This window comes from Oncorhynchus mykiss, chromosome 6 (assembly GCF_013265735.2).
Source record: "Oncorhynchus mykiss isolate Arlee chromosome 6, USDA_OmykA_1.1, whole genome shotgun sequence".
In the NCBI taxonomy this organism is placed as follows: domain Eukaryota; kingdom Metazoa; phylum Chordata; class Actinopteri; order Salmoniformes; family Salmonidae; genus Oncorhynchus; species Oncorhynchus mykiss.
The window spans coordinates 50,520,336-50,769,325 of NC_048570.1; the positions used below are offsets into that span (position 1 = coordinate 50,520,336).

The 248,990-nt window shown below is 42.2% G+C and overlaps 6 protein-coding genes and 3 long non-coding RNA genes across 16 annotated transcripts; 6 read left to right on the plus strand and 3 right to left on the minus strand.

The window, feature by feature from the left end:
- Positions 1–9,726: 9,726 nt before the first annotated feature.
- LOC110525036 lies at positions 9,727–14,998 on the plus strand. Its single transcript, XR_002473702.2, has 3 exons — positions 9,727–10,028; positions 10,197–10,481; positions 12,749–14,998. It is a non-coding gene; the product is annotated as an uncharacterized LOC110525036 (long non-coding RNA).
- Positions 14,999–21,357: 6,359 nt separating this feature from the next.
- Positions 21,358–109,923, plus strand: LOC110526111 (zinc finger MIZ domain-containing protein 2). Of its 3 annotated transcripts, none has more exons than XM_036980389.1 (19): positions 21,358–21,382; positions 68,538–68,642; positions 73,404–73,518; positions 73,789–73,982; positions 74,646–74,826; positions 75,364–75,588; positions 76,053–76,262; positions 76,446–76,544; positions 76,796–76,970; positions 78,907–79,048; positions 79,495–79,705; positions 79,924–80,029; positions 82,146–82,303; positions 82,619–82,686; positions 82,803–82,871; positions 83,165–83,409; positions 102,333–102,499; positions 104,258–104,464; positions 109,065–109,923. In XM_036980389.1, the coding sequence occupies exons 2-19, from the start codon at positions 68,593–68,595 to the stop codon at positions 109,170–109,172; spliced, it is 2,730 nt and encodes a 909-aa protein (XP_036836284.1). In that variant the 5' UTR covers positions 21,358–21,382; positions 68,538–68,592; the 3' UTR covers positions 109,173–109,923. The 3 variants fall into 3 exon arrangements, with proteins under 3 accessions (XP_036836284.1, XP_021462414.1, XP_036836285.1); XM_021606739.2 differs by lacking the exon at positions 21,358–21,382 and adding an exon at positions 28,174–28,775; XM_036980390.1 differs by lacking the exon at positions 21,358–21,382 and adding an exon at positions 54,313–54,419.
- Positions 109,924–116,776: 6,853 nt separating this feature from the next.
- On the minus strand, positions 116,777–147,769 carry LOC110526116 (dickkopf-related protein 4). 2 transcript variants are annotated; one of them, XR_005052153.1, is made up of 5 exons: positions 147,665–147,769; positions 139,592–139,709; positions 119,557–119,676; positions 117,288–117,369; positions 116,777–117,177 (listed from the first exon to the last, which is right to left on the minus strand). XR_005052153.1 is itself a non-coding variant. In XM_021606748.2 (4 exons), exons 1-4 carry the CDS (start codon positions 119,901–119,903, stop codon positions 116,930–116,932), a joined length of 561 nt encoding a protein of 186 aa, XP_021462423.2. In that variant the 5' UTR covers positions 119,904–120,115; the 3' UTR covers positions 116,777–116,929. The 2 variants fall into 2 exon arrangements, 1 of the variants encoding a protein (XP_021462423.2); XM_021606748.2 differs by lacking the exons at positions 139,592–139,709; positions 147,665–147,769 and adding an exon at positions 119,793–120,115.
- LOC118964908 lies at positions 143,671–150,462 on the plus strand. Its single transcript, XR_005052155.1, has 7 exons — positions 143,671–145,656; positions 146,489–146,657; positions 147,037–148,024; positions 149,188–149,221; positions 149,679–149,739; positions 149,954–150,049; positions 150,145–150,462. It is a non-coding gene; the product is annotated as an uncharacterized LOC118964908 (long non-coding RNA).
- A 19,104-nt stretch (positions 150,463–169,566) lies between these two features.
- On the minus strand, positions 169,567–173,653 carry LOC110526114. Its single transcript, XM_021606745.2, has 4 exons — positions 173,125–173,653; positions 172,889–173,008; positions 170,626–170,707; positions 169,567–170,515 (listed from the first exon to the last, which is right to left on the minus strand). Exons 1-4 carry the CDS (start codon positions 173,233–173,235, stop codon positions 170,361–170,363), a joined length of 468 nt encoding a protein of 155 aa, XP_021462420.2. The 5' UTR covers positions 173,236–173,653; the 3' UTR covers positions 169,567–170,360.
- Positions 173,654–176,828: 3,175 nt separating this feature from the next.
- LOC110526115 (dickkopf-related protein 4) lies at positions 176,829–222,353 on the minus strand. Of its 2 annotated transcripts, none has more exons than XM_036980392.1 (4): positions 222,186–222,353; positions 221,929–222,048; positions 178,821–178,902; positions 176,829–178,710 (listed from the first exon to the last, which is right to left on the minus strand). In XM_036980392.1, exons 1-4 carry the CDS (start codon positions 222,318–222,320, stop codon positions 178,493–178,495), a joined length of 555 nt encoding a protein of 184 aa, XP_036836287.1. In that variant the 5' UTR covers positions 222,321–222,353; the 3' UTR covers positions 176,829–178,492. The 2 variants fall into 2 exon arrangements, with proteins under 2 accessions (XP_036836287.1, XP_036836286.1); XM_036980391.1 differs by lacking the exons at positions 176,829–178,710; positions 178,821–178,902 and adding exons at positions 217,960–219,157; positions 219,268–219,349.
- LOC110526117 lies at positions 191,051–198,811 on the plus strand. The gene is made up of 7 exons (XR_005052154.1): positions 191,051–193,993; positions 194,916–195,084; positions 195,464–196,457; positions 197,620–197,653; positions 198,111–198,171; positions 198,386–198,481; positions 198,577–198,811. It is a non-coding gene; the product is annotated as an uncharacterized LOC110526117 (long non-coding RNA).
- LOC118964907 (zinc finger MIZ domain-containing protein 2-like) lies at positions 198,873–222,785 on the plus strand. Of its 2 annotated transcripts, none has more exons than XM_036980393.1 (3): positions 198,873–200,334; positions 200,580–200,753; positions 214,370–214,566. In XM_036980393.1, the coding sequence occupies exons 1-3, from the start codon at positions 200,256–200,258 to the stop codon at positions 214,441–214,443; spliced, it is 327 nt and encodes a 108-aa protein (XP_036836288.1). In that variant the 5' UTR covers positions 198,873–200,255; the 3' UTR covers positions 214,444–214,566. The 2 variants fall into 2 exon arrangements, with proteins under 2 accessions (XP_036836288.1, XP_036836289.1); XM_036980394.1 differs by lacking the exon at positions 214,370–214,566 and adding an exon at positions 221,922–222,785 and having other exon boundaries at positions 198,952–200,334.
- A 4,160-nt stretch (positions 222,786–226,945) lies between these two features.
- On the plus strand, positions 226,946–240,734 carry LOC110526112 (chromaffin granule amine transporter). Of its 3 annotated transcripts, XM_021606743.2 has the most exons (16): positions 226,947–229,471; positions 230,646–230,806; positions 231,185–231,521; positions 231,666–231,724; positions 231,909–231,992; positions 232,121–232,213; positions 232,495–232,584; positions 233,063–233,106; positions 233,522–233,582; positions 233,797–233,892; positions 233,986–234,064; positions 238,033–238,084; positions 238,171–238,234; positions 238,322–238,441; positions 238,600–238,733; positions 239,228–239,544. In XM_021606743.2, the coding sequence occupies exons 2-16, from the start codon at positions 230,680–230,682 to the stop codon at positions 239,333–239,335; spliced, it is 1,548 nt and encodes a 515-aa protein (XP_021462418.2). In that variant the 5' UTR covers positions 226,947–229,471; positions 230,646–230,679; the 3' UTR covers positions 239,336–239,544. The 3 variants fall into 3 exon arrangements, with proteins under 3 accessions (XP_036836292.1, XP_021462418.2, XP_036836291.1); XM_036980396.1 differs by having other exon boundaries at positions 226,947–230,806; positions 239,228–240,734; XM_036980397.1 differs by lacking the exon at positions 231,909–231,992 and having other exon boundaries at positions 226,946–230,806.
- Positions 240,735–248,990: the final 8,256 nt, after the last annotated feature.

Genomic DNA, 248,990 nt, shown 5'->3' on the forward strand with positions numbered 1-248,990 from the left:
GAATTTCCAAAATCCTGGAGAAAAAAAAACATATACAAAACTATATATACATATTATATTACCGTCTTTGTATCTCGAAATCATTGTAATTGGTTAACCATAAAAATTAGCCAGATAGTGCCCTTAGATCATGGGAAAAGGCGGCACTTGACTGTTGCACTTGAATCATTCCCAAGATGAATGGCTAGGCCTGCTACACCATATTGACGAAAAACTGATTCCATGGGATCGAATGGTGGGCTTTTGCACAGATGCTCCATCTATGGCGGGACGGCGAGCAGGCCTCTGCACTCTAGTTATGAATGTGCCATAAGGACGCATTATATGATACACGTAGCGCAACTGGCAGCAAAAGAACTGAGCACAGAACTCTGAGATATGCTGCAGTAGGCAACTTCGATTGTTCACTACATCAAACCACATCCACTGAGCGCACGCCTGTTGGCAAAACTATGTGGAGAAATGGGATCAGAGCATGACAATGTTCTATTTTACACCGAGGTTGGGTGGTTATTGAGGGGGAGTGTTGTCATTAGCATTGAGAGAGGAACTGTTGTCATTCACAGTGGATATTTTTTTTAAGACTTTGTTGACTTTCTGTGTAAGAAAATGTGTCTCCTTGCCTATGTAATTTGGTAAACTGAATGAACCGAACACAAGCATGCAGGGGAAATACAAAAACATTATTTAGATGAGGAGTGAATCAGTAGATTCAGATCAGAGGAAAGAATTCTTAGTGGAGAGTCTTTCCAAAGCAAACCATGCCCCCTTCCCTGGGCTGTGCACAGAAAACAGCTGTTATTGTCCCACATGAGTGGTGACTGCTCATCTACAACGCCTGGAAGAGCACTTTCCCAGCTAGCAATGAGGAATCGGCCCAGAAGCGGCCCTCTTTAGGGGGGCCGGAACTGATTGAATCTGTCCGGAATCGGGTGTCAGACTCGGCCTGGAATCAAAATGAATGACTGCCCAGAATCGGCCCAAATACATCAGGCTGTTTCCGTCTACCGGAATTCAGCCGACATTTCCGGCATCTTACCAGAATCTCCCCAGAAGCGGCCCGATGCATATTCTAGAAAATGTAATTAAAATGACCCGATTTAGTAATTTTAAATATTAATATTATACATTTTCTACATACAAATTATACCCCTCAACAAAAAAACATTTTGTGTGGGAGGAAACTGGGAACTCGGAACTGGGAACTCGGAAATCTCAGACTTCTGACTTCGGTGCATTCAAGAAAACTGGAAACTCAGGGGGAAAAAACAAGCTCCGACTGGGATTCTTTTTTTGAATGGTGATCCAACTCAGAATTCCAACTCGGGAACTCGGGCCTCTTTCTAGAATTCCCCCCAAATTTCCCAACTGAAGATCACTGATTTAATGATTTGACCTCGTATTCTTCAGAGTTCCCAGTTGTCTTGAAAGTACCATAGAACTCATGGAATACAACTATATGCACATGCAACATCCTAGAAGAATACCTGCTTCAGTCTCCTTTCCAACAGACACAGCAATAAATTCAATAATATACAGTGCCTTGCGAAAGTATTCGGCCCCCTTGAACTTTGCGACCTTTTGCCACATTTCAGGCTTCATACATAAAGATATAAAACTGTATTTTTTTGTGAAGAATCAACAACAAGTGGGACACAATCATGAAGTGGAACGACATTTATTGGATATTTCAAACTTTTTTAACAAATCAAAAACTGAAAAATTGGGCGTGCAAAATTATTCAGCCCCCTTAAGTTAATACTCTGTAGCGCCACCTTTTGCCTCGATTACAGCTGTAAGTCGCTTGGGGTATGTCTCTATCAGTTTTGCACATCGAGAGACTGAATTTTTTTCCCATTCCTCCTTGCAAAACAGCTCGAGCTCAGTGAGGTTGGATGGAGAGCATTTGTGAACAGCAGTTTTCAGTTCTTTCCACAGATTCTCGATTGGATTCAGGTCTGGACTTGGCCATTCTAACACCTGGATATGTTTATTTTTGAACCATTCCATTGTAGATTTTGCTTTATGTTTTGGATCATTGTCTTGTTGGAAGACAAATCTCCGTCCCAGTCTCAGGTCTTTTGCAGACTCCATCAGGTTTTCTTCCAGAATGGTCCTGTATTTGGCTCCATCTATCTTCCCATCAATTTGAACCATCTTCCCTGTCCCTGCTGAAGAAAAGCAGGCCCAAACCATGATGCTGCCACCACCATGTTTGACAGTGGGGATGGTGTGTTCAGGGTGATGAGCTGTGTTGCTTTTACGGCAAACATAACGTTTTGCATTGTTGCCAAAAAGTTCAATTTTGGTTTCATCTGACCAGAGCACCTTCTTCCACATGTTTGGTGTGTCTCCCAGGTGGCTTGTGGCAAACTTTAAACGACACTTTTTATGGATATCTTTAAGAAATGGCTTTCTTCTTGCCACTCTTCCATAAAGGCCAGATTTGTGCAATATACGACTGATTGTTGTCCTATGGACAGAGTCTCCCACCTCAGCTGTAGATCTCTGCAGTTCATCCAGAGTGATCATGGGCCTCTTGGCTGCATCTCTGATCAGTCTTCTCCTTGTATGAGCTGAAAGTTTAGAGGGACGGCCAGGTCTTGGTAGATTTGCAGTGGTCTGATACTCCTTCCATTTCAATATTATCGCTTGCACAGTGCTCCTTGGGATGTTTAAAGCTTGGGAAATCTTTTTGTATCCAAATCCGACTTTAAACTTCTTCACAACAGTATCTCGGACCTGCCTGGTGTGTTCCTTGTTCTTCATGATGCTCTCTGCGCTTTTGACGGACCTCTGAGACTATCACAGTGCAGGTGCATTTATACGGAGACTTGATTACACACAGGTGGATTGTATTTATCATCATTAGTCATTTAGGTCAACATTGGATCATTCATAGATCCTCACTGAACTTCTGGAGAGAGTTTGCTGCACTGAAAGTAAAGGGGCTGAATAATTTTGCACGCCCAATTTTTCAGTTTTTGATTTGTTAAAAAAGTTTGAAATATCCAATAAATGTCGTTCCACTTCATGATTGTGTCCCACTTGTTGTTGATTCTTCACAAAAAAATACAGTTTTATATCTTTATGTTTGAAGCCTGAAATGTGGCAAAAGGTCGCAAAGTTCAAGGGGGCCGAATACTTTCGCAAGGCACTGTATGCAGTATATATTTTTAAAAGCTGCATTAGACAGGATTACCTACACATACTGACCAGCTAAAATAGACAGAAGTGTGCTATATGGCAAACCAACCCGAACTCATCTCTCGTCATATCCAGCCTACTCATTAACGCAGGTCAATCATGGAAGGTTGCTGTTTTTTCTATGGCTAAACCAACTAGGCTCACGATTGAACAATTTTAATCATATTTACAGATGTCATACAAGTTTGCTATTAAGGCACATGAAAGTTTACATGTTCCAGAAGGTATATCTGCCAAAAAACGTATTTAGAATAAAATAAAATAAAAGTTTACGTCTAATTGGCTCTCCTGTGAAGTAGTGCATCGCGACATACGCCTAGTTTCCTGAAACGAGTCACATATGCTAAGCACTTTTTGTCTGCTTTTCTTTCACTCTGCAGTCCAACTCATCCCAAACCACCTCAATTGGGTTGAGGTCGGGTGATTGTGGAGGACAGGTCATCTACTGCAGCACTCCATCACTCTCCTTCTTGGTCAAACAGCCCTTCCACAGCCTAGAGGTGTGTTAGGTCATTGTCCTGTTGAAAAAAAAAATATTGTCCCAGATGGGATGGCGTATCACTGCAGAATGATGCGGTAGCCATGCTGATTAAGTGTGCCTTGAATTCTAAATAAATCACTGACAGTGTCACCAGCAAAGTTTCTTTGTAGCAATTCCAAATAAAAAAAAATCAAATCAAATCAAATTGTATTGGTCCCATACACATATTTAGCAGATGTTATTGCGGGTGTAGCGTAATGCTTGTAAATTCGACCATGAAAGCCTGATTCATGCAGTCTCCTCTGAACAGTTGATGTTGAGATGTGTCTGTTACTTGAACTCTGTGAAGCATTTATTTGGGCTGCAATTTCTGAGGCTGGTAACTCTAATGAACTTATCCTCTGCAGCAGAGGTAACTCTGAGTCTTCCTTTCCTGTGGCAGTCCTCATGAGAGCCAGTATCATCATAGCGCTTGATGGTTTTTGCGACTGCACTTGAAGAAACTTTCAAAGTTCTTGAAATTTTCTGGATTGACTGACCTTCATGTCTTAAAGTAGTGATGGACTGTCATTTCTCTTTGCTTATTTGAGCTGTTCTTGCCAAAATATGGACTTGGTATTTTACCAAATAGGGCTATCTTCTGTATGTCAACCCTACCTTGTCGCAACACAACTGATTGGCTCAAACGCAATAAGAAGGAAAAAAAATCCCACAATTAACTTTTAACAAGGCACACCTGTTAATTGAAACACATTCAATGTGACTAACTCATGAAGATGGTTGAGAGAATACAGAGTGTGCAAAGCTGTCATCAAGGCAAAGGGTGGCTACTTTGAAGAATCTCAAATATAAAATATATTTTGATTAACACTTTTTTGGTTACTACATGATTCCACATGTGTTATTTCATAGTTTTGATGTCTTCACTATTATTTTACAATGTAGAAAATAGTAAAAATAAAGAAAAACCCTTGAATGAGTAGGTGTGTCCAAACTGGTATTGTATATATTTTTTGCTAAACATGTGGGGCTCAAAACAGGTGAACAGACCCACCCTGAATGACGGGTCGCCACTGTATGTAATGCTTTCAAAACAAAAAATAATTTATAAAACTGCATATCTAAAGCTCTGGATTGTCCTAGGAGTTAGGTTAAACCGTAGGCATGTTCTCTGCTATCCACTTTATGTTTTAGTTATTCATTTGGGTATAGGGGAGAGTCTGTCACATCCTGACCTTAGTTCCTTTTTTTTTATGTCTCTATTTTCATTTGGTCAGTGCGTGAGTTGGGGTGGGCATTCTATGTTTTCTATTTCTATGTGTTTGTTCTCTGATTGAGAACCATACTTAGGCAGCCTGTTTTTCCACTATGGGTTGTGGGTAGTTGTTTTCTGTCTCTCTACCAGACAGGACTGTTTCTGGTGTGCTTTTGTTTACGTTGTGTTTCAGTGGTCAGTGGTCAGTTATTGAATAAATTTAACATGGACACTTACCACGCTCTTCTCCTTCCACCAACGAAAACCATTACAGAGTCACTTGTTTTTTTTCAAGCGTTTAGGGAGGGTTGGCTAAAAATATATTTGACTGGCCATACATTTTAATTTCAGAGAGATCTGATTTTCTCCAGATATCCCTCATTATAAATATCTGTGCTCCCCGTACTGTACCATCTTTTGGCATCCTATTTAGCTTGGCTAGCATGCCTAAGCATGCTGCAGAGTTGTCTGACGAAGTCATTTGACTAGTTCTTCAAAGTAGATAAGGCGCAATGGACTATGGTCATTGTAGTTAATTACCAAGTTTCTGCATTATACATAACTATAAAACATTGGCGAGCATCCACACTAGAGGAAAGCTTATCGTTCAACAGTAGCCTACACCTGTCAATCAACTAATCAAAGCGTCCTGCTGCACGCCAATAGGCCTATTATTAAGGTGGTAACACAGACCATTCAGTTCTTCAGGGTGTGTTCATTGTCATAGTGACAACTGCAAATCATACATACTTGGGAAATGATGTAAATATATCACTAGCCACTTTAAACAATGCTACCTTATATAATGTTACTTACCCTACATTATTCATCTCATATGCATACGTATATACTGTACTCTATATCATCGACTGCATCCTTATGTAATACATGTATCACTAGCCACTTTAACTATGCCACTTTGTTTACATACTCACCTCATGTATATACTGTACTCGATACCATCTACTGTATCCTGCCTATGCTGCTCTGTACCATAACTCATTCATATATCCTTATGTACATATTCTTATCCCCTTACACTGTGTATAAGACAGTAGTTTTGGAATTGTTAGTTAGATTACTTGTTGGTTATTACTGCATTGTCGGAACTAGAAGCACAAGCATTTCGCTACACTCGCATTAACATCTGCTAACCATGTGTATGTGACAAATAAAATTTGATTTGATTTCAATATAGGCTACATGTAGCCTAATCATAAATATAATATAGAAACTTGTATTTAAATGAAATGTCGATAGGCTATTCAACAACAAACGCTGTTTAGCCTGCACATCTTTTACATAATGTCATTGCTTGCCTCCTTGCTCAAGTGGCTTGCAAGTTATTTCCATTTTTCTAATAGATGTCAATTAGTTTGGATATTTTTTTCCACTGTGCTCATCACTGTCTGTCCTGTGCAACCATTTAATACATCAGTGCAACAATGCTATCGTCACTGGCAGCCAGTGATGCACTCTCTCCGTAACTTTCCCTGGCAGTTAATTTGGCTTAAAGGCCTATTTTACATTCAGCAATTAGTAAGAGCAAACCTATTAGGCCTCTTGTAAAAAATGTATCTCCTATAGATTTTGTAGCCTATAGTTTTTCCTGTGATTTCAGGAAAACAAGCTAAATATTAGGCCACTCATTAGCTAAATATTACAGGCTATAAATATTTACCTGATAAAGTACAAGAAAAAAAGTTTGAATATGAAACGACAGATCTGTGCATTCCTCTGCTCTGCAGCAGTTGGGCACGCAAAGATCCGCTATTTTTTTTTAAATGTATTATTACGATCACTGTTAGCTGTGACGATTGCAGCAGCTACTCTTCCTTGGGTCCAAACAAAACATGAAACATTACATAATTAATAGACAAGAACAGATTAAGGACAGAACTACATATATGTAAAATGTCACACATAGCTGGTGGGGTAAGTGTGTGTGTACTGTGACTATGGAAACAATTTTGAATTTAACACATTTGCTTCTTATATTAAAACAAAAAGTGCTGCAGTCAGTCACCTTTACTTTTTGCCAAGAGAGACTGACATGCATAGTACTGATATTAGCCCTCTGATTCAGTGAAGAGCAAGACAATAACCGCTCAAACATCCTTTTTGAATGCTGAAATAATTGCATAAAATAAAATTGTATTTGTCATATGCGCCTAATACAACTGTAGACTTTACCATGAAATGCTTGCTTATGAGCCATTCTCTACAATGCAGTTTAAAATAAGAATAGAAAATAAAATAGTAACACGAGGAATAAAATAAAATACACAAGAATGGAGCCTTACACAGGGAGTAGCTACCATCCGATGCCTGATTATTCAACCATTTAGATCAGTTATTGGTCTATTCTCGAGAGTTTACAAGGTCCAGAAATGTACATTAGCAGGCTACTCATATCATATCGTAATTTGATCACACCATAGCACGCGCTCTCTCTCTCCTCACAGCCAGGGGCGTATTCATTACGGAAACCATTTACCGTTCCCAACCAACCGGAAGCAAACAGAACAAAACGATAGTTTATATTGGACAAATTCAGGTAGGTCCCGCCCCATTTGCTTCCGTTTAAGAAATGTTTTGCAGAAGAGTCGGCGTAATGAATACCACCCAGTTCTTTTGGTTTCTGTATTTTATACTGCATTTAGACGAGGGACGCAAAAACCGTCATATCAGTCAGCATAGTGGATGGAACAAGAAAGCAAAAGTATTTTGACAGCAAAAGCAAGCCAGCACGATGGTATACGTTGCTATGGTGACCACATGACTACTGCGTTCAGATGCCACGAAGTAAACGATAAAACCGAATTTCGTTGTTTTCAGTGAGAGAACGACGGCAAATTACATTCAGCGCTACAAATAGCGCCAAGTTAAAATATTTCAAATGTGGCCGTATGCTGTAGCAATGTTTTCTACTCGATGTTGTTTTACACTATTTGTTTACTGAAATCACCATTAGTAACCTTCCGCACACCTCTCACTGGCTTGCATTTGCCTCACTGTGACGGTTTTTGCGTCCCACGTCTAACGCAGCATAAGGCAAATGCAACAAATGCTAATATCTTATTAACTATGGTGCCCAGTCTCCTCTACCGTGGCAGCTGACGGCTTTAGAAATATACCTAAAGTTTCCGACTATGAATTCAGAGTTGGATGAACGTTCAAAATGTTTTTCACAGTCGGAGTTCGTTTGTTTCTCGAGTTCTCAGTTGTCTTGAACGCTCGGAACTCAGAGATTTCAGAGTTCCCAGTTGTTCTGAATGCAGCATTTCTGCTAGCTCCCTACATCATCACCACAAACACTATTTTATTCACCAGATACACGCCATGTTCTGGATACGCCAAGCACAAAGAGGGACTGATCGAACAGCCAGCCAATATAAAGTAAAAAGCGCAATGTCCACCCAGCCGGGCTAAGCGAGGAGAATAAGAGAGAGCGAGAGAAAACGGGTCTACACATATAGTCAAATTCAGTATGTAAATTCCCAAATGCTGACATTTCATCGATAACAAATTACACTCGGGCTCCGGAGTGGCTCAGTGGTCTAAGGCACTGCATCTGAGTGCTAGAGATGTCATTACGGACCCGGTTTGAGTCCCATAGGAGGTGCACAATTGGCCCAACGTTGTTAGGGGTTGGCTGGGGTAGCCCATCATTGTAAATAAGAATTTGTTCTTAACTGACTTGCCTAGAAAAATTCATTTAAAAAAATGAGCCTCCCCTGGATTAATATTTTAAAATATTAAACCTTCCCCCTAAGTGACATTTTAAAACCATGGCTGGCCCCCATTTTCCTCTGGGTAATAATTGCTTACATTTCGTAAATGCCTCCTCCAAGCCTAGCTATCTGGCCACTGTAGCTATTATAATTAAATCACAATGGATTTGTTTCCATGAAGCAGCTGCCTGTAGCTAGTTGCTGAGCGTTGTCCGGGTTAGGAAGGGTTTGGCCGGTAGGTATATCCTGGTCTCATCGTGCACTAGCGACTCCTGTGGCGGGCCGGGCGCAGTGCACGCTGACCAGGTCACTAGGTGTATGGTGTTTCCTCCGACACATTGGTACGGCTGGCTTCCGGGTTGGATGCGTGCTGTGTTAAGAAGCAGTGCGGCTTGGTTGGGTTGTGTTTTCGAAGGACGCATGGCTCTCGACCTTCGTCTCTCCCGAGCCCGTACGGGAGTTGTAGCGATGAGACAAGACAGTAACTACTAATAATTGGATACCACGAAATTGGGGAGAAAAGGGGGGAAAAAACAACATGTTTTTGCAACAACAACTGAAGGTCTAAAACTTCAGACAGGCTGGCTGGCTAGCTATAATTTCAATGCTACCTAGCCTTAGCTGCGCTAGCTCGCGAATCGCATGAAAACATTTGCAAAGCTCATTTGTCCTAGGACAACCCTGTAAAAACTTTGCTAATATCTACAACATATCAGCTTTCCAATAGCACAGATATTACTTTTGAATACCCTTTGAAATATTAATATTTCATCTAAGCCTATAATGTAGAAATTAACAACTTCAGACATAAACCAGGAACGTTAACGTTAGGACTATGGCACTGTTTGAACAGGAATCGCAGTCCCATCCATGGTCTCTATTTTCAAAAACTGTCGTCTTGCAAAATGGAAACCATGCAGAGGAGCCTTGAGTGGACTAGGGGGAGGCTGATAAATGTTGGGTGTGGTTGGGTTTATGGTTGTTTTCATTTTTTCACTCTTTGCTCTCCTGCTGCCCATTCTATTCGTTCTTTTTATGTCTTGGCTTTAAAATCCAATATTATAAAAATGTTAATTGGCCACAATTGGTGACAGTTACTATAATGTAAAAGTGTTTTTGGAATGAGAGGGGTGGGCTGTGTCACAATACATTAAGTACCCTAAACACAGTGTATTATTCTTACAGCCAGTTCCAGTTACTGGGCTTCTCGGACTTGGAGAGGAGCTAGAGGTGCACCTTGTTATGCCATCACTCAAGAGCAACTGAGGTTTCTGATGTCCTGTGCTTTCAGTGTGTCTCAGATGGCAGATATTCTACATGTGTCCTGATCGACAGTCAAACGTTGTCTAAGGTTAGTTGTGCTTGGGAGTAACTGTCACAAACTACAGACTTTAGATGCATGGTTTCCAGTTTCTTACCAATCAAACAATTTAGAATGACTACAATCAAGACAGGACTTTAAAATGACTATGATGTTATTTATTACCTCATCCCTGTCCATTGTTACTTTGTTTCCCAGACACTTCAATCTGTCACATGCACCATTATATTCTGACATGTCAGACTTGGCTCTGGATGAAAAGATTAAGGACTGGTGGCTGGGAACGACAAACGTGGAGCGGAGGCTGTTCGATCACAATTAAGAGCTCTAGGTGCAGAGTCGCAGAGTGAGGGACAGCATGCTCCGTGTTAACCCGAGGGTGGCTGCCCTTAGAGCCATGTCGCAGAGGCTGCATAGAAGGTCATACCGTGTTGCTGTACCAAACTCGTTATGGCACCTTGATGGAAACCACAAACTAATAAGGTAGATATATCTTTGTGATAGACACAATTATCTATATCACTGGTGAGAAGTTGTACATTGTAACATCTCAAATTGTTCATCAACAACTTGTTCATCAACAACTAACAGTTCAGTAAGCAATGGCCCTTGATACCATATGTCACTCATGTGGATAATAATTGTTTTATTGTGTTTCTGCTACTTCTGTGATTGATAGAATATCTGCATCATGAAATTAACAAACATGCTTATATTGAGGACATACGGAGGCAAAAACAGTTGGAGCAAAGTATTTGTGCCTAAGTGTGAACAACAGGAGAGTCTGTCCTCTTGGCTCATCAATATAAACGTGGTTATTTTTCCTAATTGAAGTAAATATTGTAATCACACATCTTACGCTGCAGGAAACAGTCTAGAACAAACCCTTGTTGTAGCCTTTAAAAGGCTAACGGAAGTACTTATAGTTGTGATCCGCGGTAGACTGTTCATTAATATTGTTCCACATTTTGGATGTTAATGTAATATCTGGTCTGCTGCTTTGTTACAGTGCCTTGCGAAAGTATTCGGCCCCCTTGAACTTTGCGACCTTTTGCCACATTTCAGGCTTCAAACATAAAGATATAAAACTGTATTTTTTTGTGAAGAATCAACAACAAGTGGGACACAATCATGAAGTGGAACGACATTTATTGGATATTTCAAACTTTTTTAACAAATCAAAAACTGAAAAATTGGGCGTGCAAAATTATTCAGCCCCCTTAAGTTAATACTTTGTATCGCCACCTTTTGCTGCGATTACAGCTGTAAGTCGCTTGGGGTATTTCTCTATCAGTTTTGCACATCGAGAGACTGAATTTTTTTCCCATTCCTCCTTGCAAAACAGCTCGAGCTCAGTGAGGTTGGATGGAGAGCATTTGTGAACAGCAGTTTTCAGTTCTTTGCACAGATTCTCGATTGGATTCAGGTCTGGACTTTGACTTGGCCATTCTAACACCTGGATATGTTTATTTTTGAACCATTCCATTGTAGATTTTGCTTTATGTTTTGGATCATTGTCTTGTTGGAAGACAAATCTCCGTCCCAGTCTCAGGTCTTTTGCAGACTCCATCAGGTTTTCTTCCAGAATGGTCCTGTATTTGGCTCCATCCATATTCCCATCAATTTTAACCATCTTCCCTGTCCCTGCTGAAGAAAAGCAGGCCCAAACCATGATGCTGCCACCACCATGTTTGACAGTGGGGATGGTGTGTTCAGGGTGATGAGCTGTGTTGCTTTTACGCCAAACATAACGTTTTGCATTGTTGCCAAAAAGTTCAATTTTGGTTTCATCTGACCAGAGCACCTTCTTCCACATGCTTGGTGTGTCTCCCAGGTGGCTTGTGGCAAACTTTAAACAACACTTTTTATGGATATCTTTAAGAAATGGCTTTCTTCTTGCCACTCTTGCATAAAGGCCAGATTTGTGCAATATACGACTGATTGTTGTCCTATGGACAGAGTCTCCCACCTCAGCTGTAGATCTCTGCAGTTCATCCAGAGTGATCATGGGCCTCTTGGCTGCATCTCTGATCAGTCTTCTCCTTGTATGAGCTGAAAGTTTAGAGGGACGGCCAGGTCTTGGTAGATTTGCAGTGGTCTGATACTCCTTCCATTTCAATATTATCGCTTGCACAGTGCTCCTTGGGATGTTTAAAGCTTGGGAAATCTTTTTGTATCCAAATCCGGCTTTAAACTTCTTCACAACAGTATCTCGGACCTGCCTGGTGTGTTCCTTGTTCTTCATGATGCTCTCTGCGCTTTTAACGGACCTCTGAGACTATCACAGTGCAGGTGCATTTATACGGAGACTTGATTACACACAGGTGGATTGTATTTATCATCATTAGTCATTTAGGTCAACATTGAATCATTCAGAGATCCTCACTGAACTTCTGGAGAGAGTTTGCTGCACTGAAAGTAAAGGGGCTGAATAATTTTGCACGCCCAATTTTTCAGTTTTTGATTTGTTAAAAAAGTTTGAAATATCCAATAAATGTCGTTCCACTTCATGATTGTGTCCCACTTGTTGTTGATTCTTCACAAAAAAATACAGTTTTATATCTTTATGTTTGAAGCCTGAAATGTGGCAAAAGGTCGCAAAGTTCAAGGGGGCCGAATACTTTCGCAAGGCACTGTATATACTGGAGGAACCTGATGCAGCATTTAAGCGGTAAAGGAGGATGGTGATGTTTGTACATTTAATGTGTCTTCAGCTTTTGTATCAACCAGTGCTGTATTTTCTGATTTAGGTGGAGGATAGTCATACATGGTGGCATTGATGGGTACAGCCGTCTCGTTGTTTCTCCGTGCCTTCAGCAACAATCGCAGCAGTAGAGTAATGGATTGCTTCATGAATGCTGTCTCCAGATATGGCGTTCCCTCCAGAGTTAGGACGGACCATAGAGGAGAAAACAACACTGTCTGCTTGTTGAATGTAATACATAGGGAAAATATATATATATTTTTTAAATAGAGCTACATGCATCCTTAAAATGTCTTCTTGACCTACACATTGATTACATTCTATAGTGAAGGATGCATGCGGCTACATTTTCTGTAAATCATTTTTAGAACGCAATCACATTATGTTTGACAGCTTTATTGCTTTCTACATGTTTTTGAAATGTATAAGCCTTTAAATGACATTTAACAGACTACTTCTACAAACAAGGCTACACTTGTGGCAGCACCTATTCCTGTGCCCCCCCCCATCGTCTGCACCACTTCTTGTGGCCCCCTCCACCTAAACCACTTCCTGTGGCCTCCCCTCCACCATTCCCTGAGGCTTATTGTCCACCTTCACCACACTCTTCTGTTGATGTTGAGGACAATGAGTAAGTCCTCCCTGTAAATAATTAAATGTCTTGTTATTACAGATGAAATGTGGGAAGTATCTGAGCTTTGCTATTCTGAATGTCTTTTTTTGTTGTGTTGACCTCCAAACACTGCTGAAGTTAATGAGATGCCAACCAAGTTAACGTGATGATTGACAACATTTATGATTGTGCCATGAGAGGCTTTAAGAGAGCCCGCTTTAGTCCAGAGGCAAAAATAGACATGGTTTTTAGGGATGCTGACAGAAAAGGGGCAGCTGAGGGTGGTCCCTCAAGACAGGGTGATCCTCTCCTGCTGCTAATGAGTGCCATCCATTCCTCTGCAATATTTGAGGGACCTGATTAGCAAAAATGCCTTTTTTTGTAACTCTCAAGGTGAGTTACACTTTAACACCAACAAAGACACATTTGTTTATGGCAATATATATGACTTGAGTAAGACATTTGATTTTTGTATTTAATGTGTCCTTTATTTGCTGTTTGTCTTCTGTGTGATAGCACTCTATGATGGTGTATACAAGCAGGTGGGCCGCTTGATTGCTGTCTGTCTGGTACATGGGGGTGTAGAGTCACATTTTTTTTTCAGAGGCTATACAGGCAAGTGTGTGGCCAACAACCTCCTGTGCCAGAACTGAAAGAAATTGCGGAATATGACTTCAGAGAGAAGTTGGAGAAGGTAAGTAGTTTATACTGTGAATGTTATTTATGTTACTGTTAATTTGCACTAAGTTTGAAAAAAAAAATGGTATTGGTTCATGAATACCTTTCCACATGGATTTGGTTTCCTTTTGTTGGCAGTCAATCTTTTTTAAGGGTAGTGATAATCAGTTTATTGTTTTGCTAATTTGTCCCAAAACACAGATCAATAAACAATCTAAAATCCAGTTAGCATAAACTGTTGATGAGGCAACGGAAGCGGTCATGTTGGATCCAGTGCAATACATTCGTACATTGGAGAGGGATGCCCTGGTGGAGTCAACCACAAAGTTTTACATAGAAAGTAGGATACGGGATGCTCTTGAGCAGTGAGTTTCCATATGTCTAATTAATCTCAAGTTTAGTTAAATACTTCAGGGCAAATTCATTGACTTTTTTTTACTTTATAGATTCAAAGAGGGTCTGATGTGTCTAGGTCTCCTGCCTTAAATGAATAGACACTCAAGCCTCTTCATCTACGCTGAGAAACCTCTTTTGGCCAAAGACATAGCTTCTCTCTTCAAAGCAGAGCGCTCCCCACCTGGCACCAGTCAAAGAGCAATAGAGAAACAAGTCAAATGTTTCTGGAAGGACTGGCTTCTGGAGGTGGAAGGTTAGATGCAAAACCATGATCATTGAAGTAACACGGCCCACATCAATAAAATATCACCTCATCACGCATTTTATAGCCTTATTCTTCCATGGGCCCCCTAAGAATTTAATAGATCAATTAAATCCCAAACTACTTTCACTTAGAGTATTGTGTTCTCCAATAAGTGTTACTTATGAACCTTAATGTCCCCCCCCTTCCCTTTTTTCAGGGGGGAACACATACCCTTTAACCATGGGGAAGGTTTTCATTTTCACTTGGTGGGCTTCAGCATTCCTAGGCTGGTATTGCCAGTGGAGCCACAGCTACAGTTCTCTCTGCTACTGCACGGCAATCATTACCGTAGCGCCAAGTCTAGGTCCAAGAGGCTTCTAAACAGATTCTATCCCCAAGCCATAAGACTACTGAACATCTAATCAAATGGCTACCCAGACTATTTGCTGCTACTCTATCTATGCATAGTCACTTTAATATCTCTACCTACATGTATATATTAACTCGACTAACTGGTGCCCCCGCACATTCTCTGTACCGGTATCCCCTGTATATAGCCTCGCTATTGTTATTTTACTGATGCTCTTTAATTATGTACTTTTCTTTTCTGTAGTTTTTTAAAACTGCATTGTTGGTTAAGGGCGTGTAAGTAAGCATTTCACTGTAACACTTGTTGTGTTCGGCGCATGTGATAAATACGATTTGATTTAAAGATAATTAATTTAAGGGGAATTATCCAAAATGTTTATTGCGTGACTACCTAGCAAGTCAGGAATACTGCAGCCAATGTTAATTGATGTGTCACAAAATAATTGATATTATGAAAGTTTCTGACAGGATTGTCCATCAGCAAAAAAAAGTTGTGTAGTGAAAGTTTAAAAAAACATTACAACCTTCCAGAATCAATTGGACACAGTAATACATAATGCAGCTTTAATATTTAAAAAATGTATGATTTCTTAGAGTAGGTAAACTGAGCAATATGCAAAGTAGTTAAGTCATGTATGTCAAGGGACTATGTTACAATATGTGCAATGTTACCATAAATAAATCTTACAGTTAATATGGACATTTCATTTACATGTGTTATGGAAATAAAAACAGACACTGTATTTGGTACATAGGTCGTGGTGCAGCAAGTTTGAGGGTAGTGGAGAAGCACAAGTGGGACTTTGAGTGAAGTAACTGAGGGCAGAAAAGGATATCAGGGTGCCCAGGAACTTGAAGCTGCTGATCATCTCCATGTCAATGTACAGTAGATGGGAGAATGGTCAAGTATCACCATCTACTTTGTTTTGCTTACGCTAAGACTGTTGTCCTATCACCATTATGTCAGGTCCCACAGCTCCTTCATTTACTCATGATCACTGGTGATCAGGTGTACCATGGTAGTGTCGGGTCCATTCTGGAGATACACATTCTTGTGATAATGTAAAAAATCTAATTTGTTACTACAGGATTTACACCCAGAGCCCTGAGTCTGCTAACCAGTGTGTGGGTCAGGATGGCGCTGAAAGCAGAGCTATAAAAGAAAATGCACTCTGACATATGTAAAAATGTAAATTGACATTTGTTGGAACAATAGGCAAACTGGAGTTGTTCCAGTTAAATTTTTGCTACTATGTGCTACACGATATCTATTGTTACAGTTTTTGTAAATCGATATTGACTGGGCTGCAGTGGAGATGGTAAGAAGCTTCGATATCATTGGGACCTAACTTCTAATGTCCTTTCCTGGTACACCCACACAGACACTGCAGTCAAAAATGCCAACCAGCGGCTCTCAGTCCTACGGTGGCTGAAGACGTTTTGCCTTACGTTAAACATTAACAAGTGTCACAACTTCTGCCGAAGTCGTTGCCTCTCCTTGTTCGGGCGGTGCTCGGCGGTTGACGTCACCGGTCTTCTAGCCATCATTGATCCATTTTTCATTTTCCATTGGTTTTGTCTTGTCTTCCCACACACCTGTTTTCAATCCCATTCATTACCTGTTGTGTATTTAACCCTCTGTTTCCCCTCATGTCTTTGTCAGAGATTGTTTATTGTCAGTGTTGTGTTTATTGTATAGGTGCGCGACGGGTCCTCGTACCCCATGTTTGTTTATATTAATTTCTTATTAGTGTTATAGAGCATCTTATGTGGACATTCATTAAAAGACTCCATTTTAGACTCCGTTTGACTCTCCTGCGCCTGACTTCCCTGCCACCGATACACACGACTCTGACAACAAGAGTGTCGGATTGAAGTGTCTGAAAAAATTTAAACAGAACCATAAGAGCAGATTACTTTTTATTGTCATCTTTACTGGCAGTTTTAAAATGTCTAATTGTAGTCACTTTCAATTGATGAATTGACTCCAAGAACCATAGATTGTTTGTAGTTCATAACATTAACACAACTGACAAATGTTGATTGACTGTAAATTGGGATACATGTTTTAATAACATTGGATATTTGATTGGGCTTAATGTTGCATACCTTGTTTTGTGCATGCCAACCAGGTGAGAATAACCAGAATGAATTGATACTTGAAGAATCAGGTCTTCAAGGCTGATAAAGCAGCCTTGCCCACTCCAAGCTCCTCTTCATGGTTCCCTTCTGCAAGACACAATTGTGTGAAAATAAAGCAGAAGGAATAGGAACCATATTCCTTTGAAGCAGTACTGGGTATATGCCTGAAGTTATTTTACCCTAATAAGCTTCTATGGAATATAAATAATCAAGTGAACGTGCACATTAAAGTCTACTCTGTTCAAAAGCTGACATGTAGATCTTAGCAAGGGTTTTACAAGGTTGTCACTAGCCAAATTTGCTTTATGTGAGCTTTACAGTGTCTTTATGCTAATCGTGAGCTAGCGTGACTACCATTGAAATGTCAGGCTGAAGAAGTTGCCTACCTTTAGCTGTTGTTTTGCTTAAATGCAAGGTTTTGGGCTAAAAACGTAACTCAAAAACATGTCCTGCTTCAGTACTAGCCAATAAGTCACATTTAGGTAGCTTGTCTTCCTTTAGTCAATGATAAAGCTAAATAAAGACAATACTCCAAAAATCGAGAACTACCAGGATGTTGAGCATCTCCGTTTTCTAATCTATGTATGCCTGGCCCTGCATTCAAGCAACAATCTTGCTAGTATGTAATTTGCCTTGGTTGTATTAACATAGTCCAATGTGTTTCCGTGGCCGTTATAGTTTACATGTTTTTTTTTCAGCAGGGCTTTTAATAAAACACAAGATGGCACCGTTCACTGCGGCTAGCAGTATGACCGGGCAGTTTGAGGCTAACTATATGATATAATATGGCCGGGGTTCGAGACTACCGACATTAGCTAAATTAGCTAGCAAATATCTGATTTAGTTTATACCAAGCACTGCTGATCCTGGTGCTGGATTAATGTTTGCTGAATTTTATAGCTAGTGATGAGAAACAGATCCTTCCACTGTAAACTTGCAGATAAACTCTATGATTCAGTAACAACAATTTTAAAAGACAAAACTGTTACCTTGTAAAGGTTCATACTCTGCTTGCAATGCAGTGGAAAAGGAAGTTCCTTCAACTGTGAAATCTGGTTGAAAGGAGGAGCTAGGGAAATTGGCTAGTCAAATTAGCATATTAAAGAATGAGTTAAATTAGTTTGTGTAGGTGTATATTTAGCAGCTGTAGGCGTTAATTTGATGTGTGCAGGACTGCTTGCAGCCGTTTAGCACGTTGGACTGTCTGCAAGCACATTTGCATGGCTTATTTGATGCCTGCACTTGTTTACTTTCACACGTAGAATTAAAAAGATTGCATATTGACGACGTGCTTTAAGATCCAAACGGAGCGTGAATCTACACCTTTTTCTCCCTGAGTATTCATGTAGCGGTTGTCGTCTGGGGAAGGAGAGGAGGACCAAGGTGCAGCGTGGTAAGTGTTCATATTATTTAATTAAAAATGCAACACTAGACAAAACAACCAACAAGACAAACAAACAGTCCTGAAAGGTGAAACAAAAACACTAAACAGGAAGCAACCACCCACAAAACACAATGGAAAACAGGCTACCTAAATATGGTTCTCAATCAGGGACAACGATTGACAGCTGCCTCTGATTGAGAACCATACCAGGCCAAACACAGAAATAGAAAATCATAGACAAACTAACATAGACAACCCACCCAACTCACGCCCTGACCATACTAAAACAAAAGACAAAACAAAGGAACTAAGGTCAGAACATGACAGTACCCCCCCCTCCAAAGGTGCGGACTCCGGCCGCAAAACCTGAACCTATAGGGGAGGGTCTGGGTCGGTGTCTGTCCGCGGTGGCGGCTCTGGCGCGGGACTTGGACCCCATTCCACCATAGTCTTTCTCCGCCTCCTTAACCGCCTCCGTGGCCTCTTAAGAGCGACGACCCTCGCCTGCCGACCTCAGACTGGGGACCCTAGCCACGGGTCCCGAATGGACGGGAGATTCCGGCAGCGCCGGAGTGAAGGACGACTCCGGCAGCGCCTGACAGGCGGGAGACTCCGGCAGCGCCAGACAGGCGGGAGTGGTGGGCAATTCCGGCATCGCCCACGTGACAAGCTGCTCTGGCAGCTCCTGGCTGACTGATGGCTCTGGCAGCTCCTGGCTGACTGACGGCTTTGGCAGCTCCTGGCTGACTGACGGCTCTGGCAGCTCCTTAGCGGATCTGGCGGCTCAGGACAGACGGGAGACTCTGGCGGCTCAGGACAGACGGGAGACTCTGGCGGCTCAGGACAGACGGGAGACTCTGGCGGCTCAGGACAGACGGGAGACTCTGGCGGCTCAGGACAGACGGGAGACTCTGGCGGCTCAGGACAGACGGGAGACTCTGGCGGCTCAGGACAGACGGGAGACTCTGGCGGCTCAGGACAGACGGGAGATTCTGGCGGCTCAGGACAGACGGGAGACTCTGGCGGCCCAGGACAGACGGGAGACTCTGGCGGCCCAGGACAGACGGGAGACTCTGGCGGTCCAGGACAGACGGGAGACTCTGGCGGCCCAGGACAGACGGGAGACTCTGCCGGCCCAGGACAGACGGGAGACTCTGGCGGCCCAGGACAGACGGGAGACTCTGGCGGCCCAGGACAGACGGGAGACTCTGGCGGCCCAGGACAAACGGGAGACTCTGGCGGCCCAGGACAGACGGGAGACTCTGGCGGCCCAGGACAGATGGGAGACTCTGGCGGCTCAGGACAGACGGGAGACTCTGGCAGCGCTGGGCAGGAGGAAGGCTCTGGCAGCGCTGGACAGGCGGGAGCACCTGTAGGGAGAAGACGGAGAGACAGCCTGGTGCGGGGGGCTGCCACCGGAGGGCTGGTGCGTGGAGGTGGCACCGGATAGACCGGACCGTGAAGGCACACTGGAGCTCTCGAGCACCAACCTTACCTGGTTGAATGCTCCCCGTAGCCAGGCCAGTGCGGCGAGGTGGAATAGCCCGCACTGGGCTGTGCTGGCGAACCGGGGACACCATGCGTAAGGCTGGTGCCATGTACACCGGCCCGAGGAGACGCACTGGCGACCAGATGCGCTGAGCCGGCTTCATGGCACCTGGCTCAATGCCCACTCTTGCCCGGCCGATACGAGGCGCTGCAATGTACCGCACCGGGCTATGCACACGCACCGGGGACACGTGTGCCTCACGGCATAACACGGTGCCTGCTCGGTCCCTCTCACTCTCCGGTAAGCACGGGGAGTTGGCTCAGGTCTCCTACCTGACTTAGCCACACACCCCGTGTGCCTCCACCCCAATACATTTTTGGGGCTGCCTCTCAGGCTTCCTTGCCAGCCGTGTTCCCTCGAAGCGCTGGCTCCCATTACCTGCTACCTCCACTCTCCTGGCTGCCTCCACCTGTTCCCATGGGAGGCGATCCCTTCCAGCCAGGATCTCCTCCCATGTGTAGCAACCCTTGCCGTCCAAAACGTCCTCCCATGTCCAGGAGTCCTGAGATCGCTGCTGCCCGATACCACGCTGCTTGGTCCTTTTTTGGTGGGTGGTTCTGTAACGGTTGTCATCTGGGGAAGGAGAGGAGGACCAATGTGCAGCGTGGTAAGTGTTCATATTATTTAATTAAATATGCAACACTAGACAAAACAACAAACACGACAAACAAACAGTCCTGAAAGGTGAAATAAAAACACTAAACAGGAAACAACCACCCATAAAACACAATGGAAAACAGGCTACCTAAATATGGTTCTCGATCAGGGACAACGATTACAGCTGCCTCTGATTGAGAACCATACCAGGCCAAACACAGAAATAGAAAATCATAGACAAACTAACATAGACAACCCACCCAACTCACGCCCTGACCATACTAAAACAAAAGAAAAAACAAAGGAACTAAGGTCAGAACGTGACAATTCATTACACTTGCAGTCTCGAGATAGAAGGTGGGGGGGATCTCGGCAGGCAAGAAGATGGCCTCGCAGGCAAGAAGATGCCCCCCTCCCCCTCTAATTTCCTTTGTGGCCAGAGTCAAATACTTTCTACATAGCAAACTTCACGTCAGGATAGGCAACCGAAATTAATAATTAATGTGTGTTATATTAAAAAGAGGGAGTAAAATGTAGGCAAACAATAAACATTTCAGAACAACTACTAGTCGAATAAGACATGGGAGAGATGACGAATTTTGGCAAAGAGATGTATTTATAGACTAATACACTTGAAACGAAAAGGGGGAGGGGGGTTCGGCACAACACCTGATCACTGGTTGCTTCTGGAAAAAGAGATCAAAGGTGGTGAGTGTAACCGGTGTGAAATGCTAGCTAGTAAGCAGTGCGTGCTAGTAGCGCTTCAATCGTGATTTCACTCGCTCTGAGACCTTGAAGTAGTTTCCCTGGCTCTGCAATGGCTGTGGCTTTTGCGGAGCGATGGGTAACAATGCTTCGAGGGTGACTGTCGTCGATGTGTGCAGAGGTTAGAGGCCTCTGGAATACTTGTCTCCTTACTGCTCATTGTCTGTGCAACATGAGACAGCGGATGGATTATAATCACTTTGACATATCCTTCACATTTAGTGGTGCTATCACACTGGCCAGCTAATTAAACTATTTGGGTGATGAACGGTGTACACTGCAATAGTGTTGCAAATATAGAGTAATCTAGGGCAATGGTTTCGATTATTTACGTTAACATATTATGGTTACCAAACTATAATTTCTACAGCCTTGAAAGGCAGGCATCAACATGGCCGAACGAGAGGCTGCCAGTGATTTGCTTGATATGGGTACAAACCTTTTTTCTATGAATCCAAATCGAGTGAGAACAATTTTTCTACGCTTGAGAACTTTCTTTTATACTTGTGAGAACTTTTTGTATGACTACAAATCGCTTTCTATGCGTGATAACGTTTTTTATACAGTGAGAATTTTTTTCTAAGAGTGAGAATTTTTTTGTATTTTTCTTGTAGTCAAATCCCTGCCAAAAGTCAGGTGATCTAAGCGCTTCCAAATATGGCATATCTCTCCTATGTGCAAACCTTTATGGCAGTCATTTTACTTAAGGCCCTTGGAAATTACCTGCATATCTGCAGTTATAAAACAATTCTAATGCAATATATTGATTTACAAATACAAATCATAAGGTGTTTGTTTGTGGATAGTGAATTGCAATTGTGGATAGCGATTTACATTTGTGGAAAATGATTTACGTTTGTGGGTTGGCGATTTACATTTGTGAATACATTTTTGCATGATATTGATCCAATAGCCGACACTCTGGCAGGCTAACGTTTTGACAATCCAACCGGTGTGTCTGAGCCTTAAGAATTAGCAGAGAGGATATTTTCCCTTATTGTAAGATAAGACCAGGGATGCTATCAGTCTCCAGTGTAAGATAATAGCGATTCAGAACATGTACTGGTCAGTTGGTCAGATTCAGCTTCTGGTGAGGTTACCAATATGTTCTACAGAGAAAACCTAACTGTTATGTGTTGACTGGCAGATATGTTCAGGATAGGTGTTGGCCATACATGCAGCTCCTTATTGCTTGCTAGTGAGCAGGTTTTTCAACCCCAGATTTCATTTATGACAACCCCGCTATGTCCCCTGAGACTCCAGCGTGGTGCCTGTCTGTGCCCCTCCACAACGGGTGGTCATCACCTCTGGTGAGAGGAACAACAGCTTGTTTTAAATGAGAAAGGCTCCCTCATTGTGTCAGATGGCTCTTCCCCAGGGCAAAGTCCTCTGCTCTTTGGCACGTCACATGGTTTAAGCCTGTCCCCGCACACGATCATCATTGGCTGAAGCCGGGTGCTCAATCTATATTATCTTGTATGCCACATCTCACCTCCATTGGCTCAAAAAACTCATTGCCATACCAATGCCATATAATAAAACCCGTTGCTCCAACCTTGACCCAGCTCCAACAATATCGTACCACCCATAATAATAGAAACCGACAGCCATGCCTATAATGTAGTTGACGCATTGTGGGATTGATTATATTTAGGTATATATTTAAGTATTGCCTTTGAAATACATATTATTATAAATCATAATAATGTACTTAGAATAACGTTAACATACCTCACATCACTATATGACTATAACTGAGGTCTTGTAGTGTTTTAATCCCATAGCTATGTGTGTCATTATAATCATATTTACACTAACATACTCCTGGGGGGGACTCACAGCAGGATGCAGCCCTCTCTGTGGACTTTCCCCCGCCCTCCTCCACCCTCCACTATCCTGGGACAAAGGTTGCATTCAAAATGACACCCTATTCCCCACATAGCGCACTACTTTTGACCAGGTTCTATAGGGCTCTAGTCAAAAGTAGTGCACTATGTAGGGTATCGGGTGCCATTTGGGACGTAGACCAACTGTTATTGACAGTCAGCAACTTTAAAGAAATGTTCCTGTTCTGGACAGAAAAGCAAAGTCACTCGATGGAATGCAGAGTGAATCCAAGAGGTTAAAAAGAATCCCATGCACACTCACACACGTAAAGTAATGACATTTCACAGTACAATAGTGTGTGGTAATTGGATTTAGTTTTCAAGTCCTCCTAAGGGGCATGTCATGTTTTGTCGTATCTCTATTAGGTGGAAGAAAACAGTGCATTCTTGGCATTTCTGTGGGATCTTATTGTTAGCTACCATGGGACATACAGTACTTAATCTGGGCATGCATGATCAAATTATAATAGCTTGCAAGTATTATCTGACTAATATACACACATTGATATCATAATATTCACTTATTAGGTGGAAGAATACAGTGCATTCTTGGCATTTCTGTGGGATCTTATTGTTAGAGACCATGGGACATACAGTACTTAATCTGGGCATGCATGATCAAATTACAATAGTTTGCAAGTATTGTCTGACTAATTTACACACATTGATATCATAATATTCAATAAGATCCCATTTTCATTCCAGGCTTGGTGCATCTTTTGCGAGAACATCCTTTGGGATTACTGGATTGGCTTCTTTGTTACCCTCTGCAGCAATGGGTGAAATTGTTGCACCATAGCACAGCATGGCCCATATCTTAGTCACACAGCATACATTCAATAGCAGTGTATCTCTGACCATTTAACAGGATACCAAACACACTCTGTGAGTGTGTGTGCCTGTTGTTCTGACAGTGGTAAATGACTGCAGCAGGTTGGGGTTGAGGCTGTGCGGCAGGATGAATTAGGTGGGAGGGAGGGGGGGGCACTTGGAAGGAACAGGGAGAATATGCCAAAAAAATGTAAGCTTCTGTTTCCAGGGCAACAAGGATCTGCAGATCACAGTTCTGTAGGCTCGTCACTTGGGCAGACAGAACCCAGAAATATGTCTAGTAGTGCACCACTAACATGAAACGGCATTCAGGTTTCACTCCGCTCTAGGAACAATTACGACAGGATCACTCCGTTTTGGAGCTTTGGTCCTTTATACACGGTATTCCTTTCATTATCATCATTATGTACAAGTCATATTTTATCAGTAGACTCCAATTGAACTAAGATGGCCTTCATCTGTGGAAAATAGACTGCATGTACTGAATGATGCCACAAAAAATATCAGGAATGTAAAGGCTGGACCTTCAATTAGGTAAGCATTTAACTCGGAAAAACATAATGTGGACAGATTAGTTTCCTAGAGACATATTTGGTCTATTGGAGCAAGGTGTCCATTTAGGTTTATTTATTTTGAAATAATGATGTTTTCCTAAACATGTATTTTTCGTACTCTGGGTGATCATCTATAAGCCATCCTCTTGAGCTTCTTGTATCCAGTGTGATCAGCTGACCGGTTTTCCCGGTGTGAGAGAGAGGGAACATGCTGAATAGATGCCCTCATGCACTTTGGCTAAGGAATGCTACACTTGGCACTAAACCGTGAGGGCTCATCAAGGCCAGATCAATTGTTAATCTCTCTTCAGCCTATCCCCAAGGCTCAGCACAGCTACGGGTTAATTCTCATGGTATGCTGTGACAGTCACAGGCAAGGAGACCTAGAAGCCCTCGAGGGGAGAACTACAAAAAGGTTACATTCCACAGACTGGAATATGGGTCTACTTGTTGTTATCAATTGTAAAAGACTACAAGTTGTCCCAAAAATGTTTGCATAACTTCCCACATTTAGTTTCTTTAATCTTTTAACAGTGTTAGAATTAGCTGCAAACAGATCCATTCTAATGTAATTAACATTTTCATAGTCATAAGCAATTGATAAGGACCTTATTATGTATTGTTTCTTTAAGACTCCCTTTCAAGAAAACTATTGTTTGGCAGCATATTATTATGAACTTATCTCCATGTGCCGGTATGTTCCTCTAAAAACAGAAAAAAACTATTTCCATACGCTCACTTGCATGCTGATTCATGATGAGAAGAGCACCACATTATTACCTCACGGGCTTACATTGTTTACAGTGGTAGCAGTGAATCATACAGTAATTACACCTAGTGTTGCTCCAGACTTTGCTGAAATAATGAGTCCTCCAAATCTCAAGAGGGACTACTGTAAACATAGGGATTTACAGAGCAGGACAACACATATTTCTCAGTCATATAGACCTTGAATGAACGTATGGGGATAGCAGCTATGACAAAACAAATCCTATACTATGACTAATAATGTGCAAAATATCTCTATGCAGAGGGACTCCTGTGGTCTGCTTTAGATCCTTTTTTGTAAATAGACTGATAAGCAGACAACTTGCTGTCAGCTCATGTCAACAGGAGTCATTGCAACATGTGTTCTGGGTACATCACATGTATACTACAGTACAAAAACAGGGTATGACACAATAATCTAAAGTTGGAAGAGGTTGATTCTCTTTGACCGACTACCACTTATATTTCAGCCCATATGGCAAATACAGTGGGGAAAAAAGTATTTAGTCAGCCACAAATTGTGCAAGTTCTCCCACTTGTTATCAGTATAAAAGACACCTGTCCACAACCTCAAACAGTCACACTCCAAACTCCACTATGGCCAAGACCAAAGAGCTGTCAAAGGACACCAGAAACAAAATTGTAGACCTGCACCACACTGGGAAGACTGAATCTGCAATAGGTAAGCAGCTTGGTTTGAAGAAATCAACTGTGGGAGCAATTATTAGGAAATGGAAGACACACAAGACCACTGATAATCTCCCTCGATCTGGGGCTCCACGCAAGATCTCACCCCATGGGGTCAAAATGATCAAAAAAATCCCAGAACCACACGGGTGACCTGGTGAATGACCTGCAGAGAGCTGGGACCAAAGTAACAAAGCCTACAATCAGTAACACACTACGCTGCCAGGGACTCAAATCCTGCAGTGCCAGACGTGTCCCTCTGCTTAATCCAGTACATGTCCAGGCCCGTCTGAAGTTTGCTAGAGAGCATTTGGATGATCCAGAAGAAGATTGGGAGAATGTCATATGGTCAGATGAAACCAAAATATAACTTTTTGGTAAAAACTCAACTCGTCATGTTTGGAGGACAAAGAATGCTGAGTTGCATCCAAAGAACACCATACCTACTGTGAAGCATGGGAGTGGAAACATCATGCTTTGGGGCTGTTTTTCTGCAAAGGCACCAGGACGACTGATCCATGTAAAGGAAAGAATGAATGGGGCCATGTATCGTGAGATTTTGAGTGAAAACCTCCTTCCATCAGCAAGGGCATTGAAGATTAAACGTGGCTGGGTCTTTCAGCATGACAATGATCCCAAACACACCGCCCGGGCAATGAAGGAGTGGCTTCGTAAGAAGCATTTCAAGGTCCTGGAGTGGCCTAGCCAGTCTTCAGATCTCAACCCCATAGAAAATCTTTGGAGGGAGTTTAAAGTCCGTGTTGCCCAGCAACAGCCCCAAAACATCACTGCTCTAGAGGAGATCTGCATGGAGGAATGGGCCAAAATACCAGCAACAGTGTGTGAAAACCTTGTGAAGACTTACAGAAAACGTTTGATCTCTGTCATTGCCAAAGGGTATATAACAAAGTATTGAGATAAACTTTTGTTATTGACCAAATACTTATTTTCCACCATAATTTGCAAATAAATTAATAAAAAATCCTACAATGTGATTTTCTCTTCTCATTTTGTCTGTCATAGTTGAAGTGGTGAAAATTACAGGCCTCTCTCATCTTTTTAAGTGGGAGAACTTGCACAATTGGTGGCTGACTAAATACTTTTTTTACAGTTCTAAAATAATTAATTGACTGCTCTCCATTTCCATCTGTAAAATTACAATTCAGGTAGACAACTATTATTTTGTGAATTATTATTAATGAATTAGATCATGTATTATTGTTATTAATATTGTTATACATACTTAGCAATTACAACTAGTCTGATTATTTAGGCTGTAATACACACAGCCTGAAACTAATGCCTGCAAAATCTTGTAAATGTTCCTTACAAGCAAGAATATTGAATACAATTACATTTAAACTTATTATACCGGTTTGTCCTTCATCTGCTCGAAATTTAAGACAAAGTATGTTGAGGAAAGTATTATTTACCTGACTTCTCAGTCAGTTTTGCACCTAGGTAAAATTATTTTTATATTGGATATCCAGTTTTGTCTCATGAATAGATATTGAACCAAGGATGCCATGATAATTGTATATTCTGAAACAGGGGAGGATGGGGAACAATCAACACGTTTTCTTTGGTGAATTTTTAATTATCTAAAATGTTTTATTCGGATTTCAATTTTCAGAAAAATCTAAAATTCCCACAAAAACAGTGTTGATTGTTCTTCATTCAGACTATACAATTTTCATTGTTATGGCATGCTTGGTTCAATAGCTATTGATGATAGAACTGAATATCCAACATTAAACTAAAATATGTTTTAAAAATCAGAAAAAACAATACTTTCCTATGGATATTTTGTCCAAAAAAAATCGAGCTGTTGAAGCAACAGAGTTTAAATGTAATTTCATTATACATTCTGGCTTGTAAAATTACATTGTTTACATTTACACGATTTTGGAAGCATTCGTTTCAGGCTTTATATACAAATGAATTACCTGTGTACTACAGCCTGATTAATCAGACTACATTACAGTGTGGTCATAGAAGTCCTTGATCTCATGCATAAATTACACCAGCCCATTGTGCAACAGAAGGAAGCAGCTTGTTAGCTAGCTAGCTGGCTGAACTGTGGTGGCTAGAATTCGCACTGTAACGTTAGTGGAGAACAGAGCCAAGGAAAGTGCAGCCCTTCAATACAGCAGGCAAGCAGACCAGGCTGCCCTCAGTTATCAGGCCAGTTAGCGACATTATTGAGAGGGTAGGGCAGGGTTATCCATCAAAGCAGAACGCTTGGGTGACGGACAACGCTACACTGTTTTGAAATTAATTGAATTAAAGCTGTACTTTATTGAAATAGCACTGATGGTGCCGAGCGCTGGAGAAGGGTAGCTAGTTAACGTTAGCTGGTTAAGTAACGTTAGCCTAAACAAGTTTCCTAGGTAGACGAGCCTGGACAACCTTTCGACATTTAACGTTAGTTAGCTACAGTAGCAACTTGTCCTAAAAGCTAACGTTAGATAGCTGGCTACGTTATTTTGTCAGTACAATTTATCTTAATGAAACCGAGTCCCAATCATCCAGAAAACGGGTTTGCGCATTACTGCCGCGGAGCTCAGACTGCAGCCACGCAGACCAACCCCGGCCAGTTGAAGTTGCAAGGTAAGTCAGCACCAGCAGCCACTTCACTCCATTGTCACTTAAAGCTAACGTTGGCTAGCATGTAGCTAAACAGCGAGCAGGCTAAACCATCATCTAACTAGTTAGCTATAAAACCTATAGCTAGTGGTAGCACTGTACTACCACATCATTGACTTTTGCCAACTAACGAGCTACATTTTGGTACAAGATATTTGTTACATCAGAGTTGTTTACTAACTAGCAGGGCACAGAGCTAGCTAGTTAGCTTGTTAGCCACAAATGGCCCAAGCCATTATTCGCATGTTAGTCAATCGTCTCGTCATAGATTTAGGAAAGTAACGTTAACGTAAGTAGGCTACGTAGTTACGATTTTGTCTTGGAATTGAACTACTGTCTCGTAAAATATCCAAATTCGTCTCAAGGTTTAGCTAACGTTTGCTGGCTAGCAACCATTTCGTAAACAGTCACACTGACAGTTGCCTTTATTTATACCGCATTCAAAATGTCTTCAATTAATATTTTTTCCAATCATTGTGGTTTAAATATAACGTAACTGTACCACTACAATATGAATACGATAACGACAGTAGTGTTTGTTTACGAATGGGGGGCGACATTGGTCAGCTTTGCTAACGTTAGCGAATTTTTGTTGTCTTCATCGTACGTTCAAATGAGAAGTAGCTAAGAATGTGCAGTTCGCGCACGATTCGTTTTTTTTTTGTCATGATTCCGAGTGACTCGGTTCATTTTTGTCGTTCGTTTGACCTGCTGGAGACGTATTCTCGAACATCAACTGTCTATTTGCATGTTTAGAACGGATCAGTGATCGCATGGTGCAACAATGAATGCAATTAATTTATTGAATGGTGTGATGGACACCGCTTTGTAGAACCAAAACATACACACAGCCTCTGGTCAACGAACTCGAGAACGAATCGTTTGGGTGCTGCAGTTCGCGAACGATAGGCTATTGTGCGAATCACTCACGGCAGTCAAGCAATGCATTCCGCCAAGTGTCGTTCACAATCTAGTCCGGTTGCGGCCACCACAAATGCACCTCGTTTCAACTGTATCAAAAAAAGATCTAATTTGTTTGCCTAGCAAACAACAAATGTAGATTGTTTAAAGCACACTTACAAGTCTGTCACAGATGACAGCTCCAATAAGCCCCTTATGGTGAAGGACATGTGAACGAGAGGCTTGTAGAATTATGACTCTTGACTTTTCAGTGGCATCAGTTCATCTAAACCTAGGGTGTAGAAATACACCCACCAGTTGAAGCTCATTTACTGTACTTCCACACACATTTTTAACTCTAAAATGCTATTTGGAGAACTGCAAAAAAATAAAATGTTCCTCCCAATACATTATCACCACTATATTAGGTTTAAAGGTCTGTGGAATGGTGTGTACAATGTACTACTCAACCTCGTCATACATAGGCTAAATTAGTCAATGTAGCCTACTTGTGGAACAGCGCAACATGAAGTAGATGTATATTACACACTATCAAATACCGACATCAATATGAAAGTAACCTGAGCATAAAACAGCTGACTGCGAATTCAAACTATGCCAGATAAACCCTACACATGCATTGAAATAAAAGGCATACGTCAAAGGAATTACTTAGGCCTACAATCGACCAAGGACGCATAAAGACAAACAAACTCGACCAAGGAATTAAGAAAAATCTACACATTAAGGCCGCACCTGTGATTCAGCACCACTAAATGGAAAGTGCCTTGATACAGGTAGGCATAGTGGAGCACTGTGGGGTGTGGCTGAATAGACAGCGTCTCTGTCTAGTAGCCAGCTAGAATTAGGTTATGCAGTTTGTGGGCAGTTAGACATTTTCTGGGCACAGTTGAATAGCCCACAATGCTTATTTGAACATCATAACTGGCACTCAGATTTTTTTAAATTGTAAATTGTCACTCATATGACAGGTTGCAGACTCCCTGCTATAGGCTATATATTTAATTAAATACAATTTTATTGGTCACCTACACCATATTTAGCGGATGTAGCGAATTGATTGTGTTCCTAGCTCTAAAAGTGAAATAATATCTAACAATACACACATCTCAAAGTAAAATATTTTAAGAAATATATAATTATTAGGATGATCAATGTCGGAGTGGCATTGACTAGAATACAGTATTTTACTCATTTCATATGTATGCAGTATGTTAACATTATTAAAGTGACCAGTGATTCCATGTCTATGTACATAGGGCAGCAGCCTCTAAGGTGCAGGGTTGAGTAACCGGGTGGTATCCAGCTAGTGATAGTGACTAATTTTAGGGCAGGGTACTGGGTTGAGGCCGACTAGTGGCTATTTAACAGTCTTATGTCCTTGCGATAGAAGCTCTGTTTCAGTCTCTCTGTCCCAGCTTTGATGCATCTGTACTGACCGTGACTTCTGGATGATAGCGGGGTGAACAGGCTGTGACTCGGGTGGTTGATGACTTTGATGATCTTTATGGCCTTCCAGTGAAATTGGGTGTTGTAAGTGTCCTGGAGGGTGGACAGTGTGCCCCTGTAATGCGTTGGGGAGACCACCCTCTGGAGAGCCCTGCTGTTGTGGGCGGTGCAGTTGCCATACCAGGTTGTGATGCTCTCAATGGTGCATCTGTAAAAGTTTGTGAGTGTCTTAGGGGCCAAGCTGAATTTCTTCAGCCACCTGAGGTTGAAGAGGTGCTATTGCGCTGCCTACACCACACTGTCTGTGTGGGTGGACCATTTCAGATTGCCAGTGCCAAGGAACTTGAAGCTTTTCAGCTTCTCAACTGCGGACCCATCGATGTGGATGGGGGCATGCTCCCTCTGCTGTCTCCTGAAGTCCATGATCAGCTTCTTCATTTTGTTGACGGTGAGGCACCACTCTGCCAGGGCCTTCACCTCCTCCCTGTAGGCTGTCTCGTCATTGTTGGTAATAAGGCCTACTATTGTTGTGTCGTCTGCAAACTTGATGATCGAGTTGGAGTTGTGCGTGGCCACCCAGTCATGGGTGAACAGGGAGTACAGGAGGGGACTGAGCATACACGCATATGAGGCCCCTGGTGTTGAGGATCAGTGCAGTAGAGGTGTTGTTGGGGTTGGCCTGTCAGGAAGTCCACGACCCAGTTGCACAGGTTAGGGTTCAGACCAAGGGCCTGGGCTAGGAGGGTACTATGGTGTTGAAGGCTGAGTTGTAGTCAATGAACAGCGATCTTACATAGGTATTCCTCTTGTCCAGATGCAGTGATTGCATCGTCTGTGGATCTATTGGGGTGGTATGCAAATTGAAGTGGGTCTAGGGCGTCAGGTAAGGTGGTGGTGATATGACCCTTAACCAGCCTCTCAAAGCACTTCATAATGACATGAGTGAATACTACAGGGCGATAGTCATTTAGTTCAGTTACCTTTGCTTTCTTGGGTATAGGAACAATGGTGGACATGTTGGAGCAAGTGAGGACAGCAGACTTACCCACGTCGGCCACGGAGAACGAGCACCCCCACAGTCCTCGGGAGCGGGCTGCATCGGTGGCACTGTGTTATCTTTAAGGAGGGTGAAGAAGGTGTTTAGCTTGTCCGGGAGCAAAGCGTTGGTTTCCGCGACGTGGCTTGTTTTCCCTTTCTAATCTGTAATTGTCTGGAGTCCCACCTTGCTGTGGTTAAATGCACTGGTTCACACTTTCAGTTTTGTGCGAATGCTGCCATCTATCTGTGGTTTTGAGTTTGGGAAGGTTTTAATAGTCACAATGGTAACATTCCCTATACACTTCCTGTTGAACTCAGTCACCGTGTCAGTGTATACCTCAATGTTATTCTCAGACGCAACCTGGAACATATTCCAGTTCGCGTGATCAAAACAATCTTGAAGCGTGGATTCGGATAGGCCAGACCAGGGTTGAATAGACCTTAGCACGGGTACTCCCTGTTTGAATTTCTGCCTATAGGAAGGGAGGAGCAGAATGGAAACAAAGGATCCAATTTGGGAAAGTGTATTTTTTTATTTATTTTACCTTTATTTAACTAGGCAAGTCAGTTAAGAACAAATTCTTATTTTCAATGATGGCCTATGAACAGTGGGTTAACTGCCTTGTTCATGGGCGGAACTACAGATTTTTACCTTGTCAGCTCAGGGATTCAATCTTGCAACCTTTCGGTTACTAGTCCAACGCTCTAACCACTAGGCTACCTGCTACCTATTCATGGTTGCCAAGGGAAGCCAGACTTCCCGGAAAAAAACACCAAATACTTTATTCTTTAGCCTCTGTGTTTCATAAATTTTTCCAATTCGCAAGAGGCTGAATGTATTTCACCGGAGAAAGCATCCGAGCGAACGGAACAGTGCCCCTCTGTCTCACTATGTGTAGCGTATCTGTCTGATGCTGTCCAGTCAGAAAGAGTATGACATTGTTGCAGCCCGTAGCATTGAATGCAAGGGAAACCAGCAACGGTGTCGCCTCCCTGGCTTCAGACCAATCATATCACAAGCCAAATGACATTATTTCCAGAAAAAAAAGTGAATTGTTGTCCTACAGTGGCTGGCTAGCTAGCTAAAATCGTCCCTTTCCTAAATTAGACATGGATTGTGATTTGGACTTGTGGTTTGACTTATTTCTCCGTACTATCCACTGATTATAATGCCAATTCTGATCCAACCATACATTTCATACATTTTGCCCCTGACCTGAGAGCATGGAAGTTCAACATGTAGCTAGAGGTAGTATACTAATGTTAACTAGCTGCCGTGGCGTATCGTTGCCCATGAAAGGAAGTTAGGCTAGCCAGCAAGTATTTCAGCCAGGTAGCCTAGGACAACAAAAACTAAAAGTGTGTACTGTATGACAGAGTCATAGACCGTTTAGCCAACATGAAAGAGGAGGATGGCATTTGCGTTTCTCTACATAGGGTGAGTCAACATGTTTTTTTTCCACTTGCGCGCACACACATTACCACCGTATTGGACAGCCACATCATATTTAGCCAACATTGATTGGACAAAATGTTGGTATTTTTTAGTTACCACCGTATTAGACTAAGCATAGGTGATTCGATGATATTGAAATGGTGCTGGAATAGTGGCGGCAGCTCCTGTTTTCTTTGCGACCATTTATTTTTTATTTTTACCTTTAAGTGAGTTAAGAACAAATTCTTATTTTCAATGACTGCCTCGAAACAGTGGGTTAACTGCCTGTTCAGGGGCAGAACGACGAACGACAGATTTGTACCTTGTCAGCTTGGGGATTTGAACTTGCAACCTTTCGGTTACTAGTCCAACGCTCCAACCACTAGGCTACCCTGCCGCCCCATGCTGAAGATCATGTCACTGTTAGTTAATACAATTGTGTTTTGTGGACTTCACAGGACAGATGTTGTTCTCCGGTGTTGTAATGAAACAAATGTGTGGTTGAATTTATTCTGACACTGTGTCTTCTCATTGTCTCAGCCTTAGGCCTATATACCATGGTCGCAAGGTATATGAACTAACAGATTATAGAGAAAACGACACAATTATCACAACACACGGGTTACAATTACAGGTCGACCGATTATGATTTTTCAATGCCGATACCGATTAATCGGACGATTAAAAAAAAATATATATATATTTTCCCCCATATGTTTGTAATAATGACAATTACAAAAATGCTGAATGAACAATGAACGCTTTTATTTTAACTTAATAAAATCTATTTAGTCTCAAATAAATAATGAAACATGTTCAATTTGGTTTAAATAATGAAAACACAGTGTTGGAGAAGAAAGTAAAAGTGCATTATGTGCCGTGTACAAAAGCTAACGTTTTAAGTTCCTTGCTCAGAACATTAGAACATATGAAAGCTGGAGTTCAATATTCCCAGTTAAGAAGTTTTAGGTTGTAGTTATTATAGGAATTATAACACGTCGACTATTTCTATCTATACCATTTGTATTTCATATACCTTTGACTTATAGGCACTTCAGTATTGCCAGCCTAATCTCGGGAGTTGATAGGCTTGAAGTCATAAACAATGCTGTGCATCAAACATTGCTAAGAGCTACTCGCAAACGCAGTAAAGTGCTGTTTGAATGAATGATTACGAGCCTGCTGCTGCCTACCACTCAGTCAGACTGCTCTATGAAATATAAAATGATGACTTAATTATAATAAACACACAGAAATATGAGCCATTGGTCATTATATGGTAAAATACGGAAACTATAATTTAGGAAACAAAATGTTTTTTCATTCAGTGAAATACGGAACCATTACGTATTTTGTAGAACGGGTGCTGTTACATTGCACAACCTTCAATGTTATGTCATAATTATGTAAAATTCTGGCAAATTAATTACGGCCTTTGTTAGGAAGAAACACAGTTCGCATCGAGCCAGGCAACCCAATCTGTTGCATATACCCTGACCCTGCTTGCACTGAACGCAAGAGAACTGACACAATTTCCCTAGTTAATATTGCCTGCTAACATGCATTTCTTTTAACTAAATGTGCAGGTTTAAAAAAATATACTTCTGTGTATTGATTTTAAGAAAGGCATTGATGTTTATGATTAGGTAAATTTGTGGAACGAATGTGCTTTTTTTTTCGCAAATTACACTTTTGTTAAATCACCCGTTTGGCAAAGTTTAATTAGGCTGGGATTCGATGATAAATTAACAGGCACCGCATTGATTATATGCAACGCAGGACAAGCTAGTTAACGTAGCAATATCATCAACCATGTGTAGTTAACTAGTGATTATGTGAAGATTGATTGGTTTTTTTATAAGATAAGTTTAATTCTAGCTAGCAACTTACCATGGCTCATTGCAGCCACAAGGTCCTTTTGACGCTGGTCAGTCTGCCACACAGTTTCCTCATGGATTACAATATAATTGGTGTCCAAAAAGGCCGATTACCTACTATGGAAACTTGAAATCGAACCTAATTAATCGGCCATGCCGATTAATCAGTCGACCTCTAGCTGTAATATGGCAAATCATTCTGGATTGGCTTCCCCGGTGATTTTATCCATGTACCACTGCTGTGTTCAGTACAAAAACTCTTTGGCATGTTGCAGATAGAAATGCCAGGAATATAACTGACACGATTCCTTAGAATCAGGGGCATGTTTATTATACATAATACATTTCTGTCTGAACGTTGGCAAATGTTGTCTCTCCTCCTGCTGGACTTGGCCCTGGTAATCGCTTGTCCCTACCTATGTGAAGCTAGCCACAATAATGATTATCCACTATCCTCAATGGTTTTACTCATGTGCATGTGTCTTTCAAGTTTTATGTGTGCTTGTTTTTAAAATGGTAAAATTAATAAACTAAACTACTATGTGTATTGAACATTGGGAGCTAGTGTGGCTAATTTCAGTGGTTTCAGAGTCCTGCAGTAAGAGCAGATACGCTAATATTTGTGAAAACTCTACATGGCTGTGTTCTGTGGATGTCACTGAGCAGTCCGATACCCAATTTCATTGGTGCACAATAGAGGTCGACCGATTATGATTTTTCAACGGCGATACCGATTTATTGCAGGACCAAAAAAAAGCCGATACTGATTAATTGGCAGAATTTTTTTTTAAATTTGTAATAATGACAATACTGAATGAACAATTATTTTAATACAATACATCAATAAAATCAATTTAGTCACAAATAAATAATGAAACATGTTTAAATAATGCAAAAACAAAGTGTTGGAGAAGAAAGTAAAAGTGCAATATGTGCCATGTAAAAAAGCTAACTTTTATGTTCCTTGCTCTGAACATGAGAACATATGGAAGCTGGTGGCTCCTTTTAACACGAGTCTTCAATATTCCCAGGTAAGAACTTTTAGGTTGTAGTTATTATAGGAATTATAGGACTATTTCTCTCTATACCATTTGTATTTCATTAACCTTTGACTATTGTATGTTCTTATAGGCACTTATGCCAGTGTAACAGTATTGCTTCCGTCCCTCTCCTCGCTCCTCCCTGGGCTCAAACCAGGAACACAATGACAACAGCCACCCTCGAAGCAGCGTTACCCATCGCTCCACAAAAGCCGCGGCCCTTGCTGAGCAAGGGGAACAACCACTCCAAGTCTCAGAGCGAGTGATGTTAGAAACGCTATTAGTGCGCACCCCGCTAACTAGCTAGCCATTTCACATCGGTTACACTAGCCTAATCTCGGGAGTTGATAGGCTTGAAGTCATAAACAGCTCCTGGCAAACGCACAAAAGTGCTGTTTGAATGAATGCTTACGAGCCTGCTGGTGCCTACCATCGCTCAGTCAGACTGCTCTATCAAATCATAGACTTAGTTATAACATGATAACACACAGAAATACGAGCCTTAGGTCATTAATATGGTTGAATCCGGAAACTATCATCTCGAAAACAAGACGTTTATTCTTTCAGTGAAATACAGAACCATTCTGTATTTTATCTAACGGGTGGCATCCGTAACTCTAAATATTCCTGTTATGTTGCACAACCTTCAATGTTCAATGTTATGTCATAATTACGTAAAATGTGGACCATGATAATTCCTTAGTAATGTGGACCGAGGAACTTGAAGCTCTCGACCCACTCCACTACAGCCCCGTCGATGTAGATAGGGGTGTGCTCGGCCCTCTGTTTCCTGTAGTCCACAATCCGCTCCTTTTGTCTTGCTGAGGGAGAGGTTGTTGTCTTGGCACCACATTGCCAGGTCACTGACCTCCTCCCTATAGGATGTCTCATTGTCGGTGATCAGGCCAACCACGTGTCATCAGCCAACTTAATGATGTTGGAGACGTGTGCAGCCATGCAGTCGTGGGTGAACAGGGAGTACTAGGCACGCACCCCTGAGGGGCCCACGTGTTGAGGGTCTGCTTGGTGGATGTGTTGTTGCCTACCCTCGCCACCTGGGGGTGGCCCGTCAGGAAGTCCAGGATCCAGTTGCAGAGGGAGGTGTTCAGTCCCAGGGTTCTGAGCTTAGTGATGAGCTTGGAGGGCAATATGGTGCTGAGCTATGGCCAATGAACAGGGATCTTGTGTAGATGTTTCTCTTGTCCAGGTGGGAAAATGCAGTGTGGGGTGCAATTGAGATTGTGCCAACTGTGAAGTGTGAAATGTCAGTGAAGACACTTGGCAGCTGGTCAGCGCATGCTCTGAGTACGCATCTGGTTAATCCGTCTGGCCCCACGGCCTTGTGAATGTTAACCTGTTTGATGGTCTTACTCACATCAGCTACAGAATGCAAGTTCACACAGTCACCCGGAACAGCTGTTGCTCTCAAGCCCTGACACATCTGACAAGCGTCAGAGCCAGCGTAGTAAGATTCAATCTTAATTCTGCATTGACTTTTGACTGTTTGATGGCTCGTCAGATGTCGTAGCGGATTTCAATGAGCGTGGCTCCCGCTACCTTGAAAGCTGCAGCTCTAGCCTTTAGCTCAGTGTGGATGGTGCCTGTAATTTATGGCTTCTGGTTGGGATTGTTCTCGATGCACTTATTAATGAAGCCGGTGACTGATGTGGTGAACTTGTCAATATTATCGGATGAATCCCAGAACATATTCCAGTCTGTTCTAGCAAAACAGTCCTTTAGCTTAGCATAATCATCAGACTACTTCCGTATTGAGTGTGTCACTGGTACTGCCTGTTTGAGTTTTTACTTGTGAGTGAACTTTAGTCATAATAAGGGTTACATGGAGAAAATCTGACCTCTCTGAAATGAAAATCGATGGCGCCCCTTCAGGAAAATATATACACTACATAACCAAATATATGTGAACACCTGCTTGTCGAACATCTCTTCCCCCCCCTCCCCCTTTGCAGCTCTAACAGCCTCCACTCTTCTGGTAAGGCTTTCCACTAGATGTTGGAACATTGCTGCGTGGACTTGCTTCCATTCAGCCACAAGCATTAGTGAGGTCAGGCTCCGATGTTGGACAATTAGTCCTGGGTTATAGTCGGCGTTCCAATTCATCCCAAATGTGTTCAATGGGGTTGAGGTCAGGGCTCTGTGCAGGCCAGTCAAGTTCTTCCACACCGATCTCGATAAACCATTTCTGTACAGACCTCAATTTGTGCACAGGGGGCATTGTCATGATGAAACATCAAAGGGCCTTCCCCAAACTGTTGCCACAATGTTGGAAGCACAGAATTGTCTAGAATGTCATTGTATATTGTAGCGTTAAGATTTAACTAAGGGGCCTTGCCCAAACCATGAAAAACAGCCCTGGACCATTATTCATCCTCCACCAAATTTGACAGTTGGCACTATGCATTGGGGCAGGTAGCGTTCTCCTGGTATCTGCTAAACCCAGATTAGTCCGTCTGACTGCTAGATGGTGAAGAGTGATTCATCACTCCAGCGAACGCGTTTCCACTGATCCACTGTTTCCACTGATTACGCTTGTGTGCAGCTGCTCGGCCATGGAAACTCATTTCATGAAGCTCCCGACGAACAGTTATTCTGCCGTTGTTGCTTTGAGGCAGTTTGGAACTCGGTAGTGAGTTGCAACCGAGGACAGATTTTTATGTGCTTACACGCTTCAGCACTCGGCGGTCCAGTTCTGTGAGCTTGTGTGGCCTACCACTTTGTGGCTGAGCTGTTGTTGCTCCTAGACATTTCCACTTTACAATAACAGCACTTACAGTTGACAGGGGCACCTCTAGCAAGGCAGAAATTTGATGAACTGACTAGTTGGAAAGGTGGCATCCTATGACGGTGCCAGGTTGAAAGTCACTGAGCTCTTCAGTAAGGCCATTCTACTGCCAATGTTTGTCTATGGAGATTGCATGGCGGTGTTCAAATCCATTCAAATCCATTCATTTGAAGGGGTGTCCACATACTCTTGGTCGTGTAGTGTATACTAGGCGCACTTCATCTCACATGCCCAACTAGAAGAGGACAGGTAGGCTACTGAAGTTGACGCAGCGTATTTTGAGTGTGTGTGAATAATACAATCAAGATCAAATCACATTTATTTATGAAGCCCTTGTTACATCAGCTGATATCTCAAAAGTGCTGTACAACAAGCAACGCAGGTGTAGAAGCACGGTGGCTAGGAAAAACTCCCTAGAAAGGCCAGAACCTAGGAAGAAACCTAGAGAGGAACCAGGCTACGATGGGTGGCCAGTCCTCTTCTGGCTGTGCCAGGTGGAGATTATAACAGAACATGGCCAAGATGTTCAAATGTTCATAGATGACCAGCAGGGTCAAGTAGTAATAATAATAATAATCAGTGGTTGTACAGGGTGCACCTCAGGAGTAAATGTCAGTTGGCTTTTCATAGCCGATCATTCAGAGTATCTCTACCACTCCTGCTGTCTCTAGAGAGTTGAAAACAGCAGGTCTGGGACAGGTAGCACGTCCGGTGAACAGGTCAGGGATCCATAGCCGGAGGCAGAATAGTTGAAACTGGAGCAGCAGCACGGCCAGGTGGACTGGGGACAGCAAGGAGTCATCAGGCCAGGTAGTCCTGAGGCATGGTCCTAGGGCTCAGGTCCTCTGAGAGAGAGAAAGAGAGAGCGAGAGAGAGAGAATTGGAGAGAGCATACTTAAATTCACACAGGGCACCGGATAAGACCGGGGAAATACTCCAGATATAACAGACTGACTCTAGGCCCCCGGCACATCAGCATGAATACTGGAGGCTGAGACAGGAGGGTTCGGGAGACACTGTGGACCCATCCGACGATACCCCCGGACAGGGCCAAACAGGCAGGATATAACCCCACACACTTTGCCAAAGCACAGCCCCCACACCACTAGAGGGATATCTTCAACCAACAATTTACCATCCTGAGACCAGGCCCAGTATAGCACACAAAGATCTCCGCCACGGCACAACCCAAGGGGGGGCGCCAACCCAGACAGGAAGATCACGTCAGTGACTCAACCCACTCAAGTGATGCACCGCTCCTAGGGACGGCATGGAAGAGCACCAGTAAGCCAGTGTCTCAGCCCCTGTAATAGGGTTAGAGGCAGAGAATCCCAGTGGAAAGAGGGGAACCGGCCAGGCAGAGACGGCAAGGGCGGTTCGCTGCTCCAGTGCCTTTCCGTTCACCTTCACACTCCTGGGCCAGACTACACTCAATCATAGGACCTACTGAAGAGATGAGTCTTCAATAAAGACTTAAATGTTGAGACCGAGTCTTCGTCTCTCACATGGGTAGACCGAGATGTGCTTTTAATACAATAGGTAGGCTAACGCATACAAATTAGAAAGAAAACGTTTCCAAATAATCTGCAGGACTACAAAAATATTTTCATCCCAGTCTGACCGCCCTCTCCCGCCCGCAAAACGAAAAATGTAGACCGTGCCGCAATTATCTGTCGGGACCTGTGGGAATGCAGCCCCCCAGATCGACACTTTTTGTCCTTTGTTCTTCACTCTCTGTCGACGTCCCCCTTCATCTCTATCATATAATTCAATAAGATTAATCAGTTTTGCACAGCTTTCCACGGTCTTTTGAATCACTTTTGTTTGTGTACAGTCGTGGCCGAACGTTTTGAGAATGACACAAATATTAATTTGTTCTCTGTTTCAGTGTCTTTAGATATTTTTGTCAGATGTTACTATGGAATACCGAAGTATAATTACAAGCATTTCATAAGTGTCAAAGGCTTTTATTGACAATTTAAATGAAGTTGATGCAAAGAGTCAATATTTGCAGTGTTGACCCTTCTTTTTCAAGAGCACTGCAATCCGCCCTGGCAGGCTGTCAATTAACTTCTGGGCCACATCCTGACTGATGGCAGCCCATTCTTGCACAATCCATGCTTGGAGTTTGTCAGAATTTGTGGGTTTTTGGTTGTCCACTCGCCTCTTGAGGATTGACCACAAGTTCTCAATGTGATTAAGGTCTGGGGAGTTTCCTGGCCATGGACCCAAAATATAAATGTTTTGTTCCCCGAGCCACTTAGTTATCACTTTTGCCTTATGGCAAGGTGCTCCATCATGCTGGAAAAGGCATTGTTCGTCACCAAACTGTTCCTGGATGGTTGGGAGGAGTTGCTCTCGGAGGATGTGTTGGTACCATTCTTTATTCATGGCTGTGTTCTTAGGCAAAATTGTGAGTGAGCCCACTCCCTTGGCTAAGAAGCAACCCCACAGATGAATGGTCTCAGAATTATTTACTGTTGGCATGACACAGGACTGATGGTAGCGCTCACTTTGTCTTCTTTTTTCCGGATGCCCTAAACAATCGGAAAGGGGATTCATCAGAGAAAATGACTTTACCCCAGTCCTCAGCAGTCCAATCCCTTTACCTTTTGCAGAATATCAGTCTGTCCATGGTGTTTTACCAGGAGAGAAATGTCTTCTTTGCTGCCCTTCTTGACACCAGGCCATCCTCCAAAAGTCTTCGCCTCACTGTGCGTGCAGATGCACTCACACCTGCCTGCTGCCATTCCTGAGCAAGCTCTGTACTGGTGGTGCCCCGATCCTGCAGCTAAATCAACTTTAGGAGATGATCCTGGCGCTTGCTGAACTTTCTTGGGTGCTCTAAAGCCTTCTTCACAACAATTCAACCGCTGTCCTTGAAGTTCTTGATGATCTGATAATTGGTTGATTTAGGTGCAATCTTACTGGCATTAGTATCCTTGCCTGTGAAGCCCTTTTTGTGAAAAGCAATGATGACGGCACATGTTTCCTTGCAGGTAACCATAGTTGACAGAGGAAGAACAATGATTCCAAGCACCACCCTCCTTTTGAAGCTTCCAGTCTGTTATTCAAACTCAATCAGCATGACAGAGTGATCTCCAGCCTTGTCCTCGTCAACACTCACACCTGTGTTAATGAGAGAATCACTGACATGTCAGCTGGTCCTTTTGGGACAGGGCTGAAATGCAGTGGAAATGTTTTTTTGGGATTCAGTTAATTTGCATGGTAAAGAGGGACTTTGCAATTAATTGTAATTCACTTGATCACTCTTCATAACATTCTGGAGTATATGCAAATTGCCATCATACAAACAGAGGCAGCAGACTTGGTTAAAAATGTATATTTGTGTCATTCTCAACATTTGGCCACGACTGTACATCTATGTTCAGAAACATTGGTGGTGGTGAGTGACTGAGGACTTAACTAAAAATAAAGCTTGTAAGCAGCAGTTGATATGACTGATCTGCGGGTTGGGAATTGGGAGGGTTCTCTGCCTATGTGTGCAGTGTGTGTATTAAAATGGGTAGTGGGTTTGAGGTTTCTCCTAAGTTTCCCCTAGGAACTACAAGTGTTTTCCAGCTGCCTTGTTGACAAAGAATCATGACCAAGCGAAGGAGTAGCTACATTTTATACTATTACTATGAACACACTCGCTCACGTGGGTGTCTGATACACCAATGTTGTGATTTGAACTTTGTATCAAGTCCCAGTCCAAGACCTTCCTGTGGGTGGGAAACATTTGCACTTAAGGCGTCTGCAAATACCTCCCTCAGAGCATGTGTGCAGCTACAGGTTCGATGACATAAATTCCAGTTGGCCTGCAATGGAGTGGATGGTCCATCAGGACTGATTAACAGACACTGAAGAGAGCCACCTCTATTGATGGGTCTGTACCTCCCAAGTCATAACACACAAAGGCTGTTAACAGTATTAACTCTGAAGTGATGCATGTTCCCATGTCTCACTAGAGAAGTGTCTTTGTATGTATTCTGAATGAGGAACCGCTCGCTTTGTTGCCGAGCCCCCCCCCCCCCCCCTCCCCACACACACACACACTTTGACAAGGTCCCGTGCAGCAGGCAGCCAGTGTCTGTGTGTGCAGCCGACTCCCAATGAGTTGCTCCTGTCGGTGCCGATCAGTCAGCAGTCAAGCTGTTTTTTTACTTCGAAGTAGGAAGGGGCCAGTGACTGTGTGCAAGGGGAGTCACGGTGCAGCAGGGAAGAGAAAGAGGGCAGGGCCGGCACAGCACAACCACTCTCTGCCCAAGTTTATACAGAGAGGAATATGTGCACTTTGGAATGGATTAAAAGTGAACACACCTGTGATGACTGGGCATACCAGTTCAAATACACCCAACTGTAAACTAATGAGAACAGTTTTTTTTTAATTCATTTATATGAAGGTCTAATATTTTCTTTGGGTGGGGGGGGGGCAGGCAATGGCAAAGTCTTGCTGCCTTGTCATCCAATTACGTGTTGTTGGCATTCCCATATGGCTTTATGATTCTGATGACTTACTTGAGTAATGAGTTGTAACTAATGCTTCTGGGGTGAAGGTGGTTGTTGTTGTTAACTTGCCCATCTTTAAATAAATTCCCATAAGTACTGCATGTTCTGCTGACATCACTCAACCTTTGACCTGGTATTTGGGGGTGCTGGGGGACATTTTATCTCTCCAGCTAACTCATTTCCTTGTTAAACATCTCATGTGATGTAGAAACAATTGCATGCTTATCATTGTGACATTCTGCCATACACCTATATTTTTACCTCAAAGAATTAATTTGTTTAAAAATAATGTTTTAGCCTAAGCTTTATGCATGTGAGTTTGGTTTATCGGTATGTACATTTTAGTTTTGTTGTCAAAGTAGTGCGCTGGTTGTTTGCTAGATGCCAGCCTCTACCTCTTCTCTACCTGTGAAGGTGGCCTGTAATGACAGTGTCTTCAAGAGCTCACTACCAGGCAGCCAGCCAGATACAGTACTAGTTAGTGAGAACGAGAGGAGGGGGGGGGGGGGTCTTTTTATGTATGCTGCACCAGTAATTTTGTTGATTCTGTAGTTTGTGTAAAAGCATCTGCACTCCCCTGGTCCCTTAGCTGGGTAGAGTGAGTCAGTCAGCCTTGCAGATGTGCTCAGCATAGTGTATGCGCCCCAAATGGAACCCTATACCCTAAATAATACACTCCTTTTGACCAGAGCCCACTAGAGTGCCATTTGGGATTGGCCCACAGTCGGAGCCAGAGCCAACATTTTCACATTCACTCACACTCATTTGGAGAGAGAGGGGGAGGCCGGCGGCGAAAACCAATTGCCCCTGTTGATTATGGGAGATTCCAGTGTTATGGACTTTACATTTGCACACAAAATCACAACTTTCATGTCTCACAGAATGGACAAACAAAATATAAATACAAATTTTGATGTGTGTGTCTATAGTAGTGTTTACCCCAAAAAGCAGACCTTTTAAAATATTACCATGTTGGAGAAATAAAGCATGCAAGACGAGTTATGGATGCTACATGAAATTGGATTTTTGAGAGACAACATATTATTAAAAGTCTCAGTTTGTAAGTCTTAGGTCAACATTGTTAGCCATTTCAAAGGAAAGTCTTTGCTGAATAGAGAGGAAAAAACTACAGTTATGGATGTTTATAAAAAAAAAACTAGGCAAGTCAGTTAAGACATAAAATAAACAGCAACTATAGTGACTTCTCTTGCACTGAGATGCAGTGCCTTAGACCGCTGCGCCACTCGAGAGCCTGAGTCTGAAATAGACATTCAAATCTTAAATGGGCAATCAGCAGTTACTACATCCATTTTTGGACTTATAAATTTATGAAATGTATCCATTGATTCTTAAAGAATATACAGTGCATTCGGAAAGTATTCAGAACCCTTGAATTTTTACAAATGTTGTTACTTACTGCCTTAATTGATTAAATAAAAAAAAATCCTCATCTACACACAATACCCCATAATGATGAATCAAAAACAGGTTTTAAGACATTTTTGCAGCGATTTACAGCATTGAGTCTTCTTGGGTATGACACTACATGCTTGGCACACCCAAATTGGGGAGTTTCTCCCATTCTCTGCAGATCCTCTCAAGCTCTGTCAGGTTGGATAAGAAGTGTCAGGTTAGATAAGAAGTGTCAGTGTACAGCTATTTTCAGGTCTCCAGAGATTTTAGATCGGGTTCAAGTCCGGGCTCTGACTGGGCCACTCAAGTACATTCAGAGACTCCTGCGTTGTCTTGGCTGTGTGCTTAGGGTCGTTGTCCTGTTGGAAGGTGAACCTTTGCCCCAGTCTGAGGTCCTGAGCACTCTAGAGTAGGTTTTCATCAAGGATCTCTCTGTACTTGGCTATGTTTATCTTACCCTCGATCTTGACTAGTCTCCCAGTCCCTGCCGCTGAAAAATATCCCCACAGCATGATGCTGCCACCACCATGCTTCACCGAAGGGAGTGTGCTATGTTTCTTACAGACGTGACGCTTGGCATTCAGGCCAAAGAGTTCAATCTTGGTTTCATCAGACTAGAGAATCTTGTTTCACATGGTAAGAGTCCTTTTAGGTGCAACAGGTCCCAGATGTGCTCAATGGGATTGAGATCAGGGCTCTTTGCTGGCCATGGCAGAACACATACATTTGTGTCTTGCAGGAAATCTCGCACAGAACAAGCAGTATGGCTGGTGGCATTGTCATGCTGGAGGGTCATGTCAGGATGAGCCTGCAGGAAGGGTCCCACATGAGGGAGGAGGATGTCTTTCTTCCCTGTAACGCACAGAGTTGAGATTACCTGCAATGACAACAAGCTCAGTCCGATGATGCTGTGACACATCCGCCTAATTGGTGGAGTGCTGCAGAGATGATTGTCCTTCTGGAAGGTTCTCCCATCTCCAGAGGAACTCTGGAGCTCTGTCAAAGTGCCCATTGGGTTCTTGGTCACCTCCCTGACTAAGATATTCTCCACCGATTTCTCAGTTTGGCCGGGCGGCCAGCTCTAAGAAGAGCCTTGGTGGTTCCAAACTTCTTCCATTTAAAAATGGAGGCCACTGTGTTCTTGGGGACCTTCAATGCTGCAGAAATGTTTGTGTACCCTTCCCCAGTTCTGTGCCTCGACACAATCCTGTCTCGGAGTGCTATGGACAATTCTTTCAACCTCATGGATTGGTTTTTGCTCTGACATGCACTTTCAACTGTGTGTGTCTATATGTATAGATATATAGATTAGAGGTCGACCGATTTAATCGGAATGGCCAATTTTTTTTTTTAATTAGGGCCTATTTCAGGTTTTCATAACAATCGGAAATCGGTATTTTTGCCTGTTTTTATTTAAAAAAATAATTTTTATACCTTTTTTATTTAACTAGGCAAGTCAGTTAAGAACACATTCTTATTTTCAATGACGACCTAGGAAATGTGGGTTAACTGCCTCGTTCAGGGGCAGAACGACAGATTTTCACCTTGTCAGCTTGGGGGATCCAATATTGCAACCTTACAGTTAACTAGTCCAATGCAATAATGACCTGCCTCTCTCTCGTTGCACTCCATAAGGAGACTGCCTGTTAAGCGAATGCAGTAAGCCAAGGTAAGTTGCTAGCTAGCATTAAACTAATCTTATAAAAAACAATCAATCATAATCACTAGTTAACTACACATGGTTGATGATATTACTAGTAGAGGTCGACCGATTATGATTTTTCAACGCCGATATTGATTATTGGACGACCAAAAAAAGCCGATACCGATTAATTTTTTATACTTTATTATTTATTTATTTATTTATTTGTAATAATGACAATTACAACAATACTGAATGAACACTTATTTTAACTTAATAATAATGAAACATGTTCAATTTGGTTTAAATAATGCAAAAACAAAGTGTTGGAGATGAAAGTAAAAGTGCAATATGTGCCATGTAAAAAAGCTAACGTTTACGTTCCTTGCTCAGAACATGAGCAATTGAAGCATGAGTCTTCAATATTCCCAGGTAATACGTTTTAGGTTGTAGGACTATTTCTCTCCATACCATTTGTATTTCATATACCTTTGACTATTGGATGTTCTTATAGGCACTTTAGTATTGCCAGTGTAACAGTATAGCTTCCGTCCCTCTCCTCGCACCTACCTGGGCTCAAACCAGGAACACATCGACAACAGCCACCCTCGAAGCAGCGTTACCCATGCAGAGCAAGGGGAATAACTACTCCAAGTCTCAGAGCGAGTGACTTTTGAAACGCTATTAGTGCGCACCTCGCTAACTAGCTAGCCATTTCACATCGGTTACACCAGCCTAATCTCGGGAGTTGATGGGCTTGAAGTCATAAACAGCGCAATGCTTGAAGCACAGCAAAGAGCTGCTGGCAAATGCAGGAAAGTGCTGTTTGAATGATTGCTTACGAGCCTGCTGGTGCCTACCATCGCTCAGTCAGACTGCTCTATCAAATCATAGACTTAATTATAACATGATAACACACACAAATACGAGCGTTAGGTCATTAATATTGTTGAATCCAGAAACTATCATCTCGAAAACAAGAAGTTTATTCTTTCAGTGAAATACGGAACCGTTCCGTATTTTATCTAACGGGTGGCATCCATAAGTCTAAATATTCCTGTTATGTTGCACAACCTTCAATGTTATGTCATAATTAGGTACATTTCTGGCAAATTAGGCAGCCCAAACTGTTGCATATACCCTGACTCTGCGTGCAATGAACGCAAGAGAAGTTACACAATTTCACCTGGTTAATATTGCCTGCTAACCTGGATTTCTTTTAGCTAAATTTTACCTGCCTTTTAGCAGGTTTAAATATATATACTTCTGTGTATTGATTTTAAGAAAGGCATTAATGTTTATGGTTAGGTACACATTGGAGCAAGGACAGTCCTTTTTCGCGAATACACACCGTATCGATTATATGCAACGCAGGACACGCTAGATAAACTAGTAATATCATCAACCATGTGTAGTTAACTAGTGATTATGATTGATTGATTGTTTTTTATAAGATAAGTTTAATGCTAGCTAGCAACTTACCTTGGCTTACTGCATTTGCTTAACAGGCGGGCTCCTCGTGGAGTGCAAAGAGAGGCAGGTGGTTAGAGCGATGGGCAAGTTAACTGTAAGGTTGCAAGATTAAATCCCGAGCTGACAAGGTAAAAATCTGTCGTTCTGCCCCTGAACAAGGCAGTTAACCCACCGTTCCTAGGCCGTCATTGAACGTAAGAATGTGTTCTTAACTGACTTGCCTAGTTAAATAAAGATTAAATAAAGGTGTACAAAAATAAATTGGCCAAATACTGATTTTGTTATGAAAATTAATCAGCCATTCCGATTAATTGGTCGACCTCTAATACAGACACTCATCACCATGCATGCATGCATACACCCACCCACCCTGTATGCTGCTGCCATACGGTTTACTATTATTATTATTATTATGAGCATAATACACGAGTTTACAAACATTATGTACACCTGCTCTTTGCATGACAGACTGACAAGGTGAATCCAGGTGAAAGAAGTTTTGATCAGTCAGGTAAATAAAAGTGCTGAAAAGATGTAGGCTCACTATTTAAAAAGGTGATGGAAAACAAGCTATAGGATGAGTGTTAGCGCAGGTACAGCCAACTAGCACTAGCTAGGTGTCAAATGTCAATATAATATCGGTGCAAAATAATATTGAGACGTAACTTTCTAGATAATTTTTTTTTTCTTCCCCCCCACCCCCCCATCACTAATAGACATGGGCATACGTGTATAAAAAATGTCAACCATAACTAAGAGGGTCTTCATACTTACTAGACTTGGAGGTAGCGCACGACTTTCGCTCGACAGTTGCCCCTATCTAAGCAGGGCAGTGTAAACAGAATTGTCTCGTTGAGCCAACACTCTTACAGTAACATTTTTAATAGCAGAGCAAAGTTTTTGAAACAGCTGAAATTTAGGCCTACAGATATTTTTCCTTGTTTTTGAGACTTGTTTTATAGATTATTTTATTTTTTTCCCCTGAAATTCTATTAACCACATGTTACATTCTGAAATCGTTGCCGTAGATTTAACTCTCAACAGAGTTTTTCTTTTCTTTTTTTATGTATTGTTTTGGCTTGACCAACAAAGTCCAGGCAAGAAGCAACTCCCCAGGGAATTGTCAACGTTTTCAGTTGCAATTTTCCTTGACCTTTTATATAATGACTTCCATGATATTGATCAAATGAAGCCTGGTTTGTTCTAAGATACCTTTAATACGCTAGTGTAAGCCTAAGAGCTACTATCTATGGGTTAGCTAAACATCAACATGCAGCTAACAGCCAACACGTTGTGAGGAGGATGCAGAAATTTATTTTGTTTAGCTAGCTTGCTAGCTAATGTTACCTAGCTGTGTAGCCTAAATTGTGACACATCGCCCCAGATCATGACGGAACCTCCAACTCCAAATTGATCTCACTCCAGAGTACAGGCCTCGGTGTAAAGCTCATTCCTTTGACAATAAACGCGAATCTGACCATCACCCCTGGTGAGACCAAACCCGCGACTTGTCAGTGAAGAGCACTTTTTGCCAGTTCTGTCTGGTCAAGCGACGGTGAGTTTGTGCCCATAGGTGACGTTGTTGCCGGTGATGTCTGGTGAGGACCTGCCTTACAACAGGCCTACAAGCCCTCTGTCCAGCCTCTCTCAGCCTATTGTGGACAGTCTGAGCACTGATGGAGGGATTGTGTTTTCCTGGTGTAACTCTGGCAGTTGTTGTTGCCATCCTGTACCTGTCCCGCAGGTGTGATGATCGGATATACCTATCCTGTGCAGGTGTTGTTACACGTGGTCTGTCACTGCGAGGACGATCAGCTGTCCGTCTTGTCTCCCTGTAGCGCTGACTTAGGCGTCCCACAGTACGAACATTGCAATTTATTGCCCTGACCACATCTGCAGTCCTCTCATGCCTGCTTGCCTAAGGCATGTTCACACAGATGAGCAGGGACCCTGGGCATCTTCTTTTGGTTTTTCAGAGTCCGTAGAAAGGCCTCTTTAGTGTCCTAAGTTTTCATAACTGTGACCTTAATTGCCTAACGTCTGTAAGCTGTTAATGTCTTAACCTTTCTAGCAACCCCTCGACAACATTCCGCTGAAAAGGCAGAAAGCGAAATTCAAAAAATATTTTTTAGAAATATGTAGCTTTCACACATTGTCCAATACAGCAAATGAAAGATAAACATCTTGTTAATCTACCCATTGTGTCCGATTTAAAAAAAAAAAAAAATGCTTTACAGCTAAAGCACAACATATGTTAGGTCATAGCCAAGTTGAAAAAACACAGCCATTTTCCCAGCCAAAGATAGGAGTCACAAAAAGCAGAAATATAGATCAAATGAATCACTATCCTTTGATCTTCATCAGATGACACTCATAGGACATCATGTTACACAATACATGTATGTTTTGTTCGATAATGTGCATATTTATATCTAAAAATCTGTTTACATTGGAGCCTTATGTGCAGTAATGTTTTGATTCCAAAACATCCGGTGATTTTGTAGAAATACTCATAATAAACATTGATAAAAGATACAAGTGTTATTCACATAATGAAAGACTTCTCCTTAATGCAACCGCTGTGTCAGATTTCAAAAAAACTTCACGGAAAAAGCATAATCTGAGAACGGCGCTCAGAGCCCAAAACAGCCAGAGGAATATCCGCCATTTTGGAATCAACAAAGTTAGAAACAACACCATAAATATTCACTTACCTTTGATCTTCATCAGAATGCACTCCCAGTAATCCCAGTTTGACAATAAATTACTGATTTGTTCCATAAAGTCCATCATTTATGTCCAAATAGCCACTTGTTGTTAGCGTGTTCAACCCAGTAATCCATCTTCATGAGGCGCGAGCATTTCGTCCAGACAAACTCAAAGTTCCGCTACAGTCCTTTAGAAACATGTCAAACGATGTATGGAATCAATCGTTAGGATGTTTTTAACATAATACATCAATGTTCCAAACGGAGAATTACCTTATCTTCAGAAAAGCATTGGAACTAGAGGTAACTCTGTCGGGGGCGCAAGTCATGAAACCGAGGCTCTCTGCCAGACCACTGACTCAGAGGTCTCATGAGCCCCTCCTTTATAGTAGAATCCTCAAACCAGTTTCTAAAGATGGTTGACATCTAGTGGAAGCCCTAGGAAGTGCAACCTAATTCATATCTCAATGTGTATTCGGTAGGCCAAGCTTTGAAAAACGACAAACCTCAGATGTCACACTTCCTGGTTAGATTTTCTCAGGTTTTCGCCTGCCATATGAGTTCTATAATACTCACAGACATCATTCAAACAGTTTTAGTAACTTCAGTGTATTCTATCCAATACTAATAATAATATGCATATATTAGCATCTGGGACAGAGTAGGAGGCAGTTCACTCTGGGCACGCTATTCATCCAAAAGTGAAAATGCTGCCCCCTATCCCAAAAAGGTTAACGACCGTTCCACAGGTGCATGTTCATTAATTGTTTATGATTCATTGATCAAGCATGGGAAACAGTGTTTAAACCCTTTACAATGAAGATAAATGAAGTTATTTGGATTTTTTAAGAATTATCTTTGAAAGACAGGGTCCTGAAAAAGGGACGCTTCTTTTTTGCTGAGTTTATATTCAGTGTGCGGGCCAATATTGAGGCTATGATTAAGAAGTTGTAGTTATTTTCTGTCTGTATTAACAAGGACAACACACAGGTCTTTCCATCATTGTATGATCTTTTGTGTGCAAATTAACTCAAGCTTACGGACAATGTCAAATGTGATAGTGAAGCACCTGAGTGAGTTGGGTATGCAAACAACTGGATTCGTTATCCCTTTCATTCCCTGCCTCCAGTCCACTTACCAATATCTGAACAGGAGAGCCTCATTGAAATTGCAACAAGCGGTTCTGTGAAAATTGAATTTTATCAGAAACCACTGCCAGATTTTTTGATTGGGCTGTGCTCAGAGTGTTAAGACACTGATGCCCTTTGCAACCACGCACCTATGTGAGAGTGGATTCTTGGCCCTCACTAGCATGAAAACTAAATACAGGCACAGACTGTGTGTGGGAAATTATTTAAGACTGAGTCTCTCCAATACAACCCAACATTTCAGAGTTATGTGCATCCTTTCAAGCACACCCTTCTCATTAACCTGTGGTGAGTTCACCATTTTCGATGAACAAATAAGGTTTTATATGTAAGATGGTTAAATAAAGAGCAAAATTATTGATTATTATTATTTGCGTCCTGGTCTTATAAGTGCTCCTTGTCACTTTCCACGAGCTGGGTTGTGACGACAACTCACACTCATTCTTATGTTTAATAAATGTATTGTATAGTTTGTGTGTGGCAGGTTTACAATGATGGCAAAAAAACTACATTTGAGAGCGCGCTGACCCTGGTGCTAGAGGGGGTATGCAGCTGGAGGTTGAACGTTTGAAGGTGTACGGGACTATAAAAAGTTTGGGAATCACTGATCTAAAGGATGTTGTTAGCTAGCAGGAGTTAGCTGTGTATTGTCAGCTAATTTAATGTGTACGGACAAGAAAATGAAACCATTTCATCGTATTCGCATACTTGTGAATTGTTGCATTACTCAGGAGTGTAATATGGTTTGGTTGCATTAATCTATACGGTAATATTTTTTTAGATAAAGTTTCTCGGATTGTTACATAGTTGGTTCTTAGTGGCTACTGTGAAATTTATGGTCAATTTGAGCTTTGGACCAAGAATGTCACGTTGCCAGTCACAATGAAATGAAAGGTAAGGATGTAATGTGAATTGAAATCTCTTTCGCCACTCTGCTCCTCAGACTCCCCTTCATCTCTTGTCGTGGGAATTCTAAGCAGTATACGTGTCACCTATGTCTCTAAACAAATAAGGGTGGCATTGAGGTTAACTTAAATGCAGTTATTTTGACTGTTGCGTCTTGTTGCCTTGATTTGGTTCAGTGACAAACGGTTTGAGCAATTGTAGAGGGAAAAGGGCGGTTAGGCTTATCACATCAAGAGATTCTTTCAGGGTTATTTTAATGCTGCTGCTATGTTCACCTCAAGTGAATTAATTTTCAAAGTCTGAGACGGTGTTCTCTGAAGGGTTGCCAACTAAGGCAAGATTTTGCAATGGAAACTGTTTTGCAACTGAAATGAGCCTTCCTTATTGGACAAGTTCGGGTTTCGTCCCATTTGCTTCTGTCTGTGGTTCCAAATAATTGACTTGACCTTACCTGTTCTTCAGGAGATGGAATAATGTCTGCAGTAAGGGCATCGGGGGAGGGGAGCTCAAAATCCTGTTTCTGTGAGGGATCCATTGCTATTGTCCCTCTGGGGACCTTTCACCCCTGCTATTCAAATAGGCTGAAACAGTTTTTTGGTTTCAGTCCCTTCTCTAGCTTGTTCCAGTAGAGGCAGCTAGAGGTGGTGCATTTTTGGAAACCCAGGTGGTTCTGAGACTGCATTCTGTGTTGCCTCCTAACTGTCATCACCGTGTCTGATATTTCTGGGATTTCTTTCTCTAGCTGCACTCGAGTTTCCCAGATTAGTGGTTGAGGCTGGGGAATGCTCAATGAAACTTTATCAGATGCCATCACTATGATGATTCCTTACAATTCTATGTCTACGTGCTAAGCAAGTATGTCTGTGTGCGCAACCGGGTCTCCACGATTGAGTGAGCACATCTGCGTTGGATTTTGGGGAGTGTAAAAGTGTGTTGTCTGACACTGTAGTGATGTTCAGGAATGTCTAATCTTGGGCCGGCCCCCCTCTGTTCACTCAGCTCCCTCCTTCCCAGCACTCTTCGCAAACCATTCCTCAAAGGGCCCGTGTTGGGGGAGGGGCCCCACACTGACCAGTTAGTTGACTTCATGCTCTGTCCATTTGGTGTTGGTGAATGGCTTGAGCAGTGGTGGGGGGATAAGCACTAATGTCCTGTTTGCTGGAGCTCTTGAGCTTGATGGGCAAGTGTTGCAACTAGGTGCTTTCGGAAAGGTAGCAACCGCCTCTCAAGCTTGTGTGAAGAGGTAAGCCTTGCTCTCTGTGCTGTTGTCCTTCTAGCTACTCATACTGGAATGGGTCTTCTGATTCCTTTCACTGTAGAGCACATCACGTCGGCGCTAGGCTAAATTAATGGGGCTGCGTCTGGCTGTTCCACCCATGTCTTTGTGTTTCAGGAGACAGCCACACAGGATGGACTGTCCGAGGTTGGCTGGATAATAAGGATGTTGTTGAATACGTTGCCTTGACTTGAGATTGTGGGTTGCATTGACAGATGTCATCTAGCTAACCAGAAGACATTGGACACCAGGCCTGTATTCATGAAGTGCTGATTTAGGGTCAGTTTTTTTTTTTTTTTTTTTAGATTATAATGAATGGATATGGGGACCTGATCATAGATCAGCATTCCAACTATGAGACGCTTGGTACATATGTGCTCAAAGCTATTCCGAGCTTTTCAACAGTTGTGCCTTTGACTGGAGCTGGAGGTTCAGGTGAACTGGCCCTTGAAGTGGTGCTGTAGAGAGGATGACACCGCAGGGAGGGCACCTTTACAATGGAATGAATGCAGGAGGAAGTGATTGAGTTTGTTTTGGAGGTGCAACCACTAGAATAAAGCTCTGTCTTGTCCTCACCCCCCCCCCCCCCCCACCCCAAGAATGTTTATTTGGGAACCAATAGGTCTTCAGTGGCAGGGCCCATGGTCATAAAGCATCTAAGTACGAGTGCTGATCTAGGGAATGCTTTGCTGATAATCCTGTGAATCCCAGGGTGTTGGAATAAGAAGTGGGCCCAAAGGTTTATATGAGTGTGTGTGTGTGTGTGTGTGTGTGTGTGTGTGTACAGTGAGTGTGTGTGTGTACAGTGAGTGTGTGTGTACAGTGAGTGTGTGTGTTTACAGTTCTGTGCCGGTCCCTAATACTGGGGGGGTTGGAGCAGGGCTGTGTGTGACCTGGATCTGTGTGGGGTAGAGCATCTGAGTGTGTTTCAGGGCAGCTAAGTGGAGAGTGTGTGTGTGTGGGGTAGTCAGTCATTCACAGTGTGCGTGTCAGGAATATTGATCTGAGACATCACACGGTTAGTGTATCTGACACATTTTCCCACGTGGAATCCTCCACCGTTCACTCAGCTACGTGTGTATGTGTGTGTAATGCAGCCAGATCCTCCGAGTCATATAACCAGTACCTCGCTCCATCAGACCAGATGCCATGACGATCAGTTGAGGAGAATGTAATTTGTCTTGATTGGCGTCTACATTAACTTGCCGTCGGTCCTCAGCCAAACTCTGAGAGGATTAAAGGACCATGTGTTAATGCTGTGTGCGCAGCGACCCACCGCACTCTGTCTGCCGCGCTACACAATAACAGTTCTCATCTTAGCAGCAATGCTCCCATACAGTCCTTCTCATTTAGATCAAACCTCCGCTTTGTCTTGCATCTGAAAAGGTATGCGTAAACTTCGGCACAGTATATTTGTTAAGGGCATTTCCACGGAAACGGAATTACACCGAGACTACATTTTTTTCACTTTAGAATGTATGCAAAACAAAAAAGATTGATTTCAAAGTTTAACAAACCATACAACTCTATGCACAATGACTACTGGAAAAATGTACACATAAAATGTAAAACATTTACTGGAACAAAACTGTGCAGATTAAAAATGTGTTTGTTAAAAACTTTGTTTCTACACAGTTCTTCCTGTAAATGTGTTTTTGCAAAGTTTCCTGGGGGAATTGTTAAAAGTAGTCCTTGTGCATAGAGTTATGTGGTTTATTAAACTTAGAAATCAATGGTTTTTGTTTGGTATACATTTTAAAGCGAAATATCTGACTGGGCAATATCAAATGAATGCTCCAACAATCTCTTTCCCTCTTCAGCTCTCCAGTTATTGCTCTCTCCTCCCCTCCCTCTACCTTTGCCGGCCCACTCTCCCTGCAATTTTCCCTTATTATCCTAGTAGGCGTCCTTCTCTCTCTCATACTCCGCTGCCCCCCCTCCCCTCACCCCCCTCTTTCCACATGTATTTTTCAAGCTGGAGGCTGTCTGACCTAAATCTAGCAAGCAGGCAGTGACAGGAATTAAGGGTGGTGCGGTGGGGAGGGAGGGACACAAAGGGGTGGAGGGAGGGAGGGACAAAAGGCAATGATTCCAACAAATTAGCATGCCAGTTAATGGTGCTCATCCTGGCTGTGTGGTATGGCCCAGAGTGAGGGGATGGGGGATAGTGAGGGGTTGGCGGGGGGATGACAACCCTTTGTACAAAGGCCCCTCAAGGGAAATTAAACTCCTCATTCTGAAACATCTTCACCCGTGCTACTGCTCGGCTCTTGTACTCTGCTGCATGTGTGCCATTTGTCCACGGAGAGCAAGAGACATTCACACTGTTTCCACTCTCAATATCACATTTTTTCAAATCCTGCTGCTATTTTTAGTCCTAAACTCTTCTCAACTGTGAGGAATCTGTGGCGTGTAGCAGTAGCCACAGAGGCTGTGATATTGTCCAAAAGCAACAACACAAGCACTGCATGGCATCATGCTGTTGCACAGGACACAGGTGCACAACCTCCTCACGTGTTGCCTGCCTAACAATTAGTTCTGATGTCTGATGCCTGAGCATACCACTTCACTGCGCTCTGAAGCAGGATTAAGGCGTCAGCATGCTTTGGTTTGAACTCGGCTGGGCAAAGCGAACGAGTGCACTCGCATACTCCCTTAACTGACTTGCCTAGTTAAATAAAATAAAAAACAAGACGTTTGCTTAAAAATTTGAAAATTGGCAATATTACCCCAGGACAGTAGAGGGCGATAAACTGGTAATAAGCCATCTACGGCCAAACAAGGAAGAGATAAAATCAAGGACTGATAAAATTGCATACACAGAGAGACCCGGGAATTGCCCGGAACCTACTAGATTTGCAATGCTCCAACTCTCTCTCCCCCTCCCGCTCGCCAGTTATTGCTCTCTCCTCCCATACATCTCTACTTTTGCCAGCCCACTCTCCCTGCAATTTTCCTTATTATCCTTGTAGGTGTCCTTAACTCTCTCATACTCTGCTGCCTCCTCCTCCCTCCTCCTTTGATTTTTTTGTCAGCTAGCGCTAGCTGTTGTTAGCAAACAACAGCCCTGACTAAAATAGAAAATAGAAAAACATAGCTCATCCTCTGAAGACGTTATGTTGCTTATTTACTTCTGTACCTCCGGCCAAGCAATGCTCGAAGTTGTAATTTGCCATGTTGAATCCACACTGAGTTACGGGGCTGAATCGGGAAGAAGAATAAACTTGCGTCACCCCTACAGTTGCCCAGTCACCGATGAAGGGGCTTAGACTTTGGCTCCCGAACATAGGTTTTCCTACCAAAAGTGCACACGAACAGCCGAAAAAACTCCTGCCAAAGACAAAACTGTCACGAAATGTAGTCATAATATATGTTCAAACGGTTTCAGTTGGGAACCATGCCGAGGCCTTTAGACCATACTTCTTTGATACTTACGTTTGGCCTGCATGGGGAAAATTACGTTTGCTTGAATTGGGATTTGGGTAAGATTTTAAAATCCTTTTGTGTCAGGCTACACACACAGTGCACCCTGTACAGTTGCCACCAGGCAGGATGGGGCCATGGACTCATGCTGCTTACGCCAAATCCTGAGTCAGCCATCAGCATGATGCAACAGGAACCCCTCAATTGTCCAGTGTTGGTGATTGCGTGCCCACTGGAGCTGCTGCTTATTGTTTTCAGCTGATAGGAGTGGAACCAGGTTTGGTCGTCTGCTGCAATAGCCCATCCGTGACAAGGACCGACGAGTTGTGCGTTTCGAGATGCCATTCTGCACACCACTGTTGTATTGCTCCGTTATTTACCTGTTTGTGGCCCGCCTGTTAGCTTGTACGATTTTTGCCATTCTCTTTCGACTGCATATTTTTGTTTGCTGGACAATTCTCTGTAAACCCTAGACACTGTCGTGCATTAAAAGCCCAGGAAGCCATTTCTGAGATACTGGAACCGGCTTACCTGGCACCGATGATCATACCACGCTCAAAGTCGCTTAGGTCACAGTTTTTGTCCATTTGAATGTTCAATCGAACAGTAACTGACTGCCTCGATGCCTGTCTTCCTGCTTTATATTGCAAGCTACGGCCATATGACTCACTCTGTAGGAACAAACCATTTTTGTGAACCTAATAAACTGTCCACTGAGTGTATGTGTATGTACAGTACCAGTCAAATGTTTGGACATCTACTCATTCAAGTTTACATTTTTTTTTTTTTTTTTTTTACTATTTTCTACAGTGTAGAATAATTGTGAAGACATCAAAATGATGAAAAAACACATGGAATCATGTCGTAACCAAAAAAGTGTTAAACAAATCAGAATATATTTTAGATTCTTCATAGTAGCCACTCTTTGCCTTGATGACAGCTTTGCACACTCTTGGCATTCTCTCAACCAATTTCATGAGGAATGCTTTTCCAACATACTTGGAGTTCCCACATATGCTGAGCACTTGTTGGCTGCTTTTCCTTCACTCTGCGGTCCAACTCATCCCAAACCATCTCAGTTGGTTTGAGGTCGGGTGATTGTGGAGGCCAGGTCATCTGATGCAGCACTCCATCACTCTCCTTCTTGGTTAAATAGCATTTATACAGCCTGGAGGTGTGTTGGGTCATTGTCCTGTTGAAAAACAAATTATATCTCATTAAGCGTAAACCAGATGGAATGGCGTATCGCTGCAGAATGCTGTGGTAGCCATGCTGGTTAAGTGTGCCTTGAAATCAAAATAAATCACTGACCGTGTCAACAGCAAAGCACCATCACACCACCTCATCCATGCTTCACGGTGGGGACCACACACGTGGAGATCATCAGTTCACCTACTCTGCATCTCACAAAGACATGACTGTTGGAACCAAAAATCTCAAATTTGGACTCATCAGACCAAAGGACAGATTTCCACTGCTCTAATGTCCAATTCTTCTCTGCAAATCTTCTCAAGCTCTGTCAGGTTGGATGGGGAGCGTCACTGCACAGCTTTTTTCAGGTCTCTCCAGAGATGTTCTATCAGGTTCAAGTCCGGGTTCTGGCTGGGCCACGCAAGAACATTACGAGACTTGTTCCAAAGCCACTCCTGCGTAGTCTTGGCTGTGTGTTTTTGGTGTTGTGTTTTAGTGTTGTCCTGTTGGAAGGTGAACCTTCGACCACAGATGGAGGTCCTGAGCGCTCTGGAGCAGGTTTCCATCAAGGATCTCTCTATACTTCGCTCATCTTTGTCTCGATCCTGACTAGTCTCCCAGTCCCTGCCGCTGAAAAACATCCCCACAGCATGATGCTGCCACCACCATGCTTCACCGTAGAGATGGTGCCAGGTTTCCTTCAGACGTGACGCTTGGCATTCAGGTTCATTTGTGGTTTCATCTGGTCAGAGTCCTTTCAGGTGCTTTTTGGCAAACTCCAAGGGGGCTGTCATGTGCATTTTAATGAGGCTTCCGTCTGCCTACTCTACCATAAAAGGCCTGATTGGTGGAGTGCTGCAGAGATGGTTGTCCTTCTGGAAGGTTCTCCCATCTCCACAGAGAAACTCTGTAGCTCTGTCAGCGACAATCGGGTTCTTGGTCATCTCCCTGACCAAGGGCTTCTCCCCCTATTGCTTAGTTTGGCCAGGGGGCCATCTCTAGGAAGAGTCTTGTTGGTTCCTAACTTCTTCCATTTTTAGAATGATGGAGGCCACTATGTTCTTGGGGACCTTCAATACTGCAGAAATGTTTTGGTACCCTTCCCCAGACCTGTGGACAATTGTGTGATCATGCTCTCCGTAACTGATGTGAGCAAGACCTTTAAAAAAGCTGCGGGGCCAGACGGATTACCAGGACGTGTACTCAAAGCATGCGCGGACCAACTGGCAAGTGTCTTCACAGACATTTTCAACCTCTCTCTGGCCGAGTCTATAATACTTACGTTTCAAATAGACCACCATAGTCCCTGTGCCCAAGATAGCGAAGGTAACCTGCCTAAATGATTACTGCCCCGTAGCACTCACATCGGTAGCCATGAAGTGCTTTGAAAGGCTGATCATGACTCACATCAACACCATCATGCCAGAAACCCTAGACCCACTCCAATTCACATACCGCCCCAACTGATCCAAAGATCTCAATCGCACTCCACCCTTTCCCACCTGGACAAAAGGATCACCTATGTGAGAATGCTGTTCATTGACTACAGCTCGGCGATCAACACCGTAGTGCGCACACAGCTCATCACTAAGGACCCTGGGACTAAACACCTCCCTCTACAACTGGATCCTGAACTTCCTGACTGGCTGTTAGTTTAAATAATAATTATAAACTTTAGTTTATTTAGTCAATATTTTTATTAACTCTAGTTCTTGAACTGCATTGTTGGTTTAAGGACTTGTAAGTAAGCATTTCACAGTAAGGTAATAATAAAGTATATTCACCTCCACTGTGGTACTCTGTACGGCCCCATGCAGCTGGTTGGTGGCTGTACAAAAGACCTCAGAGTGGAGCATCATACTACTGAGATGAACTTGATTAACCAAGTTGATTTCACCTGTTGAGTCTCCTCTCAATGCCACACTCTTGCCACTAATTATCAGGACTGCCCTGGCTTATTCACACCTTTTTTAAAAATTTGTTTAGTTTGTATTTAAATTCTGTCAAGCCATTCCTCAGTTTCTTTCCAGTTGTGTTAAGAGTATCCTCTCGACTAAATGTAAACACGGAGTGTACAAAACATTAGGAACACCTTCCTAATATTGCATTGCACCCCCTTTTGCCCTCAGATCAGCCTCAATTTGTCGGGGCATGGACTACAAGGTGTCAAGTGTTCCACAGGGATGCTGGCCCATGTTGACTCCAAAGTTGCCACAGTTGTGTCAAGTAGGCTAGAGGTCCTTTGGGTGGTTGACCATTCTTGATCCACACAAGAATGGAGTGTGAAAAGCCCAGTAGCGTTGCATTGTTAACACACTCAAAACGGTGCGTCGGGCACCTACTACCATACCCCGGGAAAAGCACTTAAATATTTTGTCTTGCCCATTCACCCTCTGAATGGCACACACACAATCCATGGCTCAAGGCTTAAACATCCTTTAACCGGTCTCCTCCCCTTCATCGACACTGATTTTTTTGAAGCGAATTTAACAAGTGACATCAATAAGGGATCATAGTGTTCACCTGGTCAGTCTGTCATGGAAAGATAAATGTTTTGTGTGTTCAGAAAGTATTTACACACCTTGACTTTTTCCATATTTTGTTGTGTTACAGCATGAATTTTAAAATGGATTAAATTGAGATTTTGTGTCACTGGCCTACACAATGCCTCATAATGTCAGTGGAATGATGTTATTTAAATGTTTACAAATGATTTACACATGAAACTTAAATGACATTTCAGCATTTTCAATCCCTTTGTTATGGCCAACCTAAATAAGTTAAGGAGTAAAAATGTGGTTAACAAGTCACATAATAAGCTGCATGGACTCACTCTGTGTGCAATAATAGGGTTTAACATGATTTTTGAATGACTACTATCGTGACGTTGTATTGGTTAACATGGCGACTGCTATCCTTGAATTGATTAATGGTTTATAATTACGTGATAAAATGAATCAGGCAATTATTAAGACATTAACCTGGGGTACAATGGGAAAGTTTGCTTTTATTGAGTTTCTATTTCCCAAATTCAAAGAACATCAGAATATTGATTTTTACAACAGTCACTAATTAATCAATTTCCCCTGCAGTCTCATTCTGAACGTTGCATAATCCGTGAATCTGCACAAACCTGAGTCCCACCAATGAGTTACTAGCTAGTTAAAATGATAATATAAGATACTCGTACACAAAAACAGTCTAGGCTATTGATTAGTACAACGGGCCAACACACTATGACACGTTTTACCCAAAATGGGGGTTCAAGAGAGAAAGAAAGTACACGAGAGAAATATACATTTTGGGTGCATTTGTAAGCTATGCTTATTTTAACCCTAACCTAGCCCGAACTGCCGCTCTTATGGGTCAGAATATAATGATGTCATTTCGTGTTGAAGGTCTCCGATGGGGGTCTCTGCGTGAACAATTTCGGCTTCTCGGATGACGCACTTCTCTGGTGTAACTCTCTGGTTGTCCTCGCCATGTCAGTGTCCTTTGTCTTAGTGGTCCATTTCCTCTCCCTTGTTCTGAAAGGGGTCTTCTGAGGACAGCCAGCCCTGTAACCCAGGGCTCACAGCGTTGGAACGAAAGCAGTGTAGATACACGATTCGATGGAGAGTGGTGACCGGGTGGTCCTGCTTGAATTCACCCTCTTAGACGCAAGTACTCATCCGTAGCATGGATAGAAGAAGGTTCCTTTATCTTCAACCTCGTGTTGCGTTTTGGGTTTGTTGACTATTCAGACCTTAGCTGCAGCTCGGGTCACTTAGTCTGATATGCTAATTCTTAACTCAGATGTCATGCCTTTGGCGCAATTCTCTGGGCGTACCAAGTTACGAGGCAAGGTCTGTATTTTTACTCAGATCCAATTTAGACAACTAACTTCACATTTCATCTTTACCAAAACATTCTCTTTGAATTGGACATTTTCCACCCAACGTACAATGTATAAACATCAAGCATATACTAGGAAAACTCTTAAAGTTACAATGTTTTGTTATAACGTTGTCCTTTAACTTTTAATAACATAACAAAAATGACATTAATTTTCATATTCCATCTATCGTCATTACCACCCTTGTGACTGACGAAACCCTTTGTCACAAAGTCCATTTATCGCATGTTAATGTTCTGAGGCCGGTTCTCCATAATGGGGGAAAAGGGGGGGAAAGGAATTTTGTCTGCTGCCTTAGATTTACAATGGGTGGGAGGTAACACAAGCCCCCCCATCTTCATACCCCTCGATCTCTTCTCCTCTGGTGGGTGTGAGAGATCTCTCTGTTGGATTGTGGTCCCCGGTAACCTGACCTGAGCAGGCCGGTCATAACACTACCTTATCTTTGTACCCCACACATTGTCTGTAAGGTCCCTCAGTCGAGCAGTGAATTTCAAACGTAGATTCAGCTACATAGGCACGGTATACGTAACAACAACAACAACAACAACAACAACAACATTACATTCAGTACCACGCAGTCTCACTTCCTGGCTGATCATAAATTCAGTGGAGAACCGGTTCTTCAACAACTAGGACCATCCCAAACCTCTCTCCCGTTTCCCTAAGGAAGTTTTGGTTTGGCCTGATGTTATTATGATGTACATCATGACAATGGACATCACGACTTTGTTCATGTACCACATTCTCTCTCCATCTGACCTGCCCGAGGCTGAACTAGTGACCATCTGTCCTGCTACAGTGCCTTCAGAAAGTATTCATACCCCTTCATTTATGACACATTTTTGTTACAGCCTGAATTCAAAATGGGTCAAATATTTGTTTTCTCTCACCCATCTACGCACAATACCCCATAAATATAATGTGAAATCATGTTTTTACAAATGTTTGCAAATGTATTGGAAATGTACATAAGTATTCTACATCTGTTGAAGCACCGTTGGCAGCGATTACAGCTGTGAGTCTTTCTGGGTAAGTCTCCAAGTGCTTTCCTCACCCGGATTGTTCAACATTTTCCCATTATTCTTTAACAAAAATCTTCAAGCTCTGTCAAATTTGGTTGTTGATCATCGCTAAACAACAATTTTCAGGTCTTGCAATAGATTTTCAAGCAGATTTAAATCAAAAATGTAACTAGGCTACTCAGGAGCATTCACTGTCGTCTTGGTAAGCAACTCCAAGCAACTCCAGTGTAGATTTAGCCTTGTGTTTTAGGTTATTGTTTCTGGTGTAAGGCAGACTGAGCTAGGTTTTCTTCTATGATTTTGCCTAATAATATTACTGAGTACCACTTGCCATATTTCAAGCATAGGGATGGCTGCATCATGTTATGGGTATGCTTGTAATCATTATGGACTGGGGAGTTTTTCCAGCATGAAAGAGATTCGAGCCGGTTGACCACTAATGTTGTATTGGATTTGCCCCAAACATAACACGTTTGTATTCAGGACAAAAAAAGTATTGCTTTGCCACATTTTTTGCAGTATTACTTTTGTGCCTTGTTGCAAACAGGATGCATGTTTTGGAATATTTGTATTCTGTAGAGGCTTCCTTCTTTTCACTCTGTCAATTAGGTTAGTATTGTGGAGTAACTACAATGTTGTTGATCCATCCTCAGGAGAAAACTATCATTAAACTCTAACTGTTTTTAAGTCACCATTGGCCTAATGGTGAAATCCCTGAGCAGGTTCCTTCCTCTCCGGCAGCTGAGTTAGGAAGGACTCCTGTATCTTTGTGGTGACTGGATGTGTTGATACACCATACAAAGTGTAATTAATAACTTCACCATGCTCAAAAGGATATTCAATGTCTGCTTTTTACATTTTAGTTTTTTATCCACAAATACAGTGGCAAGAAAATATGTGAACCCTTTGGAATTACCTGAATTTCTGCATAAATTGGTCATAAAATTTGATCTGATCTTCATCTAAGTCACAACAATAGACAAACACAGTCTGCTTAAACTAATAATACAAGCAATTATACGTTTTTATGTCTTTATTGAACACACTGTGTAAAAATTCACAGTGTCGGGTGGAAAAGTATGTGAACACTTGGCAGCAATAAACTCAATGTTTTCTGTAGTTGTGGATCAGACCTGCACAATGGTCAGGAGGAATTTTGGACCATTCATCTTTACAAAACTGTTTCAGTTCAGCAATATTCTTAGGATGTCTGGTGTGAACAGCTCTTGAGTTCATGCCACAGCATTTTAAATCAGGTTGAGGTCAGGACTTTTACTGGGCCACTCCAGAAGGCTTATTTTTGTCTGTTGTTGATTTTACTTCTGTGTTTTGGGTTGTTGTCATGTTGTATCACCCAACAACTTCTGTTGAGCTTCAATTGGTGGACAGATAATCAAGACATTTTGCAGGAGAATGTAAGGCTAACTTGGGAATTCATTTTTCCGTCAATTTGTTTTTCTTTATGTAAGTAGGCAAGTCAGTTAAGAACAAATTCTTATTTTCAATGACGGCCTAGGAACAGTGGGTTAACTGCCTGTTCAGGGGCAGAACGGCAGATTTCTACCTTGTCAGCTCGGGGGTTTGAATTGGCAACCTTCTGGTTACTAGTCCAACACTCTAACCACTAGGCTACCCTGTCGTCAAAGATAGCAAGCTGTCCAGGCCCTGAAACAGCAAAGCAGCCCCAAACCATGATGTTCCATCCACCATACTTTACAGTTGGGATGAGGTTTTGATGTTGGTATGCTGTGTCTTTTTTCCCTCCACACATAGTCAAATCAAATTTATTTATATAGCCCTTCTTATATCGGCTGATGTCTCAGTACTGTACAGAAACCCAGCCTAAAACCCCAAACGGCAAGCAATGCAGGTGTAGAGGAAAAACTCGGTGGCTAGGAAAAACTCCCTAGAAAGGCCAAAATCTAGAAAGAAACCTAGAGAGGAACCAGGCTATGAGGGGTGGCCAGTCCTCTTCTGGCTCTGCCAGGTGGAGATTATAACAGAACATGGCCAAGATGTTCAAATGTTTATAAATGGTCAAATAATAATAATCACAGTAGTTGTCAAGGGTGTAGCAAGTCAGCACCTCAGGAGTAAATGTCAGTTGGCTTTTCATAGCCGATCATTGAGAGTATCTCTACCGCTCCTGCTGTCTCTAGAGAGTTTAAAACCGCAGGTCTGGGACAGGTAGCACGCCCGGTGAACAGGTCAGGGTTCCATAGCCGCAGGCAGAACAGTTGAAACTGGAGCATCAGCACGGCCAGGTGGACTGGGGACAGCAAGGAGTCATCATGCCAGGTAGTCCTGAGCCATGGTCCTAGGGCTCAGGTCCTCCGAGAGAGAGAAAGAAAGAGGGAGCATACTTAAATTCACACAAGACACTGGATATGACAGGAGAAGTACTCCAGATATAACAGACTGACCCTAGCCCCCCGACACACAAACTACTTCAGCATAAATACTGGAGGCTGAGACGAGGGGTCAGGAGACACTGTGGCCCCATCCGATGATACCCCCGGACAGGGCCAAACAGAGAGGATATAACCCCACCCACTTCTCCAAAGCACAGCCCCCACACCACTAGAGGGATAACTTCAACCACCAACTTACCATCCTGAGACAAGGCCGAGTATAGCAAACAAAGATCTCCCCCACGGCATAACCCACATAGTGTTGTGTGTTCCTTCCAAACAACTCAACTGTTTCATCTGTCCACAGAATATTTTGCCAGAAGCGCTGTGGAACATCCAGGTGCTCTTTTGCGAATTTCAGTCGTGCAGCAATGTTTTTTTTGGACAGCAGTGGCTTCTGTGGTGTCCTCCCATGCACACCATTCTTGTTTAGTGTTTTACGTATCGTAGACCCGTCAACAAATGTTAACATGTTCCAGAATTCTGTAAGTCTTTAGCTGACACTCTAGGATTTTTCTTAACCTCAATGAGCATTCTGTACTGTGCTCTTGCAGTCATCTTTGCAGGACGGCCTCTCCTAGGGAGAGTAGCAACAGGGCTGAACTTTCTCCATTTATAGACAATTTGTCTTACCATAGACTGATGAACATCAAGGCTTTTAGATATACTTTTGTAACCCTTTCTAGGTTTATGCAAGTCAACAATTCTTAATCAAATCAAATTGTATTAGTCACATGCGCCGAATACAACAGATATAGATAGACCTTGCAGTGAAATGCTTACTTACGAGCCCTTAACCAACAATGCAGTTTCAAAGAAATATGGATAAGAATAAGAGAGAAAAGTAACAAGTAATTAAAGAGCAGCATTAAAATAACAGTAGCGAGACTATATAGGAGGTACCGATTAGAGTCAATGTGTGGGGCCACCGGTTAGTTGAGGTAGCATGTACATGTAGGTAGATTCATTAAAGTGACTATGCATAGATGACAGAGTAGCAGTGGTGTAAAGAGAGGGGAGGGGGGCAATGCAAATAGTCTGGGTAGCCATTTGGCTAGATGTTCAGGAGTCTTATGGCTTCAGGGTAGAAGCTGTTTAGAAGCCTCTTGGACCTAGACTTGGTGCTCCGGTACCACTTGCCGTGTGGTAGCAGAGAGAACAGTCTATTACTAGGTTGGCTGGAGTCTTTGACAATTTTTAGGGCCTTCCTCAGATGCCGCCTGGAATAGAGGTCCTAGATGGCAGGACGCTTGGCCCCAGTGATGTACTGGGCCGTTCGTGCTACCCTTTGTGGTGCCTTGCGGGCGGAGGCCAGGCAGTGATGCAACCAGTGCTCTCTGGTGCAGCTGTAGAACCTTTTGAGCATCTGAGGACCCATGCCCATAATCTTAGGTCTTCTGAGATCTCTTTTGTTAGAGGCATGGTTCACATCTGGCAATGCTTCATGTGAATAGCAAACTCTACATTTTGTGAGATTTTTATAGGGCAGGGCAAATCTAACGAAAAAATCTCATTTTGTTTCATTGATTGGACTTCAAGTTAGCTGACTCCAATTTAGCTTTTGGAAAACTCATTAGTTTAGGGGTTCACATACTTTTTCCAACTTACACTGAATATTTAAATTATATATTCAATATAGACAAGAAAAATACAATACTTGGTGTGTTATTAGTTTAAGCACACTGTTTGTCTATTGTTGTGACTAAGATGAAGATCAGATAAATGTATGACTAATTTATGCAGAAATCCAGGTAATTCCAAAGGGTTCACATACTTTTTCTTTCCACTGTAGGTTGCCCTTTTTGCAAGGCATTCTAAAACATCCCTGGTCATTGTGGTTAAATCTGTGTTTGACAGTCACTGCTCTACTGAGTGATCTTACAGATAGTTGTATGTGTGGGGTACAGAGATGAGGAACTCTTTCAAAAATCATGTTAAACAATGTTATTGCACACAGTGAGTCCATGCACTGCCAATCATTGTTTCGGTAGTTTCTCCTCTTATAATTATAGACTTTCTGAATATGCAAATGATAGGAACATTGCAGAAACATTTGTCATGTCTATTCTCCAACGTGGTACAGTAGACTGCTATCTTAATAGTTGGCCTCATGTCTAAACACGTGTTCTTTTGCTTTCAGGCTGTCTGCTGGTTGAGGAGTTGTGGGGCTCCCTGCTGATCCCAACGTCCTTCCGATGAACCCCATGAACTCCATGAAACCTGGCCTGCCTCCTAATCCACACAGGTGTGTACCAACTACCCACCCAGCCAGACAGCTAGCCCCCATCTCTCCTCCCTCTCCATTCGATAAGGATGATTCTAAGCTTTGTGGTTTTGTAGATGAGAAGAATGGCTGTTACTTTCAGGGTCTGTATTCACATGTCTCAGAGGAGGAGTGCTGATCTAGGATCAGGTCCCCCCCCCCCCCCCCCCCCCCCCCCCTTTATTCATTATGATTTAAAACACAAAACTGATTCTTGGTCATACTCTGAGATGCTTTGTGAATATGGGCCCAGAAATGCATCCTTTCTGTGAATTTCTGTCGAGGAGGCAAGGGAGAGTCGAGATGAACTGACCGATAAAGTGAGCTTCTTTTGAGGATGGCTGGTTAAACGTGGGAGTTCAGAAAAGAGTGTGACAGTAAAGTTTTTATTTTAATGAGAAAGTACACCCACACAAGGCAAAAATGTCACCACCTCTCACTCCAACGTACCTTACTCAACACAGTTTTGTGCTGATATAACCCTCACTTTAGTCTGGTTTGCTTGGATAGAGGCCAGGGTCTAGCCTACCAACATCACCTACTATGACCTCAAAAAAGAGCTCAGACTCCAAGTGGACGCGTCGAAGTTTGGACTAGGTGCAGTGCTACTTCAAATCTCTGACTGTGACATGAACTACGCTCAAATGGAAAAGGGGCTGTACGTCATTCTGTTCGGGTGTAAGCGTTTCCATCAGTACGTATATGGATGCCAAGTCATTGTGAAATCTGACCACAAACCGCTAGCCACAGCCCCGCCAAGGCTACAGAGAATGAGCCTTCAACTACAAAAATACGCATTCACATTCACTCACCGTCCAGGCAAAGACATCCCTGTCACAGACACACACTCCCATGTTTCTTACCTACAAGGACAGCAGCCTCAGTGAAGGCATGGACATGCAAGTGCACACTGTGTACAGCAACTTACCAGTTAGTGACACAAAACTGGAGGAGAGCTGAGCAGAAACAGAAAAGGACAACTCATACAGCTGAGGAAAGTCACGCAGGATGGATGGCCCAGGGAGAGGAGAAAATCCCCTCTGAGTGTCTGAGTTCTGGAACCATCGTGATGAACTATCACAGATGAACGGAATAATTTTCAAAGGAGAGAAAATCATCATTCCTACCATTCTCAGAAGAGATTTTGACAAAGATCCATGCTGAACACATGGGCATGGAAAAGTGCAAACAGAGCACGGAACATTTTGTTTTGGCACGGAATGTGCAAACAGAGGACATTGTTAGTAAATGCCCCACATGTCTTGAACGATGCCCCTCAAACACCAGAGCCTATGTTACCTCGCTGTATCCCAGACCAACCCTGGCAGGTCGTGGCAACCAATCTGTTCACCTGGAACAACGAGGACTACATCTTAACAGTGGACTACTACAGCAGATACTTCAAACTCGACAAGCTTCACAGCACCACATCTGCAGCTGTGATACACAAGCTGAAAGCAATCCTTGCCAGGCATGGCATTGTAGAGACTTTAATATCTGACAATGGCCCCTATTACAAATAAAATGAGTTTGAATCCTTCACAAAAGCATGGGAGTTCACACATGTCACCCACAAGCCCACATTACCCTCAAATGAATGGCCTTGCTGAAAAATCTGTGCAGATTGCTAAATCACTCATGGACAAAGCTAAAGCAGATGATAGACCCCTACCTCAGTCTCCTTGAATACCTCAACACTCCAGTTGACAACTTCAAATCACCAGCCCAGTTGTTGATGAGCCGCAGACTTTGCTCAAACATTCCCAGCACTAACCAGCAGCTGCAACCTGAGGTCGTCAGCTAGCTACAAAGAAGAAATGCATGAAAAACGTGCACAGAGACAACTACGACAGGTCAGCGAGACCACTGCCACCACTGAACGACGGAGAGTCAGTTAGAATCCAGGAGCATGGCCACTGGAAGCCAGCAGTCGTCATCCAGCCAGCTGACACTGAACATTCACATCACATCCGCACTGCAGAAAGAGCAGTGTACCGTTCAAACTACAGAGCATGTATTCAAAAGAAACTCTTAAAATATGTTGTACATTTTTTATTTTAAAAGAAGGGGGGGGGGGGGGTGTAATATTCATGTTTGTAAACATACTGAATTGTAATTGGATGCATTTTACCGCCGTTTTATACTGCCCTATGACTGGTTAAGACCACCCAGGCGGTGAGGTCATATTCGGTTGATCATGGTAGGAGACACGCGAACATGCCAGGTATAGCTTGCTAATTAAGAGCTATGTTTAGAAATATCCTGTCGTACTGCATTTTATTTTGTACAAAGCGTGCAAAACAAGACGTGCCTTTTGGATTCTGGAAAAAAATTGAAGTTGATATGAAAACCAAAAGAGCAAGAGCGATGGAAATACGTTTGACAAAATTATGTAATTAGTCCTGTCTATACAGAAATAAATGAAATCATTAAAAATACTTCACCAGAAAGCATAACTTAGTCACAGAGGAACAATGATCATTAGTAACAAAAAATGTCATATTTTGCTTTGTGTTGTTTCAAATCAGAAGCTCTCGTAGGCTTATGCCTATTTGGGAAACCCTCAATTTGATCAGCGCGTGGCAATAGGCCTAGCTGTCAGTGAAAAGCATAACAAATGTGTGTGAAGATAATGTCTTGAGTATAATTAAACATTTTGAGACGAGAAGAAGCGGAGTGGTGTGGTGAAGGCCAGTCTCTACAGAATGGCCCATCGGTCTCCCGCCAATTCTTGCACATTCATTGTGTGAAATGTTTGCCCTTTTTTATTTTATTTGATCAATTCCCTATTACATATGTCACCAGTAGTAAATGTACCGTTAATCCTTGTCATTTGGTTACATTAATTTCTGTAAATGCATGCATTAACTACTGTCATTTACCGATCTCATTCTTGGAGTGGAGAGGTCTTGGAGTGCGGAGTTCACAACCTGCTACACTTGTGAGAAACAAGTTTTTTTTTGTTTTTTAATTTTTTTTATTTCATAACCATAATTTACCAGATTTGGCGTTTTTCTTTCATTCATTTTTGTTTGGAGTGCTCAATGTGAACAATGAGCATGTGTCTGGTTTCTCTCTCCTAAGGGAGCGTGCGCGCCTGAGCATGCATAGAAGTACCTGGCCTGCTGCGTAGAAATGTAGGAAAGTGTTGTTTTTTATATCCATTGCGAATGATAATATATTAAAACTATAGTTTTTCACTGTAAGCTATTTGAAAAATATTTCCAACAATCTCCCTCGATAGTCACCAATCCTCGGCGTGAAAGAGCAATGGAACTTATTGGCCTAGTTCCATGCGCTCATTTCTTTATGCGCCAATGGATCAAGGTGTATCATCAATATGTTGGTGACTTCGCATTAGTTGACTTTTAGATCTTTATCATTTTAATTTAGATTTTTATTATTGACCATGTGACAATGATTTTGAGAAACGACAACGTTATTATTGCAATTAAATTGTTCCATTAAAACGCGCATATGAAAATCATAACTGGCACGGAAAACGGAAGAAATGGCAGGATAAATTGTAAGCTCCTCCAAACTTGAAACTCACGCGCCCGCCTATAAAGTCTTTATAAAATAATTGCCTCCACGTTTTAATGGTCGGGTTTTGCCTATAGGCTACTTTGAATGAAGGTAAGACATGCCTCATTTAAATTAAATAAAACATTCAGCTTTCAAACAATAATGTTTTTAAAATGCATACTGCCTCCAGCTCACATTGTAAAGTGGTGGATGACTCGATGATTGCCTATTGCCTGCACTTGAATTGTGAATGGGGGTGCGCTTCAATAGCCTGTTGGAGAAATAAATACATTTTAAAAAGGTAGCTTTTTTTTAAACTGATCACCAAAACTGTGTATAACACATGCATTTAGAATTGTTGCACAATGAATGGGCTTATAAAAGCATGTTTACTCCAGCAGCAACCAGCTGATGAGCTCTGCATGCTGTGCGTGTGTGACAGTTGTGTTGGATAAATAAGATACATGATGACTAATGAAAATACACACAGGACAATTTAATTCCACTAAATGATGCAAATTAACCTATAGACTGATGAGCATGATGGTCAAATGTATTTCCACCGACTGGTATTTCCATCAATGAATATAAGCATTATTTTGCAATGAGATTGATTTTTTTGTATATTTTTTTTAATCTCCTAGTCATTTTGGCCAACAACAGTTTTATTTATGGACTTGTCATTTTTTTTATAGGCCAAAATAACAGAAACCATGCTGTGCATGTGTGGCCACTGTGCCAGACTCAACAAGATGTGCGCTGCAAGGCTGATTATGGAAAGCAAACAGGAATAACTAGAGCAGTCCTGTTTTATCCAGTATGAGTCACACACGTAACTTCTCTCTTGGCACTGCTACTTTTACCCGTATCTAGGTGACGGCTTTGTCTCCATGGAGACATGGTGCAGTGTCGTGTGATAATGTGATTGACATGCACAGGCAAATCCACTGAGTAAAGCACAGGCGGCACACATGCCCAGCACAGATTTTTAAATATGCACAGGCTATAGCAAAGCCAGAATCTTCAGGCATGCATGTTGCTTACATGTATAAATGCATGTCCATATTTTTCTCCTGACTCAGCAAAGCGCCAACATCCGCTCAAAGCTCCACGGACTTATCCGCCTTAACCCATAGTTGAGGTCCCCGAAGGGCCACAGAGGAAGTGTTGGCCACGACCCAATTCTCCAGTCAGTAATCTCTCTATCCTCCTCCTCAGTGACGGCTCCTACCCTTATGACCCTGTGTCCTGGCAGCAAGGCAGCAATCAGCCGGCAGGCTCCCTGTCTGTGGTAACCACAGTGTGGGGGGTAACCAATCCTTCACCCAGCCAGGTATGGATAGACCCGTGACCTCACGAAAGCAACCATTAAGGTTGTGTCCCAAATGGCACCCTATTCCCTATGTAGTGCACTACTTTTGACCAGGACCCATTTGGGACGTTACATACAGCTGCAATATAATGTCACCCTCCATTCCCTTCCGCCATAGGCGATACATTAACATTCCAAAGTACAAGAATCATTGCGGTGAATCATATTAGAACTAGGTTGATAGTGATTCACCTCGTAAACACTCCTGTTTGTTTCTCCTCCCCCTCTTAGGTCCTGGGTGGGAACCCGATGGGTCCAGGTGGGAACTCTGGCGGGGGCAACATGATGCCCGGCCACAGCCCTGGGATGGGACAGCAGTTTATGGGTCAACAGGGCTACCCGGAGCCCAACAAAGGCTACATGCAGCAGGGCATGTACGGCAGGGGCAATGGGGGATACCCCACCGGGCCTGGGTACGTGGGCAGGTAAGCGACAGACAGACCGACCGATATAGCCCAGGCCATGTGTTTTTATCTCCGCTCATTCATGTGGAATTACCTCGAGGAGAAGGATAGGAGAGATTTGGAGGCAAAGATTAAGGGAGTCAACATCTCCCACACACATACCCGTGTTGGCAATATGCCTCTGCCCACTCCAGTATGTGAAGGCTGGATAGTGTCAGAGCTCCTCGTCCATCTTCTTGGCTGCAACCGTTTCCTTTTAGTGAGACCTGTCTCTGACTCACCCATTAACAGCAGTTTCCTTTTGCCATCCCCTCTCATACCATTGTGGATTCAGTCGACTAGTAGGCTATTTAATCCTGAGTGGTGCACTGCAAAACTAAATCGATTTATATTCAGGGTGACACTCTTCTCAATACACCATTCATTTTTGAATAGCTGGACCTGTTCCCTCCGAGCACAAGGGACAAGTGTCCAAACCAAAACAGAATGAATTAGCTACCAGACATACATGTTGTATAGTAGTCCTCCTGTAGTCTTTGTATAGTAGCCAAGAGTATGATGGTTTCTGGTAATACGGAACAGTTACTGTTTTACTGGGGGAACATGTACCTGTGTGTGAAATACTGGAGTCACACTATTTCCAGGTTGGTTTATTTTGAAACAACCATTTCTCTGTCCCCTCAGTTACCCCAATAACGGAGGGGGGTCTATGGGCATGCCCCCTCACGGCATCCGCCCTCAAACCGACTTCACCCAGGCGGCGGCGGCGGCGGTGGCTGCAGCGGCTGCCACAGCAACAGCCACAGCCACGGCAACGGTTGCTGCTATCCAGGAGAAGCAGAACCAGGAGATGAACTACGGCCAGGTAAGGAAGGAGGTAGGGAGGGCAATGTAGTACATGCTCTAGAGTGAATTTTTCCATAGGTACAGATCTAGGATCAGCTTGCCTTCCCCCAAATCCTAACCGTAACCATTACAGGGGAAAATGCTAAACTGACCCAAGATCAGAGTCTAGGGACAACTTAATCCTACTCTGTAGTGCATACTCTCTGCTATAGTATTACTATTGTCTCGGATGACCACAAGCCAGGGGTTGCGACACAAACACCTTATGGGAGTTGCCTGTCAGACTCCTGTATTGTGCAGAAACATCCAACCAAAATGGTGGCCTCTGTTGGTCTGAGTGGATACTGCACCCCCTGCTGGCTATAGGAGTGTGTGGCTTATGTCATGTTTAATTAACAGAGGGAAGTTCTTCGACTTTGCAACACTGCTCAATATGGACCTTATTTATACGTTATTATAACCATGTAAACCAGTGAAAACAGAACATCAAAGTGACTTCTGTTTCCTTTATCTCACCCGCCATAACATGCCCACACTAACCTAGAGGACTTTTCAGATGGGTGGCGGTGCGGGCTACAACACACAGTTCATGCAACACCCGGGCCCCCGAGGTCCCCCTGGCATGTCCCCGGCAGGGATGGGTCCCGCTCGTCCCCCGTCCATGGGGCCCATGTACGGTGCCCCTCAAGGTCAGAGGATGCCCCAGCACCCAGGCTACCCCGGGGCTCAGCATGGACCACCCAGGCCACAGCAGGGACTCAAACGCCCATACAATGCTGAGGTGAGTCTCTCCCGGCGAATGACTTCGCATACTTTCTAATGCAAACCATTTGTAGACTGACAGCCATAAGTAAAAAATATACCGTGTGAATTATAATACTATTTTAACACCTATGTCCATCCATTTTATTAAGCTTGATATAGAGTTTGCCGTTAAGGTAGTTGTTTTTGGTTACACTGTCCAACTTCACCAAAATGGGCCATTCTCTTATAATAGCCAGGTGTCACTTCACATTTTAGCAAGTAAAAGCCTCCAATTAATGCTGGGTATCAAAAGTGTAATTTCGCGAGCTTAAAATTCAAGTAAGCGCAACTTCCTTATTTGGTAAGGTTTATCTCACTAACATTATAGCTTTCATTTGTTTGTTTCCTCATCATACCAGAAATATAATTGTGTGCCCAGTTTTGTTTTGAGGTCAACACATATCTCGTTTCCATTTTGCCCCCTCTGTGTGTCTCCCTCAGGGCTTTACCGGACAGCAGTATGGTCCAGGCATGGCCGGCCCTGCTCCTGGTCAGGGGCCCTACCCTGGGCAGCCCATGCAGTACCATGGGGGCCTGGGACCCCAGCGCTCAGCCACCTCCCCGTCCTACCAAGGCCACAAGATGCCCATGCAGCAGGGCAACATGGGCCAGTACCCCTCGGGACCAGCTCACCCAGGACAGTACTACAAGGTAACACTATCCAGTGTCACGATCTGTCGAACCCCTATTCCTGTCTGTCTGTTACACAGCCTGCTGGGCTTTACTGTTTTTACACCCTCCCTCCTATGTGTGTGTATGCCCTGGCTGGCTACTGTAATAATACCCAAACTAGAGTCCAGAGTACAAACCAGTGCTGTGCGATTTGCCTTTCAGTCGGAGCAGTTCAATGGACAGGGCAACACACTAAATGCACTAGTGGCCGGGGGAGTCGGTGGAGTTTACAACACCTTCAACCAGACTGTAGTCAATGGGGTGAGAACTCATTCCACCTCATTATGATTTTGTGTAACTTGGTCCTAGATCTGTTTGTGCTGTCTTGCCAATGGCCGTAAGAGTTGGAAAGACGGCACAAACAGATTTGGGACCAGGCTTCTCTTTGTGTGTAGAGATGTAGACCTATGTTGCATCTGAATGTCAAAATCTCAAAGCACAGCACATTACTACTATTTTTAGTCCTCCAAGTACAGCAACCTAACCCTACTCTCATTCTCTTTGTGTCCTAGCCGGGCAGGGTGATGCCTGGTTATCCAAGCTCTCCCCTTCTTGGAAACCCCACCCCTCCCATAACCCCAGGCAGTGCGGTGCCCCCCTACATGTCTCCTGGCCATGATGTCAAGCCCTCTTTCCTGCCTGACATCAAGCCAAACACGAACTCCCTACCCCCACCACTCCCCACAGGTAACCCTCAAACATGACACACTCGTACACAGAATTTGCTTTGGAAATCCCTCGTCTCTCAGTAGCTAAATTATAATTTATTGGTCACATACACGTGTTTAGCAGATGTTATTGTGGGTGTAGCTAAATGCTTGCGCTTCTAGCTCCGACAGTGCAGTAATTTCTAAAAAATTACACTATATACACAATATATACCCAATAAACACAATTCTAGTAAAGGAATGGAATTAAGAATAAAAAAATGTATGGACGAGCAATGTCAGAGTGGCATAGAATAAGATACAGTAGAATAGTATCGGATACAGTATATACAAATGAGATGGGTAATGCAAAATATGTTAACATTATTAAAGTGACTAGTGTTCCATTTATTAAAGTGGCCAGTCTGATGGCCTTGAGATAGACGCTGTTTTTCAGTCTCTCGGTCCCAGCATTGACGTACCTGTACTGAGTTCGCCTTCTGGATGATTACAGGATGAACAGGCAGTGGCTCTTGTGGTTGTTGTCCTTGATTAGCTTTTTGGCCTTCCTGTGACATCGGGTGATGTAGGTGTCCTTGAGGGCAGGTAGTTTGCCCCCGGGGGTGATGTGTTGGGCATACTGCACCACCCTCCGGAAAGCCCTGCGGTCGCGGTGGTGCAGTTGCCGTACCAGGCGGTGATACAGCCTGACAAGATGCTCTCGATTGTGCATCTGTAAAAGTTTGTGAGGGTTTTAGGTGACAAGCCAAATTTCTTCAGCCTCCTGAGGTTGAAGAGGTGCTGTTGCACCTTCTTCACCACACTGTCTGTGGGTGGACCATTCCAGTTTGTCAGTGATGTGTACGCCGAGGAACTTGAAGCTTTCCACCTTCTCCACTGCGGTCCCGTTGATGTGGATGGGGGGGGCGCTCCCTCTGTTGTTTCCTGAAGTCCACGATCAGCTAGGCTTCCATCCAATTGGTGACAGATTTTCATGCAAATTTTCAAAAATTTACATAAAGAAAATAAGTCCATTTTCCCCACCAGTGGTGTGTTTCCACCAAACTGACTGTGCGTGCTGACGTAGTGCACACAATGTGCATTTTTGGCTTACGTTTTTTTCCCCCTAATGTTCTATGTGTTGTCACAAAAACTGTTGCGTTAAATAGAAAAAGTGCCTACTCTGGTCTTGGCACGTGTGCTTTAGCCAGCAGCTCGTAGATACAGGGTAATGGCTAGAAGTGATCTAGCTTTTGACTAATTAACGTCACGTTAAAATGCAAAAAAAAAAAAAATCTCTTTTGACGTTAATTTGGCAAAAAAACAGGATCCCATCTAGCCGTGACTCCGATACAGTGCGGGTAGGCTAGTCTACATTATGAGATTATGGATAAGATTATGGATATTTTTTTAAACGGCAGTCAAGCATTGATCATCATGTCACCAGAATAAGACCCTCAGCATTTATTGGAAAGGAGCATCACGCTCATACCATGCACTTTCAGCACCCTGGGAAGTTCATCATCATTTTTCATCTGTAGCCTAATTTAAACTGCATGTTTTCCGGAGTCGTAGTGGGAGGACCACACACCATGTCAACGTGTGATTTCAAGTTTACTTCAATATCATGGTTATTATATCAATATTTGTTATTTGCGCATCGATGCGTTTCCACCGCCATTTTACCGACACAAAAAGATCCCACCATGTCGAATGAACAAATTATCTATCGGGATTTATACATTTGTACCGAAAATTCCTGTTTCCATCACAACTGTCGTGATTCATTTTTATATGGTATGACATTACTCGCATAAAAACTGTGGATGGAAACGTGGTTAATGAAGTCTTTGTTTTCATCATTTCTCTGCATTTACGGTGCCTCCAGAAAACAGAGAAACTAGTGTTGTGTGTGTTTAGACGGTCTAACAACGAGACATGGTGGCTAATTGATTGCGCCTGGCTTTGCTCATCAGGTAACCCCAGCGATGACCTGCGGTTGACCTTCCCCGTACGAGATGGCGTGGTGCTGGAACCCTTCCGCCTGGAGCACAACCTGGCCGTCAGCAACCACGTCTTCCAGCTGCGCGACTCCGTCTACAAGACCCTCATGATGAGGTCCGAGCTCTGCTGCTCTTCATTTTATATATTGGATTGTACTGTGCTGTACTATACCCTGCTATTCTGCAATGTACTGTGCTATATTATAAACTGGGTGGTTCGAGCCCTGAATGCTGATTGGCTGAAAGCCGTGGTATATCAGGCCGTATACCATGGGTATGACAGAACATTTATTTTTACTGCTCTAATTATGTTGGTAACCAGTTTATAATAACTATAAGGACCTCAGGGTTTTGCGATATATGGCCAATATACCACGGCTACGGGCTGTGTCCTAGCACTCCGCTTTGTGTCGTGCAAGAACAGCTCTTAGCCGTAGTATATTGGCCATATGCAGTACCACACCTCCTCGGGTCTTATTGCTAAACCATGCTATACTATACTACTATATTGCTGTTGTAGATGATTTGGCGTGTGTGGGTGCGTGTGTGTACCGTACGCAGGCCGGACTTGGAGCTCCAGTTTAAGTGTTACCACCATGAGGACCGTCAGATGAACACCAACTGGCCGGCGTCGGTGCAGGTGAGCGTTAACGCCACGCCCCTCACCATCCAGCGTGGCGACAACAAGACTTCCCACAAGCCCCTGTACCTGAAGCAAGTGTGTCAGCCCGGGAGGAACACCATCCAGATCACGGTCACAGCCTGTTGTTGTGTAAGTGTCCTGCAGAACACACCTACACTCTGTTGAATGGAGTTTCACCATTGTAATCAACTCTTCTGCAAGTTTCACGTCACAGTTAAAATTGAGGCACAGTCAAACCTGTTGCCCTCTATGTAGAGTGTTCACTATTGCACTGATAATCTCTAATCCCAAACATCTATTTCGCTGTCTCTCTCCTCCTCTCTACCCCTCGCTCTTGCTACCTGCAGTCTCACCTGTTTGTGCTCCAGCTGGTCCACAGGCCGTCAGTACGCTCGGTGCTGCAGGGCTTGATGAAGAAACGGCTTTTGCCAGCAGAGCACTGTGTCACTAAGAGTGAGTGGGGCATTTTATTTATTGAACCTTTAATTAATCAGGAAACTCCCATTGAGATATAAAATCTATTTTACAAGGGAAACCTTGCATTTGAACTAGGACTACCTCTGGTACCACCATTTGCCATTCTCAGTTGTCTCAAATCTATTGCAAAGTCTGAATAAGCTTTTAGTAGTATACATCGCCTTCGGAAAGTATTCAGACCCCTTGACTTTTTCCATAGTTTGTTCCGTTACAGCCTTAATCTAAAATTGATTAAATTATATTTTTTCTCAATCTACACACACTACCCAACAATGACAAAGCAAAAGCATGTGTTTAGAAAATGGTATAAAAAAGGTATTCTTGGGTATGACGCTAGAAGCTTGGCAAACCTGTATTTGGGGGGTTTCTTCCATTCTTCTCTGCAAATCCTCTCTAGCTCTGTCAGGTTGGATGGGGAGCATCGCTGCACAGCTATTTCTCTATGTTCGATCGTGTTCTGGGCCGCTCAAGGATATTCAGCGCTGTCTTGGCTGTGTACTTAGGGTAGTTTTCCTGTTGGAAGGTGAACCTTTGCCCCAGTCTGAGCGCTCTGGAGCATTTTCATCAAGGATCTCTGCACTTTCCCACAATCCTGACTCTCCCAGACCTGCTGCTGAAAACACCCCTACAGCATGATGCTGCCACCACCATGCTTCACTGTAGGAATTGTGCCAGGTTTCCTTCAGACGTGACTCTTGGCATTCAGGCCAAAGAGTTCAATCTTGGTTTCATCAGACCAGATAATCTTGTTTCTCATGGTTTGGGATTCCTTTAGGTGCCTTTTGGCAAACTCCAATGAGACACTTATGTGCCATTTACTAAGGAGTGGCTTCTGTCTGGCCACTCTATCATATAGGCCTGATTTAGTGGTGCTGCAGAGATGTTTGTCCTTCTGGAAGGTTCTCCCATCTCCACAGAAGAACCCTAGAGCTCTGTCAGAGTGACCATCGGCTTCTTGGTCACCTCCCTGACCAAGGCCCTTCTCCCCCGATTGTTCAGTTGGGCCGGGCGGCCAGCTCTAGGAAGGGTTTTAGTGGTTCCAAATTTCTTTCATTTAAGATCGATGGAGTCCACCTGTGTTCTTGGGGACCTTCAATGCTGCGTCTTTTGGTACCCTTCCCCAGATCTATGCCTCAACACAATGCTGTGTTGGCGCTCTACGGACAATTTCGTCAACCTCATGGCTTGGTTTTTGCTCTGACATGCACTGTCAACTGTGGGACCTTATATAAACAAGTGTGTGCCTTTCTGAATCGTGTCCAATCAATTTACCACAGGTGGACTCCAATCAAGTTGTAGCAAAATCTCAAGGATGATCAATGGAAACAGGATGCACCTGAGCTCAATTGAGTCACATAGCAAAGGTTCTGAATACCTATGTAAATAATTATTTATTTGTAATAAATGTAGAAATATTTTTTTTTTAAATCTGCTTTCACTTTGTCATTTTGGAGTATTGTGTGTAGATTGATGAGGAAAACATGTATTTAATCAATTTTAGAAAATATTAAATACTCTGCTATTTAGCAGATGATTTTATCAAAAGCTACTAACGGTAGCACATGCATAACTATTCATATTGGGGGCCCCAGCGGGAATCAAACCCGTAATCCTGATATCGCAAGCACCATGCTTTACCAAATGAGCGACGCAGCCTTTGGAAAACCTGTGCATTCATTTCTCCATCCCTTTTACGCTACTGTCCCACGATAAGGCACTGACCACTACGGCATCATAGTATAGCAATACATCCTGTATCTCTACAATGGGGACTTCACTCGCCGCATGGCCTATGGGTCTCTAAAGCCCTGTTCACACTGCACTTAGCTATGGGAGCTTTTAGCCTGGGGCAAAGATAGTGTTCACTCTTGCATATTCTCAAGTGGGTTAGCACCAGCCTTAGCCCAGGGCAGAGTTCCATTGTTACCTAATTTCAATATTCTACTCCAGAAAAGTGACAGTTGGTTTCAGTGAACACAGGCTAAGTTAACACAGGGACAGTCTTGGCATGGGGCTAAGGATAGCCCAAGGCTAAGACAAATGCAGTGTGAAAAGGCCTTAAATTCACTGTCTCCCCCGTTCCCCACTGCAGTCAAGAGGAACTTCAGCAGCGGCACCATCCCAGGGACACCGGGGCTGAATGGGGAGGACGGGGTGGAGCAGACTGCTATCAGGGTGTCCCTCAAGTGCCCCATCACCTTCCGCCGTATCCAGCTGCCAGCGCGAGGCCATGACTGCAGACACATACAGGTCAGTACTCCTTGCCAGTACCACACTGATCGGCTCCACTAACACTGCTCCCTCAGAGTGGAAAAAAACAGTGCTGCATCTGAAATGGCTCCCTATTCCCTAAATAGTGCTCTACTTGTAGGGTACTATATAGGGAATAGGGTGTCACTTCAGACACAGCCAGTGTTGATCCTTCACCTGTTCCCTAGAGATAGGCTACACAACTCTTGAGTGCCAAGGAAGTCATGTGAGGGTTTGTGAGTGACGGATCAATATTATGTTTCTGTTTCTGGATGAATTTTCGGCTAATCCTACTCTCTCTCAACCTGGTTTCAGTGTTTCGACCTAGAGTCCTACCTGCAGCTGAACTGTGAGAGGGGGACCTGGCGCTGTCCTGTGTGCAAGTACGTTAGAATAGTAGACTACTACATAACTCCCTTGCAGGATTCAAATCGATTGAAGCTCACTACTATGTCCTAAATAGATTGTAGCTCACTACTACGTCCTTTCCCCCTTGCAGTAAGACTGCTCTACTGGAGGGTCTAGAGGTGGACCAGTACATGCTGGGGATCCTCATCTACATTCAGAAGTAAGAACCAACTCCCCAATGTCATTCTGACTTGTACCTGATTGTGCTTAATATTCTTTCCCCCATATTCCTCTCCCATTCTCTATTATCCCCCCAATCCCCTCAACAATATGTCTCTCACAAAACCCAAAACACAGTTGCGTCCTGAATGGCAGCCTATTCCCTATTTGGTGCACTACTTCTGACCAGAGCCCTATCTGGTCAAAAGTGGTGCACCATATAAAGAATACGGTGCTATTTCATCTGCAGCTACGTATCTAAAACGTTCATCTCTGAATTTTACACACACGCAGCTCGGAGTATGAGGAGATTACCATTGACCCGGTGTGCAGCTGGAAGCCCGTTCCCATCAAACCCGACCTTCACATCAAAGAAGAGCCGGATGGTCCGGCACTGAAGCGCTGCCGCACCCTGAGCCCCAGTCACATGATCCTGCCCAGTGTCATGGAGATGATCGCCTCCCTGGGCCCAGCCTCATCGCCCTACCCCTCCATGCCAGCAGGGGGAAACGGCAGTACTCCGGACTACCCCAGCCAAGGTAGACTGACCTAACTCCTCTCATGTGGTAGGGAAGTGTGGTGCCATTTTCACTTCCATATCCACTTTTTTTTTAAGTATTTTTTTTATGGGCTTCCAGAGTAGCCTGAAATCCAGAACCTGATTTCTGCTAGCATTCCACTCCTTGGAATCTGTCACTGCCAAACGTGTATGGCAGTAAAAGGACTGGAAAAGAGTGGAAAGTCAGCACAAACAGAATGGTATAGGGGAGAGTTGGCTAAGTCGAGCCAAAGTGTTAGTTGAGCCACCTGTTGTTTCTAGGAAACTATACATAAATGTATTCTGTGACCAAATATCATCAATGCATCAAATCAAAATGTATTTGTCACATGCGCCGAATACAACAGGTGTGTAGACTTTACTGTCAAATTCTTACTTAGCTTCTTATGGCTGCATCCCTTCTTCTCAATTTCCGCCTGAAGACATGCCCTAATCTAACTGTCTGTAGCTCTGGCCCAGAGGCAAGGATATGCATATTCTTGTTATCATTTGAATGGAAACATTCTGAAGTTTGTGGAAATGTTAATTGAATGTAAGAGAATATAACACAATAGATCTGGTAGAAGAAAAGAGAAAGAAAGAGCATACGTGTTCTGTTTTTTTATTGTTGTAGCATCATCTTTCACATGTACTAGAATAGCCAAACAGTCAGATAGGATGCTGGGGATAATTTTGATGGATAACACAAGAGGGCAACTGTAGTTGTCAAAGTTTTGACTGATAACATCAGGAATGGGTGAGCTACATGACATTTTGCATGAAGTCACCCAGGTGTCCCACACAAGTTACCCAAATGTACCCAAGTGGCCGAATTGGTGAAATTATATATAACTATATACAACAGTGCAAATAACTATATACAACATATCAAAAAGCAATTCTAACACACAAAAAAAATTACATAAAAATGTTTAAAATATAAATTTGAATTTTTAAAATTTTGAAAAACAGGGGTAGACCCTTTGGAAGACCCTCAGTCCTCTACACAATATTTTGCTGCTGGTGCCATGTCCCATAGCAGTCTCTTTCTGCTGTAAAGCAGAGGCAAACCAAACAAGTGGTGCAGGTGATGGGGGACTTCATGTGACAAAGAACACAACGACGCCTCCATGCTGTGCCCTTTTGGCCCTGAGGCACATTCATGCCTGCAGTTATGAACTTTGGCATATGAACACCACTGGTGGCAGGAGTAGAGGGGGCAGAGGTAGAGGGGGCAGAATGTGATGCAGTGGACTTTGTGCTATAGCCAGCAAGCTCCCGGATGAGCAGCTCCCTGAAGGCTAGCTGTGAGATGGGGGGCTGTGCACAGCTCTTCGCCATTTCCTTCTGCAGGATGAAGGAATTCACCACAGCAATGTCAATGAAATGGTAAAACAATGTATTGTACCATTTCTTTGTCTTGTGGAGAACATTGTAGTACCCTATCAGTGCGTCTGATAGGTCTACACCTCCCATGCCCTTGTTGTAATCCTTGATAGCTGCAGAAATGGGGAAATGTTTGGTGGTCCATGCCCCAGTAGTGTCCTTCACACGCCTGACGACGTGATCGCCACTGAAGGACTTGTGGATAGTGGAGTACATCACCACCTCTCTGGTATCCATCCACTTCACAAACAACAGGCCATCTTCACGGATCCATCGCATGGTACCCCGCTAAGGCATGTCGTTCACCTTTGTCTTCGGAAAGCCCACTCTGTTGGTCCGAATAGTGCCACAAGCCCACACCTCCAGCTTCCTCAGGTCTGCAAACAGGGTAGGGCTTGTGTAAAAGTTGTCCACAAAGTTTGTAGCCCTTCCCCATCAGTTGAAAATCCATTAACTCCATGACGGAATTGTAACTGAGTCCCTTACCAGTCGCAAAACTGCTTTTCCCCTCATAAACCAAAAAATTGCATGTGTATGCACACACACAATCAGCAGAAACAAACAGCTTGTAACCCCATTTTGTTGGTTTGTTACGCATGTATTGTTTTAGGCCAATTCCGGCCTTTGAGGCTACCATCTTCTCATCTATGGACAAGTTCTGGGTGGGCTGAAAATGGGTCTTGCAGGCAACCATGCTGGGGTAGAGAGGTTTGACTTTTCAGAGCCTGTCAAACCTTGCGGTGCCTCTCCCCTCTGTCATTCTCCTCATCAACTTCTGGGTCACTGATGTGAAGCGCCCATGAGATATTTAGAAACCTTGTAGAGGACATGACAGTGGGGGTGAAAGAGTGGGGATGTTTTCCAGTAATACTTTAGGGTTTTTAATTTCACCAGCCCCATGTAAATGGCCAGTGAAAGGTAGCAGAAAAGGTCTGACATGGAAATGGGCTTCCATGCCTCTTTCTTTCCTGCTTGCTTCTTAGCCCCATATTTGTTTGTATTACACACCAGGGAATCAACAACTGACGGGGTGAAAAACAGTTGAAAAAGTTGCATGGGTCTGTATTTTAAGGTCATGTCCAGCTGAGGTCCTGGTGGCCTTTTTGGTCTGAATATTGGAGGACGTGGCTCCACATCCTCCTCCAGCACAGAGTGCCATTGCCCCTCTTCCTCTCTGCCAACAGGTTCCACACATCCCTTCCTCCGCTTCTTTGTTTGTGTCTTCACACCTCTAGATGGCCGGGCGGGGGTAGGTGTGGAGCCGGAGACAGCAGGGGTCCGGCTTGATGAACCCGCTTCAGTGGGGGATGGGCACCTTGGCACCGGGGGCTCCCAGTCGAAGTCGCTATCACTGTGAAAGAAAACATTTTAAAGAAATATTTATATATGAGCCTTTTATCATCACGTAAAATTAACATATGTATTGTATAGAGCAGAGGGAACAGTCACTAAGGTGAAGTGCTGTTCCATTCAACTCCGGCCATTCTTGTGGGCCTGCCCTCCCCTCAACAGCACCCAACGGCTATTTCATATGGGAGTGGAGTGGAGCAGCAGGCACAGTGGCCATGTGTGTGTTTGCTGTTCTACTCCATTCCATTTTAATAAAAAATAGAAAATAAATATGTCTGACATGGAATATATATATATATATATATATATATACACACACACACACACACACACACACACACACACACACACACACACACACACACACACACACACACACACACTATGTATAGCCAATGTGTACTTTACACATTTCATCACACATTTCATTACTGATTATATTTCTATAAATTGCTAAAAAATAAATAATAATTAATAATATTTTAGCAAAAAAATATATCAAATTATATTACAAACAACGCCATTAGCATTTACCAGTCCAGGATTATATCCTCTCCTTGCAGAAACATATCTTCAGTGTTTGAGTCATAACTATGCTCACTCAAAGATTCTTCAAACAACAAATCTGTCTCACTTTCTCGATTAATTTCTTCTATAATCTGGTGCAAATCTGTATACTTAGATTTGGACTTCGCTTTTCCTGATTTATGCGCCATGATGTGTTCTATGAAATCGTTGAAAAAACACTTTCCAAAATACTGCGCGTGACTGCAACAAGTCTGATGGTCAATGGCGAATGGAAGTTCGTCACGCGTGCGTTTACGAATAAGTGATGGTGGTCCAACCCATAACCATCACATACTGGCGTTTACCTCAGCTCATTGGCTATCTACCAAGCTAGATTTCAAGAAGATCAGTGGTCATTGGGCAGAAATACAGTCAATCAACAAAACTTTGCTAATATTATTGGTGCGCAATGAGGTCATTGCTCGTTGTCTTCAAATCAGTTAATTTCGTTCAATACGCCCCGCAAAAAGAACAATCAAGTATGGCTGTGTTACAAACATCCAGAGGATTGCAATGAAACCAACCATGACTAGATAAACGATTGTTTAGTGTGTGTAATTACGTTGAATGCTTCGTCAAAAGTTGATAGAGATGGAATTCACGACACAAGCGGTTTACAAAATGTTTCGTGTTAGGCTATAAAAATGGATTTTATCAAAGAAAACTGCACTTCCTTTGATCATTGGGACCCTCAGGAGGAGAAATAAGAGCAAGATATCAGAATGTAAGTCATAATGTTACCTTCATATGTGAATATGTCAAACCTGTCATGGCGGGAAAAGTTTGTTGTTGTTGATTGCGCTTCTCAAACAAAAGCATGGTATTTGTTCTCTGTAATAGCTATTTTAAATTGGAAAACACAGTTTGATTACCAAGATTCTAATATTTTGAAGGATGTAAGACACTTGAATTTTCAAGAAAGTTTAATGTTACAATGTTGTATTTTTAGTTTGTCGCTCTGAAATTTCCCTGGATGTTTATCCCCGTTAACAGGATCGCAGCTCTAAGAAGTCCTTTCCCACCGATGCAGAATTAAAAGTAATACAAGTTTGCTAAACAATAGAAATGGTAACAAAATAAAATAACAATGGCGAGGCTATATACAAGGAGTTGACTCGGTGCCAAGTCATTGTGCAGGGTTATGATGTAATTGAGGCAATATGTGCATGTAGGTAAGAGTAAAAGTGATAATTTCGTGGAATCTGTGAAGAAAGAAATCACATGGAAAAAGTGGTAAGCAAGTTAGGTCCAAAAAACTGGTCGGTTTCATGATGCTTGCATCTATATTGTTTTATTTAACACCAGTTGGGGGTCTCTATAAGCTTCAGTATGAGATCCTAAACCTATCTAGAAAGTGCATCCATGTACAGTGGTTCCTCCTTTAAAAGTAGCAGCGTATTGCAGCACTGCTTGCATAAATTCTATAATATATATGCATAAATTACAGAATTCTATGGCACATTTAAGTGTGAACCACTGGTACCATTGTTAGTGCTAGTTTGACCACCAGAGCGCATCTTTGAGAAGCATTTGATAGCCTTCAATAATGGCTATACTAGAGAATGCGGGCAAGCGGGAGACCGGGGTTCACTTCCCCGATGGGGAGGAAGCAGTAGGCTGTCCTTGTAAATAAGAATTTGTTCTTAACTGATTCCATATGTGTTATTTCATAGTTGTGATGTCTTCACTATTATTCTACAATGTAGAACATAGTAAAAAATAAAGAACAACCCTGGAATGAGTAGGTGTGACCATACTTTTCACTGGTACTTGCTTAATTAATTTGATTCATATTATGGTGGTTCTATTCCAAGAAAAAAACGAAAAACTCTCTGGGTTTCCGTTAGGATGGAACAGAAAATATGCCGCTGTACAACGTGATGGTCAGGATTACAGTACTGGGCTATTGAGCTAAAGAATACCTGTGTCGTGCGGGCACGCGGGAGACCGGGGTTCAATTCCCCGTCGGGGAGGAAGGAGTAGGCTGTCCTTGTCAATAAGATTTTTTTTCTTAACTGACTTGCCTAGTTAAATAAAGGTTACACTAAGAGCATAACATTTCTACACCCTAATTTTCTAATTCTAATCTAACCAATACCCAAACGGAGATTCAGTGAAAAATAAAACATCTCATTGATTCATCAAGACCAGTCCCCATGCTTGTCTCAGAGCAGTGCGAAACGGTGCTTACATAGTTGTAGGCTGTTGCTTCTAACTTCAATATGCTTTTTAAATAAATAACATCACATTACTCAACACTAGTGAGACTCATGTCGCCTACAGTAGGCCTACAATATGTGACGTGACTCCAAATTTAAATAAATTAATATAAAAATGAAACGTTCATAAAATCACACATGTAAGATACCAAATTAAAGCTACACTTGTTGTGAATCCAGCCAACATGTCAGATTTCAAAAAGTATTTTCGGCGAAAGCAAACGATGCTAATATCTGAGGGTAGCACCTCCGTAAACAAAGAGAGAAGCATATTTCAACCCTGCAGGCGCGACACAAAACGCAGAAATAAAAATATAATTCATGCCTTACCTTTGAGCTTCTTTTGTTGGCACTCCAATATGTCCCATAAACATCACAAATGGTCCTTTTGTTCGATTAATTCTGTCTATATATATCCAAAATGTCCATTTATTTGGCGCGTTTGATCCAGAAAAACACCGGTTCCAACTTGCACAAAGTGACTACAAAATATCTCAAAAGTTACCTGTAAACTTTACCAAAACATTTCAAACTACTTTTGTAATACAACTTTAGGAATTTTTTACGTAAATAATCGCTAAAATTGAAGTCGGGATGATCTGTGTTCAATACAGGAGGAAAATAAACTGTAGCTAGCTTTCTGGTCACGCGCCTCTATCTAACAGTAAACTACAAGTGACCCTCGTTCAAGATGGCCGTACTTCTTCAATACACAAAGGAAAAACCTCAACCAATTTCTAAAGACTGGTGACATCCGGTGGAAGCGGCAGGAACTGCAAGAAGGTCCCTTAGAAATCTGGATTCCCAATGAAAGCCCATTGAAAAGAGTGACCTCAAAACAAAAATCTGAATGGTTTGTCCTCGGGGTTTCGCCTGCTAAATAAGTTCTGTTATACTCGCAGGCATGATTCAAACAGTTTTTGAAACTTCAGAGTGTTTTCTATCCAAATCTACTAATACTATGCATATCTTATCTTCTGGGGATGAGTAGCAGGCAGTTGAATTTGGGCATGCATTTCATCCGGACGTGAAAAAACTGCCCTCTGTCACCAAGAAGTTAAAGACTATTAGAAATTATTTATATTTTTTGATCCAAAGCCATGAATGAGTGAGTCACTCAGCTTTTTGTAGGTGCTGCTGTATGACTGCCATCAACTTGATGATAATATATAATGACATTTGAGGTTATTTCGTTTTCAAAAAAACGATAGTGAGCTATTGTAATCTGAATAAAAGCCAAAATAATATTTGTAAAGGCCAAAACATTTATTTCTGTTTTTAGAGGGAGGGAAACGCTTGGCCAATTGTGCGCCGCCCATAAAGGTCAAAATATAGCCCTGCTTAATAGCCATATAATGGAGCTGTACAATGTGACTGTGTGTGTTTTGAGAGTATTTTCATTTTCATTTTTATTTACACCCTGCTTTTCTAAATCTAGTCTAACCAATACACAAATGGAGATTCAGTGAAAATAAAAATCTCATTGATTTATCGAGACCAGTCCCTATGCTTGTTCCAGAGCAAAGAGTGCTAAAATAGTTGTAGGCTATTGCTTGTAACTTCAATATTGTCTTTAAATAAATAAGACCTACACCACTTTTAACAGCACGTTACTCAATACTAGTGAGACTCATGTCACATATGGTAGGCCTACAGTATATTGAAAAATATGCTGTGACTCTCCGCCAACATGGGCTAGGTTGGTCTCCTGTGTGCGGCTCTGCGGCCCATCCCGTGCCCCCTGCCCTCGTGTCTTCAACCTCATGCTCTTTCAGTGGATACAGCTGGAAAACTGCAAGACAATCCCATTGTGTGCCACTCGGGAGCCATGAACAATATGACCAATATACAGTGCCTTGCGAAAGTATTCGGCCCCCTTGAACTTTGCGACCTTTTGCCACATTTCAGGCTTCAAACATAAAGATATAAAACTGTATTTTTTGTGAAGAATCAACAAGTGGGACACAATCATGAAGTGGAACGACATTTATTGGATATTTCAAACTTTTTTAACAAATCAAAAACTTAAAAATTGGGCGTGCAAAATTATTCAGCCCCCTTAAGTTAATACTTTGTAGCGCCACCTTTTGCTGCGATTACAGCTGTAAGTCGCTTGGGGTATGTCTCTATCAGTTTTGCACATCGAGAGACTGAAATTTTTTCCCATTCCTCCTTGCAAAACAGCTCGAGCTCAGTGAGGTTGGATGGAGAGCATTTGTGAACAGCAGTTTTCAGTTCTTTCCACAGATTCTCGATTGGATTCAGGTCTGGACTTGGCCATTCTAACACCTGGATATGTTTATTTTTGAACCATTCCATTGTAGATTTTGCTTTATGTTTTGGATCATTGTCTTGTTGGAAGACAAATCTCCGTCCCAGTCTCAGGTCTTTTGCAGACTCCATCAGGTTTTCTTCCAGAATGGTCCTGTATTTGGCTCCATCCATCTTCCCATCAATTTTAACCATCTTCCCTGTCCCTGCTGAAGAAAAGCAGGCCCAAACCATGATGCTGCCACCACCATGTTTGACAGTGGGGATGGTGTGTTCAGCTGTGTTGCTTTTACGCCAAACATAACGTTTTGCATTGTTGCCAAAAAGTTCCATCTTCCACATGTTTGGTGTGTCTCCCAGGTGGCTTGTGGCAAACTTTAAACAACACTTTTTATGGATATCTTTAAGAAATGGCTTTCTTCTTGCCACTCTTCCATAAAGGCCAGATTTGTGCAATATACGACTGATTGTTGTCCTATGGACAGAATCTCCCACCTCAGCTGTAGATCTCTGCAGTTCATCCAGAGTGATCATGGGCCTCTTGGCTGCATATCTGATCAGTCTTCTCCTTGTATGAGCTGAAAGTTTAGAGGGACGGCCAGGTCTTGGTAGATTTGCAGTGGTCTGATACTCCTTCCATTTCAATATTATTGCTTGCACAGTGCTCCTTGGGATGTTTGAAGCTTGGGAAATCTTTTTGTATTCAAATCCGGCTTTAAACTTCTTCACAACAGTATCTCGGACCTGCCTGGTGTGTTCCTTGTTCTTCATGATGCTCTCTGCGCTTTTAACGGACCTCTGAGACTATCACAGTGCAGGCGCATTTATACGGAGACTTGATTACACACAGGTGGATTGTATTTATCATCATTAGTCATTTAGGTCAACATTGGATCATTCAGAGATCCTCACTGAACTTCTGGAGAGAGTTTGCTGCACTGAAAGTAAAGGGGCTGAATAATTTTGCACGCCCAATTTTTCAGTTTTTGATTTGTTAAAAAAGTTTGAAATATCCAATACATGTCGTTCCACTTCATGATTGTGTCCCACTTGTTGTTGATTCTTCACAAAAAAATACAGTTTTATATCTTTATGTTTGAAGCCTGAAATGTGGCAAAAGGTCGCAAAGTTCAAGGGGGCCGAATACTTTCGCAAGGCACTGTATATAGCTGAAGTCGGAAGTTACACTGTAGCAAAATAGATTTAAACTCCGTTTTCACAATTCCTGACATTGAATCAAAGTAAAAATTGCCTGTTTTAGGACAGTTAATATCACCACTTTAATTTAAGAATGTGAAATGTCAGAATAATAGTAGAGAGAATGATTTATTTAAGCTTTTATTTATTTCATCACATTCCCAGTGGGTCAGAAGTTTACATACACTCAATTAGTATTTGGTAGCATTGCCTTTAAATTGTATAACTTGGGTCAAACATTTTGGGTAGCCTTCCACAAGCTTCCCGCAATAAGTTGAGTGAATTCTGGCCCATTCCTCCTGACAGAGCTGGTGTAACTGAGTCAGGTTTGTAGGCCTCCTTGCTCGCACATGCTGTTTCAGTTCTGCCCACAAATGTTCTATGGGATTGAGGTCAGGGCTTTGTGATGGCCACTCCAATACCTTGACTTTGTTGTCCTTAAGCCATTTTGCCACAACTTTGGAAGCTTGGGGTCATTGTCTATTTGGAAGACCCATTTGCAACCAAGCTTTCCTGACTGATGTCTTGAGGTGTTGCTTCAATATATCCACATCATTTTCCTTTCTCATGATGCATCTATTTTGTGAAGTGCACCAGTCCCTCCTGCAGCAAAGCACCCCCACAACATGATGCTGCCGCCCCCATGCTTCACGGTTGGGATGGTGTTCTTCGGTTTGCAAGCATCCCCCCTTTTCCCCCAAACATAACGATGGTCATTATGGCCAAACAGTTCTATTTTTGTTTCATCAGACCAGAGGACATTTGAAGTACGATCGTTGTCCCCATGTGCAGTTGCAACACGTAGTCTGGCTTAACCTCTAGCGTCGAGCAATCCCGTATCCGGGAGCGTAATCATAGCCTCAAGCTCATTACCATAACGCAACGTTAACTATTCATGAAAATCGCAAATGAAATGAAATAAATATATTGGCTCACAAGCTTAGCCTTTTGTTAACAACACTGTCATCTCAGATTTTCAAAATATGCTTTTCAACCATAGCTACACAAGCATTTGTGTAAGAGTATTGATAGCTAGCATAGCATTAAGCCTAGCATTCAGCAGGCAACATTTTTACAAAAACAAGAAAAGCATTCAAATAAAAATAATTTACCTTTGAAGAACTTCGGATGTTTTCAATGAGGAGACTCTCAGTTAGATAGAAAATGTTCAGTTTTTCCAAAAATATTATTTGTGTAGGAGAAATCGCTCCGTTTTGTTCATCATGTTTGGCTAAGAAAAACCCCCGAAAATTCAGTCATTACAACGCCGAACTTTTTTCCAAATTAAACTCCATAATATCGACAGAAACATGGCAAACGTTGTTTAGAATCAATCCTCAAGGTGTTTTTCACATATCTATTCGATGATAAGTCATTCCTGGCAGTTGGGTTTCTCCTCTGAAGAAAATTGAAAAATCCACGCAGGTGGAGATTACGCAATAATTGCAATGGAGGACACCAAGCGAGCACCTGGTAAATGTAGTCTCTTATGGTCAATCTTCCAATGATATGCCTACAAATACGTCACAATGCTGCAGACACCTTGGGGTAACGACAGAAAGTGTAAGCTCATTCCTGGCGCATTCATAGCCATATAAGGAGACATTGGAAAACAGCGCCTTCAAAATCTGGAGCATTTCCGGTTTGAAATTGAATCTTGGTTTCGCCTGTAGCATCAGTTCTGTGGCACTCACAGATAATATCTTTGCAGATTTGGAAACGTCAAAGTGTTTTCTTTCCAAAGCTGTCAATTATATGCATAGTCGAGCATCTTTTCGTGACAAAATATAATATTATCAAATAAGTTAATTTATGGCGATTTTGGAGCAGTGGCTTCATCCTTGCTGAGCGGCCTTTCAGGTTATGTCGATATAGGACTGGTTTTACTGTGGATATAGATGCTTTTGTACCGGTTTCCTCCAGCATCTTCACAAGGTCCTTTGCTGCTGTTCTGGGATTGATTTGCACTTTTCGCACCAAAGTACGTTCATCTCTAGGGGACAGAACGCGTCTCCTTCCTGAGCGGTATGACGGCTGCGTGGTCCTATGGTGTGTATACTTGCGTACTATTGTTTGTACAGATGAACGTGGTACCTTCAGGCGTTTGGAAATTGCTCCCAAGGATGAACCAGACTTGTGGAGGTCTACAATGTTTTTTTTCTGAGGTCTTGGCTGATATCTTTAGATTTTTTCCCATGATGTCACGCAAAGATGCACTGAGTTTGAAGGTAGGCCTTAAAATACATCCACAGGTACACCTCCAAATGATGTCAATTAACCTATGAGAAGCTTCTAAAGCCATGACATAATTTTCGGGAATTTTCCAATCTGTTTAAATGCACATTCAACTTAGTGTATGTACATTGAATTTATAAGTGAAATAATCTGTCTGTAAACAACTGTTGGAAAAATGACTTGTATCATGCACAAAGTAGATGTCCTAACCGACTTGCCAAAATCATAGTTTGTTAACAAGAATTTTGTGGAGTGGTTGAAAAATGAGTTTTAATGACTCCAACCTAAGTGTATGTAATCTTCTGAATAATAACAGGGTAAATAATATATCTGTCAGAATATACAATGGGCTTTTATATAATTCTATAATAATAATAATGTATTATTATTACCTTAGTTTAAAAAATAACAATATTTTGGAGATTTTCAAGTAACGTAAATGAGCGAGGAAAAAGGCAATTCTTGAACATTGGGTGAGACTGTAAATAAGACCAGTTTGTTATTTAGAATGATTTAATTCTGTTTATAGAGGGAGAGAAACCAAAATCCTACAATAATCTCATGGGTCTTCCAGTTGAGGCCGGCACGGGTATTGAACGTTATCTGTAGCAACACAGCTTGCATTGCTATGCAGTGTCTTAGACCATTGCGCTACTCAGGCGCTGTACAACGTGACCGGTCGGGAGTTGGCTAGACTTCTACAGTAAGAGCAAAAATAATCCTAACAAAATAAATAATAAAAACCTTACTGTAACAACAGTTTTAGTAAGTAATGCTGAAGTCGTGCACAATTATCAGTTTCTATTTAGGTTTATGTCGCCCATGCTTTGTCAGTTAGAGACACAGTAGGACCCAAAAGCATAATCAGTGCTCTAACACCCCCTTGTGCTGTCCTGGCGCAATGAAGTGGTGACGCAGGGTACTGTACTTAACCACAAATTACCTTTTAAGTACCGCAGTGTAAGCTTGCATTTTTTAAAGGAACCACTGTAGCTGTGTGTAGGCTAATACAGTCAAAATGGTTGCCGTGGATGATCCAATGGCAAGTTGAGCAAATTGTTGCAAAATGTTTTCTTCTCAGGTGTAAGGCAAGGCATTATTGCTGAGATATGCAGTAACACAAGGGCCTGGCCTGTGTTAAAATTGAAAAAATTAAATAAAAAGTTTGTTTGTTAGGAGTTAAACCTGTATTAAAATAAAAGGGATTGTTTGGGGAAAAAATATGGACATTTTCTAGGTTTCCATCCAATTGGTGATTTAAATCCGAATAATCAACAATATGCATAAAAATATGTGCATTTTCCCTCCAAAGATGTTTGACTTGGTGCGGATAAAATGCTGTGCGTGATTACATACTGCACATAGAAAGAACCTTTGCGGTTAAATTACCATGTACTGAATAAATAATACAGGTTAAATGGGTTTCCATAGCATTTTCAACTCTACTGATGGTTTTGTCACAAATCGTTGCTTTATATAACGAATGTACCCCTCTTGTTGTGGAACGTTGCACTCTAGCCTACATCTTGCAGATGTACCTACATAATGAGGTTATTATGGACAAAAGAGCAAGTTTCTTTTTATTTGTCAAATGTCACCAAAATAAGACCCTCTAAGTTAATCATCAATTATTTTATCTGTTGCCTTATAAACTGTATGCTTTCCCGAGTTGTAGTGGTAGCATTGGTGATTTTAGCATGTAAATCTTGGTGGGGGAAAAAAACCAAGTGGGATGCATGCCAGCAAAGCCGATACGTTCTATCCATAATTTCTCCATTATTTATCTAAATATGACAAGGATTAAAAAGGATTTGCCAGTAGATTGTCGACTTGACGATGACTGCTAGCTAAGACTTTGAAAGTAAAGCTACTGTAGATAGAATGACATCAAATCACATTATATCTGAGGCCAATGACCTTGAGCCTTCATGGATGGGCACTTTTAATATAACTCTATGGCAGAACCCAAGGGGCAAACATTTTTGAGCTCTAAGGTTAGAATTGGGGATGACTTACTGTCCATGAGTGATATAAAACTGAGCCTAAGTATGACAGAAAACTGAGCCAATCAGGGATGACGCTCTGTATTTTCTGCTGGCTAGCCCCACCACCACAGAAAGCACTGAGCTTGGCTGAAACGCCTGCATTTTGGAGCTGCCTTTCTCAAGAAAGCAAGAAAGAGACAATGTTTGTATGCTGCTTTGTTAACTCAATACATTTTTAAAAAACTGATATGTGACATGTATTAATGCCAAAATAACAAGCAAAACGGGCAAAAATTATATATTCACTACCGTTCAAAAGTTTGGGGTCAGTTAGAAATGTCCTTGTTTTTGAAAGTAAAGCAATTTTTTGTCCATTTTAAAATAACATCAAACTGATCAGAAATACAGTGTAGACGTTGTAAATGACTAATGTAGCTGGGAGTGGCTGATTTAAATATTTTTTTTTAAATGGAATATCTACATAGGCGTACAGAGGCCCATCATCATCAAACCATCACTCCTGTGTTCCAATGGCACGATGTTAGCTAATCCATGTTTTATCATTTTAAAAGGATAATTGATCATTAGATAAATTGCAAAAGGGTTATGTTAGCACAGCTGAAAACTGTTGTGCTGATTTTAAAGAAGCAATAAAACTGTCCTTCTTTAGACTAGTTGAGAATCTGGAGCATCAGCATTTGTGGGTTCGATTACAGGCTAGAAACAAAGAACGTTCTTATGAAACTCATTAGTCTATTCTTGTTCTGAGAAATGAAGGCGAGAAATTGACAATCATCTCTGCATCACCAATCAAGCCTTTATGGTAGAGTGGCCAGTCAGAAGCCACTCCTCAGTAAAATGCACATGGCAGCCCACTAGGAGTTTGCCAAAAGGCACCTAAAGACTCCCAGACAATGAGAAACAAGATTCTCTGATCTGATGAAACCAAGATTGAACTCTTTGGCCAGAATGCCAAGTGAGGAACCCTGGCATTATCCCTTTAAAAAACAAACAGTTTACCCCTTTTTCTCCCCAATTTCATGGTATCTAATTGGAGTTAATGTTGTCTCACCTCTGCAACTCTCGTACGGACCCGGGAGAGGCGAAAGTGGAGAGCCTTGCATCCTCCAACACCCAACCAAGCCGCACTGCTTCTTGACACAATGCCCACTTAACCCGGCTGCCAGCCGCACCAATGTGTCGGAGGAAGCACCTGGCAACCGTGTTAGCGTGCACTGCACCCGGCCCGCCGCGGGAGTCGCTAGTGTGTGATGGGACAAGGACATAACTGTCGGCCAAACCCTTCCATAAACCGGACAACGCTGGTCCAATTGTTTGCCGCCACATGGGGCTCCCGGTCACAGCCGGCTGCTCCACTCGCGAGGCCCCCTGGTATCATCCCTACAGAAGCATGGAGGTGGCAGCATCATGCTGTGGGGATGTTTTTCAGTGGCAGGGACTGGGAGACTAGTGAGGATCAAGGCAAAGGTGAACGGAGCAAAGTACAGAGATCCTTGATGATTTTTATTTTTTAAAATTTTTTTATTTCACCTTTATTTAACCAGGTAGGCAAGTTGAGAACAAGTTCTCATTTACAATTGCGACCTGGCCAAGATAAAGCAAAGCAGTTCGACACATACAACGACACAGAGTTACACATGGAGTAAAACAAACATACAGTCAATAATACAGTATAAACAAGTCTATATACGATGTGAGCAAATGAGGTGAGATAAGGGAGGTAAAGGCAAAAAGGCCATGGTGGCAAAGTAAATACAATATAGCAAGTAAAACACTGGAATGGTAGATTTGCAATGGGAGAATGTGCAAAGTACAAATAAAAATAATGGGGTGCAAAGGAGCAAAATAAATAAATACATAAAATACTGTAGGGAAAGAGGTAGTTGTTTGGGCTAAATTATAGGTGGACTATGTACAGGTGCAGTAATCTGTGAGCTGCTCTGACAGTTGGTGCTTAAAGCTAGTGAGGGAGATAAGTGTTTCCAGTTTCAGAGATTTTTGTAGTTCGTTCCAGTCATTGGCAGCAGAGAACTGGAAGGAGAGGCGGCCAAAGAAATAATTGGTTTTGGGGGTGACTAGAGAGATATACCTGCTGGAGCGTGTGCTGCAGGTGGGAGATGCAATGGTGACCAGCGAGCTGAGATAAGGGGGGACTTTACCTAGCAGGGTCTTGTAGATGACATGGAGCCAGTGGGTTTGGCGACGAGTATGAAGCGAGGGCCAGCCAACGAGAGCGTACAGGTCGCAATGGTGGGTAGTATATGGGGCTTTGGTGACAAAATAGATTGCACTGTGATAGACTGCATCCAATTTGTTGAGTAGGGTATTGGAGGCTATTTTGTAAATGACATCGCCAAAGTCGAGGATTTGTAGGATGGTCAGTTTTACAAGGGTATGTTTGGCAGCATGAGTGAAGGATGCTTTGTTGCGAAATAGGAAGCCAATTCTAGATTTAACTTTGGATTGGAGATGTTTGATATGGGTCTGGAAGGAGAGTTTACAGTCTAACCAGACACCTAAGTATTTGTAGTTGTCCACGTATTCTAAGTCAGAGCCATCCAGAGTAGTAATGTTGGACAGGCAGGTAGGTACAGGTAGCGATCGGTTGAAGAGCATGCATTTAGTTTTACTTGTATTTAAGAGCAATTGGAGGCCACGGAAGGAGAGTTGTATGGCATCGAAGCTTGCCTGGAGGGTTGTTAACACAGTGTCCAAAGAAGGGCCAGAAGTATACAGAATGGTGTCGTCTGCGTAGAGGTGGATCAGAGACTCACCAGCAGCAAGAGCGACCTCATTGATGTATACAGAGAAGAGAGTCGGTCCAAGAATTGAACCCTGTGGCACCCCCATAGAGACTGCCAGAGGTCCGGACAGCAGACCCTCCGATTTGACACACTGAACTCTATCAGAGAAGTAGTTGGTGAACCAGGCGAGGCAATCATTTGAGAAACCAAGGCTGTCGAGTCTGAGGATGTGGTGATTGACAGAGTCAAAAGCCTTGGCCAGATCAATGAATACGGCTGCACAGTAATGTTTCTTATCGATGGCGGTTAAGATATCATTTAGGACCTTGAGCGTGGCTGAAGTGCACCCATAACCAGCTCTGAAACCAGATTGCATAGCAGAGAAGGTATGGTGAGATTCGAAATGGTCGGTAATCTGTTTGTTGACTTGGCTTTCGAAGACCTTAGAAAGGCATGGTAGGATAGATATAGGTCTGTAGCAGTTTGGGTCAAGAGTGTCACCCCCTTTGAAGAGGGGGATGACTGCAGCTGCTTTCCAATCTTTGGTAATCTCAGACGACACGAAAGAGAGGTTGAACAGGCTAGTAATAGGGGTGGCAACAATTTTGGCAGATAATTTTAGAAAGAAAGGGTCCAGATTGTCTAGCCCGGCTGATTTGTAGGGGTCCAGATTTTGCAGCTGATTCAGAACATCAGCTGAGCAGATTTGGGAGAAGGAGAAATGGGGAAGGCTTGGGCGAGTTGTTGTGGGGGGTGCAGTGCTGTTGACCGGGGTAGGAGTAGCCAGGTGGAAAGCATGGCCAGCCGTAGAAAAATGCTTATTGAAATTCTCAATTATGGTGGATTTATCAGTGGTGACAGTGTTTCCTATCTTCAGTGCAGTGGGCAGCTGGGAGCAGCTGGTTCTTATTCTCCATGGACTTTACAGTGTCCCAGAACTTTTTTGAGTTAGTGTTGCAGGAAGCAAATTTCTGCTTGAAAAAGCTAGCCTTGGCTTTTCTAACTGCCTGTGTATAATGGTTTCTAGCTTCCCTGAACAGCTGCATATTACGGGGGCTGTTCGATGCTAATGCAGAACGCCATAGGATGTTTTTGTGTTGGTTAAGGGCAGTCAGGTCTGGGGAGAACCAAGGGCTATATCTGTTCCTGGTTCTACATTTCTTGAATGGGGCATGTTTATTTAAGATGGTTAGGAAGGAATTAAAAAAAATATCCAGGCATCCTCTACTGACGGGATGAGATCAATATCCTTCCAGGATACCCCGGCCAGGTCGATTATAAAGGCCTGCTCGCTGAAGTGTTTCAGGGAGCGTTTTACAGTGATGAGTGGAGGTCGTTTGACCGCTGACCCATTACGAATGCAGGCAATGAGGCAGTGATCGCTGAGATCTTGGTTGAAAACAGCGGTGTATTTAGAGGGCAAGTTGGTTAGGATGATATCTATGAGGGTGCCTGTGTTTAAGGCTTTGGGGAGGTACCTGGTAGGTTCATTGATAATTTGTGTGAGGTTGAGGGCATCAAGTTTAGATTGTAGGATGGCTGGGGTGTTAAGCATGTTCCAGTTTAGGTCGCCTAGCAGCACAAGCTCTGAAGAAAGATGGGGGGCAATCAGTTCACATATGGTGTCCAGAGCACAGCTGGGGGCAGACGGTGGTCTATAGCAGGCGGCAACGGTGAGAGACTTGTTTTTAGAGAGGTGGATTTTTAAAAGTAGAAGTTCAAATTGTTTGGGTACAGACCTGGATAGTAGCCTGCAGAGTTCTGTCCTATCTTTGCAGTAGATTGCAATGATAATGATGATAACCTGCTACAGAAGACTCGGCTGTATTCGCTGCCAAAGGTGCTTCAATAAAGTACTTAGTAAAGGGCCTGAATACTAATGTAAATATGTTTCAGTTTACTTTTAGTACATTTGCAAAAATATCAAACTAGTTTTTACTTTGTCATTATGGGGTATTGTGTGTAGATTGATAAAGGGGAAAAACTATTTAATCAATTTTAGAAAAAGGCTGTAATGTAACAAAATGTGGAAAAAGTCAAGGGGTCTGAATACTTTACGAATGCACTGTATCTTAAATGACTGCATTTTCATGAATTCCATTATGTATTCTTGAAGTACAGTCAAAAACGGTATGGGACTTTATACGGAAGTGGAGCTGGAAGTAGACATGACTTTCCCAGTGGATAACAAACTACGGTCGTGTCCAGTTGGCATGTAATGGAAGAAAAGAAAACACTAATACATATACCAGTCCCTTTGTGATTCTGTGGTTATTATGGTTTCAAATTTTACCCATCTCCGCACTATTACCTCATAAAACAGTCAAATCACTGCAATATTACCGCAATACAAAACGAGTGCTAAAAGTTTTAACCAATTGCAGCACTTTTTTAAAGCATAAAATCATTCAATCAAGCCACACGTCAACAAACTTTTCCCCCTGTTAGTGCATTTTCGTGACAAAGTGTACAAAATCATTGCAAATTGTGTAGGGAAAGGGGATACCTAGTCAGTTGCACAACTGAATGCATTCAACCAAAATGTGTCTTCCGCATTTAATCCAACTCCTCTGAATCTATCACCCCCAAAAAAAATTAAAATCCCGGAGGGACTGAGATACGATAGGATATTGTCTGTACTTATTATGGTTTTCTTTTCTGTGTCAAAATATTTGCACAGTTTTCTATGGAGTATCCCAATGAACACAACCAATAGTTCATTCAGTAAAGAATGGTTCTGACGTTTTTCCTTTAGTGTACAAATACAAAGGTTTTGGACTGTTTTAGCCAAATTTTCAAAATCACCTCTCATAGCCATTTTACAAAAGTATTTGCCGAAAGAAATGCTCTCTGTGAAAAAAATAACAAATAAACGTTCTTCTCATGTAAATGTATGGTTAAAAGGGTGGAGAATGTCTAAGTAACGAGTGTATGTCTGTTTCTGCCCAGGATTGGGATACCCTAACCAGCCTGGGTTCTCAGACTTCCCAAATGCCCCTGGCACCCCTAATGTTGGGGAGTTCTCCTCGGGACCACCCCCCCTCTCCTACCAGGCTGACCTGCCAAGTGGACTCCTCACTTCAGACAAACCCATGGGACATCCCATGTCATCCCAGGTACTAACCTCAACCCTGCTAAGTGCTTTGTTCTTCCTGTTCTCAATGGTCTGGAGTCTTGACAAACAAATCCACCCCACCCCCAAAATAATCATGTTTGTGCTTTTACGTATTATCATTCACTTTTCATCCAACCAGCTAGGTGACAAAGTTGAAGTTCCCTTGTTCGTTTAGAGTCTAAACTGTGGGGTAGTGTTGTAGACCTGGTCTTTCTTTTGTATGTGGGTCCTGGTTTACTAATCAGTGTTGATGGTGCATGTCATTATGATAAGTTATCCATAAAATTCATAATGTATTCTAAATTAGAGGTCGACCGATTTAATCGGCATGGCCGATTTCAAGTTTTCATAACAGTCGATAATCAGCATTTTTGGACGCCGATTATGGCCGATTACATTGCGTGCAGGCTTGACCACCGGTTACGCGAGTGCAGCAAGGAGCCATGGTAAGTTGCTAGCATTTAAACTTATCTTATAAAAAAACAATACATCTTAACATAATCACTAGTTAACTACACATGGTTGATGATATTACTAGTTTAACTAGCTTGTCCTGTATTGCATATAATCAATGCGGTGCCTGTTAATTTATCATTGAATCACAACCAGAAACATCAATGCCTTTCTTAAAATCAATACACAAGTATCTTTTTTTAAACCTGCATATTTAATTAAAATAATTTCATCTTAGCAGGCAATTTTAACTAGGGAAATTGTGTGACTTATCTTGCGTTCAGTGCAAGCAGAGTCAGGGTATGTGCAGCAGTTTGGGTAGACAGCAGCAGGCTCGCGATGGTAGACAGCAGCAGGCTCGTAAGTATTCATTCAAACAGCACTTTCCTGCATTTGCCAGCAGCTCTTCGCAATGCTTGAAGCGCAGCGCTGTTTATGACTTCAAGCCTATCAACTCCCAAGATTAGGCTGGCAATACTATAGTGCCTATAAGAACATCCAATAGTCAAAGGTATGTGAAATAGAAATGGTATAGAGAGAAATAGTCCTATAATAACTACAACCTAAAACTTCTTAACTGGGAATATTCAAGGCTCGTGTTAAAAGGAACCACCAGCTTTCATATGTTCTCATGTTCTGAGCAAGGAACTTAAACGTTAGCTTTTTTTACATGGCACATATTGCAATTTTACTTCTCCAACACTGTTTTTGCATTATTAAAACCAAATTTAACATGTTTCATTATTTACTTGCGACTAAATAGATTTTATTTCTGTATTATATTAAGTTAAAATAAGTGTTCATTCAGTATTGTTGTAATTGTCATTATTACAAATATATATATATATATATATATATATATATATATATATATATATATATATATATATATATATATATATATATATATATATATATATATATATAAAAATTGGCAGATTTAATCGGTATCGGCTTTTTTTGGTCCTCCAATAATCGGTATCGGCGTTGAGAAATCGTAATCGGTCGACCTCTAATCTGAAAGAATTAGAAGAACTATAAAGTATAGGTTAAGTGTGGGTTAAGATGGTTTCATATATTGCTTTGTTGTCTTGGCCCCTCTACAAATCAAAGGTGCCATCAAATAATTGATGATGAGTTCTAATTGAAAAGAGCATGACACTTTGGAAGGGTAGTTGGATTTGAGTTGAATTGGCTTGTTATAAAACTTTATTTTACTTCTAACACACCAAAGCATATTATACGTTGATGTGGCACAGACGTGTTATGCAGGAGCTTATAATACTTATAATTCTTTTCACCTCAGATTCCCCATTCTGGCCGTATGGACTCCTCCCACAGTTCTCTCCAGCATCAGCAGCATCAAGGCCTCCATAGCATCTCACACCTCGGGGGACCAGGGGCACCCATGATGCAGCCTCGCAATCCCTCCCAAAACACCAGACTACACACAGAAAGCTCCTTTGGGTTAGGGGGCCCCGCTTGCTCAGAGGTGCCAGAGCCTTCCTTGGATGTGAGTAGCAACATTTTAATTCGCTGACTTCATGACCTAGCTACGCAGTGCATTGCTACACTACATTTACATTCACACTGTACACAATTTGTGTATCGCATCAGTGGAAACCAAGACTGTTTTCAGGGCAGGTCTGCCGGTTTGGACTAGCAAAAGTGACTTTTCGGTATTAGGTTAAGGTTAGGAAACGGGCTAGGTAAAATGCAAATATTGTTCCAGATGTGGAGCCTTCCGAGTGGCGCAGCAGTCTAAGACACTGCAGTGCTTGAGTCATCACTACAGATCCGGGTTCGATGCCAGGCTGTGTCTCAGCTGGCCGAGACCAGGAGACCCATAAGGCGATGCACAATTGGCCGAGCGTCACCTGGATTAGGGGAGGGTTTGGCCGGCCAGGATGTCCTTGTCCCAATGCGCTCTAGCGACTCCTATGGCAGGCCGGGCGCATGCATGCTGACACGGTCGCCAGTTGTACATTGTTTCCTCTGACACATTGGTGGCTGGCTTCCAGGTTAAGCGAACAGTGTGTCAAGAAACAGTGTGTCTTGGCAGGATGCATGGCTCTCGACCTTTGCCTCTCCCGAGTCCGTACGGGAGTTGCAGCGATGGAACAAGACTGTAACTACCAATTAAATGTCATGAAATTGGGGAGAAAAGGGGGTATTTTGCATTGTTTTAGACTGCTGCGCCACTCGGGAGGCGACTCGAACATATCAACTAGTCCTGCCCTGAGAACAGTCTTGGTTCCAACTTATGCAAAGCTGCTACACAATGGCCCTCATTCATCAACTTGTTCATAAATAGGGCAACAATTTCGTAGTATGTTAAGTTTTGCACTATTCATAATACTTTTGCACTGCGTAATGTGTAATACACATTATATTGTATTATGTTGTTGAGGAAAACTCAGAGGTATCAGGCAGAACTCATTTATCAGCAATAAGAGGTTTATTCAAGCAATTGGAAGGAAGATCACTTTCAGGATGAACCCAGAAAGTAACCTCCAGGATATACCGGAAAGGATCTCAAAGATTTTACAATTACAGTCTTTAAATACTTAATCTACACAAAAAGCTGCTTAACCAAGCTAGGGGGAGGCAATCTTACATGAGAGATAAGGGGTACTTGGCTTTCATAAAGCATTAAAACAAACAAAAGCAGGTTCTAACCAGTTCTCACAGCCTATGTGTCTAAGATAGGAGAGTGATAAGATCTTTAGAGCCTCAACAGACATGAGCAGCCTGGGTGGCTTTTAGTGTCCCAGAGATAAGGACGAATAACAAATCACTCCGTAAAATCATTGAAAACGTGGGGGAGGGAGGTGGATCCCCACCACACTGGGTAGCACAGAGCAACACTTTAAGCGCATTGCACTAATAATGGCGCTGATTAGGGAAACATTCCCGCTGTTCTTAGTGCCAGTCTGCACGTTCAAACTAAAACAATGTAACTAATAATGGAATCTTTGTGCTTTCGTTAATAAAATTAATGATAAAAATACAGATGTTTATTTGGTTATGGATCCATAATGAATTACAATGGGAATAAATATTACTGAATTACAGAAATATTGGAACAAAGTTATCTACTGAAGGTTAACAAATTGTTGTTTACTGGAAAATAATATTTCGAACACACACGGTCACGTTGTACAGTGCCATTATGGCTATTAGCAGGTAGCTGGACAATAGACTTGCCTAGGAGGGTAAGGGGAGAATTCTATTGTTAAATGTATTTCAATGTTAGGGCGGCTGTATCTCAACCGGCCGTGATTGGTTGCAATTTCAGTTTAATCCACCGGAAAAGACAAAACAAATAATACCACAAAAAGTATTATTATGTATCTGACCGTGCATCTGACCGTGAATTGGGAGTCCCATAGGGCGTCACACAATTGGCCCAGCGTTTCTCTCCCTCTAAAAACATAAATAAATGTTTTGGCCTTTACAAATATTATTTTGGCCTTTATTCAGATTACAATCGTTCACTTTCGTTTAAAAAGAAAAACTAAATAACCTCAAATATCGTTATGTATTGTCAAGTTGATGGCACAGTCATATAGCCGGCACCTACATAAAGCTGAGTGACTCACTCATTCATGGCTTTGGATTAAATTAAATAAGGTTATTTTTGATAGTCTTATATAAAGAAATGTTTTGGTTATCCTCACCTGGACATCATGTACAGTATTATAATAGCCCATTATGGGATATTAGCAGGACAATATACCTTTACCATCACCTCTCTGTATTTTGAATCTTTGTTATTGGGGCCTCCCACAGTGCAAACAGTTGCAGGTTCTATACACGTACCGCCTGCCACCGTGAGACCCATGAGCCGGCTTTTGGTTTTAATTTAGAATCCTCCAATCCTCTATATATATAATTATTGGCGGAGAGTCATATCATATTTTTCTATATACTGTAGGCCAACCGTAGGCGACATGATTCTCACTAGTGTTGAGTGTGCTGTTAAGTGGTGTAGGTTTTTATTTATTTAACTTCTTAGGGCTTAAATCCCGTTAAAGGGATCGATATGACAACAGCCAGTGAAAGTGCAGGGCGCCAAATTCAAAACAACAGAATTCTCATAATTTAAAATTCCTCAAACATGTGTCTTATACTGTTTTAAAGAGCATATTGAAGTTAGAAGCAATAGGATTTGAAGCAATAGCCTACGACTATTTGAGCACCTTTTTGTGCTGTTCTGAGAAGCAGGGGGACTGGTCTTGATAAGTCAATGAGATTTTCATTTTCACTGAATTTCAGTTTGGGTATTGGTTCGACTAGAATTAGGGTGTAGAAATGTTATGCTCTTAGTGGAACCTTTATTAAACTAGGCAAGTCAGAACCTCTTTGGGATCGGTGTCCCGCTAGCGTTCCACTACGACAACATCCATTGCAGAGATCCAGTGAAATTGCAGAGCGCGAAATTCAAAATACTATTAAACATTCATGAAAATACAAGTGTCTTACATTGTTTAAAAGCTTAACTTCTTGTTAATCCAACCGCGTTATCAGATTTTTAAACGGCTTTACGGCGAAAGCATACCATGCAATTATCTGAGGACAGCGCCCCACATCAAAATACTTTTTCAAACCAGCACAGGCGGCACAAAATCCCAAATAGCGATAAAATAAATCACTTACCTTTGAAGATCGTCCTCTGTTTGCAATCCCAAGGGTCCCAGCTACACAATGAATGGTTGTTTTGTTCGATAAAGTCCTTCTTTATATCCCAAAAAGTCTGTTTAGTAGGCACCATCAATTTTAGTAACCCACTCGTTCAATGTGCATACAAACGAATTCAAAAAGTTACCGGTAAATTTCATCCAAACAAGTCAAACGATGTTTCTAATTAATCCTCAGCTACTCTAATATCTAAATAAACAATCAAATTTAAGACGGATAATAGTATCCGTATAACTACCCATCCCGGATCCAGGAGAATTGTCAGCAACTACACTAATTAGCATAGCGCAACGATCAAATAATCTTACTAGAAAATATTCATATTCATGAAATCACAAGTGAAATATAGCGAAACTCAGCTTAGCCTTTTGTTAATCACCCTGTCCTTTCAGATTTCGAAATTATGCTTTACAGCGATAGCAAGACAAGCGTTTGTGTAAGTTTATCGATAGCCTAGCATTGCATTATGTCCAGCTAGCAGCAGGAAGCTTGGTCATGAAAATCAGAAAAGCAATCAAATTAATCGTTTACCTTTGATCTTCGGATGTTTTCACTCACGAGACTCCCAGTTTCCGTTAGGATGGAAAGGAAAATATGAAGCTGTACAACGTGACCGTCTAGAGCAGGCTACACAGTACTGGGCTATTTAGCTAAAGAATCCCTGTGTCGTGCGGGCACAAGGGAGATCGGGGTTCAATTCCCAGACGGGGAGGAAGGAGTAGGCTGTCCTTGTAAATAAGAATTTGCTCTTAAAGGACAAACAATCAGTCATGTTACCTCAGCTAGTTAACAACCTGGTAACTTTACCAGTACTTCTAAACATCTGGGGGCACAGAAAGAAAGGAAAAGACATGGCGTCTTTAGAAAATCAAAGAATGAAGGACTGATCTCTTGCATGTCCTCACTCACAAACTTGAAATACTTTCAATGTAATGCATCTCAATAGGTAGAGCTTTTATTCCACAAATGACTTAGAGATGTGACAGAGTTAAATATTAGTTTCTTTGTGCACAACATGCTTCAAAAGTAGCTAGAATTCATATTCGCCCAGTATGCTATATCTCAATCAATTAAAACAAATATATGTGCTACCAATGAAAAAAGTTAATTTAGAGCCCTGTCTGCAAGGAAATTTGCATACAAGTGGTCTCGGACCGATTTTACATTTACAATATCCAGAGCGACTTACAGTAGTGAGTGCATAAATTTATATACAGATGTACATTTATGCCAAAGGAAAAAAATCTGAGCTACAAAAAAAATGTGCAAGACAGTGCTCATATGCTAATGTTGATGACTATTTTGAACTGTGAATGATTGATTGATGAGCGAGGCACAATGTGTTAATGAGCGCATTACCTGTTGTTGTACGTACATCTTTAGGGATTCTGATTTCTCTCTCTCCTCTACAGTTACTTCCTGAATTGACAAATCCAGATGAGCTACTGTCTTACCTTGGTCCCCCCGATTTACCGAACAACAGCAATGATGACCTACTCTCCCTCTTTGAGAACAACTGAGTCCCGGTTCTCCTCTCCAGTCTCCCATGGTTCCCTGCAACACATAAACTACATACAAGAAGTATCCCACCTACAATGTGGGTATAAAAAATACTTCCTGTAATATAAGAGCTCCCCTTGAGCCGAAAATGGCCGTCAGTGGTAGTAGGCGTGTCGAGGAGACACTTGAATATGAGGAAAAACTTTGATGTCCCTTGTCTGACTATAAACTATGGTAATATTTTGTTTTATATCTGTAAACTATTCCCGCATCCATTCCCTTGTTACTACCTTTCTTGCCCAAGGATCCAATTGTATTTAAATGCTTCCTTACTAGAATCACATTTAGAAGGGATTATCAATGTATGTACATTTTCTTATTCAATGCAGTTGTGATGCAAGTTTATGTCCAACTGAATTTGGTGAGTTTGAAATGTCCATAAAAGTATGATTAAATAACCTTTTTTAATTTACAATAATAAATGGAAGATGAATACATTGAGGGGATGCCCTATGTGTTTCAAAGATGAATATGTATTTTCACTGCCTTTTACTGTGATTTATCAATGCACAACAGTGACAAAACAGCAATGTAATTTCCACATTTACATAACCATTCCAAGCTATGATCATTTAGCACCCCGGCACACAAACAATTACTCAGTCTTTTTATATTCTAAATTAACAGATTTTTATGCATAAATGTTTGACATTATATTCATTACAATGGTTAACAACCTTGTAGGCAAATTGAATAAATGGCAATCTGTAAGGCTTTGTGAGACTCAATTCTTTGGAGCAGCTATGGAGCCAAAGCCATACCTTTATGGCTACATGTAAATATATGGCTCCATCTAAATCAAAGATGACCACACCAACCAGATGTAGTCCCCTGTTAAATTTTTTTTTAATGTGAATTCATTTGCAAACGTCTGGTTCTTACTGATCCAGATATATATCCAGATATTATATTCTTCCTACACTAACACTTTGTAAGGCCTGCTCTTTGCAGAATGACAGAAAAATGAAATACACAGGTATGGGCAACTAGCGGCCCTTTCGTAGGCCCCCGGATCATTTATTATTAAATAACTAATTTGGGGTCCCATTACCGTTGAGAGTTAGAATAGTAGAATATACTAGGTGCAATTTCGTCATTTGGTTGTGCATCAGCAGATTTTCTCTTGTTTTGTAAGTCACTGACAGTCACTCAATAAGTCCATGTCAGCAAAAAATGTTTAGATATCTAAACTTGTAGTAATCATGGTCCAATTACAGACCAGAGAACCTCCATTAATTTTGTTTGCCACTCTCACTCCGATAACGTTTTAAAAACTGCAAACATTTCTCTTCACCCCATCGCAAAATGAGTAGAATTGTATGAAGTTAGAACCTCTTTGGGAAAGGTGTGCCGTTAGCGGGACACCTCGACAAAAGCCGGTGAAATTGCAGAAAGCGTAATTCAAACTACAGTATTATAAATATTTAACTTTCATAAAATCACAAGTGTAATACATCAAAATAAAGCTTAACTTGTTAATCCAGCCGCTGTGTCAGATTTCAAAAAGGCTTTACGGTGAAAGCAAACCATGCGATTATCTGAGGACAGCGCCCCGCATACAAACACATGAAAAACATATTTCAACCAGGCAGGTGCAACACTAAAGTCAGATAGCGATTTAATAAATACCTTACCTTTGACCTTCTTCTGTTGGCACTCCAAAAGGTCACAGTAACATCACAAATGGTCCTTCTGTTCGATAATGTCCTTCTTTATATCCATAACTCAGTTTAGCTGGCGCGCTTCAGTCAATAATCCACCCAGTTTCCCTCCATCAAAATGCATACAAAATGAATCGCAAACGTTACTAATAGACTTTTCCAAACAAGTCAAACAACGTTCATAATCAAACCTTAGGTACCCTAATACGTAAATAAACTATAAAATTTAAGACTGAGAATCGTTATTGTCTTTACCGGAGAAAAATACCAAAGAGCGCTCTCATTCACGCGCTTGGAAACACTACAGCCAAAATGGGAGCCACCTAGAAAAATGTAAATTTCTGGCTAATTTTTCCAAAAACCAGCCTGAAACTCTTTCTAAAGACTGACATCTAGTGGAAGCCCTAGGAACTGCAATCTGGGAGGACTTTGCCTTATAATAAAAGTGATAGCCATTGAAAATAGTAGTAGGCTGAATTATTTTTGGGGGGGGGGGGTGGTTTGTCCTCTGGGTTTTGCATGCCATATCAGCTCTGTTATACTCGCAGACATAATTTGAACAGTTTTAGAAACTTTAGAGTTTTCTATGCAAATCTACCAATATATGCTTATGCTAGCTTCTGGGCCTGAGTAACAGGCAGTTTACTTTGGGAACGCTTTAATCCGGATGTCAAAATACTGCCCCCTATCCCAAACAAGTTTTAAACTGCATTAATTTATGTCTGAGAGTATATGAACATAACTGAGCATTCTAACATATCCATTAATCATCATCAATAACATCTCCCAGGTCTTCCTCACATTTTTGTTTTACATGTTTTATGTCATCGGGACTCGCCTCTATCAACCCTTGATACAGTTTGGAAATTAAATCGACTGCCTTAAAATAGTTTCAATCTTTCAAGCTTCTTGCTTGTCCAATGTTTGACGCACAGGGAGAATAGTGTTGTATCGGCAAAAGTTCACCTCTGTGCTGTTACAGACTGGCCTTCCCTGGCTGCCTGCCTCTGATGAGACCCCTGTCACCATCTGATCCTGATCAGATGAGGTATGGCAAAGAACTACCTTGGTGTACATTTATACATGATATTATCCATGAATAGAATCAATGGTTCAATAATTGGAATTAATCAATATTTCCAGATCCCAGACTGTAGCCTACCCATCAACTCAAGGTGGAACTTTGTATCCATTCACTAATTTTGATTATATTCTGCAAATTTCACCTGACATCCGCAGACTGGTCTTCCCTGGCTCTCTGACCCTACATGGACACCTGTCACCATCTTATCCTGCTAAAACATAATGAGCATAGCGTACTGAATGTGCATCATGACAGTGAAGCCTGTGGAGCTGTTTCTACCATGTCAGTGTGAAAAGTAGGAAATTAGCTATGGTAACTGTCAGATCAATAACGTTACATTGCTATACTGACTAATAAAAACTAACATTGCGCTGAAAAAACATCAGAAGATTGGTCTTCAATCGTTTGGTAACTGGTTTCATCGTTTGATTCAGGTATAGTGTGATTGAACAAAAATAATAGCTAAAGTTATTGTGCTAGCTAGCTAATGTTAGCCAACTTTTGGCAAGCTCTAGCTAATGATACATTATCAAATGACTTCTGTTGAAATGGGAAAAAACAATGGCTACAAAACATTTCCATACACACAACACCTGTTAGATACTGCTACCTGAGATAGTGAGAGACTAGCTAGAGCTGAACTGGCTGTGGTAGCTACTAGCTAGCTAACGATCTGCTAGTAGTTCATTCACTTCAGCCGAGAGGTGATGAAACATTGGCTCACGTAATATGTCAGTTACTACTAGCTCAGCACTGGGAATACACAATTGTTTCTGTCAAACAGCAGTTACCTTGCCAGTTAGAACAGTCAACAGTCAGAAGTTTACATACACCTTAGCCAAATACATTTAAACTCAGATTTTCACAATTCCTGACATGTAATCCTAGTAAAAATTCCCTGTCTTAGGTCAGTTAGGATCACCACTTTATTTTAAGAATGTGAAACAGAATAATAGTAGAGAATTATATATTTGAGCTTTTATTTCTTTCATCACATTCCCAGTGGGTCAGAAGTTTACATGCACTCAAGTAGAATTTGGTACCATTGCCTTTAAATTGTTTAACTTGGGTCAAACGTTTTGGGTAGCCTTCCACAAGCTTCCCACAATAAGTTGGGTGAATTTTGGCCCATTCCTCCTGACAGAGCTGGTGTAACTGAGTCAGGTTCGTAGGCCTCCTTATTCGCACACGCTTGTTCAGTTCTGCCCACAAATCTTCTATGGGATTGAGGTCAGGGCTTTGTGATGGCCACTCCAGTACCTTGACTTTGTTGTCCTTAAGCCATTTTGCCACAACTTTGTAAGTATGCTTGGGGTCATTGTTCAGTTGGAAGACCCATTTGCAACCAAGCATTATCTTCCTATCTGATGTCTTGAGATGTTGCTTCAGTATATCCACATAATTTTCTTTCCTCGTGATGCCATCTATTTTGTGAAGTGCACCAGTCCCTCCTGCATCAAAGCACCCCCACAACATGATGCTGTCACCCCTGTGCTTGATGGTGTTCTTTGGCTTGCAAACCTCCCCTTTTTCTTCCAAACATAATGGTCATTATGGCCAAACAGTTCTATTTTTATTTCATCAGACAAGAGGACATTTCTCCAAAAAGTTTGATCTTTGTCCCCATGTGCAGTTGCAAACCATAGTCTGTTTTTTTATGGCTGCTTTGGAGCAGTGGCTTCTTCCTTGCTGAGCGGCCTTTTAAGGTTATGTCGATATCAAACTCATTTTACTGTGGATATATATACTTCTGTACCTGTTTCCTCAAGCATCTTCACAAAGTCCTTTGCTGTTGTTCTGTGATTGATTTGCACTTTTCGCACCAAAGTATGTTCATCTCTAGGGGACAGAACGCGTCTCCTTCCTGAGCGGTATGACTGCTGCGTAGTCCCATGGTATTTATACCTGCGTGCTATTGTTTGTACAGATGAACGTGGTACCTTCAGGCGTTTGGAAATTGCTCCTAAGGATGAACCAGACTTGTGGAGGTCTACATAGACATAATTTTCTGCAATTTTCCAAACTGTTTAAAGGCACAGTCAACTTGGTGTATGTGAACTTCTGACCCACTGGATCTTTGATACAGTGAATTATAAGTGAAATAATCTGTCTGTTAACAATTGTTGGAAAAATGACTTGTGTCATGCACAAAGTAGATGCCCTAACCAACTTGCCAAAACTATAGTTTGTTAACAAGACATTTGTGGAGTGGTTGAAAAACAAGTTTTAATGACTCCAACCTAAGTGTATGTAAACTTCCAATTTCAACTGTTATCAACTTAGGATAGTGCCTAAGCAACACACCACGTAGGAAAACCCTAGACATGACATTAGAGACAATGCCATGATAGGGTCATTTTGTCAGGACATTGGACGTAGATAGAATTCAGTCCATTTAGATGATTTTGGTGTGAGAACAATTTTTTGTATATCTTTTGTTTGTTTATGCTTTCATTCCTTTTCAGTTCAGTTCCTGAGACACTTAGGAAGTGATAGAGCCATAAACAATGTCCCCATACAACCATCACTTCGTGCCACAACGCCGCTTATTGGGGAATTCATGGAATTATATATTTTGTGAGTGTTTGTGCGCTGATAACATCTGCCTACGTTACTGCCCAGATCTTCCAGTCTGGACAACCAGACGACGGGTCTAGAACGGCGATCCCAAACCGGACATCCACTGACCATCCTTGTGGTGGACTGCTCCGCTTTCAGAGAGCCTACCAAGTTCAACCACCAGAGGGGGACTGCAACGATCTACAAACAAGACATCACATGGTCATTATTTTTATGTTGATTTGTAACTTGCAGGATAATCACAAGATCCAAACCCCCAGGGGGGGGGGACTGTCATGACGTGGCCCTTTCTGGGTATAGATCGTGGCTTCTCCCTCTCTCTTGCTCTCTCCTACACCTAGGTTCTGTTATCTCAGGTCATAAATTCCTGCCGGAGACTCTCCCCCTGGGCATGCAGTATTGAGCGAGAGAGTTTCACAGTAGAACAATGGAACTTCTACTACATCACAGAATTTGAGAACTGAACAATATCCATGTTTTGGAGAATGTGTAAATGGTCGGTGGAGAAGCCAACTTCTGTTTTGTTTCATGTTTGGGACCTCATGAAAGACAATACAGCCACATTAACATAACTCTGTTTCTACAGGTGCCTCCATTATGAGGTTTGCATCTAAGTATTGTATAAAATGAATGAGTAAAGATGAAACTATTTGTGAAATCATGTGATGATAAACCTTTAATGTGAGAGAATTGTATTCCGTTTAAAGTTTAAGTCATTGGCCCGCCCCCGCCAGCACAGACATGATCAGGCATCATAGAACCACCTTTTCTATTGTTATGAATAACCCCCCCCCCCCCCCCCCCCCCCTGAGGAAATCCTCTTCAGACCATGCATACTTTGGGCAAGCTGAGGTGGCACAGGTTTGAGTACCAAGACTGAGCAAACCCACAGCGTGAGCTGTGATTGCGAATGGTTATTGAATTCCTAACCATACCACATGGAGCATTGGCTACACGGCTAGAAATGGTTCAACTCTGAGACTATCGATCCCTACAGAGTAAGAGCATATCTTAGATACTAATTACTAGTCTGCAGCTAGAAATTATGTAAACCTTGGATGCGAATACCGACTACCGCCGAAACATCGATTCTATGAGAACATTTCTGAATGGTACTCTGAAGTATCCATTCTAACCACAAAATGCTGATATTCAGGGAAACAGAAAGAGAGAGAGACTTGGATGAACTCTCCAGCAGAAGGACCGGATTCCAACCGAAAAGATCATGACACATGGGCGTAAACAGTTATTGATTGCAATTATTCTCGAATGAGTGAGCGTTCGTGTGCAAAGGATTAGAATTTCAATTAATATAGTTGTCAACTGTGTGTAGTGATCCTTTTTGTCTTTCCTGCTCTTTCTCAGTCCACACCCACTTCCCTTTGTCCACCAAGCCGTCATATCGGCTTAGCCCACTTGGGAATCATCCCTACCATTTGTTAGTAACATATCTACTGTTTGTTTGTGCATTTCTGTGATTATTTAGTTAGTTAGTTAGTAAATAAATGATTAAGCCAATTGGTGTATGGGTGATTTATAGTAAAGGCTGGGTTTGTGCAGGTACCCAACAATTTACGCTGTTTGGAATGAGACTGACGTGAGGTAAAGAATAATTCATTAATAGAAGACACATTTTTCAGATATTAATATATCTTATATTTGGAAAATTATAATTTTGTGATATGAAGATTTTATGTGGTGCCCCTGCTTCCTAGTTATTACATTTACGTGATTAGTTTAGTCATGTAATAATAATTCCAGAGAATTGATTTGATAAAATAACAGTCTTCACTTTAAATGATGCCAAAGACACGACACTGGCCTTTAAAGTGCAGCATTTTGCCACATGGGGTATTGTGTTAAACCCACTTTTAGATTCTGATCGGTCACTGACTGGACTGGCTATTTTATATTTAGGGCAGAGTATCCCTCTTGGTGCAGGTCCAGACTGAATCAATAACATGAAACAATATTGAAGCTGTGATGGTCAGTGTGGATTCCAGGCTACAAAACCCTAGCCTCGGGCCCTTTTCAGATATTGTCAATTTGTTGCTTATAATCTTCATCCAATAGATGGCACTAGTGGACATTGTGATGATGAGGTCTGGACCATTTGAGAGGTGGTACCAGATGCCATTAAATTCAAGGAAGTTATGAAATGTGAGGATTTGTCTTTTAAAGATGAATAAGATTAGGTGAGGGGCTCAAATAAAAACAAAGAGTAGACCACCGGAGCTTGTATGGAATGAAATATACATTTACAAAAGCTTAACTTGCATTTAGCCTTTAACATTTTAAACAAAGAATGGCACAAAGGTAGTTTATTGAGTCAAATGTGTTGAGTAAAAGAAAGGCTTGAGTCATCTACATCTTCTCTCTTGCCTGAGTGTCTCTAGCGTTCTCTCAGTTTAGGTTGACAAACTCCTTGGTTTTTGGGGCTTTCAGCCTGGGCATGACAGATTAGCCCGGGTGCACAGTTGCAGCGGTCAATATTTCTCCGCAGTTTAGAGCGTCCTCCTCGCAGGAGGCAGGTATCTCCCTCCTTTGGGATGGGTTGACATCTTTTCCCTGTTAAATAGCGGACGCAGCACAGTCCTGCCTCACAGTCTCCAGAGCGCACGCATGTGGCCTTCTCTGCAACTGGAGAGGGAACAGGACAGTTAATACCACACTCAGATATGCAGAGCTGCAAGAGTTGGAGGCAGCACACACAGTTTGGGACCAGGCTTTCCTTTTCCAAGCTTTCTTACCTTTCCTTATGTTGTTGTCATCATCATGAGCAACTATTTCTTTACTCTGGTTCTTTTTCTGAGATCCATTGCAGGTATTTCTCTGTAGATATAGGAACGACATTACCACTTACACATTACCACTCAGCAGCACAATTAAAGGATTGAATTCATGATATAGTCATTTATTCTTGAAACAGTGGAGGCTGCTGAGGAGAGGACAGCTCATAATAATAGCTGGAAAGGAGCTAATGGAATGGCATCAAACACATAGAAACATGTGATACCATTCTACTCATCCGCTCCAGCCATTACCACAAGCCTGTCCTCCCTAATCAAGGTGCCACCAACCTCCTGTGCTTGAAGAATATGATATAAATGCGTCCTGAATTTAGTTAAACTGTCATACCCCACCAGAACCCAACATGTAAGCTTGTTTTATTTACTCTATTGTTTGTAACGGTGTAACTCTAAACAGACACTGTGTAGCCTCAACATTGTTAAAACTGTCATTTTGATCTCATGGAAGTCACTACTTTGTCTATGAATTTGAGAGTGGTTACATTTCTCCAGCCCCATCCCTTCATCTGCAGATTGCCGCTTTCAGTTTTAATTAAGAGGTCATTTGGCACATAAGGTCACACCATAAACAGTAAGCTCCAAAAGTATTGGGACAGTGGCTAGGTTTCCATCCAATTGGTGACACATTTTAATGTGAATATTCTAACATCAATATTTTAACAATACTCACTCATTTCTTTAACTGTAAAAGGCTGCTTACAATGCAGCTTTACAGAAAAACCACCTTAAAACCCTTAGGGAAGACCAAATGAAGTGTAACACCACCTATCAGTTCTACCAACCTGAGCTTGAGGTTGGAATCCAAAGCTAACGGTGATCCCGACATGGAACCGGGAAACAAGAGCGAGGAAGAGTGATACTCGTCGAAGGAAACAATCTCAAAATGAACATACAAAAATGGACATGAGAGATGTATGTACTTTCCTTTAATCCCTCAGAAAAACAACATCCGTATTTTCACTTCACTTCCATTAAATGGACTTATTCCAGATAAAAGTATGTGAGTGATAACGTGGTGACATAATAATACATTTGCGGGTTAAAAATGTACCAAATGAAAACTGTTGGTTTTCTCACAATTTTTTCCCATTACATAGCGAGTGTGCTAACTCTGGTATTGGCACGTGTGCTCTTGCCAACAGCACGCAGATACACTTATAGCCCACTTGATGAGATTGTTATATAAAAAAGAGCCTGGTTATTTGTATTTGTCAAATGGCAGCCAAGCATCGATGATCATGTCACCAGAATAAGACCCTCGTTATTTCTTGGAAAGGAGCATCAAGCTCATCACCTTGCACTTTCACCACCCTGTGAAGTTCATCTTAACTTTTCATCTGTAGCCTAATAAACTGTGTACGCAGTGGGAGGACCACACGTCATCACGTGAGTCCAAGTTTACTTCGATATGATGGTTATTATATCGATATTTGCACATAAAATCATTTCCACCAACATTTCTGGAATCATTCATTTTATTGACACAAAAAGGACCCATTGTCTAGCGTATTTTGTTTTGTCCACATTTGGAAAGTTTACCGAAAAATGTTCTGTTTCCATCAGGCCTGTCATCACATTTTGTATCGGAACATGTAGCTACTTTCTCACACAAAAAGGTTGGATGGAAAAATGGTTAATTACATGTATTTTGTGGCTCTGTACTCCAGCACTTTGGATTTGAAATGATACAATAGTTATGAGGTCACAGTGCAGACTGTCGAATTTCATTTGAGGGTATTTTCATCCATATCGGGTGAACCATTTAGAAATTACAGCACCTTTTGTATATAGTCCACCCATTTTAGAGGAACAGAAGTATATTGTGTATTGCAGTATTCAAAAGATAGTATTTGGTCCCATATTACTAGCTTGCAACTATTACATCAAGCTTGTGAGTTATCCTATTTTACTGTACTTTCAACTATTACATCAAGCTTGTGAGTGATCCTATTTTACTGTACTTTCAACTATTACATCAAGCTTTTGAGTTATCCTTTTTTGGGGTGGTATGATATTTATGCCTCTGTAACTTGTTCACTTATCATTACTCACGATTTATTCAGGACTACCCGTAATCATGTTAATATCCACATTTATGTAGAAGTGTTTAGAAACATATTATATTATTTAAGAATTAATTTGACTACCCAGTGATAACATTCTCAGATCCCTTCTTTCTTATCTCTCTCTCACACACTATAGCACTCACCGCTGACAGACTGCGTTCTTGATCAGGTAAAGCTGTCCTGTGACGCCGAGAAGATGTATCTGCCCTGCGACGTGTGTTCACATTATTCTGTACATACACCGTTCCACTGTGCGGGTCCACCTGTATTACGAAGAAAAGCATTGGCCTAATTCAATCTGAAAAAAGAGACACTTGAATGACACTTGAAACACTTGAAGCCTAAGCATCACTGGTCAATCCACTGCAGGTCCTCTCACCTGTTTCAATGGATCCATCACTTCTTTAGAGGTTTGGATTACATATGATTTGAGGCTGTGCACAAAACAGTGAGAACACATGAAAAGCAAAGCGATCGTAGGTGTCCACATTGTAGACCAAACAAAACGACACAATATCCAGCCGTTGTAAATAGCAAAATGTCTAATACAGAAGACGAACCCACTTTTCTCTGAGCAGAGCAGGTGTATCCTGGTACTTATAACCCTTCAAGTTTCACATGTAAATGATTTATGTCACATGCACAAGTACAGTGAAATGCCTTTCTTGCCAAATCAAAACCCTACAATGCAATAATCAATCAAAATGTAATACTAGAAAATAACTTAAGGTAGAACAAAACCACAAAAGAAATAAGAAAACACCGGCCCACCCGCACAGCATAAAGCTTCTACTTCTTTCATTACACACCAAAATCCACACAAATTCCTCCTACCAACACACAGAGGCCCTTTGAAAAATATGTTTAATGAATGAGAAATATTCTTTGAACAAAACGCATCAATTGACATGGATGAGAGCTACATTCTGGCCAACCGGAACATATGGTAAGCGTCTCTCTTTAGAACTAGACTAGTGTAGGCTATAGGGGGAAATGTAGTAAATGTAAGATTTGTCAACTGTTTGATGGTGAGAAATCATTATACTGTATGTCACTTATGTAATAATAATAACTAGATCAGAGGACTGATATGAGGGGTTGATTCTGTCCATTTTGTCTATAAATGCTTACAGTAAATACATGATATTATGAGTCTACTTTTTATGATGTAAAATTAATATATTGAATCATCCATATCATCAGGCGATATATTGAATCAGATATGAACAGTCACTGTGCACCCATTGGCAATCTTCTCCCCACCCAAATTGGCTTATTTCAGGCTGCATGGAGCTGCATTGAGACCTGCAGGTACCGACAGAGATCATTGTGGCACGGTCGTCATTTTATCAATGTGCGTTTGGGAGCGGGTGGTCAGACATCGAATTTAGGAATTTGAATATTTTTGTTATTTGGAAACTGACATCTTTCTCATTTGCATGTGTTAGCCTTTTACTGTATTCAAAGCACATTATTATTCACAAAATCTCAGAATTCGCTTCTTCAAGTGAAGTAGCTAACCTCTTCTGTCCTAGATGGGCTTGCAAGAAAAGGCGCGCCTTGTATGTTTGGTCCTAATGAAATAGAGTAGGCTGCCCATGCATGGGCGGATATTCACTTGGCAGTTATCTTGCCTAGGAAATTACATTAAATATGATTAGACTATAGTTTACTACAATGTTTGTAAATAAGTATTGATAATGGAAAGAAGTGGAGGGCGCCCAACCAACTTGAGTCGAGTTGTAATTATTTTTTACAATCATCATTGAAATAGAAAAGGCGCAATGCGCACATAGTGAGTGAGCGCCTTTTCATTTTCAATAAATATTGATTACCTATTAATTTGTCTCTGTCTGCAAATTGTCCTCCTAAAAGGTAGCCTATATTCTATTCTATATGCAAAACATAACATAGAGAAAGTGCAAGTGTCCGCTCTCATCATTCTTGCTGCTTTATATTCAGTAGCCACAAGCGAGAGATCAGGTGCTCATGTGGTCTCAGCTGAATAGAGTAGGTGATAGCTTATGCATGGGCCGAAAATCACGGCAGTTATCTTTCCAAGGAAATTGCCTAGAAGTAAATATTGATCACCAATATGTGTTTCCTTCTTAAAACCACCCCATTCCTAAAAAGTATACAAAGTAGCTAAAGTGCAAGTATCTACAAATACCTCTAGCCTATTGGCTGATAAAACTCAGTAATAGTTATAGCCTAATAATGGGCCACGTGATCAATGTTCCCTCTAATATTATTCGGCACTGCCCCTTTAAGACCTGACTGCTTTTCAAAGATGGCTAGAAATGTATACTTTTGTGCTCTTGTAGGAAGCAACCACTCCCCCATTTCTGACTACAAAATAGCTATAACTGAGCTAATAACTCACTAACTAGAAAAGAATATGAACAAATGTGCACACGTGGCTACATGCAGCTCTAACTTTGATCTCAAAACAAGCACATAATAATCTCAACCACTCATGTTGTAAAACAGCCCAGTTCAAAATGAATGGCACAACTTCATATGTGGCAATGGTCTATTTGCATATAGGCTTACTACAGCTCTGATTGGTTATGGCTAATATTACGTTGATTCGATCACAATTCCCACAGTAAAGGGAAACGTTAATTGTGTTAACTAATGGGGAAAACTAGAAAGTTGTGGGAAGTTCAAGTTCTCATGATTCTCTGCAAGGGCAGATTTTTCTTTTGTGCAGCAGTCCCTGGAGTGCTGCGCACCCTGCGCAATTTAGAGGGAACATTTCACGTGAGAATCTCTGGTAATTTAACCGATTCCTTAGGTTATTTTGGGCATTTTGATATTGCCTATAGGACGCAAAATTGCTGCGAAGATGGCCCGCAAGTGAGCTGCATCACATATACCTAAAATAACATTGTGGGACTGTGGTTGGGTTCGGATCCAGCTTTCCAGGTAGCTAGTGGAAGTTGGACAGAAAGCCAGGGAGTCGGCGGGTGCGGTATGAAAAGCTGCAGTTCCCGTGTAGACCTCTAGCTAGAGCCCCTGCATTCTATATGACAGGGTTGGCTTTCCATACCCTAAGATATGTTGTGCATCAATGGAAAATATGAGATTACCCAACTATATGCTTACCATTACCCTGATTCTACCATTCCAAACATGCTCTCTCTCAATATAGGAGGAAGGTGGAATCCAATTACACAGGCCTTTGACGCTTGTAGGATGTGGTAGGGCTTGCAGTCGATAACAGACTACAAAGCGCTCCCCAGCTGTGAGATGCCCAGTGATGCAGAACTACCAAACAAGCTAAATGCCTATAATTCTCGCTTTGAGGAAAACAACACTGAGTCTTGCATGAAAGCCCCTGTTGTTCCGGATGACTGTGCGATCTCACTCTCTGTGGCTAATGTGAGCAAAACTTTTAAACAGGTTAACACTCGCAAGGCTGCAGATGGAATACCAGGGCTCGTTCTCAGACCATGCACAGACCAGCTGGCAAGCAATTTCACTGACATTTTCAATCTCTCTGTAATCCCAACATGTTTCATGCTGACCACCATTGTCCCTGTTCCCAAGAACTCCAAGGTAACCTGCCATGACACACATCAACACCGTCATCCCAGACACCCTGGACCCACTCCAATTAGCATACCGCACCAACAGATCCACAGATGACACAATCTCAATTGCATTTCATCAAGAGCATCTTGACTGGCTGCATCACCGCTTGGTATGGCAGTTTCACTGCCCTCAACCTCAAAGCACTACAGAGGGTGGTGCGGACAGCCGAGTACATCACTGGGTCCAAGCTCCCTGCCATCAAGGACCTCTATAATAGGCGGTGTCGGAGGAATGTCTGAAAAATTGCCAAAAACTTTAGCCACCCACGACATAGACTGTTCAATCTGCTACTGTCCGGCAAGCAGTACTGGAGCATCGACTCTCTCTGACTAATAGGCTCCGAGACAGTTTATTTCCGCAAGCCATGAGACTGCGAAAATAGCCATAAGACTGCTAAATAGTTAATTAAATGGTTTCCCGGACGACCTGCATTGACCCCATCTTGCACTGGCTTTATGCACACTCACAGGACTATGCACTATATATACACTCACTCTTAAACATTACACTGACACTCTCACACAAACCCACACATTCACTTACACTACATAAGCACACGCAGATCACACACACACACACACACACACACACACACACACACACACACACACACACACACACACACTTTCACAATCATCATATGCTACTGCTAGTCTGTTCTTTATTTTACCCTTATTGTTGTCTATCTTGATGCCTAGTTATTTTACCTTGTCTTCATGTACATATCCACCTCAAATACCTTATTATTATCTATCCTGATGCCTAGTCACTTTACCCTGCCTTCATGTACATATCTACCTAAAATAACTTTTTATTATTATCTATCCTGATGCCTAGTCACTTTACCCTGCCTTTATGTACATATTTACCTCAAATACCTAGTACCCTGCAAATTGATATGGTACTGGTACTCCATGTATATAGCTTCATTCTTGTTCCTCTTGTGTTAGTTACTATTTGTATTTTTCTTATTTTATTTTCTGTGGATCTGTCTCCGTACGTTCGTACATTCGTCACATGCGATATCTCAAACAGCACTGGCAAGATTTTGACGAAACTTGGGTGAATGATGCGCCTTCCCATAGGGATCTGGCATGTACAAAATTACACTGGTTGGTCAGATAGTGGTGCTATGACAAGCGATTGAAAATGCTACATTTGAAATTGAAATTTCCCTCACCCCGTTTGACGTAAAGTCATGAAATTCGGTGCTGCTTTTATTGTTGTTGTTTACTGTTGCCTTGCACTTTTTAACTCTGCATCATTGGGAAAGGCTCGTAAGCAAGCATTTCATGGTCAAGTCTACACACGCTGTATTTGGTGCATCTGACAAACAAAATGGGATTTTGATCAAATGTTTCTCTCTCTCTCTTTCATAAACACATATATGATGTGTACATATGCGCACACAGGGAGAGTGAACATGCATTGGTCCAGGCAGCTCACCTAGGGCTGTTTTATTCAGGTCTGCCTTTTTAAAAACCTACCTTCGAGCTAGTAGGCGATGGCACCTGCTCAGTTCCAGGTGAATTTCAGTTATCAAAACACAGTGGAAAAGCCTGTACTCCATACCCCACTAAAAAACCTTGCACAACACTAATTCTACTAGTAGTAGGTACATTTGAAGCTGACAGAAATATAGTAACAGTACATGACTATCATTTATGCAAAGCTAATAATTCAAGCAATAGAGGAATTATCTCTCTTAGATTCACATGTTACTTTTAGAGGGGAGAGTGCTGTGGATTTCAGAATTTTCTAAATTCTTCATTATTAATATGAGATGAAAGGTGAGTTCCTAACGAGTTCAGGAAACCAAGCCACAGCTTTTTGTGATGTTTAAAGTGTTGGGGGAAGATATTTTGATCAAGTGAGACCTTTAGAAAATATGCACATTTTCTTTAACACTAAACATACAAATATGTAATTTACAGTTATAAAGAAGGTGAAATCGTATAGTTTGTGGTTTTATAATTTGATTATATTATATGTAGAAAGCATATAAATCCTTTCAAGCCTTTTTGTTGAATAGAAAATATGTCATATCATCTTTATCATATTTGTACTGTTTACTTGAGCTTGTGTCCTCAAAAGGGAATACCCCTCAAACTCCTTGGTTCTTGGGGTGTTCAGCCTGGGCACAACAGGTTAGCCCGTGTGCACAGTCACAGTACTCAAGATTTCTACGCAGTTTAGAGCGTCCTCCTCGCAGTACGCAGGCCTCTCCCTCCTTTGGGATGAGTCGTTTCCCTGTTAAATAGCAGACGCAGCACAGCCTTGCCTCACAGTCTCCAGAGCGCACGCATGTGGCCATCTCTGCCACTGAAGAGGGAACAAGACAGTTAGTACCACACTCAGATATGTAGAACTGCAAGAGTTGCAAGCAGCACACACAGTTTGGGACCAGGCTATCCTTTTCCAAGCTTTCTTACTTTTCTCTATGTTTTTGTCATCAACAGGAGCAAGTATTTCCTTATTCTGGTTCTTTTTCTGAGATCCATTGCAGGTATTTCTCTGTGTAGATATAGGAACGACATTACCACTTACACATGATAGAGCAGCAGAATTAAATTATGTAATGTTAGCAGTTCTGTTTAAAAGGGCAATCTGTGATTGGTACATTTTGGACTTTTGAATTCGTGATATAGCCATTTATTCTTGAAAATATAAAATAAATGCCTCCTGAGCAACTGTTATTCCCATCAGAACCCAACATGTAGGGGCTAAGCTTGTTTTACTCAATTGTTTGTAAACAATGTAATTGTAAACAAACACTGTGTAGCCTCAAAACATGGTTAAAACTATCATTTTGATCTCATGTCAGTAGTTGCATATAGCTTTGTCTATGAATTTGAGAGTGGTTACATTTCTCCCTCCCCAACCCTTCAACTGCGGATGAACCTTTCAGTTTTTAATAATTCACATTATTATGTACCCCCACTGTTCCACTGTACAGGTGCACCTGCATTAAAAACAACAAAACAACTTGTATATTTCAATCTGAAAAAAAAAAGAGATACTTGAATGACACTTGAACACTTGAATCCACACAGCTGTAACACGTAGCCTAGTCATCACTGGTCACTCCACTGCAGGTGCTCTCACCTGTTCCAACATATCCATCTCTTCTTTAGAGGATAGGATTATATTCAAGTCGAGGCTGTGCACACAGCAATGAGAACACATGAACAGCAAAGCGATTGTAGGTGTCCACATTGTTGACCAAAGAAAATGACACATAATATCCAGCAGTTATAAGTTGCAAAATCTCCAATACAGAAGACGAACCCACTTTTGTGTGAGCAGAGCAGTTATGACACTACAAGTGTCAAGTTTAAATGTCACATGCACAAGTACAGTGAAATGCCTTTCTTTCTATCTCAAAACCCCCAAAATGCATTAATCAATAACAATGCAATAATAGAAAATAACAAGGTAGACTTAAAAACAAAAGATTAAATGGCATGAAATATACATTTGCAGAAGCCTACCTTGCATTTACCCTTCAACATTTGAACCTTAAAAACCTCTTAGATGTAAAGTCCCCTGTTTAAGGGAACTGCATGGTTCCGGTACCGGTTCAGACCAACATTTTTTTCTTATAAATAGATCTGGGGACCGAAATGGCTTGCATTGAGCGATAGCTCTGGTTCCCACAGTCACAGTGCAGGTGTATCCTGGTACTTATAACCCTACAAGTTTCAAGTTTCAAGTTTCAAGCTTACATGTTTTATGTCACATGCACAAGTACAGGGAAATGCCTTTATTGCAAACACAAAACCCAACAATACAAGAATCAAAAACAGCGAAAATAACTTAAGGTAGAACAAAAAAACACAAGAAATAAGAAAACACCGGCCCACCCGCACAGCATGAAGCTTCTACTTCTTTCATTGCACACCAAAATCCACACAAATTCCTTCTCCCAACACACAGAGGCCCTTTGAAACATATGTTTAATGAATGAGAAATATTCTTTGAACAAAACGCATCAATTGACATGGATTAGAGCTACATTCTGGCCAACCGGAACATATGGTAAGCGTCTCTCTTTAGAACTAGACTAGTGTAGGCTATAGGGGGAAATGTAGTAAATGTAAGATTTGTCAACTGTTTGATGGTCAGAGCTCATTACCATCACTCCTGTAATAATAATAACTAGATCAGAGGACTGATATGAGGGGTTGATTCTGTCAATTTTGATATTATGAGTCTACTTTTTGTGATGTTAAATGAATATATTGAATCACCTATGAACAGTCATTGTGACTGCACCCATTGGGAATCTTCTCCCCACCCAAAATAGCATATTTCAATGGCTCGAGCTGGAGGGCTGCATTGGGACCTGCAGGACCAGACAGAAGTAATTGCAGCGCGGTCGTCATTTTTCATGCTGCTGTTGGGAGTGGGCGGTCAGACAGAGAATTGAGAAATCAAAATAGTCTTGTTGTCCCACAGAGTATTTGGAAACGGATATCTTTCTGCTTTGTATGCCTTATCCTACCTATTGTATTAAAATCTTTTTTTTCTCATAAGCTTACCTCTTCAATGCTAGTCGGGCCCTGCAAGATCAAGTGCGCCTAGTATATGTGTGGTCTTAATGAAATAGAGCGGGCTGCCTATGCATGGGCGGAGAAACACGTGGCAGTTACCTAGACTATAGTTTACTACAGTGTCTGTAAATAAGTATTGATAATGGAAAGAAGTGGAGGGCGTCCAACCAACGTCGGTTTAGGTGCAATCAAAACATTTGATCCTCATTGAAAAGGAAAAGGTGCAATGCGCACAGAGTGAGCGAGCGTCTTTTCATTTTCAATAGATATTTATTACCTATTACTTTGTCTCTGTCTGAAAATTGTCCTCCTGAAAGGTAGCCTATATCCTATACAGTGGCGGAACTAGAGTTTTATACATGGGTTGTCCAGGGGGTGGCCAAGGCTACTTCAGGGGGTCCATAGACCATGACAGAAAATGTGTGTGTAACCCTGACCTGGCATCTCAGGAGCAGGACTGAATCCTATGATTGCTGATTAGAGGTAGAAGTGATAATTCACATAACCGGAGTTCTTCAATGTGACAAATAGTGTGGCCCAAAAGGGTTACTTCGCTAGAATTTTTTAACATACTATAAATAGTCAGCGTCACACACACACACACACACGAGTGAGACTTGGGTCCCTCTGTTTTCATGAATATATAATCTGGGTCTATAAGTATTGAACATCCAAAATTATTTCTCAAAATAAAGCTCTAGCACCAAGGAGATAAGATAGCATTTGTGTGTTACATAAATTGCATAGTTATTTACAAAAAAAATGTATTTACAAAAAAACACACTGCAATTTGACATACCAGGTATCAAGCAGAAACAGACCTGAAAAATACAAATAATTTTGGTTCCCATCATTTCAAACTTACAGTATCATATTTATGCTCATATAAATTGTGTTAACTAATAGCAAAGAAAAGTTTTGGAATTGGACTAATCAAGACCAAATTAAATCTGTGTGACATGATACCCTTTGGATTTATCATTTTAGAATGTCAGTGTACTAGTTAGTACACAGTGCAGGTTTTAATCATGACCAGAGGGACCGCCTAAGTGCCAAATTATTCTAGGCAGATTTAAAACAGCATAATTCTGCGGTTCTGGTGAGAACTGGCAAAATGTTTCACAAACTCATCCATGTTGAGGGAGTGTGCCCTCCTTGACTCAACACTGAGATTTCCGAGATGACTTAACCTGTCAGCAGAAATCTTACAAAGTCAAAATAGCTCATGGAAGACCTCTTTATAAGGTTCTAGAAACACAACAAAGTCAAGGAGAGTAGACGGTCTGTCCCTTCCACCTTTCTCTCTCCTATCAAGAAACAGCTTGGTTTGATGAACCTGATGTTTGAGGTCCTCTAAATCTGACTCAAAGGTCTGAGCAAAGGCAAACAGAGGCTCCTCATTCAAGCATGTTGTACTCGTTGGGTTGAGAGACTGGACCCCTTGCATTATCTCGCAATTCTTCTTTGAAAAATGCCTCTGCAGCTCAGCTGTGAGACTGTCAAGCACCTGATAAAAGAAAGCTCTTTGGAAGCTCTCACCATCCCTTTGGTCGCTATTTTTCTGTCCTACAGTGCTCATCATCCATGAGTTGTCCTTGTTTTAGGCTGTCTTTTACACACTGTTTGTACACTAATTTTGCAGTGCTCTGCAATCTCTTCAACCTCTTTCCATAGTTATCCAAAGTAACCCTCACTTCTGTTGTCCTGTAATGTGTCTGTAGGAGACCTACTAGACCCACAGCCCTTGCTAGGTCAAGAGAGCTTGTTTGGAGCATGTCAGAAAGACATTTGGCATCACAAAGCACTTTACAAAAGGTAACCAAAAGCCCTATGAAATGTAAATCTATATGAGAAAGAAGGCCCCACTGATCTATCACCACTATTTTCAAGTGTAATATCCTGTAGCACTCTCAAAATTGCTGGAAGCCTGTCCCTCAGATTACGGCATGCCATGTATCTGCATGCCCACCAATGTAAATCTTGCACTGTTTTTAATATGTGCAGACACACCATAATGCTTTCCGCTCATAGCCTAGCCCCACAAGATTATTTCTGTAGTCCAAGCGATGTTTTTCAAGGCAATCAATTATCATTTTTGTGAGACCTGCTGCATCTAAGCTTTCAGCTGACTGAAAGTGTAAAAAGATTTTGTGGATGGCCCTTGTTGTAATAGTACCTCACAACTAAAGACATTTGTTCTTTTTTCTTTAAATATTTGGTTTCATCTGCAATTACATTAAAAACATCACTTTCTTTTACTTCTCTTATTATTTCACTTTGTATCACCTCAGCTAAGCCCTCAAGAACTTCCTTCTGGATTTGGTGGCTTGTGTACTTAGAATTGCCACATGCATTCATCCTTTTCTCTGTGAGGGGGTCATGCTTTGCTATTTCTTCTATATTGTCAAAAAATGACCCTTGTTGTGAGAGTCATCAGACTCTCGATGAATTCTCTGCGCTATATTTTGAGTGGCAGTTAATAGGAGCACATCTGCAATTGTTTTAATGTAAGTAGAGTTTTCCTCCACTTTCTTTTCCCGGTCGTCATTTATGACATCTAACATTGATGAGTTGCTGTCAATAGCCCTTTTATGCTGATTCCAAGCATACATAGCATTGATATGATGCTCTGCCTTCGAATGGAGCTTAAACCCAGAATCGTTAAACAGAGCCTTTTTCCAGTTACAAAAACCTGACTGTAATGTGAAGGCAGATTTAGGTGTATTGTGTAGAGAAAAATGCCTACAGGCGAAACAATAAGTTGAATCTTGATTTACAGAATATTCAAGCCCTGAATTGTCCTTATAACAGGAGCTGTTGAAAGCCCTTTACCTAGTACCATGCTGAGTTCTGGGAAATGTTTTCAAACACGGCTGTACAGGACCCTCTTCTCTGGATCTTGAAATGTCTGAAATGCACGTTAAATAATGTGTCTTATGTCCATGGAAATGTCTAATTAAGGGATCCACAAGATTAGTGTTACGGTGAGTGAATGAGGACCCAAAAGCGAATTAACTTATACAGAGCTTCTTTAATAACCAAACATAGGTAGGCTCAGATAGACCGGCAGATTCCGACAGGACAGGACAAGGTTACAGCAAACATGACGATAGTCTGGTTCAGGCATGAAACACAACAAACAAGAATCCGACAAGGACAGGAACAAAAACAGAGAGAGATATAGGGACCTAATCAGAGGGAAAAAGGGAACAGGTGGGAAACGGGGTGAATGGGTAGTCAGAGGAGACAAGGAACAGCTGGGGGAAAGCGGGGGAGAAAAGGTAACCTAATACGACCAGCAGAGGGAGACAGGGTGAAAGGAAAGGACAGAAAGACACAACATGACAGTACCCCCCCACTCACCGAGCGCCTCCTGGCGCACTCGAGGAGGAAACCTGGCGGCAACGGAGGAAATCCTCGATCAGCGCACGGTCCAGCACGTCCCGAGAGGGAACCCAACTCCTCTCCTCAGGACCGTACCCCTCCCAATCTACGAGGTACTGGTGACCACGGCCCCGAGGACGCATGTCCAAAATCCTGCGGACCCTGTAGATGGGTGCGCCCTCGACAAGGATGGGGGGGGGGGGGGGGAAGACGAGCGGGGGCGCGAAGAACGGGCTTGATACAGGAGACATGGAAGACCGGGTGGACGCGACGAAGGTATCGCGGAAGAAGAAGTCGAACTGCGACAGGATTAATGACCCGAGAAATACGGAACGGACCAATGAACCGCGGGGTCAACTTGCGAGAAGCCGTCTTAAGGGGAAGGTTCTGAGTGGAGAGCCAAACTCTCTGACCGCGACAATATCTAGGACTCTTAGTTCTACGCTTATTAGCAGCCCTCACAGTCTGCGTCCTATAACGGCAAAGTGCAGACCTGACCCTCTTCCAGGTGCGCTCGCAACGTTGGACAAAAGCCTGAGCGGAGGGGACGCTGGACTCGGCGAACTGAGATGAGAACAGCGGAGGCTGGTACCCGAGGCTACTCTGAAAAGGAGATAGCCCGGTCGCAGACGAAGGAAGCGAGTTGTGGGCGTATTCTGCCCAGGGGAGCTGTTCTGACCAAGACGCAGGGTTGCGAAAAGAAAGACTGCGTAAGATGCGACCAATAGTCTGATTGGCCCGTTCTGCTTGACCGTTAGACTGGGGGTGAAAGCCGGAAGAGAGACTGACGGAAGCCCCAATCAAACGGCAAAACTCCCTCCAAAATTGAGACGTGAATTGCGGACCTCTGTCCGAAACGACGTCTGACGGAAGGCCATGAATTCTGAAAACATTCTCGATGATGATTTGTGCCGTCTCTTTAGCAGAAGGAAGCTTAGCAAGGGGAATGAAATGAGCCGCCTTAGAGAACCTATCGACAACCGTAAGAATAACAGTCTTCCCCGCTGACGAAGGCAGTCCGGTGACAAAATCTAAGGCGATGTGAGACCACGGTCGAGAGGGAATGGGAAGCGGCCTGAGACGGCCGGCAGGAGGGGAGTTACCGGACTTAGTCTGCGCGCAGACCGAACAAGCAGCCACGAAACGACGCGTGTCATGCTCCCGGGTGGGCCACCAAAAACGCTGGCGAATGGAAGCAAGCGTACCCCGAACGCCAGGGTGGCCGGCTAACTTGGCAGAGTGAGCCCACTGAAGAACGGCCAGACGAGTAGGAACGGGAACGAAAAGAAGGTTCCTAGGACAAGCGCGCGGCGACGGAGTGTGAGTGAGCGCTTGCTTTACCTGCCTCTCAATTCCCCAGACAGTCAACCCGACAACACGCCCCTCAGGGAGAATCCCCTCGGGGTCAGTGGAGGCTACTGAAGAACTGAAGAGACGAGATAAAGCATCAGGCTTGGTGTTCTTAGAGCCCGGACGATAAGAAATCACGAACTCGAAACGAGCGAAAAACAGCGCCCAACGCGCCTGACGCGCATTAAGTCGTTTGGCAGAACGGATGTACTCAAGGTTCCTATGGTCAGTCCAAACGACAAAAGGAACGGTCGCCCCCTCCAACCACTGTCGCCATTCGCCTAGGGCTAACCGGATGGCGAGCAGTTCGCGGTTTCCCACATCATAGTTACGTTCCGACGGCGACAGGCGATGAGAAAAATACGCGCATGGGTGGACCTTGTCGTCAGAGAGGGAGCGCTGAGAAAGAATGGCTCCCACGCCCACCTCTGACGCGTCAACCTCGACAACGAACTGTCTAGAGACGTCAGGTGTAACAAGGATAGGAGCGGATGTAAAACGATTCTTGAGGAGATCAAAAGCTCCCTGGGCGGAAACGGACCACTTAAAGCACGTCTTGACAGAAGTAAGGGCTGTGAGAGGAGCTGCCACCTGACCGAAATTACGGATGAAACGACGATAGAAGTTCGCGAAGCCGAGAAAGCGCTGCAGCTCGATGCGTGACTTAGGGGCGGGCCAATCAATGACAGCTTGGACCTTAGCGGGATCCATCTTAATGCCTTCAGCGGAAATAACAGAACCGAGAAATGTGACGGAGGAGGCATGAAAAGTGCACTTCTCAGCCTTCACAAAAAGACAATTCTCTAAAAGGCGCTGGAGGACACGTCGAACGTGCTGAACATGAATCTGGAGTGACGGTGAAAAAATCAGGATATCGTCAAGGTAAACGAAAACAAAGATGTTCAGCATGTCTCTCAGGACATCATTGACTAATGCCTGAAAGACAGCTGGAGCGTTAGCGAGGCCGAAAGGAAGAACCCGGTATTCAAAGTGCCCTAACGGAGTGTTAAACGCCGTCTTCCACTCGTCCCCCTCCCTGATGCGCACGAGATGGTAAGCGTTACGAAGGTCCAACTTAGTGAAAAACCTGGCTCCCTGCAGGATCTCGAAGGCTGAAGACATAAGAGGAAGCGGATAACGATTCTTCACTGTTATGTCATTCAGCCCTCGATAATCTATGCAGGGGCGCAGAGACCCGTCCTTCTTCTTGACAAAAAAAAAACCCCGCTCCGGCGGGAGAGGAGGAGGGGACTATGGTACCGGCGTCAAGAGCTACAGACAAATAATCCTCGAGAGCCTTACGTTCGGGAGCCGACAGAGAGTATAGTCTACCCCGGGGGGGAGTGGTTCCCGGAAGGAGATCAATACTACAATCATACGACCGGTGTGGAGGAAGAGAGGTGGCCCTGGACCGACTGAACACCGTGCGCAGATCGTGATATTCCTCCGGCACCCCTGTCAAATCACCAGGCTCCTCCTGTGAAGAAGAGACAGAGGAAACAGGAGGGATAGCAGACATTAAACATTTCACATGACAAGAGACGTTCCAGGAGAGGATAGAATTACTAGACCAATTAATGGAAGGATTATGACAAACTAGCCAGGGATGGCCCAAAACAACAGGTGTAAAAGGTGAACGAAAAATTAAAAAAGAAATGGTTTCGCTATGATTACCAGAAACAGTGAGGGTTAAAGGTAGCGTCTCACGCTGAATCCTGGGGAGAGGACTACCATCCAGGGCGAACAAGGCCGTGGACTCCCTTAACTGTCTGAGAGGAATGTCATGTTCCCGAGCCCAGGTCTCGTCCATAAAACAGCCCTCCGCCCCAGAGTCTATTAAGGCACTGCAGGAAGCTGACGAACCGGTCCAGCGTAGATGGACCGACAAGGTAGTGCAGGATCTTGAAGGAGAGACAGGAGTAGTAGCGCTCACCAGTAGCCCTCCGCTTACTGATGAGCTCTGGCTTTTACTGGACATGAAGTGACAAAATGACCAGCAGAACCGCAATAGAGACAGAGGCGGTTGGTGATTCTCCGTTCCCTCTCCTTAGTCGAGATGCGGATACCTCCCAGCTGCATAGGCTCAGCTCCCGAGCCGGCAGAGGAAGATGGTAGTGATGCGGAGAGGGGGGCGACGGAGAGCGCGAGCTCCTTTCCACGAGCTCGGTGACGAAGATCAACCCGTCGCTCAATGCGAATAGCGAGTTCAATCAAGGAATCCACGCTGGAAGGAACCTCCCGGGAGAGAATCTCATCCTTTACCTCTGTGCGGAGACCCTCCAGAAGACGAGCGAGCAAGGCCGGCTCGTTCCAGCCACTGGAGACAGCAAGAGTGCGAAACTCAATAGAGTAGTCTGTTATGGATCGATTGCCTTGACATAGGGAAGACAGGGCCCTGGAAGCCTCCTCCCCAAAAACAGATCGATCAAAAACCCGTATCATCTCCTCCTTAAAGTCCTGATACTGGTTAGTACACTCAGCCCTTGCCTCCCAGATTGCCGTGCCCCACTCACGAGCCCGTCCAGTAAGGAGAGATATGACGTAGGCGACACGAGCAGTGCTCCTGGCGTAAGTGTTGGGCTGGAGTGGAAAACACAATATCACACTGGGTGAGGAACGAGCGGCATTCAGTGGGCTCCCCAGAGTAACACGGCGGGTTATTGATTCTGGGCTCCGGAGATTCGAAAGCCCTGGAAGTGGCCGGTGGATCGAGGCGGAGATGGTGAACCTGTTCTGTGAGGTTGGAGACTTGGGTGGCCAGGGTCTCAACGGCATGTCGAGCAGCAGACAATTCCTGCTCGTGTCTGCCTAGCATCGCTCCCTGGATCCCGACGGCTGAGTGGAGAGGATCCGAAGTCGCTGGGTCCATTCTTGGTCGGATTCTTCTGTTACGGTGAGTGAATGAGGACCCAAAAGCGAATTAACTTAAACAGAGCTTCTTTAATAACCAAACATAGGTAGGCTCAGATAGACCGGCAGATTCCGACAGGACAGGACAAGGTTACAGCAAACATGACGATAGTCTGGTTCAGGCATGAAACACAACAAACAAGAATCCGACAAGGACAGGAACAAAAACAGAGAAAGATATAGGGACCTAATCAGAGGGAAAAAGGGAACAGGTGGGAAACGGGGTGAATGGGTAGTCAGAGGAGACAAGGAACAGCTGGGGGAAAGCGGGGGAGAAAAGGTAACCTAATACGACCAGCAGAGGGAGACAGGGTGAAAGGAAAGGACAGAAAGACACAACATGACAATACATGACAATTAGATACTAACAGCTGCTAAATAAAATGTGTAATTTAGAGGGAAGGGCTCGATGACATCTCCTGGCAGCTCTGGCTCACTATCTTGCTAAGAGCCAGAGGTCTCTGTGTCATCCCTTGATATATCTATTACATTAAAATAACACAAAAACCATTAGTGTATAATCAAAATAAAAATGCCACAGCCATCAAAGCAAGAGCACACATGAATCCAACCATTAGTGGTGGTAGACTGGGTCCTTGTGAAGTCTGACCACACTGACTCTGACTAGCCTCAGGTAGAGAGAGCTGCTCTGGGGTCCGGTGGTGATGCAAGGGCTGGGGTCCTTTTGCACCTGATCTACCTGTTTGTGCTTCTTTAAAAAGAAGTCTGATATCTATCCCTTCCTTTTCATGTTTAATTGACCCTATGCAAAAAAATAAGACAGTCTACGGTTACATCTAAGCATCCAATTACCCACATTTTAGTCCAATCTCAATCTTAATTACAAATCCCCATTATCACAACTGTACCTTAAAATCAGCTACCAGCCTAAGTTACTAGTTAGATCATGGCTAGCCCTACTCTGCAGTATAACTTAGCTAGCTATAACTTCTTACACCTTTACGATAGCAAACAGGCTATCTGCAAACTGTGGTAATCTTTTGAGTAACGTTAACAGATTGATAATAACAATTGTTCATTTTGAGTTCAAGCACCAAAATCTAACTGAGTTCATGGAATTTAAATAGCTGAATGTTAACTTGCTGAACACTGACAGCTGTAGCCTACTAGTTACCCCACATTAGCTAAACATTCATATACTGTAACTTACGACACTGCACTGTATATGCGTGTATAACTAGCACAGATGTAAACATAATGTTAGGCTAAATTGGGAGCCGGTCTCTCTTATCAAAGGTCTAACGTTAACTTACACAAAGACTCAACTTTCATAAAAGTTGTTCAGGAAACCTAAATCCGATGCTAAACCTTAAAACGTACTTCAAATATGATGCTTTCGCCAATCGCGAAAAGAGCCTGTGTAAATATTCTATCTTCTTCTGTATGTTCGTCGTATTCTTATTCTTCTGTATCTTGCAAACAACGTTAATATTCTCTCTTCCTTGTCTTCGAATTTGAAAACGTCAAAATAAATGCTTCTTTCAACAAGAGGTGAAACTAGATGTAAATCAGCATCAAACATCCAGTAGCAAATTACATTTTGAGGTGACACCCGGTGTGGCCAATCAGATGTCAGGGGGGTCCAGTGCCACCCCGGGCACCCCTCTGGCTCCGCCCCTGATCCTATATACAAAACATAGCTCAAGAGAAAGTGCAAGTGTCCACTCTTATCATTCTTGCTGATCTGTGTTCAGTAGCCATACGTGAGAGATCAGGTGCTCATGTGGTCTCAGCTAAATAGAGTAGGCGATAACCTATGCATGGCCGGAAAAGCAGTTATCGTCCCACTCCTAAAGGGTAGGCTATTAAACGTAGCTAAAGTGCAAGTATCTCCAACTTCGTCTAGCCTATCGGCTGATATAGCCCAGGAATACATGTAGCCTAATATAATGGGATACGGGAGCCATGTTCCCTCTAATATCTTTTGGCACTGAGAAAATGTCAGATCTGCTGAGAGCAAACGTAAACCTTGTTAAATGTCTGTGCACCTTCTAGCATGAGTTTACTGAGAACACCGAGGCTGTACCCGCTTTCATTTATTGTTTTAACAGTGACCAAGTAGGCTACTGTTGCTATTTGATCATAATGTAGGTCTACCAGAGTGGCTTACAGTTAAAAAACTACGGAAAAAAAGAATTGCATAACATGTTAACAAGGAAATAGCGGTTCTATCATTCAGCCTACAGTAATAGCCAATTTAGTGCTCAATGTAGGCCGACATTCCATGAGACTTTTGAAAAACACATGCAGGCCTTCACATGAACCTTATTTATCCACTTATCCTTCAGACAAGGAGGTGACTGGACATTTTGTTATGTTGTTTGATGCAAGAAACCACTTTACAAAATGAAAGGAATTAGTATTAGTATTCCCACTCCCCCATTGCTGACTATAAATGATCTACCACTGGGCTAATAACTCATTAACTAGGAATATGAACAAATGTGCACACATGACTACATGCAGCTCTCCCTTTGATCTCAAATCAAGCGCATAATAATCACAACTGCTCATGCTGTAAAACAGTCCAGTGGCACAAATCCATATATGGCAATGGCCTATTTGCATATATGCCTACTGCAGCTCTGATTGGTTATGGCGCACTTGTCTGTGTAGAGTATGGGTATGCGCTCTACCTGCAACAAAATCTCTTGCAAAGTTAGTTTTGGTATGTTTCATTGAATGTGGCTAATATTGAGCTAATTCGATGACAATTCCCACTGTAAAGGGAAACGTTGATAGCGACCCCTGTGGCGGGCCAGGTAGCTAATTTGGGAAAACTAAGTTAAGTTCAAGTTCTTGTGCTTCTCTGCAAGGATTGATTTTTCTTCTGTGCTGGCTTTCCATATCATAAGACCATTACCCTGATTGTACCATTCCAAACATGCTCTCTCTCAATATAGATGGAAGGTGGAATACAATTACGCAGGCTCCAATGCTAGTTGGATGTGCAAAACCCAGCTGTGAGATGCCCAGTGATGCAGAACTCACAAACAAGCTAAATGCCTTTCATTCTCGATTTGAGGAAAAACAACACTGAGTCTTGCATGAAAGCCTCTTTTGTTCCGGACGATTGTGTGATTTCGCTCTCCGTGGCTGATGTGAGTAAAACTTTTAAATAGGTTAACACCTGCAAGGCTGCAGATGGAATACCAGGGCCCGTTCTCAGAACATGCGCAGACCAGCTGGCAAGCGACTTCATGGACATTTTCAATCTCTCCCAGTCTATAATCCCAACATGTTTCATGCTGATCACCATTGTCCCTGTTCACAGGAACTCCAAGGTAACCTGCCTAAATGACTATCGTCCCATAGCAATCACATCTGTAATTATGAAGTGCTTTGAAAGGCTGGTCATAAAACACATCAACACCATCATGCCAGAAACACTGGACCCACTCCAATTCGCATACCGCACCAACAGATCCACAGATGATGCAATCTCAATTGCACTTCACCCTGCTTTCTCCCACCTGGAAAAGAGGGGATATAACTGTTTAAGAATGATGTTTGTAGACTACTCCTCTGCGTTCAACCACATACTTTTCTGATGACACGATTCAACTTGTCAGTGTGGTGCCAGGACAACAGCCTCTCGCTCAATATCAGTAAGACCAAAGAGCTAATTCTGAACTGCAGGAAAAAGAAAGAAGAGCACGCCCCCTTCCACATCAACAGAGCTGGAGTGGAGTGGGTTGAGAGATTGAAGTTCCTTGGTGTCCACATCACTAAGGACTTAACATGGTCCACACATAGCCGAACAGTTGTGAAGAGGGCACAATAGCGCCTCTTCCACCTCAGGAGTCTGAAAAGATTTGGCATGGGCCCTTGGATCCTCAAAAATGTATACATCTGCACCATCAAGAGCATCTTCACTGCATCACCGCTTGGTATGGCAAATGCACCGCCCTTCACCTCAAAGCACTACAGAGGGGGATGCAGACAGCCCAGTACATCACTTGGGCCGAGTTCCATGCCATCATGGACCTCTATATCAGGCCATGTCGGAGGAAGGCCTGAAAAATGATCAACAACTTCAGCCACCCAAGACATAGACTGTTCACTCTGCCTGACTCCAGGCTGTAATCGCTGCCAAAGGTGTGCTGTGGAAATTCTACACAGGGGATACTTGAAGTCAATCTTAAATGAATCATTCTATATTAACAGCAAGCTGGACAGGTCACAATTAAACTTAGATGCATATTGCATCGGTCTGAAGTGAGCTCCGCCGGGGCAGTCCCTTTTAGTTCTCTTATATACTGCTTACAAAGACAAGTTATATTTGCATGATTTAGCTTATTCCTTATTCATAATTAATTCATAATTAATTAACGTTTGGTTCATGCGTGTGACCGAGCAATACCTCATGAGGCTTCTTCTCACCAAGCTGAGACCTTGAAACTGAGATATCCGTTTCGTTTTCTGCCAAAATTGCAGATACTGATAGTGAGGATTCCTCCCAGGCACGTTCAATCAGTCACCTGCATGAACACAGAAATGGTTATTAGAAAAGCACCCCAAAACTTTTTCCATCACAGGTGCTTCAACAAAGTACTGAGTAAAGGGTCTGAATAGTTATACAACTGTGATATATCTGTTTTAGAATTTTTATAAATTAGATAACATTTCTAAAAAACTGTTTTTGCTTTGTCATTATAGGACATTGTGTGTAGATGAGGGGGGGAAACGATTTTATCCATTTTAGAATAAGGCTGTAACGTAACAAAATGTGGAAGAAGTCAAGGAGTCTGAATACTTTCCTACATAAGGGACCAGTATAACCCCATATCTTCCAGGTACAGACCAGTATAGCCCCCTACCCTCCAGGTATAGCCCCCTACCCTCCAGATATAGACCAGTATAGCCCCCTACCCTCCAGGTACAGACCAGTATAGCCCCATGCCCTCCAGGTACAGACCAGTATAGCCCCCTACCCTCAAGCAATACTTATATATGCCATTTGAACATGGTTAACTGACTTTTGGGTTCAGAAGCCAACTTCCTTTGATCATATATGGCAAATGGAAAAAACATAGGCCTTATGGACAAACTCACATAAAATAAGACAAATCTATATACATACGCTTCCTACATATGTATAATTGACAACAAAAAAAATAGATTTTTGAAGATTTCACCCTTGAGTCCTGACTTTCTGATTATTTCCCATATAGAATCTTATAGTGGAGCGCACTCGCCCCCTTTGTGATTTTTTGTATATTTCACCCGGCATTTGACATATTCCACTTGCAATATGTTTTTGACCAATTGCCACCCAATTGAGTGGTATTTGCTATTGTGTATATGGATCGTCCACTGCCAATAAGTAGCCATTCATTTTTGTCCATTTTATGGAGGTCTTCCCTTTCCGAATGCACTGTATATACACTCACTCACACACATTACACTGACACTCTCACACAAACCCACACACATTCACATACACTACATACGCACACACACATAACACACATGCATACCCATGCCATACACATGCATGCATGCATGCATGCATGCGCGCACACACACACACACACACACACACACTTTCACAATCATATGCTGCTCTTTATTTTACTCATATTATTATCTATCCTGATGCCTAGTTATTTTACCTTGTCTTCATGTACATATCCACCTCAAATACCTTATTATTATCTATCCTGATGCCTAGTCACTTTACCCAACCTTTATGTACATATTTACCTCAAATACCTAGTATTCTGCACAGTGATATGGCACTGGTACTCCCTGTATACAGCTTCATTTTTGTTCCTCTTGTGTTAGTTACTATTAGACTTTTTTCTTATCTTATTTTCCCTCACAATAAATTGGGGAGGGGACTGTTTATCTGTCTCCGTCCATTAGTATGTTAGTTTGTTAGTACATGCATCACATGTGATATCTCCGTTAGCACAGGCACCGATTTTGATTCAACTAGGGTGAATGCTGCATTTTGCAATAGTAATGCGGCATTTACAAAATGACACTGATTGGCCAGATGGAGGCGCTATAACGAGGCGCTATGATGAGTGATTGAAGATGCAAACTTTTAAATGTCATGCCCCTCACCCCACTTAGCCTAAAGTCATGAAATTCAGTACATCGGTCTCTATTCTCATGCATTTACTGATGATGTTTACTGTTGTTTTTTTAAAACTCTACTTTGTTGGGAAAGGCTTGTAAGCAAGCATTTTCCGTTAAAGTCTACACATGCTGTATTCTGAATAATACAATTAGATTTTTATTTGTCTCTTTCTCTCTCTTTACATGATGTGTATACATGTGCACACAGGGAGAGTGAACATGCATTGGTCCAGGCTGTTTGATTCAGGTCTGCCTTTTTAAAAACCTACCCTCGAGCTAGTAGGAGATGGCACCTGCTCAGTTCCAGGTGAATTTCAGCTATCAAAACATAAGTGGAAAATATAGAGAGGGGCCTGTACTCCCTACTCCAATAAAAACCTTCACACCACTAATTCTACTAGTAGTAAGTACATTTCAAGCTGACAGAAATATAGTAACAGTACATGACTATCATTTATACAAAGCAAATAATTCAAGGTATAGAGGAGTTATCCCTCTTAGATTCACATGGTACTTTTAGAGGGGAGTGTGGATTTCATAATTCATAAAATCCGACATGTTTTGATTGGACCAATTTTACCATTTGAAAATATTACATTTGCATGTCAAGCAGTGAACAAACAGGGGCTCCAGGTTTCCCAGCAGCAGGTTCGGAGGTGTACACAGTGAGAAGTGGATGTGCTGCCTTTTGTTAACAGTTTACAAGACTCTCCTCCTGGTACGCTGGCACAACAGGCACCTGTTGACAGAGCCCATTGGACAAAGATGAAATGTAAACAGGCCTGCTGAAAAGGTTGCTCCACAGTTTGAAAAGGGTCCATTTGGGTGAGATGGCAGATAAAGCTTATTGCGAACAACACCAGCCTCGGGTTATACAGCCCCTCACCCCTCTCAATAAAGAGCAGCAGATGTAGATAATTGTTTCCCCTTATGACGCAGAGCGAGCTCAGGCCAGGGAGTGTGTATGTGTGTGTTTGTGAGGTGGCTGTGTCTTGTGTGAGGGGTAAGACATAGAGTGACTAACTTATGAAAAAAGGTTACAGCAGGACTTAAATAGAGCAACAGGAGGGTGAGTTGACCACTTGTACCCATTGTGGATCTGCAGGATGCATCTGAAGGTAAGATGTCTTGGCTCAGGTCAAATTGCACTCTAGGCCTCCCGAGTGGCGCAACACTCTAAGGCACTGTATTGCTTGAGGCGCCACTACAGATCCGGGTTTGATCCCGGGCGGTGTCGCAGCCAGCTGCGCCCGTGAGATCCATGAGGCGACGCACAATTGGCCCGGCGTCGTCCGGGTTAGGGGAGGGTTTGGCTGGCCGGGATGTCCTTGTCCCATTGCACTCTAGCTACTCCTGTGGTGGGCCGGGCACATGCACGCTGACACGGTCACCAGTTGTACTGTGTTTCCTCTGACACATTGGTGTGGCTGGCTTCTGGGTTAAGCAAGCAGTGTGTCAAGAAGCAGTGCAACTTTGCAGGGTCATGCTTGGGGGGATGCATGGCTCTCGACCTTTGCCTCTCCCAAGTCCGTACTGGAGTTGCAGAGATGGGACAAGACTAACTACCAATTGGACATCACTAAAAAGTAAACAAAAAATGTTGGACTCTAGGGATGCTCGATACTTTTCTATAGGCCTAATTAAAATTGATGAAGGGTGAGGCTAATCAATCGTATAAATGTTCATTTTAGTTTGTTCTGTAATCATTAAAGCACTCCAAATAATGAATGGAATATGACTCAAACCTGAATAGTAATGTTACCCATTGCTTTGTTCCCACCAGTTATGCATGGTAACCAAAGGATATATGATGCGTCATAATAATGCCTGAAGGTAAGAGTAAGCTATATGCAAACCTGATGTTCAGAAATGATCAACTTAATGCATATTCACCTCTATTACTGGAAAGTATTGTGATTTTCATAGCAGATTGGTGTAACGTAATATGCTGGGAGTCAGGGGCAGGTGCAGAAGGTGAGTTTAATAATGAATCGAAGCAGATTGACAAAATGTGAGAAGCGTACAGAACGTGAGAGAAAACAATACTACCTAGTAACTGCTGTCAACTGAGGGCTAAATAAAGGGTGAGTAATCAAGGAGATAATGATGACCAGGTGTGCGTAATGATTGTTGCCAGGGCCGGTGGTTAGCAGACCGGCGACGCCAAGCGCTGGAGAGAGGGAGCGGACACTTGTTGTTGACTAGCATGTTCTGTAAGGAGAAAGGACGGAGCTGTGCGATCAAACGTATGTTTGAAATATGGACCAGTCCTTATTTACAGTTGAGCACCACAGCAGGCAAGCAGGCTACACTTGACCTTGATCAGAACAGAACCCAGCAGGCAGTGATCTGAGAGGGCCCTGGAGGAAGTCTAATCCTATTGCTGAGAGACAAAAACACCATCCTCAGAGCCAAATGTCTCTCCAGAAATACCATGCCTGACCATCCAGGCAGCAGCCACCAGCTCACTCCATTAGCTACCACAATTAAAGTAGCCCTGGCTGGGCATCCCAGCTTATTAAATTGAAACGGATGGTGCATTAGTGGTAGCTGCAGGTCAGGGAAAGGTAACATTAGAGGTAATACACACAGAGAGATGAGACCCCTTCAGATCAGTTACTATTGCAGTTTTATATTTTGAGATGAAAAGAGTAAACCTGATGTAGACTGTCATGACTGGCCTGTTCGGGTCAGGTTACCGTAGACCATAATCCTACAGCGATATCTCTCACACCCACCAGCGGGAGAGAGATAGAGAGTTATGGAGGTGGGGGGTTTCATTACACCTCCCACCCATTGTAAATCTTAAGGCAGCAGACAAAATCCCCTTTGTCCTCTCAGTATGGAGGGATGGAATGTATGATGGGCCTATGGAGAATCTACCTCTGAACAGTAACATGTAATAAATGGACTTTGGGACAATATGTTTCGTGGCAATAGATGGAATATGAAATGATATGAGTGTCATTTTTGTTATGTTATTAAAAGTTAAATGACGACGTTATAACGAAAACATTATAACTTGAAGAGTTTTCACACTCATGTACTTGAGGTTTGCATACTGTACGTTGTGTGGAAAATGTCCAGATCAAAGAGAATGTATTTGTAAAGATGTAATGTGAAGTTAGTTGTCTAAATTGGATCTGAGTAAAATCCAGACCTTGCATCGTAGCTAGTTACGACCAGAGAACTTGCCCTAAAGGTGGAAACGCCAATTTCTGACCCGAGGGTATAAAACACATGAGTTCAGAGCTAATATAGCAGACTAAGCAACCACGAGCTCCAGCCAATGTCCGAATTAGTTGCATACCTAAAATTCAACACAAGGTTGAAGAAGACAAAGGAACCTGAAGAGGGTTAAACCAAGGCCTCATACCTTTTAAAGGGTTAATATATTGTGCTATGATAAACTCTGTGTGTGTGTGTGTTAAAACCTGTTTCGAGTGTTGTGCCCTTCAGACACTATCAGAAGACTGAAACCGCCTACAGTACGTTCATACTCCTCCTGTCTGGGACCCACCATGGTTATCTGAGGTTCTGAAAAGACAAGGCTGCCGCAAGCCTGATGAAAACAGCCACCTGTCAGAAGATGCTTGGACTCGTTCACCTTGTTATGACTCTATACTTGTGATGGAAGGTCAAGTTTCTGTCAACCCACTTCTGAGCTTTTAATTGCTGATAAGATGGTTGCTGCTGTCAGGGGGAGGTTAGATTTATTAAAATGTTGTTGTCAGGGAAACTCACGCAAGGAGGACTGGGAGAGGCTCCATGAGTTACAGGATGTCTTAGACATTTTGCACAACCTGGGGAGAGCTATTATGTACTGTACTCTGTACCAACTTCTGCACACAATTGTATTACTAAAGGAGTATTCTAATACTTAAACAAAGAGTCTGTGTTTCCTTTCCAATACTAATGTATGTTTGATAATTATACAGACCTGATCATCTGTTGAAGAAATTGACCAACAAAACCTTTTTACAATCTATGCTACGGATGAGTAACTGTGTCTAAGAGGGTGAATTCAAGCAGGACCACCGGGTCACCACTCTCCAAGGAATCGTGTGTCTCAACTACTTTCATTCCCACACTGGAACCATCTCCACGGCTGATTAGCCGTCCTCTGAAGAACCCTTTTCAGAGCAAGGACGAGGAAACATTCCACTAAGAGTAAGGACACTGACATCGTGAGGACAAACAGAGAGTTACACCTGGCAACCGAAGGTGTGCTGTCATCAGAGAAGTCAGAACGCGGTCCACGAAGAGGCACCCCATCAGAGACGTTCAAAACTGAATTACATCATTATATTCTGACCCATTAGAGCGGCAGTTCGGGGCAAGGTTAGGGTTCAAATAAGCATCGTTGACAACTGTACCCAAGTGCAGTTTTCTCTCGTGCACACTCTCTCTCTCTTTTGAAATCCACATTTTGTAACACGTGTCATATTGTGTTGGCCTGCTAGGAACCTGTTTCTCAACTCAATTGGTGTGGTATTGACTTATTTAGTGAGACTCGCGAATTAGTGAGACTCGCGAATTCCCGAATTATGCGACGTTCAGAATGAGACTGTAAAGGAAATTAATTAATTAGCAACTGTTGTAAAATCGATATTCTGATATTCTTTGAGTTAATTTGGAAAGTAGAAACTCAATAAAGCCAAAACCCTCCCATTGTGCACCAGGTTAATGAGTTAATAATTTCATTTCATCACGTAATTAACCGTTAATCATTCAATGAGCAGCAGTCGTCACATTAATCAATACAACATTACGACAGCACTCTTAGAAAAAAATGTGCAATCTAGAACCTAAAAGGGTTCTTCAGCTGTCCCCATAGGAAAACCATTTTAATAACCCTTTTTGGTTCTAGGTAGAACTTTTTTTGGTTCCATGTAAAAAACCTTTCCACAGAGGGAACCCAAAATGGAACCCAAAATGGTTCTACCTGGAACCAAAAAGCATGCTCCTATGGGGACAGCCAAATAACCCTTTTGGAACCCTTTTTTCTAAGAGTGTAGTTTGTGTGTAGTTAGTTTAGGACAAACTCAAATGTAGTGGTGTAACGATAATACAGACACAGTGGAGACCTTCTTGTGACTAAATTGGTAATCAAATGTTAATATTTTCAAATATGTTTTAAATATCAACATATCTGTTTCTTATCCAAAAAAAGGGAACTGTTCTGTAGCTATTGTCCCAGGGAACGTGGAGAGCTATGTCGCTGTTCAACCCCTTGGTGTGGGCGCGAGAGTTGCTACGACAGAGCAGAAGCTCCTCCAGACTGGTGCTGGTGGTCGTGTGTGTTGCCCTGCTACTGGATAACATGCTGCTTACTGTTGTCGGTGAGTCCAGACAACTCACACACACACGCACACGTACACACATACACACACTTTAAAATGTGCATGTAGTTGTGTACCTTAGATTGGATAGTGATATTTGTATTGAAAAAGGCACGTCACCCATTTTAATATTTAGCTGCAGGGCCAACAATGCAGCTAGCGTGACCATAGCATTTGCCTTTAACTGGCCTGACATCTAGACCCCACAGAGAATAACTTGGGTTGACAGAGAGCAGCGCGACCACATTCCCCCTCATGGAGTAGATCCACTGTGCCTCCCCGGCACTGAGACAAAAGGGTTCCCTCCTTTCCTTTCGCCTGCCTTTTAAAGTGCACAGTCTCCCACAAACCCAAATGTGTCGTCTCTCCTCTCTCGCAGTGCCCATCATCCCAACGTTTTTACATGCCCTGGATCCCCCTACACAGGACACCTTCATCCAGCATGCAGAGGCTCTCTGAGGAGGGCTTCACATTGACCTCAGTCCACTCCTTATACGACAACACTTCCTACAGCATCAGCTGCTCTGAGAGCAACCTGTCTGAGGCCCTCCTCTTCAACATCTCCAGAAACTCCAGCCAGGTGAAAGGCAGCACATGCCAGGAGGACAGTGCCTTCTTGGACAAGGAGAATGTTCGTGTGGGACTCCTCTTTGCCTCCAAGGCTCTGGTGCAGCTTCTGATCAATCCCTTCGTGGGTCCCCTGACCAACAGGTTCATGTTCTGGCTTCACAGCAAGTGTTTTTGTGTGTGTGACAAAATCACAGCTAGCTAGGACAGTGTTCAACTTTGCATTTATTGAAAATGATTAAATACAATACACACTGGTTCTAATCTTATCCTTATCTTTTCCCTCAAGAGTTGGACATCACATACCAATGTTTGCTGTCTTTATCATCATGTTTGTTTCAACAATAAGTATGTGTGCCTGACACTGACACACACTTCTAACTTGTTACACACAGTTGATAATGAGATATAATTGAGGTAGTGATCTCTAATATACATACCATGACTGTTTCACAACTCCAATTGCGTCATCTTTAGATTTGATTTTATCTTACCACAGTGCAGTCATGGTAACGGAGGTTGTGTCCTGTGGTTGTCAGTGTTTGCCTTCTCATGTGCATGCTCCTTGTTGTTTTTTGCTCGCTCTCTTCAGGGAATTGGTTCCTCTTTCTCCTCCTGTGTTTCACAAAAACCTCCCCAGTGTTGTAATAGAATATGAACCATTTTGTCCGAGCATCTTAACGTCTAAGTGAAAAGCATGTCTTCTCCCGTAAGACTGGGAATGTTGGCCAGTGTGTACACAAGTAATGAGGAGAGAGCTATGGGGATCGCACTGGGTGGACTGGCCGTGGAGGTTCTCGGTGAGTTACTCCCCTTTTTTATTTTTTATTTGACCTTTATTTAACTAGGCAAATCAGTTAAGGGCAAAGTCTTATTTACAATGACAGATTACCAAAAGGCAAAAGGCGGGACGGGGGCCTGAGATAAAAAAAAATTAAAAAAATACAATATAAATATAGGACAAAGCACACATTACAACAAGAGAGACAACACAACACTACATACAGAGAGACCTAAGACAACAACATAGCAAGGCAGCGACACATGACAACACAACACGGTAGCAGCACAAAACGTGGTACAAACATTATTGGGCACAGACAACAGCACAAAGGGCAAGAAGTTAGAGACAACAGTGTAACGGTGTGAAATACTGCCAGAAAGGCTTAGATTAAGAAAGGAGCAGATCCTGGTGGTCCTGTGTGGCTCAGTTGGTAGAGCATGGCACTTGTAAGTTGTGCGGTCAATTACCACTGTGGCCACCCATACGAAATTGTACTGTATGCACACATTACTACTGTAAGATGCTTTGGATAAAAGCATCTGCTAAATAGCAAATGGTTACGACGAAACGTATCTTACACTAACATATGCCAAATGTGAAATCATAATGTGGAATACATGTATAATCAAGGACTTTTTCTTGAAAATGTCTTTGACAGTTGGAGCACCATTTGGAAGTGTGATGTATTCATTTGTGGGGAAGACTGCTCCTTTCTTGATCTTGGCCTTTCTGGCAGTATTTCAGTATTTCCGTTTATCTGTTACACTTTACATTACAGTGACCTTATTACAGTGTAATTATTCCTGTAATTACAGTGTAAGAAGTATTGTAATTACTCAGTGCAGTGTAATAATGAGCAATAACAATTATCATTACACTTGTACAGTAAAGTCTGTACTTATAATGTACTTTGCATTACTTAGGCTTAGGGTCAGGCCAACGTTAGGGTTATGGTTAGGTACAGTGTAATATGGGAAATTACTATACTTGTTGTTACACTGTAATTACATGATACACAGTAATAAGAACACTAATGTCAAGTGTTACCAGATTATCTGTTGTGGCTACCAGTCAGAATGAACAGTTTAGACAGGCAAGCTGTTTGTATTGTTCGGAGAGGACAAGGTATATTCTAGGAATGTTCCTTAATGCCAACTGACTGACTCTCTAAACACACAGTGTTACATCTCTGCCATCAAAGATTTCACCAGATGTGAGTATACTTTTCACCTTTTCTTTCAAGATAAAAGATTTAAAAAATAAATGTAACCCAGCCACAAAATGAACATAACTGACTTGATCAAATCAAAAAATGGGGCTTTATCTCAATTCATCTTTCCTTGAGTCCTCAAATGCTATCTCCCACCTCTTTCACAAAACCATTAGAGAAGAAGGCCTGGGGAGGGACTTTGGACCTTCTCTTCCAATACTATAGACTAGAAGGCGAGGAGCTAGGGTGTGAGGAACCGCGGAAATACAAATTCGGATTGAGCCAGAGTGTGTACCAATCAGTGTCGTTTAAGATGCACCGAACAGAAGCCACCATTGCATTAAATTACACGTTGTCTTATTTTATAATGTTGACATTTCAGAGGTCTCCTCCCTCACGCTAGAAAAAACAAGACATTTTTCCTGTCTCCTCCGGCTTAACATTTCACATTAACTTACAGAGTGTAGATGGCACTCCTTTGCTGACCCTACTGAAGGACCCCTACATTCTAATTTGTGCAGGTGAGTCTGGGACTTGACTGTCAGAATAACAAACCAAAGAGTAAGGCTAAACACAGAGGAAATGTCCCTAATGTCAATCTATTCCCTGTTAGTGCACTACTTTTGACCAGGCCTTATGGGTGAAGTAGTGCACTAAATAGGGATTACATTGCCATTTGGGATGCAGGCATAGTCGTAAAACAGAAGTGAGCTGACCTTGGTGCTTTGGTTTCAGGCTCTCTGTGCTTCGCCAACATGGGAGTTGCCATTCTGGAGCCCACACTTCCCATCTGGATGATGCAGACCATGTGCTCTCCCAAATGACTGCTTGGTACGTTTTTGCGTCACGTTTTTTTTCTTTCCAGTAAATCCTATGGATTAAATACTCCTTCCTTTGTTTGACAGTGTTTTGCGTTTGATTTGTAGGTATGGCTTTCCTACCAGCAAGCATTTCTTACCTTATTGGCACCAATTTAACAAAACGTGAAGGTAGGTTTTCGTTGATCCTCTCCTGGTTACTTCTATTTGTTCCTATCTATCAATTATCAATATATAAAAGTCTAGTCACTCAGAAAATAAGTTCTCATGTAAGCCTATGGGGGTTGTGTGAATCAGTGTTAGTGTCTGTGTGAATGTGTGTGTGCAGGGACAGACTGCCCGAAATGCTGGATGTACTGGTCAATTTTTTGCCCAGTGGTTCTGTCTAACTTGTTATTTTTGCGCAAAATGATCATTATCTGGTCCCATTCCTCCTCTGTGTGTGTGTGTGAGAGAGAGTGTTGTTGATTAATCCCCATTAAGGAGGAGGTATTTATCCTTCCACAGGTGGCTGTGCTCCATGTTTGGAATGTTTATTGTTGGCATCAGTCTTATAGTCACCCGTGACTATTATTTCCTATGCACACTTTTGGCTCTGCTAGATCACAAGGTAGTTCAATGAAGAATCATCATATTTCTTGTCCTATAGGTTCATTTTGCAAAGCACATCTATGGTCTTATTGGTCCAAATATAGGCCTGGGGTTTGCTATTGGTGGGTGCCGATGTGTTATGTAGAAACACATATGAATGATGGTCTGAAGCATCAGAAAGACAGACAGACAGATATAAATATAGCCACGGCCCAGCCCAAGTGTTGACCCAAGATCAGCGTCCAGGGGCAACTTAATCCTACTTTGTAGTGGATATTGTCTGCTATAGAATTACAGTGGTCTCAGGATGACTGCAAGCCAGGGGTTGAGACACATACGCCTTATGGGAGTTGCCTGCAAGACCCATGTATTGTGCTGAAAAATAAACCAAAATGGTGGCCTCTGTGGGTCTGAGTGGATACTGCACCCCCGGCTGGCTATAGGAGTGAGTGGCTTATGTCATCTTCAACAAACGGAAGTTCTTCGACTTTGCAACACTGCTCAATATGGACCTTATTTATACGTTATTATAACCATGTAACCCAGGGAAAACAGAGAACATCAAAGTGACTTCTGTTTCCTTTATCTCACCCGCCATAACATGCCCACACTAACCTAGAGGACTTTTCAGATGGGTGGCGGTGCGGGCTACAACACACAGTTCATGCAACACCCGGGCCCCAGAGGTCCCCCTGGCACGTCCCCGGCAGGGATGGGTCCTGCTCGTTTTCCGTCAATGGGGCCCCTCAGGGCCAGAGGATGCCCCAACACCCAGGCTACCCCAGGGCTCAGCAGGGACACACTAGGCCGCAGCAGGGACTCAAATGCCCATACAACGCTGAAGTGAGTCTCCCTCAGCGAATGACTTCACATATTTTCTAATGCAAACCATTTGTAGACTGACAGCCATAAGTTTAAAATATACAGTGTGAATTATAATACTATGTTAACACCTACGTACATTTTATTTATTTTATTAAGCTTGAGCTTTATATTGAGTTTAACCTAATGTCGTTTTTTGTTCGTGTCCAACTTCACCAACATATCTGTCGAACCCCTATTCCTGTCTGTCTGTTGCACAGCCTGCTGGGCTGTACTGTTTTCACACCCTCCCTCCTATGTGTGTGTATGCCCTGGCTGGCTACTGTAATAATACCCAAACTAGAGTCCAGAGTACAAACCAGTGTTGTGCAGTTTGCCTTTCCATCGGAGCAGTTCAATGGACAATGAACTAGCGGCTGGGGGAGTCAGTGGAGTTTACAACATCTTCAACCAGGCTGCAGTCAATGGGAGACAGAGTGAGAGAACTCATTCCACTTTCATTATATTTAGGTGTGACATTGTCCCAGATCTGTTTGTGCCGTCTTGCCAATGGCCGTAAGAGTTGGAAAGACGGCACAAACAGATTTGGGACCAGGCTTCTCTTTGTGTGTAGAGATGTAGACCTACGTTGCCTCTGAATGCCAAAATCTCAAAGCAAAACACATTGCTAGTATTTTTTGTACAGCAACCTAACCCTGCTCTCATTTTCTTTGTGTTCCAGCTGGGCAGGGTGATGCCTGGTTATCCAAGCTCTCCCCTTCTTGGAAACCCCACCCCTCCCATAACCCCAGGCAGTGTGATGCCCCCTACATGTCTCCTGGCCATGACGTCAAGTCCACTTACCTGCCTGACATCAAGCCAAACACGAACTCCCTACCCCCACTACTCCCCACAGGTAAACCCAAACATGACACTAGTGGTGTGTTTTCACCAAACTCACTTGTTGCAGATAAAAATCTGTGTGTGAGTCTTGCACACAAAATGTACCTTCTCACACCATTTTAATTATTCTAATGTTCAATGTGTTTCCATCACATTTCCAACTCTACCAATAGTTTTGGCACAACATCTGTTGTGTTAAATACCAAATGTGCCTACTCTGGTCTTGGCACGTGCACTCTAGCCAACATCTCGCAGATACAGGCTAATTTAAAAAAATAATAATTTTTTAAATTGTACCTTTATTTAACTAGGCAAGTCAGTTATGAACAGCCTAGGAACAGTGGGTTAACTGCCTGTTCAGGGGCAGAACGACAGATTTGTACCTTGTCAGCTCGGGGGTTTGAACTTTCAACCTTCCGCCACTAGGCTACCCTGCCGCCCCAATGGCTAGAAGGGCTTTTTGTTGAATTAATGTCAGATTTGACTTTTTGTAGCAGGTTGGGAGAATCTATGCAGCAGGTTAGCAGAATGAACGTAGCATAATTAGGTTAAGGTTAGGAAAATGTTTAGGATTAGCTAAAATGCTAAAACAAAAACGGAAGCCCTTATAAGCCATGACTCAGATACAGTGCGGGTACTAGTCTACATGATGAGATTATGGATCAGAGCAAGAATTGTTTTTATTTTTCAAAACGGCAGTCTAGCATTGATTATTATTATACCAGAATAAGACCCTCAACATTTATTGGAAAGGAGCATCAAGCTCATACCATGCACTTTCACCACCCTGTGAAGTTCATCATTTATTTAATCTGTTGCCTAATGGCCTAAACGGCATTGTTTCCTGAGTTGAAGTGGGAGGACCACACACCATGTCATCACGTGACTCCAAGTCTATTTCAAATTATTGTTATTATATCAATATTTGCGCATTAATGCTTTTCCGCCGCCATTTCTTGCATACCCTTACAAAAAAGTCCTAAAAAAGTCAAAAAAAGTCAAAAAAAGTCCTCCAGGAAGTATGAATTGTCCTGCAGAAATGTAGAAAATCCTGCACAAACCTGACAATTCCTGCAGGACCAAACCCAGAGTGGCTCCCGAGTGGGGCAGCAGTCTAAGGCACTGCATCTCAGTGCAAGAGGTGTCACTGCAGTCCCTGGTTTGAATCCAGGCTGCAATCTAGAAGAAAAAGAAAGGCACACCTATTAGGCGAGGTGCTGGCTAGCGGAGTGGAAAACTTGAAAATAAATCAGTCCTTCTGTCTCTCTCTCACACCAATCACTCGTAAATTCTAGCTTCCAAGTTTTTCTCTTTCATTTCCTTGATTTCCTTTTTCTTTTGGAGAACATTCCTTTCCAGTGTGGTGATCGAGTAAAAGTGGACATTAGCTAAGGTCTCCAGGCTGGTCATGCGGATGTCCAGTGCCTCGTGGTTGGATCTAGCCTGTTCAGTGGCAGTTTTCAGCTCCTCTCTCAGCTGGATAACCTGTATTCGTAACTCTACCGACTGCATCTCTGCCTTTTTGTCCACGTTGTCAATGAATTCCTGCTTAATTTCAGTTAATGCCTGTAGAATTGCTTCTTGTCCAGTTGCCTCGCCTGTGTATTGTTCAGCCTTTGGTGTAGCCTCACGGTCCTTGGCTAGGCTAGCTGGTCTGTTAGCATTATCCTTAGGCTGATTCTTGCAGTTGGTGCTTGGAATCGTTGACAAAAATGACAAAGACGTGACAGTAAGCCTTAAAATTGAGTCTCAAGTTGTCGAGCGGTATTTTGATCAAAATTACAATATGCCTATATGTTTTGGAACAAACCGGTAAAATATTTAAATGTTCTAGTGAGGAGCTCAGAAAAGTACGTCCTCACATGGCGCCACTCCACATCCTCCCCGTACATGGCTTTTAATCTTCTTCCCATTAAGCTTTTCCATTTACAGAATCTTCCCTTGCTGACCCTGGCCACAACAAGATATGAGCAATCTACCATTTAAAATTAACCGGGCTAGTTTAACTTCATCTATCTCTTTCTCTATGGCATTGGTTAGTCAGATAGGGTGTAAGTGAGGCCCTGTGGTCTCATCAACCACCAACACAACTTTCCACTCTGACACAATATTACGCTTGCTTCTTACCTTGACCCTCTTTTTGCTTTCTATACGAGACGCTCCATTGCCTTCATGATCTCTCTTCTTCCTATGTCTTTCCACTACAGATCATTCAGCTCCTTGAGCCTCATCCTTGCTCCATATCATCAGAACGGTCACCCATAGATCGCATACCAGCACAGGTGTTGCTTCTCCAACCTCTCTCCATTTCGTCCACACTACTCGCCGCCATTTTCCTGGACCTTCTCCCACTCATCAAACAAAAGTTTCCTCAGTCCATCTACACGTTGAGGACCTATCCCCCAAATTCACACACACATTAATCGAATTGAAGACAAGGGGCTTGTTTGACATCGACTGAATTGCAGTCAGCGACTGATCTACCCATTGGACTTTCTCTAGAGATAAATCAAATCAAGCCCAAACTGCAATGTAGTAGGGAGTTGTAGTCTCCAACAACAGACCAATATTCTAATGAACTACAATGACCATAATCCATTGCGCGTCTACTAGTCCTGGCTGTGTTTCTTTTACACCTGCTACAGAAAAGAGACAAAATAATGAAGGACAGACACAGGTTGCATCGCAAGGTATCTCTACCTGAAAATACCAGGCCCCCAGTGTCCAATCTGGAATGTTAAGTCAAGCGCTCTGCTGGTTGACTATGGCGTAGCAACCTAGCGGTGCCAAAAGCCCTGGTCTGCAAGGTGTAAATTACGATTTGTTTATTATGAAGTTCGATCCCCACTGTGAATTATTTAAAAGATCTCTACAAATCGAGATATTTAGTTAAATAGTTATCCATTCCGACTGCTACCTTTGTCGTCACACAGGATCACATATTGACACAGACCAATCATGGGCTGGCAGAATGGGCAGGTAGAATGAAACGGCAACATCGGCCATGATCCTATGCTAGTTACGGCCACTTTCACCATGATCATTAGCAATTTATTTACTTATTTTGTGTTTGTGCCATTTAGCCCCATTCAGCAATATGGCACGCTTCAAATTCAAATACTTCCGGCTTCATGCGCCATCAGGTGTTTCCCATAGGAATACGTGGATGATGTCAGCGTTATCGCTATCTACTGGTTTTAATGTAGGCTATATGGAAAATACTGAACATGACCTAAGTGATTGATAGTTGGTATTCGGCAATAATAAAAGTATGCCTTATTTACTTTGAAGAACGATTAAAATTATGATTTTGTCAGACAACATAGGCAGCAGATCTAGTGATGAGATGACTTGAAATTAAATAAAGTCATAAAATAAAATAAATGTAATACAGACAAATGAAATAATTTTAAAGTAATGTGAGTAATTGATGGTTAATAAGTAGGGCTGTAACGGTACATGTTTTCATATCTAACTGTTTGGTACAGAGACCTCCGCACTGTGAACCCGAATGAATACATACAGTTGAAGTCGGAGGTTTACATACACTTTAGCCAAATACATTTAAACTCAGTTTTTCACAAATCCTGACATTTAATCCTAGGAAAAATTCCCTGTCTTAGGTCAGTTATGATCACTACTTTATTTTAAGAATGTGAAATGTCAGAATAATAGTAGAGAGAATGATTTATTTCAGATTTTTTTCTTTCATCACATTCCCAGTGGGTCAGAAGTTTACATACACTCAATTAGTATTTGGTAGCATTGCCTTTAAATTGTTTAACTTGGAACTACCCATCCCGGACCCGGGAGAATTGTCATTAAATGACACTAAGTAGCATAACGTAACGGACAAAACATCTTACTAGAAAATATGAATATTCATGAAATCACAAGAGAAATAGATTCAAACACAGCTTAGCCTTTTGTTAATCACCCTGTCATCTCAGATTTTGAAAATATGCTTTACAGCCAAAGCAAGACAAGCATTTGTGTAAGTTTATCGATAGCCTAGCATAGCATTATGCCTAGCCAGCAGCAGGCATTCTTGTCACGAAAATCAGAAAAGCAATCAAATTAAATAGTTTACCTTTGATGAGCTTCGGATGTTTTCACTCACAAGACTCCCAGTGAGATAGCAAATGTTCCTTTTTTCCAGAAAAAGTATTTTTGTAGCCAAAAATAGCTCCGTTAGTTCTTCACGTTTGGCTGAGAAAACGACCGGAAATTGCGGTCACGACAACACCGAACGTTAGCTCCATAATATCCGACAGAAACATGGCAAACGTTGTTCATAATCAATCCTCAAGGTGTTTTTCAAATATCTATTCGATAATATATCAACCGGGACAGAGCTTTTTTCAGTAAGACCGGGTGAAAAAATGGCTACCTCTGTCTTTTGCACGACAATTAAACAAAGAGCCATCAGGTGGACACTGACGCAATGTTGTCGTTCAGGCTCATTTTTCGAAATAAAAGCCTGAAGCTATGTATTGTGATACTAGACACATTAAGGAAACCATAGAAAAATGAATCTCGTTGATATCCCATTCACTGCTCAATAGGGAAGCATAGGAAGGGACTCTTATTTAGAAACCGCTGTGTTCCTGATTGGACGTTTCTCATTCTTTTGCCTGGAATATCAGTTCTGTTATACTCACAGACAATATCTTTACAGTTTTGGAAACTTTAGAGTGTTTTCTATCCTAATCTGTCAATTATATGCATATTCTATTTTCTGGTCCTGAAAAATAGCCCGTTAACTTTGGGAATGTTATTTTTCCAAAAAAAAAAAAAAATGACCCCTAGATTCAACAGGTTTTTAACTTGGGTCAAACGTTTCCGGTAACCTTCATCAAGCTTCCCACAGTAAGTTGGTTGCATTTTGGCCCATTCCTCCTGACAGAGCTGGTGTAATTAAGTCAGGTTTGTAGGCCTCCATGCTTCAACACACATTTTCAGTTCTGCCCACAAACTTTCTATAGGATTGAGGTAAGAGCTCTGTGATGGCCACTCCAATACCTTGACTTTGTTGTCCTTAAGCCATTTTGCCACAACTTTGGACATATGCTTGGGGTCATTGTCCATTTGGAAAACCCATTTGCGACCAAGCTTTAACATCCTGACTGATGTCTTGAGATGTTGCTTCAATATATCCACATAATTACCTTTCCTCATGATGCCATCTATTTTGTGAAGTGCACCAGTCCCTCCTGCAGCAAAACACCCCGACAACATGATGCTGCCACCCCCATGCTTCACGTTTGGGATGGTATTCTTCGGCTTGCAAACGTCTCCCTTTTACCTCCTAACATAACAATGGTCATTATGGCCAAACAGTTATATTTTTGTTTCATCACAGCAGAGGACATTTCTCCAAAAAGTACAATCTTTGTCCCCATGTCAGTTGCAACACGTAGTCTGGCTTTTTTATGCCAATTTTGGAGCAGTGGCTTCTTCCTTGCTGAGCGGCCTTTCAGGATATGTTGATTTGGGACTTGTTTTACTCTGGATATAGATACTTTTGTACCTGTTTCCTCAAGAATCTTCACAAGGTCCTTTGCTGTTGTTCTGGGATTGATTTGCACTTTTCGCACCAAAGTACATTCATCTCTAGGAGACAGAATGTGTCTCCTTCCTGAGCGGTATGATGGCCGAGTGGTGCCATGGTGTTTACACTTGCGTACATTGTTTGTACAGATGAACGTGGTACCTTCAGGCATTTGGAAATTGCTCACAAGGATGAACCAGACTTGTGGAGGTTTACAATTATTTTTCTGGGGTCTTGGCTGATTTTTTAAATTTTCCCATGATGTCAAGCAAAGAGGCACTGATTTTGAAGGTAAGCCTTGAACTATATCCAAAGGTACACCTACAATTGACTCAAATTATGTCAATTAGCCTATCAGAAGCTTCTAAAGCCATGACATCATTTTCTGGAATTTTCCAAGCTGTTTAAAGGCACAGTCAACTTAGTGTATGTAAACTTCTGACCCACTGGAATTGTGATTCTGTGAATTATAAGTGAAATAATCTGTCTGTAAATAATTGTATGAAAAATTACTTGTCATGCACAATGTAGATGTCCTAACAGTCTTGCCACAACTATAGTTTGCTAACAAGAAATTTGTGGAGAGGTTGAAAAACAAGTTTTAATGACTCCAACCTAAGTGTATGTAAACTTCCGACTTCAACTGTAATTGTTTAATTTTTTTAAATAAAAATGTCTATGCCTGCGCTGTGTTGTATGCCATTGCCTTGTGAGTAAATCTGATCTGATAAAACATTGTAGGCTGTATTCGTTTTAACGGAATAGCCTATGTGCACTTTGAAATCAAATTTTGAATCTTAACTTGCGGATTTCAAACTACCCTTTCGTGAGGTGCGGATTTCAAACTATTATTTTGTGAGGTTCAGCCGGGAACTCTCTAGTTCTGTAATTGGAGGATTCTCAATCATTTTTAAATCTCCAGTATGTGAACATTTTGGATTCACAGTCGATTACAACGGCGATAGACAGAGTTGTGGGTGAATAGTTAATAGTGTGTTTGATACTGCTCAATGAGAATAGCCTATAGACTGCTTTCTGTGTTTGCAAACATTGCCGCACAAGGGCGATGTGCGCAAGTTGGTGGCACAACAAGGAGGAGTTTTTATAGAACAGCAGCAAAATAAGCAGCTATTTACAGTAGAAGTCAGAAGTTTACATACACCTTAGCCAAATACATTTAAACTCAGTTTTTCACAATTCCTGACATTTATTCTTAGGAAAAATTCCCTGTCTTAGGTCAGTTAGGATCACCACTTTGTTTAAAAAATTTGAAATGTCAGAATAATAGTAGAGAGAATGATTTACTAAAACGTTTATTTCTTTCATCACATTCCCAGTGGGTCAGCAGTTTACATACACTCAATTAGTATTTGGTAGCATTGCCTTTAAATAGTTTAACTTGGGTCAAACGTTTTGGGTAACCTTCCACAAGCTTCCCACAATAAGTTGGGTGAATTTCGGGCCATTCCTCCTGACAGAGCTGGTGTAACTGAGTCAGGTTTGTAGGGCTCCTTGCTCACACGCTTTTTCAGTTCTGCCCACAAATTTTCTATAGGATTTCTAAGGGCTTTGTGATGGCCACTCCAATACCTTGACTTTGTTGTCCTTAAGCCAATTTGCCACAACTTTGGAAGTATGCTTGGGGTCATTGTTCATTTGGAAGACCCATTTGCGACCAAGCTTTAACTTCCTACTGATGTCTTGAGATTTTGCTTCACTATATCCACATACATTTCCTGCCTCTTGATGCATCTATATTGTGAAGTGCACCAGTCACTCCTGCAGCAAAGCACCCCCACAACATGATGCTGCAACCCTCATGCTTCACGGTTGGGATGGTGTTCTTCGGCTTGCAAGCCTCCCCCTTTTTCCTCCGAACAAAACGATGGTCATTATGGCCAAACAGTTTTATTTTGTTTCATCAGAGCAGAGGACATTTCTCCAAAAAAGTACGATCCCCATGCACAGTTGCAAAACGTAGTCTGACTGTTTTATGGCGGTTTCGGAGCAGTGGCTTCTTTCTTGCAGAGCGGTCTTTCAGGTTATGTCGATATAGGACTACATCCACAGGTACACCTCCAATTGACTCAAATTATGTCAATTAGCCTTTAAGAAGCTTATAAAGCCATGACATAATTTTCTGGAATTTTCTAAGCTGTTTAAAGGCACAGTCAACTTAGTGTATGTAAATGTCTGACCCACTGGAATTGTGATACAGTGAATTACAGTGGGGAGAACAAGTATTTGATACACTGCTGATTTTGCAGTTTTCCTACTTACAAAGCATTTAGAGGTCTGTAATTTTTATCATAGGTACACTTCAACTGTGAGAGATGGAATCTAAAACAAAAATCCAGAAAATGAACATTGTATGATATTTAAGTCATTCATTTGCATTTTATTGCATGACATAAGTATTTGATACATTAAGGCTCGTATGAATGTCCTGCATAATGTAATGTTTGTGTCATCATCGCAAATCAACTGTATTATACTTAAAAAACACTTCAACCAGTAAAATGGCTCTTTGGCTAGCTTTTGTTACAGCCTATATCAATGAGCGTTAGCATTCTAGCACACAACTGCTGCATCTAAAATAGTTATTTTGCAAATACCTTAAAAAAAAGGTAGGGGATAACCAGTCAGAAAACCAGTCAGTATCTGGTATGACCACAATTTACCTCATGCAGCGCGACAGATCTCCTTCGCATAGAGTTGATCAGGCTGTTGATTGTGGCCTGTGGAATGTTGTCCAACTCCACTTCAATGGCTGTGCAAAGTTGCTGGATATTGGCGGGAACTGTACCACGCTGTTGTACGTAATCCGGAGGTTGCCGAGTAGTCTTATTCTCCGCACAGATCGTGCATGCGGCGATGAACACGGAGATGTCAGGAACCATGGTAGGCCACCAAAAGCGTTGTCGCACAAAGGCCAGGGTGGGAACGCTGCGCCTCAGAACCTGCTTCCCTATTCCGCTCAGCACGGGTTGGAAAGGATGGTCTCTGGTTCCGGGGTTGTAGCTGTGGAGCTATAGCGGGGTGACAGCACATCCGGCCTGACATTCTTGGATCCCGGTTGGTATGAGAGGGAGAAGTTGAACTGGATGAAATGCAGGGCCCATCTAGCTTGACTGGAATTGAGACACTTGGCGGTGCGGAGATATTCCAGGTTCTTGTGGTCAGTCTACACAATGAACGGATGTTCCGTCCCCTCCGGAATATGGCCGAAGAATATGGCCAACTGTTGTTCCCATACTGCTGTAGCCCATGGAAAGCCCTCCCGGACATTAGCGTGATGAGGTATGCTACCTTAGTGCGGTCCGAGGGGAAGGAGGAGGGCTACAGCTCAATGATGAGGGAACACTGAGCGAGAAACTTCTGACAGGTGCCCAACTCTCCATGGAAGCATTCCGGGGGAGTTAAGCGGGGTTCCTGGGAAACCGGGGTGGCCAGGGAGGTGGCGCTGCTGTTATTGAGGGGCTGGGAGGTTACCATCGTGGTAAACTGCCTAACAGACAACCTGCGGAATTGTTCCAGCAATGTGTTCAGCGCTCGGTCCAGGCGTTCGGCCAAGTTCTGGAACCCTTCCATAAGAGAACGAAGCAACTTCTTGTGCCTTCCAATGATGGCTCCTTGGGAGGAGATGGCATGGTGGAGCTGGTCCAAGTCTGCTGGGTCAGTCATGGCCAGTTCGTACTATCACGTTTTAGGGAAGACCCAGATGCAGACAGTGTCAAAGTAACAAATGTTTATTACTAGAACAGGGGACAGGCAAAGGGCAGGAAGAGGTCAGTAATCCAGGTCAGAGTCCAAAAGATACAGAACGGCAGGCAGCCTCTGGATCAGGGCAGGCAGAGGGCAATAATCCAGGGTGTTGTGACAAGGTACAGAATGGCAGGCAGGCTCAGGGCAGGCAGAAGGGAAAACCGGGAAAACGCTGGTAGGCTTGACAAACAAAACAAACTGCCAACAGACAAACAGAGAATACAGGTATAAATACACTGGGGATAATTGAGAAGATGGGTGACACTTGGAGGAGGGTGGAGTCAAGCACAAAGACAGGTGAAACAGATCAGGGTGTGACAACAGGACTAAGATTGAATCCTACAACACCGGCTCTGACGCTCGTCGGATGTGGCAGGGCTTACAAACTATTACGGACTACAAAGGGAAACCCAGCCACCAACTGCCCAGTGAAGCAAGCCTAACAGACGAGCTAAATGTATTTTATGATCGCTTCGAGGCAAGCAACACTGAAGCATGCATGAGAGCATCAGCTGTTCCGGACAACTATGTCATCACTCTCACCGTAGCTGATGTGAATGTTGACCTGTTTAATGTATTTGCTCATAAGGCCGCAGGCCCAAACAGATTACCAGGACGTGCACTCACAGCATGACCAACTGGCAAGACCTTCACTGACATTTTCAATCCCTCCCTGACCTACATATTTCAAGCAGACCACCATAGTCCCTGTGACCAAGAAAGCCTAAATGACTACAGCCCTGTAGCACTCACATCTGTAGCCATGAAATGTTTTGAAAGGCTGGTCATGGCTCACATCAACACCATTATCCCAGAAACCCTAGACCCACTCCAAATCGCATAGCGTCCCAACAGATCCACAGATGAGGAAATCTCAAACGCACTCAACACTGCCCTTTCCCACCTGGACAAAAGGAACACCCATGTGAAATAGCTGTTCATTGACTACAGCTCAGTGTGCAACACCATTGTGCCCACAAAGCTCATCACTAAGCTAAGGACCCTGGGACTAAACACCTCCTTCTGCAACTGGATCCTGGACTTCCTGACAGGCCACCCGCAGGTGGTAAGGATAGGCAACAACACATTTACCAAGCTGACCCTCAACACGGGGAACCCTCATGAGTGCGTGTTTAGTCCCTTCCTGAACCCCCTGGTCACCCACGACTGTGTGGCCAAACACTACTACAACACCATCATTAAGTTTGCAGACGACACAACAGTGGTAGGCCTGATCACCAACAACAATGAGACAGCCTATAGGGGGGAGCTCAAAGACCTGGCAGTGTGGTGCCAGGACAACGATCTCTCCCTCAACATGAGAAAGACAAAGGAGCTGAACGTGGACTACAGGAAAGGGGGGCCGAACACATCCCCATTCACATCAACGGGGCTGTAGTGGAGCGGGATAAGAGTTTCAAGTTCCTTGGTGTCCACATCACCAACAAATTATCATGGTCCAAACACTCCTAGACCGTCATGAAGAGGACATGACAACACCTTTTTCCTCTCCGGACACTGAAAATATTTGGCATTGGTCCCCGTATTATCAAAATGTTCTACAGCTGCAACATCGAGAGCATCCTGACCGGTTGCATCACCACCTGGTATAGCAACTGCTCGGCATCCGACCGTAAGGCGCTACAAAGGGTAGTGCATATGGCCCAGTACATCACTGGGGCCAAGCATCCTGCCATCCAAGACCTCTATACCAGGCGGTGTCAGAGGAAGGCCCTAAATATTGTCAAAGACTCCAGCCACCCTAGTCATAGACTGTTCTCTCTGCTACCGCATGGATAGAGGTACTGGAACGCCAAGTCTTGGTCCAAGAGGCTTCTAAACAGCCTCTTACCCCCAAGGCATAAGACTCCTGAACATCTAATCAAATTGTTACCAAGACTATTTGCATTGCCCCCCTATCTTTTAAACCGCTGCTACTCTCGGTTGTTATCATCTATGCATAGTCACTTTAATAACTCTACCTACATGTGCATACTACCTAAACTAACCGGTGCCCCTGCACATTGACTCTGTACCGGTACCCCCCTGTATATAGTCTTAATTTAGCTATTTTACTGCTTCTCTTAATTACTTGTTACTTTATTTCTTATTCTTATTCGTATTTTTGAAAATGCATTGTTGGTTAGGGGCTCGTAAGTAAGCATTTCACTGTAAGGTCTACACCTGTTTTATTCGGTACATGTGACGAATACAATTTGATTCGATTTGAAAACTCTCATAGGAACACAAAGGAGGAAAAGGAGAAAGTCAAAAGCTCCGGCTGAAATGTAGGAAGTCAAAAGCTCCAGCTGAATTGTCCTTATCAGTTGTCCAATAGAAGAGGGAGTAAGAGTGTGCATAGTGTGACGATAGATCAGAGGCCATTAGTCTCAGAGGTGTAAAGATACAAATCAACTGAGAATGTTTATCATGTTTTATTTTTTGTTCATTTACAAGTCATTTACAAGTTTATATAATGTTGAACAGTATGGAGTTAATGTTAAAAATGGGGGACTGATGGGGTATAAACGTTAAATATGAAATATCCTTATTCATGTTACTGAGAGAGCAAGGGGAATGCAAAGAGTTTACATTCTGTCAGAACATGTTAGTATCAGATATTAGGTATCCTATGGAGAGGAGAAGGGCCACAGTCTGGTTTCAGTTGTTGGGTTGTAATTAGAAACACTTGCTACCCCAGAAGTTAATGTGTAGGGGTCAATGGAGGTTGGATATAAGCCAGGGGCTTAGAATTTTACTAAGTAAGGGGAAAAGCAATCATATGGTTGCAGTCACTGATAAGGGTGGATAGCTGTGGATTAGTGAGGAATGGGGGCCGAGGTCAGGTCAGGTCACACGAAGGGAGAAGGAACAGTTCATTACCCATATCATTTAACTTCCTGCCTAGCAACTGAGAAGTATTGGCTGTCCAGATATGTAAGGAGTAGACTTAGCACAGGAGGAAGTTATAAATATATGTACTTATGTCTCTGTCTTATGCGCATGTGTGACCCAGTGGGTGAATAAACTTGGTTTGAGCTGTATTAGTTTTCCGTGAGTTTTGACTATGTTTAGTTAGAACCTAACACTCAGAATTCAATCAATTGTATATTTTCTCACAAAACGACCAGGAAGCTTGAAAAAACAGGCAGAGTTAATCAATCAATCAATCAATCAAATGTATTTATAAAGCCATTTTTACATCAGGAGATGTCACAAAGTGCTATACAGAAATCCAGTCTAAATCATTTACAATAGGCCAGCATAGCCGAAATAATGATCAACATGAACACTCGTAAGAAATAAAGGTGTGAAATAATGGTGAGACGTAATTTTACATTAAAGAAAGTACTTGGAGCCTTAAGCCTAATAAAGGTACCCAGCCGCTCTACAGTGCATGCAACCTCCTATCCAAATGCTTGAAAAAACAATACAAGGTAATAAAATTGGGTTTGAGGTTGGGTGATTGTGGAGGCCAAGCCATCAGATGCAGCAATCCATCACTCTCCTTCTTGGTTAAATAGCCCTTGCACAGCCTGGAGGTGTGTTGGGTCATTGTCCTGTTGAAAAATAAATGATAGTCCCACTAAGTGCAAACCAGATGGGATGGTGTATCGCTGCAGAATGCTGTGGTAGCCATGCTGCTTTTGTGTGCCTTGAATTCTAAAAGAAATCACAGACTGTGTCACCAGCAATGCACCCCCACACCATCTCTTTGCTTATTTGAGCTGTTCTTGCCATAATATGGACTTGGTCTTTTACCAAATAGGGCTATCTTCTGTATACCAACCCTACCTTGTCACAACACAACTGATTGGCTCAAACGCATTAAGAAGGAAAGAAATTCCACAAATTAACTTTCAACAAAGCACACCTGTTAATTGAAATACATTCCAGGTGACTACTTCATGAAACTGGTTGAGAGAATGCCGAAGGGGGTGCAAAGCGGTCATCATGCAAAGGGTGGCTACTTTTAAGAATCTCAAATATAAAATATTGTTGGATTTGTTTAACACTTTATTGGTAACTACATGATTCCATATGTGTTATTTCATAGTTTTGATGTCTTCACTAGTATTCTACAATGTAGAACATAGTCAAATAAAGAAAAACTTTAATGAGTAGGTGTGTCCAAACTGTTGAGTGGTACTGTACGGTACTGTACTGTATGGGGTAGTGTGTGTAAGGCCAGTGACAAAAAAATCTAAATTTAATGCATTTTAAATTCAGGCTGTAACAACAACATTTTGAAAAAGTCAAGGGGTATGAATACTTTCTGAAGGCACTGTATGGCCTCCTCCTTGTCAGGCCTCTCACAGACAGGGGTCCTGGGATGGACAGCTTGCACAGCTTCCCCACATACGCCATTGGATCAAGGGTGACCTCGTTGAGGAGGAGATTCAGGAGCCCATCTACATAGCCTGTAATATTTTTGAAAAGGGACACTTTGTTAAATGGGTAGTGTCGTGTCTTTGGCATCATTAAAACTGAAGACTTATTTATCAAATAACTCTCTGTAATTATTATTGCGCGATTAAACTGATTAATCATGTAACTGTAATTAACTAGGAAGTCAGGGCACCAAGGAATATATTCAGATTATAAAGTTATAATTTTCCTAGAATAACTTTCAGATATTTTCATATCTGATCAATTAGTCTTCGAATGTATGAATTATTTTTTACCTCACATCAGTCTCATTCCAAACATCGTAAATTGTTGCAGATAGTCCGGGTAGCCAATGTGTGGGGGCACCGATTAGTCGGGCTAATTGAGGTAGTATGTTCATGAATGTATAGTTAAAGTGTCTATGCATATATGATAAACATAGAGTAGCAGCAGCGTAAAAGAGGGGTTGGGGGGGCACAATGCAAATAGTCCGGGTAGCCATTTGGTTACCTGTTCAGGGGTCTTATAGCCTGGGGGTAAAAGCTGTTAAGAAGCCTTTTGGTCCTAGACTTGGTGCTCCGGTACCACTTGCCATGCAAGTGAAGAGAACAGTCAATGACTAGGTTGCCTGTGGCCAGTGACAATTTTTAGAGCCTTCCTCTGACACCGCCTGGTGTAGAGGTCCTGGATGGCAGGCAACTTTGCCCCAGTGATGTACTGGGCCGTACGCACTACCCTCTGTCGTGTCTTGCGGTCAGAGACCGAGCAGTTGCCGTACCAGGCAGTGATGCAACATGTCAGGATGCTCTCGATGTTGCAGCTGTAGAACCTTTTGAGGATCTGAGGACCCATGCCAAATCTTTTTAGTTTCCTGAGGGGGAATGGGCTTTGTCGTGCCCTCTTCATGACTGTCTTGGTGTGTTTGGACCGTTCTAGTTTCTTGGTGATGTGGACACAAAGGAACTTGAAGCTCTCAACCTGCTCCACTACAGCCCCGTCGATGAGAATGGGGGCGTTCTCGGTCCTCCTTTTCCTGTAGTCCACAATCATCTTCTTAGTCTTGGTTACGTTGAGGGATAGGTTGTTATTCTTGCACCATCCGGCCAGGTCTCTGACCTCCTCCCTATAGGCTGTCTTGTCATTGTCGTGTGATCAGGCCTACCACTGTTGTCGTCTGCAAACTACATAATAATAATGGTGTTGGAGTCGTGCCTAGCCACGCAGTCGTGGGTGAACAGGGAGTACAGGAGGGGACTGAGCATGCACCCCGAGGGGCTCCAGTGTTGAGGATCAGTGTGGCAGATGTGTTGCTACCTACCGTCACCACCTGGGGGCAGCCCATCACGAAGTCCAGGATCCAGTTGCAGAGGGAGGTGTTTAGTACCAGGGTCCTTAGCTTAGCGATGAGCTTTGAGGTATGGTGTTGAACGCTGAACTGTAGTCAATTAATATCATTCTCATGTAGGTGTTCCTTTTGTCCAGGTGGGAAAGGGCAGTGTTGAGTGCAATGGAGATTGCATCATCTGTGGATCTGTTGGGGCGCTATTCAAATTGGAATGAGTCTAGGGTTTCTGGGATAATGGTGTTGATGTGAGCCATTACCAGCCTTTGAAAGTGAGTGCTACAGGTCTGTTGTCATTTAGGCAGGTTGCCTTAGTGTTCTTGGGAACATGGACTATGGTGGTCTGCTTGAAACATGTTGGTATTAGACTCAATCAGGGACATGTTGAAAATGTCAGTGAAGACAGCTGCCAGTTGGTCAGAACATGCCCGTTGCACACGTCCTGATAATCCATCTGGCCCCGCGGCCATGTGAATGTTGACCCGTTTAAAGGTCTTACTTGCGGCTGTGCGGCTGTGCGGCTGTGCGGCTGTGCTTCCCTTTGTCGTCTGTAATAGTTTGCAAGCCCTGCCACATCCGACGAGCGCCGGAGCCGGTGTAGTACGATTCCATTTTAGCCCTGATTTGGTGCTTTGCCTGTTTGATGGTTAGTCGGAGGGCATAGCGGGATTTCTTATAAGCTCCCGGGTTAGATCCCGTACCTTGAAAGCGGCAACTCTACCTTTTAGCTCAGTGCGAATGTTGCCTGTAATCCATGGCCTCTGGTTAGGGTATGTACATGCAGTCACTGTGGGGACGACGTCCTCGATGCGCTTATTGATAAAGTCAGTGACTGATGTGGTGTGCTCCTCAATTCAATCAGAAGAATCCCGGAACATGTTCCAGTCTGTGATAGCAAAACAGTCCTGTAGTTTAGCATCTGCTTCATCTGAACACTTTTTTATAGACGAGTCACTGGTGCATCCTGTTTTAATTTTTAGTTGTAAGCAGGAATCAGGAGGATAAAATTGTGGTCAGATTTACCAAATGGAGGGCGAGGGAGAGCTTTGTTCGCATCTCTGTGTGTGGAGTACAGGTGGTCTAGAATGTTTTTTTCCCTCTGGTTGCGCATTTAACATGTTTAAAGATTAGGTAAGGTAAAACTGATTTAAGTTTCCCTGCAATTCCCTGTATCCTTGGTATCGCCTGCTTCCTGAATCCCAGTGTTTAATGCTGTGTTAGTCGAAACTAGGAAACTCAGACATTTCAGATTTGCTAACTGGTTGAACATGGCATGTGTGTGACTACAACCAGTTAACAAGTCAGAGTTTCCAGAGTTTCCTAGTTCCGGCTAGCATGTGAACACGGCATCACACTGGGCGATAGCTGATTAACGCTAAACTTTGTTCTCTTACATTGAGGCGGAGTTGAGTTTTGATAATGGGTTCGCAGGATTCACTAGCAACATTGAGCCACCAGTCGAATCTTCTAAAAATGTAAATTCTGAAAACGCTTACCGGTACCTATGTTTGTCTTGTACAACTAAGGCCCTTCTGCGGGGTGCTGAAATTCATACTTTTAATAAAAACTTTTAGCAAATACAACACCTGACTTTTTCCTCGTTGCTCGTACTACGTAAACTGAGATTCAATTGGCTCCGTGCTATCCGGGATCGTTGGGACACCCCTACACCATTGAAGTTGGCATCATTGGTTATGGTTAGGGTTATGGTTAGTGTTAAGATTAGGGTAAGGCGAAGGGTTTAGGGTAGGGACGTCGCAAGGTTTCCGGATAGCACGCACCCAATTGAATCTCACCTTATGTAGTAAGAGCAATGAGGAAAACGTCAATGGTTGTATAAATTTCAGCACCCAGCATTTTGAGAATTGACATTTTTAGAAGAATCAACTGATGGTGGCTCAATGCTGTTACTAGCAAATCCCACGGCCAGTTATCAAAACTCAACTCCACCTTGAAATAAGGGAACAGAGTTGAGCGTTCCTCAGCTAGGGGAGAGGGGACCTGCAACTTTATGATGGAACTTTATCAATGTGCTAACTACTGTAATTATTTTATACTTGGGTCAACCTACTTTCAACTGGTTTCATCCAAATATCATCCAATTTGATTAAAATAAATATGATTTTCCAAAGCTATCTTATAGCCAGCCGTACCATTGAAGGTTATATTGAAAGCACAATCACAATCATTTGAGGAAATTGCAGTTTATTTTTTATTTCACAATTCATTTTCATTACACAAATAACATTTTGATCTTAGGATCAATAATGTCACAGCTGTTTTCCTAAAAAAGTGAAGTGCCACTCATGCACACCAGCTCTACATGAACAGTACAGGCTACAGGCTATAAAATGTTATGTTCTTCATAGAAATTACGATCTTGCGTTCGGGCCTTTCCGGCAGTCTTCGTGGTTTTTATATGCGGGAACATAAGTTGTGTAATTGTAAACAACAAAGATTTTTTTCTAGTTAGAACTAATGTATATTAGTTAATATACAGCACCAACTACATTAATATCTGACAATATGTGCTACCTGGCCTTTAAAGTACAGCATTTTGCCACATGGGGTTTTGTGCTAACCCCACTTTTAGATTCTGATCGGTCACTGACTGGACTGGCTAAGTTATGAAATGTGAGGATTTGTCTTTTAAAGATTAATAAGATTAGGTGAGGGGCTCAAATAAAAACAAAGAGTAGACCACCGGAGCTTGTATGGAATGAAATATACATTTACAAAAGCTTAACTTGCATTTAGCCTTTAACATTTTAAACAAAGAATGGCACAAAGGTAGTTTATTGAGTGAAATGTGTTGAGTAAAAGAAAGGCTTAAGTCATCCACATCTTCTCTCTGCCATACGCCTCTTGCCTGAGTGTCTAGCACTCCTCCCGTTCTCTCTCAGTTTAGGTTGACAAACTCCTTGGTTTTTGGGGCTTTCAGCCTGGGCATGACAGATTAGCCCGGGTGCACAGTTGCAGCGGTCAAAAATTCCTCCGGTGTTTAGAGCGTCCTCCTCGCAGGAGGCAGGTATCTCCCTCCTTTGGGATGGGTTGACATCTTTTCACTTTTAAATAGCGGACGCAGCACAGTCCTGCCTCACAGTCTTCAGAGCGCACGCATGTGGCCTTCTCTGCAACTGGAGAGGGAACAGGACAGTTAATACCACACTCAGATATGCAGAGCTGCAAGAGTTGGAGGCAGCACACACAGTTTGGGACCAGGCTTTCCTTTTCCAAGCTTTCTTACCTTTCCTTATGTTGTCGTCATCATCATGAGCAACTATTTCTTTACTCTGGTTCTTTTTCTGAGATCCATTGCAGGTATTTCTCTGTAGATATAGGAACGACATTACCACTTACACATTACCACTCAGCAGCACAATTAAAGGATTGAATTCATGATATAGTCATTTATTCTTGAAACAGTGGAGGCTGCTGAGGAGAGGACAGCTCATAATAATAGCTGGAACGGAGCTAATGGAATGGTATCAAACACATAGAAACATGTGATACCATTCTACTCATCCGTTCCAGCCATTACCACAAGCCTGTCCTCCCTAATCAAGGTGCCACCAACCTCCTGTGCTTGAAGAATATGATATAAATGCGTCCTGAATTTAGTTAAACTGTCATACCCCACCAGAGCCCAACATGTAAGCTTATTTTATTTACTCTATTGTTTGTAACGGTGTAACTCTAAACAGACACTGTGTAGCCTCAACATTGTTAAAACTGTCATTTTGATCTCATGGAAGTCACTACTTTGTCCATGAATTTGAGAGTGGTTACATTTCTCCAGCCCCATCCCTTCATCTGCAGATTGCCGCTTTCAGTTTTAATTAAGAGGTCATTTGGCACATAAGGTCACACCATAAACAGTAAGCTCCAAAAGTATTGGGACAGTGGCTAGGTTTCCATCCAATTGGTGACACATTTTAATGTGAATATTCTAACATCAATATTTTAACAATACTCACTCATTTCTTAACTGTAAAAGGCTGCTTACAATGCAGCTTTACAGAAACACCACCTTAAAACCCTTAGGGAAGACCAAATGAAGTGTAACACCACCTATCAGTTCTACCAACCTGAGCTTGAGGTCGGAATCCAAAGCTAATGGTGATCCCGACATGGAACCGGGAAACAAGAGCGAGGAAGAGTGATACTCGTCGAAGGAAACAATCTCAAAATGAACATACAAAAATGGACATGAGAGATGTATGTACTTTCCTTTAATCCCTCAGAAAAACAACATCCGTATTTTCACTTCACTTCCATTAAATGGACTTATTCCAGATAAAAGTATGTGAGTGATAACGTGGTGACATAATAATACATTTGCGGGTTAAAAATGTACCAAATGAAAACTGTTGGTTTTCTCACAATTTTTTCCCATTACATAGCGAGTGTGCTAACTCTGGTATTGGCACGTGTGCTCTTGCCAACAGCACGCAGATACACTTATAGCCCACTTGATGAGATTGTTATATAAAAAAGAGCCTGGTTATTTGTGTTTGTCAAATGGCAGCCAAGCATCGATGATCATGTCACCAGAATAAGACCCTCGTTATTTCTTGGAAAGGAGCATCAAGCTCATCACCTTGCACTTTCACCACCCTGTGAAGTTCATCTTAACTTTTCATCTGTAGCCTAATAAACTGTGTACGCAGTGGGAGGACCACACGTCATCACGTGAGTCCAAGTTTACTTCGATATGATGGTTATTATATCGATATTTGCACATAAAATCATTTCCACCAACATTTCTGGAATCATTCATTTTATTGACACAAAAAGGACCCATTGTCTAGCGTATTTTGTTTTGTCCACATTTGGAAAGTTTACCGAAAAATGTTTCCATCAGGCCTGTCATCACATTTTGTATCGGAACATGTAGCTACTTTCTCACACAAAAAGGTTGGATGGAAAAATGGTTAATTACATGTATTTTGTGGCTCTGTACTCCAGCACTTTGGATTTGAAATGATACAATAGTTATGAGGTCACAGTGCAGACTGTCGAATTTCATTTGAGGGTGTTTTCATCCATATCGGGTGAACCATTTAGAAATTACAGCACCTTTTGTATATAGTCCACCCATTTTAGAGGAACAGAAGTATATTGTGTATTGCAGTATTCAAACGATAGTATTTGGTCCCATATTACTAGCTTGCAACTATTACATCAAGCTTGTGAGTTATCCTATTTTACTGTACTTTCAACTATTACATCAAGCTTGTGAGTGATCCTATTTTACTGTACTTTCAACTATTACATCAAGCTTTTGAGTTATCCTTTTTTGGGGTGGTATGATATTTATGCCTCTGTAACTTGTTCACTTATCATTACTCACGATTTATTCAGGACTACCCGTAATCATGTTAATATCCACATTTATGTAGAAGTGTTTAGAAACATATTATATTATTTAAGAATTAATTTGACTACCCAGTGATAACATTCTCAGATCCCTTCTTTCTTATCTCTCTCTCACACACTATAGCACTCACCGCTGACAGACTGCGTTCTTGATCAGGTAAAGCTGTCCTGTGACGGCGAGAAGATGTATCTGCCCTGCGACGTGTGTTCACATTATTCTGTACATACACCGTTCCACTGTGCGGGTCCACCTGTATTACGAAGAAAAGCATTGGCCTAATTCAATCTGAAAAAAGAGACACTTGAATGACACTTGAAACACTTGAAGCCTAAGCATCACTGGTCAATCCACTGCAGGTCCTCTCACCTGTTCCAATGGATCCATCACTTCTTTAGAGGTTTGGATTACATATGATTTGAGGCTGTGCACAAAACAGTGAGAACACATGAAAAGCAAAGCGATCGTAGGTGTCCACATTGTAGACCAAACAAAACGACACAATATCCAGCCGTTGTAAATAGCAAAATGTCTAATACAGAAGACGAACCCACTTTTCTCTGAGCAGAGCAGGTGTATCCTGGTACTTATAACCCTTCAAGTTTCACATGTAAATGATTTATGTCACATGCACAAGTACAGTGAAATGCCTTTCTTGCCAAATCAAAACCCTACAATGCAATAATCAATCAAAATGTAATACTAGAAAATAACTTAAGGTAGAACAAAACCACAAAAGAAATAAGAAAACACCGGCCCACCCGCACAGCATAAAGCTTCTACTTCTTTCATTGCACACCAAAATCCACACAAATTCCTCCTACCAACACACAGAGGCCCTTTGAAACATATGTTTAATGAATGAGAAATATTCTTTGAACAAAACGCATCAATTGACATGGATGAGAGCTACATTCTGGCCAACCGGAACATATGGTAAGCGTCTCTCTTTAGAACTAGACTAGTGTAGGCTATAGGGGGAAATGTAGTAAATGTAAGATTTGTCAACTGTTTGATGGTGAGAAATCATTATACTGTATATCACTTATGTAATAATAATAACTAGATCAGAGGACTGATATGAGGGGTTGATTCTGTCCATTTTGTCTATAAATGCTTACAGTAAATACATGATATTATGAGTCTACTTTTTATGATGTAAAATTAATATATTGAATCATCCATATCATCAGGCGATATATTGAATCATATATGAACAGTCACTGTGCACCCATTGGCAATCTTCTCCCCACCCAAATTGGCTTATTTCAGGCTGCATGGAGCTGCATTGAGACCTGCAGGTACCGACAGAGATCATTGTGGCACGGTTGTCATTTTATCAATGTGCGTTTGGGAGCGGGTGGTCAGACATTGAATTTAGGAATTGGAATATTTTTGTTATTTGGAAACTGACATCTTTCTCATTTGCATGTGTTAGCCTTTTACTGTATTCAAAGCACATTATTATTCACAAAATCTCAGAATTCGCTTCTTCAAGTGAAGTAGCTAACCTCTTCTGTCCTAGATGGGCTTGCAAGAACAAGCGCGCCTTGTATGTTTGGTCCTAATGAAATAGAGTAGGCTGCCCATGCATGGGCGGATATTCACTTGGCAGTTATCTTGCCTAGGAAATTACATTAAATATGATTAGACTATAGTTTACTACAATGTTTGTAAATAAGTATTGATAATGGAAAGAAGTGGAGGGCGCCCAACCAACTTGAGTCGAGTTGTAATTATTTTTTACAATCATCATTGAAATAGAAAAGGAGCAATGCGCACACAGTGAGCGAGCGCCTTTTCATTTTCAATAAATATTGATTACCTATTAATTTGTCTCTGTCTGCAAATTGTCCTCCTAAAAGGTAGCCTATATTCTATTCTATATGCAAAACATAACATAGAGAAAGTGCAAGTGTCCGCTCTCATCATTCTTGCTGCTTTATATTCAGTAGCCACAAGCGAGAGATCAGGTGCTCATGTGGTCTCAGCTGAATAGAGTAGGTGATAGCTTATGCATGGGCCGAAAATCACGGCAGTTATCTTTCCAAGGAAATTTTCTTAATGAATATGATTAGGTTATAGTTTACTACATTGCCTAGAAGTAATTGTTGATCACCAATATGTGTTTCCTTCTTAAAACCACCCCATTCCTAAAAAGTATACAAAGTAGCTAAAGTGCAAGTATCTACAAATACCTCTAGCCTATTGGCTGATAAAACTCAGTAATAGTTATAGCCTAATAATGGGCCACGTGATCAATGTTCCCTCTAATATTATTCGGCACTGCCCCTTTAAGACCTGACTGCTTTTCAAAGATGGCTAGAAATGTATACTTTTGTGCTCTTGTAGGAAGAAACCACTCCCCCATTTCTGACTACAAAATAGCTATAACTGAGCTAATAACTCACTAACTAGAAAAGAATATGAACAAATGTGCACACGTGGCTACATGCAGCTCTAACTTTGATCTCAAAACAAGCACATAATAATCTCAACCACTCATGTTGTAAAACAGCCCAGTTCAAAATGAATGGCACAACTTCATATATGGCAATGGTCTATTTGCATATAGGCTTACTACAGCTCTGATTGGTTATGGGTAATATTACGTTGATTCGATCACAATTCCCACAGTAAAGGGAAACGTTAATTGTGTTAACTAATGGGGAAAACTAGAAAGTTGTGGGAAGTTCAAGTTCTCATGATTCTCTGCAAGGGCAGATTTTTCTTTTGTGCAGCAGTCCCTGGAGTGCTGCGCACCCTGCGCAATTTAGAGGGAACATTTCACGTGATCATCTCTGGTAATTTAACCGATTCCTTAGGTTATTTGGGGCATTTTGATATTGCCTATAGGACGCAAAATTGCTGCGAAGATGGCCCGCAAGTGAGCTGCATCACATATACCTAAAATAACATTGTGGGACTGTGGTTGGGTTCGGATCCAGCTTTTCAGGTAGCTAGTGGTAGTTGGACAGAAAGCCAGGGAGTCGGCGGGTGCGGTATGAAAAGCTGCAGTTCCCGTGTAGACCTCTAGCTAGAGCCCCTGCATTCTATATGACAGGGTTGGCTTTCCATACCCTAAGATATGTTGTGCATCAATGGAAAATATGAGATTACCCAACTATATGCTTACCATTACCCTGATTCTACCATTCCAAACATGCTCTCTCTCAATATAGGAGGAAGGTGGAATCCAATTACACAGGCCTTTGACGCTTGTAGGATGTGGTAGGGCTTGCAGTCGATAACAGACTACAAAGCGCTCCCCAGCTGTGAGATGCCCAGTGATGCAGAACTACCAAACAAGCTAAATGCCTATAATTCTCGCTTTGAGGAAAACAACACTGAGTCTTGCATGAAAGCCCCTGTTGTTCCGGATGACTGTGCGATCTCACTCTCTGTGGCTAATGTGAGCAAAACTTTTAAACAGGTTAACACTCGCAAGGCTGCAGATGGAATCCCAGGGCTCGTTCTCAGACCATGCACAGACCAGCTGGCAAGCAATTTCACTGACATTTTCAATCTCTCTGTAATCCCAACATGTTTCATGCTGACCACCATTGTCCCTGTTCCCAAGAACTCCAAGGTAACCTGCCATGACACACATCAACACCGTCATCCCAGACACCCTGGACCCACTCCAATTAGCATACCGCACCAACAGATCCACAGATGACACAATCTCAATTGCATTTCATCAAGAGCATCTTGACTGGCTGCATCACCGCTTGGTATGGCAGTTTCACTGCCCTCAACCTCAAAGCACTACAGAGGGTGGTGCGGACAGCCGAGTACATCACTGGGTCCAAGCTCCCTGCCATCAAGGACCTCTATAATAGGCGGTGTCGGAGGAATGTCTGAAAAATTGCCAAAAACTTTAGCCACCCACGACATAGACTGTTCAATCTGCTACTGTCCGGCAAGCAGTACTGGAGCATCGACTCTCTCTGACTAATAGGCTCCGAGACAGTTTATTTCCGCAAGCCATGAGACTGCGAAAATAGCCATGAGACTGCTAAATAGTTAATTAAATGGTTTCCCGGACGACCTGCATTGACCCCATCTTGCACTGGCTTTATGCACACTCACAGGACTATATATGCACTATATATACACTCACTCTTAAACATTACACTGACACTCTCACACAAACCCACACATTCACTTACACTACATAAGCACACGCAGATCACACACACACACACACACACACACACACACACACACACACACACACACACACACACACACACACTTTCACAATCATCATATGCTACTGCTAGTCTGTTCTTTATTTTACCCTTATTGTTGTCTATCCTGATGCCTAGTTATTGTACCTTGTCTTCATGTACATATCCACCTCAAATACCTTATTATTATCTATCCTGATGCCTAGTCACTTTACCCTGCCTTCATGTACATATCTACCTAAAATAACTTTTGATTATTATCTATCCTGATGCCTAGTCACTTTACCCTGCCTTTATGTACATATTTACCTCAAATACCTAGTACCCTGCAAATTGATATGGTACTGGTACTCCATGTATATAGCTTCATTCTTGTTCCTCTTGTGTTAGTTACTATTTGTATTTTTCTTATTTTATTTTCTGTGGATCTGTCTCCGTACGTTCGTACATTCGTCACATGCGATATCTCAAACAGCACTGGCAAGATTTTGACGAAACTTGGGTGAATGATGCGCCTTCCCATAGGGATCTGGCATGTACAAAATTACACTGGTTGGTCAGATAGTGGTGCTATGACAAGCGATTGAAAATGCTACATTTGAAATTGAAATTTCCCTCACCCCGTTTGACGTAAAGTCATGAAATTCGGTGCTGCTTTTATTGTTGTTGTTTACTGTTGCCTTGCACTTTTTAACTCTGCATCATTGGGAAAGGCTCGTAAGCAAGCATTTCATGGTCAAGTCTACACACGCTGTATTTGGTGCATCTGACAAACAAAATGGGATTTTGATCAAATGTTTCTCTCTCTCTCTTTCATAAACACATATATGATGTGTACATATGTGCACACAGGGAGAGTGAACATGCATTGGTCCAGGCAGCTCACCTAGGGCTGTTTTATTCAGGTCTGCCTTTTTAAAAACCTACCTTCGAGCTAGTAGGCGATGGCACCTGCTCAGTTCCAGGTGAATTTCAGTTATCAAAACACAGTGGAGAAGCCTGTACTCCATACCCCACTAAAAAACCTTGCACAACACTAATTCTACTAGTAGTAGGTACATTTGAAGCTGACAGAAATATAGTAACAGTACATGACTATCATTTATGCAAAGCTAATAATTCAAGCAATAGAGGAATTATCTCTCTTAGATTCACATGTTACTTTTAGAGGGGAGAGTGCTGTGGATTTCAGAATTTTCAAAATTCTTCATTATTAATATGAGATGAAAGGTGAGTTCCTAACGAGTTCAGGAAACCAAGCCACAGCTTTTTGTGATGTTTAAAGTGTTGGGGGAAGATATTTTGATCAAGTGAGACCTTTAGAAAATATGCACATTTTCTTTAACACTAAACATACAAATATGTAATTTACAGTTATAAAGAAGGTGAAATCGTATAGTTTGTGGTTTTATAATTTGATTATACTATATGTAGAAAGCATATACATCCTTTCAAACCTTTTTGTTGAATAGAAAATATGTCATATCATCTTTATCATATTTGTACTGTTTACTTGAGCTTGTGTCCTCAAAAGGGAATACCCCTCAAACTCCTTGGTTCTTGGGGTGTTCAGCCTGGGCACAACAGGTTAGCCCGTGTGCACAGTCACAGTACTCAAGATTTCTACGCAGTTTAGAGCGTCCTCCTCGCAGTACGCAGGCCTCTCCCTCCTTTGGGATGAGTCGTTTCCCTGTTAAATAGCGGACGCAGCACAGCCTTGCCTCACAGTCTCCAGAGCGCACGCATGTGGCCATCTCTGCCACTGAAGAGGGAACAAGACAGTTAGTACCACACTCAGATATGTAGAACTGCAAGAGTTGCAAGCAGCACACACAGTTTGGGACCAGGCTATCCTTTTCCAAGCTTTCTTACTTTTCTCTATGTTTTTGTCATCAACAGGAGCAAGTATTTCCTTATTCTGGTTCTTTTTCTGAGATCCATTGCAGGTATTTCTCTGTGTAGATATAGGAACGACATTACCACTTACACATGATAGAGCAGCAGAATTAAATTATGTAATGTTAGCAGTTCTGTTTAAAAGGGCAATCTGTGATTGGTACATTTTGGACTTTTGAATTTGTGATATAGCCATTTATTCTTGAAAATATAAAATAAATGCCTCCTGAGCAACTGTTATTCCCATCAGAACCCAACATGTAGGGGCTAAGCTTGTTTTACTCAATTGTTTGTAAACAATGTAATTGTAAACAAACACTGTGTAGCCTCAAAACATGGTTAAAACTATCATTTTGATCTCATGTCAGTAGTTGCATATAGCTTTGTCTATGAATTTGAGAGTGGTTACATTTCTCCCTCCCCAACCCTTCAACTGCGGATTAACCTTTCAGTTTTTAATAATTCACATTATTATGTACCCCCACTGTTCCACTGTACAGGTGCACCTGCATTAAAAACAACAAAAAAACTTGTATATTTCAATCTGAAAAAAAAAGAGATACTTGAATGACACTTGAACACTTGAATCCACACAGCTGTAACACGTAGCCTAGTCATCACTGGTCACTCCACTGCAGGTGCTCTCACCTGTTCCAACATATCCATCTCTTCTTTAGAGGATAGGATTATATTCAAGTCGAGGCTGTGCACACAGCAATGAGAACACATGAACAGCAAAGCGATTGTAGGTGTCCACATTGTTGACCAAAGAAAATGACACATAATATCCAGCAGTTATAAGTTGCAAAATCTCCAATACAGAAGACGAACCCACTTTTGTGTGAGCAGAGCAGTTATGACACTACAAGTGTCAAGTTTAAATGTCACATGCACAAGTACAGTGAAATGCCTTTCTTTCTATCTCAAAACCCCCAAAATGCATTAATCAATAACAATGCAATAATAGAAAATAACAAGGTAGACTTAAAAACAAAAGATTAAATGGCATGAAATATACATTTGCAGAAGCCTACCTTGCATTTACCCTTCAACATTTGAACCTTAAAAACCTCTTAGATGTAAAGTCCCCTGTTTAAGGGAACTGCATGGTTCCGGTACCGGTTCAGACCAACATTTTTTTCTTATAAATAGATCTGGGGACCGAAATGGCTTGCATTGAGCGATAGCTCTGGTTCCCACAGTCACAGTGCAGGTGTATCCTGGTACTTATAACCCTACAAGTTTCAAGTTTCAAGTTTCAAGCTTACATTTTTTATGTCACATGCACAAGTACAGGGAAATGCCTTTATTGCAAACACAAAACCCAACAATACAAGAATCAAAAACAGCGAAAATAACTTAAGGTAGAACAAAAAAACACAAGAAATAAGAAAACACCGGCCCACCCGCACAGCATAAAGCTTCTACTTCTTTCATTGCACACCAAAATCCACACAAATTCCTTCTCCCAACACACAGAGGCCCTTTGAAACATATGTTTAATGAATGAGAAATATTCTTTGAACAAAACGCATCAATTGACATGGATTAGAGGTACATTCTGGCCAACCGGAACATATGGTAAGCGTCTCTCTTTAGAACTAGACTAGTGTAGGCTATAGGGGGAAATGTAGTAAATGTAAGATTTGTCAACTGTTTGATGGTCAGAGCTCATTACCATCACTCCTGTAATAATAATAACTAGATCAGAGGACTGATATGAGGGGTTGATTCTGTCCATTTTGATATTATGAGTCTACTTTTTGTGATGTTAAATGAATATATTGAATCACCTATGAACAGTCATTGTGACTGCACCCATTGGGAATCTTCTCCCCACCCAAAATAGCATATTTCAATGGCTCGAGCTGGAGGGCTGCATTGGGACCTGCAGGACCAGACAGAAGTAATTGCAGCGCGGTCGTCATTTTTCATGCTGCTGTTGGGAGTGGGCGGTCAGACAGAGAATTGAGAAATCAAAATAGTCTTGTTGTCCCACAGAGTATTTGGAAACGGATATCTTTCTGCTTTGTATGCCTTATCCTACCTATTGTATTAAAATCTTTTTTTTCTCATAAGCTTACCTCTTCAATCCTAGTCGGGCCCTGCAAGATCAAGTGCGCCTAGTATATGTGTGGTCTTAATGAAATAGAGCGGGCTGCCTATGCATGGGCGGAGAAACACGTGGCAGTTACCTAGACTATAGTTTACTACAGTGTCTGTAAATAAGTATTGATAATGGAAAGAAGTGGAGGGCGTCCAACCGACGTCGGTTTAGGTGCAATCAAAACATTTGATCCTCATTGAAAAGGAAAAGGTGCAATGCGCACAGAGTGAGCGAGCGTCTTTTCATTTTCAATAGATATTTATTACCTATTACTTTGTCTCTGTCTGAAAATCGTCCTCCTGAAAGGTAGCCTATATCCTATACAGTGGCGGAACTAGAGTTTTATACATGGGTTGTCCAGGGGGTGGCCAAGGCTACTTCAGGGGGTCCATAGACCATGACAGAAAATGTGTGTGTAACCCTGACCTGGCATCTCAGGAGCAGGACTGAATCCTATGATTGCTGATTAGAGGTAGAAGTGATAATTCACATAACCGGAGTTCTTCAATGTGACAAATAGTGTGGCCCAAAAGGGTTACTTCGCTAGAATTTTTTAACATACTATAAATAGTCAGCGTCACACACACACACACACACGAGTGAGACTTGGGTCCCTCTGTTTTCATGAATATATAATCTGGGTCTATAAGTATTGAACATCCAAAATTATTTCTCAAAATAAAGCTCTAGCACCAAGGAGATAAGATAGCATTTGTGTGTTACATAAATTGCATAGTTATTTACAAAAAAAATGTATTTACAAAAAAACACACTGCAATTTGACATACCAGGTATCAAGCAGAAACAGACCTGAAAAATACAAATAATTTTGGTTCCCATCATTTCAAACTTACAGTATCATATTTATGCTCATATAAATTGTGTTAACTAATAGCAAAGAAAAGTTTTGGAATTGGACTAATCAAGACCAAATTAAATCTGTGTGACATGATACCCTTTGGATTTATCATTTTAGAATGTCAGTGTACTAGTTAGTACACAGTGCAGGTTTTAATCATGACCAGAGGGACCGCCTAAGTGCCAAATTATTCTAGGCAGATTTAAAACAGCATAATTCTGCGGTTCTGGTGAGAACTGGCAAAATGTTTCACAAACTCATACATGTTGAGGGAGTGTGCCCTCCTTGACTCAACACTGAGATTTCCGAGATGACTTAACCTGTCAACAGAAATCTTACAAAGTCAAAATAGCTCATGGAAGACCTCTTTATAAGGTTCTAGAAACACAACAAAGTCAAGGAGAGTAGACGGTCTGTCCCTTCCACCTTTCTCTCTCCTATCAAGAAACAGCTTGGTTTGATGAACCTGATGTTTGAGGTCCTCTAAATCTGACTCAAAGGTCTGAGCAAAGGCAAACAGAGGCTCCTCATTCAAGCATGTTGTACTCGTTGGGTTGAGAGACTGGACCCCTTGCATTATCTCGCAATTCTTCTTTGAAAAATGCCTCTGCAGCTCAGCTGTGAGACTGTCAAGCACCTGATAAAAGAAAGCTCTTTGGAAGCTCTTTGGTCGCTATTTTTCTGTCCTACAGTGCTCATCATCCATGAGTTGTCCTTGTTTTAGGCTGTCTTTTACACACTGTTTGTACACTAATTTTGCAGTGCTCTGCAATCTCTTCAATCTCTTTCCATAGTTATCCAAAGTAACCCTCACTTCTGTTGTCCTGTAATGTGTCTGTAGGAGACCTACTAGATCCACAGCCCTTGCTAGGTCAAGAGAGCTTGTTTGGAGCATGTCAGAAAGACATTTGGCATCACAAAGCACTTTACAAAAGGTAACCAAAAGCCCTATGAAATGTAAATCTATATGAGAAAGAAGGCCCCACTGATCTATCACCACTATTTTCAAGTGTAATATCCTGTAGCACTCTCAAAATTGCTGGAAGCCTGTCCCTCAGATTACGGCATGCCATGTATCTGCATGCCCACCAATGTAAATCTTGCACTGTTTTTAATCTGTGCAGACACACCATAATGCTTTCCGCTCATAGCCTAGCCCCACAAGATTATTTCTGTAGTCCAGGCCATGTTTTTCAAGGCAATCAATTATCATTTTTGTGAGACCTGCTGCATCTAAGCTTTCAGCTGACTGAAAGTGTAAAAAGATTTTGTGGATGGCCCTTGTTGTAATAGTACCTCACAACTAAAGACATTTGTTCTTTTTTCTATAAATATTTGGTTTCATCTGCAATTACATTAAAAACATCACTTTCTTTTACTTCTCTTATTATTTCACTTTGTATCACCTCAGCTAAGCCCTCAAGAACTTCCTTCTGGATTTGGTGGCTTGTGTACTTAGAATTGCCACATGCATTCATCCTTTTCTCTGTGAGGGGGTCATGCTTTGCTATTTCTTCTATATTGTCAAAAAATGACCCTTGTTGTGAGAGTCATCAGACTCTCGATGAATTCTCTGCGCTATATTTTGAGTGGCAGTTAATAGGAGCACATCTGCAATTGTTTTAATGTAAGTAGAGTTTTCCTCCACTTTCTTTTGCCGGTCGTCATTTATGACATCTAACATTGATGAGTTGCTGTCAATAGCCCTTTTATGCTGATTCCAAGCATACATAGCATTGATATGATGCTCTGCCTTCGAATGGATCTTAAACCCAGAATCGTTAAACAGAGCCTTTTTCCAGTTACAAAAACCTGACTGTAATGTGAAGGCAGATTTAGGTGTATTGTGTAGAGAAAAATGCCTACAGGCGAAACAATAAGTTGAATCTTGATTTACAGAATATTCAAGCCCTGAATTGTCCTTATAACAGGAGCTGTTGAAAGCCCTTTACCTAGTACCATGCTGAGTTCTGGGAAATGTTTTCAAACACGGCTGTACAGGACCCTCTTCTCTGGATCTTGAAATGTCTGAAACGCACGTTAAATAATGTGTCTTATGTCCATGGAAATGTCTAATTAAGGGATCCACAAGATTAGATACTAACAGCTGCTAAATAAAATGTGTAATTTAGAGGGAAGGGCTCGATGACATCTCCTGGCAGCTCTGGCTCACTATCTTGCTAAGAGCCAGAGGTCTCTGTGTCATCCCTTGATATATCTATTACATTAAAATAACACAAAAACCATTAGTGTATAATCAAAATAAAAATGCCACAGCCATCAAAGCAAGAGCACACATGAATCCAACCATTAGTGGTGGTAGACTGGGTCCTTGTGAAGTCTGACCACACTGACTCTGACTAGCCTCGGGTAGAGAGAGCTGCTCTGGGGTCCGGTGGTGATGCAAGGGCTGGGGTCCTTTTGCACCTGATCTACCTGTTTGTGCTTCTTTAAAAATAAGTCTGATATCTATCCCTTCCTTTTCATGTTTAATTGACCCTATGAAAAAAAATAAGACAGTCTACGGTTACATCTAAGCATCCAATTACCCACATTTTAGTCCAATCTCAATCTTAATTACAAATCCCCATTATCACAACTGTACCTTAAAATCAGCTACCAGCCTAAGTTACTAGTTAGATCATGGCTAGCCCTACTCTGCAGTATAACTTAGCTAGCTATAACTTCTTACACTTTTACGATAGCAAACAGGCTATCTGCAAATTGTGGTAATCTTTTGAGTAACGTTAACAGATTGATAATAACAATTGTTCATTTTGAGTTCAAGCACCAAAATCTAACTGAGTTCATGGAATTTAAATAGCTGAATGTTAACTTGCTGAACACTGACAGCTGTAGCCTACTAGTTACCCCACATTAGCTAAACATTCATATACTGTAACTTACGACACTGCACTGTATATGCGTGTATAACTAGCACAGATGTAAACATAATGTTAGGCTAAATTGGGAGCCGGTCTCTCTTATCAAAGGTCTAACGTTAACTTACACAAAGACTCAACTTTCATAAAAGTTGTTCAGGAAACCTAAATCCGATGCTAAACCTTAAAACGTACTTCAAATATGATGCTTTCGCCAATCGCGAAAAGAGCCTGTGTAAATATTCTATCTTCTTCTGTCTGTTCGTCTTATTCTTATTCTTCTGTATCTTGCAAACAACGTTAATATTCTCTCTTCCTTGTCTTCGAATTTGAAAACGTCAAAATAAATGCTTCTTTCAACAAGAGGTGAAACTAGATGTAAATCAGCATCAAACATCCAGTAGCAAATTACATTTTGAGGTGACACCCGGTGTGGCCAATCAGATGTCAGGGGGGTCCAGTGCCACCCCGGGCACCCCTCTGGCTCCGCCCCTGATCCTATATACAAAACATAGCTCAAGAGAAAGTGCAAGTGTCCACTCTTATCATTCTTGCTGATCTGTGTTCAGTAGCCATACGTGAGAGATCAGGTGCTCATGTGGTCTCAGCTAAATAGAGTAGGCGATAACCTATGCATGGCCGGAAAAGCAGTTATCGTCCCACTCCTAAAGGGTAGGCTATTAAACGTAGCTAAAGTGCAAGTATCTCCAACTTCGTCTAGCCTATCGGCTGATATAGCCCAGGAATACATGTAGCCTAATATAATGGGATACGGGAGCCATGTTCCCTCTAATATCTTTTGGCACTGAGAAAATGTCAGATCTGCTGAGAGCAAACGTAAACCTTGTTAAATGTCTGTGCACCTTCTAGCATGAGTTTACTGAGAACACCGAGGCTGTACCCGCTTTCATTTATTGTTTTAACAGTGACCAAGTAGGCTACTGTTGCTATTTGATCATAATGTAGGCCTACCAGAGTGGCTTACAGTTAAAAAACTACGGAAAAAAAGAATTGCATAACATGTTAACAAGGAAATAGCGGTTCTATCATTCAGCCTACAGTAATAGCCAATTTAGTGCTCAATGTAGGCCGACATTCCATGAGACTTTTGAAAAACACATGCAGGCCTTCACATGAACCTTATTTATCCACTTGTCCTTCAGACAAGGAGGTGACTGAACATTTTGTTATGTTGTTTGATGCAAGAAACCACTTTACAAAATGAAAGGAATTAGTATTAGTATTCCCACTCCCCCATTGCTGACTATAAATGATCTACCACTGGGCTAATAACTCATTAACTAGGAATATGAACAAATGTGCACACATGACTACATGCAGCTCTCCCTTTGATCTCAAATCAAGCGCATAATAATCACAACTGCTCATGCTGTAAAACAGTCCAGTGGCACAAATCCATATATGGCAATGGCCTATTTGCATATATGCCTACTGCAGCTCTGATTGGTTATGGCGCACTTGTCTGTGTAGAGTATGGGTATGCGCTCTACCTGCAACAAAATCTCTTGCAAAGTTAGTTTTGGTATGTTTCATTGAATGTGGCTAATATTGAGCTAATTCGATGACAATTCCCACTGTAAAGGGAAACGTTGATAGCGACCCCTGTGGCGGGCCAGGTAGCTAATTTGGGAAAACTAAGTTAAGTTCAAGTTCTTGTGCTTCTCTGCAAGGATTGATTTTTCTTCTGTGCTGGCTTTCCATATCATAAGACCATTACCCTGATTGTACCATTCCAAACATGCTCTCTCTCAATATAGATGGAAGGTGGAATACAATTACGCAGGCTCCAATGCTAGTTGGATGTGCAAAACCCAGCTGTGAGATGCCCAGTGATGCAGAACTCACAAACAAGCTAAATGCCTTTCATTCTCGATTTGAGGAAAAACAACACTGAGTCTTGCATGAAAGCCTCTTTTGTTCCGGACGATTGTGTGATTTCGCTCTCCGTGGCTGATGTGAGTAAAACTTTTAAATAGGTTAACACCTGCAAGGCTGCAGATGGAATACCAGGGCCCGTTCTCAGAACATGCGCAGACCAGCTGGCAAGCGACTTCATGGACATTTTCAATCTCTCCCAGTCTATAATCCCAACATGTTTCATGCTGATCACCATTGTCCCTGTTCACAGGAACTCCAAGGTAACCTGCCTAAATGACTATCGTCCCATAGCAATCACATCTGTAATTATGAAGTGCTTTGAAAGGCTGGTCATAAAAGACATCAACACCATCATGCCAGAAACACTGGACCCACTCCAATTCGCATACCGCACCAACAGATCCACAGATGATGCAATCTCAATTGCACTTCACCCTGCTTTCTCCCACCTGGAAAAGAGGGGATATAACTGTTTAAGAATGATGTTTGTAGACTACTCCTCTGCGTTCAACCACATACTTTTCTGATGACACGATTCAACTTGTCAGTGTGGTGCCAGGACAACAGCCTCTCGCTCAATATCAGTAAGACCAAAGAGCTAATTCTGAACTGCAGGAAAAAGAAAGAAGAGCACGCCCCCTTCCACATCAACAGAGCTGGAGTGGAGTGGGTTGAGAGATTGAAGTTCCTTGGTGTCCACATCACTAAGGACTTAACATGGTCCACACATAGCCGAACAGTTGTGAAGAGGGCACAATAGCGCCTCTTCCACCTCAGGAGTCTGAAAAGATTTGGCATGGGCCCTTGGATCCTCAAAAATGTATACAGCTGCACCATCAAGAGCATCTTCACTGCATCACCGCTTGGTATGGCAAATGCACCGCCCTTCACCTCAAAGCACTACAGAGGGGGATGCAGACAGCCCAGTACATCACTTGGGCCGAGTTCCATGCCATCATGGACCTCTATATCAGGCCATGTCGGAGGAAGGCCTGAAAAATGATCAACAACTTCAGCCACCCAAGACATAGACTGTTCACTCTGCCTGACTCCAGGCTGTAATCGCTGCCAAAGGTGTGCTGTGGAAATTCTACACAGGGGATACTTGAAGTCAATCTTAAATGAATCATTCTATATTAACAGCAAGCTGGACAGGTCACAATTAAACTTAGATGCATATTGCATCGGTCTGAAGTGAGCTCCGCCGGGGCAGTCCCTTTTAGTTCTCTTATATACTGCTTACAAAGACAAGTTATATTTGCATGATTTAGCTTATTCCTTATTCATAATTAATTCATAATTAATTAACGTTTGGTTCATGCGTGTGACCGAGCAATACCTCATGAGGCTTCTTCTCACCAAGCTGAGACCTTGAAACTGAGATATCCGTTTCGTTTTCTGCCAAAATTGCAGATACTGATAGTGAGGATTCCTCCCAGGCACGTTCAATCAGTCACCTGCATGAACACAGAAATGGTTATTAGAAAAGCACCCCAAAACTTTTTCCATCACAGGTGCTTCAACAAAGTACTGAGTAAAGGGTCTGAATAGTTATACAACTGTGATATATCTGTTTTAGAATTTTTATAAATTAGATAACATTTCTAAAAAACTGTTTTTGCTTTGTCATTATAGGACATTGTGTGTAGATGAGGGGGGGAAACGATTTTATCCATTTTAGAATAAGGCTGTAACGTAACAAAATGTGGAAGAAGTCAAGGAGTCTGAATACTTTCCTACATAAGGGACCAGTATAACCCCATATCTTCCAGGTACAGACCAGTATAGCCCCCTACCCTCCAGGTATAGCCCCCTACCCTCCAGATATAGACCAGTATAGCCCCCTACCCTCCAGGTACAGACCAGTATAGCCCCATGCCCTCCAGGTACAGACCAGTATAGCCCCCTACCCTCAAGCAATACTTATATATGCCATTTGAACATGGTTAACTGACTTTTGGGTTCAGAAGCCAACTTCCTTTGATCATATATGGCAAATGGAAAAAACATAGGCCTTATGGACAAACTCACATAAAATAAGACAAATCTATATACATACGCTTCCTACATATGTATAATTGACAACAAAAAAAATAGATTTTTGAAGATTTCACCCTTGAGTCCTGACTTTCTGATTATTTCCCATATAGAATCTTATAGTGGAGCGCACTCGCCCCCTTTGTGATTTTTTGTATATTTCACCCGGCATTTGACATATTCCACTTGCAATATGTTTTTGACCAATTGCCACCCAATTGAGTGGTATTTGCTATTGTGTATATGGATCGTCCACTGCCAATAAGTAGCCATTCATTTTTGTCCATTTTATGGAGGTCTTCCCTTTCCGAATGCACTGTATATACACTCACTCACACACATTACACTGACACTCTCACACAAACCCACACACATTCACATACACTACATACGCACACACACATAACACACATGCATACCCATGCCATACACATGCATGCATGCATGCATGCATGCGCGCACACACACACACACACACACACACTTTCACAATCATATGCTGCTCTTTATTTTACTCATATTATTATCTATCCTGATGCCTAGTTATTTTACCTTGTCTTCATGTACATATCCACCTCAAATACCTTATTATTATCTATCCTGATGCCTAGTCACTTTACCCAACCTTTATGTACATATTTACCTCAAATACCTAGTATTCTGCACAGTGATATGGCACTGGTACTCCCTGTATACAGCTTCATTTTTGTTCCTCTTGTGTTAGTTACTATTAGACTTTTTTCTTATCTTATTTTCCCTCACAATAAATTGGGGAGGGGACTGTTTATCTGTCTCCGTCCATTAGTATGTTAGTTTGTTAGTACATGCATCACATGTGATATCTCCGTTAGCACAGGCACCAATTTTGATTCAACTAGGGTGAATGCTGCATTTTGCAATAGTAATGCGGCATTTACAAAATGACACTGATTGGCCAGATGGAGGCGCTATAACGAGGCGCTATGATGAGTGATTGAAGATGCAAACTTTTAAATGTCATGCCCCTCACCCCACTTAGCCTAAAGTCATGAAATTCAGTACATCGGTCTCTATTCTCATGCATTTACTGATGATGTTTACTGTTGTTTTTTTAAAACTCTACTTTGTTGGGAAAGGCTTGTAAGCAAGCATTTTCCGTTAAAGTCTACACATGCTGTATTCTGAATAATACAATTAGATTTTTATTTGTCTCTTTCTCTCTCTTTACATGATGTGTATACATGTGCACACAGGGAGAGTGAACATGCATTGGTCCAGGCTGTTTGATTCAGGTCTGCCTTTTTAAAAACCTACCCTCGAGCTAGTAGGAGATGGCACCTGCTCAGTTCCAGGTGAATTTCAGCTATCAAAACATAAGTGGAAAATATAGAGAGGGGCCTGTACTCCCTACTCCAATAAAAACCTTCACACCACTAATTCTACTAGTAGTAAGTACATTTCAAGCTGACAGAAATATAGTAACAGTACATGACTATCATTTATACAAAGCAAATAATTCAAGGTATAGAGGAGTTATCCCTCTTAGATTCACATGGTACTTTTAGAGGGGAGTGTGGATTTCATAATTCATAAAATCCGACATGTTTTGATTGGACCAATTTTACCATTTGAAAATATTACATTTGCATGTCAAGCAGTGAACAAACAGGGGCTCCAGGTTTCCCAGCAGCAGGTTCGGAGGTGTACACAGTGAGAAGTGGATGTGCTGCCTTTTGTTAACAGTTTACAAGACTCTCCTCCTGGTACGCTGGCACAACAGGCACCTGTTGACAGAGCCCATTGGACAAAGATGAAATGTAAACAGGCCTGCTGAAAAGGTTGCTCCACAGTTTGAAAAGGGTCCATTTGGGTGAGATGGCAGATAAAGCTTATTGCGAACAACACCAGCCTCGGGTTATACAGCCCCTCACCCCTCTCAATAAAGAGCAGCAGATGTAGATAATTGTTTCCCCTTATGACGCAGAGCGAGCTCAGGCCAGGGAGTGTGTATGTGTGTGTTTGTGAGGTGGCTGTGTCTTGTGTGAGGGGTAAGACATAGAGTGACTAACTTATGAAAAAAGGTTACAGCAGGACTTAAATAGAGCAACAGGAGGGTGAGTTGACCACTTGTACCCATTGTGGATCTGCAGGATGCATCTGAAGGTAAGATGTCTTGGCTCAGGTCAAATTGCACTCTAGGCCTCCCGAGTGGCGCAACACTCTAAGGCACTGTATTGCTTGAGGCGCCACTACAGATCCGGGTTTGATCCCGGGCGGTGTCGCAGCCAGCTGCGCCCGTGAGATCCATGAGGCGACGCACAATTGGCCCGGCGTCGTCCGGGTTAGGGGAGGGTTTGGCTGGCCGGGATGTCCTTGTCCCATTGCACTCTAGCTACTCCTGTGGTGGGCCGGGCACATGCACGCTGACACGGTCACCAGTTGTACTGTGTTTCCTCTGACACATTGGTGTGGCTGGCTTCTGGGTTAAGCAAGCAGTGTGTCAAGAAGCAGTGCAACTTTGCAGGGTCATGCTTGGGGGGATGCATGGCTCTCGACCTTTGCCTCTCCCAAGTCCGTACTGGAGTTGCAGAGATGGGACAAGACTAACTACCAATTGGACATCACTAAAAAGTAAACAAAAAATGTTGGACTCTAGGGATGCTCGATACTTTTCTATAGGCCTAATTAAAATTGATGAAGGGTGAGGCTAATCAATCGTATAAATGTTCATTTTAGTTTGTTCTGTAATCATTAAAGCACTCCAAATAATGAATGGAATATGACTCAAACCTGAATTGTAATGTTACCCATTGCTTTGTTCCCACCAGTTATGCATGGTAACCAAAGGATATATGATGCGTCATAATAATGCCTGAAGGTAAGAGTAAGCTATATGCAAACCTGATGTTCAGAAATGATCAACTTAATGCATATTCACCTCTATTACTGGAAAGTATTGTGATTTTCATAGCAGATTGGTGTAACGTAATATGCTGGGAGTCAGGGGCAGGTGCAGAAGGTGAGTTTAATAATGAATCGAAGCAGATTGACAAAATGTGAGAAGCGTACAGAACGTGAGAGAAAACAATACTACCTAGTAACTGCTGTCAACTGAGGGCTAAATAAAGGGTGAGTAATCAAGGAGATAATGATGACCAGGTGTGCGTAATGATTGTTGCCAGGGCCGGTGGTTAGCAGACCGGCGACGCCAAGCGCTGGAGAGAGGGAGCGGACACTTGTTGTTGACTAGCATGTTCTGTAAGGAGAAAGGACGGAGCTGTGCGATCAAACGTATGTTTGAAATATGGACCAGTCCTTATTTACAGTTGAGCACCACAGCAGGCAAGCAGGCTACACTTGACCTTGATCAGAACAGAACACAGCAGGCAGGGCTCTGAGAGGGCCCTGGAGGAAGTCTAATCCTATTGCTGAGAGACAAAAACACCATCCTCAGAGCCAAATGTCTCTCCAGAAATACCATGCCTGACCATCCAGGCAGCAGCCACCAGCTCACTCCATTAGCTACCACAATTAAAGTAGCCCTGGCTGGGCATCCCAGCTTATTAAATTGAAACGGATGGTGCATTAGTGGTAGCTGCAGGTCAGGGAAAGGTAACATTAGAGGTAATACACACAGAGAGATGAGACCCCTTCAGATCAGTTACTATTGCAGTTTTATATTTTGAGATGAAAAGAGTAAACCTGATGTACACTGTCATGACTGGCCTGTTCGGGTCAGGTTACCGTAGACCATAATCCTACAGCGATATCTCTCACACCCACCAGCGGGAGAGAGATAGAGAGTTATGGAGGTGGGGGGTTTCATTACACCTCCCACCCATTGTAAATCTTAAGGCAGCAGACAAAATCCCCTTTGTCCTCTCAGTATGGAGGGATGGAATGTATGATGGGCCTATGGAGAATCTACCTCTGAACAGTAACATGTAATAAATGGACTTTGGGACAATATGTTTCGTGGCAATAGATGGAATATGAAATGATATGAGTGTCATTTTTGTTATGTTATTAAAAGTTAAATGACGACGTTATAACGAAAACATTATAACTTGAAGAGTTTTCACACTCATGTACTTGAGGTTTGCATACTGTACGTTGTGTGGAAAATGTCCAGATCAAAGAGAATGTATTTGTAAAGATGTAATGTGAAGTTAGTTGTCTAAATTGGATCTGAGTAAAATCCAGACCTTGCATCGTAGCTAGTTACGACCAGAGAACTTGCCCTAAAGGTGGAAACGCCAATTTCTGACCCGAGGGTATAAAACACATGAGTTCAGAGCTAATATAGCAGACTAAGCAACCACGAGCTCCAGCCAATGTCCGAATTAGTTGCATACCTAAAATTCAACACAAGGTTGAAGAAGACAAAGGAACCTGAAGAGGGTTAAACCAAGGCCTCATACCTTTTAAAGGGTTAATATATTGTGCTATGATAAACTCTGTGTGTGTGTGTGTTAAAACCTGTTTCGAGTGTTGTGCCCTTCAGACACTATCAGAAGACTGAAACCGCCTACAGTACGTTCATACTCCTCCTGTCTGGGACCCACCATGGTTATCTGAGGTTCTGAAAACACAAGGCTGCCGCAAGCCTGATGAAAACAGCCACCTGTCAGAAGATGCTTGGACTCGTTCACCTTGTTATGACTCTATACTTGTGATGGAAGGTCAAGTTTCTGTCAACCCACTTCTGAGCTTTTAATTGCTGATAAGATGGTTGCTGCTGTCAGGGGGAGGTTAGATTTATTAAAATGTTGTTGTCAGGGAAACTCACGCAAGGAGGACTGGGAGAGGCTCCATGAGTTACAGGATGTCTTAGACATTTTGCACAACCTGGGGAGAGCTATTATGTACTGTACTCTGTACCAACTTCTGCACACAATTGTATTACTATAGGAGTATTCTAATACTTAAACAACGAGTCTGTGTTTCCTTTCCAATACTAATGTATGTTTGATAATTATACAGACCTGATCATCTGTTGAAGAAATTGACCAACAAAACCTTTTTACAATCTATGCTACGGATGAGTAACTGTGTCTAAGAGGGTGAATTCAAGCAGGACCACCGGGTCACCACTCTCCAAGGAATCGTGTGTCTCAACTACTTTCATTCCCACACTGGAACCATCTCCACGGCTGATTAGCCGTCCTCTGAAGAACCCTTTTCAGAGCAAGGACGAGGAAACATTCCACTAAGAGTAAGGACACTGACATCGTGAGGACAAACAGAGAGTTACACCTGGCAACCGAAGGTGTGCTGTCATCAGAGAAGTCAGAACGCGGTCCACGAAGAGGCACCCCATCAGAGACGTTCAAAACTGAATTACATCATTATATTCTGACCCATTAGAGCGGCAGTTCGGGGCAAGGTTAGGGTTCAAATAAGCATCGTTGACAACTGTACCCAAGTGCGGTTTTCTCTCGTGCACACTCTCTCTCTCTTTTGAAATCCACATTTTGTAACACGTGTCATATTGTGTTGGCCTGCTAGGAACCTGTTTCATTGTACTAAGTTCTAATCAATAGCCTAGACTGTGTGTTTATGTATCTTATATTATCATTTTAGCTTGTTAGTAAATAAATGATCAGCTCAATTGGTGTGGTATTGACTTATTTAGTGAGACTCGCGAATTAGTGAGACTCGCGAATTCCCGAATTATGCGACGTTCAGAATGAGACTGTAAAGGAAATTAATTAATTAGCAACTGTTGTAAAATCGATATTCTGATATTCTTTGAGTTAATTTGGAAAGTAGAAACTCAATAAAGCCAAAACCCTCCCATTGTGCACCAGGTTAATGAGTTAATAATTACCTGATTCATTTCATCACGTAATTAACCGTTAATCATTCAATGAGCAGCAGTCGTCACATTAATCAATACAACATTACGACAGCACTCTTAGAAAAAAATGTGCAATCTAGAACCTAAAAGGGTTCTTCAGCTGTCCCCATAGGAAAACCATTTTAATAACCCTTTTTGGTTCTAGGTAGAACTTTTTTTGGTTCCATGTAAAAAACCTTTCCACAGAGGGAACCCAAAATGGAACCCAAAATGGTTCTACCTGGAACCAAAAAGCATGCTCCTATGGGGACAGCCAAATAACCCTTTTGGAACCCTTTTTTCTAAGAGTGTAGTTTGTGTGTAGTTAGTTTAGGACAAACTCAAATGTAGTGGTGTAACGATAATACAGACACAGTGGAGACCTTCTTGTGACTAAATTGGTAATCAAATGTTAATATTTTCAAATATGTTTTAAATATCAACATATCTGTTTCTTATCCAAAAAAAGGGAACTGTTCTGTAGCTATTGTCCCAGGGAACGTGGAGAGCTATGTCGCTGTTCAACCCCTTGGTGTGGGCGCGAGAGTTGCTACGACAGAGCAGAAGCTCCTCCAGACTGGTGCTGGTGGTCGTGTGTGTTGCCCTGCTACTGGATAACATGCTGCTTACTGTTGTCGGTGAGTCCAGACAACTCACACACACACGCACACGTACACACATACACACACTTTAAAATGTGCATGTAGTTGTGTACCTTAGATTGGATAGTGATATTTGTATTGAAAAAGGCACGTCACCCATTTTAATATTTAGCTGCAGGGCCAACAATGCAGCTAGCGTGACCATAGCATTTGCCTTTAACTGGCCTGACATCTAGACCCCACAGAGAATAACTTGGGTTGACAGAGAGCAGCGCGACCACATTCCCCCTCATGGAGTAGATCCACTGTGCCTCCCCGGCACTGAGACAAAAGGGTTCCCTCCTTTCCTTTCGCCTGCCTTTTAAAGTGCACAGTCTCCCACAAACCCAAATGTGTCGTCTCTCCTCTCTCGCAGTGCCCATCATCCCAACGTTTTTACATGCCCTGGATCCCCCTACACAGGACACCTTCATCCAGCATGCAGAGGCTCTCTGAGGAGGGCTTCACATTGACCTCAGTCCACTCCTTATACGACAACACTTCCTACAGCATCAGCTGCTCTGAGAGCAACCTGTCTGAGGCCCTCCTCTTCAACATCTCCAGAAACTCCAGCCAGGTGAAAGGCAGCACATGCCAGGAGGACAGTGCCTTCTTGGACAAGGAGAATGTTCGTGTGGGACTCCTCTTTGCCTCCAAGGCTCTGGTGCAGCTTCTGATCAATCCCTTCGTGGGTCCCCTGACCAACAGGTTCATGTTCTGGCTTCACAGCAAGTGTTTTTGTGTGTGTGACAAAATCACAGCTAGCTAGGACAGTGTTCAACTTTGCATTTATTGAAAATGATTAAATACAATACACACTGGTTCTAATCTTATCCTTATCTTTTCCCTCAAGAGTTGGACATCACATACCAATGTTTGCTGTCTTTATCATCATGTTTGTTTCAACAATAAGTATGTGTGCCTGACACTGACACACACTTCTAACTTGTTACACACAGTTGATAATGAGATATAATTGAGGTAGTGATCTCTAATATACATACCATGACTGTTTCACAACTCCAATTGCGTCATCTTTAGATTTGATTTTATCTTACCACAGTGCAGTCATGGTAACGGAGGTTGTGTCCTGTGGTTGTCAGTGTTTGCCTTCTCATGTGCATGCTCCTTGTTGTTTTTTGCTCGCTCTCTTCAGGGAATTGGTTCCTCTTTCTCCTCCTGTGTTTCACAAAAACCTCCCCAGTGTTGTAATAGAATATGAACCATTTTGTCCGAGCATCTTAACGTCTAAGTGAAAAGCATGTCTTCTCCCGTAAGACTGGGAATGTTGGCCAGTGTGTACACAAGTAATGAGGAGAGAGGCGTAGCTATGGGGATCGCACTGGGTGGACTGGCCGTGGAGGTTCTCGGTGAGTTACTCCCCTTTTTTATTTTTTATTTGACCTTTATTTAACTAGGCAAATCAGTTAAGGGCAAAGTCTTATTTACAATGACAGATTACCAAAAGGCAAAAGGCGGGACGGGGGCCTGAGATAAAAAAAAATAAAAAAATACAATATAAATATAGGACAAAGCACACATTACAACAAGAGAGACAACACAACACTACATACAGAGAGACCTAAGACAACAACATAGCAAGGCAGCGACACATGACAACACAACACGGTAGCAGCACAAAACGTGGTACAAACATTATTGGGCACAGACAACAGCACAAAGGGCAAGAAGTTAGAGACAACAGTGTAACGGTGTGAAATACTGCCAGAAAGGCTTAGATTAAGAAAGGAGCAGATCCTGGTGGTCCTGTGTGGCTCAGTTGGTAGAGCATGGCACTTGTAAGTTGTGCGGTCAATTACCACTGTGGCCACCCATACGAAATTGTACTGTATGCACACATTACTACTGTAAGATGCTTTGGATAAAAGCATCTGCTAAATAGCAAATGGTTACGACGAAACGTATCTTACACTAACATATGCCAAATGTGAAATCATAATGTGGAATACATGTATAATCAAGGACTTTTTCTTGAAAATGTCTTTGACAGTTGGAGCGCCATTTGGAAGTGTGATGTATTCATTTGTGGGGAAGACTGCTCCTTTCTTGATCTTGGCCTTTCTGGCAGTATTTCAGTATTTCCGTTTATCTGTTACACTTTACATTACAGTGACCTTATTACAGTGTAATTATTCCTGTAATTACAGTGTAAGAAGTATTGTAATTACTCAGTGCAGTGTAATAATGAGCAATAACAATTATCATTACACTTGTACAGTAAAGTCTGTACTTATAATGTACTTTGCATTACTTAGGCTTAGGGTCAGGCCAACGTTAGGGTTATGGTTAGGTACAGTGTAATATGGGAAATTACTATACTTGTTGTTACACTGTAATTACATGATACACAGTAATAAGAACACTAATGTCAAGTGTTACCAGATTATCTGTTGTGGCTACCAGTCAGAATGAACAGTTTAGACAGGCAAGCTGTTTGTATTGTTCGGAGAGGACAAGGTATATTCTAGGAATGTTCCTTAATGCCAACTGACTGACTCTCTAAACACACAGTGTTACATCTCTGCCATCAAAGATTTCACCAGATGTGAGTATACTTTTCACCTTTTCTTTCAAGATAAAAGATTTAAAAAATAAATGTAACCCAGCCACAAAATGAACATAACTGACTTGATCAAATCAAAAAATGGGGCTTTATCTCAATTCATCTTTCCTTGAGTCCTCAAATGCTATCTCCCACCTCTTTCACAAAACCATTAGAGAAGAAGGCCTGGGGAGGGACTTTGGACCTTCTCTTCCAATACTATAGACTAGAAGGCGAGGAGCTAGGGTGTGAGGAACCGCGGAAATACAAATTCGGATTGAGCCAGAGTGTGTACCAATCAGTGTCGTTTAAGATGCACCGAACAGAAGCCACCATTGCATTAAATTACACGTTGTCTTATTTTATAATGTTGACATTTCAGAGGTCTCCTCCCTCACGCTAGAAAAAACAAGACATTTTTCCTGTCTCCTCCGGCTTAACATTTCACATTAACTTACAGAGTGTAGATGGCACTCCTTTGCTGACCCTACTGAAGGACCCCTACATTCTAATTTGTGCAGGTGAGTCTGGGACTTGACTGTCAGAATAACAAACCAAAGAGTAAGGCTAAACACAGAGGAAATGTCCCTAATGTCAATCTATTCCCTGTTAGTGCACTACTTTTGACCAGGCCTTATGGGTGAAGTAGTGCACTAAATAGGGATTACATTGCCATTTGGGATGCAGGCATAGTCGTAAAACAGAAGTGAGCTGACCTTGGTGCTTTGGTTTCAGGCTCTCTGTGCTTCGCCAACATGGGAGTTGCCATTCTGGAGCCCACACTTCCCATCTGGATGATGCAGACCATGTGCTCTCCCAAATGACTGCTTGGTACGTTTTTGCGTCACGTTTTTTTTCTTTCCAGTAAATCCTATGGATTAAATACTCCTTCCTTTGTTTGACAGTGTTTTGCGTTTGATTTGTAGGTATGGCTTTCCTACCAGCAAGCATTTCTTACCTTATTGGCACCAATTTAACAAAACGTGAAGGTAGGTTTTCGTTGATCCTCTCCTGGTTACTTCTATTTGTTCCTATCTATCAATTATCAATATATAAAAGTCTAGTCACTCAGAAAATAAGTTCTCATGTAAGCCTATGGGGGTTGTGTGAATCAGTGTTAGTGTCTGTGTGAATGTGTGTGTGCAGGGGCAGACTGCCCGAAATGCTGGATGTACTGGTCAATTTTTTTTTATTTTTGCGCAAAATGATAATTATCTGGTCCCATTCCTCCTCTGTGTGTGTGTGTGAGAGAGAGTGTTGTTGATGATTCCCATTAAGGAGGAGGTATTTATCTCTCCACAGGTGGCTGTGCTCCATGTTTGGAATGTTTATTGTTGGCATCAGTCTTATAGTCACCCGTGACTATTATTTCCTATGCACACTTTTGGCTCTGCTAGATCACAAGGTAGTTCAATGAAGAATCATCATATTTCTTGTCCTATAGGTTCATTTTGCAAAGCACATCTATGGTCTTATTGGTCCAAATATAGGCCTGGGGTTTGCTATTGGTGGGTGCCGATGTGTTATGTAGAAACACATATGAATGATGGTCTGAAGCATCAGAAAGACAGACAGACAGATATAAATATAGCCACGGCCCAGCCCAAGTGTTGACCCAAGATCAGCGTCCAGGGGCAACTTAATCCTACTTTGTAGTGGATATTGTCTGCTATAGAATTACAGTGGTCTCAGGATGACTGCAAGCCAGGGGTTGAGACACATACGCCTTATGGGAGTTGCCTGCAAGACCCATGTATTGTGCTGAAAAATAAACCAAAATGGTGGCCTCTGTGGGTCTGAGTGGATACTGCACCCCCGGCTGGCTATAGGAGTGAGTGGCTTATGTCATCTTCAACAAACGGAAGTTCTTCGACTTTGCAACACTGCTCAATATGGACCTTATTTATACGTTATTATAACCATGTAACCCAGGGAAAACAGAGAACATCAAAGTGACTTCTGTTTCCTTTATCTCACCCGCCATAACATGCCCACACTAACCTAGAGGACTTTTCAGATGGGTGGCGGTGCGGGCTACAACACACAGTTCATGCAACACCCGGGCCCCAGAGGTCCCCCTGGCACGTCCCTGGCAGGGATGGGTCCTGCTCGTTTTCCGTCAATGGGGCCCCTCAGGGCCAGAGGATGCCCCAACACCCAGGCTACCCCAGGGCTCAGCAGGGACACACTAGGCCGCAGCAGGGACTCAAATGCCCATACAACGCTGAAGTGAGTCTCCCTCAGCGAATGACTTCACATATTTTCTAATGCAAACCATTTGTAGACTGACAGCCATAAGTTGAAAATATACAGTGTGAATTATAATACTATGTTAACACCTACGTACATTTTATTTATTTTATTAAGCTTGAGCTTTATATTGAGTTTAACCTAATGTCGTTTTTTGTTCGTGTCCAACTTCACCAACATATCTGTCGAACCCCTATTCCTGTCTGTCTGTTGCACAGCCTGCTGGGCTGTACTGTTTTCACACCCTCCCTCCTATGTGTGTGTATGCCCTGGCTGGCTACTGTAATAATACCCAAACTAGAGTCCAGAGTACAAACCAGTGTTGTGCAGTTTGCCTTTCCATCGGAGCAGTTCAATGGACAATGAACTAGCGGCTGGGGGAGTCAGTGGAGTTTACAACATCTTCAACCAGGCTGCAGTCAATGGGAGACAGAGTGAGAGAACTCATTCCACTTTCATTATATTTAGGTGTGACATTGTCCCAGATCTGTTTGTGCCGTCTTGCCAATGGCCGTAAGAGTTGGAAAGACGGCACAAACAGATTTGGGACCAGGCTTCTCTTTGTGTGTAGAGATGTAGACCTACGTTGCCTCTGAATGCCAAAATCTCAAAGCAAAACACATTGCTAGTATTTTTTGTACAGCAACCTAACCCTGCTCTCATTTTCTTTGTGTTCCAGCTGGGCAGGGTGATGCCTGGTTATCCAAGCTCTCCCCTTCTTGGAAACCCCACCCCTCCCATAACCCCAGGCAGTGTGATGCCCCCTACATGTCTCCTGGCCATGACGTCAAGCCCACTTACCTGCCTGACATCAAGCCAAACACGAACTCCCTACCCCCACCACTCCCCACAGGTAAACCCAAACATGACACTAGTGGTGTGTTTTCACCAAACTCACTTGTTGCAGATAAAAATCTGTGTGTGAGTCTTGCACACAAAATGTACCTTCTCACACCATTTTAATTATTCTAATGTTCAATGTGTTTCCATCACATTTCCAACTCTACCAATAGTTTTGGCACAACATCTGTTGTGTTAAATACCAAATGTGCCTACTCTGGTCTTGGCACGTGCACTCTAGCCAACATCTCGCAGATACAGGCTAATTTAAAAAAAAAAAATTTTTTTAAATTGTACCTTTATTTAACTAGGCAAGTCAGTTATGAACAGCCTAGGAACAGTGGGTTAACTGCCTGTTCAGGGGCAGAACGACAGATTTGTACCTTGTCAGCTCGGGGGTTTGAACTTTCAACCTTCCGCCACTAGGCTACCCTGCCGCCCCAATGGCTAGAAGGGCTTTTTGTTGAATTAATGTCAGATTTGACTTTTTGTAGCAGGTTGGGAGAATCTATGCAGCAGGTTAGCAGAATGAACGTAGCATAATTAGGTTAAGGTTAGGAAAATGTTTAGGATTAGCTAAAATGCTAAAACAAAAACAGAAGCCCTTATAAGCCATGACTCAGATACAGTGCGGGTACTAGTCTACATGATGAGATTATGGATCAGAGCAAGAATTGTTTTTATTTTTCAAAACGGCAGTCTAGCATTGATTATTATTATACCAGAATAAGACCCTCGACATTTATTGGAAAGGAGCATCAAGCTCATACCATGCACTTTCACCACCCTGTGAAGTTCATCATTTATTTAATCTGTTGCCTAATGGCCTAAACGGCATTGTTTCCTGAGTTGAAGTGGGAGGACCACACACCATGTCATCACGTGACTCCAAGTCTATTTCAAATTATTGTTATTATATCAATATTTGCGCATTAATGCTTTTCCGCCGCCATTTCTTGCATACCCTTACAAAAAAGTCCTAAAAAGTCAAAAAAAGTCAAAAAAAGTCCTCCAGGAAGTATGAATTGTCCTGCAGAAATGTAGAAAATCCTGCACAAACCTGACAATTCCTGCAGGACCAAACCCAGAGTGGCTCCCGAGTGGGGCAGCAGTCTAAGGCACTGCATCTCAGTGCAAGAGGTGTCACTGCAGTCCCTGGTTTGAATCCAGGCTGCAATCTAGAAGAAAAAGAAAGGCACACCTATTAGGCGAGGTGCTGGCTAGCGGAGTGGAAAACTTAAAAATAAATCAGTCCTTCTGTCTCTCTCTCACACCAATCACTCGTAAATTCTAGCTTCCAAGTTTTTCTCTTTCATTTCCTTGATTTCCTTTTTCTTTTGGAGAACATTCCTTTCCAGTGTGGTGATCGAGTAAAAGTGGACATTAGCTAAGGTCTCCAGGCTGGTCATGCGGATGTCCAGTGCCTCGTGGTTGGATCTAGCCTGTTCAGTGGCAGTTTTCAGCTCCTCTCTCAGCTGGATAACCTGTATTCGTAACTCTACCGACTGCATCTCTGCCTTTTTGTCCACGTTGTCAATGAATTCCTGCTTAATTTCAGTTAATGCCTGTAGAATAGCTTCTTGTCCAGTTGCCTCGCCTGTGTATTGTTCAGCCTTTGGTGTAGCCTCACGGTCCTTGGCTAGGCTAGCTGGTCTGTTAGCATTATCCTTAGGCTGATTCTTGCAGTTGGTGCTTGGAATCGTTGACAAAAATGACAAAGACGTGACAGTAAGCCTTAAAATTGAGTCTCAAGTTGTCGAGCGGTATTTTGATCAAAATTACAATATGCCTATATGTTTTGGAACAAACCGGTAAAATATTTAAATGTTCTAGTGAGGAGCTCAGAAAAGTACGTCCTCACATGGCGCCACTCCACATCCTCCCCGTACATGGCTTTTAATCTTCTTCCCATTAAGCTTTTCCATTTACAGAATCTTCCCTTGCTGACCCTGGCCACAACAAGATATGAGCAATCTACCATTTAAAATTAACCGGGCTAGTTTAACTTCATCTATCTCTTTCTCTATGGCATTGGTTAGTCAGATAGGGTGTAAGTGAGGCCCTGTGGTCTCATCAACCACCAACACAACTTTCCACTCTGACACAATATTACGCTTGCTTCTTACCTTGACCCTCTTTTTGCTTTCTATACGAGACGCTCCATTGCCTTCATGATCTCTCTTCTTCCTATGTCTTTCCACTACAGACCATTCAGCTCCTTGAGCCTCATCCTTGCTCCATATCATCAGAACGGTCACCCATAGATCGCATACCAGCACAGGTGTTGCTTCTCCAACCTCTCTCCATTTCGTCCACACTACTCGCCGCCATTTTCCTGGACCTTCTCCCACTCATCAAACAAAAGTTTCCTCAGTCCATCTACACGTTGAGGACCTATCCCCCAAATTCACACACACATTAATCGAATTGAAGACAAGGGGCTTGTTTGACATCGACTGAATTGCAGTCAGCGACTGATCTACCCATTGGACTTTCTCTAGAGATAAATCAAATCAAGCCCAAACTGCAATGTAGTAGGGAGTTGTAGTCTCCAACAACAGACCAATATTCTAATGAACTACAATGACCATAATCCATTGCGCGTCTACTAGTCCTGGCTGTGTTTCTTTTACACCTGCTACAGAAAAGAGACAAAATAATGAAGGACAGACACAGGTTGCATCGCAAGGTATCTCTACCTGAAAATACCAGGCCCCCAGCGTCCAATCTGGAATGTTAAGTCAAGCGCTCTGCTGGTTGACTATGGCGTAGCAACCTAGCGGTGCCAAAAGCCCTGGTCTGCAAGGTGTAAATTACGATTTGTTTATTATGAAGTTCGATCCCCACTGTGAATTATTTAAAAGATCTCTACAAATCGAGATATTTAGTTAAATAGTTATCCATTCCGACTGCTACCTTTGTCGTCACACAGGATCACATATTGACACAGACCAATCATGGGCTGGCAGAATGGGCAGGTAGAATGAAACGGCAACATCGGCCATGATCCTATGCTAGTTACGGCCACTTTCACCATGATCATTAGCAATTTATTTACTTATTTTGTGTTTGTGCCATTTAGCCCCATTCAGCAATATGGCACGCTTCAAATTCAAATACTTCCGGCTTCATGCGCCATCAGGTGTTTCCCATAGGAATACGTGGATGATGTCAGCGTTATCGCTATCTACTGGTTTTAATGTAGGCTATATGGAAAATACTGAACATGACCTAAGTGATTGATAGTTGGTATTCGGCAATAATAAAAGTATGCCTTATTTACTTTGAAGAACGATTAAAATTATGATTTTGTCAGACAACATAGGCAGCAGATCTAGTGATGAGATGACTTGAAATTAAATAAAGTCATAAAATAAAATAAATGTAATACAGACAAATGAAATAATTTTAAAGTAATGTGAGTAATTGATGGTTAATAAGTAGGGCTGTAACGGTACATGTTTTCATATCTAACTGTTTGGTACAGAGACCTCCGCACTGTGAACCCGAATGAATACATACAGTTGAAGTCGGAGGTTTACATACACTTTAGCCAAATACATTTAAACTCAGTTTTTCACAAATCCTGACATTTAATCCTAGGAAAAATTCCCTGTCTTAGGTCAGTTATGATCACCACTTTATTTTAAGAATGTGAAATGTCAGAATAATAGTAGAGAGAATGATTTATTTCAGATTTTTTTTCTTTCATCACATTCCCAGTGGGTCAGAAGTTTACATACACTCAATTAGTATTTGGTAGCATTGCCTTTAAATTGTTTAACTTGGAACTACCCATCCCGGACCCGGGAGAATTGTCATTAAATGACACTAAGTAGCATAACGTAACGGACAAAACATCTTACTAGAAAATATGAATATTCATGAAATCACAAGAGAAATAGATTCAAACACAGCTTAGCCTTTTGTTAATCACCCTGTCATCTCAGATTTTGAAAATATGCTTTACAGCCAAAGCAAGACAAGCATTTGTGTAAGTTTATCGATAGCCTAGCATAGCATTATGCCTAGCCAGCAGCAGGCATTCTTGTCACGAAAATCAGAAAAGCAATCAAATTAAATAGTTTACCTTTGATGAGCTTCGGATGTTTTCACTCACAAGACTCCCAGTGAGATAGCAAATGTTCCTTTTTTCCAGAAAAAGTATTTTTGTAGCCAAAAATAGCTCCGTTAGTTCTTCACGTTTGGCTGAGAAAACGACCGGAAATTGCGGTCACGACAACACCGAACGTTAGCTCCATAATATCCGACAGAAACATGGCAAACGTTGTTCATAATCAATCCTCAAGGTGTTTTTCAAATATCTATTCGATAATATATCAACCGGGACAGAGCTTTTTTCAGTAAGACCGGGTGAAAAAATGGCTACCTCTGTCTTTTGCACGACAATTAAACAAAGAGCCATCAGGTGGACACTGACGCAATGTTGTCGTTCAGGCTCATTTTTCGAAATAAAAGCCTGAAGCTATGTATTGTGATACTAGACACATTAAGGAAACCATAGAAAAATGAATCTCGTTGATATCCCATTCACTGCTCAATAGGGAAGCATAGGAAGGGACTCTTATTTAGAAACCGCTGTGTTCCTGATTGGACGTTTCTCATTCTTTTGCCTGGAATATCAGTTCTGTTATACTCACAGACAATATCTTTACAGTTTTGGAAACTTTAGAGTGTTTTCTATCCTAATCTGTCAATTATATGCATATTCTATTTTCTGGTCCTGAAAAATAGCCCGTTAACTTTGGGAATGTTATTTTTTTGACCCCTAGATTCAACAGGTTTTTAACTTGGGTCAAACGTTTCCGGTAACCTTCATCAAGCTTCCCACAGTAAGTTGGTTGCATTTTGGCCCATTCCTCCTGACAGAGCTGGTGTAATTAAGTCAGGTTTGTAGGCCTCCATGCTTCAACACACATTTTCAGTTCTGCCCACAAACTTTCTATAGGATTGAGGTAAGAGCTCTGTGATGGCCACTCCAATACCTTGACTTTGTTGTCCTTAAGCCATTTTGCCACAACTTTGGACGTATGCTTGGGGTCATTGTCCATTTGGAAAACCCATTTGCGACCAAGCTTTAACATCCTGACTGATGTCTTGAGATGTTGCTTCAATATATCCACATAATTACCTTTCCTCATGATGCCATCTATTTTGTGAAGTGCACCAGTCCCTCCTGCAGCAAAACACCCCGACAACATGATGCTGCCACCCCCATGCTTCACGTTTGGGATGGTATTCTTCGGCTTGCAAACGTCTCCCTTTTACCTCCTAACATAACAATGGTCATTATGGCCAAACAGTTATATTTTTGTTTCATCACAGCAGAGGACATTTCTCCAAAAAGTACAATCTTTGTCCCCATGTCAGTTGCAACACGTAGTCTGGCTTTTTTATGCCAATTTTGGAGCAGTGGCTTCTTCCTTGCTGAGCGGCCTTTCAGGATATGTTGATTTGGGACTTGTTTTACTCTGGATATAGATACTTTTGTACCTGTTTCCTCAAGAATCTTCACAAGGTCCTTTGCTGTTGTTCTGGGATTGATTTGCACTTTTCGCACCAAAGTACATTCATCTCTAGGAGACAGAATGTGTCTCCTTCCTGAGCGGTATGATGGCCGAGTGGTGCCATGGTGTTTACACTTGCGTACATTGTTTGTACAGATGAACGTGGTACCTTCAGGCATTTGGAAATTGCTCACAAGGATGAACCAGACTTGTGGAGGTTTACAATTATTTTTCTGGGGTCTTGGCTGATTTTTTAAATTTTCCCATGATGTCAAGCAAAGAGGCACTGATTTTGAAGGTAAGCCTTGAACTATATCCAAAGGTACACCTACAATTGACTCAAATTATGTCAATTAGCCTATCAGAAGCTTCTAAAGCCATGACATCATTTTCTGGAATTTTCCAAGCTGTTTAAAGGCACAGTCAACTTAGTGTATGTAAACTTCTGACCCACTGGAATTGTGATTCTGTGAATTATAAGTGAAATAATCTGTCTGTAAATAATTGTATGAAAAATTACTTGTCATGCACAATGTAGATGTCCTAACAGTCTTGCCACAACTATAGTTTGCTAACAAGAAATTTGTGGAGAGGTTGAAAAACAAGTTTTAATGACTCCAACCTAAGTGTATGTAAACTTCCGACTTCAACTGTAATTGTTTAATTTTTTTAAATAAAAATGTCTATGCCTGCGCTGTGTTGTATGCCATTGCCTTGTGAGTAAATCTGATCTGATAAAACATTGTAGGCTGTATTCGTTTTAACGGAATAGCCTATGTGCACTTTGAAATCAAATTTTGAATCTTAACTTGCGGATTTCAAACTACCCTTTCGTGAGGTGCGGATTTCAAACTATTATTTTGTGAGGTTCAGCCGGGAACTCTCTAGTTCTGTAATTGGAGGATTCTCAATCATTTTTAAATCTCCAGTATGTGAACATTTTGGATTCACAGTCGATTACAACGGCGATAGACAGAGTTGTGGGTGAATAGTTAATAGTGTGTTTGATACTGCTCAATGAGAATAGCCTATAGACTGCTTTCTGTGTTTGCAAACATTGCCGCACAAGGGCGATGTGCGCAAGTTGGTGGCACAACAAGGAGGAGTTTTTATAGAACAGCAGCAAAATAAGCAGCTATTTACAGTAGAAGTCAGAAGTTTACATACACCTTAGCCAAATACATTTAAACTCAGTTTTTCACAATTCCTGACATTTATTCCTAGGAAAAATTCCCTGTCTTAGGTCAGTTAGGATCACCACTTTGTTTAAAAAATTTGAAATGTCAGAATAATAGTAGAGAGAATGATTTACTAAAACGTTTATTTCTTTCATCACATTCCCAGTGGGTCAGCAGTTTACATACACTCAATTAGTATTTGGTAGCATTGCCTTTAAATAGTTTAACTTGGGTCAAACGTTTCGGGTAACCTTCCTCAAGCTTCCCACAATAAGTTGGGTGAATTTCGGGCCATTCCTCCTGACAGAGCTGGTGTAACTGAGTCAGGTTTGTAGGGCTCCTTGCTCACACGCTTTTTCAGTTCTGCCCACACATTTTCTATAGGATTTCTAAGGGCTTTGTGATGGCCACTCCAATACCTTGACTTTGTTGTCTTTAAGCCAATTTGCCACAACTTTGGAAGTATGCTTGGGGTCATTGTCCATTTGGAAGACCCATTTGCGACCAAGCTTTAACTTCCTACTGATGTCTTGAGATTTTGCTTCACTATATCCACATACATTTCCTGCCTCTTGATGCATCTATATTGTGAAGTGCACCAGTCACTCCTGCAGCAAAGCACCCCCACAACATGATGCTGCAACCCTCATGCTTCACGGTTGGGATGGTGTTCTTCGGCTTGCAAGCCTCCCCCTTTTTCCTCCGAACATAACGATGGTCATTATGGCCAGTTTTATTTTGTTTCATCAGAGCAGAGGACATTTCTCCAAAAAGTACGATCCCCATGCACAGTTGCAAAACGTAGTCTGGCTGTTTTATGGCGGTTTCGGAGCAGTGGCTTCTTTCTTGCAGAGCGGTCTTTCAGGTTATGACGATATAGGACTACATCCACAGGTACACCTCCAATTGACTCAAATTATGTCAATTAGCCTTTAAGAAGCTTATAAAGCCATGACATAATTTTCTGGAATTTTCTAAGCTGTTTAAAGGCACAGTCAACTTAGTGTATGTAAATGTCTGACCCACTGGAATTGTGATACAGTGAATTACAGTGGGGAGAACAAGTATTTGATACACTGCCGATTTTGCAGTTTTCCTACTTACAAAGCATTTAGAGGTCTGTAATTTTTATCATAGGTACACTTCAACTGTGAGAGACGGAATCTAAAACAAAAATCCAGAAAATGTACATTGTATGATATTTAAGTCATTCATTTGCATTTTATTGCATGACATAAGTATTTGATACATTAAGGCTCGTATGAATGTCCTGCATAATGTAATGTTTGTGTCATCATCGCAAATCAACTGTATTATACTTAAAAAACACTTCAACCAGTAAAATGGCTCTTTGGCTAGCTTTTGTTACAGCCTATATCAATGAGCTTTAGCATTCTAGCACACAACTGCTGCATCTAAAATAGTTATTTTGCAAATACCTTAAAAAAAAGGTAGGGGATAACCAGTCAGAAAACCAGTCAGTATCTGGTATGACCACAATTTACCTCATGCAGCGCGACAGATCTCCTTCGCATAGAGTTGATCAGGCTGTTGATTGTGGCCTGTGGAATGTTGTCCAACTCCACTTCAATGGCTGTGCAAAGTTGCTGGATATTGGCGGGAACTGTACCACGCTGTTGTACGTAATCCGGAGGTTGCCGAGTAGTCTTATTCTCCGCACAGATCGTGCATGCGGCGATGAACACGGAGATGTCAGGAACCATGGTAGGCCACCAAAAGCGTTGTCGCACAAAGGCCAGGGTGGGAACGCTGCGCCTCAGAACCTGCTTCCCTATTCCGCTCAGCACGGGGTGGAAAGGATGGTCTCTGGTTCCGGGGTTGTAGCTGTGGAGCTATAGCGGGGTGACAGCACATCCGGCCTGACATTCTTGGATCCCGGTCGGTATGAGAGGGAGAAGTTGAACTGGATGAAATGCAGGGCCCATCTAGCTTGACTGGAATTGAGACACTTGGCGGTGCGGAGATATTCCAGGTTCTTGTGGTCAGTCTACACAATGAACGGATGTTCCGTCCCCTCCGGCATATGGCCGAAGAATATGGCCGCCAACTGTTGTTCCCATACTGCTGTAGCCCATGGAAAGCCCTCCCGGACATTAGCGTGATGAGGTATGCTACCTTAGTGCGGTCCGAAGGGAAGGAGGAGGGCTACAGCTCAATGATGAGGGAACACTGAGCGAGAAACTTCTGACAGGTGCCCAACTCTCCATGGAAGCATTCCGGGGGAGTTAAGCGGGGTTCCTGGGAAACCGGGGTGGCCAGGGAGGTGGCGCTGCTAACAACCGGGTTATTGAGGGGCTGGGAGGTTACCATTGTGGTAAACTGCCTAACAGACAACCTGCGGAATTGTTCCAGCAATGTGTTCAGCGCTCGGTCCAGGCGTTCGGCCAAGTTCTGGAACCCTTCCATAAGAGAACGAAGCAACTTCTTGTGCCTTCCAATGATGGCTCCTTGGGAGGAGATGGCATGGTGGAGCTGGTCCAAGTCTGCTGGGTCAGTCATGGCCAGTACGTACTATCACGTTTTAGGGAAGACCCAGATGCAGACAGTGTGAAAGTAACACATGTTTATTACTAGAACAGGGGACAGGCAAAGGGCAGGAAGAGGTCAGTAATCCAGGTCAGAGTCCAAAAGATACAGAACGGCAGGCAGCCTCTGGATCAGGGCAGGCAGAGGGCAATAATCCAGGGTGTTGTGACAAGGTAGAGAATGGCAGGCAGGCTCAGGGCAGGCAGAAGGGAAAACCGGGAAAACGCTGGTAGGCTTGACAAACAAAACGAACTGCCAACAGACAAACAGAGAATACAGGTATAATTACTCTGGGGATAATTGAGAAGATGGGTGATACTTGGAGGGGGGTGGAGTCAAGCACAAAGACAGGTGAAACAGATCAGGGTGTGACAACAGGACTAAGATTGAATCCTACAACACCGGCTCTGACGCTCGTCGGATGTGGCAGGGCTTGCAAACTATTACGGACTACAAAGGGAAACCCAGCCACCAACTGCCCAGTGAAGCAAGCCTAACAGACGAGCTAAATGTATTTTATGATCGCTTCGAGGCAAGCAACACTGAAGCATGCATGAGAGCATCAGCTGTTCCGGACAACTGTGTCATCACTCTCACCGTAGCTGATGTGAATGTTGACCTGTTTAATGTACTTGCTCATAAGTCCGCAGGCCCAAACAGATTACCAGGACGTGCACTCACAGCATGACCAACTGGCAAGTGTCTTCACTGACATTTTCAATCCCTCCCTGACCTACATATTTCAAGCAGACCACCATAGTCCCTGTGACCAAGAAAGCCTAAATGACTACAGCCCTGTAGCACTCACATCTGTAGCCATGAAATGTTTTGAAAGGCTGGTCATGGCTCACATCAACACCATTATCCCAGAAACCCTAGACCCACTCCAAATCGCATAGCGTCCCAACAGATCCACAGATGAGGAAATCTCAAACGCACTCAACACTGCCCTTTCCCACCTGGACAAAAGGAACACCCATGTGAAATAGCTGTTCATTGACTACAGCTCAGTGTGCAACACCATTGTGCCCACAAAGCTCATCACTAAGCTAAGGACCCTGGGACTAAACACCTCCTTCTGCAACTGGATCCTGGACTTCCTGACAGGCCACCCGCAGGTGGTAAGGATAGGCAACAACACATTTACCAAGCTGACCCTCAACACGGGGAACCCTCATGAGTGCGTGTTTAGTCCCTTCCTGAACCCCCTGGTCACCCACGACTGTGTGGCCAAACACTACTACAACACCATCATTAAGTTTGCAGACGACACAACAGTGGTAGGCCTGATCACCAACAACAATGAGACAGCCTATAGGGGGGAGCTCAAAGACCTGGCAGTGTGGTGCCAGGACAACGACCTCTCCCTCAACATGAGAAAGACAAAGGAGCTGAACGTGGACTACAGGAAAGGGGGGCCGAACACATCCCCATTCACATCAACGGGGCTGTAGTGGAGCGGGATAAGAGTTTCAAGTTCCTTGGTGTCCACATCACCAACAAATTATCATGGTCCAAACACTCCTAGACCGTCATGAAGAGGACATGACAACACCTTTTTCCTCTCCGGACACTGAAAATATTTGGCATTGGTCCCCGTATTATCAAAATGTTCTACAGCTGCAACATCGAGAGCATCCTGACCGGTTGCATCACCACCTGGTATAGCAACTGCTCGGCATCCGACCGTAAGGCGCTACAAAGGGTAGTGCATATGGCCCAGTACATCACTGGGGCCAAGCATCCTGCCATCCAAGACCTCTATACCAGGCGGTGTCAGAGGAAGGCCCTAAATATTGTCAAAGACTCCAGCCACCCTAGTCATAGACTGTTCTCTCTGCTACCGCATGGCAAGAGGTACTGGAACGCCAAGTCTTGGTCCAAGAGGCTTCTAAACAGCCTCTTACCCCCAAGGCATAAGACTCCTGAACATCTAATCAAATTGTTACCAAGACTATTTGCATTGCCCCCCTATCTTTTAAACCGCTGCTACTCTCGGTTGTTATCATCTATGCATAGTCACTTTAATAACTCTACCTACATGTGCATACTACCTAAACTAACCGGTGCCCCTGCACATTGACTCTGTACCGGTACCCCCCTGTATATAGTCTTAATTTAGCTATTTTACTGCTTCTCTTAATTACTTGTTACTTTATTTCTTATTCTTATTCGTATTTTTGAAAATGCATTGTTGGTTAGGGGCTCGTAAGTAAGCATTTCACTGTAAGGTCTACACCTGTTTTATTCGGTACATGTGACGAATACAATTTGATTCGATTTGAAAACTCTCATAGGAACACAAAGGAGGAAAAGGAGAAAGTCAAAAGCTCCGGCTGAAATGTAGGAAGTCAAAAGCTCCAGCTGAATTGTCCTTATCAGTTGTCCAATAGAAGAGGGAGTAAGAGTGTGCATAGTGTGACGATAGATCAGAGGCCATTAGTCTCAGAGGTGTAAAGATACAAATCAACTGAGAATGTTTATCATGTTTTATTTTTTGTTCATTTACAAGTCATTTACAAGTTTATATAATGTTGAACAGTATGGAGTTAATGTTCAAAATGGGGGACTGATGGGGTATAAACGTTAAATATGAAATATCCTTATTCATGTTACTGAGAGAGCAAGGGGAATGCAAAGAGTTTACATTCTGTCAGAACATGTTAGTATCAGATATTAGGTATCCTATGGAGAGGAGAAGGGCCACAGTCTGGTTTCAGTTGTTGGGTTGTAATTAGAAACACTTGCTACCCCAGAAGTTAATGTGTAGGGGTCAATGGAGGTTGGATATAAGCCAGGGGCTTAGAATTTTACTAAGTAAGGGGAAAAGCAATCATATGGTTGCAGTCACTGATAAGGGTGGATAGCTGTGGATTAGTGAGGAATGGGGGCCGAGGTCAGGTCAGGTCACACAAAGGGAGAAGGAACAGTTCATTACCCATATCATTTAACTTCCTGCCTAGCAACTGAGAAGTATTGGCTGTCCAATGTAATGTAAGGAGTAGACTTAGCACAGGAGGAAGTTATAAATATATGTACTTGTGTAAATATGTCTCTGTCTTATGCGCATGTGTGACCCAGTGGGTGAATAAACTTGGTTTGAGCTGTATTAGTTTTCCGTGAGTTTTGACTATGTTTAGTTAGAACCTAACACTCAGAATTCAATCAATTGTATATTTTCTCACAAAACGACCAGGAAGCTTGAAAAAACAGGCAGAGTTAATCAATCAATCAATCAATCAAATGTATTTATAAAGCCATTTTTACATCAGGAGATGTCACAAAGTGCTATACAGAAATCCAGTCTAAATCATTTACAATAGGCCAGCATAGCCGAAATACTGATCAACATGAACACTCGTAAGAAATAAAGGTGTGAAATAATGGTGAGACGTAATTTTACATTAAAGAAAGTACTTGGAGCCTTAAGCCTAATAAAGGTACCCAGCCGCTCTACAGTGCATGCAACCTCCTATCCGAATGCTTGAAAAAACAATACAAGGTAATAAAATTGGGTTTGAGGTTGGGTGATTGTGGAGGCCAAGCCATCAGATGCAGCAATCCATCACTCTCCTTCTTGGTTAAATAGCCCTTGCACAGCCTGGAGGTGTGTTGGGTCATTGTCCTGTTGAAAAATAAATGATAGTCCCACTAAGTGCAAACCAGATGGGATGGTGTATCGCTGCAGAATGCTGTGGTAGCCATGCTGCTTTTGTGTGCCTTGAATTCTAAAAGAAATCACAGACTGTGTCACCAGCAATGCACCCCCACACCATCTCTTTGCTTATTTGAGCTGTTCTTGCCATAATATGGACTTGGTCTTTTACCAAATAGGGCTATCTTCTGTATACCAACCCTACCTTGTCACAACACAACTGATTGGCTCAAACGCATTAAGAAGGAAAGAAATTCCACAAATGAACTTTTAACAAAGCACACCTGTTAATTGAAATACATTCCAGGTGACTACTTCATGAAACTGGTTGAGAGAATGCCGAAGGGGGTGGAAAGCGGTCATCATGCAAAGGGTGGCTACTTTTAAGAATCTCAAATATAAAATATTGTTGGATTTGTTTAACACTTTATTGGTAACTACATGATTCCATATGTGTTATTTCATAGTTTTGATGTCTTCACTATTATTCTACAATGTAGAAAATAGTCAAATAAAGAAAAACCTTAATGAGTAGGTGTGTCCAAACTGTTAAATGTGGTACTGTACGGTACTGTACTGTATGGGGTAGTGTGTGTAAGGCCAGTGACAAAAAAAATCTAAATTTAATGCATTTTAAATTCAGGCTGTAACAACAACATTTTGAAAAAGTCAAGGGGTATGAATACTTTCTGAAGGCACTGTATGGCCTCCTCCTTGACAGGCCTCTCACAGACAGGGGTCCTTGGATGGACAGCTTGCACAGCTTCCCCACGCACGGCGTTGGATCAAGGGTGACCTCGTTGAGGAGGAGATTCAGGAGCCCATCTACATAGCCTGTAATATTTTTGAAAAGGGACACTTTGTTAAATGGGTAGTGTCGTGTCTTTGGCATCATTAAAACTGAAGACTTATTTATCAAATAACTCTCTGTAATTATTATTGCGCGATTAAACTGATTAATCATGTAACTGTAATTAAATAGGAAGTCAGGGCACCAAGGAATATATTCAGATTATAAAGTTATAATTTTCCTAGAATAACTTTCAGATATTTTCATATCTGATCAATTAGTCTTCGAATGTATGAATTATTTTTTACCTCACATCAGTCTCATTCCAAACGTCGTAAATTGTTGCAGAAAGTCCGGGTAGCCAATGTGTGGGGGCACCGATTAGTCGGGCTAATTGAGGTAGTATGTTCATGAATGTATAGTTAAAGTGTCTATGCATATATGATAAACATAGAGTAGCAGCAGCGTAAAAGAGGGGTTGGGGGGGCACAATGCAAATAGTCCGGGTAGCCATTTGGTTACCTGTTCAGGGGTCTGATAGCCTGGGGGTAAAAGCTGTTAAGAAGCCTTTTGGTCCTAGACTTGGTGCTCCGGTACCACTTGCCATGCAAGTGAAGAGAACAGTCAATGACTAGGTTGCCTGTGGCCAGTGACAATTTTTAGAGCCTTCCTCTGACACCGCCTGGTGTAGAGGTCCTGGATGGCAGGCAACTTTGCCCCAGTGATGTACTGGGCCGTACACACTACCCTCTGTCGTGCCTTGCGGTCAGAGACCTAGCAGTTGCCGTACCAGGCAGTGATGCAACATGTCAGGATGCTCTCGATGTTGCAGCTGTAGAACCTTTTGAGGATCTGAGGACCCATGCCAAATATTTTTAGTTTCCTGACAGGGAATGGGCTTTGTCGTGCCCTCTTCATGACTGTCTTGGTGTGTTTGGACCGTTCTAGTTTCTTGGTGATGTGGACACAAAGGAACTTGAAGCTCTCAACCTGCTCCACTACAGCCCCGTCGATGAGAATGGGGGCGTTCTCGGTCCTCCTTTTCCTGTAGTCCACAATCATCTTCTTAGTCTTGGTTACGTTGAGGGATAGGTTGTTATTCTTGCACCATCCGGCCAGGTCTCTGACCTCCTCCCTATAGGCTATCTTGTCATTGTCGTGTGATCAGGCCTACCACTGTTGTCGTCTGCAAACTACATAATAATAATGGTGTTGGAGTCGTGCCTAGCCACGCAGTCGTGGGTGAACAGGGAGTACAGGAGGGGACTGAGCATGCACCCCGAGGGGCTCCAGTGTTGAGGATCAGTGTGGCAGATGTGTTGCTACCTACCGTCACCACCTGGGGGCAGCCCATCACAAAGTCCAGGATCCAGTTGCAGAGGGAGGTGTTTAGTACCAGGGTCCTTAGCTTAGCGATGAGCTTTGAGGTATGGTGTTGAACGCTGAACTGTAGTCAATTAATATCATTCTCATGTAGGTGTTCCTTTTGTCCAGGTGGGAAAGGGCAGTGTTGAGTGCAATGGAGATTGCATCATCTGTGGATCTGTTGGGGCGCTATTCAAATTGGAATGAGTCTAGGGTTTCTGGGATAATGATGTTGATGTGAGCCATTACCAGCCTTTGAAAGTGAGTGCTACAGGTCTGTTGTCATTTAGGCAGGTTGCCTTAGTGTTCTTGGGAACATGGACTATGGTGGTCTGCTTGAAACATGTTGGTATTAGACTCAATCAGGGACATGTTGAAAATGTAGACAGCTGCCAGTTGGTCAGAACATGCCCGTTGCACACGTCCTGATAATCCATCTGGCCCCGCGGCCATGTGAATGTTGACCCGTTTAAAGGTCTTACTTGCGGCTGTGCGGCTGTGCTTCCCTTTGTCGTCTGTAATAGTTTGCAAACCCTGCCACATCCGACGAGCGCCAGAGCCGGTGTAGTACGATTCCATTTTAGCCCTGATTTGGTGCTTTGCCTGTTTGATGGTTAGTCGGAGGGCATAGCGGGATTTCTTATAAGCTCCCGGGTTAGATCCCGTACCTTGAAAGCGGCAACTCTACCTTTTAGCTCAGTGTGAATGTTGCCTGTAATCCATGGCCTCTGGTTAGGGTATGTACATGCAGTCACTGTGGGGACGACGTCCTCGATGCGTTTATTGATAAAGTCAGTGACTGATGTGGGTGCTCCTCAATTCAATCAGAAGAATCCCGGAACATGTTCCAGTCTGTGATAGCAAAAACAGTCCTGTAGTTTAGCATCTGCTTCATCTGAACACTTTTTTATAGACGAGTCACTGGTGCATCCTGTTTTAATTTTTAGTTGTAAGCAGGAATCAGGAGGATAAAATTGTGGTCAGATTTACCAAATGGAGGGCGAGGGAGAGCTTTGTTCGCATCTCTGTGTGTGTAGTACAGGTGATCTAGAATGTTTTTTTCCCTCTGGTTGCGCATTTAACATGTTTAAAGATTAGGTAAGGTAAAACTGATTTTAGTTTCCCTGCAATTCCCTGTATCCTTGGTATCGCCTGCTTCCTGAATCCCAGTGTTTAATGCTGTGTTAGTCGAAACTAGGAAACTCAGACATTTCAGATTTGCTAACTGGTTGAACATGGAATGTGTGTGACTACAACCAGTTAACAAGTCAGAGTTTCCAGAGTTTCCTAGTTCCGGCTAGCATGTGAACACGGCATCACACTGGGCGATAGCTGATTAACGCTAAACTTTGTTCTCTTACATTGAGGCGGAGTTGAGTTTTGATAATGGGTTCGCAGGATTCACTAGCAACATTGAGCCACCAGTCGAATCTTCTAAAAATGTAAATTCTGAAAACGCTTACCGGTACCTATGTTTGTCTTGTACAACTAAGGCCCTTCTGCAGGGTGCTGAAATTCATACTTTTAATAAAAACTTTTAGCAAATTCCTACATCTGACTTTTTCCTCGTTGCTCGTACTACGTAAACTGAGATTCAATTGGCTCCGTGCTATCCGGGATCGTTGGGACACCCCTACACCATTGAAGTTGGCATCATTGGTTATGGTTAGGGTTATGGTTAGTGTTAAGATTAGGGTAAGGCGAAGGGTTTAGGGTAGGGACGTCGCAAGGTTTCCGGATAGCACGCACCCAATTGAATCTCACCTTATGTAGTAAGAGCAATGAAGAAAAAGTCAATGGTTGTATAAATTTCAGCACCCAGCATTTTGAGAATTGACATTTTTAGAAGAATCAACTGATGGTGGCTCAATGCTGTTACTAGCAAATCCCACGGCCAGTTATCAAAACTCAACTCCACCTTGAAATAAGGGAACAGAGTTGAGCGTTCCTCAGCTAGGGGAGAGGGGACCTGCAACTTTATGATGGAACTTTATCAATGTGCTAACTACTGTAATTATTTTATACTTGGGTCAACCTACTTTCAACTGGTTTCATCCAAATATCATCCAATTTGATTAAAATAAATATGATTTTCCAAAGCTATCTTATAGCCAGCCATACCATTGAAGGTTATATTGAAAGCACAATCACAATCATTTGAGGAAATTGCAGTTTATTTTTTATTTCACAATTCATTTTCATTACACAAATAACATTTTGATCTTAGGATCAATAATGTCACAGCTGTTTTCCTAAAAAAGTGAAGTGCCACTCATGCACACCAGCTCTACATGAACAGTACAGGCTACAGGCTATAAAATGTTATGTTCTTCACCGTGTGAGTCATAGAAATTACGATCTTGCGTTCGGGCCTTTCCGGCAGTCTTTGTGGTTTTTATATGCGGGAACATAAGTTGTGTAATTGTAAACAACAAAGATTTTTTTCTAGTTAGAACTAATGTATATTAGTTAATATACAGCACCAACTACATTAATATCTGACAATATGTGCTACCTGGCCTTTAAAGTACAGCATTTTGCCACATGGGGTTTTGTGCTAACCCCACTTTTAGATTCTGATCGGTCACTGACTGGACTGGCTATTTTCTATTTAGGCCCAAGAGTCCCTGTTGGAGCAGGTCCAGACTGAATCGATGACATGAAACTATTTTGAAACGGTCAGTGTGGATTCCAGGCTACAAAAGCCTAGCCTCGGGTCCTTTTCAAATATTGTCAATTTGTTGCTTATAATCTTCATCCAATAGATGGCACTAGTGGACATTGTGATGATGAGGTCTGGACCATTTGAGAGGTGGTACCAGATGCCATTAAATTCAAGGAAGTTATGAAATGTGAGGATTTGTCTTTTAAAGATGAATAAGATTAGGTGAGGGGCTCAAATAAAAACAAAGAGTAGACCACCGGAGCTTGTATGGAATGAAATATACATTTACAAAAGCTTAACTTGCATTTAGCCTTTAACATTTTAAACAAAGAATGTTACAAAAGTAGTTTATTGAGTCAAAAGTTTTGAGTGAAAGAAAGGCTTAAGTCATCCACATCTTCTCTCAGCCATACGCCTCTTGCCTGAGTGTCTAGCACTCCTCCCGTTCTCTCTCAGTTTAGGTTGACAAACTCCTTGGTTTTTGGGGCTTTCAGCCTGGGCATGACAGATTAGCCCGGGTGCACAGTTGCAGCGGTCAAGATTCCTCCGCAGTTTAGAGCGTCCTCCTCGCAGGAGGCAGGTATCTCCCTCCTTTGGGATGGGTTGACATCTTTTCACTTTTAAATAGCGGACGCAGCACAGTCCTGCCTCACAGTCTTCAGAGCGCACGCATGTGGCCTTCTCTGCAACTGGAGAGGGAACAGGACAGTTAATACCACACTCAGATATGCAGAGCTGCAAGAGTTGGAGGCAGCACACACAGTTTGGGACCAGGCTTTCCTTTTCCAAGCTTTCTTACCTTTCCTTGAGTTGTCGTCATCATCATGAGCCTCTATTTCTTTACTCTGGTTCTTTTTCTGAGATCCATTGCAGGTATTTGTCTGTGTAGATATAGGAACTACATTACCACTTACACATGACAGTCAGCAGCACAATTAAAGTATGTTATGTTAGCATTTCAGTTTAAAAGGGCAATCTGTGATTTGTACATTTTGGACTTTTGAAATCACGATATAGTAATTTATTCTTGAAGACAGTGGAGGCTGCTGTGGGGAAGATGGCTCATAATAATAGCTGGAACGGCGCTAATGGAATGGCATCACACACATAGAAACCATGTGTTTGATGCCATTCCACTAATGCCCCTCCAGCCATTACCACAAACCCGTCTTCCCAAATTAAGGTGCCACCAACCTCCTGTGCTTGAAGAATATAACATAAATGCATCCTGAATTTAGTTCAACTGTCATACCCCATCAGAACCCAAAACATAAGCTTGTTTTATTTACTCTATTGTTTGTAAACAATGCAATTGTTAACAAACACTGTGAAGCCTCAACATGGTTAAAACTATACATTTGGCGCAGCGGTCTAAGGCACTGCATAGCAGTGCTAGAGGCGTCACTACAGATCCAGGTTCAATCCCGGGCTGTGTTGCAACCGGCCGCAACCGGGAGACCCATGAGGCGGCACACAATTGACCCAGCATCGTCCGAGATAGGGGAGGGTTTGGCCTGCTGGGATGTCCTTGTCCCACTGCGCTCTAGCGACTCCTTGTGGTGGCCAGGCACATATACACTGACTTTGGTTGCCAGCTGTACAGTTTCCTCTGACACATTGGTGGGCTGGCTTCGGTGTTAAGTGCGTCAAGAAGCATTGCGGCTTGGCGGGGTCGGGTTTTGGAGGACGCATGGCTCTTGACTTTCGCCTCTCCCGAGTCCGTACGGGAGTTGCAGTGATGGGACAAGACTGTAATTACCAATTGGATACCACGAAATTGGGAGCAAAAAAGGTAAAAAAAAGAAATATACACACATTATATATATATATATATATATATATATATATATATATATATATATATATATATATATGAATGAGAGAGAGAGAGAGAGATCATCTCATGGATGTCAGTACTTGCATATAGCTTTGTCTATGAATTTGAGAGAAGTTACATTTATCTTTCAACTGCAGATTGCCGCTTTATGTTATTAATTAAGAGGTAATTTGGCACATACGGTCACACCATAAACAGTGAGTTCCAAAAGTATTGGGGCAGTAGCTAGGTTTCCATCGAATTGGTGACAGATTTTCATGTGAATATTCTAAAATCTGCATAAAAACAATATGCTAATTCTCCCTCCAGAGATGTTTTCCCATCAAATTGACTTGTTCCTGCTAAAAGTGTTCCTGCTAAAAGGCTGTGCGTGGTGACATAGTGCACATAAAAATACCTCCCATGTACCGAATTAAAAATACAAGTTAAAGGGGTTTCCATTGCATCTTCAACTCTGCTGATGGTTTCCTCACAAAATAAATGATGTCATATAGCGAGTGTGCCAACTCTGGATTTGGCACGTGCGCTCTAGCCAACAGCGCGCAGATACATGTATAGACTACATGATGAGATTATTATGGACAAAAGAGCTGATTCTTTTTATTTTGTCGAATGGCAGCCAAGCATCAATGATCATCATGGGGCGGCAAGAAGCCTAGTGGTTAGAGCGTTCTGCCAGTAACCGAAAGGTTACTTGATTGTATCGCTGAGCTGACAAGGTCAAATCTGTTAACCCACTGTTATTAGGCCGTAATTGTAAATAAGAATTTGTTCTCAACTGATTTGCCAAATTAAATATAGCTTATATAAAAAAATATATATAAAATAAAAAATGTCACTAGAATAACACCCTTGTTATTTATTGGAATATAGCATCAAGCTCATCACCTTGCACTTTCACCACCCTGTGAATTTCATCATAACTTTTCATCTGTAGCCTAATAAACTACACACTTTCCCGACGAATGATGGTTATTATAGCAATATTTGCACATAAAATCATTTCCACAAACATTTCTGGCATAATTTATTTCATTGACACAAATTGGACTCATTGTCTAGCGTAAATGTTATTTTTCCATCAAGCATGTTATATCTGACATGTTCTTTAATCGCATAAAACGCTTGGAAGGAAAACTAGCTAATGAAATGTTTTGTTGTTATGGCTCTGTTCTCCAGCCCTTTTGAAATTATACAATAGTTAAGATGTTAAAGTGCAAACTGTCAGATTTCATTTGAGGGTATTTTCATCCATATCGGGTGAACCATTTAGAAATTACAAATTGTTTTTGTACATATTCATTTTAGGGTACCAAAAGTATAGGGACAAATTCACCTTTGTGTATTGCAGTATTCAAAAGATAGTATTTGGTCCCATATTACTAGCTTTCAACTATTACATCAAGCTTTTGAGTTATCCTTTTTTGGGGTGGTATGATATTTATGCCTCACTTATCGTTACTCACGATTCATTCAGGACTACCCGTAATCATGTTAATATCCACATTTATGTAGAAGTGTTTAGAAACATATTATATTATTTAAGAATTAATTTGACTACCCAGTGATAACATTCTCAGATCCCTTCTTTCTTATCTCTCTCTCACACACTATAGCACTCACCGCTGACAGACTGCGTTCTTGATCAGGTAAAGGTGTCCTGTGACGGCGAGAAGATGTATCTGCCCTGCGACGTGTGTTCACATTATTCTGTACATACACCGTTCCACTGTGCGGGTCCACCTGTATTACGAAGAAAAGCATTGGCCTAATTCAATCTGAAAAAAGAGACACTTGAATGACACTTGAATCACTTGAATCCACACAGCTGCAAAACGTAGCCTAAGCATCACTGGTCAATCCACTGCAGGTGCTCTCACCTGTTCCAATGGATCCATCGCTTCTTTAGAGGATCCGATTAAATTGGAGTCGAGGCTGCGCACAAAACAATGAGAACACATGAAAAGCAAAGCGATCGTAGGTGTCCACATTGTTGACCAAACAAAATGACACATAATATCCAGCCGTTGTAAATAGCAAAATCTCTAATACAGAAGACGAACCCACTTTTCTCTGAGCAGAGCAGGTGTATCCTGGTACTTATAACCCTACACCGGCCCACCCGCACATTGTAAAGCTTCTACTTCTTTCATTGCACACCAAAACCCACACCAATCCCTCCTCCCAACACACAGAGGCTCTTTGAAATGTATTTTTAATAAATAAGAAATATTCTTTGAACAAACCGCATCAGTCGACATGGATGAGAGCTACATCCTGGCCGACCGGAACATATGGTAAGCTGCTCTCTTTAGAACTAGACTAGTTTAGGCTATAGGGGGAAATGTCGTAAAATGAAGAATTGTCAACCGTTTGATGGTCTGAGATCCCTATCTATCACTCCTGTAATAATAATAATTAGGATATTAACTGTCTAAAATAACGTAGTAGGCTATAATAAATGTGTTACCGCCACCTTATTTTGATATTTCCCTATTCTCTAAGTAGGCTACTTGACTCTGAAATGATTTTTAAAAACTAAGGGTGTTAAACACCTTCGTCCTGTGTACCTTTTCCTTGCCCAATTGCTTAATCTTTTTTGTTAGATACAAATCAAACATGTCAAAGTGAGGGCAGGTATTTACGAGATCAGAGGACTGATATGAGGGGTTGATTCTGTCAAATTTGTTTTTACAAATGTTAATGATATATTAGTCTACTTTTCATGATGTTAAATTAATATATTGAATAATCTATATCATCAGGCGATGTATTGAATCATATATGACACTGTGACTGCACCCATTGGGAATCTCCTCCCTGCACAAATTGTCTTATTTCAAAGGCTCGAGCTAGAGGGATGCATTTGGGAGCTGCGGGTCCCGAGTCCGACAGAGATCATTGCGGCGCGGTAGGCATTTTTCATGCTGCGGTTGGGAGCGGACGGTCAGACAGATTACTTTGTTTTGTCCGGGAGATTATTTGGAAACGGCCACATTTTTGGTTTGCGTTAGTTTAGGCCTAACTTTGTCGTATTCTTCATAAACTATCAGAATTCGCTGCTTCGGGTGATGTAGCTTACCTCTCCTCTCCTAGTTGGGCGTCTGAGATCAGGTGCGACTAGTATATGTGTGTTCTCAATAAATAGAGTAGGCTGTCTATGAATGTCACGTGGCAGTTATCTTTCCAAGGAAATTAAATGTGATTAGACTATAGTTAACTACAGTCAGTGTCTGTAAATAAATATTGATAATGGAAAGAAGTGTAGGGAGGTGCAACCATTGAGTGATGGTGCAATCAAAAAATGACAATCATTGAAAAGGAAAAGGCGCAACGAGCATAGGCAACTATGGTGAGCGAGCATTGCGCCTATTCTATTTCAATAAATATTGATTCACCCCTTCATTTCTCTCTGTCTGCATTACAGTGGCGGTTCTAGACCATTTCAACTGGGGGTGCCAAGCTGGGGCCAGTTATACTGTAAGAGGAGCCAGTTACATTAGACGTTATTGTTGTCATATCGTTGTCTTCACCGCATTGCAGGCATTAGCAGGCAAAAGACCATGTTCATAATCATTCAACAATTTATTTGCATTTTCTGTCTAATAACAGATGTAAAAAAAGAAAAATAGCAAAAATTATTAAGAAATTATTATTTCATACTCCACATTTAGGGAGGCCACAAGGGGGTCCAAAATTGTTGTGACAGGGGCACTGCTTTTTATTTTTTTATAAAAACTTCAGCCACCCAGCCAAAGACTGGAGCATCAGCTCTCGGACCAACAGGCTCAGAGACAGCTTCTACCCCCAAGCCATAAGACTGCTAAATAGTTCATTCAATTGTTGCCCAGACTATCTGCATTGACCCTATCTTGCACTTACTTTATGCACCCTCACAAGACTATATATAAACTATATGTATACTCACTTACACACATTATACTGACACTCTCACACAAACCCCACACATCAGCCTCCCGAGTGGTGCCACTACAGCCTAGGGTTCAACCCCAGGCTGTGTTACCGCTGGTCTTGCCTTTATGTAAATGTTTACCTCAAATACCTAGTACTCTGCACAGTGATATGGTACTGGTAGTCCATGTATATAGCTTAATTATTGTGCATTTTATTCCTCTTTTGTTAAATTGAATCGTGGGCGGGGGACTGTGGATCTGTCTCAAATCATATCAAATCAAATTTTATTAGTCACATGCGCCAGATACAACAGGTGTAGTAGACCTTAGTGAAATTCTTACTTACAAGTCCCTAACCAACAAAGGAGTTAAAAAAATAAGAATAAGAATAAGAAATAAAATGAACAAGTAATTAAAGAGCAGCAGTAAAATAACAGTAGCGAGACTCTGTACAGGGGGTACCGGTACAGAGTCAATGTGCGGGGGCACCGGTTAGTTGAGGTAATTGAGGTAATATGTACATGTAGGTAGAGTTATTAAAGTGACTATGCATAGCTAATAACAGAGAGTAGCAGCGGCGTAAAAGAGGGGGTTAGGGGGGCGCAATGCAAATAGTCTGGGTAGCCATTTTATGAGATGTTCAGGAATCTTATGGTTTGGGGGTAGAAGCTGTTTAGAAGCCTCTTGCACATAGACTTGGCGCTCCAGTACCATTTGCTGTGCGGTAGCAGAGAGGACAGTCTATGACTAGGGTGGCTGGAGTCTTTGACAATTGTTAGGGCCTTCCTCTGACATCGCCTGGTATAGAGGTCCTGGATGGCAGGAAGCTTGGCCCCAGTGATGCACTGGGCCGTGCGCACTACCCTTTGTAGTGCCTCGCGGTCGGAGGCCAAGCAGTTGCCATACCAGGTAGGGATGCAACCAGCTGTGATGCAGCCATATAACCTTTAGAGGATCTGAGGACTCATGCCAAATCTCTTCAGTCTCCTGAGGGGGAATAGGTTTTGTCGTGCCCTCTTCACAACTGTGTGCTAGGACCATGATAGTTTCTTGGGGATGTGGACATCAAGGAACTTGAAGCTCTCAACTTGCTCCACTAAAGCCCCGTCGATGAGAATGGGGGCGTGCTCGGTCCTCCTTTTCCTGTAGTCCACAATCATCTCCTTAGTCTTGATCACGTTGAGGGAGAACCACATGGCCAGGTCTCTGACTTCCTCCCTATAGGCTATCTCACCATTGTCGGTGATCAGGCCTACCACTGTTGTGTCATCGACAAACTTAATGATGGTGTTGGAGTCGTGCCTGGCCGTGCAGTCATGAGTGAACAGGGAGTACAGGACGGGACTGAGTACGCACCTCTGAGGGGCCCCTGTGTTGAGGATCAGCATGGCGGATGTGTTGTTACCTACCCTTCCCACTTGTGGGTGGTCCGTCAGGTAGTCCAGGATCCAAATGCAGAGGGAGGTGTTTAGTCCCAGGGTCCTTAGCTTGTTGATGAGCTTTGAGGGCACTATGGTGTTGAACGCTGAGCTGTAGTCAATGAACAGCATTCTCACATAGGTGTTCATTTTGTCCAGGTGGGAAAGGGCAGTGTGGAGTGCAATAGAGATTGCATCATCTGTGGATTTGTTAGGGCGGTATGCAAATTGGTCTAGGGTTTCTGGGATGATGGTGTTGATGTGAGCCATGACCGGCCTTTCAAAGCACTTCATGTCTACAGGCGTGAGTGCTACGGGTCGGTAGTCATTTAGGCAGGTTACCTTAGTGTTCTTGGGCACAATGACGTCATTGATGCACTTATTGATGAAGCCAATGACTGATGTGGTGTAGTCCTCAATGCCATCGAAAGAATCCCGGAACATATTCCAGTCTGTGCTAGCAAAACAGTCCTGTAGCTAAGCATTTGCTCACATTTCTTTGTGTGGAGTAAATGTGGTCTAGAGTTTTTTCCCTCTTGATGCACATTTAAGGTGTTGATAGAAATTTGGTAAAACGGATTTAAGTTTCCCTGAATTAAAGTCCCCAGCCATTAGGAGAGCCGCCTCTGGATGAGAGTTTTCCTGTTTGCTTATGGCGGAATACATCTCATTGAGTGCTGTCTTAGTGCCAGCATCAGTCTGTGGTGGTATGTAGACCGCTACGAAAAATACAGATAAAAACACTCTAGGTAAATAATGTAGTCTACAAATTATAATGAGATTACCATGAGATACTCTATCTCAGGTGAGCAAAACCTCTGAGACTTCCTCAGATATTGTGCACCAGCTGTTGTTTACAAATATACAAAGTCCGACCCCCCCTTGTCTTACCAGACGATGATGTTGTTTTATCCTGCTGATACAGCATATAACCTAACCAGCCAGTGTTGATAATGTCGTCGTTCAGCCACAACTCCGTGAAGCATAAGATGTTACAGTTTTTAATGTCCCGTTGGTAGTTTAATCTTCCTCGTAGGTCGTCAATTTTATTTTCCAATGATTGCATGTTAGCTAGTAGAACGGAAGGCAGTGGGTGTTTATTCGATTGCCTACGAATTCTCAGAAGGCATCCCGATCTCTGTCCTCTATTTCTGCATCTTTTCTTCACGCAAATGATGGGGATTTGGGCCTGTTCCCGGGAAAGCAGTATGTCCTTCACGTCGGGCTCGTCGGACTCGTTAATGGAAAAAAAATATTCTGCCAGTTCGTGGTGAGTTATCGCTGTTCTGATGTCCAGAAGTTATTTGCGGTCATAAGAGATGGTAGCAGCAACATGGACAAACACCATCATTAAGTTTGTCGATGACACAACAGTGGAATAAGTACAAAAATAAGTTACAAATAATGCAAAAAACGAACAAAAACTCATTTGGTTAGGAGCACGTAAAACATCAGCCATCTTCTTCAGCACATTCTCCGTCCGTTAGTACGTTTGTCACATGAGATATCTTAGACAGCACTATCCTGATTTTGACTCAACTTAGGTGAATGATGTGTCTTGCCATAGAGATCCGGCATTTACAAAATTACACGGATTGGCCAGATGGTGGCGCTATAACAAGCGATTGAAAACTCTAACTTATAAATGTCATGCCCCTCACCCCATTTTACCTAAAGTCATGAAATGTGGTACATTGGTCCTTCTCCTCACAAGGAACACATTTGCTTCAGAGATCCATAAGGTCCGCCATGATGGATTTTTTTGCCATTTTGAATTTTGTGAAAAACACTTAAAATGCTACTCCTCTGGCACTGAATGACTGATCTGCACAAACCTTGATATGTGGCTTAGATGGACAAAGGTCTCTCAATGCAATATTTTCCAGACTACTACCTAAAACAACATGATCATTAAGCAATAAACATTCACCGGGGCATGGTCATGGTCACAATTTGGTACATATGTTGCAAACACTGTCAAGACTCAACATATGCAAGAACATTCCATCAACCACACGGTGGCGCTATAACGGGCACATGCTTTGTTACTTACAGTATAGTCTAGTTTGAATTGTTGTCACTAATGTTTACTGTTTTTGCTTACAGTTGCCTTGTTATTTTTAACTCTGCATTGTTGGGAAAAGCTCGTAAGCAAGCATTTCACTGCAAAGTCTACACACGCTGTATTCGGCGCATCTGACAAATCAAATGTGATTTTGATTCAATTTTTCTCTCTCTTAACATGATGTGTACACATGCGCACACAGGGAGAGTGAACTTGCGGTAGTCCAGGCGGGCTGTTTGATGCAGGTCTGCCTATTTTAAAACCTACCCTCGAGCCAGTAGGCAATGGCACCTGCTCAGTTCCAGGTGAATTTCAGTTATCAAAACACAGTACTCCCTACCCCACTAAAACCCATGCACACCACTAATTCATTCCAAGCTGACAGAAATATAGTAACAGTACATGACTATCATTTATGCAAAGAAAATAATTCAAGCTATAAAGGAGTTATCCCTCTTAGATTCACATGGTACTTTTAAGCCATGTTCACATTGGCAGTTTGAAGTGACTCAAATCCATTTTTTTTGCAAATCCGATTAGAATCTGTTATTTTTCCTGAAGTCTATACAGCCCACCACCTTCAAAGGTGCTTTGAAGTCAGATACAAATCTGATTCCTGGCCAGGTGATTTGTGTCTGAATGGTAAAATCTGATTTGCCCTCAAGTGGTTTATTAACTTTTATTTGGCATATACTGTTGCTTGCTAGCTACTCTGTTGAGAGTTTGACAAGACCATATGGTAGCTAATTATCTTGTTAATTGCTTACAAACAAATTAGTGAATGTTATAGGAAGCTAAACAGCTACCTAGCTAGCTAGTTGACTGACTTGGCTGGCCAAAAATGACTCATCTTATCCTTTGGTGCTTTAAAAGTGTTCTTTGAGCATTCACAGCAACTGGGAAACGTCTATGGCAGGAATTGTTGTCATCTTAGCTTGCTACAAATCTTCTGAGTGATGGGAAGCACGAGCACCACCACCAATTAGCCAACACCACTGTGCACACTCCTGTCATTACTATGACTAGCATAGCCATGTCATCAAATTACCAGTCCTAATTTGGTCACTTGTAACGTGATATTTGGACAGTAAGTATTTCAAAACGGATTTGATAAACAAAACTGATTTGAGCATTAAGGCCTGCAGTGTGAACAATTCTTTAGAGAGGCGAGTGGTGTGGATTTCAGGAGTTCTCAAAATCCTTCATTTTCTAATTGGACCAATTTTACACTTTGATGATATGATATTTACATATCAACCAGTGAACAAACAGTGGCTCCAGGTTTTCCAGCAGCAGGTTTGGAGGTGTACACAGTGAGAAGTGGATGTGCTGCCTTTTGTTTACAGTTTACAAGACTCTCTTCCTGGTACGCTGGCATCACAGGAACCTGTTGACAGAGCCAATTGGACAAAGGTGCAATGCAAACAGGCCAGGGGAAAATACCAGGTTGTTCCACAGTTTGAAAAGGGTTAATGTGGCTGAGATGGCAGATAAAGCTTATTGTGAACAACACCAGCCTCAGGTTATACAGCCCCCCCCCCCCCCCCTCTCAATAAAGAGCAGCAGATGTAGACAATTACTTCCCCCTGTGACGCAGAGTGAGCTCAGGTCATGGAGTGTGTACAGTATGTGTGCGTGCGTGCATGTGTTTGTGAGGGGGCTGTGACTACCCTATGAAAAAAGGGCAGCCACAAGAGGACTTAAATAGAGCAACAGGAGGATGAGATGACCACTTGTATCCGATGTGGATCTGCAGGATGTATCTGAAGGTAAGAGGTCTTGACTCAGGTCGAATTGGACTTAAGGGATCCTCAATACTTTACTATAGACCTAACTGAAATTAATGAAGGATGAGGCTAATAAATTTTCGAAATGTTAATTATAGTTTGTTCTGTAATCATTAAAGGTGCAAATAATATGACTCAAAATGAATTGTAATGTTATCCATTGGTTTGTTCCCACCAGTTACGCATGGGCTATATGATGTGTCAATATAGTCATTTTACCTTTCTTTAACTAGGCAAGTCAGTTAAGAGCTAATTCTAATTTCCAATGACAGCGTAGGAACAGTGGGTTAATTGCCTGTTCAGGGGTAGAACAACCTTGTCAGCTCAAGGATTTGAACTTGCAATCTTTCGGTTATTAGTCCAACACTCTAACCACTAGGCTACCCTGCCATAAGATGACTAAAGATAAGAGTAAGCTATTTAGATTTCTCTGCAAACCTAATTTGCAGAAATGAATCCATAATCACCTCTGTTACTGAAAGACATCGTGATTTTCATAGAAGATTGGTACTGTGTGTACTGAGCCCTTTGCACATTTGTTCTTGACTAGAATGTGCTAAAACAAGATATTATGGAGCTGTGCGATCAGACGTTCGTTTAACATGATGTTTAACCCGTCCTTATTTACAGTATATGAGCACCACGGCAGGCAAGCAGGCTGCACTTTACCTTGATCAGAACAGAACACAGCAGGCAAGGTTCGGAGAGGGCCCTGGAGGAAGTCTAATCCTATTGCTGAGAGAAAAAAATAAATCCTCGGAGCCAAATGTCTCTCCAGAAATACCATGCCTGACCATCCAGAAAGCAGCCACCAGTTCACTCCATTAGCTACCACATCTCAGCTTATTAAATTGAAACGGATGGTGCATGAGTGGTGGCTGCAGGGCAGGGATAGGTAACATTGGAGGTAGTACACACAGAGAGATGAGACCCCTTCAGGATCATTTACGATTACGGTTTTATATTTTCAGATGAAAAGAGTATACCTGGAGTAGGTTATGTGTAGTTAGTTTAGGACTAACTCAAATGTAGTGGTGTAACGATAATGTACAGACACGGTTGTGGGGACATATTCTTGTGACTAAATTGGTAAACAAATGTTGATGTTGTCAAATATGTTTTAATAATCAGCATATCTGTTTCTCATCCGAAAAAGAGAACTGTTCTGTAGCTATTGTCCGTGGAGAGCTATGCCACTGTTCAACCCCTTGGTGTGGGTGCGGGAGTGGCTGCGACAGAGCAGAGGCTCCTCCAGACTGGTGCTGGTGGTCGTGTGTGTTGCCCTGCTACTGGATAACATGCTGCTTACTGTTGTCGGTGAGTCCAGACAACCCACACACACACATACACACAAACACACACTTTCAAAAGTGCACGTGGCGTGTACCTTAGATCGGGCAGTGACATCTGCATTGAAAAAGGGACATCACACATTTCATTTCATATTTAGCTGCAGGGCCAACAGTGCAGCTAGCGTGACCATGGCAATTGCCTTTACCTCGCCTGACTTCTAGAGCACACAGAGAATAACTCGGTGCGACAGAGAGCAGTGCGACCACATTCCCCCTCATGGAGTAGATCCACTGTGCCTCCCCAGTACTGAGAAAAAAAGGGTTGACCTCTCTTCCTTCCGCCTGCCTTTTAAAGTCCACAGTCTCCCCCAAACCCAAATGTGTCGTCTCTCCTCTCTCACAGTGCCCATCATCCCAACGTTTTTATATGCCCTTGACCACCCGACACAAGACCCCTTCATCCAGCCAAGCACACAGAGGCCATCTGAGGAGGGCTTCACATTGGCCTCAGTCCACTCCTTCTACGACAACACTTCCTACAGCCTCAGAGGCTCTGAGAGCAACCTGTCTGAGGCCCTCCTCTTCAACATCTCCAGAAACTCCAGCCAGGTGAAAGGCAGCACATGCCAGGAGGACAGTGCCTTCTTGGACAAGGAGAATGTTCGTGTGGGACTCCTCTTTGCCTCCAAGGCTCTGGTGCAGCTTCTAGTCAACCCCTTCGTGGGTCCCCTGACCAACAGGTACATGTTCCGGCTTCACAGCAAGTGTTTTGTGTGTGTGACAAAATCACAGCTAGCTAGGACAGTGTTCAATATCTCATTTATTGAACATGAAGAAATACAATACACACTGGTTCTAATCATATCCTTCTCTTTTTCCCCAAGGGTTGGATATCACATACCAATGTTTGCTGGCTTCATCATCATGTTTGTTTCAACAATAAGTATGTGTGTCTGACACTGGCTTCTAACTTATTACACACAGTTGATAATGAGATATAATTGAGGTAGTGATCTCTAATATACACACCATGACTCTTTCACAACTCCAATGCGTCATCTTTAGATTTGATTTTATCTTACCACAGTGCAGTCATGGTAACGGAGGTTGTGTCTGGTGGTTGTCAGTGTTTGCCTTTTCAGGTACATACGCCTTGTTGTTTTTTGCTCGCTCTCTTCAGGGAATTGGTTCCTCTTTCTCCTCTGTGGCAGGTACTGTGTGTGGGTGTTGTGTTTTGTGTTTCACAATAATATCCTAACTCCACAGTGTTGCAATAGAAATGGAACTATTTTGTCCTAGCATCTTAATGTCTAAGTGAAAAGCACGTCTTCTCCTGTAGGGCTGGGAATGTTGGCCAGTGTGTACACAAATGATGAGGAGAGAGGCGTAGCCATGGGGATCGCTCTGGGTGGATTGGCCATGGGAGTCCTCAGTGAGTTACTCTCCTTACTCCCCCTTTCTATGATCCTAGTGTTCCAGTATGGCTCAGTTGGTAGAGCAAGACACTTGTAATGCCCAAGTTTTGGGTTCAATTCCCACTGTGGCCACCCATATGAAAATGTATGTATGCACTACTACTGTAAGTTGCTTTGGATAAAAGCATCTGCTAAATAGCAAATGGTTATGGTGAAACGTGTTTTATGCTACAACATGACAAACTTGAAATCATCATATGTAAAATCAGGGACTTTTTCTTGAAAATGTCTTTGACAGTTGGAGCGCCATTTGGCAGTGTGATGTATTCATTTGTGGGGAAGACTGCTCCTTTCTTAATCTTGGCTTTCCTTGCAGTATTTGATGGAGGTAAACAAATAAAAATATTTATTATAATATTATATCAAGAACTGATTTAATCTCAGTGCTATGACTGCTTCAATACCGTTTATCTGTTACACGTTACATTACAGTGACCTTATTACATTGTAATTATTCCTGTAATTACAGTGTAACAAGTATCGTAATCACTCAGTACTTGTACAGTACGGTCTGTACTTACAATGTACTTACGGTTACTTAGGCTTAGGGTCGGTGCTAAGGTTAGGGTTATGCTTAGTTCAGTGTAATATGAGGAATTACTATATTTGTTGTTACACTGTAATTACAGGAGTAGTTACAGAGTAATAAGGGCACTGTAACGTAAAGTGTTACCAGATTATCTCTTGTGGCTAACAATCAGAATGAACAGTTTAGACAGGCAAGCTGTTTGTATTGTTCGGAGAGGACAAGGTATATTATAGGAATGTTTCCTTAATGCCAACTGTCTGACTCTCTAAACACACAGCGTTACAACTTCTTATACTTCAGCCATCAAAGATTTCACCAGGAGTGAGTATACTTTTACCATCTCTTTCGAGATTAAAAAAAATGTAACACACTCTCAAAATGAACATAACTGACTTGATCAATTCCCAATCACTTAAAATAGTGGGGCTTCATCTCAATTCATCATTTCTTGATTCCTCAAATGCTATGTCCAACCTCCCACCTCCACAAACCATTAGAGAAGAAAGCCTGAGGCAAGGGACGTTGGACCTTCTGTTCCAATACTGTAGAGTAGGAGGCGAGGAGCTAGGATGTGAGGAACCTCAAGATGCACCGAACATAAGCCATCATTGCATTAAGTTACACATGCTGTCTTATTTTAGAATGGTGACGTTTCACAACTCCCTCACATTAGAAAAAAACAGACATTTTTTCTCTTTCTGTCTCCTCCGGCTTAACATTTCACATTAACTTACAGAGTGTGGAGGGCACTCCTTTGCTGACCCTTCTGAAGGACCCCTACGTTCTCATAAGCGCAGGTGAGACTGGGCCTTGACTGTCAGAATAACCAACCAGAGACGAAGGCTAAACACAGAGGAAGTGTCCCTAATGTCACCCTATTCCCTATTAGTGCACTACTTTTGACCAGGCCTTATGGGTGAAGTAGTGCACTAAATAGGGATTATATTGCCATTTGGGAAGCATACATAGTCCTAAAACAGAAGTGAGCTGACCTTGGTGCTTTGGTTTCAGGCTCTCTGTGCTTCGCCAACATGGGAGTTGCCATTCTGGAGCCCACACTTCCCATCTGGATGATGCAGACCATGTGCTCTCCCAAATGGCAGCTTGGTACGTTCCGGTGTTGTCTTTTTCTTTACAATTAATATTTTAGATTGCAATACTCCTTCCTGTGTCTGACAGTGATTTGCGTTTGATTTATAGGTATGGCTTTCCTACCAGCAAGCATTTCTTACCTTATTGGCACCAATTTATTTGGTTTGTTGGCTAACAAAATGGGAAGGTAGGTTTTCGTTGATCTTTTCCTGTTAGCTTCTATTTGCTCCTACATACAGTACCAGTCAAAAGTTTGGACACACCTACTCATTCAAGGGTTTTTCTTAATTTTTTACAATTTTCTAAATTTTAGAATAATAGTGAAGACATCAAAACTATGAAATAACACATATGGAATCATGTACTAACAAAACACCTGTTAAACAAAGCAAAATATATTTTAGATTTTAGATTCTTCAAAGTTCCCACCTTATGACATGTTGACAGATTTGCACACTCTTGGCATTCTCTCAACGAGCTTCACCTGGAATGCTTTTCCAACAGGAGTTCCCACAAATGCTGAGCTCTTGGTGGTTGCTTTTTCTTCAATCTGTGGTCCAACTTATCCAAAACCATCTCAATTGTGTTGAGTTTGGGTGATTGTGGAGGCCAGGTTATCTGCTGCAGCACTCCATCACTTTTCTTTTTGGTAAAATAGCACTTACAAAGTCTGGAGGTGTGTTGGGTCATTGTCCTGTTGAAAAACAAATGATAGTCCCACTAAACTCAATCCAGATGGGATGGCGTATCGCTGTAGAATGCTGTGGTAGCCATGCTAGTGAAGTGTGCCTTGAATTCTAAATTAATCACAGACAGTGTCACCAGCGAAGCACCCCCACACCCTCAGACCTCCTCCTCCATGCTTCCCAGTGGGAACCACACATGCGGAGATCATCCGTTCACCTACTCAGCATCTCACAAAGACATGGTGGTTGGAACCAAAAATCTTAAATTTGGACTCATCAGACCAAAGGACAGATTTCTACAGGCCTAATGTCCATTGCTTGTGTTTCTTGACCCAAGCTAGTCTCTTCTTATTATTGGTGTCCTTTAGTAGTGGTTTCTTTTTGACCATGATTTGACCATGAAGGCCTGATTCACGCAGTCTCTTCTGAACAGTTGATGTTGAGATATGTCTGTTACTTGAACTCTGTGAAGCATTTATTTGGGCTGCAATTTCTGAGGCTGGTAACTCTAATGAACTTATCCTCTGCAGCAGAGGTAACTCTGGGTTTTCCTTTCCTGTGGCGGTCCTCATGAGAGCTAGTTTCATCACACCGCCTGATGTTTTTTGCGACTGCACTTGAAGAAACTTTCAAAGTTCTTGAATTCTTCCTGATTGACTGATTTCATGTCTTAAAGTAATGAAGGACTGTCATTTTTCTTAGCTTATTTGAGCTGTTCTTGCCTTAATATGGACTTTTTTTAACAACTGATTGGCTCAAACGCATTTTGAAGGAAATAAATGCAACATTTAAACTTTTAACAAGGCACGCCTCTTAATTGAAATGCAATCTAGGTGAAGCTTGTTGAGAGAATGCCAAGAGTGTGCAAAACTATCATCAAGGCAAAGGGTGGCTACTTTGAAAAATATCAAATATATAAATATTTTGTTTAACAAATTTTCAGTTACTACATGATTCCATATATTTTTATGGCTTGTAGCTTGGATGAAAAGGTGCCCATTGTAAATGGCCAGCTCCTCAGTCTCAGTGGCTAATATATGCATATTATTATTAGTATTGGATAGAAAACACTCTGAAGTTTCCAAAACTGTCAAAATATTGTCTGTGAGTATAACAGAACTGATATTGCAGGCGAAACCCTGAGGAAAATTAAAACAGGAAGTGGCTTCTATTTTGAAAACTCCATGTTCCATAGCCTCCCTTTGCTGGATTTAAAGGGAAATGAACCAGATTCCTTTTCCTATCGCTTCCTCAAGGTGTCAGTCTTCAGACATACAGTGCCTTGCGAAAGTATTCGGCCCCCTTGAATTTTGCGACCTTTTGCCACATTTCAGGCTTCAAACATAAAGATATAAAACTGTATTTTTTTGTGAAGAATCAACAACAAGTGGGACACAATCATGAAGTGGAACGACATTTATTGGATATTTCAAACTTTTTCAACAAATCAAAAACTGAATTTTTTTTTATGTTTGACAGTGGGGATGGTGTGTTCAGCTGTGTTGCTTTTACGCCAAACATAACGTTTTGCATTGTTGCCAAAAAGTTCAATTTTGGTTTCATCTGACCAGAGCACCTTCTTCCACATGTTTGGTGTGTCTCCCAGGTGGCTTGTGGCAAACTTTAAACGACACTTTTTATGGATATCTTTAAGAAATGGCTTTCTTCTTGCCACTCTTCCATAAAGGCCAGATTTGTGCAATATACGACTGATTGTTGTCCTATGGACAGAGTCTCCCACCTCAGCTGTAGATCTCTGCAGTTCATCCAGAGTGATCATGGGCCTCTTGGCTGCATCTCTGATCAGTCTTCTCCTTGTATGAGCTGAAAGTTTAGAGGGACGGCCAGGTCTTGGTAGATTTGCAGTGGTCTGATACTCCTTCCATTTCAATATTATCGCTTGCACAGTGCTCCTTGGGATGTTTAAAGCTTGGGAAATCTTTTTGTATCCAAATCCGGCTTTAAACTTCTTCACAACAGTATCTCGGACCTGCCTGGTGTGTTCCTTGTTCTTCATGATGCTCTCTGCGCTTTTAACGGACCTCTGAGACTATCACAGTGCAGGTGCATTTATACGGAGACTTGATTACACACAGGTGGATTGTATTTATCATCATTAGTCATTTAGGTCAACATTGGATCATTCAGAGATCCTCACTGAACTTCTGGAGAGAGTTTGCTGCACTGAAAGTAAAGGGGCTGAATAATTTTGCACGCCCAATTCTTCAGTTTTTGATTTGTTAAAAAAGTTTGAAATATCCAATAAATGTCGTTCCACTTCATGATTGTGTCCCACTTGTTGTTGATTCTTCACAAAAAAATACAGTTTTATATCTTTATGTTTGAAGCCTGAAATGTGGCAAAAGGTCGCAAAGTTCAAGGGGGGCGAATACTTTCGCAAGGCACTGTAGTGTCAGGCTTACATTTTGAAAAATGAGCCAGACGATAACATTCCGTCAAGTGGTCACATGAGTTTTGCTCGCGCAACAGAATTTGGACAGCCATTGTTTTCCCCTCTCTTACTGTGAAAGACATTTGTGGTATATATATTATCGATTATATATTTTAAAAACAACCTGAGGATTGATTATAAAAAAACGTTTGACATGTTTCTGTGGGCATTATGGAAACTATTTGGAATTTTCGTCTGCATGGTCGTGACCGCTCTTTCCTGTGGATTTCTGAACATAACGCGACAAACAAACTGAGGTATTTTGGATCTAAAAATAATCTTCATGGAACAAAAGGAACATTTGTTGTGTAACTGGGAGTCTCGTGAGTGAAAACATCCAAAGATCATCAAAGGTAAACTATTAATTTGATTGCTTTTCTGATTTTCGTGACTGAGCTACCTGATGCTAAGTGTACTTAATGTTTATCGTGCGATCGATAAATTTACACAAACGCTTGGATTGCATTCGCTGTAAAGCATAATTTCAAAATCTGACATGACAGGTGGATTAACAAAAGGCTAAACTGTGTTTTCCTATATTGCACTTATATTGATTTCATGAATATAAATATTTATAGTAATATTTATTGTATGTAGCGCTATGCTATTCAGCGGTTGTTGATGACACTTATCCCGATATCGGGATTGCAGCCATAACAAGTGTTATTTCACAGTTTTGATGTATTCACTACTATTCTACAATGTAGAAAATAGTCAAAATAAAGAAAAACCCTTGAATGAGTAGGTGTGTCGAAACCTTTGACTGGTACTGTATCAATGATCAATATATAAAAGCATTTCACCATCTCTTTAATGCTAATTACTCAGTAAAGGAGATCTCATGTAAGCCTATAGGGGTTGTGTGAATTGGTGTGTGTGTGTGTGTGTGTGTGTGTGTGTGTGTGTGTGTGTGTGTGTGTGTGTGTGTGTGTGTGTGTGTGTGTGTGTGTGTGTGTGTGTGTGTGTGTGATGAAGTTGATGATTCGCAGTCAGGAGAAGGTATTTTCCTCTCCTCAGGTGGCTGTGCTCCATGATTGGGATGTTTATTGTTGGCATCAGCCTCCTTTGCGTGAGTATTATTTCCTATGCACTTTTTTGTCTCTGCAAGATCACAAGGTAGTTCAATGAATAACCATCATATTTCTTGTCCTATAGGTTCCTTTTGCAAAGAACATCTATGGTCTTATTGGTCCAAATGCAGGCCTGGGGTTTGCTATTGGTGGGTGCCAATGTGTTATATAGAAACCCATATGAATGATGGTCTGAATCACCATTACAACTATGAACTCTCTGCTGTGTGTATTAGGAATGGTGGACTCCTCTATGATGGCCATAATGGGATACCTGGTGGATATTCGCCATGCCTCGGTCTATGGCAGTGTTTACGCCATAGCTGATGTCGCATTGTGCATGGGTTTTGCCATTGGTGAGTGATCATTCCTTTGTTGTCTGCTTCTACACAAATACAGCAAATACAATAAATCACTTGAATTGTATGACCCAGCCAGGGGTCTCAGCGATTCAACGTTTCCTAGCTTGCCTGACCCAGCACCATCCTCTGTCTCCCGTGTTGTTGTGATCCAGGTCCTTCGATAGGGGGCTCCTTGGTCAGGGCCATTGGATTTCCTTACCTCATGGTATTCATTGGCATCATCAACATCTTCTATGCTCCACTGTGCTTCTTCCTGCGTAATCCTGCCATCAGGGAGGAGAAGATGGTGAGTGGTATTTCCTATTTGCTATCCCCTGGCTCCAGTCATAATCCAGACCCACCAGAATGTCTGGACCAACGTGTTCTAACACATCCTAGGAGGTGAGGTTTGCAATCCAATGTGTTTGTATCAGTGCCAGCTAACAGAGAATCAGCCCTCACATATAGTGGGAAGGTGTATTAGCCAAAGGTATAATTGTAGAAAAGATAGTGCCTCTTATTGATGTGGGTCTTTACCGAATAATTATGATCATGGTTTTAAAGTTGATGGTCATGCACTTCAAAGATACAGTCATAACAGAAAATAAGGAATAAATTATTAGAAATTAATAATAATAATAATATTATAAAATCCAATTAATAATTTAATAATACAAATAGGAGTTTAAGAGTCAAATATGAAAATAAAGATTATTTCCTACTCTTAATTGTATGCCCTGAAATCAGGTACTTTCTTACGGCCCATGACAATCTTTAACAAATGTCTTATGTGTCTTTTAGGCCATCATAGACCAGGAATGCCCTCTGCACAGGAAGAGCTACAACACACAGAAGGAGTGTCGAGAGTTCCCTTTGAGTGACGAGAGCGAGGAGGAAACGGAGGAGTAACATGCTCCTTGTCAACCCAACACACACATTTTTTTTTACAGTGAAAGAGCAGAGGCATTGTTCATAATGCCTTTGAATTGACATGTTGTCTAGAAAAGGCATTTTGTTAGCACTTATCTGTATTCAAAGTTTCCTAATGACCTCTGACCTTATTGCTGGAAATAACAAACAATGGCACCTGTGTTTTTAATATGGTATGTATAGGGACAGTAGTGTTTGCATTTTATTGTGTGTGTGTGTGTGTGTGTGTGTGTGTGTGTGTGTGTGTGTGTGTGTGTGTGCGTGCGTGCGTGCGTGCGTGCGTGCGTGCGTGCGTAACTCTGTCAGAGTTCTGTTAATAATTTTGCTTAATGTACTAATAGGTGAAAGGAACACTTGTGCAGGCTCAACAAACATTAAAACCTACTATAAGCTTGAAAATGACATCTTTACATACATTTGGCATTTGATTGTAGCTACGTTTATGTTAATTTGTTGCGCCTACCATATGAATCAGTAGCTTTCAATGTTTGAAATATGTTCAGTGTATCCGGATAACTAATTGGTTTAGATCTAGAATAATGCTTATTCCTAGGCCTATTCCTAATTGCTGAATATAACCTATCCACGATCATGAAAGCGGATTATTTCATTCACATCGCTCGACAAGAGAACAATGCTTGTTCAGAGCGCATAAAAGCTCAGAGCTTTTAGTTCAAATGCTGTAACATGTAATATCCTCTCTTCTAGTGTGTCTCCCTGCATCAGCCAATCGGCTGCTGTCTGGTATAGTGCAAGAGCTATCTCGCCTCACCTTTAATTTCCTCTTTGGCTGTAGCAAGGCTCTGTCTCTGTCCCAAACGGCACCCTATTCACTATGTAGTGCACTACTTTGACCAGAACCCATAGGGCTCTTGTCTAAAGTTGGGCACTATATAGGGAATAGCCTAGGGTGCCATTGGGACACAACCTCTGTGTTGGGTTGGTTTACTTCTAACCAAGGAGTGGAAATTATGAACACAAAGAGGCAAAGATGAGATAAAGAGAGCAAGACTGGCATCATTGTGGCTCAAATGCCTCAAATCTTCTTGGCCCACATAAATAACATATTGCCACTACAAGCGCATGTGATGCGAAGCAAATTGTCAAAGCCAAAGTATATATTTGATTGCACGTTATAAATGCTAAATTAAGTCTTATTAAATGTATCTGGAAAACAGAATAAAAAGTCAAGTACAATGGGTCAAGTGGAAAATTCCAGCTTTATACTGAAGTTTGAATAAAGGAAAGTTTCACCAGAAGACTCAAGTAGGAGGCTATTTCAAAATGGTGGAAGTTTTATTTGAGACACCACATTTAATTTTTTTTAAATTTGACCTTTATTTAACTAGGCAAGTCAGTTAAGAACAAATTCATATTTTCAATGACTGCCCAGGAACAGTGTGTTAACTGCCTTGTTCAGGGGCAGAGCGACAGTTTTATTTACTTTGTCAGCTCGGGGATTCAATCTTGCAACCTTTCGGTTACCAGTCCAATGCCACTAGGCTACCTGCCTGTTTATCTGAACAGTATATTATTTTTCACATTATTTCCTCACTCAATCAATATATACATGTTTTCATATTGTGTTTTCCCATCAATGATGGTCTTTTCCCCTCCTCTGAGGCTGTAAGCTTGGCCAACAGGAAACTCCTAAGCTGTTACTCTGAGATGACGGAATAGGAACCTGTTTGGCTTTCCAGATAAATGTGTGTGATAATTAAACAGAACTGCGTCATTCATAGACTGGTGACAAGAATGGAGACATCACATGTGAAGTAACCTATCCTGGACATCGTCACTCCCCAAATGAGTCAAATCTGTCATTGTCTTTACTTGTGGTCAAACCAATAGAACACAAATAAAAAAAGGCATTGGGATATGAAGATTTCCATTAAATTTACCAGTAGATGCTATGAAAGTCATCATCAATTGCATTGACACATTTTGGAATATTAACCAAACTTAATCATGCATTGGCCAGAAGACATTACTTCTCTTAGATTATTTGACAAAGGGATTTTACTGTTTGAGTGTAGAATTAAACATAGTTTTGCCTTAAAGGGACTATCTGTAATTTCAACAGCCTGACCCTGAAATTTTGGTTGGTAAGCTCAAAAAATATATATATTTGTCACAAGCGCTGAATACAACAGGTGTAAACCTTACCGTGAAATGCTTACTTACAAGCCCTTAGCCAACAATGAGGTTTTAAGAAAAATAAGAGTTAATAAAATATTGGCAAAATAAATGAAAGTAAAAAAATTAAAGAGCAGCAATAAAATAACAATAATGAGGCTATATACACGGTTCACCGGTACCGGGTCAATGTGCAGGGGTGCAGGTTAGTTGAGTTAATATGCACATGTAGGTAGGGTAAAGTGATTATGCATAGATAATAAAAATGGGGGGGGGGGGGGGTTGGGGGCCTCCCGAGTGGCACAGCGGTCTAAGGCACTGCATCACATTTGCAAGCTGTGCCACTACACCACTGTGCCACTCCAGGCTCTATCACAGCCGGCTGTGACCGGGAGACCCATGGGCTGGCGCACAATTGGCCCAGCATTGTCCGGGTTAGGAGAGGGTTTGGCCGGCAGGGATGTCCTTGTACCATCGCGCTCTAGCGACTCCTGTGGTGGGCCGGGCGCATGCATGCTGACACGGTCGCCAGGTGTACGGTGTTTCCTCTGACACATTGGGGTGGCTGACTTCCGGGTTAAGCGGTCATTGTGTTAAGAAGCAGTGTGGCTTGGTTGGGTCATTTTTAGGCTTTTAGAATGTTTACAAATGTATTAAAAACAAAAACAGAAATGCCATGTTTACATAAGTATTCAGACCTTTTGCTATGAGACTTGAAATTAAGCTCAGGTGCATCCTGTTTCCATTTACTATCCTTCAGTTGTTTCTACAACTTTATTTTTTATTTAACTAGGCAAGTCAGTTAAGAACTAATTCTTATTTACAATGACGGCCTACCCCTAACAACGCTGGGCCAATTGTGAGCCGCCCTATGTGACTCCCAATCACGGTCGGTTGTGATACAGCCTGGAATCGAACCAGGGTCTGTAGTGATGCCTCCAGCAGCTTAGACCGCTGCGCAACTCAGGAGCCTCATTGGAGTCCACCTGTGCTAAATTCAATTGATTGGACATCTATAGGCAAACATCTATATAAGGTCCCACAGTTGACAGTGTATGTCAAAGCAAAACCGAAGCCATGAGGTTGAAGGAATTGCTCCGAAACAGGATTGTGTTGAGGCACAGAACTGGGGAAGGGTACCAAAACATTTCTGCAGCATTGAAGGTCCCCAAGAACACAATGGACTCCATTATTCTTAAATGGAAGAAGTTCGGAACCACCAAGACTCTACCTGAGCTGGCCGCCCAGCTAAAATGAACCACCGGGGGAGAAGGGCCTTGGTCTGGGAGGTGACCAAGAACCCAGTGGGCACTCTGTCAGAGCTCCAGAGTTCCTCTGTGAAGATGGGATAACCTTCCAGAAGGACAACCATCTCTGCAGCACTCCACCAGGCCTTTATGGTAAAGTGGCCAGACAGAAACCACTCCTCAGCACATGACAGCCCACTTGGAGTTTGCTAAAAGGCACCTAAAGGACTCTCAGACCATGAGAAACAATATTCTCTGGGCTGATAATACCAAGATTGAACTCTTTAGCCTGAATGCCAAGCGTCACGTCTGGAGGAAACATGACACCATCAGCTGCAGGGACTGGGAGACTAGTCAGGATCAAGGGAAAAATTAACGGAGCAAAGTAAAGAGAGATCCTTTATGAAAATCTGCTCCAGAGCACTCAGGACCTCAGACTGGGGCGAAGGTTCACTTTCCAACAAGACAATGACCCTAAGCACACAGGCAAGACAACACAGGAGTGGCTTCGGGACAACTCTGGGTGGCCCAGCCAGAGTCCGGACTTGAATATCTCTGGAGAGACCTGAAAATAGCTATGCAACGATGCTTCCCATCCAACCTGACAGAGCTTGAGAGGATCTGCAGAAAAGAATGGGAGACACTCCCCAAATACAGGTGTGCCAAGCTTGTAGCGTCATACCCAAGAAGACTCGAGGCTGTAATTGCTGCCAAAGGTGCTTCAACAAAGTACTGAGTAAAGGATCTGAATACTTATGTAAATATGATGTAAGGTTATTTTTGCAAAAATTTCTACAAACCTGTTTTTGCTTTGTCATTATGGGGTATTGTGTGTAGATTGATGAGGGGAAAAACACATTTTGATCCATTTTAGAATAAGGCTGTAACTTAACAAAATGTGGAAACAGTCAAGGGGTCTCAATACTTTCCAAATGCATTGTTTCGTTTAAAAACATTTTTTTACAAAGAGCTCTATTTTCATGTCATCTGACCAAAGCACTGGTTCCAATCCGAGTGCTAATCACGTTTAGCAAACTCCAGGCGTTAACATTTGTTGGATGACATGAAAATAGAGCTCTTTGGCCAAACACACCAGCGATGTGTTCAGCATCAAAATGAGAATGCATGAGCAGAAAATCACAGACCTACCTGCTCAGTAGATACTATACATCAGAAGGTTTGCTATGTGAATAAGGTGATGGAGCTCGCTTTGTGGTGTTTTCCCCATACTTTTGAAACTATGTCCAAAAAACATACAATATATTTATATTTGTATAGGTGTAGTAGATGAGAGGTTCCCAAACTGTGGGGTGAGGGGTTGCCAGGGGGGGGGGCACCTGGACCCCCCCCCCCCCAAAAAAAAAAATTAATTGAGCAGTGCATCATCAGTTCCTCTTGTCATGTTCATTGCATACCTTAGAGAGCTATTTATAATTCATCAGAAATGTCCAGATCAACCAGCCAATTTTTTATTTTGTTTTTTTTCACCCATAGATTTAGTTGTAATTGTTTGGTCACCAAAGTTCCAAAAGTCCCAGCCTTTGAAACTTTGGTTTTTCTAGATATGGCTACTACATTATGATCACTACATCTGATGGATTTGGATAATGCTTTAGAGTAGATTTCTACAGCATTAGTAAAGATGTTATCAATACAGTGGTTGATTTCATTCCTGTGCTGTTTGTAAATACCCTGGTAGGTTGACTGATAACCTGAATCATGTTGCAGGCACTGGTTACAGTTTGAAGGTTTTTATTGAGTGGGCAGATTGAAAGCCAGTTAATATTTATGTCACCCAGAAAACAAACCTCTGTTGATATTACATATATTATCAAGCATTTCACACATATTATCCAACTACCTAATGTTAGCACTTGGTGGTCTATAGCAGCTTCCCACAAGAATGGGCTTTAGGTCAGGCAGGTGAACTTGTAGCCATATTACTTCAACAGCATTTACATGAGATCCTCTCTAAGCTTTACAGGAATATGACTCTGAACATAAATGGCAACACCTCCATCGTGATTGAGTATGCATAATGTCTGCCAATTTGAAAAATAAATAGCAAAATGTGTTTTATATTTATTTTCAATGGTCCATCCAGTACAACATTGACACATTTAAAAATGTAATGTAATGACAAATCAGTTCTCATGTTTGCCATTTAATTTCCTTGTTATGATAGCATGAATTGTGACAAAAATTTTAATAATTCTCAATTGGTAACTGACAATGCTCTTTCAAAACCTGTGTGGTTTTAAGACGGTCAAAATTGAAAGGATCAATCAAATTCGATACATCAATCGCAATGCTTAATTTTGCTATTTCGTTTCCTCATTTTCTTTATCGTTTTAGACCCATATTGTTTGTCAATCAAACACTGTTTGCGCGGTTTCGGTAGCTGAGGTAGAAGAGAGGTTAAATGTGCCAAAGATGATGGATATACTGACAAGATACGTCTCTTCACAATGGGAGTCGTTGTCCACAAAGCAGCGTGGCAGGCTGTCTAGCGCCCGCCTATCCTTTCTTTGGATTGGTGGATAGTATACATCAATATTGTATACTTTAAAAAAAAATATTCGACAACAGTTGTTGACATCAACCGCCTGTATGAATATCTATAGCCATCTCGAGACAACTCTGATGTAGCTACTGTTTTTTTTCTCAAAGTTGCCGGGATGTCACGTGTCCTACTTATAACAATAATCTCTTATATCTCACAATAACTTAAGCATTACAAAACGTTTATTCAATCAAATAAACCTCATGTAACAAATAAGCCATTAATTTTTGTAAAACACATCCTACAAAAACTCCTCTCTTGGTGGGCGAATCAATGAAAAAAAGCCACCTACTTGAAGGAGACAGATTGGCCTTAGGACCCTAGGACCCGTGAGATGGCAGAAGGAGAAGTGTAATTTGAGGCTGAAAGCGCGTCGAGTACAGTTAGCGAGAAAGATGAGTGGAGAACAGTCCAAGAATTGAACAAAAAGGGCTAAAATAGTTGTGGGAAATGAGTCTGATGAATCGGTCCTTGTCGGAGTACGTTTTTTTGGGATAAAGATGTTAATTTGGGAAACCCTTTTGAATTCCCAACGATGGTAAAAAAGGCGATGGAAAAAGTGGAAGCAGTCAAAATAACCATGAGTGGTATGGTGTTGATATCGTGTGTACCTAAAAGAGCAACATGAGCGTGCATTGTGGCTCGCGAAAATATCGACGCAGGAAGTGAACAGCTTTGATTTTCGGAGCAGGACACTTGAAAGGTGTTTTTTTCTGGCGTCCCGTTGGACATTGGCAATCAATATCTTCAGCAAAAAAAATCCAGGTGTAGTTAATGCACATTGCTTGGACCATATGGAAACTGGAAAAAGGAGCAAAGTTTATCTGTATTTGTAACGCTCGTCCTCTTCTTCTGATGAGGAGTAAGAGAGATCGGACCAATTTGCAGCGTGGTAAGTGTCCATTTTAATAAGACAAACTGAACACTACAAAATAACAAAGTGACACAAACAAAACAGTCCCGTGTGGTACAAACACTAACACGGAAAATAATCACCCATAACTCAAAAGTGAAACCAGGCTACCTAAGTATGGTTCTCAATCAGGGACAACGATTGACAGCTGCCTCTGATTGAGAACCATACCAGGCCAAACACAGAAATCCCAAATCATAGAAAAAGGAACATAGATAACCCACCAAACTCACATCCTGACCATACTAAACAAAGACATAACAAAAGAACTAAGGTCAGAACATGACACTATTATTGATGTTTGATGAGTATTTACCACCCTATGTAAAGTTGGGACATATAAGATATGCCATAAGAGCCTTCGTGCAAAACCCAACGCAATGAAAGAAGTGTAAAACGTTTCGCCATGTATCAAGTATTTGCAGACGGAAGGAATATGTTATTAGAGAGTCTGTGAATGTAAAATGTTGCAACTGTTGTGGGGATCATATTTCCAAATTCCCTGAGTGCCTTGTTAGGGTGAAAGAGGTTGAGGTGTCAAGAATCAGGGCTGTACAGCAAATTTCATATGTGGAGGCGGTGAATAGCATTGAAGGGGCAAGAGGCCACAGTTCTGAAGACGATATGGCGGTAGATGCACAACAACCAGTTGCAAATGTTATACTTCGATCAAGTGATCTGGATTCACTTATTGTGAAAAAGGTGGATGTGTAGCATTTATAGCCAGAGTTATTAATTGTACTGCACAAGTGTCCAAGAGGTCCAAGAAGCTGGACATCATTATATCTGCAGCTGAGAAGTACGGGCCTCCAAGACTTGACGGCAGAAGCACTGCAAGGACTACTGTTTCCAGGAAATGGCCGGCCATCACAGGATCCTTGAGCCTGTGTAGGAACCTGATTAAAAGAGAAAAGTAGGCTGATTACGTTTAATTAAGGGCTTGTCAGTAAGCATTTCAGTAATGTTGTATTTGGCGCATGTGACAAGTACAATTTGATTTGATTTGATTTAACTCTGCAACATGTCGAAAGCATCCAACAGGGATGCTGGCCCATGTTGACTCCAATGCTTCCCACAGTTGTGTCAAGTTGGCTGGATGTCCTTTGGGTGGTGGACCATTCTTGATACACAAGTGAAACTGTTGAGTGTGAAAAATCCAGCAGCGTTGCCGTTCTTGACACAAAACGGTGTGCCTGGCACCAACTACCATAACCCGTTCAAATGCACTTAAATAATTTGTCTTGCCCATTCACCCTCTGAATGGCACACATACACATTTCAAATCTCAATTGTCTCAAGGCTTAGAAATTCTTCTTTAACCTGTCTTCTCCCCCTCATCTACTGTCACGACTTCCGCCGAAGTCGGTTCCTCTCCTTGTTCGGGCGGCGTTTGGCGGTCTTCTAGCCATCGCCGATCCACTTTTAATTTTCCATTTGTTTTGTCTTGTCTTCCTGCACACCTGGTTTACATCTCCTAGTAATTATCATGTGTATTTAACCCTCTGTTCCCTCCATGTCTGTGTGGGGTATTGTTTATTGTCGAGGTTGGCACGCTTCCGGCTGGTCTGTGCCGAGTTTTGCTTTATACCCGTGCTTTGTGGCAGCCGGTACTTTGTACTTGTTTTTTTGTACTTTAGCTGCCTCACTTGTTCTTTGGGCATTTTGTATTGTGACGCGGTTGCGTTCTGTATTATGATTGCCTAAGTAAAGTGCTTTGTCCATTCATCTCTGCTCTCCTGCACCTGACTTCCATGCACCAGCTACACCCACCTCATGACATCTACACTGATTTAAGTGGATTTAACAAGTGACATCAATAAGGGATCACAGTTTTCACCTATGTTAGGTTCTACATAACAAAGTAAAAAATGACGGACAACTATAAAAGCTCAAACCAAGTTTATTCATCCAGTGGGTCAGACAGCTGAACAGACAAAGACATGTTCCCACCAGCACAAATACAGTATATATACTCAAATTTAGGGGAACTCCTCCTTCACTCTAAACATTACATCATCATTAAGTTAAGTGATATGGGTAATAAACTGTTCCTTCTCCTTTAATGTGACCTGACCTTACCTGACCTCGGCCCCCCATTCTTCACTAATCCACAGCTCTCCACCCTTATCAGTGACCACAACCAAACGATTGCCTTTCCTTTACTCAGTACATTACAAGCCCCTGGCTCATATCCAACCTTGATTGACTACACCATATACATTTGTCCTACAGATAACCATTAACTTCTGGTGTAGCAACCAGACTGTGGCCCTTCCTTTCCATAGGATACCTGATGATGAACAATATTTCCAGTTTAGAAGTCAGAACCCATCACCTGGTTTCACCAGGTCAGTCTACTGTATCTCATGGAAAGAGCAAGGCAAATTTGCTGTTCCTCAAAAAGGTTATTGGAAATGTTATTGTGCTATTTCTTATGTTTCTCCTTAAGCAAAAAGTTAAGACGAAATTAGATTCTTGAAAATAAAGTTATTGGATTTGTTCTTAATTCCAAGATGGCTAAACCCTTGTCTTAAACTCTGGGCAGTGAGAGAATAAGATCATGAAGGCAATATAACATGTTTAATTCACTCATTGATTATTTTAAACCATTAAAATCACTAAGATACTACTGAGGAATTGCACTTAAGAACTATCTTATTAACTTTTTTTAGAAGCTTAAGTTTTTCCATAAAAAGTGTTTTGTGAATTTGGGCCCAGGTGTTCATAATGTTTTGTACACTGTGTATATGTAAACGATACGCTTTACTTTTGGTA

Excerpts from the sequence above, each read along its gene's own strand:
- LOC118964907 (XM_036980393.1), top strand. The coding sequence starts at position 200,256 with ATGGACAATGAACTAGCGGCTGGGGGAGTCAGTGGAGTTTACAACATC. Across the intron at positions 200,335-200,579 it reads TGCAGTCAATGGGAGACAGA|CTGGGCAGGGTGATGCCTGG; the intron begins GTGAGAGAACTC and ends TTTGTGTTCCAG. Across the intron at positions 200,754-214,369 it reads ACCCCCACCACTCCCCACAG|GCCTCTCACAGACAGGGGTC; the intron begins GTAAACCCAAAC and ends CCTCCTTGACAG.
- LOC110526114 (XM_021606745.2), bottom strand. The coding sequence starts at position 173,235 with ATGTGGACACCTACGATCGCTTTGCTTTTCATGTGTTCTCACTGTTTT. Across the intron at positions 170,708-172,888 it reads AAGAACGCAGTCTGTCAGCG|AGAAATACCTGCAATGGATC; the intron begins GTGAGTGCTATA and ends CTATATCTACAG. Across the intron at positions 170,516-170,625 it reads TGACGACAACATAAGGAAAG|TTGCAGAGAAGGCCACATGC; the intron begins GTAAGAAAGCTT and ends TTCCCTCTCCAG.
- LOC110526116 (XM_021606748.2), bottom strand. The coding sequence starts at position 119,903 with ATGTGGACACCTACGATCGCTTTGCTTTTCATGTGTTCTCACTGTTTT. Across the intron at positions 119,677-119,792 it reads TGATGGATCCATTGAAACAG|GTGGACCCGCACAGTGGAAC; the intron begins GTGAGAGGACCT and ends TTCGTAATACAG. Across the intron at positions 117,370-119,556 it reads AAGAACGCAGTCTGTCAGCG|AGAAATACCTGCAATGGATC; the intron begins GTGAGTGCTATA and ends CTATATCTACAG.
- LOC110526111 (XM_036980389.1), top strand. The coding sequence starts at position 68,593 with ATGAACCCCATGAACTCCATGAAACCTGGCCTGCCTCCTAATCCACAC. Across the intron at positions 76,971-78,906 it reads ACCCCCACCACTCCCCACAG|GTAACCCCAGCGATGACCTG; the intron begins GTAACCCTCAAA and ends TTTGCTCATCAG. Across the intron at positions 102,500-104,257 it reads GACATCCCATGTCATCCCAG|ATTCCCCATTCTGGCCGTAT; the intron begins GTACTAACCTCA and ends TTTTCACCTCAG.
- LOC110526112 (XM_036980396.1), top strand. The coding sequence starts at position 230,680 with ATGCCACTGTTCAACCCCTTGGTGTGGGTGCGGGAGTGGCTGCGACAG. Across the intron at positions 234,065-238,032 it reads TTGGCTAACAAAATGGGAAG|GTGGCTGTGCTCCATGATTG; the intron begins GTAGGTTTTCGT and ends TCCTCTCCTCAG. Across the intron at positions 238,734-239,227 it reads CCATCAGGGAGGAGAAGATG|GCCATCATAGACCAGGAATG; the intron begins GTGAGTGGTATT and ends TGTGTCTTTTAG.
- LOC110526115 (XM_036980391.1), bottom strand. The coding sequence starts at position 222,320 with ATGTGTCATTTTGTTTGGTCAACAATGTGGACACCTACGATCGCTTTG. Across the intron at positions 219,350-221,928 it reads AAGAACGCAGTCTGTCAGCG|ACAAATACCTGCAATGGATC; the intron begins GTGAGTGCTATA and ends ATATCTACACAG. Across the intron at positions 219,158-219,267 it reads TGACGACAACTCAAGGAAAG|TTGCAGAGAAGGCCACATGC; the intron begins GTAAGAAAGCTT and ends TTCCCTCTCCAG.